The 280,704-nt window shown below is 44.8% G+C and overlaps 1 protein-coding gene across 1 annotated transcript; it reads left to right on the top strand.

Moving 5' to 3' along the window:
• The first annotated feature begins 51,260 nt into the window (after positions 1-51,260).
• On the top strand, positions 51,261-249,322 carry peli2 (pellino E3 ubiquitin protein ligase family member 2). The gene is made up of 7 exons (XM_070877899.1): positions 51,261-51,484; positions 69,211-69,340; positions 85,952-86,116; positions 223,280-223,381; positions 226,082-226,279; positions 230,489-230,677; positions 246,272-249,322. The coding sequence occupies exons 1-7, from the start codon at positions 51,261-51,263 to the stop codon at positions 246,836-246,838; spliced, it is 1,575 nt and encodes a 524-aa protein (XP_070734000.1). The 3' UTR covers positions 246,839-249,322.
• Positions 249,323-280,704: the final 31,382 nt, after the last annotated feature.

Here is a 280,704-nt window from a genome sequence, read left to right as displayed (position 1 = left end):
CTCACCTCGTCCCATTTCCCCCCCCACTCACCTCGTCCCATTTCCCCCCCCACTCACCTCGTCCCATTTCCCCCCCACTCACCTCGTCCCATTTCCCCCCCCACTCACCTCGTCCCATTTCCCCCCCCACTCACCTCGTCCCATTTCCCCCCCCACTCACCTCGTCCCATTTCCCCCCCCACTCACCTCGTCCCATTTCCCCCCCCACTCACCTCGTCCCATTTCCCCCCCCACTCACCTCGTCCCATTTCCCCCCCCACTCACCTCGTCCCATTTCCCCCCCACTCACCTCGTCCCATTTCCCCCCCCACTCACCTCGTCCCATTTCCCCCCCCACTCACCTCGTCCCATTTCCCCCCCCACTCACCTCGTCCCATTTCCCCCCCCACTCACCTCGTCCCATTTCCCCCCCCACTCACCTCGTCCCATTTCCCCCCCCACTCACCTCGTCCCATTTCCCCCCCCACTCACCTCGTCCCATTTCCCCCCCCACTCACCTCGTCCCATTTCCCCCCCCACTCACCTCGTCCCATTTCCCCCCCACTCACCTCGTCCCATTTCCCCCCCCACTCACCTCGTCCCATTTCCCCCCCCACTCACCTCGTCCCATTTCCCCCCCCACTCACCTCGTCCCATTTCCCCCCCCACTCACCTCGTCCCATTTCCCCCCCCACTCACCTCGTCCCATTTCCCCCCCACTCACCTCGTCCCATTTCCCCCCCACTCACCTCGTCCCATTTCCCCCCCCACTCACCTCGTCCCATTTCCCCCCCCACTCACCTCGTCCCATTTCCCCCCCCCACTCACCTCGTCCCATTTCCCCCCCACTCACCTCGTCCCATTTCCCCCCCCACTCACCTCGTCCCATTTCCCCCCCCACTCACCTCGTCCCATTTCCCCCCCCACTCACCTCGTCCCATTTCCCCCCCCACTCACCTCGTCCCATTTCCCCCCCCACTCACCTCGTCCCATTTCCCCCCCCACTCACCTCGTCCCATTTCCCCCCCCACTCACCTCGTCCCATTTCCCCCCCCACTCACCTCGTCCCATTTCCCCCCCCACTCACCTCGTCCCATTTCCCCCCCCACTCACCTCGTCCCATTTCCCCCCCCACTCACCTCGTCCCATTTCCCCCCCCACTCACCTCGTCCCATTTCCCCCCCCACTCACCTCGTCCCATTTCCCCCCCCACTCACCTCGTCCCATTTCCCCCCCCACTCACCTCGTCCCATTTCCCCCCCCACTCACCTCGTCCCATTTCCCCCCCACTCACCTCGTCCCATTTCCCCCCCCACTCACCTCGTCCCATTTCCCCCCCCACTCACCTCGTCCCATTTCCCCCCCCACTCACCTCGTCCCATTTCCCCCCCACTCACCTCGTCCCATTTCCCCCCCCACTCACCTCGTCCCATTTCCCCCCCCACTCACCTCGTCCCATTTCCCCCCCACTCACCTCGTCCCATTTCCCCCCCCACTCACCTCGTCCCATTTCCCCCCCCACTCACCTCGTCCCATTTCCCCCCCCACTCACCTCGTCCCATTTCCCCCCCACCTCGTCCCATTTCCCCCCCTTGTCCCACCTCGTCCCATTCCCCCCCTTGTCCCATTCCCCCATCTCCCCCCTCGTCCCATCTCCCCCCTACCGCCTCGTCGTCCCACCTCCCCCCTCGTCCCCCCTCCCCCCTCGTCCCATCTCGTCCCTCGTCCCATCTCGCCCCCCCCCTCGTCCCATCTCCCCCCCCCCTCCCTCCTCGTCCCATCTCCCCCCCCCCTCCCTCCTCGTCCCATCTCCCCCCCCCCTCCCTCCTCGTCCCATCTCCCCCCCCCACCCTCCTCGTCCCATCTCCCCCCCCCCCCCTCCTCGTCCCATCTCCCCCCCCCCCCCTCCCTCCTCGTCCCATCTCTTCCGCCCCCCCCCCCTCCTCGTCCCATCTCTTCCGCCCCCCCCCCCTCCTCGTCCCATCTCTCCCCCCCCCCCCTCGTCCCATCTTCATCCCCTCGTCCCATCTTCATCCCCTCGTCCCATCTTCATCCCCTCGTCCCATCTTCATCCCCTCGTCCCATCTTCATCCCCTCGTCCCATTTCCCCCCCCGTCCCATTTCCCCCCCCCCGTCCCATCTTCCCACCTCCCCCCATCCCATCTCTTTTCCCCCCCCCATCATCCCATCTCTCTCTCTTTTCCCCCCCCCCCGTCTCATTTCCCACGTCCCATTCCCCCATTCCATTTCCCCCCTCCCCGTCTCCTCCTTCCCCTCTTCCACCCCCTGTCCCTTCCCCTCTCTCCCCCGCACCACCCCTCCACAATGCCTCTCCACCGTCCCCTCTCCTTTTCCTCCCCTCCACCCTCCCCGTTGCCGCCCTCCCCCCCAACCCCCCCATCCCAGCTCCTCTCCCAGTCCCAGCTTTCCCCGTCCCGTCCCATCTCCTTTCTCCCACGTGTCCCGTCCCATCTCCCCATCCCCTCTCGTTTTCCCCCCTGCCCCCCCTGGTCTCCCCCCCCGCCGCCGCCGTCTCCCCCCCCCCCCCCCCCCCCCCACTGCTGACCTGCCTGTCTCAATCTATTTGCCCTCTGCTAAATCTTTCTCCCTTGTGCTTTTTGTAGGACTATTTCTTCAATGAATCTGTATCTCTCTCTCTGTCTACAAGCATTCTCCATGTCATTATCTATGTGCTTCTTCTACTGCCTGAGGGCTATCATCAGCCCCTGTCCTGAACTATTTGGCTATAGTATCTTAAAAGAAAAATAACTTTAAAATATTGTAAATTCTTTTGTAATAGTTTGGTTATGCTTCATAGTAAAGAAAATGAAAGTCCTGATTTTTTTTTTTGTAATTGATGCGTCAATTTAGTCTATGGTAAATTTTTGGATTCTCATATTGCATTGAAACAAATTTCCTTTGGCGAGTGACTTTTAGGAAATGTGAAAATTTTACTGGTTTTGAAGACTTGAAGAGTGTTTTCGGGCGGCCGAATGGCCTACTCCTCCTATTTCTTATGTTCTGATTGCACAGAATAATATACTTTTGGTATGTTGTGATATGATTAAAAGCTTCCATCAATTCTGACAAAATATTGTAACAACAACAACAACTTGTATTTATATAATGCCTTTAACATAGTAAAAAGTCCCAAGGCACTTCTCGGGAGAGTTATTAAAAAAATTTGACTCCGAGTAAGGAGATATTAGGGTATGTGACTAAAAGCTTGGTCAAAGAGGTAGGTTTTAAGGGGCGTCTCAAAGGAGGAAAGAGTGGTAGAGAGGCGGAGAGGTTTAGGGAGGGAGTTCCAGAGCTTAGGGCCTTTGCAGCATACCAGTACAGGTTTTTCACATTTCTCGGAGCGCAGGCAAGTGGCAACCTTATAATATGTGCTTGGGGTGCTAGACATTCCACATATTCCAGCTAGATAATTAAATGTTATTTGTTTTCTTAATGAAAGCGCAACATAAGCCTGCAGTTGCATATATCAATTTAAAAAAAATTAAATGGCTTTAGGCTTTTTATTTGTTGCATGTATGTTGCATTTCCACATATTCCAGCTTGATTATTAAATATTATTTATTTTCTTATTTAAAGTGCAACATAAGCCTGCAGTTGCATATATCAAAAAATTAAAATCAGTGGCATTTAGGCTTATTGTTTTTTGCATGTATGTTGTATTCTATTGAACTATAGTGCAGGAGCTTTCATTTAACTTTTATACTGTTGTTTATTCAAATTGTAAATTACTCACCCTGTAGATTTTTGATTGGTTGACAAGTTACCCATTGGAGTTGTAACCAATGAATTGAAGGAAAAATAATTTATATGATTTCCTGTAGTGCTGTTCATTCACAGAACCTTGGTGATTCCTTTGTTCTCCGTCAGAATAAACTTAGTTGTTTAGTTCTTCAGCTTAATTTATGGGAATCTCTAACCCTTTCCAATTCGCAAACCATCATATTTCTGCAGTGCCCTTTTATGGACAGCATCATCATAGGCAGTCCCTCAAAATCGAGGAAGACTTGCTTCCACTCTAAAAGTGAGTTCTTAGGTGACTGAACAGTCCAATATGGGAACCACAGTCTCTGTCACAGATGGGACAGACAGTCGTTGAAGGAAAGGGTGGGTGGGACTTGTTTGCCTCACGCTCCTTCCGCTGCCTGCGTCTGTTTTCTGCATGCTCTCGGCGACGAGACTCGAGGTGCTCAGCGCCCTCCCAGATGCACCTCCTCCACCTAGGGGCGATCTTTGGCCAGGGACTCCAAGATGTCGGTGGGGATGTTGCATTTTATCAACGAGGCTTTGAGGGTGTCCTTGAAACATTTCCTCTGCCCACCTTGGGCTCGCTTGCTGTGTAGGAGTTCCAAGTAGAGCGCTTGCTTTGGGAATCTTGTGTCGGGCATGTGAACGTTGTGGCCCGCCCAATGGAGCTGGTTGAGTGTGGTCTGAGCTTCGATGCTGGGGATGTTGGCCTGATCGAGGACGCTAGCATTGGTGCGTCTGTCCTCCCAGGGGATTTGCAGGATCTTGCGGAGACATCGTTGGTATTTCTCCATCGATTTGAGATGTCCACCATATATGGTCCATGTCTCTGAGCCATACAGGAGGGCGGGTATCACTACAGCCCTGTAGGCCATGAGCTTGGTGGCAGATTTGAGGGCCTGATCTTCGAACATAGAGGAGTAACCACTGACAGTTTAATGGAAGAAGGTTAGTTCCAAGTAGATCAAGCAGTAATTGGCTTTGATGACCTTTAATTATTTTCATCAAGACCATAGTTGAAAGGTAATATAATGAATTGGATCCCCTGAATATCATTTTTGTCTTTGTAAAGCAAAATAATATACAATTTCTGCAAAAAAATTCTTGTTTGGGGAAAAAAAGGTACCCATATTGTGACAATATCTAGATATTTTGTGAAACAAAACCCTTTTACAGGACACATTTTTATATATATTTTAATGGACTTTAATATACATTTAAAATATTGAAACTCTAGTGATGAAGGCTCCATGATATGCAGAGATTATTCATCGCTTTTGAAAAATGTGCTGTGGGTTGCATAGATTACATTTGAACTTGTTTTAACCTTTTGTTTATAGTTGACAATAGTAGTGAATTATCACAGTGCAGAGATCTATTTGAATATATTGCATGCCCATGGGTTTTGCATTAACATTTTCAATGACATTGTGTTCAGGAACAAAGACATTTGTTTCCTGATGATATATTTAATGAATACGGTATTTAGTATAAATAATTGGTGCAGAAATGATAATGGGCCGGATTTTGCTGTAAAACTAACGGCGAGCGCTGTTAGCTGTTGTTTATGTGGAAATTGGACAGCAATTTCCGGTGACTGCACATGTTCAGTTATAAGTGGAAATCCGAAAGTTGCTGTCCGAGTTGCGACACTCCTCCAAAAGCTTCCAGAACACGCCATCTTGCAGCCTGACTCACCATTCAAATACATTGAATGGCATAAAGTTGCTGTACTTGCCGCATAGATACGGACTAAACTCGCTTAAAAGAAATAACGATGTGCATGGTAAGTCTTAGTTACTGCCTCTCAAGTACAACCTCTCTGGCACTGAAAATTAACTTTCATAAGTGTGGAGACTCATTCCTCAGGTTTTAATTATCATTGGAAATATTAAAAAATAGTATCTTCTGTCGTTTTTATCTCTCAATCCAATTTTTCTTTCCCTTTTTTATTTTGCTTTCTGTACCTGATTTGGCAATGAATTAAATATTCTAACTGACACTTCCTGCAATCGACTCTGCGCTGCTCATAAACGATTTTTCAATCTGATCGGTTAAGGAAATACACAGTTGCTTGTCCTGTTCACACAGGTCCAAGCTACCCTTTTTGGATGGTTGGCTGACAGGAACTTGCTGTGCGAAAGGTTTATTGGCAAGTGTAAGCTGTTTGTTAGCCACTCAGGGCAAAATCCAGTCCATTGTAGTTCTTAAAGGGTAATGAAATTAATAACTGACAAAGCTTCTGAATCTTGTTAATATTGTTGGCATAGACTTGAATTTATATATTGCCTTTTACGACCATCAGATGTCTCAAAGCGCTTTACAGCCAATGAAGTACTTTCGGATTATAGTCACTGTTGTAATGTGGGATACGCGGCAGCCAACTTGCACACAGCAAACTCCCACAGACAGCAATTTGATAATGACCATATAATGGGCCGTAAATTGCGGCTTCTTCGTGTGTGTACGATGTGTACAGGCACCAGAAGAGGCCCCGCAAGTTCCGGGTTTCGGCGTGCACTGTGCATGGACCTAAACCTGACACTTTCGATCTCTCAAAATTTCTTTTGACCGATCGTATGAATGTGAAAGTAAAGGGCCTCCGCGGGAGGAGAGTTTCTCAACTCCTGCCCAGCTAATATCGTTAAAACTCTTACGCCTGGTAAAAGCAGATAGAAAAAATAAATTTCATGACTAAATTTTATATTAAAAACACTGTCCATTAAGGTAAGTTTATTTTTAACATATTAAAACATACAAAAAAAGTCAATTTTTTTTCCTAAAACATTCAATTTCTATCATGTGATTTTTTTTTTTACTTATGTAAAATGCTTTCTTTGTTTTTGGGGGTATTCCCATTCAGAGTAACGGCAGCTCTGTACAAGACTGGAGTTAAAAAAATATCAGGCGCGTGGCCTATTCAAATTAACTTTTTTGACAGGTCTTGAGGGCGGTACTATTTTCCAAACAAAGCTACAGGCTTTTCGCACACAGCATTCCTGGGAGGCATGACATCATGCGCTGCCCAGGAATCTGCTGGTTCAAAACGGAATTCTCCTTGTGCACAGGGATTGCAGATCGTATATGATGGTCGGATGCTTGCATAACCGGGGTGGCCTACGACTGCAATTTGTGGCCCAATCTGTTCTTGATATGTTGATAATATAAAACATGTTTTTGTTATGTTGTCTGAGGGATAAATATTGGCCAGGACATCGGGGATAACTCTCCTGCTTTTCTTCGAAATAGTGCCATGGGATCTTTTACGTCTCCCTGAGAGGGCAGACAAGGCCTCGGTTTAAAGCCACATCCGAAAGACAGCACTTCCGACAGTGCAGCACTTCCTCAGCTCTGAAGTGGAGTGTCAGCCGAGATTTTTTTTAATGTGCTCAAGTTCCTGGAATGGCACTTGAACCCACAACCTTCCGACTCAGAGGAGTGTGCTACCCACTGAGCCATGGCTGACATGCTAAACAAAGTTGGAAAGCTGGTACAGGGTATTGATCATTCTGTATATTCTATGTAATTGTGTATTATAAGAACATAAGAATTAGAAACAGGTGTAGGCCATCTAGCCCCACGAGCCTGCTCCGCCACTCAACAAGATCATGGCTGGTCTGGCCGTGGACTCAGCTCCACTTACCCGCCTGCTCCCCAGAACCCTTAATTTTCTTATTGGTTAAAAATCTATCTATCTGTGATTTGAATACATTCAATGAGCTAGCCTCAACTGCTTCCCTGGGCAGAGAATTCCACAGATTCACAACACTCTGAGAGAAGAAATTCCTTCTCAACTCGGTTTTAAATTGGCTCCCCTGTATTTTGAGGCTGTGCCCCCTGGTTCTAGTCTCTCCAACCAGTGGAAACAACCTCTCTGCCTCTATCTTATCTATCCCTTTCATTATTTTAAATGTTTCTATAAGATCACCCCTCATCTTTCTGAACTCCAACGAGTAAAGACCCATTCTACTCAATCTATCATCATAAGGTAACTCCCTCATCTCCAGAATCAGCCTAGTGAATCGTCTCTGTACCCCATCCATGGCTAGTATATCCTTCCTTAAGTAAGGTGACCAAAACTGCACGCAGTACTCCAGGTGCGGCCTCACCAATACCCTATACAGTTGCAGCAGGACCTCCCTGCTTTTGTACTCCATCCCTCTCGCAATGAAGGCCAACATTCCATTCGCCTTCCTGATTACCTGCTGCACCTGCAGACTAACTTTTTGAAATAGGAGGTGGGTGGGGTGGCTTGACCCCCAAGTCCCTCTGCACCGCAGCATGTTGTAATTTCTCTCCATTCAAATAATACTCCCTTTTACAGTTTTTTTTCCAACGTGGATGACCTCACATTTTCTGACATTGTATTCCATCTGCCAAACCTTTGTCCATTCGCTTAACCTATCTAAATCTCTTTGCAGCCTCTCTGTGTCCTCTACACAACCCGCTTTCCCACTAATCTTTGTGTCATCTGCAAATTTTGTTACATTCCCCCCTTCCCCTCTTCTAGGTCATCTATGTATATTGTAAACAGTTGTGGTCCCAGCACCGATCCCTGTGGCACACCACTAACCACCGATTTCCAACCCGAAAAGGACCCACTTATCCCGACTCTCTGCTTTCTGTTAGCCAGCCAATTCTCGATCCATGCTAATACATTTCCTCTGACTCCGCGTACCTTTATCTTCTGCAGTAACCTTTTGTGTGGCACCTTATCGAATGCCTTTTGAAAATCTAAATACACCACATCCATCGGTACACCTCTATCCACCATGCTCGTTATATCCTCAAAGAGTTCCAGTAAATGAGTTAAACATGATTTCCCCTTCATGAATCCACGTTGCGTCTGCTTGATTGCACTATTCCTATCTAGATGTCCCACTATTTGTTCCTTAATGATAGCTTCAAGCATTTTCCCCACTACAGATGTTAAACTAACCGGCCTATAGTTACCTGCCTTTTGTCTGCCCCCTTTTTTAAACAAAGGCGTTACATTAGCTGCTTTCCAATTCGCTGGTACCTCCCCAGAGTCCAGAGAATTTTGGTAGATTAAAACGAATGCATCTGCTATAACTTCCGCCATCTCTTTTAATACTCTGGGATGTATTTCATCAGGACCAGGGGACTTGTCTACCTTGAGATCCATTAGCCTGTCCAGCACTACCCCCCCTAGTGATAGTGATTTTCTCAAGGTCCTCCCTTCCCACATTCCCGTGACCAGCAATTTTTGGCATGGTTTTTGTGTCTTCCACTGTGAAGACCGAAGCAAAATAATTGTTTAAGGTCTCAGCCATTTCCACATTTCCCATTATTAAATCCCCCTTTTCATCTTCTAAGGGACCAATATTTACTTTAGTCACTCTTTTCCGTTTTATATATCGATAAAAGCTTTTACTATCTGTTTTTATGTTTTGTGCAAGTTTACTTTCGTAATCTATCTTTCCTTTCTTTATTGCTTTCTTAGTCATTCTTTGCTGTCGTTTAAAATTTTCCCAATCTTCTAGTTTCCCACTAACCTTGGCCACCTTATACGCATTGTTTTTTAATTTGATACTCTCCTTTATTTCCTTGGTTATCCACGGCTGGTTATCCCTTCTCTTACCGCCCTTCTTTTTCACTGGAATATATTTCTGTTGAGCACTGTGAAAGAGCTCCTTAAAAGTCCTCCACTGTTCCTCAATTGTGCCACCGTTTAGTCTGTGTTCCCAGTCTACTTTAGCCAACTCTGCCGTCATCCGACTGTAGTCCCCTTTGTTTAAGCATAGTACGCTCGTTTGAGACACTACTTCCTCACCCTCAATCTGTATTACAAATTCAACCAAACTGTGATCACTCATTCCGAGAGGATCTTTTACTAGGAGATCGTTTACTATTCCTGTCTCATTACACAGGACCAGATCTAAGATAGCTTGCTCCCTTTAGGTTCTGTAACATACTGTTCTGAGAAACAATCCCGTATGCATTCTATGAATTCCTCCTCAAGGCTACCCCATGCGATTTGATTTGACCAATCGATTTGTAGGTTAAAATCCCCCATGATTACTGCCATTCCTTTTTCACATGCGTCCATTATTCCCTTGATTATTGTCCGCCCCACCGTGAAGTTATTATTAGGGGGCCTATAAACTACGCCCACCAGTGACTTTTTCCCCTTACTATCTCTAACCTCCACCCACAATGATTCAACATTTTGTTCATTAGAGCCAGTATCGTCTCTCACAACTGCCCTGCTATCATCCTTTATTAAGAGCTACCCCTCCGCCTTTCCCTTCTTGTCTATCTTTCCGAATTGTCAGATACCCCTGTATGTTTAATTCCCAGTCTTGGCCACCCTGCAACCACGTTTCAGTAATGGCCACCAAATCATACCCATTTGTAATGATTTGTGCCGTCAACTCATTTACTTTGTCTCGAATGCTGCGTGCGTTTAGATTACGTGTTTTAATAGTTTTAATAATCTGACTAGTCTTCCTATTTCTACCCTCACTCGTACGTGGCACTGGCAGTAATCCCGAGATTACCACCTTTGAGGTCCTGGCTTTCAATCTTACTCCTAGCTCCCTAAACTCAGCTTTCAGGACCTCACCCTTCTTTCTACCTATGTCGTTGGTACCAATGTGGACCACAACAACTGACAGTTCTCCTTCCCTCCCCAGACTGCCCCGCTCAGTGACATCATTGACCCTTGCACCAGGGAGGCAACACACCATCCTGATGTCACTTTTGCTGCCGCAGAAGCGCCTATCTGCTCCCATAACTATTGAATCTCCTATCACTATAGCCCTTCCTGTCTTCTTACTCCCCCCCCCCCCCCCCCTGTGCAGCTGAGCCACCCATGGCGCTGTGGACCTGGCCCTGGCTGCACTCCCCAGAGGCATCACCGCCCTCGCCAGTAGTCAGAATAGAGTACCGGTTGGAGAGCGGGATAGCCTCAAGGGACTCCTGCACTACCTGCCTCGTCATACTCTTGTGTGCGACGGTCACCCATTCCCTATCCTCCTGTACCCTTTTAATCTATGGGGTGACCAACGCCTGAAACGAGCTATCCACGTACCTCTCGTTCTCTCGGATGCTCCTCAGTGCCTCCAGTCCTCGCTCAAGCTCTGAGACTGGGCGCTCGAGTTGGAGGAGCTGAAGACACTTCCTGCATATGTGGTCATCCCCGTTGTGGGAAGCATCCAGCAATTCCTACATGGCACAGGTGTTGCATTCCGTTTGAACGAGCTGCCCTGCCATCCCACTAGTTACCCTTAAATTACCCAGCAAAAACACTATGGTAAATGGGGAGCTTGGTTTTAATAGTGAAAACATTCATCTTTTCCAGCTGCAGGTTGGACCTCCCTTATCCGGCACCACCCCTCGTCTGGCATGATTCCAGCGGCCAGTGCATGCGCTGAACGCGGCCGGCCTCCACCCCGACTTTTGGCGCGGCCCCGCTTGGGGCCCGCCGACATTTCGGGCCTGCCAACCTCCTTGCCATCTCCTAGACCTGCACCCCCCCCCCCCCCCCCCCCCCCCCGAGCCGCTGACCTCCCCTCATCCGGCAAAATCCCTTGTTCGACACAGGCCAGGGTCCCGAGGGTTGTGAATAAGGGAAGTTCAACCTGTACCATTACATCTCTAACTTCCTTTTCCTCGCTAAGGTCCTCAAATGAGTTGTCACCATTCAGTTCCATGCCCATCTTATTTGTTTAAAATTCACATGCTTGTTTTTGAGTCCCTCCATGGCCTCGCCCCACCCCGCCCTATCTCTGTAATCTCCTCCAGCTCCACAATCCGCCGAGATATCTGTGTTCCCCTAATTCTGGCCTCTTGAGCATCCCCAATTTTAATTGTTCAACCATTGGTGGCCGTACATTCAGCTGCCAAGGCCCTAAGCTCTGGAATTCTCTCCCTAAATGTCTCCGCCTCTCTACCTCTCTTTCCTCCTTTTAAGATGCTCCTTAAAACCTTGCTTTGACCAAGCTTTTTGTCATCTGCCCTAGTATCTCCTTACATGGCTTGGTGTCAAATTTTGTTTCGTAACACTCCTGTGAAGCGTCTTGGAACGTTTTACTACCTTAAAAGGCACTATATAAATACAAGTTGTTGTTCTTGTTATTCATTCATTTTTCTTGAATACAACCCTCCAACCTAAAGCAGCGTGGGTCGTTTTCTAAATGCAAGTTGTTGTAGTATCTTGATTTTCACAAAAGCCTTTGAACCCAAGCACGTTTACACCATGCAGTCAGCAGCAGAAGGACCTGAATGTTATAGTGAATGAGATGTTGAAGGTCCATGACCAGTGCCTCGAGGCTATTAAAGCGAAAAGGGTATTTGGATCTATTCCCAGGGAAATTAGCTATAAAACAAGAAACCCTTCTCTTACTCTATTCTAGGTTTTGGTCAAGCCTCATCTAAAATGCATGTCCATTTTTGGTCCCCTTGTATGGTGGGTGATTCTAGAATTTTGACAAAGTTCAGAGGAGAGTCCACTAGAGTGATAACGAGTTTTGATTGAGATCTTCAAGATAATGAAAAGCATGTTCCTGGTTCTCCCTAACCTGTCCAATCCTATCAGTTACGCAAGCATAGAACTAGGGAGATACTTTTCACAGCAAGTCATGGAACAAGTTGACGGCACATGCAGAGAATGCAGATTTGCTGTAAGGATTCAAAAGGGAGCCACCATAACTGAATATAGAGGGTAGGTGGCCATTGAAAGATGTGTCCCAGTCACTTTCGTCTTCTGGAGCTTGTTTGCTTGCTTTGGGAAGCGGAGCAAAAAACACTGAATTTCCCAGTGATTTTTCCTAAAATGGCCTATGTTTTTTTTCTTGTTTTGCTTCTCCCTGTAGATTAGTGGCTGCATGGGTAGAGCAGAGAAAAGGGGTGCCTGTGTGCAGCATTTACATTATGCCAGTTTAGGACAAGCTTGATTGACCAGCTGACGTTTATCTGTTCCTTTTGTATATTTGCATGTTGTTGTAGTACAGTATGAGTGCACAGCCTGTGTGGCCTATTCTGCCCCATTAGCCCAGAAAAGTCAATTTCTGTTTATGCTTCTATTTCTTAATTGCTGATTCGTCCTACTTGAGTTTTGTAAGCCTGGGGGCCTGTTACTGATGGTGCAAAATCAGCTTCGCAACTGGTAGGTCTGAAGGCACTTCCTGCAATTAATGGGAAGGCAGATGCCCTGGTTGACCAGTTGTTAAGAGGTTTAAAAAGGGCTTTTGTAATACAATTGCCTCATTGTTTTGACGTAGGATTTATCCACCAATCAGAATTGTTAGTTTCTCTGCAGCCTGAGAACACGCAAATTAATAGAAGCATTCCAATGCTCTCCTGGCCAACCTCCCATCTTCCACTCTCCATAAACTTACGCTCATCCAAAACTCCGCTGCTCCTATTTTAACTCGCACCAAATCCTGTTCACCGATTATGCATATGCTTGATGTCCTAATTTGGCTCCCGATTCCAGAATGCCTCGATTTTTAAATTCTCTTCCTAGTATGCAAAACCCTCCATGGCCTGACTATCCCTATCTTTTTATAACGTCCTCCAACTCTACAATCCTCCGAGAACTCTTGTGTTCCTCCATCTCTGGCCTCTTGTCCATCGCTCACTTCCTTCACCCCACCATTGGCAGCTATGTCTTCTGCAAAGCCCTAAGCACTGGAATTCCTTCCCTAAACCGCTCCGCCTCTCTACCTCGCGCACTTTTTAATACGCTTCTTAAAACCAAGCTTTTAGTCATCTGTTCTAATGTCTCCTTCTTTGGGTCGGTGTTAATTTTTGTCTGATAACTCTCCTGTGAAGCACTTTGGAATGTTTTACCATGTTTAAAGGCAATCTATAAATGCAACTTTTTGTTATATGTGGTCCTCAAGATATATAGTATGTACCTAAGCAGCCTACAAAGGCAAAACGTTTCAACACTCCAGTCCTGAAGGAACATCATGCAAGAATATACCCTGATTTCCAGAATATTGATTAATCTTTATACAACTCCCAAACCTCCACAGAACTTTCCCGCACCACCCCGAGTGTCATATCCAAAGGTATATGTAACTGTCTCAATCTATACCTATCTCGATTACCTTCAGTCCCATTCTCAATCAGCTATTTATCCAGAAACATTTGGAAATCACTTGATACAGAATTGACTGCTTTCGCTGGTACACAAACTAGAATACTAGAAATCTGAAACAAAAACAGAAAACAGCTGGAAACATTCAGCAGGTCAGGCAGCATCTGTAGAAAAAGGAAAATAGTTGATGTTTCTGATATGTAACTCTTTGTCAGAAGGGTTCTGATGAAGGATTATATACCTGAAATATTAGGTTTTTCTCTTCCACAGATACTACTTTCACTGGGTGTCTGATTCATGTAGCCATTACTTGCAGCGAAGGGGTGAGTGGCAGGGGGGAGGGAATTCCTTCAGATCTCCAGTCTTGCCTTTTCTGACTGCTTAGGTGCATACTATATATCTTGAGCACATATAACTATTCGTTTTAAAATAGTGTTCTCTAATTTTGCGCTCACAGTACAATGGAAATAGCTTTATTTCATCTGCATCATCTATGCCTTTCAGCATTTAGCTAGTAATCTCCTCCCTGCACTCTTGTCGAATTTAAAAACAAGCTCAATTTGCATGTCTTTTCCTGTAACTTAGAGATCTAAATCCCGGAACCATTCTTTTTGGCTTTGAGTCCTCTTCAACACATTAATGCACTTTCAAAAGTAGGGAGCTCAGAATTGCACACACCATTGCAGAATGGTTAGAAGAACTTGTTTTGAATTGTCGTCAAATGCCCATGAGATGTATCCTAATATTTGATTAGCTTTATTGTTAACAGTTTCACGCAGACTGAAACTTGGTGAACAATTAATAATTATATTGAAATTATTTTCCTTTTGTAACTTTACTTATGGACATCCCTTCATCATATACATGCTGTTTAAAATAATTAGTGTAGCCCAAAGTAGAATGTTAAAGTCACATTATCACTTCAAAATCTTATCAGTATTGCATTGGGACTTCACTAATATTAAGTTAATATAGTTTGATGAGGGATTCACTCCTTTGCGAATTAGCTTTTTAATTATTACCATTAATACAAAATTAAATAAGGAATGTGGCTCTTGGTCCATCCTCCCTGTTTGTGCTCGTTTGCTGTAGTATGATCAGTTAAAACTCCCAAACCATGTTATACATTTTGTATGATCATTTAAAACTCCCAAACCATGTTATATATTTTGTATGATCAGTTAAAACTCCAAAACCATGTTATACATTTTGGGTCTGCTCTAGATATGTTTTCGAGTTCAGCATCACTGGTCTCTTACGAGCAAGCAGATCATGTGTCCCTTAAGAACAGGAGCTAGAAATTCGGTTCTCGGCAATAATTGTATTTTTCACCCAAATTGTCGTTTATGGCAACGCTATCGCTATGAGGCAGTAAATTCGAGCTTCAATTTGTGCAGCGGTAAAAATCGGCGTTGCATGAGGATTCGTGGCACAAACCATAAATTTTCTGCGACTTTACTCTGAGGCTGATACCGCTGCGAGTTGGGCCTAGGGAGGGGGGGGGAAGACACCAAAAAATAAATTGCAAAATATAAAAAATCACAAAGCATTCACAAGACACTTAACTAGCAAATCGCTGCAAAAGATATAAAAAATAAAATCTTTAACTTACCTTTTTTGCAGGTCTTCATACTTACCGCTGATCCGAGGGCTGCTATGCAGCTTTTTCCTTGGCGGTTTTTTATGTCCTTTACGGGTGCGCTCAGAGCCAATTTTTTGGCGAAAGTGATATTTTGAGTCTTGCACGGTGGGGCTCCTCTCTCCAGCGGTATTTGAAAAGCGCCGCCACAAGACTTCTCTGAATTTCTCGCCGCACTGTTTTTCGCCAAAAATGGCAAAATATCGCTGAAAAACAGGTCGCAAGGTCAGCAAATCTTTAGCCCCAGGAGTTTAACTTTATTACCCAATACATAATATTGAAATTATATGACCTGGTAGCAATAAAAGCCCTGTTATATGAATTGGATACTGTCATTTCACATGTACTAATGTATGTGTTTCTCCAATCAGTGATGAACACCCTGGTGAGATGAGGTCAATGGAAAAATTAGAAGCTCTATAGATTAAAAGTGACCAAATAGTAATCCCAGACTTTTATTTTCTTGTATAAAACTTCCCATAATATATAAAACAACAAAACACCTCACATTATTCTAACTTAACTTTTCCTAATCAGTGTTATTGCTGATTCTGACCACACCTCTCAGTGAAGGCTTAATGAACTATAATCTGCCTGTCTCCCTCAGCAGCATTTCTGGGTCAAACTCAGAATCTGTTCCCTTTGCCCTCTCTCTGGATTGGAGGTTTGATCTTTGAATTACTTCCTGTCCAAGGACTGTTTTTTAAAAAAAAAAGAGACTTGCATTGGATGTCCCAAAGCGCCTTACAGCCAATGAATGACTCCACTCCAAAAGTACATGCTGTAATACAGTATAGGAAACGCAGCAGCCAATTTGCACACAATGTCCCACAAACAGCAATGTGATAATGACCAGATAATTTTTTTTTAAGGTGTTGGTTGAGAGGCAAGTATTGGCCAGGACACTGGGGAAATCTCCCCAACTCTTTGAAATAGTGTCAAGGGATCTTGCTTTTTTGGGCGGTTAGCCGGCAGTAGGTCGATAAATTTCGGGCCCCAAATATCCATTTGGTCCAATACAACAAGACTTAAATAATCTCGAGTTTCCCTGTAGAGCCAGGGGATTGGATGGGGGGGGGGGGAGGGGGGAAAGAGATATGTTCATTAAAGTTAAACAGGCCGGCTTATAGAATGTTGTTCTCTGGACCTAAGAGCGCAGATGGGACCTCAGTTTAACGGCACCTCCAACAGTGTGGCACTTCATCAGTACTGCACTGCAGCCTAGATGAAGTCTCTGGAATGGGAGGAACCCACAGCCTTCTGACTCTGAGGCGAGAGTGCTACCACTGAGCCATGGAAAGATGCGCCAATTAAACCCCCTACTTACCACTCCCCACATTTCACCCCACCCCCTCACTCCCTGGGTATCCCCCTTGAAACTAACTCCTACTGTTTTCAAAATTAATTGGGCTCTCCCAACACACTGGTTCACAGGAAAGATTCTGTGACATTTTGTTTCAAACTAGAATTATATGTGAGAAACAACATTCTATAAGCCGGCCTGTTTAACTTTAATGAACATATCTCTTTTCCCTCCATCCCAATCCCCTGGCTCTACAGGGAAACTCAAGATTATTTAAGTCTTGTTGTATTGGACCAAATGGATATTTGGGGCCCGAAATTCATCGACCTACCACCGGCTAACCGCCAAAAATACAAGTTTGGTCAAAAAACACGTCCATACCGCCGACATACCGCTCGGCAGAATATTCATCATTGACATACCGGCGAGCGGTATGTACACCATCCGCCATGCAGAACTGCCCGCATACCGCCCAAAAAATGCACTTTTCATGACATACCACCGACATACCACCGGAGCAGCATACCGTCCTGGAATAGGTGATTTTACTCGATCTTAAGTCGGCGGGAATGGGCGGTACTGCTTGGAGCCGCCATTTTGACATCAGAAACAGTCAGCAAAAGCAGCACCGTGGTATTTCGGAGGTGAACCGTGACTTTACAGTGTGATTTACAATGGGAAAGATATTTTTATTGGTGCTGAGTACATTATTAAGATAGAAGGCATCAGTTATATTTTTTTCATTGAAAAATCTTGAGATTTAAAAAGAATGGGGCCTGTATTATTTCAGCCTGTATTGTTGACTACCTGTCTAATGCAGGATCCTGATGGGAGAAGGATTATTGAGCAGAGTTATTAGGGTAATGGGGGAGGTTGCAGACTGATGAAGGAGGTCTTACCCCCCAAAGGATTTTCAAGGAGAAACGCTACACTTGGACCTGACCGTTCGACAGTGCGTTCGAAGGCTGCGCTTCTGAAAAGAGGTGATCAATGAGATTTACCAGCTCATTAAGGCAGACCTGCAGCCCAGTACCACCAACATTACTGCACTCTCTGTTGAGATGAAGGTGACTGCGGCACTTTCCTTTTATGCTTGCGGGTCTTTTCAGGCATCAGCTGGGGACATATGCTGTATTTCACAATACGCCACTCATCGCTGCATTCAACAGGTAACCAAAGCACGCTGGATGGAATTTATAATCTTCCCAATGACCAGGGAGGCACAGAGAGAGGGTTTTGGGATTTGCACGCATTGCCGGCTTCTCCAAGGTGCAGGGTGCTGTTGACTGTACTCATATTACCCTGCGAGCACCATTACAGGAGGCGGAGGTGTACCAAAACCATAAGTAATTCCACTCCCTCAACGTGCAGCTTGTCTGCGACCATACACCGCGCATAATGGCAGTGAATGCCTACTTTCCAGGGAGCATCCATAATGTGCACATCTTGGCCCCAAGTTTCCACACGCTACAAAATGGGCGCCCCTCCGAGCTGGGCGCCCGTTTTTCGCGCCGAAAACCGCGCCTGAAAAAACGTGTGATTCTGGAGCGCCCTGCAGCTCCATGGCAGCTTGGCGCAGCGCCCAGGGGGCGGAGCCTACCACTCGTGACGATTTTGTAAGTGGGAGGTGGCGGGTACCATTTAAATTAGTTTTTTTCGTGCCGGCAACGCTGCGCGTGCACGTTGCAGCGTTCGCGCACGCGCAGTGTGAAGGAAACATTGGCACTCGGCCATTTTTGTAGATTTTTGTAGCTGTTTAATTTTTGTACATTTTTTAATAAAAGCACATTGCCCTTCCATGATCAGCACTGAGGCTTCTTGCCCTCAAGTGGAAGGCTGCACAAATGCCTGCTGACTGCCTGCCTGCCCCTCCCTCCCTCCCGTTCGCAGGAATGACACCACACCGCTGAGCTGACTTTAAGGCTTCCAACTCAAGTGGAAGTCTGCACAAATGCCTGCTTACTGCTGCCCCTCCCTTCCTCCCGTTCGCTGGAACGACGCCAGACCGCTGAGCTGACTTTAAGGCTTCCACCTCAAGTGGAAGGCTGCACAAATGCCTGCTTACTGCCTGCCTGCCCCTCCCTCCCTCCCGTTCGCGGGAACGACGCCACACCGCTGAGCTGACTGAACCTGCATGAAGCACTTTCACACAGGTAGGAAGATGGTTTATATAATCTTTTCTTTGCTTATAAATGTTTATTCAGGTTGGATTTATTTGTATAATATTTGTATAAGTATAAATAAGGATTTATTATAGAATTTATTGACTTCCCTTCCCCCCCCCCCCCCCCCCCCAACCTCGTTCCGGACACCTAATTTGTAACCTGCGCCTGATTTTTTAATGTGTAGATAAGGTTTTTTCAGTTCTATAAAAATCTTCACTTGCTCCATTCTAAGTTAGTTTGGAGTACGTTTTCACTGTGGAAACTTTGAAATCAGGCATCAGTGGCCGGACACGCCCCCTTTTGAAGAAAAAATTCTGTTCCAAAGTGAAACTGTTCTAACTGACTAGAACTGCAGAAAAAAAAAATGTGGAGAATTGCGATTTCTAAGATAGTCCGTTCTCCACCAGTTGCTCCTAAAAAATCAGGCGCAAATCATGTGGAAACTTGGGGCCCTTATGTGAGAGCTCTGTGTCTGACCTGTTGAAGTCTGAGCCACAAGGTAAATGCTGGATGCTGGGGGACAAAGACTATGGCCTCTTCACCTGGCTCTTGACCCCCCCCCCCCCCCAAAACACCACCGCGGAGGGCACGCGGAGCGTATGCCACTGCAAAATTGTTATGGCAGCAGCTCATAAATGAATGCTTTGAATGTGGAGAGTTGCATTTTGGGACCCTGATGACTGTTATCCCAAAAGTTTGACACTGTACAAGAGTGCTTAAATTCAATTCAAATATTTATGTAAAAATGTAAAAATTATACAACAATTTTAAAACTTATAACTATAACTTTGAAGAACTGTAACAACTTTAACAAAACTTTAACAACTTGAAATTGTCATTTGACAAGGTGCCACATAAGGTTATTGCACAAGATAAAAGTTCACAAAGTTGGGGGTAATATATTAGCATGGATAGAGGATTGGCTAACTAACAGAGAACAGAAAGTTGGGATAAATGGTTCATTCTCTGGTTGGCAACCAGTAACTAGTGGGGTGCGCAGGGATCAGTGCTGGGACCCCAACTATTTACAATCTATATTAACGACTTAGAAGAAGGGACTGAGTGTAACGTAGCCAAGTTTGCTGACTGTACAAAGATGGGAAGGAAAGCAATGTGTGAGGAGGACACAAAAAATCTGCAAAAGGACATAGACAGGCTAAGTGAGTGGGCAAAAATTTGGCAGATGGAGTATAATATTGGAAAGTGTGAGGTCATGCACTTTGGCAGAAAAAAATCAAAGAGCAAGTTATTATTTAAATGGAGAAAGATTTCAAAGTGCCACAGTACAGCAGGACCTGGGGGGTACTTGTGCATGAAACACAAAAGGATAGTATGCAGGTACAGCAAGTGATCAGGAAGGCCAATGGTATCTTGGCCTTTATTGCAAAGGGGATGGAGTATAAAAGCAGGGAAGCCTTGCTGCAGCTATATAAGGTATTGGTGAGGCCACACCTGGAATACTGCATGCAGTTTTGGTTTCCACATTTACAAAAGGATATACTTGCTTTAGAGGCAGTTCAGAGAAGGTTCACTAGGTGATTCCAGGGAAGAGGGGGTTGACTTATGAGGAAAGGTTAAGTAGGTTGGGCCTCTACTCATTGGAATTCAGAAGAATGAGAGGTGATCTTATCGAAACGTATAAGATTATGAGGAGGCTTAACCAGGTGGATGCAGAGAGGATGTTTCCACTGATGGAGTCTAGAACTAGAGGGCATGATCTTAGAATAAGGGGCCGCCCATTTAAAACTGAGATGAGGAGAAATTTCTTCTCTGAGGGTTGGAAATCTCTCTCTGGAATTCGCTGCCTCAGAAAGTGTAATGCTTGTGAGCTTGTAATGTTTGTAGCTCCAGATTGTGGATGTGGATGTATTGTGTATTGCAACTACAGAGTTAATAATTAAACCGACCAGGCTGTTCCGGAAGCTTCCGAGGGAGCTGCCTGCCATGTTAGAAAGCTGTGTGTGCTGTGGGATTTTTCGGATGATTTAAAGCTGAAATTTTGTTGGTGAAGGATTCAGCCAGCCGACAGAGACTTTGGGAGCTTCTCTGTCTTTGGAAAAAGCTACAAAATCCGAGGTAAAATACAGCACACTGTCTGAACAGCTAGAAATTAAAATGGCAGCACCCGCAGGTGTAATGGGACATTTGGGTGAATATAGACACGACTGGGAACGTTTTAAAGCATATGTGGATCGGCTAGAAATGTATTTCACTGCAAATAACATAATTGAAGTTCTGGACAATGCAGTCCAGAATCCGGCGATATTTGAACGGAAGCGAGCAATCTTCTTATTGGAAGTTGGTCCAGCATTGTATGAAACACTGATAAATTTGCTTGTGCCTGATGAGCCAAAGGACACAACGCTTAGAGATTTTAACGAAGCTGGAGCAGTACTATAACCCCAAACCATTAGAAATTGCTGAAAGCTATTGTTTTGGGATACGAAATCAAAAGGCTGATGAAAGTATCAGTGATTACATGGTAGCATTAAAAAAACTATCTGTTCATTGTAATTTCGGAAACTTTCAAAACCGAGCATTGCGGGATCATTTTGTCATGTCAGAAAGCTGTGTGAACTGAGCTCTGTGAATATAGCACAGAGAGCTGTGGAAGCTGGGACATTGAATAAATTTAAGACAGAAATAGACAGTTTCTTAAACGATAAGGGGATGAGGGATTATGGGGAGTGGGCAGGGAAGTAGAGCTGAGTCCATGATCAGATCAGCCATGATATTGAATGGCGGAGCAGGCTCGAGGGGCCGTATGTCCGACTCCTGTTCTTATTTGTTATAAAATATACTTAAAAATCAAACTTCAATTATTTTAAATGAACACTTGTCTCCAAAAAACACCCTTTACTGACCTCGACCGCGTGCTCCACCACCCTTGTGATTCACTCCCCCACCTTTCTTACTGCCGCCCTTCCCTTTCCCACCACCCCTGAGCCCGGACCTCCCCATGGTGGTACCAAGCCGGCGTGCAGCACTGCACCCCAAGTGTTGTTGCTGTCGTTGTGGGTCAGACATTGCAGGTGCAATGAATGGGGCCTCAAGGGAAGCTCGTGATCCAGAAGGCACGGCTTCAGGGCTGGAAGCTGTTGGCAGCTCCCCACCCGACTACTACAGCACAGGGGGATTCTGCGCCATGTCTCGATCCCATCGATTGCCGCATGGCATCGACAGTCGGCAGTTCGCTCCATCGCGGTGATCAGACGCGACATATCCTCCAACTGTCATTCTGATAGCGCGCGATGCTTCCAGCTATCGTAGCCATTTCCTTGAGCAGCTCTCAACCTATGTCGACGCTGGCCTGTGACAGACGCACCATGTCCTGGTACACGCCTATCTGTCTTGCAGCAACGGACCGTTTCTGCACCAACCTCTGCCGCTGCGGCAAAGGCGCTGCAACGCTTGGTCCCGCAGAATCAGAGGAGCCATGGGGGAATCCCATGAATACAGACTCAGTGGTGGAGGATGTTCCAGCTGGCCCAGATGGAACTATGTATTCTCCCCCACCTCCCCCGGCTCCAGGATCAGTGGCTCTTTCTCGTCCTCTTCGTCTTCATCATCTCTGGCAGGGGTGAAGTCGGGAGAGAGCTGGATGACGCCAGAGGTGGAGGCAGTGGGTCTGTCATCTGGTCTCTCTGCGGAGGTCTGGTCTGAATCGTCAGAGTCTGGAAGTACAAAACAACATTTAAAAATGCTTGGCACCAAGGGAGGGGTAAGGGTTACATAAGTACATGAGTATAGTAACGTAGTGCAGTCTTACTTAAAAGTCCACCACTGCTGCATTACTGCATTACATATCGCAGACAAACAATACATATATGCATTGCGTTACATGCCCCCAACATTGCAGTACATCACATGAGGCCAACATTACATTGCAATAAACTTGCATTACCTTACATGAGGCCAACATTACAGTTACAGTTACATTACATGACATTACAGGACCGCAACACAGACCAGGGATTGTATTGAACTGACCATCCTGTGTGGGTGGGTCGGCTCCAACTGGTAGTGGTGGCACGGTTGCTATCCCCGACCAGCGACAGGGCATGGATCTCTATCTCCGTCAATGGTTCTTGCGTTGTGGGTCCGCCCTCCCCCCGCCCCACCGATACACTGCTGATCCGCTGCTATTGCAGATGTCATCTTCTGCAGAAAGTGAAGTAAATGAAAGTAAAAAATCTTCAATCCATTTAACATCGCAGACATACAGATTCACACACACACGCATCAAAACACTGCGTTGATGCTTTTGTCATTACCTGAAAACACAGCAACATCGCCGTAACCTTGGGATAAATAACATCATCTGTGTGACACCAAATCTACATTTACATGGTACATGGCACATGGGGGATGCATAAATAAAATCATTACTTACTCTTGCTACTCTCACCAGGTCATTCCACCTCTTATGATACCTTTCCCCGGTGCGTACCATGGTACTTGTGTAGGACACAGCCACCCCAATCTCGTCCCTTATTCTGTTGTACTCCTTTTGGCGGTGTGGGGGGCCGGGGAGCTTTCCACGACCACCCTTTGTTAGGTCGGAGTATTCTCCAGCAGGGCAGGTAACTCCGTCCTTCTCGCTGTTCCTGCGCTTCGATTTTTGAGTACTTCCATTATATTTATATTATTTTTGATTTATAAAATATGTCTTATTGTTGATATTGTATAATTATTATTTGTTAATATTTTTTAACTCTGCAATCTGTGATTAAACCAACTGACCCTCGAATAGCTTGCTGCTCCTTCTCACTCTCTCTCCCTCGACTTCAACTCTCTGCGCATGCGCGAGGGACCACTGACCCCCGAAATCGGGTAAAAAGCTTCTCGGGGCGGGGGGGGAAGGAGGAATGGGCGGGGGGGGAGAGGGGAAGCAAGAAAAAAAGGGGGAAGCAAAAAAAAATTGCGCAGTGCAGTGACAAGAAAGCCGATCTGGATCGACAACAGTGCTACTTACTGCCCGCTGAACACCATTTGTATACCACCGAAAAAAAAATCCAAAATTGTGCTCTTCAGTCCCGATGGTTTGAAACGACGCACCGCTGGCATACTGCTGAGAAATGGGCGGGCCTTATGTCCTGGCCAATTTTGGGCCCACTGCCTTTTGCATCAATATTGAGATCACAAGACGCAGAGTGCCCACAGCGCTTGGTCTGCCCTCCAGGCCATCACAACCAATGCCTGCGAAGAGACGCTCAGTCACTCAACCAGGAAACACTAGGATTGGTTTGATGAGAATGATCAGGAGATCCAGGAGCAAATAAAGCGCAAGTGCAGGGCATTTCTGAACTTAAAACAACAACCCAACTCGGGAGCAGCAAAGCAGCTTTTCAGACGGCATAAGGCCGAGGTCCAACAAAAAACCCGCGACCGACAGAATAGATGGGCGGAGAAAGCACCTCACTCTCCCTCTCTCGCCCAGCGCGCCTCACTCTCCCTCTCTCGCCCAGCGCGCCTCACTCTCCCTCTCTCGCCCAGCGCGCCTCACTCTCCCTCTCTCGCCCAGCGCGCCTCACTCTCCCTCTCTCGCCCAGCGCGCCTCACTCTCCCTCTCTCGCCCAGCGCGCCTCACTCTCCCTCTCTCGCCCAGCGCGCCTCACTCTCCCTCTCTCGCCCAGCGCGCCTCACTCTCCCTCTCTCGCCCAGCGCGCCTCACTCTCCCTCTCTCGCCCAGCGCGCCTCACTCTCCCTCTCTCGCCCAGCGCGCCTCACTCTCCCTCTCTCGCCCAGCGCGCCTCACTCTCCCTCTCTCGCCCAGCGCGCCTCACTCTCCCTCTCTCGCCCAGCGCGCCTCACTCTCCCTCTCTCGCCCAGCGCGCCTCACTCTCCCTCTCTCGCCCAGCGCGCCTCACTCTCCCTCTCTCGCCCAGCGCGCCTCACTCTCCCTCTCTCGCCCAGCGCGCCTCACTCTCCCTCTCTCGCCCAGCGCGCCTCACTCTCCCTCTCTCGCCCAGCGCGCCTCACTCTCCCTCTCTCGCCCAGCGCGCCTCACTCTCCCTCTCTCGCCCAGCGCGCCTCACTCTCCCTCTCTCGCCCAGCGCGCCTCACTCTCCCTCTCTCGCCCAGCGCGCCTCACTCTCCCTCTCTCGCCCAGCGCGCCTCACTCTCCCTCTCTCGCCCAGCGCGCCTCACTCTCCCTCTCTCGCCCAGCGCGCCTCACTCTCCCTCTCTCGCCCAGCGCGCCTCACTCTCCCTCTCTCGCCCAGCGCGCCTCACTCTCCCTCTCTCGCCCAGCGCGCCTCTCCCCCCCCTCTCTCGCTCTCCCCCCCCTCTCTCTCGCTCTCCTCCCCTCTCTCTCGCTCTCCCCCCGCTCTCTCTCGCTCTACCCCCGCTCTCTCTCGCTCTACCCCCGCTCTCTCTCGCTCTCCCCCCCCCTCTCTCTCGCTCTCCCCCCCTCTCTCTCGCTCACCCCCCGCTCTCTCTCGCTCTCCCCCCGCTCTCTCTCGCTCTCCCCCCGCTCTCTCTCGCTCTCCCCCCGCTCTCTCTCGCTCTCCCCCCGCTCTCTCTCGCTCTCCCCCCGCTCTCTCTCGCTCTCCCCCCGCTCTCTCTCGCTCTCCCCCCGCTCTCTCTCGCTCTCCCCCCGCTCTCTCTCGCTCTCCCCCCGCTCTCTCTCGCTCTCCCCCCGCTCTCTCTCGCTCTCCCCCCGCTCTCTCTCGCTCTCCCCCAGCTCTCTCTCGCACTCCCCCCGCTCTCTCTCGCTCTCCCCCCCCTCTCTCTCTTCCCCCCCCTCTCTCTCTCTCTCTCTCTCTCTCTCTCTCTCTCTCTCTCTCTCTCCCTCCCCCAGCACCTCCCACTCTCTCTCCCTCCCCCAGAGCGCTCTCTCTCCCTCTCACTTCCTCTCTCCCTCCCCCAGCGCGTCTCTGTCTCTCTCTCTCTCTCTCTCCCCAGTGCCTATCTCTCTCTTTCTCTTTCTCTCTCTCTCTCTCTTTCTCAATGTGAATGTTTAAAAATGTATAGAGACATTGAAGTTGAGAATGTGGGAATTGTATAGGGACAGTATAAGCTAACAAAGAATTCATGGAGGAATAGCCATGACATCTCAGACTCGAGACTGCGAAATGTTACAACACTAACACGTATTGAAACAAAACCCACAGCTTGCAGAAAAACCTCAAGGTCTTATTAAATCATGTTATTAACCTGAAACATTAACAGAAGGTCTTTGTTTAAAATCAGACCATACTTAGGTCGGCTTATGAGTGGACAAAGGGAAAGAGGGATCCAAAGAGATAGGCTGAACTAGGATGTCACTCTAGCCCTATCTTGTTATCTTTTGCCGAAAATGTATAACCATCGTCCCTTTACAATGTAACGTCACTTTGTCCGTAGGAAGTGGGTGCATTCGAACAGATTTGCATTCCTTCTGTCTGATAAAGTCCCCGATCGGGATTTGCTTTTTAAATAAAAGCTTGCTTTGTTTAAAGCACAAACGGTATTCGTTTCAGTAATTTTGCTGAACCAGATTGAGAGAAAAGAATCTACATTTACATTTCTCTCTCTGCCTCTCTCCCGCAGCCTGCTTTTCCTTCTCTCTCTCTCTCTCTCTGTCTACCCAGTGCCCATCTCTCGCTCTCTCGCTCTCTCGCTCTCTCCCCAGCGCCTCTCTCTCTCTCTCTCTCTCTTTTATCCCCCGCTCTCCCTTTTATCCCCCGCACTCTCTCGCCTCTCTCTCTCTTGCGCTCTCCCTCTCGACGCCCCCCCCCCCCCCCCACTGCTTCTCTGTTCGCCGCCGCCTTTCTCAGCAGAACGGCTGCCGCTCTTGTTGTCACTGCTGTAAGGTATGAAAACGTGGCAGCCAATTTGCACACAGCAAAGTCCCACAAATAACAATGTGATAACAACTAGATAACCTTAACCAACATCACTAAAAGAGGGGTAAGTATTGGCCAGGACACTGGGGAGATCTTCCTAACTCTTCTTTGAAATAGTGCCATGGGATCTTTTACGTCCACCTGAGAGTGCAGACGGGGCCTCAGTTTAACGTCTCATCTGAAAGATGGCACCTCTGATAGTGCAACACTCCCGTGATAGTGTCAGCTTAGATCTTGTGCTCAAGTCTGTGGAGCCACATTTGTCTGACTCCGAGGCGAAAGTCTTACCAACTGAGCCATGACTGACACCAGTTATTTTAAAGCATTAAAAACGTAACTCGGTTGATTGAGAGATGCTGAGAAAAGTACATATATTGCTTTATAATGTTTAGAATTCTGGCAGTTAAATCAAATACTACCTCTGAATTTCAAGATGTCTGCCATAACGTGTTTAGTGTTGCAGCTGCTTTCTGAGAAGACCCCAATGTCTTAGAAATATTATATTCATAAAGCTGTATAGTCTTGAATTTCTTACATACTGAGTTTGACAGGCATTTGGAACTGGAGAATGTCTGTTTAAAGACACCAGACTGTCGAGTAACAATAATGGATAAGTGCATAAGGGATTTTCTAGTAGGTTGTGAATAGGTTCTGTAGTGAGAAGTTCATCAGCGTTTTTTTTTAAAGTTATTGGGCTGGACTTTCCACTTCACATCGCCCATCTATGGCCCATCTATTGCCCAAAATGGACCTCTATCGCCTAATTTGAGCAAAAAGTGGATACGAGTCCCAAAACATCGCCGGAAAAACAAGTGCCTAAGTTTCCACTTTGATCGCCGAGATGATCGCCCACACAAGGCCCATCCCAAGTTTCGGTACCTAGCATGCACTTTGCTGGGCCGATGCAAGGCCCAAAAGAGTGCTGAGAAATAGTTGCTTTTACTGGGCATAAGAGAAGGAAATGGGCACTACGGACGCCATTTTGAAGTTCGGAGGAAGAGTGGAGGCTTAGTTGTGAGTTATTTAGAGAGTTAATTTAAAGATAATTGTACTCAGAATATTGGAACAGGGAATATAAAGAGGTATTATCAAGTTATTTTGTAAATAGCTTTTACATAGTGAAATTATTTACTGATATTGTTGGGGCCTATCAAGCTGACTGGTATATACAGCCTAGAGAGTGCAGAGTACAGTGATAGAGAGTATAGAGTAATTAATTAAATTTATGAAAGTAATTATTGATAGTGATATGGGGCCTATGCTTTACCTGCCTTTAATTGCAACTCTCACACACTGGTTACTGAAAGGATCAATCGAAGAGGTGGCACAGTAATGCGTAGACGGAGACAAAGACAGAGGAGGAGATTGTATAGCCAACAAAGGTACTTGGAAAAGCAATCTAACCTGAACTTGTCTGAAAATGTTTGTCTTAGGAGGCTGCGATTCCAGAAGGAGGTCATCGATGAGATATGTCAACTTGTTAAGGGTGATCTGCAGCCTTCCAGCACCATCAGAACCGCACTGTCCATTGAGGTGAAGGTTACTGCTGCCCTAGCCTTCTATGCATCGGGATCTTTTCAGGCTTCAGCTGGCGACATCTGCCATATCTCTCAGCATGCTACACACTGCTGCATTCGACAGGTGACTGAAGCCCTTTATGCTCGCAGGATGGACTTCATAAGCTTCCCAATGATCAGGGAGGCACAGACCGAGAGGGCTTTGGGTTTCTCGAGAATAGCAGACTTCCTCAAGGTGCAGGCAGCAATAGACTGAAAACCCTGAAAACACCCTTAAAGAATGCGGAGGTGTTTCATAACAGAAAGGGGTTCCACTCACTAAATGTGCAGCTTGTTGTCGACCACAATCAAACAATTCTGACAGTAAATGCTACATTTCCTGGCAGCATCCATGAAGCGCACATCCTATGTGAAAGTGCTATCCCTGACCTGTTTGTCAATCAGCCAGTAGGTCACGGTTGGATGCTGGGGGATAAAGGATATGGCCTTGCCAGTTGGCTGATGATCCCTCTGCATAATCCTGTCACTAAAGCACAGAAACGGTATAATGAAAGTTACATAGCGACTCACAACATCGTTGAAAAGACAGTTGGAGTCCTAAAGCAGCGCTTCAGATGCCTGGATCATTCTGGAGGCAGCCTACAGTACCACCCTGACCAAGTCGCAGAGTTTATTGTGGTGTGTTGCATGCTGCATAACCTAGCTATAAGAAGAGGACAAGTAATGGCAGATCGGGCTGCAGGTCCACCTCCAGAAGGAGGGGAGACAGAAGAACCAGCCAGCGAAGAGGAAGAGGCAGAAGAGGACATAGGGGAGCGCAATCAGCCTGGCGATCTAGCACCGGGATCACCACCCCGCTCCCGAAGACCAGTAACCAGGAACAGTTACATAGCCGCTAAGCTTTTGCGTCAGCAGCTAATTAATGAACGCTTTGCATCAACTATCATTGTGGATTTTTAGATGTTCATTTACAGTTATGGTTAATCAAAAGTTTCATTTGCGTGGGGCTCTCATTGTTGTTTTGCCTGTACTGGCTTATCATCGGCATTCATGGTTTAAATAAAGTTTAAGGAAAACACTGCTACAGTAAGAGAATAAACAAATAAGGATGAACAACTGTAAATTTGTTAACTAATGTAACTAAGATAGAAGACACACAAAAAATTGTTGAATTCAAAAAGGTTTTTATTCACAAAAAATAAAACTAATTTTAATAAACTAACACCCTCCCTCCCCACCCTTCCCTTCAAATCCCAACGAATTAAATATAACGATAACGATAACGATAACAATTAACATTAAGACAACCATAACGATAACAATTTACAATAACTATTCAAAAATTAAACAAGTAAACATTGCTAAACAATGCCCCCCCCCCCCACCTGCGGCCACATTTCCCTCCAGGTCCTTTCCTGCCCTGTGTTCTTACCCCACCCGCCTGTTTTGGTCTACGCTGACCGACACCAAGACGTTGTGCAGTGTGGGATGGCAAGACTTTCTGTCATGGTGGAGATGAAGGAGAGGAAGTTGAAGCCTGAGGCACGACTTACGAGTCCGGAGGAACGGTGTCCTCCATACTCGCTTGCGTGCTCGGGGTCTCGCTGTGAGCTGACACGAAATCTTGGGGTGTAGCGCCGTGTGCAGTCAACAACGCATGCCGAAGGGCAGTGGTTGCGGCGATATGCTCACGAATTGCCTCCACGTCTCCCGTGCTGTCTGTGACTGCACGGAAGACCAGTTGGAGAAGTTCGTGCTGAACTCGCTCCAGGTTGTCGGAAACTAGCTCCAGTTCTCGGAGAACTTGCTCCAGCTTGCGGAGAACTGGTTTCAGTTTGCGAAGAAACCCGCGAAACCCTGGATAAAGTCGCGACCGTTTGCAACCATCTCCCTGCACAGGGATAGCAAGCTCTCTGTCTGGCCCTCCACAGTAGGCGATTGCCCACCCCGCTGACCCGACCTCCGTGGAGTCGGCGTTGGCAAAATTTCACGCCTTGGCGTCACCACCTGTACACCGCTTGGTCCTGGTGCCTCTTCCATCTCACTTGAGATGGCCGCAGGTTGTTTCTCCCCCCCCCCCCCCCCCCAAAGGTCATCTTCCTCCTCCTCCACCTCCTGCTCTTCCTCCACAGTTTACGTGTTTTCCTCCTCTTCCTCCTGCCAGCTCGTTGATGTCCCTGGTTCTGATTCCACCGACACTTGACCTTAAAGATACAAATTACGTTTCTAAACATTTATAAACATTTAAATACAACTTAATAGGAAATTAACAGCGCTCATTATTATTAAACATACATATCAATACATACCACTTTTTCAATAACCCAATACATATAACTAATTTTCAATACCCCATATGCACAATGGTTCAACAGAGCTGACATGACCTCATTGATGAATCATGAATACCTCAAAAGTCATAAAGCATTATCATAAAGCATCATCATTGAAAGACATTACAAGAGTATCTAAGATATTTTAAAGATGTATTTGATAATGTTTGATTGCACAGTTCCCATTATTCACGAGTCTCGAAGGTGGGTTCGGCCACACCACGGGTTGTGACCGAACAGCTGTCAGGCCCCACTAGGGTCACTGCAAGCTCCTCGTATTCACTAAATGTTTGAAGCTGAGCCGAGCCTCCGTCTGTCCTCCTTTGCTCGGCTCTATTTAGTGAAATCTTCTTCTGTAAGTGATGAGATAACATTGCATGGCATAAGCTAATTGACTTGGTAATAAACATTTCAGATTGACATAATTCAATGTTCAATTAGAACCTTGCATTGAATATGAACAATATTGCACAATATAAAATGCAACTTACTCTGGCTGCTGACAGCAAGCTGTTCCATCTTTTGCGGCACTGGTCCGGAGTCCGCACTTCATTGGACACCAAGTCACCACGTTGGCAATCTCTGCCCATATGCGACGGTATGCACAGGGTGGAAGTTTCCCCTGCCCACCCCGTGTTAAGTCCAACCACCTGCCGCTCACTAGAGCCCCGTTCGCCTCCTCGCTGAAGGGCTTAGCCCTTTTACGGTCCAATTCGGCCTCCATTATCTTATTTTGTAAAATGATTAATTTTTCTATTAAAGGGTTAGGGTAATTTTCTGTGGTAAATAACTTACAAACGGCTATTCTTTCAAAAATTAAATAAAAGTTAATCTCCATACACAAGCTGAACTGATAATCATAAGACTTCTTTTCCTCTCTCTCTCTCTCTCTGACCCTCCCTCTGCTTCTGAGCATGCGTGATGACCCCTGACCTCTCAAAACGCGGCCAAAAAAAACCTCACACATGCGCTCACTACCGTTGCTTGGGAAGCTTTTTTTTTCACTTCCGTTTTAGATGGGCGCAAAAATCACATCGTGCATTTGACATCGCCGGGGTAAGACCGAGTGGAAAATTGCAAAAAAAATGGGCGATGTGCCGCCGATCAGCAAGGCAGAGACGTCCCACATCGTTGGAACATCGTCTATTTTTTGGGCCGATGGCCCCCTAATGGAAGGTCCAGCCCATTGGTTCTAAAACTTTGGTAGTGCTTAATTTAAACTTGCAATTGAGTTAATGTATCTTTCCATCATGTGTCTGTGAGAGGGAGAGAAAAGACCCCTCCTTTAAATGTGTTGGGGAATTGCGCTGAGCGCATTGAATGAACTGCTGTCTAGCTGTTTAGATGTGGTAGCAAAACCATTTGATCACAATGGCATTAATTGTTTAAGATATACATGACAACCCTTATTGTCTATTAATTAATCTACCAGGTTAATATGCAATGAGTCTGGATTCAATATCTGCTGTTTTAAATGTTGTCAAAAATGCAGCATTTTTCTGGGACTAATTAAATTACATTTAACATTATAGTGATATAACAAACTAGTTTAAAAAGAATGCCATACAGATCATGCAGATGAATGCAAAATATTGCAGTATCCTAAAATATTGCTGGAGCTGTGATGCATTTCAGATACTTCAGGTGTACTATAAGTGGGAATAAGTAGCCTGCATGGCATTTTCAAAGTTTGTGGATGACACAAAACTTTGCAGCATAATAAGTAGTGAGGAGGATATTAGCAGACTTCAGAAGCACATAGAGCGGCAGTATAATCTAAATGATACTATTTTGAGGGGGATGCAAGAGTAGGGGGACCTGGGGCTATATATATTCACAAATCTTTGAAGGTGGCAGGGCAAGTTGATAAGGTTGTTAAGAAAGCGTATGGGATTCTTGGCTTTGTAAATTGGGGCATTGAATAGAAAAAACAAGGAAGTCATGCTAAACCTTTACAAATCACTAGTTAGACCTCAGAATTGTGTAGGCACTGCATGTTAGGAAGGATGTCAAGGCCATAGAGACGGTACAGAGAAGGTTTACCAGAACAATAACGGGGACCTATACTGACATTGGGGATAAGCCCTGCCAGAACAAGTCAAAGCACCATGGGACATTTTGCTACATTAAAGGTGCTTTATAAATGCATGGCGGCAGCGAGCAGAATTTCTTTTTTGCAAGCATTGGGACCTTGACATGTGGTCTTGCGTGGGTTGCTGAAGTGGTAAATACAAAGGACGCTTTGCATGTTGAGTTCTGATGGTAGTTTACTTTGAGAGGTGCCATCTCTGTCTAAATTTGCACCGATGCAAGACTGTCCCTGAGATTAATTTATAGTATTCTCACCATTTAGTTAGAAGATTTTGGAGTTGTGCCTCATACTAGGAATGTGAGCTCAAAACCAAACACTCCAGTTCAGTAATAGGGAGCGATGCAGTGTTTGAAGTGTTATTTGGTTCAGCCACTCAACCAAGTTTGCATGTTTCAGTGGTTCAGGTGTACCTTAAAAGTCCCATGGCCTGATTTGAATAACAGCATAAGGTTTCACAGTGTTCTGCCCATCATTCCTCTTAAACAGTACCACCAAAAAACAAATTAACTGGGTTTTCCATCTTGGTTTGCCTTTCAGGGTGTTTGGCTGTGTAGAGAATGGCTGCTGCCCTTTTACTTTCATAACTGTTTGTGTACTAAGTAATTAATTTGTTGACATGTTTTGTGAGAGATGATGAGGTGCTATCTAAATACAAGTCTGTCTTTTGAAACCATATGCAGTTAATTTTCTTAATTATGAGGATTGATAAGTGCCAACTGTGGTCCAGCTACAGTTTGAAACTGACTTCTGGCACCATAAAATTAGTACAGGTACTGTAACTAGCATTCATAAGGAAACCTCCCATTTGAGTCTATTAAGTTTTGAACATTTATGATGGTTTATGAAGAGAAAGGTATTTAGTTAGAGCTAGTAGTATAGTATTGTAGATATCTTTAATTAAGAGTAAGCATTTGTGAACAGGGATTGCAATTTCAAACAAATGAATAATATACCTCACATTCAGTTGAAAGAATATTTATATTGGCATTGGTAGTATGATGTACTTATACAGTTCACCATAAATCTGTGTACAGAACATTTCAAGGGCTGCTCAGTGTTATCAAAAATACTTGCTTCATTAAAAATGCCACGATGTACTGATGCTGAAGAAGCTGTAAAGAAAGAAAGACTTGCATTTATATAGCGCCTTTCATGACTACCGGACGTCTCAAAGCACTTTACAGCCAATGAAGTACTTTTGGAGTGTAGTCACTGTTGTAATGTAGAAAATGCAGCAGCCAATTTGCGCACAAGCAAGCTCCCACAGACAGCAATGTGATAATGACCAGATACAAGTAATCTGTTTTTTTTTATGTTGATTGAGGGATAAATATTGGGCATAACATCGGGGATAACTCCCCTGCTCTTTTTCGAAATAGTGTCGTGGGATCTTTTACGTCCACCTGAGAGAGCAGATGGGACCTCTGTTTAACGTCTCCTCTGAAAGACAGCACCTTCGACAGTGCAGTGCTCCCTCAGCACTGTATTGGAGTATCAGCCTAGATTTGTATTGTGCTCAAGTCCCTGGAGTGGGACTTGAATCCACAACCTTCTGACTCAGAGGCAAGTATACTACCCACTGAGCCACAACTGACTGTGCCAGTATTAAATCTGTTTTGCAAATTAATTCTGGCCTATAGATACAAGAACGTAAGAACATAAGAATTAGGAACAGGAGTAGGCCATCTAGTCCCTCGAGCCTGCTCCGCCATTCCCCAAGATCATGGCTGATCTGGCCGTGGACTCAGCTCCACTTACCCGCCCGCTCCCCATAACCCTTAATTCCCTTATTGGTTAAAGATCTATCTATCTGTGATTTGAATACATTCAATGAGCTAGCCTCAACTGCTTCATTGGGCAGAGAATTCCACAGATTCACAACCTTCTGGGAGAAGAAATTCCTTCTCGACTCGAATTGGCTCCCCATATGTTTCTTGGGGGTTTGTGCTTGGCCTGCTCTGGCTTCCTTTCCCAATGTTCTGTATGGTAGGACCTGCTGCCTTCATGTACTATTTTTCCCCACCAAAATAATTACTGTTGAGATGATAACATAATTCCTTTGGCATTGCTCAAAGTATAATTTATTCTTTAAAAAAATTCTGTTGGTGACTCTTGGGGAATGCATCACTCTTACAGGACACACTGCTTTTTCACAACAATTGAAAACTTATTCAATACAAGTCGGAGCATCGGCGAGGCAGGAGTTCGGGAGGCGAGCGGCCTACAAAAAGCCCGTCTGAGCAGTCCGGGGAGCGTTGAGAGGCGGGAGTTCAGGAGGCGAGCGGCCTACAAGAGGCCGGTCAGCGAGCAGTCTGGGGAGTGTCGAGAGGCAGGAGTTCGAGAGGCGAGCGTCCTACAAAAGGCCCATCAGCAAACAGTCTGGGGAGTGGCGGGAGTTCGGGAGGCGAGCAGCCTACAAGGGGCCAGCTGGTGCAGCTGCAGCAGGGAGGCCAAAAGAATTAGAAAGAAATCGAAAGGTGACGTCACAGCCAAGGGGGGTAAGTGATTGGCTGGTGATTGGTATGTAGTTTTTCTTTTTCTTTTCTTTATCAGTAAGTAACATTTAGCATTGTTGTTGCCAAATTAAGTTTATCTAAGGGTTAAGTCATGGCAGGAGAGCTCGGACACGTGTTGTGCTCCTCCTGTACTATGTGGGAAGTCAGGGACACTTCCGGTGTCCCTGACGACTATGTGTGCGGGAAGTGCATCTGCCTCCAGCTCCTGACAGACCGCATTGCGGCCCTGGAGCTGCGGGTGGATGAACTCTGGAGCATCCACGATGCTGAGAATGACGTGAATAGCACGTTTAGCGAGTTGGTCTTACTGCAGGTAAAGGGTACACAGCCAGATAGTAAATGGGTGACCAACAGGAGGAGCAGTGCAAGGAAGGTAGTGCAGGGGTCCCCTGTGGTCATCCCCATGCAAAACAGATATATCGCTTTGGGTACTGTTGAGGGGGACGACTCATCAGGGGAGAGCAGCAGCAGCCAAGTTCATGGCACCATGGGTGGCTCTGCTGCACAGGAGGGCAGGAAAAAGAGTGGGAGAGCGATAGTGATAGGGGATTCGATTGTAAGGGGAATAGATGGGCGTTTCTGCAGCCGCAACCGAGACTCCAGGATGGTATGTTGTCTCCCTGGTGCAAGGGGCAAGGGTCAAGGATGTCTCTGAGCGGGTGCAGGACATTCGGAAAAGGGAGGGTGAACAGCCAGTTGTCGCGGTGCATATAGGTACCAACGATATAGGTAAAAAATGGGATGAGGTCCTACAAGATGAATTTAGGGAGCTAGGAGCTAAATTTAAAAAATAGGACCTCAAAAGTAGTAATCTCAGGATTGCTACCAGTGCCACGTGCTAGTCAGAGTAGGAATCGCAGGATAGCTCAGATGAATACGTGGCTTGAGCAGTGGTGCAAAAGTGAGGGATTTAAATTCCTGGGTTATTGGAACTGGTTCTGGGGGAGGTGGGACCAGTACAAACCGGACTGTCTGCACCTGGGCAGGACTGGAACCAATGCCCTAGGGGGAGTGTTTGCTAGTGCTGTTGGGGAGGAGTTAAACTAACATGGCAGGGGGCTGGGAACCTATGCAGGGAGACAGAGGGAAATAAAATGGAGGCAGGAGCAAAAGATAGAAAGGAGAATAATAAAAGTGGAGGGCAGAGAAACCCAAGGCAAAAAACAAAAAGTTCTAAAGGGACAAAGTGTGTTAAAAAGACAAGCCTGAAGGCTCTGTGCCTCAATGCGAGGAGTATTCGGAATAAGGTGGACGAATTAACTGCGCAGACAGCAGTTAACGGATATGATGTAATTGGCATCACGGAGACATGGCTCCAGGGTGACCAAGGCTGGGAACTCAACATCCAGGGGTATTCAACATTTAGGAAGGATAGGTAGAGAGGAAAAGGAGTCGGAGTGGCATTGCTCATTAAAGAGGAAATTAATGCAACAGTAAGGAGGGACATTAGCCTGGATGATGTGGAATCGGCATGGGTGGAGCTGCGGAATACCAAAGGACAGAAAACGCTAGTGGGAATTGTGTACAGACCACCAAACAGTAGTAGTGAGGTTGGGGACAGAATTAAACAAGAAATAAGGGATGTGTGCAATAAAGGTACAGCAGTTATCATGGGCGACTTTAATCTACATATTGATTGGGCTAACCAAACTGGTAGCAATGCGGTGGAGGAGGATTTCCTGGAGTGTATTAGGGATGTTTTTTTAGACCAATATGTCGAGGAACCAACTAGAGAGCTGGCCATCCTAGACTGGGTGATGTGTAATGAGAAAGGACTATTTAGCAATCTTGTTGTGTGAGGCCCCTTGGGGAAGAGTGACCATAATATGGTAGAATTCTTTATTAAAATGGAGAGTGACACAGTTAATTCGGAAACTAGGGTCCTGAACTTAAGGAAAGGTAACTTCGACGGTATGAGGCGTGAATTGGCTAGAATAGACTGGAAAAGGATACTTAAAGGGTTGACGGTGGATAAACAATGGCAAACATTTAAAGATCACATGGATGAACTTCAGCAATTGTACATCCATGCCTGGAGTAAAAATAAAACGGAGAAGGTGGCTCAACTGTGGTTAACAAGGGAAATTAAGGATAGTGTTAAAACCAAGGAAGAGGCATATAAATTGGCTAGAAAAAGCAACAAACCTGAGGACTGAGAGAAATTTAGAATTCAACAGAGGAGGACGAAGGGTTTAATTAAGAGGGGGAAAATAGAGCACGAGAGGAAGTTTGCAGGGAACATAAAAACTGACTGCAAAAGCTTCTATAAATATGTGAAGAGAAAAAGATTAGTGAAGACAAACGTAGGTCCCTTGCAGTAGGATTCAGGTGAATTTATAATGGGGAACAAAGAAATGGCAGACCAATTGAACAAATACTTCGGTTCTGTCTTCACGAGGGAAGACACAAATAACTTTCCGAATGTACGAGGGGACAGTGGGACTAATGACGAGGAGGAACTGAAGGATATCCTTTATTAGGTGGGAAATTGTGTTCGGGAAATTGATGGGATTGAAGGCCGATAAATCTCCGGGGCCTGATAGTCTGCATCCCAGAGTACTTGGGGAAGTGGCCCTAGAAATAGTGGATACATTGGTAATCATTTTCCAAAAGTCTATCGATTCTGAATCAGTTCCTATGGACTGGAGGGTAGCTAATGTAACACCACTTTTAAAAAAGGAGGGAGAGAGAAAACGGGTAATTATAGACCATTTAGCCTGACATCAGTGATTCCAACATTTTCCCCACTAATCATTAAGGATGACATAGCAGCGCATTTGGAAAGCAGTGACAGGATCGGTCCAAGTCAGCATGGATTTATGAAAGGGAAATCATGTTTGACGAATCTTCTGGAATTTTTTGAGGATGTAACTAGCAGAGTGGACAAGGGAGAACCAGTGAATGTGGTGTATTTGGACTTTCAAAAGGCTTTTGACAAGGTCCCACACAAGAGATTGGTGTGCAAAATCAAAGCGCATGGTATTGGGGGTAATGTACTGATGTGGATAGAGAACTGGTTGGCAGACAGGAAGCAGAGAATTGGGATAAACGGGTCCTTTTCAGAATGGCAGGCAGTGACTAGTGGAGTGCCGCAGGGTTCAGTGCTGGGACCCCAGCTCTTTACAATATACATTAACGATTTGGATGAAGGAATTGAGTGTCATATCTCCAAGTTTGCAGATGACACTAAACTGGGTGGCGGTGTGAGCTGTGAGGAGGATGCTAAGAGGCTGCAGGGTGACTTGGACAGGTTAGGTGAATGGGCAAATGCATGGCAGATGCAGTATAATGTGGATAAGTGTGAGGTTATCCATTTTGGGGCAAAAACATGAAGGCAGAATATTATCTGAATGGCAGCAAATTAGGAAAAGGGGAGGTGCAACGAGACCTGGGTGTCATGGTTCATCAGTCATTGAAAGTTGGCATGCAGGTACAGCAGGCAGTGAAGAAGCCAAATGGTATGTTGGCCTTCATAGCAAGGGGATTTGAGTATAGGAGCAGGGAAGTCTTACTGCAGTTGTACAGGGCTTAGTGAGGCCTCACCTGGAATATTGTGTTCAGTTTTGGTCTCTTAATTTGAGGAAGGATGTTCTTGCTATTGAGGGAGTACAGCGAATGTTCACCAGACTGATTCCAGGGATGGCTGGACTGTCATATGAGGAGAGACTGGATCAACTGGACCTTTATTCACTGGAGTTTAGAAGGATGAGAGGGGATCTCATAGAAGCATATAAGATTCTGACGGGACTGGACAGGTTAGATGTGGGAAGAATGTTCCCGATGTTGGGGAAGTCCAGAACCAGGGGACTTAGTCTTAGGATAAGGTGTAGGCCATTTAGGACTGAGATGAGGAGAAACTTCTTCACGCAGAGAGTTGTTAACCTGTGGAATTCCCTGCCGCAGAGAGTTGTTGATGCCAGTTCATTGGATATATTCAAGAGGGAGTTAGATATGGCCCTTACGGCTAAGGGGATCAAGGGGTATGGAGAGAAAGCAGGAAAGGGGTACTGAGGGAGTGATCAGCCATGATCTTATTGAATGACAGTGCAGGCTCGAAGGGCCGAATGGCCTACTCTTGCACCTATTTTCGATGTTTATATGTTTCTAAGTCAAAATATGTAGAATTATGAATCAGAATATTTACTTTGCGTTGTGGGACAGGGGGTGGTAGATGTTGAAATTCCAACAAAGTCTGCCATGGAGTGGAAGGGCATAGTTTCAGGCTCTCCCAGTATCTGCTGAATATATAAGATCCCCAAATGGTTAGCACAACAAATTTTGTGATGAATGCTTTAAAGATTGAAATGCCTATCATGAGAGGAGAAAGAAAATGCATTGTAACATTAAAGAAGCTAGTTTGTTTTGCCACATAATTGACACAGTCCAACAAGAACAATTGGAGGTCAAAATTCCAGCTAGAAGAGCAGCAAAATGTTCCTGGTTTGCAGTAAAAATAACCTGTTAGTATACTGTTCCTGGCATAAACAGTTGATCTTTGAAGTCCACGATTATCGAGTTATAAAGCTTAATTCCCTAATTCCTCCGTACCAGTGTTGAATCTGTTTTGCAAATTAATTCTGGCCTGTAGATATGTTTCTTTGGTTTGTGCTTGGCCTGCTCTGGCTTCCTTTCCCAGTGTTCTGTGTGGTAGGACATGCTGCCTTCATGTGTGTTGCATTTATTTCTTAGATTCCTATCCAGGGATCTAATGGAATAATTCAGATTGGAATCCATGAACTATGTATTGTGCATACTGGCAACAAAATAGTAAAAACAGAAATTACTCGAAACTCAGCCGGTCAGACAGCATCTATAGAAAGAGAAACCGAGTTAACATCCTGAACTTGTATTTGAGGCTCGTTTGATGCTGGGGAGGGGTGGAGATATGGACCCGAAACCCGGAAGTATGGGTTTCCCGAATGTCGTTTTTAACTGCATTCAATGGGCCCAAGTTTCCACATGATTCGCGCCTGATTTTTAGGAGCAACTGGTGGAGAACGGACTATTTTAGAAATCGCAATTCTCCACATTTTTTTTTCTGCAGTTCTAGTCAGGTAGAACAGTTCTAGTTTAGAACAGAATTTTTTCTTCAAAAGGAGGCGTGTCCGGCCACTGACGCCAGATTTGAAAGTTTCCACAGTGAAAATGTACTCCAAACTAAAGTAGAATGGAGCCAGTGAAGATTTTTGTAGAACTAAAAAAACCTGTTCTACACATTAAAAAATCAGACGCAGGTTACAAATTAGGCGTCCAGAACGAGGTGGGGGGGAGGGGGGGGGAAGGGAACTCATTAAATTCGACAATAAATCCTTATTTATACTTCTACAAATATTATACAAATAAATCCAACCTGAATAAACATTTATAAGCCAAGAAAAGATTAAATAAACCATCTTCCTACCTGTGTGAAAGTGCTTCAGCCAGGGAGAATTCTGCAGCCGTTCGTGCCACTGAGCGGGAGGGGGAGAGAGGGAGGGGGAGAGAGGGAGGGGGAGAGAGGGAGGGGGAGAGAGGGAGAGAGAGAGGGAGGGAGGGAGGGAGAGAGAGAGGGAGGGAGGGAGGGAGAGAGACGGGGAGGGAGGGAGGGAGAGAGAGAGGGAGGGAGAGAGACAGGCGGGGAGGGAGGGAGAGAGAGGGGGAGGGAGGGAGAGATAGAGGGGGGGGCGGGTCGGGGAACAGGAGCGCGGGTCGGGTCAGTCGGGGGGGCGGGGGGAGCGGGTCTCGGGGCGCGGGGGGGGAGAGCGGGTGTTGGGTCGGGGCGCGGGGGGGGGGGGGGAGAGCGGGTGTCTGGTCGGGACGGTGGGGGGGAGCGGGTGTCGGGTCGGGTCTGGTCGGCGGGAGTGCGGCACTGGTGTCTGGTCGGTGGGGGGGAGCGAGTGTCGGGTCTGGGGGGGAGCAAGTGTCGGGTCTGGTCGGGGGGAGGGAGCAGGAGCTGGCCGTGGGAGGAGCCTCATTCACGCAGCCCCAGTGAGGCCATTCAGCCAGGGCTAGGGGCTGCGTGCTTCTGGCCCCTCCCACACAGTTCGGCGCCTGGAGCTACTGCACTTGCGTGCCGACTGTAGCGCGCATGTGCAGAGGTCCCGGCACTGTTTTCAGCGCCGGGACCTGGCTCCGCCCCCCCCACAGCTCGTGCTGGCTGCGCCGAGGGCCAGAGGACCTGTAAGTAGGTGGAGAATACCGAGGATCTTTTTAGGCGCGATAAACGGGCGCCCAGCTCGGAGGGGCGCCCGTTTTTTTTCTTGTGGAAACTTGGGCCCTTTAAATTTTTTTCTGTCGGTTTCCTGTCCGACAGCTAGCCTGGTTTGGTAGGTTGGCTGCCTGTCGGGCGGGAAAGCCTACAGCACAAGGCTGCAGCCAAACTGAGATCAGGTAGGTTTAGTGGGGGTGTTGGAGAGATTGTGGGAGTGGGAGGGATCCAATCGCAGGGTGGGCGTAGAACGTGTTGGGGAGGGGGGTCCAAATGGTGGTGGTGGGGGGGGTCTGATCACAGTGGTGGGGGGGCGGCTGCGGGGTAAGTAGATTGTGGTAGGGAAGTCCGATCATAGCCTGGGTGAGGATGGGGTGGTGGGGGGGCGAGGGGGTCAATCACGCCGAGGTGGGGGAGCAGACAGATCGCCAGGGTGTGGGGGGTGGGGGGTGGGTAGGTACGATGGGTGCGTTTTTAGGGTTAGCTTGTTGGGCCTGAACTAAGCGCTGCTGCTCCTCCTGGTGCAGTAAAGACATCTCCGTCATGGATTGAAACACGGCCGACTGTGATTAAAAATAGAATTCAACGACCGACTGCCTCCGTGAGCGGATTCGTTGCATTCCACATGTCCCGCCTCCGTTAAAACCGGTAGTGGGCATTTTTGAGCTGGGTTGGGTTCCTGTTTCAGATTTTTAGTGTTTTAACCTCCCACCTGAACCAAACCCACCTGTTTCAGGCGAATATCTTTCTTGCTGTTTGACTCTCCACAGATGCAACCTGACATGCTGAGTGTTTCTAGCATTTTCTGTTTCTATTTCAGATTTCCAGCATCTGCAGTATTTTGCTTTGGAAATATGTTGGCATGTAGTCACTGTTGTAATGTAGGCAATCGTGACAGCTATTTGCACACAGCAAGGCTCCACAAACAGCAAGTAAATAACTTGTCAAGCTGTTTTTGGTGTTTGAGGAATAAATGTTATCCAGGAGATCATGCAAACTCTTCTCCTCTTTGAATAGTGACATGGAATCTTTTACAGTACAGTAAATATACAGTTAGTTACATTTGAATAAAATTGTGTTTCATTTTCCCTCTCTCTTATTTTATTTTAACCTTTTTTATTCTGACCAGTAATGCCTATTTTTTACATGTATGCTATAAATATATATTTAAAATTACTTTTTCATAACTTTGTTTTTCCTGGTCTGCTATGGTTTTCACATTTGGCTGACATTCGACTATAGCAATGCCAATATGCAGGATTCACTTGCTCCCACAATTAGTGGAAAGCTTTTTTAATGTTTGTGATTCATACGGAAAATTAAATTTCTCATGTGAATTATAAGAATTAAAAACAATTTCCACAAACTGGTGGCTGAACAGTTCCAAGGGGCATTTGCGCCCCCCTCCCCCTAGCCATTTGAGGTGAAGATTGACATCGTTACATCATCATCATCATAAGCAGTCCCTCGAAACGAGGATGACTTGCTTCCACACCAAAAAGGGATGAGTTCACAGGTGTTTCAATGAAGGACCTAATATACGTCCCGAACTATATGTTGAAGGGTGGAAGATGCCTGTGCGTGAATTTTTATAACGTGTGGTGGCCGTTGCACACCAGCTACCACACGGGCTTGACAGAGCTAGGTCTTGGTCCAGTGGCAAGGATTGACCAAGATGACTGGAGACCAGCTCTGTGGACCCAGTGCGCACACATGTTGCAGTGTGGGCTGGCCCGTGCTGCCCCTGGGCCCTCGCCTCTTCTGGGAATGCTGTAAATCTCAGCAGGTCAGGCAGCATCTGTGGAGAGAGAAAAAGCAGAGTTAACGTTTCAGGTCGACAACCCTTAGGCCATGTCTGCAGGACGAGGGGAAACAGGCAAACAAACAAGCTTGGGACTGCCGCCACGCTGGGTGTGATTAATATCTAATCGGGCCCCAAGTATATCCTTCCTTAAATATGGAGCCCAGAACTGCACGCAGTACTCCAGGTGTGGCCTCACCAATACCCTGTACAGTTGCAGCAGGACTTCTCTGCTTTTATACTCTACCCACCTTGCAATAAAGGCCAACATTCCATTTGCCTTCCTGATTACTTGCTGTACCTACATACTAACTTTTTGTGTTTCATGCACAAGGACCCCCAGGTCTCTCTGTACTGCAGCACTTTGCAATTTTTCTCCATTTAAATTATAATTTGCTTTTCTATTATTTCTGCCAAAATGGATTAGCTCACAATTTCCCACATTATACTCCATCTGCCAAATTTTTGCCCACTCACTTAGCCTGTCTATATCCCTTTGCAGATTATTTGTGTCCTCCTCACAATTTGCTTTCCCACCCATCTTTGTGTCATCAGCAAACTTGGCTCATTACACTTGGTCCCTTCATCGAAGTCATTAATGTATATTGTAAATAGTTGAAGACCCAGCACCGATCCCTGCGGCACCCCACTAGTCACTGTATGCCAACCGGAAAATGGCTTTTTGATCCCGACTCTCTGTTTTCTGTTAGTTAGCCAAACCTCTATCCATGCTAATATATTACCCCCAACCCTGTGAGCTTTTATCTTGTGCAGTAACCTCTTACATGGCACCTTATCGAATGCCTTCTGGAAATCCAAATGCACCAAATCCACTGGTTCCCCCTTATCCACCCTGCTCGTTACATCCTCAAAGAACTCCAGCAAATTTGTCAAACATGATTTCCCTTTCATAAAACCATGCTGACTCTGCTTGATTGAATCATGCTTTTCCAAATGTCCTGCTACTGCTCCCTTAATAATGGACTCCAGCATTTTCCCAACGACAGATGTTAGGCTAACTGGTCTATAGTTTCCTGCTCTTTGTCTGCCTTCTTTTTTTAAATAGGGGCGTTACATTTGCGGTTTTCCAATCTTCTGGGACCGCTCAGAATCCAGGGAATTTTGGTAGATTACAACCAATGCAATGCCTGATAGGGTGGTGAGTACAGAATCAATGGTAGCTTTCAAAAGTGAATCGGATAAATTCTTGAAAGGAGAAATAAATTGCAGGGATATGGGGAAAGAGTGGGGTAGTGGGACTAACGGGATCGCTTTTCGAAAGAGCCCTCGCAGACACGGGCCGAATGGCCTCCTTCTATGCTGCACTGTTCTCCGATTCTAAGACCATCACTTGCAAGTTACTGCATGTCAATGTGATCTTACATAAATGTGACGCGTTTTCATAAATTATAAAAAGTTGCCAAACATTTTCCATCAAGACAATAACATCGTTACATAACAGGCATGACTAGCTGATTCTGAGATGCAGTTTAAAATTTCTAACTGACACTTTCTATCTTGAGGACAAATATCCTTTTATGATGCTGGCAGCCCACTTGTGTCTAAATAATAACATTTGTCATGGCAAAAGTAGGATTCATTTTGATTTCAGTGAAAACTTTATTCTTAAATTTTTTTTTATTTTTGCCTTTCCAATGTTTCATTTTTCTGTTGTACATCACTATTTGTCCTTCTGACAAACTGATTTATTCAAAAATGGTACTCTGGAGTATCTTACTTAACTGCAACAAGCCGCAATGTCTCTTTTTCTGTATTTGTTCTTCATAGAAAATGGACTTCAATACCATAACTTTGAAATTCAGCAGTAAGTTATTATAAATTGTAATTGCAGATAATGCTCTTAAAACTGCTCAATGCAGTTATTTGGTGTTAAATGGCACATGCATTTGGGCATTTTAATGCGCATCATTGGTGCCAGTTATTTCAATTTAAATTGCAAGTTTTAAAAAATACTGTCTAGGTTTTGAGGGATGTGGCATGAGAAGGAGGAACCTCAACTTCTGCAATTGTCAGTGATCAAAAGATGACTTTGCTAGACCTTGTTCACCACTCATCCATTAAACATTATACTGTTAAGTTAATTGCAAAAGGAAGGTTAGCTGTTCGACAAAATACTTTTAAAGTGGCACTTGAAGCCTCTTCAAAGCAATCAAGTGCTACTGCAAAGGTAGTTATGGTGTGATACAGGGTATTGTGAGACCAGGGGAATGATTAGGGAGATGCAGTGGTTTGCATTCATTTGTGAGGGCACACAATTACCAGAATACTCCTATATTTGTTATTCATTGGTTAAACTTTCGGAGTGACTATTTGTCCTAATGCTCTCTTCTGTGCATGCATGTGCAGAAGCTAGAGTTAGGACAAATAGCCACCGACTCCACCCCCGCCCCCCCAGCCGCAATTTCCACGAACCCTTTTCTGCACGTGCGTCCTCCTCTCCTCACCCACCTACCCCCGACGTCCTATCCAAAACCGGAACCAGCCCCGAACACCACATTGCCTCCACTGTGTCGACTGAGCCTCCGATCAGGCAGCGGGCAGCCAGGACCAGTTCCTTTCTCAGCAGCAGTTTGAGTGAAGAGAAGCGGTTTGGCGGGGAGAGAGAAGCAGTTCAGTGGGGAAAGAGAGAAGCGGGCGGCCAGGAGCAATTCGTTTCTCATTCAGTGCCAGTTTGAGTGTAGAATCAAGTGGCACCATAAAGTGCTCCGTGACGAGAGAGAGAGAGACAGAGCGGGGGAGAGGAGAGGAGAAAGCAAGCGAGAGAGAGAGCGCACGCCTGGGGGAGGGAGGAGGAGGAGGAGAAGGAGAGAGAGAGCGCGTGCGCCTGGGGGAGAGGGGGAGAGAAAGAGAGAGTGAGCCAATCAGGAACGACTGCCATTCAGTTAGTACAAATAAATGCATCCTTCAATGTTATTATTTGTGATCAGGAGATCCTCAGTTAGTGCTAATAACTGGCAAGTTTGGTGCTCTCTTTTTAAAAGAAAAATTGAGGGCAGAGTTTGGAAAGAGCACCAAACATGCTGTAGCAAGGATCCACATGCATGAGGTCAAAAACATTATTGGAATGTACTGCACAGATAGAAAGTGTAATTAACCAATTTGTTGGGGTGGGACAGTGGATTTGGCACCTTGTCACCTAACTAATGGTAGGGTGGCAGGCATGGCCCATTTCACACTGAATTCCTAAAAGTTGTTTTAACCTAGGGCGGGGGTGGTTTAGAGTCCGGCAGTGGTCTTTTGTGAGCAGTGCAGGGGACCATCAACTTGTCTTGGGGCTGCCTTTCTGAGATTGGTGAATAGAATTATTTTTGAAGCATGTATTCCAAAGCACAATATCGGCTGTAGCCACAAGAAAAAGGGTCATAGTGAGCCCAAAAGCTACAGAGGAATTGCACTAATTACATAGGTTCCTATAGATTGTCGTAGCATATATATTGGACTGCAGAGAAACAGGCTGGATTTTGTTTTTGAATCATGTGTAGGACAGGATGTGGCTTTACTTGAGCTTGCAGAGTGTTATAGAGCTTAGGAGAAACTCACTTCGATTGCTTTCATTGATTTGTGTAAGGCTTTCAACAGTGTGCCTCATACAGTCCTATAAAAAAGCTGGAATCTATGGGCGTACAGGGCCAAATTTTGAATTTTTATCAGAGAGAAGTGCACTCTGACTTCAAGATCAGTGTGACTGTGGAAGCAACAAACTGATCCTGCTTCATCTCTTTTAATCTCCCTTCTGGCCCCAAGCATTGCCTCAGAACCTATCTTTACAATAGATCTTGAAGAGAATTAAAAGTACGACCTTAAAGATCCTTTGCTTTCATATAATTTTAATAGCTCCTCTTCCCTTTGCAGTTAAAAGAATGCTGATAAGTGGCTGAGTTGCTTCCAGGCTTTAGCTCCATTTTTTTAATGACTTTAGCTACACGGTAATAAAATTATTGGTCACATCTGCTGTCAATTGTACCTTATCAGCAGTCACATAGACCTGGTTGAATACATGCTTCTTGTGGCTGAGCTGCTTGGCCTGATCATTCATAACATAGGCCATTAGCCATTCTGGCTTGTTCAAGATGATAAACTCTCCTCTTAATGAAGGAGTTAACTGGCCATAGTCCAAGATTTCTCAGTGCAATTGGAAAGTAAAAGACATGTCAATCAATTACAGGGTCAATTATTGCATCACTCTGAACCCGATGTCAATGCCATATAATTTTGTATCTTGGAAAGGAAGCTGCCAGAAATCTTTGCATTATTTTTGAACCTCCAGGCTTGATATGATCCAATTGTCTAAGAGCTGCCAGACTGGGCTTGCCACAGGTAGTGAGAGTACCAGCACGAGGGGAGAAACCGACTTCACCTCGTCCTCACCTGTTGCAGATGCCTCTGTCCATGGTCGTATTGTAGAAGTGACCAACTTGTGGAGACAAAGGCCATTCTTCACACTGCGACACTCTTAATCATGTTGTGTAACACTAAATATCAGCCGTGGCTCAGTATGCACCCTCGTCTTTGAGTCAGAAGGTTGTGGGTTCAAGTCCCACTCCAGGTACTTGAGCACAAAAATCTAGGTTGATACTCCAGTGCAGTACTGAGAGAGTGCTACATTATTCGAGGTGCCATCTTTCGGCGAAGATGTTAAACCGAGGCCCCGTCTGCCCTCTATGGTCGATGTAAAAGATCCCATGGCACTATTTCGAAGAAGAGCAGGGGAGTTATCCCCAGTGTACTGGCCAATATTTTTCCCTCAACATCACCAAAACAGATTATCTGGTCATTATCACATTGCTGTTTGTGGGAGCTTGCTGTGTTCAAATTGGCTGCCGCGTTTCCTACGTTACAACAAAGGCTACGTTCTTCAAAAAGTACTTCGTTGACTGTAAAGCGCTTTGGGATGTCCAGTGGTCCTGAGAAGCGCTATATAAATGCAAGTATTTTGTACTTTACTACCACCATGCTAAATGGGAAAGATTCAGAACAGATCAAGCAGCTCAAAACTGGGCATCCATGAGGCGCTGTGGGCCATTAGCAGCAGCGTAATTGTATTCCACCACGATCTGTATAACCGCATGGCCCGGCGTATCCCTAATTCTACCATTACCATCAAGCTAGGCGACCAACCCTGGTTCAATCAGGAGTGCAGAAGAGCATGCCAGGAACAGCACCAGTCTGTTGAAATTTTGGCCCCAAGTTTCCACATGATTTGCTCCTGATTTTTAGGAGCAACTGGTGTAGAACGGAGTATCTTAGAAATCGGAATTCTCCACATTTAGTTTGCTCCAGTTCTAGTCAGTTAGAACAGTTTCACTTTGGAACAGAATTGTTTTTTCAAAAGGGGGCGTGTCCAGCCACTTACGCCTGATTTCAAAGTTTCGTGAGTGAAAACTTACTCCAAACTAACTTAGAATGGAGTAAGTGAAGATTTTTGTACGCTCGAAAAAACCTTGTCTACACTTTAGAAAATCAGGCGTAGGATACAAATCAGGCATAGGGAATGGTGTGGGGGGGGGGGGGGGGTTTAAAGGGAAGTTTACAAACATTAAACACTTCAGTTTTACAAATAAAGAGCCATCATCAATAATAAATGATAAATACATCAATAAATCAACCAATAAATCAATCAAAAAAAATTAATAAAAAATAATTTTAAAAAATCAATATATAAAAAATTTTCTACTTACCGACTGCAGCACCTGGAGCCCTCCAACAGCGTGCTGGGATGCCCCCCTCTGTGTCTCTGTCAGTGTCTCTATCTCTCTGTCTGTCTGTGTGTCTCATTCTCTGTCAGTGTCTGTGTTTCTGACAGCGAGGGGCGGGGGAGGGGGGGAGCAGAGGGAGAGAGGGAGAGAGCAGAGGGAGAGAGGGAGAGAGGGAGAGAGCAGAGGGAGAGAGGGGGGGAGCAGAGGGAGAGAGGGGGGGAGCAGAGGGAGGGAAGGGGGAGAAAGGAGATTGGGGGGGGCGGGAAGGAGGAGATTGGGGGGGGGGAAAGAAGGAGATTTGGGGGGGGGGGAAGAAGGAGATGGGGGGGGGAGAAGGGGATTGGGGGGGTGGGGGGGGAAGGAGAAGGGGGAGGGAGGCTGAACGGGCCGGGCCCGAGACTTCGGGCAGGGCCCGTCCCCAGCACCAGATTTACAGGTAGGTGGCGTTGGGTCGGTTCGGTTCAGGGGGAGAGGGGTGGAGGAGGGAGGGGGGAGGGAGGTCAGGTCGGGGAGAGGGAGGTCAGGTCGGGGAGAGGGAGGTCAGGTCGGATCCAGTCTGGGGGGGGGGGGGGGGGGGGAGGAAAGAGAGCGGGTGTCGGGTCTGGTCCGGAGGACGTGGGGGGAGGAGAGAAATAGCAGCGGGTGTCTGGTCCGGTCCGGGGGCGGGGGGCGGAGCGGGTGTCGGGTCCAGTCTGGGGAGGGGGGAGAGGAGCGGGTGTCTGGTCCAGTCCGGGGGGGCGGGGGAGGAGGAGGAGAGAGCACGGGTGTCGGGTCCGGGGCGGGGAGGAGAGAGCACGGGTGTCGGGTCCGGGGCCGGGGTGGGGGGAGAGGAGGAGAAGGAGCGGGTGTCGGGTCCGGTCCGGGGGAGGGGGTGGGGGAGCAGCAGATGTCAGGTCCGGTCCAGGGTGGGGAGCGGGTGTCGGGTCCGGTCCAGGGGAGGAGCGGGTGTCGGGTCCAGTCCGAGGGGGGGCGCGGGTGTCCGGTCCGGGGGTAGGAGCGCGGGTGTCGGGTCCAGTCCGAGGGGGGGCGCGGGTGTCCGGTCCGGGGGTGGGAGCGCGGGTGTCGGGTCCAGTCCGGGGGGGGGGGGGGGGGAGCGAGTGTCGGGTCCGGTCCAGTCCGGAAGCGGGAGTCGGGTCGGGAGGAAGCAGGAGCTGGCCGTGGGAGGAGCCTTATTCACGCAGCCCCAGTGAGGCCATTCGGCCAGGGCTAGGGGCTGCGTGCTTCGGGCCCCTCCCACACAGTTTCGGGCGCCTGGAGCTACTGCACTTGCGTGCCCACTGTAGCGTGCATGTGCAGAGGTCCCAGCACTGTTTTCGGCGCAGGGCCCTGGCTCCGCCCCCTACAGCTCCTGCTGCGCTGCGCCGAGGGCCAGAGGACCTACAGGGAGGTGGAGAATCTGGAGGGTTTTTTTAGGCGCACTTTGTGACACGAAAAACGGGCGTCCAGGTGTGGACTGCGCCGTTCTAGGCACGGCTCGAAACTTGGGCCCATAATGTGGAGAAATGTGAAGTTATCCTCTTTGGTAGGAAAAATAGAAAAGCAGTGTTTTTTAAAATGGTGAGAGATTGGGAAGTGTTGGTGTTCAGAGGGACCTGGGTGTCCTTGTACACGAATCTCTGAAAGTTAACATGCAGGTTCAGCAAGCAATTAAGACAGTAAATGGTATCTTGTACTCAAATCCTCTTGTAATAAAGGCCAAGAGTAAAGATGTCTTACTGCAATTAAATAGGGCCCTGGTGAGATCTCACCTGGAGTATTGTGTATAGTTTTGGTCTCCTTACCTAAGGATGGATATACTTGCCATTGAGGGAGTGCAACAAATGTTCACCAGACTGATTCCTGGGATGGGGGGGGGGGATTGTCTTCTGAGGAGAGATTGAGTATTCTCTTGAGTTTAGAAGAATGAGAGGTGATCTCATTGAAACATACCCTATTCTTACTGGGCTTGACAGGGTAGATGCAAGAAGGATGTTTCCTTTGGCTGAGGAGTCTAGAACCAGGGGTCACAGTCTCAGAATAAGGAGTTGGTCATTTAGGACTGAGATGAGGAGAAACTTCTTCACTCAGAGGGTGGTGAATTTCTGGAATTCTCTACCCCAGAGGGCTGTGGAGGCTCAGTCTTTGAGTATATTCAAGACAGAGATTGATAGAGTTTTGGATGTTAAGGGAATCAAGGGATATGGGAATAATACAGGAAAGTGGAGTTGAGGTAGAAAATCAGCCATGATCTCATTGAATGGCAGAGTAGGTTCGGGGGGCTGAATGGCCTGCTCCTGCTCCTAATTCCTATGTTATGTTCTTGTGTATCTGGGAATGAGGTGCCAACCTGGTGAAGCTACAACACAGGAATGCATGCATACCAAACAGTGAAAGCAGCTGAGCGATCCAACAGCTATTGGATCAGATCAAAGCTCTGCAGTCTTGCCACATCCAGTCGTGAATGGTGGTGGACAATTAAACAACTAACGGAAGGAGATTGCCCCATGAAAACCCCCATTCTCAACAATGGTGGAGCCCAGCTTCTGAGTGCAAAAGACAATGCTGAAGTATTTCCAGCCATCTTCAGTCAGAAGTATTAAATGGATGATCCATATTGGCCTTGTCCTGTGGTCACCACCAGCATAGAAACATAGAAAATAGGTGCAGGAGCAGGCCATTCGGCCCTTCGAGCCTGCGCCGCCATTCAATATGATCATGGTTGATCATGCAACCTCAGTACCCCACCCCTGCCTTCTCTCCATACCCACTCATCCCTTTACCCGTAAGGGCCACATCTAACTCCCTTTTGAATATGTCCAACGAATTGGACTCAACAATTTTCTGTGGCAGAGAATTCCACAGGTTCACAACACTGGGTGAAAAAGTTTCTCTTCATCTCGGTCCTATATGGCTTACCCCTTATCTTTAGACTGTGACCCCTGGTTCTGGACTTCCCCAACATCGGGAACATTCTTCCTGCATTTAACCTGTTCAGTCCCGTCAGAATTTTATACGATTCTATGAGATCCCCTCTCATTCATCTAAATTCCAGTGAGTATGGGCCCAAGTTTCCACATGATTCGCGCCTGATTTTTAGGAGCAACTGGTGGAGAACGGACTATTTTAGAAATCGCAATTCTCCACATTTTGTTTTCTGCAGTTCTAGTCAGGTAGAACAGTTCTAGTTTAGAACAGAATTTTTTCTTCAAAAGGGGGCGTGTCCGGCCACTGACGCCTGATTTGAAAGTTTCCACAGTGAAAATGTACTCCAAACTAAAGTAGAATGGCGCCAGTGAAGATTTTTGTAGAACTGAAAAAACCTGTTCTACACATTAAAAAATCAGGTGCAGGTTACAACTTAGGCGCCCAGAACGAGGTGGGGGGGAAGGGAACTCATTAAATTTGACAATAAATCCTTATTTATACTTCTACAAATATTATACAAATAAATCCAACCTGAATAAACATTTATAAGCCAAGAAAAGATTAAATAAACCATCTTCCTACCTGTGTGAAAGTGCTTCAGCCAGGGAGAATTCTGCAGCGTTCGTGCCGCTGAGAGGGAGAGAGGGAGAGAGGGAGAGAGGGAGAGAGGGAGAGAGGGAGAGAGGGAGAGAGGGAGAGAGGGAGAGAGGGAGAGAGGGAGAGAGGGAGAGAGGGAGAGGGGGGGGTCGGGGAAGAGAGGGGGGGGTCGGGGAAGAGGGGGGGGGTCGGGGAACAGGAGCGGGTGTCAGGTCGGGGGGCGGGGGGGGAGCGCGGGTGTCGGGTCGGGGAGGGGGAGGAGAGCGGGTGTCGGGTCGGGGCGGGGGAGCGGGTCTCGGGTCGGGGCGGGGCTGGGGGAGCGGGTGTCGGGTCTCGGTCGGGGCGGGGGGGAGCGGGTCTCGGGTCGGGTCTGGTCGGCGGGGGGGGGGGGCGAGTGTCGGGTCTGATCGAGCGGGGAGCAGGAGCTGGCCGTGGGAGGAGCCTCATTCACGCAGCCCCAGTGAGGCCATTGGGCCAGGGCTAGGGGCTGCGTGCTTCGGGCCCCTCCCACACAGTTCGGCGCCTGGAGCTACTGCACTTGCGTGCCGACTGTAGCGCGCATGTGCAGAGGTCCCGGCACTGTTTTCAGCGCAGGGACCTGACTCCGCCCCCCCCACAGCTCGTGCCGGCTGCGCCGAGTGCCACAGGACCTGTAAGTCGGTGGAGAATACCGAGGATTTTTTTAGGCGCCGTTTTAGGCGTGAAAAACGGGCGCCCAGCTCGGAGGGGCGCCCGTTTTTTTTCTTGTGGAAACTTGGGCCCAATAAGTCTAGCTAATACAGTCTTTCCTGATATGTCAGTCCTGCTATCCCGGGAATCAGTCTGGTGAACCTTTGCTGCACACGCTCAATAGCAAGCATGTGCTTCCTCAGATTAGGAGACCAAAACCGCACACAATACTCTAGGTGTGGTCTCTCCAAGGCCCTTACAACTGCAGTAAGACCTCCCTGCTCCAATACTCAAATCCCCTCGCTATGAAGGCCAGCATGCCATTTGCTTTCTTTACTGCCTGCTATACCTGCATGCCTACCTTCAATGACTGATGTACCATGACACCCAGGTCTCGTTGTACTTCCCTTTTACTAATCTGTCACCATTCAGATAATAATCTGCCTTCCTGTTTTTGCCACCAAAGTAGATAAACTCACATTTATCCACATTATATTGCATTTGCCATGCATTTGTCCATTCACCTAACCTGTCCAAGTCCCCCTGCAGCCTCTTAGCATCCCACTTGCAGCTCGCACTGCCACCCAGCTTAGTGTCATCTGCAAACTTGGAGATATTACCTTCAATTCCTTTGTCTAAATCATTAAGGTATATTGTAAATAGCTGGGGTCCCAGCACTGAACCCTGCGGCACCTCACTAGTCACTGCCTGCCATTCTGAAAAGGACCCATTTATTCCCACTCTTTGCTTCCTGTCTGTCAACCAGTTCTCTATCCGCGTCAATACATTGCCCCCAATACCATGTGCCTTAATTTTGCACACTAATCTCTTGTGTGGGACCTTGTCAAAAGCCTTTTGAAAGTCCACATACACACATCTACTGGTTCTCCCTTGTCCATTCTACTAGTTACATCCTCAAAAAACTCTAGAAAATTTGTCAAGCAAGATTTCTCTTTCATAAATCCATGCTGACTTGGACTGATCCTGTCACTGCTTTCCAAATGCGCTGCTATTACATCTTTAATAATTGATTCCAGCATTTTCCCCACCACCGATGTCAGGCTAACCAGTCTATAAATCCCTGTTTTCTCTCTTCCCTCCTTTTATAAAAAGTGGTGTTACATTAGCTACCCTCCAATCCATAGGAACTGATCCAGAGCCCATGGAATGTTGGAAAATGACCACAAATGCATCTACTATTTCTAGGGCCACTCCCTTAAGTACTCTGGGATGCAGATTATCCGGTCCTGAGGATTTATCGGCCTTCAATCCCATCAATTTCCCTAACACCATTTCCTGACTATTAAGGATTTCCCTCAGTTCCCCCTTCTCGCTAGACCCTCGGTCCCCTAGTATTTTCGGGAGGTTATTCATGTCTTCCTTAGTGAAGACAGAACCAAAGTATTTGTTCAGTTGGTCTGCCATTTCCTTGTTCCCCATTATGAATTCACCTGATTCTGACTGCAAGGGACCTACATTAGTCTTAACTAATCTTTTTCTCTTCACATATCTATAGAAGCTTTTGCAGTCAGTTTTTATGTTCTCTGCAAGCTCACACTCATACTCTATTTTCCCCTCCTAATTAAACCCTTTGTCCTCCCCTGCTGAATTCCAAATTTCTCCCAGTCCTCAGGTTTGCTGCTTTTTCTGGCTAATTTATATGCCTCTTCCTTGGATTTAACACTTTCCCTCATTTCCCTTGATAGCCACAGTTGAGCCACCTCCCCTTTTTTATTCTTACACCACATAGGGATGTACAATTTTTGTAGTTCATCCACGTGATATTTAAATGTCTGCCATTGCCTATCCACCGTCAACCCTTTAAGTATCATTCTCCAGTCTATGCTAGCCAATTCACATCTCATACCGTCGAAGTTTCCTTTCTTGAAGTTCAGGTCCCTAGTCTCTGAATTAACTGTGTCACTCCCCATTTTAACGAAGAATTCTACCATATTATGGTCACTCTTCCCCACTGTTCCCCACGACCAGATTGCTAATTATTCCTCTCTCGTTACACAAGACCCAATCTAGGATGGCCTGCTCTCTAGTTGGTTCCTCGACATATTGGTCTAGAAAACCATCCCTTATACACTCCAGGAAATCCTCCTCCACAGTATTGCTACTAGTTTGATTAGCCCAATCAATATGTAGATTAAAGTCACCGATGATAACTGCTGTACCCTTATTGCACACGCCCCTAATTTCCTGTTTGATGCTATCCCCAACCTCCTTACTACTGTTTGGTGGTCTGTGCACAACTCCCACTAACTTTTTCTGCCCTTTGGTGTTTCGCAGCTCTACCCATATAGATTCCACATCATCCACACTAATATACTAGTCTTTGGCCAATTCGATTCACTCCATGTGATATCAAGAAACTTCTGAGAGCACTGGATACAGTAAAGGCTATGGGCCCTGATAACATCCTGACTACAGGGCTGAAGACTAATGTTCCAGAACTAGCCGCACCTCTAGCCAAAGCTGTTTCAGTACTGCTATAACACTGGCATCTACCTGACAAGTGGAAATTTGCCCATGTATATCCTGTTCACAAAAAGCAGGACAAATCCAATCCAGCCAATTACCTCCCCTTCATCCTACTTTCAATCATCAGCAAAGTGATGGAAGGTCTTGTCGACTGTCCCATCAAGTGCCACTTATTCACCAATAACCTGCTCACAGATGCTCACTTTGTGTTCTGCCAGGAACACTGGCTCCAGACCTCATCACATCCTTGGTCCAAACATGGATAAAGAGCTGAATTCCAGAGGTGAGGGCAGAGTGACTGCCCTTGACATCAAGGCAGCATTTGACTGCGTGTGGCATCAAGGAGCCCGAGTAAAACTGAAGTCAATGGGGATCAGGGGAAAAACTCTTCATTGGCTGGAGTTAGACCTAGCACAAACTAAGATGGTTGTGATTATTGGAGGCCAATCATCTTGGACCCAGGGCATCACTGCAGGAGTTCTTCAGGGCAATATCCTCGGCCCAGCCATTTTCAACTGGTTCACGAATGACCCTCCCTCCATTATAGATCAGAAGTGGATATGTTCAATGATTATTGAACAGTGTTCAGTTCCATTCGCAATTCTTCAGATAATGACACAGTCCACGCTCGCATGCAGCAATACCTGGACAATATCCAGGCTTGGCCTAATAAGTGTCAAATAAAATTTGTGCTGCACAAGTTCCAGACAATGACCATCTCCAACAAGAGAGAGTCTGAAACCACCTCCCCTTGACATGGAATGGCATTGCCATTATTGAATACCCCACCATTCAGAACCTGGGGGTTACCATTGACCAGACACTTTCCTGGACTCATCTCATAAATACTGTGGCTACAGGGGCAGGTCAGAGGCTGGGTAATCTGTGTTGAGTGACTCGCCTCCTGACTCCCCAAAGTCTTTCCATCCACTACAAGGTACAAGTCAGGAGTGTGATGGAATACTCTCCACTTGTCTGGATAAGTGCAGCTCCAACAACACTCAAGAAGCTCGACTAAAAGCAGTCCACTTGATTGGCATTCCATTCACTCATTCCATTGGAGCAATGTTGCTGCCGTGTGTACCATCTACAAGTTGCACTGCAGCAACTCGCGAAGGCTTCTTCAACAGCTCCTACAAAACCCATGACCTCTACTACATAGAAGGACAAGGGTAGCAGGTGCATGGGGAGGAACACCATCACCTCCAAGTTCACCTGACTTGAAAATATATTGCCGTTCCTTTGTCGCTGAGTCAAAATCCTGCAGCTCCCTCCCTAACAGTACTGTGGGATTACCTTCACCATACAGACTGCAGCCGTTCAAGGCTGCGGATCACCACTACCTTCTTAAAGGCAATTAGGGATGGGCAATAAATACTGTCCTTGCCAGCGATGCCCACATTCCATGAAAGAATAAATAAAAAGAGAAGCCTTGGGCAATTAAAAAAACAATTCTGCAAAACCATCCAGATATGTATCCGCAGTCTTGAAAGGGTTATCTTGCATTAAGCACGATGCAACTTGAGAGGAATAGTCATCAATTTCAAAAGCCACAGCTTTAAAGAGTACTTTTTCCCAGGTTAGGCTAGTTGAGCACTGCTAGTAAGCCCTAGTTAATGATCAGTACCATCAACTACTTAGTACTACCTGGATTCTTAGATATTTAGTGACCATTCCATTCCACGTATTTCCTATAGAGCTGTTAAATGTGGATTATTTTCCCTCAATCTGGTTCAGCGAAATCACTGAGTCGAACACCGATTCTGCTTTAAACAAAGCAAGCTTTTATTTCAAAGCTCCGGCCGGGGACTTTATCAGACAGAAGGAATGCTTTCTGATGGATCACAGTCTAAGGATAAGGGGTAAGCCATTTAGGACCGAGATGAGGAGAAACTTCTTCACCCAGAGAGTGGTGAACCTGTGGAATTCTCTACCACAGAAAGTAGTTGAGGCCAATTCACTAAATATATTCAAAAGGGAGTTAGATGAAGTCCTTACTACTCGGGGGATCAAGGGGTATGGCGAGAAAGCAGAAATGGGGTACTGAAGTTGCATGTTCAGCCATGAATTCATTGAATGGCGGTGCAGGCTAGAAGGGCTGAATGGCCTACTCCTGCACCTATTTTCTATGTTTCTATCGCACCCACTTCCTACGGACAAAGTGACGTTACATTGTTAAGGCACGACGGTTATACATTTTCGGTAAAAGATAACAAGATACAATTAGAGTGACATCCTAGTTCAGCCTATCCTCTTTGATCCCTCTTTTCCTTTGTTCACTCATAAGCCGACCTTAGTATGGTCTGTTTTTACACAAAGACCCATTATTCTCCTTCTGTTAATGTTTCAGGTTAGTAGTATGATCTAATAAGACCTTGAAGTTTTTTGCAAGCTGTGTCAGTATTGTAACATTTGCAGTCTCGAGTCTGAGATTTTCATGGCTATTCCTCCATGAATTCTTTGTTAGCTTATACTGTCCATATATAATTTCCACGTTCTCAACTTCTCAACTTTAATGTCTGTATACATTCAATATCCATGTTCAGTATGCATTCTCATTCCCCCCTTTTATCATTCCATGATAACCCTTAGGATTATTCTAGGAGTATCGCATTCATCCGTTCACACTCTATTTCCTGAATCTTATTGTTGTTATTGTCGAGTAGGTCTTTAGTTCGTTGGATCATAACCCGGGAGCCCTTGATCACAAGAGGGTTTGCTAACCTTGCCATCATTACTTTACAACAAAGCTTAAGGCAACCAACAATCAAACAACAGGTAATTATCACTACGATGAGAATAATTGCCCCATGCATTAGATAGGATCTCCAAGATCCACCTAATAGCCAATCAAACCAGCTAGATCCTCCTGCTGGTGTGGATAACTTCTTCACCTCCCTTCTTATGTGATCAGCGAGATTGGTTATGTTTTCTGGACGGTCAGGAATGTAAGGATCTGAATGTTGCACTTTCAGGGCACACGTTCCCCCTTTCTCAGCTAACAGGTAATCGAGGGCCATTCGGTTTTGTAATGCTACGGTCCGTATTGCTACCATTTCAGCTGTGATGCCCTCCAGAGCTTCAGCAGTATTGTTAGCTATCTGTTCCAATATCGCCTCTAGGTTCTGTACTTCATCCATGAGACGTCTTATCCCGATTGGGAGCATCATGACCCCAAAGAACCTGTCGGTGGGGGTGATGGCTCGCTTGTATCGGCTGGAGGCATGTGCTTCCTCCAGGGTACGTACTTGCCGCACAAATGGCACCACATATCCCAGATAGCAGGACCCTGTCCATCGCCTAGGCAACCAAGGATATGCCTTATGACCACACACGAAATACGTGCCGTTAAAAGCTGCTTTCTGATATATTGCTTCCGGGTCCAAAGACTGGGCCCACAGACCTCCACCTGTTTTATTCGGAAGGTGAGAGAGGATGGTGACTCGTGCACCTGTGGTGATGTTGAGACTGTTTGGGCATTTGCTGTACCCTATGATATGTCCCTTGTTACTGGTGTCATTTCGGGTTAGACATATGTCCCCGGTTGGCCTCCCAATTCCCGAGGTATTGGTCAGGGCTAAGAATGGGGGTTCCTTTTCTCGGTCGTAGGTTGGTTGGTACCATCCCTGGAACGTCTGACTAATGGGGTCTCCAGCACTCTCCCACTTGGTGACCTCCCCGTGGTCGTTCACGTGGTAATGGTATGATACCACTCCTGATCTCCGTGATCTCTCTTTTGACCCGCCTTTCATCTCTTGTATTTGCATTGGCCCCCCTCCTCTCACGATAGTCTGGCTGTGAATCTATCTGACAGTCTCAGTTAGGGTCAGTGGAATGGGGCGCAAAGGAATTCCCCCTTTGGAATGTATAGGGATATGTGAACACACCCAGCATCTAGAAAAGTTCCCATTTTGCGCATAAACATAAGACATGTACAAAAAGGTGTTTACATGGAGCTCTCGCCTCTGTCTCCCCTCCCATGCGCCGAAACTGTCATATATCAACACTTATACAGACTGTGGCACACAGACACAGTTTCATCTTATGGCTCAGGATTCAAATAAATAGTCCGATTATTTTGCTGATTAAAAGAGTTCAGTTTTCCCGTCTCTCTTCTCAGGTCACCGTCGGTGTAGCTGGCTGTCTATCACTACGGGTAAAAGTTCAAACTGGTCCACGTTCCAATTAGGATGCCGATGGCCTTGTTCAGCTATGGAGAAGAGGAAATCTGGAACAGAAACAGGAATTAGAATAACCAGTAAAATAGGTTCGTTAGAGGGTGGTGAGCTTGCAGTGGTGCAGGTGAACCCAGGCACTTTTCCCCTCAACCTTAGCTGCAGTGGGGGTATTGAGTAACACCTGAAAAGGCCCCTCCCATCGTGGCTCTAATCCCTTCCGAATCCATTTCTTAATCAGGACATACTTCCCTGGTACCACGAGGGACGATTCGGGTAAAACTAGGAGGTCGAGGTGAGCCTCTCGAACCTGGTTGTGAGCTATTTGCAGAGCCTGTGTCAGAGAAAGAACATAGGTGGTCATTTCCTCAGTCATGTGGTGAAATTGGACAGTGGAGGGGACATTCTGATTCCAGGGGGTCCTAAGGGGCCTACCATAAATGACCTCAGCAGGGGTCAATCTAGCCTTACCGGTGGGAGTGGTTCGGATCTGAAATGGGGCTATGGGAAGGGGTTTGAGCCAATTGAGTCCGGTTGATGCTACCAGTTTTGCAAGCTTGGTTTTAAGAGTTTGATAGCACGTTCAACCAGTCCCGCAGCTTGGGGTTGGTAGGCACAATGCAGCTGCTGATTAATGCGCATCTGGGAACAGAATTCTTTGTTAACTTGGCCAATAAAGTGAGGGCCATTATCAGAACTCAGTCGAGCTGGGATTCCATATCTAGGAACAATTTCCCTCATTAACACCTTAACAACAGTTTGAGCCTTATTGTCCAGGATAGGGTAGGCTTCAATCCATTTGCTAAACACATCTACTATTACTAACACACATTTGTAACACTGAACTCTTTGCAACTCAATGTAGTCCAATTGCAATGTCTCAAAGGGACCTTCGGGTAAGGGCGTTTTACCCCAATTACAGGGGACTCCCTTCCCTGGATTATGTTGCTGGCAAACCAGGCAACGACTACTGATGTTCTGGGCGAGCGCCTGGAGTCTAGGGTGCCACCAAGTAGCCAAAAGTGTGTCACTTGTGGTCCTTGCTCCACAATGAGTAGCAAAATGCATACATTCAATAACCCATAGAGCCAACTCGTCAGATATGCAAGTCTGTTCCGCGGGAGTGGTCCAGAGTTTAGAAACATTGTCATAAGTACATCCATAATTTTTCCACAACAGTTTTTCTTTTTCAGGAGCGTCCTCCTGTGCTTTAATGACATCTTGGATGGTTGGCATTGGTTTTTCCGAGGCTAACTTATCCTTTGCAGGATTTTTAGTCTGACTCATCATTCTGGGCACTATCATTTGTTGTTCACGAGAGGCCTGTTTAGCCTCTTTGTCAGCACAGTGGTTCCCTATATCAACCGGGGATTTTCCGGTGGTGTGGGCGGTACATTTAACAATGGCAATGCGCTTGGGGAGCATGAGGGCTTGCAACAAATCAGATACTAGTTGCCTATGGGATATCTCATTCCCCTGTGAGGTTAGGAATCCCCTATTTTTCCATAATTGTCCGAAATCATGGGCTACCCCAAAGGCATACCTAGAGTCGGTATAGATATTGACTTTGAGGTCTTTGGCCAAGATACAGGCTCGGGTGAGGGCGAATAGTTCAGCTTGTTGGGCAGAATAGGCGGTTTCAAAGGCGGCAGATTCCAAGACCTGATTCTCCTGGTTTATTATGGCGTATCCTGAGATTCATGCACCTTCTGGATTAATAGAAGAACTTCCGTCAACATACATAATACAGTCTGGGTCTTCCATTGGTACATCAACTAAATCTTCCCTGACCGATGAGGCCTCTTGAATTAAAGATAAACAATCATGACTGGGTTCTTCCTCATCTTGGGGTGGCTCAGTAAGAAAACAGACCGGATTAATGGAAGTAGAGTGCCGAAAGGTCAGCTTAGGACTATTTAGTAAGTTGATCTCATATCTGCTTTGCCAGGCCATGGTTAGGTGTTGAGTCTGCAGTTGGCCCAGGAGGACAGCTACGGAGTGAGAGGTGTACACAACAATATCCTGCTGGAGGGTAAGGTTGGCAGCGGATTGAAGGCTATTGTAGATGGTGGTTAATATTTGAGTACATACATGGTGCCCCAAGGCAACGGGGTCTATTTTGGAAGAGTAGTAGGCAACAGGCCTATGCTTATCCCCGTGTTTCTGAGTTAAGATAGCAGTAGCACAGTCTTTCAGGATTGTACAATACAGTTGAAAGGGCCGGTCATAGAGGCTTGGACGTCTGCGGTTTTTATTTCAAAGCTGCCTTCCTTATTTGTATACAGTGTGAGGTGCTTAGTCATCAGAGCAACATTAGGGATCCAGGATCTGCAGTAATTGATCATCCCCAACCACTGTCGCATTTGTTTAGCCGTGCTAGGGACTGGAAACTGGCAAATTGGTTTGACTCGGCTAGCCTCCATAACTCGGTGGGTGCCTGATAAAATTATCCCAAGGAACTTGACTTGAAACTGGCCAATTTTGACCTTTGATGGGGAAACTATGTATCCCAGAGAGGACAAGTAATTCAGTAACTGATTAGCATCCTCCTGATTACTTGGTTCATCTGCGCTGGCTACTAGTAAATTGTCCACATACTGAATCAAAGTGGATCCCTTAGCGTGAGAGGCTGTAACTGTCTCTGCAGGCACCTTGAGAATAAGGTCGGGGAGTGGATGAACCCTTGGGGAAGTCTAGTCCAGGTATATTGCTGTCCCTGGTAAGTGAAGGCGAATCAATACATTCAATATCCATGTTCAGTATGCATTCTCAGAGCAAGGTCATAAATCTGTGACTGGAAAAGGAATACTCCCCAAACCGGACTCATTACCAAGCATACTCTTGGGGGTGGCGGGGGGGGCGGGGATTTCTGTTTCGCCTCATTTGGGGGCAGTAATACATGCGAGGCACAAGACTTTGCGCGAGAAATTAGGGTTACCGCCCCCAAAAGGAAGTGGAGTGCAAAATATCGCGCGTCACTTCTTTTCTGGGGTGGTAGTGGGACGAATGCAGTAGTATCATCGCCTAAGATTTTTGGTAGAAAAACTATATTAAATTTCAACTCTACTGCTACATTGAATCCTTTGTCTGTTGGTGGGAGGCATATGTGAAAGTGAGGTGGGTTAGTATGCTTTTCTCAAAGTATTCTACATTTTAATTTTATTTCCAGTTGTTATTGCTTGATTAAGATCTAACTTAAACCCACTGAATCATTTGGACATAAGCTGGCTTTCTGGTTACAAATAGGACACAGGTGAGGCTCAGCATCAAGGTCAATAGAACATAGAATAATTTAAATTTGTTAATACTTTAGCATTGATTTTATCCCCCTGCGCCTGACAAGAATGGGGGATGCGGAGGCTTAAAATGGGGGCTGAACTTTTCCATTAATAATGCACTCCCGTCAGCTAATATTTTAACGGGTTTCGGGAGCTTTGAGGCCCTTCCAGTCCAGGGTTTTGTCAATATTCAAAAATTTGGGGTCTATTGGCACGATTCGGACCCTGACACAAAGCTAACCTTGGGCCTTGCGAGTCACGCATAGTGCTGACCGTGCTAGGGAAAACTCGCATTAGATTCATCTGGGGCTAGAAGAGGCCCAGGAATGTCAGTATTTCAAAAGTTGTACTGGTTTCCTTGTGGGCCAGGAGGAACAAGAGTGTTCTTCCTAGGCCGCATGAAGAAACCTTGGTCCTCGGTCTTCCCCAGGTTCCCCTCACCCTTTTTTCCCGCCCACCCCCCACCTGACCACGATTGCCTCATGATCCTCCAACCCGGACGACTTGCCTTAATACCAGGGACCGTTCCCACCCTAAATGCTATTGCCGGCCCCTTCGTCATTCCTACTGGGTTTGGGCAGGAGTTCATCTTGGGATATGGTAATGAGGCCCACAGGCTAAATTGGTCTAGGCCTCATGCTGGTTGGCTGTGTGAGTTTGCTGAGATGTGTTTGAAGGAGGTGGAGAGCAAAGGGGGTTGATGAATGGAATATGAGTGTGGGGTATTGGCAGCATGGCCACCAATGGTGCGGCGAAGGGAGATGGGGGATGCACAAAAAGCTGGAGTAAGAGCAATAGAGAGTTCAGTGAGGGGACGGGGTGGCCGGTGGTTGTTATACTGGGAAGGTTGCAGCGAAATGGTGAGCTGAGTCCATGGAGTGATTTGAACACAAGGACGAGGTGTTGTGAGACTGCGAGCCAATTTAGGCCACCAAGGACAGGAGTGGTGGGTGAGTGGGATGTGATGCAGGATAGGATACAGTAAGCAGAGTTTTTGATGAGCTGAAGTTTCTACAATGAGTGGAAGATAATAGGCTAGCCAGGAGACCATTGGAGTAGTCAAGTCTTGAAGTGACACAGGCATCAATGTAGGGATAGAGACGTGCACTGTTCAGGAAGTTGAAGTAATCAGTCTTTTGTGATGGAGAGGATTATAGGGTTGGAATCTCAGCTCAGGTTTGAAAAGAACAGCAAGATTGCTAATCAGCCCGAGACAGTGGCTGGGGAGGAAAATGGAGTTGGTGATGAAGTTAGAATTTGGGGGGAGGGGGCGAAGATAATGGTGTGATGTATGCTTAATCCTTTCTACAGTAAAGACACCTGTTCTATCAAAACTTTGCATCAGATGTTACTGTATATGCTAGGGATGCAGAATAAAATTCTCTTCTCTGACCCAAAAGTGTACTTCCGTTCCAAGGTCAGAAGAGCACCTGCTACTGCACCAGCACAATATTTTCCACTTCTTGTACTGAACTTTCTCAGTGAGAGTGTCATTTTGTGCTCATGTCCACCAGAACTAGGATTGAGACTGCCCAAATTTATTTAACATAGAAACAAGTTGGTAAGGCGATAACAGAGGCTTTTGGTCACAATTTTAAACATGCAAATTGTGCCATGGAACTGGAGAGTAGCCAGTGTAACTCCATTGTTCAAGAAACATAGAAATTTACAGCGCAGAAGGAGGCCATTCTGGCCCATCGTGTCCGTGCCGGCCCACAAAGAGCCACACGGCCATTGGTCAGCGGCCCTAAAGGTTACATATAAACCTATGAACAATGATGGAAAGGCAAAGAGCACCCAGCCCAACCAATCCGCCTCACCACAACTGCGACACCCCTTATACTAAAACATTCTACACTCCACCCCAACTGGAGCCATGTGATCTCCTGGGAGAGGCAAAAACCAGATTTAAAAACCCAGGCCAATTTAGGGGGAAAAAATCTGGGAAAATTCCTCTCCAACCCATCCAGGCGATCGAAACTAGTCCAGGAGATCACCCTGGCCGTATTCTATTCCCTGCAGTACTTACCATTATATCTGCTCCGTTCAACAAAAGGTCATCCAGTCTAATCCCAATTATCAGCTCTAGGTCTGTAGCCCTGCAGGTTACTGCACTTTAAGTGCCCATCCAACCATCTCTTAAAAGTGGTGAGGGTTTCTGCATCCATCACTCTCCAGGCAACGAGTTCCAGAACCCCACAACCCTCTGCGTAAAGAAGCTCCCCCTCAAATCCCCTCTAAACCTTCCACCAGCCATCTTAAAATTATGCCCCCTCGTAATAGACCTCTCCACCAATGGAAATAGACCCTTACTATCCACTATGTCCAGGCCCCTCAATATTTTGTACACCTCAATGAGGTCTCCTCTCAACCTCCTCTGTTCTAATGAGAACAAACCCAGCCTATCCAATCTGTTCTCATAACTAAGATTCTCCATTCCAGGCAGCATCCTAGTAAATCTCCTCTGCACCCTCTCTAGTGCAATCACGTCCTTCCTATAATACGGTGACCAGAACTGCACACAGTACTCTAGCTGTGGCCTAACCAAAGTATTATACAATTTAAGCATAACCTCCCTGCTCTTAATAGTCAATGCCTCGGCCAATAAAGGCAAGCATTCCACAGGGCTTCTTAACCACCTTATCCACCTGGCCTGCTACTTTCAAGGATCTGTGGACAAGCACTCCAAGGTCCCTTTGTTCATCTACACTATTGTATATACCCTTTCCTTATTAGCCCTCCCAAAGTGCATCACCTCACACTTCTCTGAATTAAATTCCATTTGCCACTGCTCTGCCCATCTGACCAGTAGATTGATATCCTCCTGCAGCCCATGACTTTCCTCTTCATTATCAACGACACAGCCAATTTTAGTGTCGTTTAAGAAGGGAGTGAAGGATAAACCAGGTAACTATAGATTATTAGTTGTGAATTTTTAGAATCTATAAACTGATATCAAATTAATAAGCATTTAGAAATGCATGGTTTAATCAACAATAACGACTTGCATTTATATAGCGCCTTTAATCTAGCAAAATGTCCTAAGGCCCTTAACAAGAATGTTGGCAATAAACATTTTTGACACCGAGCCACAGAAGGAGATGTCAGGACGGATGATTGAAAGCTTGATCAAAGACGTAAGTTTTAAGAAGCATCTTAAAGGAGGAAATAGAGGTGGAGAGGTTTAAGGTGGGAATTGCAGAGCTTGGGTCCAAAGCAGCTGAAAGCATGGCCGCCAATTGTAGATGCGCAAGATACTAGAATTGGAAAAGTGCAGAGATCACGAAGGCTTGAAGCGCTGGATCAAGGACACCAGCATGGATTTAATAAAGGAAATTCAATAGATTTTTTTTGAATAAGTGACTAATTGGATAGATAAAAGGAATGCAATAGATTGGGTGTATTTGGATTTTCAGAAAATGATTGATCAAGTATCTCACAAGTGCTTTGTTTGAAAAGTTCAGTCAAATGGGCACAGTTAAGTAGCTTGATTAGGAGGTTGATTGAACAGGAAACAGAATTAGGGCTGATGGTTGTTGCTCAGACTGGATAGGGTTGGAACTGGAGTACCCGTCATCTTAACATTTGCTCTTGACAACAGTAAGAGGTTTGGCAAACCATTAGATGGCACAGGCAGGTTAGTGGAATAGGCAGGCAGGTGTCAGATGCAATTTAATGTGGATAAATATGAGGTAATACATTTTGGAAGAAAAAAGAAGGAATGCAAGTATACTTGATGGAAAGATGCTGAAGGGTGTGGATGAATAGAGATATTTAGGGGTTCAAATATATAAATTCCTGAATGTGAGTGCAGGTAGGTAAAGCCATGAAAAGATCAATAGAATTTTTGGTTTTATAAATAGTGGCATAGAGTACAAAAGTAAAGAAATATGAAATTTGTACAAAACATTGGTTAGGTCACAGTTAAGAGTACTGTATACAGTTTTGGGTATCCCGTTCTATGAAGGCCTTAGAGAGTGTCCAACATAGATTTACCAGGATGATCCTAGGGTTGGGAATGAATAGTTACGAAGAGAGACTTTAGATACTGGAACTTTTTCCATTGCAGCAAAGAAGTCTAAGTGGAGATTTAAGAGAGGCTTTTAAAATTATAAAGAGTTTTAATAGAGTGATTAGGGAAAGACTTATTACGTTTGGTTGGGATGTTTGTAACACTGCATCATCAATTGAAGATTATTACCGAGAGTGAAGAGAGAGGCTAGGAGAGATTTCTTTACACGCAGGGTTGTTGGACCATGCAATGCAATTTTCCACAGAGTAGTTGAAGCAGAGGCAATTGCATCTTTCAAAGAGAAAATAAGAGAAATGTTTGAAGCAGAGGAAGATATAAGGCTGTGAGAAGAGAGTTGGCAGTGGGATTAGTTTTGAATTGCTCTTGCAAGGAGCCAACACAGAAACAATGGACTGAATGGCTTCCTTCTGTGTTGTAAACTTCAGTAGTTGTATGGACTAGCCAGCAGATGGAACTTTCATCCATCAGTCTGGCCTGATTTTAAACCAAAGTCTCAAACGTACATTTAACCCACAGCACCACCCAGTCTTGCAGGTTACTTTTCTTATGAACAATACCATCCAAAATTCTCTTTGTGGCTATAATTTTAATTTGTTCTGGTGGATTAACTCAAACGAGGTTAAGACTGCCTTTTATGTTGTACAGCTAATATTCCTTTTTTTAATTTATTGAAACAAAACCTAAATAGTTGTTTGCATTATTGGAAAAATCTGAGATTCTTTGGTTTCATCAACATTTAGTGTAATCAGAATTCACGGTAAATATTTTAGCTTTAACATCAGACCTTACAAATGAATGCGTGCAAGACATCTCCTTGAATATGCTTTTTGCCACCATGCAATTTGGATAAAGAGCTACACATAATTATCCTTTTCCTTTTGTGATTGCTATGTTATTGGTACTATTTATTTTTTGTTTTATAGGGCCCAAATTTCCCCAGGAGTTGTTTCGTTTTTTTTGGAGCAACTTGATTTTTCTGGAGTATCTTTTTAGTTGCAATTCTGGCCATTTAATTTGTGTCAATGTAGGTGAGTTAGTTACGTTTTTTTTTAGTTTTGCTTTTTTCCAAAAGGGGGCGTTACCAGCCACTTACGCCTGTTTTGGCCATTTAAGCAAGTTTAGCCAGCTAAAAATTACTTCAAACTAACTTAGGTCAGCGTAAGTGAGCACTCTTGTACGTTTAGAAGAACCTTGCGGTGACTTAAGAAATCAGCACAGGCAGCCAGAGAAAGGTGGGAGTAGGGGGGTGGGGAGTAGGGGGAGGGGGGTGGGGTGGGGTGGGAGGCGGACCTTGCAAAGCACTAAACACCTTCACAACAGCATTAAAGAAGCATAATACATTTAAAGCACCAAGCACTAACCAAAGCAGTACATTTGTACCAAGCACTAAAAGTAATAAGCAATTAATTAACAAATAAAAGATAGAAGGAACCCTGCACCTAAAGCACTAAGACCAAAGTAATAAGCAATCAATCAATCAGTAAATAACAAATAAAAAATAGAAGTCCTACCTTAGGGAACGCAGTGGGCCGCCGATGAGGGAGCCCATTCGGCCAGGGCTAGGGACAGCATGCTTCGGGCCCCTCCCACACAGCCTGCAGCGTGCACTCACAGATTCCGCCTGCCAGGAGCTACTGCACATGCATGCAGACTGTAGTGCGCATGCGCAGAGGTCCCGGCACTGTTTTCAGCGCTGGCTCTGTCCCCAATCCACTGGGCCTCGCTAAGCCATCACCGAGGAGAGATTGGGGAGCGGCCAGAATCGGGAAGAAGTTTTTTGGCACGCTTGGGGGCGGACAAAAGTGGAGCACCTCGGGTGAGGGCGCCAGAAAAAGGGGTTGGGGAAACTTGAGCCCATAGATTCTGCAAGATTTGCTCAGCAGAAGTAGAGGAGCTTATTTGAAACAGTCTGTTACTGCATTTAAAATTTAGCCATTTTACTTACTATAAATATTTGGGAAGTACAGCTTTATATTATAGCATGATGCCACTGTGAGGAAGTTATTCTTTCGAGATGTCCTACTGCATTTCAGTGGTAGGAATTGCTCCTGGACCATTGAAACAAGCTTATTGAACAGAAACCTTGTAGAATATGGGCAAATTTTTGCATAAATTGATAACGGAAATTTATATACAACTTCTGTTTCATTCACAGATACAATGGTTCTCTTCCAAATGGAGACAGGGGGCGCAGGAAAAGTAGATTTGCTCTTTACAAACGATCCAAACCTAATGGAGTCAAGCCCAGTACAGTGCATGTTATTTCCACTCCTCAAGCTTCCAAGGTATGTGGTTAGGTAGATTGGTTGGAATGTGGTTATTTACAATCATGATAGAATAACTTTTTGAAAATGTTTTGTCCTAAGGACTGTCTTTATGTTTTTGATAAAGAACTGACAGGACATTAGGTTGTTTTTTAATATCAAACATTTCATCGGCATTCCAGACTGTTATAGAGTACCTTACATGGACAGAACTCCGCTATGCCCAAGTGCACCAAGTTGGTGCTGCACTATGACTCAAGATTACTTAAGAATTAGCTTCAACTTTATAGTAGTTTTTTTTGCAGCAGGCAGCTTTAAAATGCTAGCATTGTTTCATAAAATTAATGTGCAGGGATCTATGTTTGTGAATTTTTGTTTTCTTCAGCATCCAACACCACAGGTCAAGTATAGCACACAATAGACCAGGGTAAAGTTTCCACCATACTGAGTGGAAAGAGTTCATTATGTGATCGCAATATAATAAATATAGCATCTTTTCTCTGATCACTATACCGAGCAAAATTGTAAACATATTCTTTTCGAATGTATTTCAGATTTTGCGAGAAATATGGGACATGTGTGTTAATTTGAGTTTGTGAAAGGTAGTGGAGGGGAGTCCAGTGAGGAGGGCCTTCGAGAAGTTAATCATTAGGGTTTTAGCAGTGAGGAAGAGAGATGGAGGCATAAATGGGCAAAGTATTTCAGGCATCAGAATGCAGTCTTACTGGCTGACCAGATATGAAATATAGGGGGGGGAAATTGTAATCCCCAAAAAATGGATAGGTTTGGGTTGGGTGGGAAGTTTAAAATTCTCAACCCCCCCCCCCCCCCACCCTCCCTGCGACCCTTCAAGTCTCCACCACCGCCCCTGCGCAACTCTTCAGATCTCACCCCACACCCCCGGTTCAGAGTGGCACTGTTGTGAGAGAGGCCTCATTTCTCCACTCAGCATCTCATGAGGCCATCGACTGGATAACCAAACTAGAAATCCCATTATAAGCCTTTCCCATAATGCGAAAGTAGAAGTAGTGACATTTCTGGGCCGGGCCGCCGCACGTTGCTCCCTCTAATAGCTGATGGTCTTGCAGGCCATTAGAGAGAGCAACATGTGGCAGCATGCCACTGCAGGGAGCTGCTGATGACTGTGAAGAGGGCGACTGGATTTGGCATCGCCCAAATCCAGGTCGCTGATTGGAGTGCGGGCAGGTACAGCAGGAGCGGCGAGGTCGGGGCGGAGTAGTGGCACGAGTTCGTAGAGGGACATGATTGGGGCCCAAGAGAGGCATGCGTTTGGGGCCCAGAAGAGGGGAGGGCCAAGGGGCAGTACGGGCCAGCCCACACTACGATATGTGTGCGCTCTAGGTCCGTGCAGCAGAACTGGTCTCCAGTCATCTTGGTTAATCCTTGCCACTGGACCAAGACCTAGCTCTGTCAAGCCCGTGTAGTGGCTGGTGTGCAACAGCCACCACATGTTCAAAAAAAATCCACGCACAGGTATTTTCCACCCTTCAAGATGTAGTTCGGGACCTGGAATATTAGGTCCTACATTGAAACACCTGTGAACTCATTCCTTTTTGACATGGAAGCAAGTCATCCTCTTTTCGAGGGATTGCCAATGATGATGATGAGTAGTGACACTGTTGCATTGTTGGATGGCTGGGAATAGGTTACCTGCCTGTGCTTGACAGCAGTCCGTTGTATGGCTTGTCGCGACTAGGGGGAAAAAAATGGTGGAGGAGCAATTGGAATACAAATATTACAGAAATTTGCCTCTTCAGCTTTTGAAGAGAATATTATGGTATTCCACATTTTCTTGCTCAGTGGAAAATTGCTTTCAGTTAGTATGAGGCGGCATTGGCTATATCATATTCAAGGCAGCAGTTTAAAAGTTTGGGTTTGGAGTAATTTATTCTGAGTTATTGAGTGAACAAATCAAATGAAAAGCATGATTTACAAAAATAGCAATTCGTGTGCGAACATTAGTGAGCACTTTGTCAGTGATGTTATTTGCAACGTGTACGAGTATTAAGAGGATCATTCTCTCTCTTTTTTTTCAACAAAAAATTGAGCTGTAGATTTGAATTTATAAAAGTACGATACCTGAAGAAAACAAACATTAGATGGTAGAATCTGTGTTGATTTGAAAAGATTTTTCATAGGAATGTTGTTAACAAAAGTAATGATTTTGCTTTAGAACATAAGAACATAACAAGGAGTAGGTCATTCGGCCCCTTGAGCCTGCTCCGCCATTCCTGCACAATCCCCATATCCCTTCATTCCCATAATACCCAAAAATCTATCGATCTCGGTTTTGAATGTACTCGAGGACTGAGCCTCCACAGCCCTCTGGGGTAGAGAATTCCAAAGATTTACTACCCTCTGAGTGAAGAAATTTCTTCTCATCTCAGTCCTAAATGGCCGACCTCTTATACTGAAACTGTGACCCCTGGTTCTCGACTCCCAGCCATAGAAAACATTCTCCCTGCATCTACCTTGTCAAGTCCTGTAAGAATGTTGTATGTTTAAATGAGATCACCTCTTCTTCTAAACTAGAGAATGTAGGCCCAGTTGATTCGATCTCTCCTCATAGGACAATTCCCCCATCCCAGGAATCAGTCTGGTGAACATTCATTGCACTGACAAGTATATCCTTCCTTGGGTAAGGAGAACATAACTGTACACAATACTCCAGGTGTGGTCTCACCAGGGCCCTATATAATTGCAGTAAGACAACTTTACTCTTATACTCAAGTCCACTTTGGTGGTAAAAACATGAAGGCAGAATATTATCTGAATGGCGGCAGATTAGGAAAAGGAGAGGTGCAGTGAGACCTGGGTGTCATGGTAAATCAGTCATTGAAAGTTGGCATGCAGGTTCAGCAGGCGGTGAAGAAGGCAAATGGTATGTTGGCCTTCATAGCGAGGGGATTTGAGTATAGGAGCAGAGAGGTCTTACTGCAGTTGTACAGGGCCTTAATGAGGCCTCACCTGGAATATTGTGTTCAGTTTTGGTCTCCTAATCTGAGGAAGGACGTTCTTGCTATTGAGGGAGTGCAGCGAAGGTTCACCAGACTGATTTCCGGGATGGCAGGACTGACATATGAGGCGAGACTGGATCGATTGGGCCTGTATTCACTGGAGTTTAGAAGGATAAGCAGGGATCTCATAGAACCATATAAAATTCTGACGGGACTGGACAGGTTAGATGCAGGAAGAATGTTCCTGATGTTGGGGAAGTCCAGAACCAGGGGACATAGTCTAAGGATAAGGGGTTGTTGATACTGGATTCTTTTCCCTTCAATCTGTTTCAGCGAATTCACTGACACACGAACACTTTTAGTCTTAGCAACATAAGACCTTTATTCTGTAGATTCTCCGGCGGGGACCTGTTAAGATAAAAGGAACACTCTCGATTCGAGCCTGTCCACCTTTCTCCTGACAAGTCTCGTAACAGTACAAAAGCTCAACACTTATACATTGTTACAGCAGAACACATTTGAGTGACAGTTTATACAATCATTGGTCGATTTCCCCCATAGCATACCCAATTGCAGGCTAACAACTCTCCAAATAGGGCGGGCTCCAGGGATGTGTTTATTGTTTTGAATCTCATCACACTTCCCTATTTTACTGCTGTTTATAGCAGCCCCTCGTCTGAATCATGTCTGACTTTTGCTTTTTCACGTAACTCGTGTTTGACCACAACTCTGAGTAATCCTTTGTTTGTGTCGACAGGGCAAATATCGCAGCTGGACAATTTCTCTTGGCCATTTTCCCATGATCCCTTACTAACACATTCGCAAACCTTCTATCTACATTCTCGTTCCCCCCTTTTATCATTCCATGATAAACCTGGTGATTATTCCAGGAGTATCGCATTCAGCCGTTCGCATTTTTGTTTCTCATACTTCTCTTGATTCTCGAGTAAACTTTTAGTCTGTTCAACCTGTTCAACTAAATTCCGAGAGTTCGTGTTTGTAAGGGTTTGCTCCAATTTTGCCATCATTACTTTACAACAGACATTAAAGCAACCAATGATCAAGCAACAGGTAACTATTATTACAACGAGAATGACTGCTCCATGCACTAAATAAGATCCCCAGGATCCTCCAAATAATCAATCCAACCAACCATCTCCTTTCTTTGGGCCCTGCCTAAACTCATCCAGCTGCTTTTTTATGGCATCAATGGCCTGGGTGATATTGTACGATTCGTCCGTGACATGTGTTATACATTTGTCCCCTATAATTGTGCACACTCCTCCTTGTTGGGCCAGCTGATAATCCACGGCATAGCGGGTTTGCTGCGTATACAATCTTAGTTCAGACAGCTCTCTGTTGATGGCATCCAGTCCCTTAGACGTGCTATTTCCCAAAATGGTCAATCCGCAAATAAGGTAGTTCCTATTTTTGGCACTAATTACCCCTGCCAATCCACCCTACAGATAGGGCCCCGAGGAACCCGTAGCCGAGTGATGATCCCAGCGTGATAGGATCCTCCCAATCGGCACAGAACTCCTTGCTGATGGCCCGTGTTACTATCCTTCTCTGGGTATGCCCCCTTTTGGGGCATGGGACAGTGAGTGGTCCTATAGTTCCTACTGCAAAGAGGACTGGGAGGGTCAGTGTGGCTGTCTTAAAGGTACCATTAAGGAGGAACACAAATCCTTTCTTAGCTCTATAACACTTTACGTTAGTGTTGCTAACACTCGTGAACTGCTTATACCACCAATTGCTAGGTTCCCTTGAATTTGAGCCTGATCCTACCAATTGGTAAGCATCAAACGGGGTATGCCCATGTTTCTGAGCTGACATGAGTTCCGTTACACTGACCGCAGACAACTTGCCTTCCTGCGGTCACATTCAGGCATCTTTGCTCGTTACAAATACAGGTAAACTGGCCCTTACGCACTCGACAGTGCTGACGGGCACACTGCGTCTGCACACAGGTGGCGTTCCCGGGGACAAGGGCATATACACAACCCCACCCTTGTCCTGAGAAGCAAAGCTGGTAGCTTGCAATGTCTGAGCATACCGCTCCGTTCTTTCCCTGGGATCCTCTGCACTCAGGATTCATGGAGTCTATTAATTCCACACATCTTCCCGGTATACCCTTTCTATATTCGCCCATTTGTCCCTCACAAGGTGCATCCGAGGTATCCGCCGTATATAAGTCGCGGGGAGTCCACCCAGGGATGGCCACGAACAGGACCTCTACTGATTGGGCTAGTGAGTAACACACAGTTCGATTACCATGCAATCGGGTATGGGTCTGATAAAATAAGTTATCCTGTAGCCCTTCTAGTTCTGCTAGGATAGCACAATTATACCTGCTAGCTTACACATGTTTAAATAATTTTAGACGATACTACACATTAGTTAACAATAAGATAAGGATAGATCAGAAAACAGCTAAGTCTGCTTGTTCCTTTCTCTTGCCGTGTTCTTGGCGTTTTTCTTCCTGCCCCAAGGATGTGGTTTATTCAGCTATGGTGGAGAGGAAGTCTGGAACAGAAACAAGGGTTAGGATGACCAATGATAGGCTCATTATGAAGTAATAAGTTTAGAGTGGTGCAGGTGAACCCAGGCACTTCTCCCTTCAACCTTAGCTGCGCTGGGGGTAGTGAGTAACACCTGAAAGGGCCCCTCCCATCGTGGCTCTAGTCCCTTTCGAATCCATCAGGACATACTTCCCTGGTGCCACGAGAGATGATTCGGGTAACACTGGGAGGTCGAGGTGAGCCTCTTGAACCTGGTTGTGAGCTAGTCACAGAGCCTGAGTCAGAGAAAGAACATAGGTGGTCATCAGTCGAGCTGGAATACCATATCTAGGAATAATTTCCCTTATTAACACCTTAACAACAGTTTGAGCCTTATTGTCCAGGGTAGGGTAGGCTTCAATCCATCTGCTAAACACATCTACTATTACTAACACTGAACTTTTTGCAACTCCATGTAGTCCAACTGCAAGGTCTCAAAGGGACCTTCTGGTAGGGGCGTCTTACCCTGATCACAGGGGACTCCCTTCCCTGGATTATGCTGTTGGCAAACAAGGCAGCGACTACTGATGTTCTGGGCTAGCATCTGGAGTCTAGGGTGCCACCAAGTGGCCAAAAGCGTGTCACTTGTTGTCCTTGCTCCACAATGAGTAGCAAAATGCATACATTCAATAACCCATAGAGCCAACTCGTCAGACATGCAAGTCTGTTCCGCGGGAGTGGTCCAGAGTTTAGAAACATTGTCATAAGTACATCCATAATCTTTCCACAACAGTTTATCTTTTTCAGGAGCGTCCTCCTGTGCTTTAATAACATCTTGGATGGTTGGCATTGGTTTTTCCGAGGCTAACTTATCCTTGGCAGGACTTTTAGTTTGACTCATCATTCTAGGCACCACCATTTGTTGTCCAAGAGGCCTTTTTAGCCTCTTTGTCAGCACAGTGGTTTCCTATATCAACCGGAGAGTTTCCGGTAGTGTGGGCAGTGCACTTGACAATAGCAATACGTTTAGGGAGCATGAGGGCTTGCAACAAATCTGATACTAGTTGCCTATGAGATATCTCGTTTCCCTGTGAGGTCAGGAATCCCCTATTTTTCCATAACTGTCCGAAATCATGGGCTACCCCAAAGGCATACCGAGAATCGGTATAGATATTGACTTTGAGGTCTTTGGCCAAGATACAGGCTTGGGTGAGGGCGAATAGTTCAGCTTGTTGGACAGAATAGGCGGTTTCAAAGGCGGCAGATTCCAAGACTTGATCCTCCTGGTTTACTATGGCGTATCCTGAGATTCGTTTACCTTCTGGATTAATAGAAGAACTTCCGTCAACATACATAATACAGTCTGGGTCTTCCATTGGTACATCAACTAAATCTTCCCTGACCGATAAGGCCTCCTGAATTAAAGATAAACAATCATGACTGGGTTCTTCCTCATGTTGGGGTGGCTCAGTAAGAAAACAGGCCGGATTAATGGCAGTACAGTGCCGAAAGGTCAGCTTAGGATTATTCAGTAGGTAGATCTCATATCTGCTTTGCCTGGCCATGGTAAGGTGTTGAGTCTGCAGTTGGCCCAGGAGGGCGGCTACGGAGTGGGAGGTGTTAAGATAACGGTAGCACAGTCTTTCAGGATTGTACAATACAGTTGAAAGGGCCGGTCATAGAGGGGCCGGCCCAAAGCCGGAGCTTGCAGCAGGGCTGTCTTTAGTTCCTTAAAGGCTTGAACGTCTGTGGCTTCTATTTCAAAGCTGCCTTCTTTAGTTGTGTACGGTGTGAGGTGCTTAGTCATCAGGGCAACGTTAGGGATCCAGGATCTACAGTAATTGATCATCCCCCACCACTGTCGCATTTGTTTAGCCGTGCTAGGGACTGGAAACTGGCAAATTGGTTCGTCATCCGGGGAGGTTCTCTGTACAATCAAGCTACGTAATCGGGGGACGGTTGGCCAAAGGGGTTGTTCTGGGAGAAGTTAGTGTAAGATCCCCGTCTTCTCCCCCCTTGCCCCCCTCCTCTTCCTCTTTCGTGCCGATGGGAGGGACACTCTCTACTCCAATTTCCTTCTTGCCCACAATTAAAGCATCCATCTCGTCTCTCCCATCCTCGGCCTCTTCCCGTACCGGGCCGAGGACAATAGGGTGGTCCGTAATTAGCAGGGCCTGGGCCATTCGGGTGTTGGGTATATCCGTATCCTTGGTTATCCACCCATCCCTTTACACAGTACTGGGGTTCCATCTGATATCCCCTCGGGTCGGACCAGGGTCCTCTCCGTGGGGGTTCTTCCTTTCTAGTCACATATTCGGTTTTGACCCGGGTCAGGGGTGAGCCTCCTCCTTCCCCTCCTTTCTTCTCCTGCCAATAATATTTTACCGCTCTTTCCATTTGGGCTCTACTGTTATCTGTCCAATTCATATTATTTGTCCGGATAGCGTGAGCAATCGAATAGGGCAGGCACTGAAGTAGGATAGCGCAGAATTGAGGTGAATTATCCCCTGCCCTGAAGGCATTATCTCCTGATTGACCTCCGTATATTTCAATAAATCTTTCCATGAATTCATCGGCAGTTTCTTCTCGTTTGGGTTTAGTTTCTAATACTGCTGCCATACTGATGGGCTTCTGAAGGGTCTTGCTGAGAGCATTAAAGATAGCATCTAGGCGATCCTGGGCATTATTAGGGTGAGCAGTCACTAATTCATCATGGGTGGCTCGCCCCAAATTTTCTAAGAACGGACGTGTTCAGTCGGGCTCGGGGTCTGCTGCACTAAGGACCACAAGTCTCTTGATTCTGCATTATAAACTGAAATAGTAGTTCGAAGATGATCTATAAACTGGAGTCCGTTTGGGCTTGTCGCTTCGTTGGTGTAGGGTTACATTTATCTTTAACTCCTCTCGCCGGAGTGTAAGGTGGAGGGGGATGGGAAAGAAGCTGTGACAAAGGGTCAGAGGCTGCAGGAGGCGCCGTTGGGCGCGGCTGTGTCCATTCATCAATTTCATCATCAGCCTCGGTCAACGCAAAACCAACCATTCGACTACGTAGTCTATCTGTACCCTTCTCAGACGTCCCAAGGGAACTCTTAGTACGTTTCTCGTGCGCGCACTCTTTCTTTAAGACATCTACAGTTTTAACATGTCCTCCTTCTGTCAAGGACAGCCCTAATTTAGTGGCGTTTTCCTGCCAGCTTGACAGAAGGGACTCATCTTTCAGCTTTTGACAGTACTGTCTCCATTTGGCTATTAAATCCTTTTTTAACCACCGGGACCATATAATTTTTTTTTTTACTCAACAAACCTATCCTTTGTGCATTTCCTGGCTCCTTAACTTATCATCCGAATATACGTAATTCAATAAGGTTCACACTCTTAAACTTCCCACATACAGGACAATACTACGAAGGGTTGAAAAAAACTTTCGCTGTTTGAAAAAGTGGGTGGAGCTAAAGCAAACCACAACTCCCCGGTCTCCCCACACAAGCTTTCTCATCCACAGTAAAAATCATACAAGCATTTAAAACAGACGTTCACAAGAGTCTCTTTTTTTTTTTGGATCCATGACCTTTCAGGGAATTCGTAGTTTTATCTAAATTACCCATCCTTGTGTCGCCGCACGTTGGATCAGGGTCCTAATTGTCCTAATTACCTCCACATCGTCCCGTGTTAGTTCTAGTTTAGCTTGCCCAGAGCCTAGGTGGACCAAGTGATATACAAGATCGACACCACTCCTGGCGCAAGTACAATTTAAAATTTACGTAGTCCCGCAGCTTAATTTTACTTAATTCCATAACCTCCGTGTTTCCCTACGCGGTTCGTGCGATTTTTCTCTTCGTGTCGCTACACGGTTTCCTACGCGATTTCTCTCTTCGTGTCGCTACACGGTTACCCAATTAAATCCAATCAGTGCCTAGACGGGCCAAGTGATATACAAGGTCGATGTCACACCTGACTTGGACACATTTCCTAAGTTTAGAAAGTGTTCGCCAGATTGACCTGGATCTCGTTCAGACACCACCTGAGAACCAGCGAGTGGCTAAACTTTCCTCAGACTTTTTAAACCGGAGGAAACTGGAGCAGTATTGAAATTATACTTACTCCAGTGGCCATTTTCCTCTCGTCTCGTCCAAGGCTAGTCTAGCTCTTAATTCGCAAGTTTTCGGCAGTCGTCCGTTGAGATCCCACTTCTGACACCAAATGTTGATACTGGATTCTTTTCCCTTCAATCTGTTTCAGCGAATTCACTGACACACGAACACTTTTAGCCTTAGCAACATAAGACCTTTATTCTGTAGATTCTCCGGCCGGGACCTGTTAAAATAAAGGGAACACTCTCGATTCGAGCCTGTCCACCTTTCTCCTGACAAGTCTCGAAACAGTACAAAAGCTCAACACTTATACATTGTTACAGCAGAACACATTTGAGTGACACTCATTTTATATCATTTACAATCATTGGTCGATTTCCCCCATAGCATACCCAATTGCAGGCTAACAACTCTCCAAATAGGGCGGGCTCCAGGGATGTGTTTATTGTTTTGAATCTCATCACACTTCCCTATTTTACTGCTGTTTATAGCAGCCCCTCGTCTGAATCATGTCTGACTTTTGCTTTTTCACGTAACTCGTGTTTGACCACAACTCTGAGTAATCCTTTGTTTGTGTCGACAGGGCAAATATCGCAGCTGGACAATTTCTCTTGGCCATTTTCCCATGATCCCTTACTAACACATTCGCAAACCTTCTATCTACATTCTCAGGGTAAGCCATTTAGGACTGAGATGAGGAGAAACTTCATCACTCAGAGTTGTTAATCTGTGGAATTCCCTACCGCAGAGAGTTGTTGATGCCATTTCATTGGATATATTCAAGAGGGAGTTAGATATGGCCCTTACGGCTAAAGGGATCAAGGGGTATGGAGAGAAAGCAGGAAAGGGGTACTGAGGTGAATGATCAGCCATGATCTTATTGAATGGTGGTGTAGGCTCGAAGGGCCGAATGGCCTACTCCTGCACCTATTTTCTATGCAGGTTAAATTTCAGTGATTCGTGTACAAGGACACCCAAGTCCCTCTGAACACCAACATTTCCCAATCTCTCACCATTGAGAAAATACTCTGCTTTTCTATTTTTCCTACCAAATTGGATAACTTCACATTTCTCCCCATTATATTTCATTTGCCATGTTCTTATCCACTCACTTAGCCTGTCTATATCCCCTTGAAGCCTCTTTGCATCCTCCTCACAACTTACATTTCCCTCCTAGCTTTGTATCTTCAGAAAATTTGGATATATTACATTTGGTCCCCTCATCCAAATCATTGATAGTGAATAGCTGGGGCCCAAGCACCAATCCTTACGGTACCCCACTAGTTACAGCCAGCCAACCTGAAAATGATCCGTTTTCTGTCTGATAACCAATCCTCAATCCCACGAACTCTAATTTTTTTTAATAACCACATGTGTGGCACCTTCTGAAAATCCAAATACACCACCTCCACTGGTTTCCCCACTTATCTATTCTGCTGCTTATAACCTCAAAAAAACGTTGTTAAACATGATTTCCCTTTCATAAATCTGTGTTGACTCTGCCCAGTCCTATAATTTTTTTCCAAGCGCCCTGTTACCAAGTCCTTAATAATAGACTCTCGCATTTTCTCTACTACTGATGTCAGGCTAACTGGTCTGTAGTTCCCCGTTTTCTCTCTCTCTCCTTTCTTAAATAGTGGGGTTTGCTACCTTCCAATCTGTGGGAACCATTCTAGACTCTCTGGAATTTTGGAAGATGACAACCAATGCATCCACTCATCATCATCATAGTCAGTCTTTCAAAATCGAGGAAGACTTGCATCCACTCTAAAAGTGAGTTCTCGGGTGACTGTACAGTCCAATACGGGAATTAGACTGTCTCTTTCACAGGTGGGACAGACAATGATTGAAGGAAAGGGTGGGTGGGTAGTCTGGTTTTCTGCACACTCCTTCCGCTGTCTGTGTTTGGTTTCTGCATGCTCTCGGTGACGAGACTCGAGGTGCTCAACAACCTCCCGGATGCTCTTCGTCCGCATAGGACAGTCTTGGGCCAGAGATTCCCAGGTGCCGGTGGGAATGTTGCACTTTATCAAGGAGGCTTTGAGGGTGTCCTTGAAATGTTTCCACTGCCCACCTGGGGCTCACTTGCCGTGTAGGAGATCCGAATAGAGCGCTTGCTTTGGGAGTCTCGCATCGGGCATGCGGACGATGTGGCCCGCCCAACGGAGCTGGTCGAGTGTGGTCAGTGCTTCGATGCTGGGGATGTTGGCCTGAACGAGAACACTGACGTTGGTGCGTCTATCCTCTTAGTGGATTTGCAGGATCTTGCGGAGGCAGCGCTGATGGTACTTCAGTGCTTTGAAGTGTCTACTGTATATGGTCCACGTCTCTGAGCCATATAGGAGGGCGGGTGTCACTACTGCCCTGCAGACCATAAGCTTGGTGCCAAATTTGAGGCCCTGGTCTTCAAACACACTCTTCCTCAGGCGACTGAAGGCTGCACTGGCACACCGGAGGCGGTGTTGGACCTCGTCGTCTATGTCTGCCCTTGCTGTGATAGTAGGCTCCCGAGGAATGGAAAGTGGTCCACGTTGTCCAAGGCCGCGTTGTCTCACAGCACCCATCTACTATCTCTGTAGTCACCTATTCCAAAACTCTAGGATGTCGGCCATCAGGTCCAGGGGATTTATTAGCTTTCAGTCCCATTAATTTCTACAGTGCTATTTTTTTTTCGAATACTAATTTCTTTCAGTTCCTCATTCTAGCTTGACTCTTGGTTCTCTATTTCTGGGAGGTTTTTTGCGTCATCTTCCGTGAAGACAGACTCAAATAATTTCTCTTCCATTTCCTTATTCCCCATTATAATTTCTCCTGTCTCACCCTGTAAGGGACCCACATTTACTTTAGCTAATCTCTTTTTAGATACCTATAAAAGCTTTTACAATCTGTTTTTATGTCTCTCGCTAGTTTACTCTCATATTCTATTTTCCTTTTTTATCAATTTCTTGGTTCTCCTTTGTTGAATTCTAAAATCCTCCCAATCCTCAGGCTTACTGCTTTTTTTGGCAACATTATAAGCCTCTTCCTTTGATCGAATACCATCGATAACTTCTCTTGTTAGCCACGGTTGTACCACTTTTCCTGTGGGAAAGGAATGTATATTTGTTGTAAATTATGTATTAATTCTTCAAAATGCTAGCCATTGCTTGTCTACCATCATACCTTTAATGTAGTTTTCCAATCTACCTTGGCCAACTCGCCACTCATACCGACATAGTTTGCTTTGTTTAGATTTAAGACCCTAGTTCGGATTTAACTAAGTCACTTTCAAACTTAATACAAAATTCTATCATATTATGATCACTCTTCCCTAAAGACCCCTTTACTACAAAGTTATTAATTAACTCTTTCTCATTGCACAATATTAGATCTAAAATAGCCTGTTCCTTAGTTGGTTCCTCAACATACTGATCTAGAAAACCATCTTGTATACATTGCATGAATTCGCCCTCCACACTATTGCTGCAAATTTGGTTTGCCCAGTCTATATGTGGATTAAAGTTCCCCGTGATTGCTGTATTACCCTTGTTACATGCACCTCTAATTTCCTGATTTATACTGTGCCGTACATTACCACTACTGCTTGGGGGCCTATAAACAACTCCCACCAATGTTTTTTGCTCAAACTGATTCGACTTCCTGAGTGTCAGAGTAAGATCCTTTCTCCCTTCTGTCTTTATCCCATCCTTTATTATCAGGGCTACCCCTCCTCCTTTTCCATTTTGCCTATCTCTTCTAAAAATTAAATATCCTGGAATATTTAGGGCTAGAATTTCAGTTGATTAGCACCACTGTTAGCGCCCGGGCGGGGTGGTAATGGGGCGCTAATGGGTTATTGCCCAGGCACAGCGATGTTGATGCTCTTGAGGAAATTCATTTCCGTTTTCGCGCCGGTGCTAAAAGGTAGTGCCTCATGATGTAGCACGCCTTGAGATCGTTACGTTAATGAATGTGCAACACCCCATTAGTGCCCTGGACGTGACCTTGAGTTGCTTCTCCTCACTTACCGCTTGGCGCTAAAAATGCTGCAGAAAGCAGGCGTTCATATCTGCGATTGCTGCTGCTGGGCCCTATTTAAAGTGATGAGCAACCGGGTCACAGAGGTCAGAGTGAGTGCTAGCTACTCTGCTCTCTCAATTTGTAGCTCTTGCCTTGCTGCGGCTGGTAATTTGTTTCCCTCATCATTTACCTACCCGTTTACACTTTGTCCCTTTGCATGTTAATGGGGGCCTGTGCTGGCATTCCACCTTGCCATGCGGCAACTACTTCGTAGGCGGCGACTGCAGGGACAGAATATGGGAAATGTGGGCCGAGGCATGAGGAGGGCCTGTATAGGTCGGAACAGGAGGCCTTACCCACCCAGGGTTTTCTAGGAGCACTTCTCCTACATTAATCTATCAGAGGAGCAGTGTCTAAGGCGGCTGCAGTTCAGCAAAGAGGTAGTCACTGAGTTTTGCCACCTCCTGCAGCCAGACCTCCAGCCTCAAATTAGGACCAGGACTTCACTCTCACTGGCAATTAAGGTCACAGTGGCGCTGAGCTTCTACGCTACCGGCTTCCTTCAGGCGACAGCAAGGGATATTTCCAACATATCTCAATTTGATGTCCATTGCTGCATCCCGGAGGTCACCAAGGCTCGCTATATCGCAGGAGAAGTGAGTACATCACCTTCAGTATGACTAAGGAGAAACAGGAGGAAGGCTCATGTGGCTTCGCAGGATTGCGGCCATCCCCATAGTTCAGGATGCCATTGACTGCAACCACGCGGCATTGCGGGCACCTCCGCAAAATACAGAGGTTTTCTGTAACTGCAAAGGATATCGCTGTCTGAATGTGCAGTTGGTGTGCGACCACAGACAGCTCATCCTTGCCGTTATTGCCCTCTATCCTGGCAGCAGCCACGATGCATTCATCCTGTGAGAGACCACCGTGGCAGCACTATCGCGGTTGGCTGCTCGGTGACCAAGGTTATCCTCTTGCTACCTGGCTCATAACTCCCCTTTGCATCTCCAACAGCCCTGCTGAGCACTGTTACAATGACAGCCATGCCGCCACCAAGAACCTCATCGAGCGGACTATCTGGGTGCCGAAGCAGCGGTTCCGCTGCCTTGACCGCGCTGAAGGGGACCCTTCAGTACTCCCATGATTAAATTCCTTCTTTGTTGATTGCTGCATGCTGCACAACCTGGCCACATTGAGGGCCCAGCTATTGCCAACAGGGATTGCCGGTCCACCTCAGGAGGAGGGAGAGGGAGAGGACAAGCAGGAGGTGGAACATGGCGATGAAAAGGAGGAGCAGCAGCCACGCAGAAGGAATCGTGGCAATGTTGGTGCTGCAAATGCCGTGAGCGCCTCATGCAGCGCTTCCAGTGAATTATCAATAAGATGGCGTGTGGGCAGCAAAATTACATTGCTATCTGCAGAATGCAGTGCCCCATATCCTGCAAAGCTGGAATGACAAACATCACAAGCATGGAAAGGTCAGATCGATGATTCAATGTCACCAACATGTCTGTGTCCTCAACCAACACAACCCACAACCATCAGATGCAAAATATTTACAATTAACCCTCACCCTTCAAAGATAACAACCCGCAAGCAGCTTCAACTATAACCCCCTCAAAGAAACCCAGAATGTGCATCAATAATATTTCAGCAAACAGCCCTTCCCTTTCAGACATAAGAACCATCAAATAACAGGAACAAGATATATCTACGAGCATTTACCAAAAACAAGTGCAAAGATGGCCATGTGGAGAAAATATGTGCCTTATTGGCACTTTTCCCCATCTTTCGTACCCCTTCTATTTTCCCCCTTCCCAATCCTTTTGCTCCTCCTTAATAGGGTCCCAGTGGCTGCAGCAAGGCTGTTTGAAGGCTGCTCCATCTGTGATGCGGAGACTTCAGATGGCCGAGCAAAATGCCCTCGGCATACTCTGGGCATCAAAGGCCTGGTTACGGACTGCACCACCTCAGCACGGGCGGCAGCAGTCTCGTATGGGTAGGGTGCAGTCAGCGGCAGGTGCAATGGTGAAGTGGCAGTGGTGGGACCTGGAATGCTGTCATCCTGAGAGAGAATAGCACCTTCCATTTTGACTGACACACTGCCACTCCTCCGGGGCCGATCCTCAGCATCCGGAGCAATCTGCTGGAGCGCAGATTGTTGGCCTGCTTCGGCAAGATCCCCGTTGGACTAGTGGGAACCTAGAGATGATGGCAGCAGTCAGCGCTTGCATGGCATCAGTCTGAGACTGCATGAGAGCAGATGGAGTCTGCATGAGAGCAGATGGAGTCTGGATGCCACCAAGCACTGACTTCATTACATCACTAAGCTATTGCGTTGCTTCGGCCTGTGCGGCAATAGCTGCTGCCATGTCACCCATGACACGTGGCATGAGGTCTGGGTCCCCATGGTCTCTCTGCGAGTCGATCATCCTTTGCAAACTGCCAAGGACAGGCTCGAAGGTCTGCTGAGAGACAAGTGCAATACATGAGGCAGATTCCTCTAAGCTCCGAGCAAGTGCACCCTTGCCCATGCACCCAGAAGCTCGCTGTGCATCGCCATTGACCGTCTGGCCACAACCTCTTCGTCGAGGTACTCATCTGAGTCCTGCTGAGCAGCACTCTGGTGCGAACTTTCCCTCTGGGGACCTGGCCCTGAGTTTCCCTTCGCCCGTGGCGTTGCTGCATGCCGCTGGTTCCCGGAGCATCACCCACGTGGGACCCTACGAACATAGCCTCCTCCACTGACGTGGTGTTCCCAATGTCTGAGGCAGCAGGCTGGTCTGACACAGGCACAGATACTGTGTCCACCCCATCCTCTGCCTCTCCTGCATCGCTGGCACTCGAGGGCTGAGGGACAGGCTCCTGTGCTGCTGGCTGATTATCTGAAAGTAAAAAGGCACAAAAGTGTGTTTAAGTGCAGGGGGTGGGGCTGGGCAGGAAGGCAGCAAGGAGTTGAGATAGCACAGTAACATATAATGTAGAAAAGGCTTGTGGTGTGAGGGGGAAGTGGTCTGATAGAAGAGGGAGAGGTGATTAACATACCGTTATTGTCCCCAGGGGGTCGGCTTCTCCCACGGCTACCACTCCCACCAGTTGTGCTCCGATGACTGCAGCCACTCGCTTCTCGAGGTTGGTCAAGGCCTGGAGGTCTGCCTCTCCTCCCGTGCGCAGCTGCTCCCTCCTGTTGTGTGCAAGCTTGGCCTGCAAGAAGAAACAGAACGTGTGAGTGAGTGTGAAGCTATCTGTTTGTCAGATGTGCCTTCTATAGTTTAATAGGTATTACTGTATGGAAGGCGTCAGATGTGCATTTAACTTTCAATAGATGGGCACAGTTGGGGTGTGAGTGCTGGGATTTGGGGGCTTATACAGTCTGTGAGATAGTGAGGTTGAGATGGTGGCATATTGAGCTTTATGAGGAAGGTACTCACCCTGACAACCTGAGTGAGGTTGTTGAATATTTTGTGGCATTGCGTTGCAGTTCTGGCCACTGTGCTTCTGGCCGACGTGCTGTGTCACCTCCCTCCATAGGCATCGAAAAATGCTCGGCAGTGGCCTTTTGCCAGTCTGTGGAAAAAACATGGCTCGTCGCCTCTCCACCACCTTAACCAGAGCCTCCAGGGTGGCCTCAGAAAAGCGAGGAGCACACTGACGAGCTCTCTGATCTGCCATGTTGATTCTTGCAATACCAGTGCACAGGCTGCAATGATGAGAATGAGGCTGTGCAGTGTCATTGATACTCCCCTTGGAGAACCAGCCGGTGCAAGTATGTCTGATAAGCAGCACCTGACCTTGATTATCGTTCTGACGTTAGCGCCCCGTTGGCTGGCTGTAGCGCCCTAAGAGAAGTGTGCACTGCTTGATTTAGCGCTCCACTTCCTACTTGGGGCACAAAAAGTTAAGTTTACATTTGCCGTCGCTAATTATCGCCAGGCGCTAAAATTACTGCCCAGGCGGTGTTACTGCTTTAAAATGATCAATAACTAATTTTTTTAGCCCTTGGTTTCCAACCTTGGTCACTTTGCAACCACGTCTCCATAATAACTATTAGATCAAACCTATTCATTTCTATCTGCGCTATTCTTCTATTTTGTTGCTAATGTTTTGCGCATTCAGATATAGTGCCTTTAGCTTGGATTTTTTTCCTCTGATGTCACCTTAGTCACTGATGCCCTGTTACCTTTGTTACTCTCTCTGTCCCTTCCTGACCCACTCTGCTTATTTTTACCCGAAACTCTGCTCTGCTCTAGAGCTTTGACATTTCTCTTACTGCTTTTAAATTTACTCTTTCCTGAATCTTCCCCCGCCCCGCCACTCCCTCATTAGTTTAAATCCCTGTCTACTGCTCTAGTTATTCGATTCGCCAGGACAAGTGGAGCCCGTCTTAACTCTTTCCCAAGTACAGGTGCCAGTGCCCCATGAAGCATCCCTGCCTCCCACACCACTCTTTGAGCCACGCATTTAACCTTCTAATCTGCTTATCTCTGTGCCAATTGGGCGTGGCTCAGGTAACAATCCAGAGATTATTACCTTTTGAGGTTCTGCTTTTTTAATTTGGACCCCTACTCCTCAGACTGTCTCAGCAGAACCTCGTTCCTAGTTCGACCTATGTCGTTGGTTCCTACGTGGGCCACAACTGGATCCTTCCCTACTCACGCCAAGTTCTTCTCCAGCCACGAGGAGATGTCTTTAACCCTGGCACCCGGCAGGCAACACAACCTTCGGAACTCCAGGTTGTAGCTGCAGAGAACAGTATCGATCTCTTTGGCTATATTGTCCCCTACCACAACTACATTTCCTTTCACTCCCCCCATCATTATCATAGACAGTCCCTCGGAGTCGAGGATGACTTGCTTCCACACTAGAAGTGAGTTCTCGGGTGTCAAATGCGGGACCTACAGTCTCTGTCATAGGTAGGGCAAACGGTGGTTGAATGAACAGGTGAGTGGGGTGCCTGGGTTGCCACACGCTCCTTCCACTGTCGCGCTTGGCTTCACCTTGCTCTCGGCGAAGAGACTCGAGGTGTTCAGCGTCTTCCCGGATGCTTTTTCTCCACTTTGGGCAGTCTTGAGCCAGGGATTCTCAGGTGTTGGTGGGGATGTTGCATTTTTTCAAGGAGGCTTTAAGAGTGTCCTTGAAGCGTTTCCTCTGCCCACCTGGGGCTCGTTTGCCGCATTGGAGCTCCGAGTAGAGTGCTTGTTTTCGGAGTCTCATGTCAGGCATGCGGACAATGTGGCCCGTCCAGCGGAGCTGATCGAGTGTGGTCAGTGCTTCGATGCTGGGGATATTGGCCTGAGCGAAGACACTGACGTTGGTGTGTCAGTGGATTTGCAGGATTTAGCGGAGGCAGCGTTGGGTGGTATTTCTCCAGTGTTTTGCGGTGCCTACTGTACATAGTCTATATCTCTGAGCCATATAGGAGGGCGGGTATTACCACTGCTCTGTAGACCATGAGCTTGGTGCTGGATTTGAGGTCCTGGTCTTCAAACACCCTCTTCCTCAGGCGGCCGAAGGCTGCACTGGCACAGATAAGGCGATTTTGGACCTCGTCGTCAATGTCTGCCCTTGTTGACTATAGGCTCCCGAGGTATGGAAAATGGTCCACGTTGTCCAAGGCCTCATCGTGGATTTTGATAACCGCGGGACACTGCTGTGTGGCAGGGGTAGGTTGGTAGAGGACCGTTGACTTACGGGTGTTTAGTGTAAGGCCCATGCTCTCGTACACCTCGGTGAAGGTGTTGATGATGGCTTGGAGTGCGGCCTCTGAGTGTGCGCAGATGCAGGCATCTGTAGTTCGATGACTGAGGATGGATGACATTGGATCTGGCCTGGAGGCGGCGGAGGTTGAACAGATCCCCGTTTGTCCTGTAATTTAGCTCCACTCCAGCGGGGAGTTTGCTGAGGGTGAGATGGAGCATTGCAGCAAGGAAGATTGGGAAGAGCGTTGGTGCGATGACACTGCCTTGCTTGATCCCGGTCCGAACATGGAATGGGTCTGTGGTGGCTCCGTTGGTCAGGATCACAGCTTGCATGTCATCGTGGAGCAGGTGGAGAATGGTGATAAACTTTTGAGGGCAGCCGAATCGGAGGAAGATGCTCCATAATCCCTCACGGTTGACAGTGTTGGAGGCTTTCACTCCCCCACTTGAATGGTCTCCTGCACCATGGTGCCCTGGTCGGCCTGCTCATCCATCCTGCAGGCTTTTCCCTCATCGACATAGGCAGCAAAAATCTCATACCTGTCGAATAAGGGAAAAGTCTGATGCTCCTCCAGCACTGCACCGGGGGTTCCCTTACTGAGTTGCAGTCACATCCACCTATCCCTGACCACTAACCAGACCTGTACCATAACCTAAAGGGTGTGACTGCCTCCTGGATCAAAATGTCTCCCTCCCTGATGCCCCGCATTGTCTGCATCTCAGACTCCAGCGCATGTGTAAATGTAGATTCTTTTCTCTCAATCTGGTTCAGTAAAATTACTGAGTCGAATACCTCTTGTGCTTTGAACAAAGCAGTCTTTATTTTACCGGCCGGCAAGACTTATCAGACAGAGGATATACATTCTCGATCGAGCGTACACACTCCCTACGGATAAGTGAAGTTATATCGTAAAGCGACAACAGTTATACATTCTCGGCAAAAGATAACAAGATAGGGCTAGAGTGACATCCTAGTTCAACCTATCTCTTTTGGTCCCTCTTTCCCTTTGTCCACTCATAAGCCGACCTAAGTATGGTCTGATTTTAAACAAAGACCTTCTGTTAATGTTTCAGGTTAATAACATGATTTAATAAGACCTTGAGGTTTTTCTGCAAGCTGTGGGTTTTGTTTCAATATGTGTTAGTGTTGTAACATTTCGCAGTCTCGAGTCCGAGATGTCATGGCTATTCCTCCATGAATTCTTTGTTAGCTTATACTGTCCCTATACAATTCCCACGTTCTCAACTTCAATGTCTCTATACATTTTAAACATTCACATTCCCCCCTTTTATCATTCCATGATAACACTTAGGATCATTCTAGGAGTAAAATGTATAAGGAATGTGAACACACCTAATATCCAGAAAAGTTCCCATTTTGCGCATAAACATAAGACATGTAGCTCTCGTCTCTGTCTCCCCTCCCATGCGCCGAAACTGTCATAAATCAACACTATTATACAGACTGTGGCATAGACAGTTTCATCTTATGGCTCAGGATTCAGATAAATAGTCCAATTATTTTGCTGATTAAAAGAGTTCAGTTTTCCCGTCTCTCTTCTCAGGTCACCGTCGGTGTAGCTGGCTGTCTATCACTACGGGTAAAAGTTCAAACTGGTCCACGTTCCAATTAGGATGCCAACGGCCTTGTTCAGCTATGGAGAAGAGGAAGTCTGGAACAGAAACAGGAATTAGAATAACCAGTAAAATAGGTTCGTTAGAGGGTGGTGAGCTTGCAGTGGTGCAGGTGAACCCAGGCACTTTTCCCCTCAACCTTGACTGCAGTGGGGGTAGTGAGTAACACCTGAAAAGGCCCCTCCCATTGTGGCTCTAATCCCTTCCGAATCCATACTTCCCTGGTGCCACGAGGGACAATTCGGGTAAAACTGGGAGGTCGAGGTGAGCATCTTGAACCTGGTTGTGAACTAGTCGCAGAGCCTGAGTCAGAGAAAGAACATAGGTGGTCATCAGTCGAGCTGAGATCTCCTATCTAGGAACAATTTCCCTCATTAACACCTTAACAACAGTTTGAGCCTTATTGTCCAGGTTAGGGTAGGCTTCAATCCATCTGCTAAACACATCTACTATTACTAACACATATTTGTAACACTGAACTTTTTGCAACTCCATGTAGTCTAACTGAAATGTCTCAAAGGGACCTTCGGGTAGGGGTGTTTTACCCCAATCACAGGGGACTCCCTTCCCTGGATTATGTTGCTGGCCAACCAGGCAACGGCTACTGATGTTCTGGGTGAGCGCCTGGAGTCTAGGGTGCCACCAAGTAGCCAAAAGTGTGTCACTCGTGGTCCTTGCTCCACAATGAGTAGCAAAATGCATACATTCAATAACCCATAGAGCCAACTTGTCAGACATGCAAGTCTGTTCCGCGGGAGTGGTCCAGAGTTTAGAAACATTGTCATAAGTACATGCATAATATTTCCACAACAGTTTATCTTTTTCAGGAGCGTCCTCCTGTGCTTTTATAACATCTTGGATGGTTGGCATTGGTTTTTCCGAGGCTAACTTATCCTTCGCAGGATTTTTAGTCTGACTCATAATTTTGGGCACGACTATCTGTTGGTCACGAGAGGCCTGTTTGGCCTCTTGGTCAGGACAACGATTCCCTATATCAACCAGAGAATTTCCGGTAGTGTGGGCGGTACATTTGACAATGGCAATGTGTTTGGGGAACATGAGGGCTTGCAACAAATCAGATACTAGCTGATTATGAGATATCTCATTCCCTTGTGAGGTTAGGAATCCCCTATTTTTCCATAATTGTCCGAAATCATGGGCCACCCCAAAGGCATACCTAGAGTCGGTATAGATATTGACTTTGAGATCTTTGGCCAAGATACAGGCTCGAGTGAGGGCGAATAGTTCAGCTTGTTGGGCAGAATAGGCGGTTTCAAAAGCGGCAGATTTCAAAACCTGATTCTCCTGGTTTACTATGGCGTATCCTGAGATTCGTGTATTTTCTGGATTAATAGAAGTACTTCCGTCAACATACATAAACAATCATGACTGGGTTCTTCCTCATCTTGGGGTGGCTCAGTAAGAATACAGTCTGGATCTTCCATTGGTACATCAACTAAATCTTCCCTGACTGATGTGGCCTCTTAAATTAAAGATAAGCAATCATGACTGGGTTCTTCCTCATCTTGGGGTGGCTCAGTAAGAAAACAGGCCGGATTAATTGCAGTACAGTGCCGAAAGGTCAGTTTAGGATTGCCTGTGATTTCAGTGGGTTCTGTCGGATAGAGGGCCAGTCCACATTGCCCTGCACTGGGATCTCAATCGGATCAATGGGAGTATAACCCACTTGGGAGGGGTCCTCTGCCCACACATGCGGATCCACATAGTCAGGTATGTCCGAGCCAGTATGATGCTGTAGAGTCGTTAAGACCTTCTCGGGGTCTCCAATGAAATTGGACTGTTCGGCCATGTTTTACGATTTGCACATCCCGGCTGGTAGGGTCAGCCTCATCTATGGCCTTGCGTACCATAACTCCCAAATCTTTAGCATGGTGAGGGGCTAATACTTCACGAGCAATATGCGGTGCCATTGTTAGGGGCTGTTTCCACAGATTCTTATCCACTTCCACAAAATCTGCGCCTCTTTCCAGTCCAGTCACTCTAGCCCTTAATAGAATTCCCTTCACTTCCCCTTCGTGATCCTGCTAAAAGTTCTGCAGGTCCTGATTCTTTCCACTGGGATCGTATGCTAGGGTCATGTGATAGGGTGCCTGCGGCAGGTCCAGAGACCACCACTGAGGGGTTCTAGTGGTATAATACTGCCGCTTAAGGGTTTCCTGTTTTACAATAATCCCATCATCGCCACACTCCAAATGCAACTGGAATTTGCAGAGGAGGTCTCTAGCCATCAAGTTACAGTCCAGATTGGTTGTGATAACAACTCGATGTTCCACCGATTCTTCCTGGTAACCCATTTTAACCGGTTCTGACACTGGGAATGTCGAGATTTGTCCCAGGAATCCTGAAAGTTCCTGTGTTTCAGTAGAGGCAGGGAGTTTAAGCTTTGATTGTACAGAAGACATGAAGGCTCCCGTATCTATCAAAAAGGGTTGCCACTCATTCAGAATGGGTTTGTCGTCCAGGGAGGATCCCTGCACAATCAAGCTGCGTAGTCAATCGGGGGACAATTGACCAAAGGGGTTGTTCTGGGAGAAGTTAGTGTAAGATCCTCCTCTCCCCCCTTGCCCCCCTCCTCTTCCTTTTCCATGCTGACGGTAGGGGAAATTTTTATTCCAATGTCCTTCCTGCCCACAATTAAAACAGTCAATTCCTCTTACCCAGTCCCGGCCTCTTCCCATACCAAGCCGGGGACAATAGGGAGGTTTATTAGCAGGGCTCGGGCCATTTGGTTGTTTAGTATAACCGTATCCTTGCTTATCCATCCAATCCTGTATGCAACACTGCGGTTCTATTGATCCTTCCTCCCGAGATGGCTCTTCCTTTCTAGTCACGTATTCAGTCTTGACCCGGGTTGGGGGCGCACCTCCCCCCTCCCCTTTCTTTTCCTGCCAATAATATCTAACTGCCCTTTCCATTTGTCCGGATAGCATGAGCAATCAAATAGTTGTTCGAAGATCACATAGACATCTATAGTGGGGTGGTCTGCAGCTTGTTGTGCATCAGGGTTTGGCATTGGTCCGACAGGGAATTGGTGTCAGGATTTTGGGATCTTGGAAATCATTCCTAGGTCGGAGGATGTTTCGGAGCTGTATGACTGCTTGACAGTTCTGCGTCTCGATCGGCGGGGTGTTTGCTATGTCTTTCACAACTTGGACTGGTAGATTGACTAGAAGATTTACGGGACTGTCTGTGATAGTTCTGCCCTTTCGAGTGTGAGATCTGGTCCTTTCGGCTATATTGCTTGTGAACTGGGGATCCAAATCGCTATCAGAGGATGAGGAGTCAGTTTGGGTTTGTTGCTTTGGTGGTATGGGGTTATTTTCAACTCCTCTCGTGTAAGGTGGTGGGTGTTGGGAAGAGGACTGGAGCAAGGGGCCAGGGGGTGCGGGAGGCGCCGTTGGGCGCTGAGTCAGTGACCACTCATCAATTTCATCATCAGCCTCGGTTAACACAAAGCCAGCCATTTTACTACGTAGTCGGTCAATACCTTTCTCAGAGGTCCCAGAGGATCTCTTAGTAAGTTTCTCGTGCGCACATTCTTTTTTTTAAAGACGTCTACAGTTTTAACATATGTTCCCTCTGTCAATGAAAGTCCTAATTTAATAGCATTTATTTGCCAACTTGACAGAAGTGATGCATCTTTTAACTTTTGACAATAATGTCGCCATGTTGCAATTAAATGTTTGTCCCCTTTTCCTCGTCCCCTTTTCCAAATTAATCCCTGTGCTTTTTTTGCTACCTCTACGCTTCTAGTGCCACCTAGAGGCCATTGATCATCTCCCAATAATTTGTTCAGGGCTCCTGATAATTTTCTAAAGTCTTCAGCTCTTTCAGGGAATTCTTCACAACTTTTGTAGCGGACTACCCGCATCCGTTGTTTTATCCAACTGATTACCCATTATCGTGTCGTTACGCGTTCACGTAGTCATGCGATTTAAACAAACTTAAAACGAACAGACTTTACTGAAAAACAGACTTAACAAACTTAACACAAAGCCGCGTCGCCCCGCGGCTCGCGTCTCCACGCGATTCCACCTAAACAAGCTTAACAAACTTAACACAAAGCTGCGTCGCCCCGCGGCTCGCGTCTCCACGCGATTCCACCTAAAGAAGCTTAACAAACTTAACACAAAGCCGCGTCGCCCCACGGCTCGCGTTTCCACGCGATTCCACCTAAACAAGCTTAACAAACTTAACAATAAACGGACTTACAGAAATCAGCACTGACTTTCGCGGTTCGCGTTGCTGCGCGTTCGCGTCGGCCCACGTTTACCCGCGCGCGCTCGCGCCGCCGCACGTCTCGCGTCACCACGCGTTTACGTTGCCGTGCGTCTGCGTCAGCCCTCCTCTCGGCCGCACGCTCGCGCCGCTGCGCGTCTCGCGTCGTTGCGCGTTCGCGTCGGCCCTACCTTCCGAGTTGCTGCGGGATTTAAATTCAATCAGTGCCTAGACGGGCCAAGTGATATACAAGGTCGACGTCGTACCTGAATTGAACACCTATCCTCTATTTAATTCCCCATAAGCCTTATTTTATTCCCTGTGAGCCTAATTTTCTAAATTTGATTTCTTATGAGCCTTATTTAATTTCTTTTAGTCTCCAAATTTCCCTATCCTTTCGCGTCACTGCGCAGTTTAAATTCAATCAGTCAATGAAAGCCCTAATTTAATGGAGTTTTTCTGCCAACTGGACAGGAGTGATTTCTTTTTACTGCAGTGGAATTTTTCTCATAATTTAAAATCTCAGAACATTTTTTTTAGCACCTATTTAGTACGTTACTTTTTTTTTGTCTTTTCCATAACTAGAGAGAAGTCTGGCACGTAGGCTGTGGACTGCTTTTCGTTATCTCAATTGTTCCAGCCTCAAGGTCGTGTTATTTAATATAATATTTTTTTGAATCCTTTTGAATCCATCTCAGTTGTTTTGCTGTGCCTTCTCTGAATGTTTTCTTTCAACAAGTTTTTCTTTTTTTTAACCACCGGGACCATGTAATTTTTTCTTTTTTTTTCAACAAACCTATCCTTTGTGCATTTCCTGGCTCCGTAACTTATCATCCGAATATACGTAATTCAATAAGGTTCACACTCTTAAACTTCCCACATACAGGACAACACTACGAAGGGTTAAAACAAACTTTCATTCTGTTTGAGATAAAACAAACCACAACTCCCCGGCTTTTTTTTTTACAGTAAAAATCACACAAGCATTTCTCATTTAAACAGACATTCACAAGAGTCTCTTTTCTTTCCTATTAATTTTTGGATCATGATTGATCATCTATCCCTATCTAGCTCTAACTATAACCTATCTTTCCAAGTCGCCACTTGGTTTGCGTCATCGCGCAATTTCCCTATCTCTATCCCTATTCTAAGTTTGAAAGGTATTCACCAGATTGTCTTGGATCTCGTTCAGACACTACCTGAGAACCAGCGAGTGGCTAAACTTTCCTCAGACTTTTGAAACCGGGGGAAACTGGAGCAGTATTGAAATCATACTCACTCCAGTGGCCACTTTCCCCTCGCCTCGTCCAAGGCTAGTCTGGCTCTTAATTCGCAAGTTTTCGGCAGTCGTCCGTTGAGATCCCACTTCTGACACCAAATGTAAATGTAGATTCTTTTCTCTCAATCTGGTTCAGTAAAATTACTGAGTCGAATACCTCTTGTGCTTTGAACAAAGCAGTCTTTATTTTATCGGCCGGCAAGACTTATCAGACATAGGATATACATTCTCGATCGAGCGTACACACTCCCTACGGATAAGTGAAGTTACATCGTAAAGCGACAACAGTTATACATTCTCGGCAAAAGATAACAAGATAAGGCTAGAGTGACATCCTAGTTCAACCTATCTCTTTTGGTCCCTCTTTCCCTTTGTCCACTCATAAGCCGACCTAAGTATGGTCTGATTTAAACAAAGACCTTCTGTTAATGTTTCCGGTTAATAACATGATTTAATAAGACCTTGAGGTTTTTCTGCAAGCTGTGGGTTTTGTTTCAATATGTGTTAGTGTTGTAACATTTCGCAGTCTCGAGTCCGAGATGTCATGGCTATTCCTCCATGAATTCTTAGCTTATACTGTCCCTATACAATTCCCACGTTCTCAACTTCAATGTCTCTATACATTTTAAACATTCACACATGTGCATGTTGAAATGCATTTCCTAAATGAGGCCTGAAAACAGAAGTTGAGTATAATAATTTTCTGATTGTGAAAATTATCTCTGAACCTATTTCAGGTTTAATGTTATGTTTAAACGTGATTGAATCATGATCAGTGCCACTAGGATTTTAGCATTTTTAGCTATAACAGCATGGTGAAGTTCTGGTTGTTATGGGTCTATCACTCTTGATGGTAATTGAGGGAGTAATTTTAGGGTAATGAATTAAAAGCATCAACCAAGATGTGTATTGCACAGCGTCAAAGCAGATTGTTTCACGTGCCTAGATTTCTTGCCACGTATTGGCACCAATTAACTAACTACCAGCCTAATGACAGCACTCTGTTATGTTGAGTACATGCTTTTGCTATATTTGATCTATGGTCAGCAAAACTTGCAACCATAGTTAAGGATAAACACACAGATTTTACAAACTCATCATCTAAGTGTATGTTTGTCATTACTAAAGCCACTATTTATGCCTGCAATCAAACAACAAATAGAGTGCTTCAAAAAATTGAACTGTTTTACTTTTTGAAATATTTGTCAAAAAGAAAATATAAATAAAAAAAAAAATTAGTTCCTGGGATATGGGCGTTGCTGGCCAGGCCAGTATTTATTTCCCATCCCTGATTGCGCTTGAGAAGGCGGTGAGCCTCCCTCTTGAACCGCTGCAGTCCTTGTGCTGTTTGGGAGGGAGTTCCAGGATTTTGATCCAGCAACGATAAAGGAACAGCGATACATTTCCAAGTCATGATGCTGTGTAACGTGGAGGGGAACTTGCAGGTGATGGTGTTCCCATGCGCCTGCTGCCCTTGTCCTTATAGGTGGTAGAGGTTACTGGTTTCAGAGATGCAGCATCTTGTAGGTGGTACACACTGCAGCCACAGTGTGCCGGTGGTGCAGGGAGTGGATGTTTAAAGTGGTGGATAAGAACATAAGAACATAAGAAATAGGAGCAGGAGTATGCCATATGGCCCCTCGAGCCTGCTCCGCCATTCAATACGATCATAGCTGATCTGATCATGGACTCAGGTCCACTTCCCTGCCCGCTCTCCATAACATAGAAACATAGAAACATAGAAAATAGGTGCAGGAGCAGGCCATTCAGCCCTTCTAGCCTGCACCGCCATTCAATGAGTTCATGGCTGAACATGAAACTTCAGTACCCCCTTCCTGCTTTCTCGCCATAACCCTTGATCCCCCGAGTAGTAAGGACTTCATCTAACTCCCTTTTGAATATATTTAGTGAATTGGCCTCAACTACTTTCTGTGGTAGAGAATTCCACAGGTTCACCACTCTCTGGGTGAAGAAGTTTCTCCTCATCTCGGTCCTAAATGGCTTACGTCTTATCCTCAGACTGTGACCCCTGGTTCTGGACTTCCCCAACATTGGGAACATTCTTTCTGCATCTAACCTGTCTAAACCCGTCAGAATTTTAAACGTTTCTATGAGGTCCCCTCTCATTCTTCTGAACTCCAGTGAATACAAGCCCAATTGATCCAATCTTTCTTGATAGGTCAGTCCCGCCATCCCGGGAATCAGTCTGGTGAACCTTCGCTGCACTCCCTCAATAGCAAGAATGTCCTTCCTCAAGTTAGGAGACCAAAACTGTACACAATACTCCAGGTGTGGCCTCACCAAGGCCCTGTACAACTGTAGCAACACCTCCCTGCCCCTGTATTCAAATCCCCTCGCTATGAAGGCCAACATGCCATTTGCTTTCTTAACCGCCTGCTGTACCTGCATGCCAACCTTCAATGACTGATGTACCATGACACCCAGGTCTCGTTGCACCTTCCCTTTTCCTAATCTGTCACCATTCAGATAATAGTCTGTCTCTCTGTTTTTACCACCAAAGTGGATAACCTCACATTTATCCACATTATACTTCATCTGCCATGCATTTGCCCACTCACCTAACCTATCCAAGTCACTCTGCAGCCTAATAGCATCCTCCTCGCAGCTCACACTGCCACCCAACTTAGTATCATCCGCAAATTTGGAGATACTGCATTTAATCCCCTCGTCTAAATCATTAATGTACAATGTAAACAGCTGGGGCCCCAGCACAGAACCTTGCGGCACTCCACTAGTCACTGCCTGCCATTCTGAAAAGTACCCGTTTACTCCTACTCTTTGCTTCCTGTCTGACAACCAGTTCTCAATCCACGTCAGCACACTACCCCCAATCCCATGTGCTTTAACTTTGCACATTAATCTCTTGTGTGGGACCTTGTCGAAAGCCTTCTGAAAGTCCAAATATACCACATCAACTGGTTCTCCTTTGTCCACTTTACTGGAAACATCCTCAAAAAATTCCAGAAGATTTGTCAAGCATGATTTCCCTTTCACAAATCCATGCTGACTTCGACCTATCATGTCACCATTTTCCAGATGCACTGCTATGACATCCTTAATAATTGATTCCATCATTTTACCCACTACTGAGGTCAGGCTGACCGGTCTATAATTCCCTGTTTTCTCTCTCCCTCCTTTTTTAAAAAGTGGGGTTACATTGGCTACCCTCCACTCCATAGGAACTGATCCAGAGTCAATGGAATGTTGGAAAATGACTGTCAATGCATCCGCTATTTCCAAGGCCACCTCCTTAAGTACTCTAGGATGCAGGCCATCAGGCCCTGGGGATTTATCTGCCTTCAATCCCATCAATTTCCCCAACACAATTTCCCGACTAATAAAGATTTCCCTCAGTTCCTCTTCCTTACTAGACCCTCTGACCCCTTTTATATCCGGAAGGTTGTTTGTATCCTCCTTAGTGAATACCGAACCAAAGTACTTGTTCAATTGATCCGCCATTTCTTTGTTCCCCGTTATGACTTCCCCTGATTCTGACTGCAGGGGACCTACGTTTGTCTTCACCAACCTTTTTCTCTTTACATACCTATAGAAACTTTTGCAATCCGCCTTAATGTTCCCTGCAAGCTTCTTCTCGTACTCCATTTTCCCTGTCCTAATCAAACCCTTTGTCCTCCTCTGCTGAGTTCTAAATTTCTCCCAGTCCCCAGGTTCGCTGCTATTTCTGGCCAATTTGTATGCCACTTCCTTGGCTTTAATACTATCCCTGATTTCCCTAGATAGCCACGGTTGAGCCACCTTCCCCTTTTTATTTTTACGCCAGACAGGAATGTACAATTGTTGTACTTCATCCATGCGGTCTCTAAATGTCTGCCATTGCCCATCCACAGTCAACCCCCTAAGTATCATTCGCCAATCTATCCTAGCCAATTCACGCCTCATACCTTCAAAGTTACCCTTCTTTAAGTTCTGGACCATGGTCTCTGAAATTACTGTTTCATTCTCCATCCTAATGCAGAATTCCACCATATTATGGTCACTCTTCCCCAAGGGGCCTCGCACAATGAGATTGCTAATTAATCCTCTCTCATTACACAACACCCAGTCTAAGATGGCCTCCCCCCTAGTTGGTTCCTCAACATATTGGTCTAGAAAACCATCCCTTATGCACTCCAGGAAATCCTCCTCCACCGTATTGCTTCCAGTTTGGCTAGCCCAATCTATGTGCATATTAAAGTCACCCATTATAACTGCTACACCTTTATTGCATGCACCCCTAATTTCCTGTTTGATGCCCTCCCCAACATCCCTATTACTGTTTGGAGGTCTGTACACAACTCCTACTAACGTTTTTTGCCCTTTGGTGTTCTGCAGCTCTACCCATATAGATTCCACATCATCCAAGCTAATGTCTTTCCTAACTATTGCATTAATCTCCTCTTTAACCAGCAATGCTACCCCACCTCCTTTTCCTTTTATTCTATCCTTCCTGAATGTTGAATACCCCTGAATGTTGAGTTCCCAGCCCTGATCATCCTGGAGCCACGTCTCCGTAATCCCAATCACATCATATTTGTTAACATCTATTTGCACAATTAATTCATCCACCTTATTGCGGATACTCCTTGCATTAAGACACAAAGCCTTCAGGCTTGTTTTATTAACACCCTTTGTCCTTTTAGAATTTTGCTGTACAGTGGCCCTTTTTGTTCTTTGCCTTGGGTTTCTCTGCCCTACACTTTTCCTCATCTCCTTTCTGTCTTTTGCTTTTGGCTCCTTTTTGTTTCCCTCTGTCTCCCTGCATTGGTTCCCATCCCCCTGCCATATTAGTTTAAATCCTCCCCAACAGCACTAGCAAACACTCCCCCTAGGACATTGGTTCCAGTCCTGCCCAGGTGCAGACCGTCCGGTTTCCTTATTCCCTTATCATTTAAGAAACTGTCTCTTTCTGTCTTAAATTTATTCAATGTCCCAGCTTCCACAGCTCTCTGAGACAGCGAATTCCACAGATCCACAACCCTCTGAGAAGAAATTTCTCATCATCTCAGTTTTAAATGGGCGGCCCCTTATTTTAAGATTATGCCCTCTAGTTCTAGTCTCCCCTATCAGTGGAAAAATCCTCTCTGTATCCACCTTGTCAAGCACCCTCATAATCTTATACGTTTCGATAAGATCACCTGTCATTCTTCTGAATTCCAGTGAGTAGAGGCCCAACCTACACAACCTGTCCTCATAAGTCAACCCCCTCATCTCCGGAATCAACCTAGTGAACCTTCTCTGAACTGCCTCCAAAGCAAGTATATCCTTTCGTAAATATGGAAACCAAAACTGCACGCAGTATTCCAGTTGTACAGTACACCAATAACCTGTACAACTGTAGCAAGACTTCCCTGCTTTTATACTCCATCCTCTTTGCAATAAAGGCCAAGATTCCATTGGCCTCCTGATCACTTGATGTACTTGCATACTAACCTTTTGTGTTTCATGCACAAGTACCCCCAGCTCTTGCTGTACTGCAGCACTTTGCAATCTTTCTCCATTTAAATAATAACTTGCTCTTTGATTTTTTTCTGCCAAAGTGCATGACCTCACACTTTCCAACATTATACTCCATCTGCCAAATTTTTGCCCACTCACTTAGCCTGTCTGTCATTTTACAGATTTTTTGTGTCTTCATTGTTACTGATTGCCAACCCGAGAATGAACTATTTATCCCAACTCTCTGTTTTCTGTTCGTTAGCCAATCCTCTCTCCATGCTAATATATTACCCTCAACCCCTGAACTTTTATCTTGTGCAGTAACCTTTTGTGTGGCACCTTGTCAAATGCCTTCTGGAAGTCCAAAAGCACCACATCCACTGGTTCCCCTTTATCCACCCTGTTCGTTACATTCTCAAAGAATTCTAGCAAATTTGTCAAACATGACTTCCCCTTCATAAATCCATGCTGACTCTGCCTGATCGAATTTTGCTTTTCCAAATGTCCTGCTACTGCTTCTTTAATAATGGACTCCAACATCTTCCCAACCAAGATGTTAGGCTAACTGGTCTATAGTGTCCTGCTTTTTGTCTGATTCCTTTTTTTAAATAGGGTTGTTACATTTGCAGTTTTCCAATCTGCTGGGACTTCTCCAGAATCCAGGGAATTTTGTTAGATTATAACCAATGCATCCACTATACCTGCCGCTACTTCTCTTAAGACCCTAGGATGCAAGCCATCAGGTCCAGCGGATTTATTTGCCTTTAGTCCCATTATCTTACTGAGTACCACCTTCTTCGTGATTGTGATTGTGTTAAGTTCCTCCCCCCTATAGCCCCTTGACTATCCACTGTTGGAATATTGTTAGTGTCCTCTACCGTAAAGATTGATGATAAATATTTGTTCATAGTTTCTGCCATCTCCATGTTCCCCATTACTAATTCCCTGGTCTCATCCTCTAAGGGACCAACATTTACTCGAGCCACTCTTTTCCTTTTTATATACCTATAGAAACTCTTGCTATCTGTTTTTATATTTTATATAATCGAAGACCAATGCGTATAAGGTGGCCAAGGTTAGTGGGAAACTGGAAGATTGGGAAAATTTTAAACAACAGCAAAGAATGATTAAAAAAGCAATAAAGAAAGGAAAGATAGATTACGAAGGTAAACTTGCGCAAAACATAAAAACAGATAGTAAAAGCTTTTACAGATATCTAAAACGGAAAAGCGTTACTAATGTAAATGTTGGTCCCTTAGAAGATGAGAAGGGGGATTTAATAATGGGAAATGTGGAAATGGCTGAGACTTTAAACAATTATTTTGCTTTGGTCTTCACAGTGGAAGACACAAAAACCATGACAAAAATTGCTGGTCATAGGAATGTGGGAAGGGAGGACCTTGAGACAATCACTATCACTAGGGGGGTAGTGCTGGACAGGCTAATGGGACTCAAGGTAGACAAGTCCCCATGTCCTGATGAAATGCATCCCAGGGTATTAAAAGAGATGGCGGAAGTTATAGCAGATGCATTCGTTATAATCTACCAAAATTCTCTGGACTCTGGGGAGGTACCAGCGGATTGGAAAGCAGCTAATGTAACGCCTCTGTTTAAAAAAGGGGGCAGACAAAAGGCAGGTAACTATAGGCCGGTTAGTTTAACATCTGTAGTGGGGAAAATGCTTGAAACTATCATTAAGGAAGAAATAGCGGGACATCTAGATAGGAATAGTGCAATCAAGCAGACGCAACATGGATTCATGAAGGGGAAATCATGTTTAACTAATTTACTGGAATTCTTTGAGGATATAACGAGCATGGTGGATAGAGGTGTACCGATGGATGTGGTGTATTTAGATTTCCAAAAGGCATTTGATAAGGTGCCACACAAAAGGTAATTGCAGAAGATAGAGGTACGCGGAGTCAGAGGAAATGTATTAGCATGGATAGAGAATTGGCTGGCGAACAGAAAACAGAGAGTCGGGATAAATGGGTCCTTTTCGGGTTGGAAATCGGTGGTTAGTGGCGTGCCACAGGGATCGGTGCTGGGACCACAACTGTTTACAATATACATAGATGACCTGGAAGAGGGGACAGAGTGTAGTGTAACAAAATTTGCAGATGACACAAAGATTAGTGGGAAAGCGGGTTGTGTAGAGGACACAGAGAGGCTGCAAAAAGATTTAGATAGGTTAAGCGAAATGGGCTAAGGTTTGGCAGATGGAATACAATGTCGGAAAGTGTGAGGTCATCCACCTTGGGGGAAAAAAAACAGTAAAAGGGAATATTATTTGAATGGGGAGAAATTACAACATGCTGCGGTGCAGAGGGATCTGGGGGTCCTTGTGCATGAAACTCTTTTTGGTCCTTGTGCATGAAACTCTTTTAGAATCCCAAAAAGTTAGTTTGCAGGTGCAGCAGGTAATCAGGAAGGCGAATGGAATGTTGGCCTTCATTGCGAGAGGGATGGAGTACAAAAGCAGGGAGGTCCTGCTGCAACTGTACAGGGTATTGGTAAGGCCGCCCCTGGAGTACTGCGTGCAGTTTTGGTCACCTTACTTAAGGAAGGATATACTGGCTTTGGAGGGGGTACAGAGACAATTCACTAGGCTGATTCCGGAGATGAGGAGGTTACCTTATGATGATAGATTGAGTAGACTGGGCCTTTACTCGTTGGAGTTCAGAAGGATGAGGGGTGTCTTATAGAAACATTTAAAATAATGAAAGGGATAGACAAGATAGAGGCAGAGAGGTTGTTTCCACTGGTCGGGGAGACTAGAACTAGGGGGCACAGCCTCAAAATACAGGGGAGCCAATTTAAAACCGAGTTGAGAAGGAATTTCTTCTCCCAGAGGGTTGTGAATCTGTGGAATTCTCTGCCCAAGGAAGCAGTTGAGGCTAGCTCATTGAATGTATTCAAGTCACAGATAGATAGATTTTTAACCAATAAGGGAATTAAGGGTTACGGGGAGCGGGCGGGTAAGTGGAGCTGAGTCCACGGCCAGATCAGCCATGATCTTATTGAATGGCGGAGCAGGCTCGAGGGGCTAGATGGCCTACTCCTGTTCCTAATTCTTATGTTCTTATATGGTAGTTTACTTTCATAGTCTATCTTCCTTTCTTAATCATTTTTTTAGTCATTCTTTGTTAGATTTTAAACACTTCCCAATCTTCTGTCCTCCCACTAGTTTTGGCCAATGTATGCCCTTGTTTTTAATTGGATACTGTCCTTTATTTCTTTAGTTAGCCACGGATGGCTATCTTTTCTCTTACGCCCTTTCCTCCTCACTGGAATATATTTTTCTTGAGAGTTGTGACATAGCTCCTTAAATGTACACCACTGTTCATCAATCGTCCTACACTTTAATCTGTTTTTCCAGTCCACTTTTAGCCAACTCAGCCCTCATACCTTCATAGTCTCCTTTATTTAAGATCAGTTTGCTGGTAAGAGATCTAACTTTCTCCCTCTCCATCTGAATTTGAAATTCAATCATGCTATGATCATTCATCCCAAGGGGATCCTTTACTCAGAGATTATTTATTAATCCTGTCTCATTACACAGGACCAGATCTAAGACCAGAACCTGGTTGGTTCCGTTACATACTGCTCAAGGAACCCGTCCCTTATGGACTCTATGAACTCTTCCTCAAGGCAATATGGAGGTTAAAAACACTCATGATTATTGCTGTTCCCTTTTTACAAGCCCCCACTATTTCCTGGTTTATGCTCCAACCAACAGAGTTGCTACTGTTAGGGGGCCTATAGACTATGCCCACCAGTGACTTTTTCCCCATATTATTCCTTATCTTCACCCAAACTTTTTCAACATCCTGATCATTTGAGCCAATATCGTTTCTTACTATTGCAATGATTCCATCCTTTATCAATAGAGCTACCCCACCTCCTTTTCCTTTCTGTCTGTCCTGGGATGGGGTGCCAATCAAGCCGGCTGCTTTGTTTTGGATGGTGTCAAGCTTCTTGAGTGTCGTTGGAGCTGCACTCGTACGGGCAAGTGGAAAGTATTCCATCACACTCCTGACGTGCCTTGTCAATGGTGGAAAGGCTTTGGGGAGTCAGGAGGCAAGACACTTGCCACAGAATAGCCAGCCTTTGATCTGCTCTTGTAGCCACAGTAATTACGTTGCTGGTCCAGTTAAGTTTCTGGTCAATAGTGATGGTGGGGGATTTGGCATGGTAATGCTGTTGAATATCAAGGGGCAGTGATTCGACACTCGCTTGTTGGAGATAGTCATTACCTGGCACTTGTGTGGTGTGAATGTTACTGCATTCATCAGTGAACATCCCCACTTCTAACCTTATAAAGGAGGGAAGGTCATTGATGAAGCAGCTGAAGATGGTTGGGCCGAGGATACTGTCCTGAAGAACTCCTGCAGCGATGTCCTGGGGCTGTGATGATTGACCTCAAACAACTACAATCATCTTCCTTTGTGATAGGTATGACTCCAGCCAGTGGAGAGTTTTCCCCCCTGATTCCTATTGATTTCAGTTTTACTAGAGCTCCTTGATGCCACACACAGTCAAATGCTGCCTTGATGTCAAGGGCAGTCACTCTCACCTCACCTCTGGAATTCAGTTCTTTTGTCCACATTTGGACCAAGGCTGTAATGAGGTCTGGAGCCTGTATTGCCAGACTAATGATATCTGGTCCTGGCAGAACCCGAGCAGGTTATTGGTGAGTGAGTGCACTTGATAGAACTGTCGACGACACTGTCCGTTACTTTGCTGATGATTGAGAGTAAACTGATGGGGCAGTAATTGGCTGGATTGGATTTGTTCTGCTTTTTGTGGATAGGACATACTTGGGCAATTTTCCACATTGTCGGGTACATGCTAGTGTTGTAGCTATACTGGAATGGCTAGAGGCACGGCTAGTTCTGGAGCACAAGCCTTCAGCACGACAGCCGAGATGTTGTCAGGACCCATAAGCTTTGCTGTATCCAGTGCGCTCTGCCATTTCTTGTTATCACGTGGAGTGAATTGAATTGGCTGAAGACTGACTTCTGTGATGGTGGGGACCTCTGGAGGAGGCCGAGATGGATCATCCACTCTGCACTTCTGGCTGAAGGTGGTTGCAAACGCTTCAGCCTTGTCTTTTGCATTCGCGTGCTGAGCTGCATCATCATTGGGCACGGGGATAGTCATGGAGCCTCCTCCCATTAGTTGTTTAATTGTCCACCACCATTCACAACTGGATGTGGCTACAGAGCTTTGATTTGATCTGTTGATTGTGGGATCGCTTAGCACTGTCTATAGCATGCTGCTTCTGCTGTTTGATATGTATGTAGTCCTGTGTTGCAGCTTCCCCAGGTTGGCACCTCATTTTTAGGTATGCCTGGTGCTGCTCCTGGCTTGCTCATCTGCACTCCTCATTGAACCAAGGTTGGTCCCAGGCTTGATGGTAATGGTAGAATGAGGGATATGCCGAGCCATGAAGTTACAGATTGTGGTTGAATACAATTCTGCTGCTGCTGATGGCCCACTGCGTCTCATGGATGCCCAGTTTTGAGCTGCTCGATCTGTTTTGAATCCATCCCACTTAGCATGGTGATAGTGTCACACAACACGAAGGAGGATGTCCTCAGTGTAAAGACGGGATTTCGTCTCGAGGTCTGTGCGATGGTCACTGCTACCTATACAGTCATGGACAGATGCATCTGCGACAGGTAGATTGGTGAGGATGAGGTCAAGTAGGTTTTTCCCTCGTGTTGATTCACTCACCACCTGCCGCAGTCCTCGTCTGGATTCGGTCACTAGTGGTGCTACCGAGCCACTCTTGGTGATATACATTGAAGTGCCCCACTCAATACTGTGCTCTTACTACCGTCGATGCTTCTTCCAAGTGGTGTTCAACATGGAGGAGTATTGATTTGTCAGCTGAAACATAGAAACATAGAAACATAGAAAATAGGTGCAGGAGTAGGCCATTCGGCCCTTCTAGCCTGCACCGCCATTCAATGAGTTCATGGCTGAACATTCAACTTCAGTACCCCATTCCTGCTTTCTCGCCATACCCCTTGATCCCCTTAGTAGTAAGGACCTCATCTAACTCCTTTTTGAATATATTTAGTGAATTGGCCTCAACAACTTTCTGTGGTAGAGAATTCCACAGGTTCACCACTCTCTGGGTGAAGAAGTTTCTCCGCATCTCGGTCCTAAATGGCTTACCCCTTATCCTTAGACTGTGACCTCTGGTTCTGGACTTCCCCAACATTGGGAACATTCTTCCTGCGTCTAACCCCGTCAGAATTTTAAATGTTTCTATGAGGTCCTCTCTCATTCTTCTGAACTCCAGTGAATACAAGCCCAGTTGATCCAGTCTTTCTTGATAGGTCAGTCCTGCCATCCCGGGAATCAGTCTGGTGAACCTTCGCTGCACTCCCTCAATAGCAAGAATGTCCTTCCTCAGGTTAGGAGACCAAAACTGTACACAATACTCCAGGTGTGGCCTCACCAATGCCCTGCACAACTGTAGCAACACCTCCCTGCCCCTGTACTCAAATCCCCTTGCTATGAAGGCCAACATGCCATTTGCTTTCTTAACCGCCTGCTGCACCTGCATGCCAACCTTCAATGACTGATGTACCACGACACCCAGGTCTCTTTGCACCTCCCCTTTTCCTAATCTGTCACCATTCAGATAATAGTCTGTCTCTCTGTTTTTACCACCAAAGTGGATAACCTCACATTTATCCACATTATACTTCATCTGCCATGCATTTGCCCACTCACCTAACCTATCCAAGTCGCTCTGCAGCCTCACAGCATCCTCCTCGCAGCTCACACTGCCACCCAACTTAGTGTCATCCGCAAATTTGGAGATACTACATTTAATCCCCTCATCTAAATCATTAATGTACAGTGTAAACAGCTGGGGCCCCAGCACAGAACCTTGCGGTACCCCACTAGTCACTGCCTGCCATTCTGAAAAGTACCCATTTACTCCTACTCTTTGCTTCCTGCCTGACAACCAGTTCTCAATCCATGTCAGCACACTACCCCCAATCCCATGTGCTCTAACTTTGCACATCAATCTCTTGTGTGGGACCTTGTCGAACGCCTTCTGAAAGTCCAAATATACCACATCAACTGGTTCTCCCTTGTCCACGCTACTGGAAACATCCTCAAAAAATTCCAGAAGATTTGTCAAGCATGATTTCCCTTTCACAAATCCATGCTGACTTGGACCTATCATGTCACCTCTTTCCAAATGCACTGCTATGACATCCTTAATAATTGATTCCATCATTTTACCCACTACCGATGTCAGGCTGACCGGTCTATAATTCCCTGTTTTCTCTCTCCCTCCTTTTTTAAAAAGTGGGGTTACATTGGCTACCCTCCACTCTATAGGAACTGATCCAGAGTCAATGGAATGTTGGAAAATGACTGTCAATGCATCCACTATTTCCAAGGCCACCTCCTTAAGTACTCTGGGATGCAGTCCATCAGGCCCTGGGGATTTATCGGCCTTCAATCCCATTGTAAATTCCTGGATTCTTTTACCTCAATCTGGTTCAGTAAAATTACTGAGTCGAATACCTGTTGTGCTTTGAACAAAGCAGTCTTTATTACCGGCCAGTAAGACCTATCAGACAGAAGATATACTCTCTGGATAGAGCGTACACACTCCCTATGGATAGGTGAAGTTACATCGTAAAGCGTCAACAGTTAAACAGTTTTGAAATCAGATAACAAAATACAATTAGATTGACATTCTAACTCAGCCACTCATTAGTCAATCTATATGAGATGTTTTTTTATGAAAGCTCAAGCATTGCCTCTAAATGTTTCAATCTAGTGGTGTGACTATTAACTGAGACCTTGCAATTCTGCAGATTTATTTCATGTTACAATTAGATGTTATTGGCAGGATTTAGTGACTTGAAACCTTGAGAAAGACTGTTAGCTATGCTGATGTTGCACTATTTGCAATCTGACATTCTCCCAGCTATTCTTCCATGGCTTATACATTTTCATATATCCCGTTTACTTTACTGCCCTTAATTCCATATATTCCGTTCAGATATCCACACCATCAATTTCCCCAACACAATTTCCCGGCTAATAAGGATTTCCCTCAGTTCCTCCTCCTTACTAGACCCCCCGACCCCTTTTATAACCGGAAGGTTGTTCGTGTCCTCCTTCGTGAATACCGAACCAAAGTACTTGTTCAATTGGTCCGCCATTTCTTTGTTCCCCGTTATGACTTCCCCTGATTCTGACTGCAGGGGACCTACGTTTGTCTTTACTAACCTTTTTCTCTTTACATATCTATAGAAAGTTTTGCAATCCGTCTTAATGTTCCCTGCAAGCTTCTTCTCATACTCCATTTTCCCTGCCCTAATCAAACCCTTTGTCCTCCTCTGCTGAGTTCTAAATTTCTCCCAGTCCCCAGGTTCGCTGCTATTTCTGGCCAATTTGTATGCCACTTCCTTGGCTTTAATACTATCCCTGATTTCCCTTGATAGCCACGGTTGAGCCACCTTCCCTTTTTTATTTTTATGCCAGACAGGAATGTACAATTGTTGTAGTTCATCCATGCGGTCTCTAAATGTCTGCCATTGCCCATCCACAGTCAACCCCTTAAGTATCATTCGCCAATCCATCCCAGCCAATTCACGCCTCATACCTTCAAAGTTAGCCTTCTTTAAGTTGTGGACCATGGTCTCTGAATTAACTGTTTCATTCTCCATCCTAATGCAGAATTCCACCATATTATGGTCACTCTTCCCCAAGGGGCTTCGCACAACGAGATTGCTAATTAATCCTCTCTCATTACATAACACCCAGTCTAAGATGGCCTCCCCCCAGTTGGTTCCTCGACATATTGGTCTAAAAAACCATCCCTTATGCACTCCAGGAAATCCTCCTGCACCGTATTGCTTCCAGTTTGGTTAGCCCAATCTATGTGCATATTAAAGTCACCCATTATAACTGCTGCACCTTTTATTGCATGCACCCCTAATTTCCTGTTTGATGCCCTCCCGAACATCACTACTACTGTTTGGAGGTCTGTACACAACTCCCACTAACGTTTTTTGCCCTTTGGTGTTCTGTAGCTCTACCCATATAGATTCCACATCATCCAAGCTAATGTCCTTCCTAACTATTGCCTTAACCTCCTCCTTAACCAGCAATGCTACCCCACCTCCTTTTCCTTTTATTCTACCCTTCCTGAATGTTGAATACCCCTGGATGTTGAGTTCCCAGCCCTGATCATCCTGGAGCCACGTCTCCGTAATCCCAATCACATCATATTTGTTAACATCTATTTGCACAGTTAATTCATCCACCTTATTGCGGATATTCCTTGCATTAAGACACAAAGCCTTTAGGCTTGTTTTTTTAACACCCTCTGTCCTTTTAGAATTTTGCTGTACAATGGTCCTTTTTGTTCTTTGCCTTGGGTTTCTCTGCCCTCCACTTTTCCTCATCTCCTTTCTGTCTTTTGCTTTTGCCTCCTTTTTGTTTCCCTCTATCTCCCTGCATTGGTTCCCATCCCCCTGCCATATTAGTTTAACTCCTCCCCAACAGCACTAGCAAACACTCCCCCGAGGACATTGGTTCCGATTCTGCCCAGGTGCAGACCGTCCGGATTGTACTGGTCCCACCTCCCCCAGAACCGGTTCCAATGCCCCAGGAATTTGAATCCCTCCCTGCTGCACCATTGCTCAAGCCACGTATTCATCTGAGCTATCCTGCGATTCCTACTCTGACTAGCACGTGGCACTGGTAGCAATCCCGAGATTACTACTTTTGAGGTCCTACTTTTTAATTTAGCTCCTAGCTCCTTAAATATATTTCGTAGGACCTCATCCCTTTTTTTTACCTATGTCGTTGGTACCAACGTGCACCACGACAACTGGCTGTTCTCCCTCCCTTTTTAGAATGTCCTGCATCCTTGACCCTTGCACCAGGGAGGCAACATACCATCCTGGAGTCTCGGTTGCGGCCGCAGAAACGCCTATCTATTCCCCTTACAATTGAATCCCCTATCACTATCGCTCCCCCACTCTTTTTCCTGCCCTCCTGTGCAACAGAGCCAGCCACGGTGCCATGAACTTGGCTGCTGCTGCCCTCTCCTGATGAGTCATCCCCCTCAACAGTACTCAAAGCAGTGTATCTGTTTTGCAGTGGGATGACCACAGGGGACCCCTGCACTACCTTCCTTGCACTACTCTTCCTGCTGGTCTTCCATTCCCTCGCTGGCTGTGGACCCTTCTCCTGCGGTAAGACCAACTCGCTCCACGTGCTACTCACGTCATTCTCAGCATCGTGGATGCTCCAGAGTGAATCCACCCTCAGCTCCAACTCCGCAACGCGGACCGTCAGGAGCCGGAGGTGGATACACTTCCCGCACATATAGTCGTCAGGGACACTGGTGTTGTCCCCGAGTTCCCACATGGTACAGGAGGAGCATATCACGTGACCGAGCTGTCCTGCCATGACTTAACCCTTAGATACACTTAAATTGGCGACAACAATGCTAAAAGTTACTGACTAATAAAGAAAAAGAAAAACTACTCACCAATCACTTACCACGTTGGCTGTGACGTCACCTTTTGATTTCTTTCTACTTCTTTTTTGCCTTCTCTCCCAGCTGGAGCTGCAACGGTACGCCTCTCTCGACGCTCCCCGGACTGCTGAGCCTTTTATAGGCCGCTGCCTCTCTGGACTCCCGCCTCTCTCGACGCTCCCCGGACTGCTGAGCCTTTTATAGGCCGCTGCCTCTCTGGACTCCCGCCTCTCTCGACGCTCCCCGGACTGCTGAGCCTTTTATAGGCCGCTGCCTCTCTCGACTCCCGCCTCTCTCGACGCTCCCCGGACTGCTGAGCCTTTTATAGGCCGCTGCCTCTCTCGACTCCCGCCTCTCTCGATGCTCCCCGGACTGCTGAGCCTTTTATAGGCCGCTGCCTCTCTCGACTCCCGCCTCTCTCGACGCTCCCCGGACTGCTGAGCCTTTTATAGGCCGCTGCCTCTCTCGACTCCCGCCTCTGAAGGAGGGTGGTAGGTGCTAATCAGCAGGAGGTTTCCTTGCCCATGCTTGACCTGAAGCCATGAGACTTCATGGGGTCCGGAGTCAATGTTGAGGACTTCCAGGGCCATTCCCTCCCGACTGTATACCACTGTGCCGCCACCCCTGGTGGGTCTGTGCTGCTGGTGGGACAGGACATATCCTGGGATGTTGATGGAAAAATCTTGGACATTGGCTGAAAGGTATGATTCTGTGAGTATGACTATTGTCAGCCTGTTGCTTGACTAGTCAGTGGGACAGCTCTCCTAATTTTGACACAAGTCCCCAGATGTTCGTGAGGAGGACTTTGCAATTGAGTTGAGTGTGCCGTTGTCGTGTCTGAAGCCGGTGCTGAGGTTGATGCCGGGTGGTCCACCGGTTTTATTCTTACTGTTTTTCGTACCGGTTGTGTACAACTCAGTGGCTTTCTAGACCATTCCAGAGGGTAGTTAAGTGCCAAACACATTGCTGTGGGCTTGGAGTCACATTTCAGCTAGACCAGGCAAGGATGGCAGATTTCCTCCCCGAAAGGACATTTGTTTTGGATTTTGACACTTTCTATCTGCTGAGTATGAGTGCATTACAGACTTGCCAATTTATTTTGTACTTCCTCTATACAACAGATTTCCTGAAATTAATCCTGTTTGAAATGAACCAGTGTTAGAATACTGAGATTCCTCGATTGAACAGAGTTCCTTTCTATCTCTTTGAGAAAATATGAATAACTTATAGATTCAAACACTCAAATACTTTTCATAACTTAATCGTTTTACAAATTTGTAAGACACATAATCACTGTGAAGTAAATTGTGTACTAAATTTTACAATATACCTGTTTGGACTTGACTGCATCTGAAGCATAGAAATAAAATATTATATAATGTATTTACTGTAAATACATGCTATACTTGATTGGTCCTAGTATCAATGGGCTAAAGAGAGAAACTCAAGTTCAACAGGGGCAAGATTTCCAGCAGAGTGACTTGTATGACATACTTTTTTGTTTCTGACAGTGACTGTTGCGTTAAAATCCTTCCAGTACCCACTAACTTGTTGTTAAAATCATAGCTTTGTATTATTTCAATGAGAAAGCATGAGCTCTTCTGGGAAAGCTCTTGACCGTGCAGTCCTTCTTTTAGTGAAAGACATTGGCCCAGAATTTGCTGGAGCAGAGCATCCGTTTTAGATTTTTTTTCCTCAACCTTCAGCGCAAACATTTTCTACACTGTGAATTGCTGAAAGTGCAAGTTGATAATGCCACAACCTGATTGACTGGGCATCTGGGACCTCCTAAATATCTGGTTAAGAAGATAGACTAATAAGGATAGAGAACAAACGGGAAGGATATAGTGACATAATGTCAAATTAGATACAGAAAGAGAAATAAAGAAAGGGAAAGAAAGAATGGATTACGAGAGAGAAAGGAAAAGTAAGAAAAAAAACTAAAACATTTTAAATTTAAAAAAACTTCTAGGAGCAATTTACTACCTGCAGGAGTGAGACTCCACAGTTGTTGTTCCCCATCTTGGCAGGAGAGGTTGCGTGGCATTGAAGGAACATAAATCTCATCATCAAAAGAGTCCTTGCATTGTTAAGTACCAGCCCTAAATTTCTACGGTGAGTTTAATTCATTTTAACAGCGCAGATGCAGCAATTCCTTGAAACTCACAGGGAAGTTGATAGTGAGCTCCCGTTTTCACGAGACTAACGGTACAGCGGCACAAATCATCCAGCAATTTGTGGTGATTCGCAACTCGTGGTGAATTGCTTCCTTGCCACAAATTGCTGGGTTATTTACACACTAATAATGGTAAGTGCATTAAACTCTTTATTTTCCCAGCACCATTCTGGGCCATGAGTCACTGTCTGCTGGTGGTGAAACTACATGGCACATTTAATTGCATTTAACAAAAAATGTCTGCATAAATTGTGACTAGGGTCCTGTTTAGATACAAGAGAGGATTTCATTTATTTATATTGTAGTTATTTTGTTTTTTGGTTATAGGACAGTACTAAATATATTTTTAATTCCAAATCTCCTTTCTTGTAAGTCTGCAGTAAGCAAACTGATTTCCTCTTGCGTATGGATTGTATTTCTCAAGTGGAAGATCCCATGGCACTATAGGTTGAACCGCTCCAGTTCGGGATTCTTCAGTCCGGAAACATCCCTGGTCCAGTATCAGTCCCAGCATGGGTGGCGTCCATTGAAAAAAAATTATGGCACCACGTGTTATATGTACGTGTGGTGCATTTTGGTTGACAAATCTTGACAGCCTTGCCCTGGCCAGCTGGAGGTTTAACACACTGGCTGGTGCTGTGGTTTGACACATGTTCCTCGCTGCTGAGGCCGCCTCTCCTTGCCTGATATGTGGCGGGTGCGCATGCTCCGAAGGCTGTAACGCCGGGCTGAGACGACATTTTCGCCTCCCACGGTCTCCGGGGCTGTTGTGTGTGTGTATCTTGGTGCGAGGAGACTGTTGCTTCCACTAGTCAGGCTCTGCTCGCGGCTTACACACAGACTAGCTCTGGGAGTAGGGTCGAGAGTAAGGGTCGGCGTCTCTCCTTGACTTTATCCTCCACTTTATCTCCGATCTCTAGTTTTTTTTGTGTGCGCGTTTTTTGAGGTGTTGGTGTTCATTGAGGTAAGCGGGCAAGGAAAGGAAAGGGAAGGGAAGGGCAGGCGGCTGACGGAGGCGCCGAAGTTGGGCCTGAGGGTATTTTAAAAACTGAGTGATTCTGGACGACTAAAGCTGCGCAGTAGACTTCTGCGCAGCGCATGCGTAGAACACGTCCGGGTCGTTGTCAGCAGTGTTGTCACCAGTTGACCTCCCATGGTTCGGAAAATTCTCTGGTCAGGCACCGGTCAGATCCCAAGGGTGCCGGACCAGAGAGGTCCAACTGTATTTGAAGAAGAGCAGGGGAGTTATCCCATGTGTCCTGCCCAGTATTTATCCCTCAATCAACATAATAGAAAAAGATTATCTGGTCATTATCAGATTGCCGTTTGAAGGCTCAGTTTACTAAAATATATTTACTGGGCTACTGTTTAGTAGTTAGTCAAGAGGAAACCTTGGAGACCAGAATAGACTTTTATAAATGAATGACTGAAATACTGATCTCTGATGATGCAATAATTTAGAAAATGTTACTAACCATTAACAAGCTACTGTAAAGGATTAAGTTAAGCTATTGAGAATTGTATAATTTAGGATACCAAGTTAAATAAGAGGAAATAACGTAATACATTCATTATAATTTCAATGTAAAAAATTTGGATTTGAAGCTTTTTGCCCTGATAGTATAATTGTGCTTGCCTAATTGTACTTTAAATTCCACACTGGTCACCATACTTAATAGGGTGTGCTGTCTAGGTACTATAGATTTTTGCCCACATTTCATCATTTAAAAAAAAATCATAGGTTATTTTTTTCAGTAGCTTCAAAGTATTAGAATAGCTGCAAGGCTTCAGTGCAGCACATCCTAATAAAGTTGTGTGCTACAGCTTCTACAGATATGTAAACACAAGGGAACTTCACCATCTGTCATCAGTGAGCTTGGCAGTGAAAGTAAGTCTGGCATATGCTTGGGGCAAGCCAAGAAGTACTTTATTTTATTATTATATACTGCTTATACAAGCCTATAGATAACAAATAGTCAAACCCCGTACCCTTTCCTCAGAACCTGACCCTATCTTGTGATTTGTAATTGTAGTGTTTGATCTGAAAGCTTAAAAAAAAAGACTACCTTACTTTTAGGGCAAGTATCTCAATGGCTGCATTGTATAAATTGAGTGCTACTTGCTTTGCTATCATCTGTTAGTTGTTTTAGAATCTGTGAATACCTGACCATTTCCAGCTCTGATAAAAGGCCTTTAAATTTTATTTTTGCTTTGTAATTATGTAGGATTTTCTTCACGCTCCCCAATGTTTATATGTAGTGATGATTCTTGCCGTACTTTTCTTGCATAACAACAGTAAATCGAAGTACTTAATTAACTGTGAATCACTTCGGGGCATCCTGAAGTCATGAAAGACACTATATAAATGCAATAAAAACAAAATGCGGGACAGTCAGCACATTTCTGGTTGATGACATTTCAGATTTCCAGCATCCGCAGTATTTTACTTGTTCTTATTATGATGGGCAACTAATTTGCCTGTAAGTTATTACTATTCTTGGTAGTTCTGTCCTTGTACATCATAATAACCCAAATGACTATTAGGCGAGAGGTTTCTACTTTGGGAACATTGAGGAACAACAATTTGTATTTATATAGCACCTCTAACATTAAAAAAAATCTCAAGATGCTTCATAAAAGTGTAAGAAAAAATAGACACTGAACTAAAAAAGGAGCTATTATGAGGTGTGAACAAAACCTTGTCAGAAGAGAGTTTGAATGAAGGCCTTAAAAGAGGTGAAGAAGCAGAAAGGTTTAGGGAGAAAATTCTAGAGTATGGGGACTAGGCAGCTGAAGGCACGACTACCAATGGTGGGATGAAGAAAGTGGGAATGCACAAGAGATCACAAATGGAGGAACACATCTGCGGGGGGGGGGGGGGGTCAAAGCTATGAAGGGATTTAACAAAAGACGCCAGGATGAGAATTTTAAATTGGAGGTATTGGGGGACCAGGAATGAGTGTAGGTCAGTGAGGACAGGGTTGATAGTTGAGTGGGACTTGGCATGGGATAGGATGCAGCCAACAGCATTTTGGATGTGCCGAAGTTTATGGAGTGTGGAGGTTGGGAGGCCAGCCAAGGGAGTTGAGTCTTGACGTGACAGGCATGGATGAGGGTTTCAGCAGCAGATAGACTAAGGCAGGGCAGAGTTGGGCGATGCTATAGAGGTGGAAAACTGGCGAAGGGGCCAAAAACTCAGCTCAGGGCTAAATGGAATGCTGAGGATATGAAAAGTCTTGTTGGGCCTGAATTAGAGGCATGGACGGAAGATGCAATGGTTGGCAAGGTACGGAACTTGTGGTGGGGCCAGCGACAATGACTTTGATCTTCCAAATGTTTAGCTGCAGAAAATTGCAGCTCATCCAAGATTGGTGTCGGACAACTAGTCTGACAATACAGAGGTGGTGGAGGGATTGGGACAAGTGATGGAGACAGGTGGTGGTTGGGTTTTATCAGCATGCATGTGGAAGCTGACTCCATGTCTGCGACTGATGTCACCAAGGGACAGCATACAGGTGAGGAAGAGGAGGATGCCAAGGATAGAACTTTGGAAGACTCTGGTAGTAACAGTGTGAAGAGATGCTTTGGCTCCGAAGGAAAGCTGGGGTAATCTTTGCTCTCCGGGATGTTCCTGGAGTTGTGAGTTGTTTCGGCAGAGTGACGTCCGTTCTAAAATGCTTCACAGCCAAATAATTACTTTTGAAGTATAGTCATTTATTATATAGGCATTTTAAGAGCCAGTTTGCACCCAGCAGGGTCCCACGAACAACAGTGAGATAAATGATTGGTTAACTTTTTTTGGGTGGTATTTGAGGGATAAATATTGTTCAGGACATTGGGAGAACTCCTTCCTCCTCCTCTTTGAAACGTAGCATCCTTAATGCCCACCTGAACAAGCAGATGTGGTGTTAGTTTAAAATTGCATCTAAAAGATTACACCTTTGGCAATGCATCCGTGCTCTCCATACTGGACTGAAATATCAGCCTAAGTTGTGTGCTGAAGTACAAATGTGGATCTTGAGCCCACGATCACCTGACTTAGAGGCAGGAGTGCTACCATTGCGCCAAGTGGACACACATAGATTTCTCTGCCTCATCTTCCGAATTTTCTGTTTCCCTCCTTATCTGGTGAAGATCACTATTCATGCTGAGATGGAGACGTTCCATAGGTGCTGACAATCCAAGCAGCCACTTTTCCAAGTGTGTGTGTGTGTGTGTATGTGTGTAGATGGTAAGCATTTACATCTAAATCTAATTTGCGCATGTGCACTTTCTAACATGGATCCTAGATAGTGAGCAGGAGTGGGATCCTGACTACTTTTCTCTTTTTCCCTTTATCCCTTCTCTGACTAACCTATGGACACAGGCCAATTTGTAGTACAGTTGGACCTCTTTGGCCTGGCACCCTCGGGACTTGACCGGCGCCGGAACAGAGAATTTTCTGAGCCACGAGAGGTCACTGCAGCCACCATATCTGACATCTGATAGTATCACCATGAGTTGGAAAACAAAGGCTGGTTAATAAAAAATCAGCAAAAAGAATATATTGTTATAAAGCATTTATTCACACTTCTTTAGCAGTCACCTGAAAGCATTCCAATTGGAAATCTCGAGGTGGTATTTTAATCTCGCGAATTGCAGAAAACCCTTTTTTAGAATGTTTATACCAGAAAAGATGAAAAGCTGAATTCAAAATGAAAGCAAGTGATTCTCATTCAAATTCAAGCAATTTATGCATAAAACATTGCTCCCATTTCAAAGACGAAGCAAAATCAGTGCATGGACCATATTGAAAGCTACATTCCAATAATATTGCACTGACCATATTACAAAGCATTAGAGGAATCCCTTTTCTGTCGATAGCCCCCCAGGCTCCTGTGTGCGCGTGCGCTCCCTCAGACGAACACAATGGCTGACTGACAGCCATTCCAGCCGATCGCCAATCAAACCTTTTTTTTAAATAACCCCTCCTCTCCCTCAGGCCCAACTAATGCCGAACCACGGATGTTTCTGGATTAGAGAGTCCTGGACTGAAGAGGTACAACCTGTATCTTTACTATTACTGTTCCTGCTCCATATTCCTCGGGAGAGTTGAATGTGACCTTTTCCTCAAGGCATAGTTTGGTTATGGTCTCATTTTGTTCTATTTGTTCTAAATTTGTTGATTGTGCCTTGATTAATTAATAGGGTGCTAATTTACAGTGGTTATACCTGCAAGTTTTCCATCACTGAAATGATTTTGGCTTTACAGTAATGCAAAATGTGCAGAACAGTTGCAGAATTCTGAGCACAGATTCAGTTTACATAGGATTACATAGGATATATGGCACGGAAACAGGCCATTCAGCCCAACCATTCCATGCCGTCGTTTGCGCTCCACTGGAGCCTCCTCCTGTCTTTCCTCATCTAAATCTGATCAGCAAAACCCCGATTCCTTCTTCCTCAGATGCTTGTCTAGCCTCCCCTTAAATGCATCTATACTATTCGCTTCAAGCATTCCTTTAGCGAGTTCCACATTCTCACCACTCTTTGAGTAAAGAAGTTTCTTCTGAATTACATATTGGATTTCTTGGTGACATAGAAACATAGAAAATAGGTAGGCCATTCGGCCCTTCGAGCCTGCACCACCATTCAATAAGATCATGGCTGATCATTCACCTCGGTATCCCTTTCCTGCTTTCTCTCCATATCCCTTGATCCCTTTAGCCGTAAGGGCCATATCTAACTCCCTCTTGAATATTTCCAATGAACTGGCATCAACACCGCTCTGTGGTAGGGAATTCCACAGGTTAACAACTCTGAGTGAAGAAGTTTCTCCTCATGAATGGCTGAATGGCTTACCCCATATCCTTAGACTATGTCCCCTGGTTCTGGACTTCCCCAACATCAGGAACATTCTTCCTGCATCTAACCTGTCCAGTCCCGTTCAGAATGTTATATGTTTCTATGAGATCCCCTCATCCTTATAAACTCTAGTGAATACAGGCCCAGTGGATCCAGTCTCTCCTCATATGTCCGTCCCGCCATCCCGGGAGTCAGTCTGGTGAACCTTTGCTGCACTCCCTCAATAGCAAGAACGTCCTTCCTCAGATTAGGAGACCGAAACTGAACACAATATTCCAGGTGAGGCCTCACCAAGGTCCTGTACAACTGCAGTAAGACCTCCCTGCTCCTACACTCAAATCCCCTAGCTATGAAGGCCAACATACCATTTGCCTTCTTCACCGCCTGCTGTACCTGCATGCCAACTTTCAATGACTGATCTACCATGACATCCAGGTCTCGTTGCACCTCCCCTTTTCCTAATCTGCCACCATTCAGATAATATTCTGCCTTTGTGTTTTTGCCACCGAAGTGGATAACCTCACATTTATCCACATTATACTGCATCTGCCATGCGTTTGCCCACTCACCTAACCTGTCCAAGTCACCCTGCAGCCTCTTAGCATCCTCCTCACAGCTCACACCGCCGCCCAGCTTAGTGTCATCTGCAAACTTGGAGATATTACACTCAATTCCTTCATCTAAATCATTAATGTATATTGTAAATAGCTGGGGTCACAGCACTGAGCCCTGCGGCACCCCATTAGTTACTGCCTGCCATTCTGAAAAGGACCCGTTTATCCCGACTCTCTGCTTCCTGTCTGCCAACCAGTTCTCTATCCACGTCAGTACCCCCAATACCATGTGCTTTAATTTTGCACACTAATCTCTTGTGTGGGACCTTGTCAAAAGCCTTTTTGAAAGTCCAAATATACCACATCCACTGGTTCTCCCTTGTCCACTCTATTAGTTACATCCTCAAAAAATTCTCGAAGATTTGTCAAGCATGATTTCCCTTTCATAAATCCACGCTGACTTGGACCGATCCTGTCACTGCTTTCCAAATGCGCTGCTATTTCATCTTTAATAATTGATTCCAACATTTTCCCTACTACTGATGTCAGGCTAACCGGTCTATAATTATCCGTTTTCTCTCTTCCTCCTTTTTTAAAAAGTGGTGTTACATTAGCTACCCTCCAGTCCATAGGAACTGATCCAGAGTCGATAGACTGTTGGAAAATGGTCACCAATGCACCCACTATTTCTAGGGCCACTTCCTTAAGTACTCTGGGATGCAGACTATCAGGCCCCGGGGATTTATCAGCATTCAATCTCATCAATTTCCCTAACACAATTTGCCGCCTAATAAGGACTATCTGATATTGACGGCCTCTAGTTATGCTCTTCCCCACAAGTAGAAACATTCTCGCTGTAACCATTCTTATCAAAAGCTTTCATCATTTTAAAGACCTCTATTAGGTCACCCCTCAGTCTTTTTTCAAGAGCAAAGAGAGCCAGCCAGTTCATCCTTTCCTGATATGTATACCCTCACATTTCTGGTATCATTTTTGTAAATCTTCTCTGTACCCTCTGTGCCTCTATATCCTTATTATAATATGGCAACCAGAACTGTACGCAGTACTCTTATGTGTGGTCTAACCAAAGTCCGATACAGGTTTAGCATAACTTCACTACTTTTCAATTCTATCCTATGTGTGGTCTTTCTCCAATAAGCATTCATGGTATTTTTTAAAATGAACTCAATGCTGTACAGAATGTTCTTTTTTTCGTACCTAATTTACTGCAAGAAATGATGTTTCAAAAGGATCTGATAAACCTAACTTTTCTCCTGTCCATCGTTTTAGTGGAAACCTCATGAAGTTGCAACAATAATGGCCCAGAGTTTGCAATAGAAATAACGGTGAGGCTATCAGCACTCATAGTTATTAAGGAGTAAATCGCACAGTAGCTTCCAGCGTCCCCACATGCGCAGTTAAACGCAGAAATTGGGAAGTTGCTGTCCCAGTTGTCCTGCTCCTCCAGAAGCTTCGCTATATAAGTATCTCGCCGAGAGTCATCATTCACATATGTGGAAGGGCATGAATTTGTGATACTTACATGATGGATACCCACTAAACACGTCAGAAAAAGTTGGGGCTTTTCCATTCAAGTGCAAGTGAATTTTTAATAGTGTGATGAGTCTTAATTACTGCCAAAAACAACCTCTCTGGCACTGAAAATTAACTTTTAAAAGTGTTGAGTCTCATTCCTTCAGATTTTAATTATTGTTGGAGATTTTTTTTTAAATTACAATTTTTTAATAACTTTTTCTTTCTGTCTCTTTTATCTCAATCGCATCTTTCTGTTCCTCTTAATTTCACTTTCTGTACATGATTTGGCATTGAATTAAGTATTCTAACTTGCACTTCCTGATTTAGACTCTGCACGTCTCAGTAAGGATTCTTCAATTTGTTAAGAGAATGCTTGCCCTGTTCACACAGGTCCTCGATCACCTGTAGAAGAGATTGTGCTGCTTTGGATCTCTAATTACTGAAAGTCACAGTGCAAAAGCCCACAGAAAGTCTGTGTAAATGTAATGAATGGCAAAATCCAGGCCATTATCTTGTTAGTAGTTAGATTCAGTTCAATCTGGACAATCAATTATTGGGCTCAATTTTCCCCAAAGCTTTTTTTTGGCGTACTTGAAGACTTGCACCCTGCTTTTTTGGGCCCAAGTACGCCAAAAAAAATGTTCTAAGTTTCCCTGTTGGATTTCTTCACTTTGGCGTGGCCTAACCTGTCCTTTAGTTTTAGGGGTGGAGCCTTGATCTGCGCCAAAAAGATCGGGTTGCCACGGTAACCAGGCACACAATGCAAGCTGCCAGCTCCCAACACATTAAAACACATTGCATCAACTTAAAAGCACATTAAAATATATTGCAGCAACTTAACTCCAATTATTAAAGCCGGTCTTGCTCCCCGCTCCTAGTCCTAGTCGAAGGGCTGGCCGGTCTGCTTGCCTAGTCCGCCCCGAGCCCCTTGCCGGTGCCGGTCCAGCTCCAGCTCCAGCTCCACCAGTCCCGAGTGCCTTGCCGGTCCCGCTTACCCCCACCCCTCCAATCCCGCATGCCTTGCCAGTCCGCTCCTCTGCCCCTAGCCTTAGCCGAAGAGCTTGCCGGTCCGATCCCCCACCCGACCCTGGCCCCAAGTGCCTTGCCGGTCCACTCCCCCGCCCTTAGCCTAGGCCGAATGGCCTCCCGGTCCGCTCCACCGCCCCTATCCCAGGCCAAATGGCCTCCTCCCTCCCGGTCCCCGCACCTAACTACACCCGAAAGGCTCCCCCCCCCGTCCCCACTCCCTCTCTTCTCCACCGCCCCCTCCGACTTCTCTTCACCCACCCCGCCCCCCCCCCCCCTTTCCTGCTGCTGCTGTCCGGGCATCTGCTGCACTTACCTGCGCCAATTTCTTTAACTCTCCAGAAGGTTTTTCTGCAGAGGGCCACATACGCTGGCCAAACTTGCCTAAATGGCCAGAATTGGTGCGGGTGGCAGGTTCCGCCCCTTTTGGCTGAAAAAAAACTTACCTAAAAAAATTATAAGTAACTGAGTTATGCTGGTGCAAATTGAGTGGGGAAACTGTGCTTTTAACTTAGGCCAGAAAAAGCAACCTGCTCCAAAAAAACGGCACATCGCACTGGGGAAACTTGAGCCCATTATATAGTACATAAGTAACCACAAATTGCAAATTACTCACCAATCTGACATTTGAACAAGCAGTTGGCTAATATCATAGGCTGGGTACTAATGCTAAAGTCACTGAAACTGACATATAAACAAACACTGAAAAGTTTAGTGTGAGAATCTTTTCATACTTAGTGGGTATATGCCCTTTTTAATATTCTGTTTCCCAGCTCTCCACATCTGCATGAATATTTCTGTTACTTAACAGATAAAATTAAAAACATCACTGCAGTTTAAAAACGTTCTGATATTGTATATCGAACCATACTTCCATCCACACCAACCACTTCACAGGTGTCATCTGGAACTGAGTGAATTTGATAACTGATGCAGTATATGGCAACCCTTTAAAGTACGCGTTAATTGTCGATGCATCTCATACAACCCTTTTTCTACATTTTTTAATTAATGGCAAAAATGAAACTACTGGCTGTAGGAGTAAAGTACATAGAAACATAGAAAATAGGTGCAGGAGTAGGCCATTCGGCCCTTCGAGCCTGCACCGCCATTCAATAAGATCATGGCTGATCACTCCCTCAGTACCCCCTTCCTGCTTTCTCTCCATACCCCTTGATCACCTTAGCCGTAAGGGCAATATCTAACTCCCTCTTGAATATATCCAATGAACTGGCATCAACAACTCTCTGTGGCAGGGAATTCCACAGGTTAACAACTCTCTGGGAGAAGAAGTTTCTCGTCATCTCAGTCCTAAATGGCCTACTCCTTATCCTAAGACTATGTCCCCTGATTCTGGACTTCCCCAACATCGGGAACATTCTTCCCGCATCTAACCTGTCCAGTCCCATCAGAATCTTATACGCTTCTATGAGATCCCCTCTCATCCTTCAAAACTCCAGTGAATAAAGGCCCAGTTGATCCAGTCTCTCCTCATATGATAGTCCATCCATCCTGGGAATCAGTCTGGTGAACCGTCGCAACACTCCCTCAATAGCAAGAACGTCCTTCCTCCGATTAGGAGACCAAAACACAATATTCCAGGTGAGGCCTCACTAAGGCCCTGTACAACTGCTCCTATACTCAAATCCCCTACCATGTGCCGCCTTCACCGCCTGCTGTACCTGCATGCCAACTTTCAATGACTGATGAACCATGACACCCAGGTCTTGTTGCACCTCCCTTTTTCCTAATCTGCCGCCATTGAGATAATATTCTGCCTTCGTGTTTTTGCCCCCAAAATGGATAACCTCACATTTGTCCACATTATACTGCATCTGCCATGCATTTGCCCACTCGCCTAACCTGTCCAAATCACCCTGCAGCCTCTTAGCGTCCTCCTCACAGCTCACACCGCCACCCAGTTTAGTGTCATCTGCAAACTTGGTGATATTACACTCAATTCCTTCATCTCAATCGTTAATGTATATTGTAAAGAACTGGGGTCCTAGCACTGAGCCCTGCGGCACTCTACTAGTCACTGCCTGCCATTCTGAAAAGGACCCGTTTATCCCTACTCTCTGCTTCCTGTCTGCCAACCAGTTATCTATCCACATCAGGACATTACCCCCAAGACCATGCGCTTTGATTTTGCACACCAATCTCTTGTGCAGGACCTTGTCAAAAGCTTTTTGAAAGTCCAAATACACCACATCCACTGGTTCTCCCTTGTCCACTCTGCTAGTTACATCCTCAAAAAATTCCAGAAGATTCGTCAAGTATGATTTCCCTTTCATAAATCCATGCTGACTTGGACCGATCCTGTCACTGCTTTCCAAATGCGCTGCTATTTCATCCTTAATGATTGATTCCAACATTTTCCCCACTACTGATGTCAGACTAACCGGTCTGTAATTACCCGCCTTCACTCTCCTTCCTTTTTTAAAAAGTGGTGTTACATTAGCTACCCTCCAGTCCATAGGAACTGATCCAGAGTCGATAGACTGTTGGAAAATGATCACCAATGCATCCACTATTTCTAGGGCCACTTCCCTAAGTACTCTGGGATGCAGACTATCAGGCCCCGGGGATTTAGAGGCCTTCAATCCCATCAATTTCCCGAACACAATTTCCCGCCTAATAAGGATATCCTTCAGTTCCTCCTTCTCACTAGACCCGCTATCCCCTAGTACATTCGGAAGGTTATTTGTGTCTTCCCTTGTGAAGACAGAACCGAAGTATTTGTTCAATTGGTCTGCCATTTCTTTGTTCCCCAGTATAAATTCACCTGAATCTGACTGCAAGGGACCTACGTTTGTCTTCACTAATCTTTTTCTCTTCACATATTTATAGAAACTTTTGCAGTCAGTTTTTATGTTCCCTGCAAGCTTCCTCTCGTACTCTATTTTCCCCCTCTTAATTAAACCCTTAGTCCTCCTGTGTTGAATTCAATATTTCTCCCAGTCCTCAGGTTTGTTGCTTTTTCTAGCCAATTTATATGCCTCTTTCTTGGTTTTAACACTATCCTTAATTTCCCTTGTTAGCCACAGTTGAGCCACCTTCTCCGTTTTATTTTTACTCCAGACAGGGATGTATAATTGCTGAAGTTCATCCATGTGATCTTTAAATGTTTGCCATTGTTTATCCACCATCAACCCTTTAAGTATCCTTTGCCAGTCTATTCTCGCCAATTCACGCCTCATACCATCGAAGTTACCTTTCCTTAAGTTCAGGACCCTAATTTCCGAATTAACTGTGTCACTCTCCATCTTAATAAAGAATTCTACCATATTATGGTCACTCTTCCCCAAGGGGCCTTGCACAACAAGATTGCTAATTAGTCCCTTCTCATTACACATCACCCAGTCTAGGATGGCCAGCTCTCTCGTTGTTTCCTCGACATATTGGTCTAGAAAACCATCCCTAATACACTCCAGGAAATCCTCCTCCACCACATTGCTACCAGTTTGGTTAGCCCAATCAATATGTAGATTAAAGTCGCCCATGATGACTGCTGTACCTTTATTGCACACATCCCTTATTTCTTGTTTGATGCTGTCCCCAACCTCACTGCTACTGTTTGGTGGTCTGTACACAACTCCTTTTTCTGCCCTTTGGTATTCCGCAGCTCCACCCATACTGATTCGACATCATCCAGGCTAATGTCCCTCCTTACTGTTGCATTAATTTCCTCTTTAACCAGCAACGCCACCCCGCCTCCTTTTCCTCTCTGCCTATCCTTCCTAAATGTTGAGTTCCCAGACTTGGTCAACCTGGAGCCATGTCTCCGTGATGCCAATTACATCATATCTATTAACTGCTGTCTGCGCAGTTAATTTGTCCACCTTATTCCGAATATTCCTCGCATTGAGGCATAGAGCTTTCCGGCTTGTCTTTTTAACACACTTTGCTACTTTAGAATTTTGCTGTAATGTGGCCCTTTTTGTTTTTTGCCTTGGGTTTCTCTGCCCTCCACTTTTACTATTCTCCTTTCTATCTTTTGCTTCTGCCTCCATTTTATTTCCCTCTGTCTCCCTGCATAACTTCCCATCCCCCTGCCATGTTAGTTTAACTCCTCCCCACCAGCACTAGCAAACACTCCCCCTAGGACATTGGTTCCGGTCCTGCCCAGGTGCAGACCATTCGGTTTGTACTGGTCCCACCTCCCCCAGAACCGGTTCCAATGTCCCAGGAATTTGAATCCCTCCCTTCTGCACCACTCCAAGCCACGTATTCATCTTAGCTATCCTGCAATTCCTACTCTGACTAGCACGAGGCACTGGTAGCAATCCTGAGATTACTACTTTTGAGGTTCTACTTTTTAATTTCGCTCCTAGCTCCCTCAATTCGTCTTGGAGGACCTCATCCTGTTTTTTACCTATATCGTTGGTACCTATATGCACCACGGCAACTGTCTGTTCACCCTCCCTTTTCAGAATGTTATGCACCCGCTCTGAGACATCCTTGACCCTTGCCACAGGGAGGCAACATACCATCCTGGAGTCTCGGTTGCGGCCGCAGAAACGCCTATCTATTCTCCTTACAATTGAATCCCCTATCACTATAGCTCTCCCACTCTTTTTGCTGCCCTGCTGTGCAGTAGAGCCAACCACGGTGCCATGAACTTGGCTGCTGCTGCTCTCCTCTAATGAGTCATCCCCCTCAACAGTACCCAAAGCGGTGTATCTGTTTTGCATGGGGATGACCGCAGGGGACCCCTGCACTATCTTCCTTGCACTGCTCTTCCTGTTGGTCACCCATTCACTATCTGGCTGTGTACCCTTTACCTGCTGTAAGACCACTCGCTAAACGTGCTATTCACGTCATTCTCAGCATCGTGGATGCTCCAGAGTTCATCCACCTGCAGCTCCAGGGCCGCAATGCGGTCCGTCAGGAGCTGGAGGCGGATGCACTTCCCGCACACGTAGTTGTCAGAGATACCGGAAGCGTCCCTGACTTCCCACATAGTACAGGAGGAGCATAACACGTGTCCGAGCTCTCCTGCCATGATTTACATAGAAACAGAGAAAATAGGTGCAGGAATGGGCCATTCGGCCCTTCGAGCCTGCACCGCCATTCAATGAGTTCATGGCTGAACATGCAACTTCAGTACCCATTCCTGCTTTCTCGCCATACCCCTTGATCCCCCTAGTAGTAAGGACTACATCTAACTGCTTTTTGAATATATTTAGTGAATTGGCCTCAACAACTTTCTGTGGTAGAATGTTCCACAGGTTCACCACTCTCTGGGTGAAGAAGTTTCTCCTCATCTCGGTCCTAAGTGGCTTACCCCTTATCCTTAGACTGTGACCCGTGGTTCTGGACTTCCCCAACATTGGGAACATTCTTCTTGCATCTAACCTGTCTAAGACTATCAGAATTTTAAACGTTTTTATGAGATTCCCTCTCATTCTTCTGAACTCCAGTGAATACAAGCCCAGTTGATCCAGTCTTTCTTGATATGTCTGTCCCGCCATCCTGGGAATCAGTCTGGTGAACCTTCGCTGCACTCCCTCAATAGCAAGAATGTCCTTCCTCAAGTTAGGAGACCAAAACTGTACACAATACTCCAGTTGTGGCCTCAATAAGGCCGTGTACAACTGTAGTAACACTTCCCTGCCCCTGTACACAAATCCCCTCGCTATGAAGGCCAACATGCCATTTGCTTTCTTAACCGCCTGCTGTACCTGCATGCCAACCTTCAATGACTGATGTACCATGACACCCAGGTCTCATTGCCAAGATAAACTTAAATTGGCAACAACAATGCTAAATATTACTTACTGATATAGAAAAGAAAAAGAAAAACTACTTACCAATCACTTACCCCCTGGGCTGTGACGTCACCTTTCGATTTCTTTCTACTTCTTTTTGCCTCCCCGCTGCAGCTGCACCAGCTGGTCTCTTGTAGGCCGCTCGCTTCCTGAACTCCCGACTCCGACCACGAACTCCCGCTGCTCGCTGACTGGCCTCTTGTAGGCTGCTCGCTTCCTGAACTCCCGCCTCCGATCACGAACTCCCGCTGCTCACTGACGGGCCTCTTGTAGGCTGCTCGCCTCCCGAACTCCCGCCTCCGACATCAATAAACTATCTTGAGAAATGGCAGATACAAGGATGGACATTTAATACATAGGTTGAATCTCTCTTATCCGGTACTCCCTTATCCGGCACCACCCCTCGTCCGGGACCATTCCTGGCCGCCAGGTGGCACATGCGCAGAACGCAGAATACTCGCCAATATCATCTTTCCCCTCCATCGGCTGCCTCCTCCTCGTTGCCCTGCTGGAACTCCTGCATCCACAGTCCTTGGGCCAGTCGCTCCTCCCCCAAAGCGCTCCCTCCGGGGGGATGGTGGGGGGTCAGGCCAACTCTTCGGGGCCCGCCGACTCTTTCTCAGCCCCTGCACACTGACTGGATGGCTGACTGACTGACAGACAGTCGTTCCAGCCAATCGGTGCACACACACACTGACCGTAGCAGCACCCCAGCCCAGCCTAGCAACAGCGCTTAAAGGCGCAGTCCACCCAAACACGTGACCTCCCCTCATCCAGCAAAATCCCTCATTCAGAACACGCCAGGGTCCAAGAGAGTTTCAACCTGTATTAAATTATATTCAACTTATTTGTAACACAAATTACTGAAACATTCTGTCTTGGGAGTATATAAATGTAAAAGAGATATTTTAGTAATTGTAATCTGCATGTAAATGTAAACAACTCATTAACTTTCGCATCGCATGTAGTAGATGTTTTGTACTGGATGTTGAATCTAAATTTGTGTGTGTGTTCATTTTCAGTGTTGTAAACCTCATATTTATAACATGATACTTTGCATACATTAGATTACCAACAAAGGAATTAAGAACAGGAGTAGGCCATATGGCCCTTTGAGCCTGCTCCGCCATTCAATAAGTTCAAAAGCTGATCTTCAACCTCAACTCCATTTTCCTGCCCTATCCCCATATCCGTTTATTTCCCCTAGAGTCCAAAAATCTATCTGTCTCAGCCTTGAATATACTCAATGACTCAGCAGCCACAACTGCTTGGGGCAGCGAATTCCAAAGATTCACAACCCTTTGAGTGAAGAAATTCCTCCTCATCTCAGTCTTAAATGGCTGACCCCTTATGCTCAAAATATGCCCCCTAGTTCTGGACTCTCCAGCCAGGGGAAACAACCTCTCAGCATCTACCCTGTCACCCCCACCTCTGAAACTTGTATGTTTCAATGAGATCTCCTCTCATTCTTCTAAACTCTACAGAGTATAGGCCCAATCTGTTCAATCTCTCCACATAGGACAAACCTCTCATCCTAGGGATCAATCTAGTGAACCTTCGTAGCACCGCCTCCAAGGCATGTATGCCTTTTTTCAGATAAGGAGACCAAAACTGTGGACAGTATTCCAGGTGTGGTCTCACCAAAACCCTGTATAATTGTAGTTAGACTTCCTTACACTTGTACTCCAACCCCCTTGCAATAAAGGCCAACGTGCCATTTGCCTTCCTAATTGTTTGCTGTACCTGCATGTTAATTTTCTGTATTTCCTGTATGAGGACACCTAAATCTCTCTCAACACCAACATTTATTAGTTTCACACCATTAAAAAAAATATTCTGTTTTTCTATTCTTCCTACCAAAATGAATAACCTCATCTTTTTCCACATTATTCCACATCTGTCACATTATTGCCCTCTCACTTAACCTGTCTATATTCCATTGCAAACTCTTTGTATTGTCCTTATAGCTTACTTTCCCACCTAGCTTTGTATCATCAGCAAACTTGGATACGTTGCACTCAGTCCCTTCATCTAAGCCATTAACATAGATTGTAAATAGCTGAGGCCCCAGCACTGATCCTTGCAGTATCCCACTAGTTGCAGCCTGCCAACCAGAAAATGACCCATTTATCCCTACTCTGTTTTCTGTCCGTTAATCAATCCTCTATCCATGCTAATATATTACCTTCAACCCTATGAGCCCTTACCTTGTGCAGGAACCTTTTATGTGGCACCTTATCAAATGCTTTTTGGAAATCCAAATATACTGCAACCACTGGTTCCCCTTTATCTACCCTGCTAGTTACACCCTCAAGAAAAACTCTTTAAAAACATTTTTAAACACGATTTCCCTTTCATAAAGCCAAGTTGACACTGCCTAATCATATTATTATGATGATACATGTATCATCTACACTTGTTAAATGGAAATAATTTATATTATGCTAGCTAAGAAAATACTAAGCTGGCTGGAAACACCTGTGCTTGGAATTTCCACGGAGTTCTTCTGCTATAACTACTGTGGAAAAACTATGTAAACAGCTGTCTTTATAGTGCTTTATCAAATTTGCTGGAATTCTTTGAGGATGTAACGAAAAGGGTGGATAAAGGGGAACCAGTGAATGTGGTGTATTTAGACTTCCAGAAGGCATTTGACAAGGTGCCACATAAAAGGTTACTGCACAAGATAAAAGTTCACAGGGTTGGGGGTAATACATTAGCATGGATAGAGGATTGGCTAATGAACAGAAAACAGAGAGTCGGGATAAATGGTTCATTCTCGGGTTGGCAATCAGTAACTAGTGGGGTGCCGCAAGGATCAGTGCTGGGACCCAAACTATTCACAATCTATATTAACGACTTGGAAGAAGGGACCGAGTGTAATGTAGCCAAATTTGCTAATGATACAAAGGTGGGAGGAAAAGCAATGTGTGAGGGGGACACAAAAAAATCTGCAAAAGGACATAGACAGGCTAAGTGAGTGGGCAAAGATTTGGCAGATGGAGTATAATGTTGGAAAGTGTGAGGTCATGCATTTTGGCATAAAAAAATCAAAGAGCAAGTTATTATTTAAATGGAGATAGATTGCAAAATGCTGCAGTACAGCGGGACCTTGGGGTACTTGTGCATGAAACACAAAAGGTTAGTATGCAGGTACAGCAAGTGATCAGGAAGGCCAATGGAATCTTGGCCTATATTGCAAAGGGGATGGAGTATAAAAGCAGGGAAGTCTTGCTACAGTTATACAGGGTATTGGTGAGGCCACACCTGGAATACTGCGTGCAGTTTTGGTTTCCATATTTAAGAAAGGATATACTTGCTTTGGAGGCAGTTCAGAGAAGGTTCACTAGGTTGATCCCGGAGATGAGGGGGTTGACTTATGAGGAAAGGTTGAGTAGGTTGGGCCTCTACTCATTGGAATTCAGAAGATTGAGAGGTGATCTTATCGAAACGCATAAGATTATGAGGGAGCTTGACGAGGTGGATGCAGAGAGAATGTTTCCACTGATAGGGAAGACTAGAACTAGAGGGCATGATCTTAGAATAAGGGGCCGTCCATTTAAAACAGAGATGAGGAGAAATTTCTTCTCTGAGGGTTGTAAATCTGTGGAATTCGCTGCCTCAGAGAGCTGTGGAAGCTGGAACATTGAATAAATTTAAGACAGAGATAGACAATTTCTTAACCGATAAGGGAATAAGGGGATATGGGGAGCGGGCAGGAAAGTGGACCTGAATCCATGATCGGATCAGCCAAGATCGTATTAAATGGCGGAGCAGGCTCGAGGGGCTGTACGGCCTACTCCTGCTCCTATTTCTTATATTATTATGTTCTTATTATCGTGTCTTCAGAATGTTCTAAGATACTACACAAGCAATGAATGAATTCTGAAGTGCAGTCACAGCTGTTATGTAGGTAAATGTTACTCGCTAAATGGAAAAGATTTCAGCCTAGATTTTCCAATTGCAATTACTTTAATGCCAATGTTCACCCATTTAACACAAATTGGTTAATTACGATTGTCACATTATTGGATATTCTTGACCATTCTCTCAGAATTTTGGTGGGGGGTGACAGAAGAAGTTACATTTAAGTGTTGCATTTTGAAGCGAAGTGTATTCCTACAAGCTTTTTGGAAAATAAATCACTGAAAGGAAGGATGGTTAAAATGCTAATGAGGCAGGCTTTAATATTGTTTTCTTAAAGACTATAAATAATAAACAAGGAGTTGGCCTGTCTTGAAAAATGCCCCCCTCTTAATTTTTGAACGCAGATAAAAACAGAAACTCAGGAAGTCAGTCAGGTTTTAAATCGAAAGCCGCAAAGGCAAGAATTTTCCAAGCTCCGTACAGAATGCAGGAGCTGGGTAGTCATAAATTAATTTGTTTAAATCAAGATGACCCACTGTTGTAGGGAAGCATAATGTTTGCTATTTTGTATTATTACCAAAGACAAATTGTACTGATTTGAATTGAGTCTGACCATAACTGTTGATCTATATGTTCACTTGCCGTAAAATAAAGCAGCTTAACAATCTGCACTTGGCCTTGTCTTTTTTTTTACTCATTCGTAGGATATCGCTGGCAGGGCCTACATTTATTGCCCTCCCTAATTGCCCTTGAGAGGGTGGTGGTGAACCGCTACATTATGTGAGGTGAAGGTACTCCCACAGTTCTTTTCGGGGAGTTCCAGGATTCTGACCCAGCAACAATGAAGGAACAGTGATATGTTTCCAAGTCAGGATGACCTGTAACTTGGAGGGAAACTTGCATGTGGTGGTGTTTCAATGCGCCTGCTGCCCTTGTCCTTCTAGGTGGTAGAGGTTGCAGGTTTGGAAGGTGCTGTCGAAGAAGCCTTGACTAATTGCTGCAGTGCATCTTGTAGATGGTACATGCTGCAGCCAAGGTGTGCCGGTGGTCGAAGGAGTGAATGTTTAAGGTGGTAGATGGGGGTGCCAATCGAGGGGCTGCTTTGTCCTGGAAGGTGTTGAGCTTCTTGAATGTTGTTGCTGCACTCGTGCAGGCAAGTGGAGAGTATTCCATCACATTCCTGACTTGTGCCTTGTAGATGGTGGAAAGGCTTTGGGGAGTCAGGAGGCGAGTCACTTGCCGCAGAATACCCAACCTCTGACTTCTTGTCACCACAGTATTTATATTGCTGTCCCAGTTAAGTTTCTGGTCAATGGTGACCCCCCCAGAATATTGATGGTGGGGGATGCGACAATGGTAATCCTGTTGAATGTCATGGGGAGGTGGCTAGACACACTCTTGTTGGAGATGGTCAGTGCTTTGCACTTGTGTGGCACGAATCTTACTTGCCATTTATCAGCCCAAACCTGAATGTTGTCCAGGTCTTGCTGCATGTGGGCACAGACTGCTTCATTATCTGAGGTGTTACGAATGGAACTGAACACTGTGCAGTCATCAGCGGGCAACCCCACTTCTAACCTTCTGATGGTGGAAAGGTCATTGATGAAACAGATAAAGATGGTTGGGCCTAAGATGGTGCCATGAGGAACTCCTGCAGCGCTGACTCCAGCCAGTGGAGAGTTTTCCCCCTGATTCCCATTGACTTCAATTTTACTATGGCTCCTTCATGACACACTCGGTCAAATGCTGCCTTGATGTCAAGGGCAGTCACTCTGACTAAAACAACAACAACAACTTGTATTTATATAGCGTCTTTAATGTAGTAAAACATCCCAAGGCGCTTCACAAGAGTGTTAGAAGACAACAATATGACACTGAGCCACATAAGAAATTACGGCAGATGACCAAAAGCTTGGTGAAAGAGCTAGGTTTTAAGGAGCGTCTTTAACGAGGAAAAAGAGGTTGAGAGGCAGAGAGGTTTAGGGAATGAGTTCCAGAGCTTAGGTCCTAGGCATATGAAGGCACGGCCACTGATGGTTAAGCGATTATAATCAGGGATGCTCAAGAGGGCAGGATTTGAGCGCAGATATCTCAGGGTTGTGAGGCTGAAGGAGATTACAGAGATGGGGAGGGGCGAGGCCATGGACGGATTTGTAAACAAGGATGCGAATTTTAAAATTGAGGTCTGGTGCTGTTCCTGGCCTGCTCTTTTACACTCCTCTTTAAACCTGGCTTGATGGTAATGGTAGAGTGAGGAATATGTCGAGCCATGAGGTTACAGATTGTGGTTATATACAATTCTGCTACTGTTGATGGCCAACAGTGTCTCATGGATGCCCAGTTTTGAGGTGCTAGAACTGTTCTGAATCTATCTTATTTAACACGGTGGTAGTGCCATACAGCAAGATGGACAGTGTCCTCAGTCTGAAGACAGAATTTTGTCTCCACAAGGACTGTGCCGTGTCTGAACAAGTGTTTGCTTGGTGCAGCTTTGAAAACATTGGAGAAGCACGTGTGAAAGATATGAATATCCAGTTCAGGTCACAAATGTGTATAGTTGTTACACAGTGGGTTATGCTGTAGTATAGCAAGACATTGGGCAGTATGGTCACACCCCTAAATGTAAGATACTCCTTGATCTCAGTACTGCCCTCAATGCTAATTGGCTTTGGGACCCTTCCTCTCAAAGATCCCAGCTCCCATGGCCACTTCTGCAGTGATCACCAATTCTGGGATCTGCCCCATAATTCACACAGCCAATCTCTGCAGTACTCCCAGACTGTGGAACCCTGCCCAATATATTGGTGGACCCTTTGGTATGACCCCAGTAATGATAAATCAGTGTCTCAGGTTGTGGTTATATACAGTTCTACTTGTCATAACACCCTGGTTCCTATAAAACTTCAGAAGCATTATGTGCAATTCCACAGGGCATATATAAAATATATGTAGGTAAAATTTATGTGTCTTGCACATTGCACGTTTTACATTTATTTATGTCACAATTTAGCCATCACACTTCCGCTATTACATTGACTCACTGAACAATGCCACAGATGATCTGCTAATACATTTTTTTAAATGTCATTTAGCTTATTGAGCATTTTCCAGCATTTTGTGAACCACAGCAGCTCTTTCTTCCCAATTCCCCACCTTTTCTGTAATTCCCAATACTCTTACTTCCCAAGTAAGTATTTATCTCTCTTTTAAGCATCTCAATTTACTTCACATTTATTGCCTTTTAGGGCAGTGCTCATTCTCACACCTTTTACATGAATTATTTTGGGATTTTTGTTTAACTTATCTAGTTTGAATCCTACGTTATTCCCCTATTAGAGAGAATGTTTACTTGCAGCATAGCTATGTACTGTCAATTTCTTTTGTTATTTTAAACGCCTCAATTAAATCACTCCATCAACTAATCTTCATTTTCAAAAAATATAACTGAGTTTCCACAGCCTCTCACCATAACTCAGCCCTTTTGTGCCAGATGTAATCCGATTGAATAGTTGTTGGGAGTTTCTTCAAAGCCGAGAATAGGGCTTCCAAAACTTAACAAAATATTCCAACTGCAGTTTGCCTAGCATTCTTTATAATTTGAATAGTATATTCAATCTGTAATTTGGCTTATTCAATCACATAGATCAGTAACCATGATAATATATATTACACATAAATAGCATAGCTTACATTGACGAGGAGCATAGCATAATGATGTATTCAAAATTTTACAGCAAGCACCTGATATCACACTTCCTGTAACATTTATATACTTCGCTTTGATATGTCTGTCACATTTAATCAGTTAAATTTTCATTTTTACCGTGGCAAATTTATTCTACCACATTTGATTCCATCATGATTGATTGGCAGCCTTGATTTCTACTCTCTCAACATTTGCAGCAGGCCATGGACAAGCAAGTTAAAGCAAACTAAGAGCAATCGAATATTTCCAAGCTAGTAAGCATAAGAAAGTTTCAATTTATTAAATAATAGTTGCTACATTTTCTACCTCCTGCACAAGACACACTAGGGTTAATTTTAACTGTTACCATCAGGCAGGAAACAATCACCTGTTTAACACCCAGTCCAATTTTCCTTTCCTTTATGAAAAGTAAAATTAGGTAGGATATAAAACAAGGGTCCAGTCCACTGCTGCCAGGTTCCCGCCTGGCAGGAACAGTTAAAGCAACTCCTGTGTCTCTTTCACACACTCATTCACTCACATGCAAAGCAATCGTAAAAGGCTGTGTGCTTCAGATCCGTCTCTCCAAGAATATACTGACTGCGCACTGTCAGTTGACTTATCAATCAATCAAAGCCAGAGTTCTGATTTGCAGTAGATTATAACTGACAACAGCATTCATTTCAAGAATCGGCAGCAATTTTGCCACCTTGCCTTGAAGGGACACACAACTACAATATACAATATATATTAATGATTTAGCCAAAGGAATTGAATGTAATATCTCCAAGTTTGCAGATGACACTAAGCTGGGTGGCAGTGTGAGCTGTGAGGAGGATGGCAAGAGGCTGCAGGGTGACTTGGACAGGTTAAGTAAGTGGGCAAATGCATGGCAGATGCAGTATAATGTGGATAAATGTGAGGTTATCCACTTTGGTGGCAACAACAGGAAGGCAGATTATTATCTGAATGGTGACAGATTAGTAAAAGGGGAGATGCAACGAGACCTGGGTGTCATGGTACATCAGTCATTGAAAGTAGGCATGCGTGTACAGCAGGCAGTAAAGAAAGTAAATGGCGTGTTGGCCTTCATAGCGAGAGGATTTGAGTATAGAAGCAGGGAGGTCTTACTGCAGTTGTACAGGGCCTTGGTGAGACCACACCTTGAGTATTGTCTGCAGTTTTAGTCTCCTAATCTGAGGAAGGACATTCTTGCTATTGAGGGAGGTTCACCAGACTGATTCCCAGGATGGCAGGACTGACATGAAGAAAGATTGGATCGATTAGGCATATATTCACTGGAATTTAGAAGAATGAGAGGGGATCTCATAGAAGCATATAAAATTCTGATGGGATTGGACAGGTTAGATGCAGGAAGAATGTTACCAATGTTGGGGAAGTCCAGAATCAGGGGTCACAGTCTAAGGATAAGAGGTAATCCATGATGAGGAGAAACGTTTTCACCCAGAGAATTGTGAACCTATGAAATTCTGTACCACAGAAAGTTGTTCGTTGAGTCCAGTTCGTTGGATATATTCAAAAGGGAGTTACGGCTAAAGGGATCAGGGGGTATTGAGAGAAAGCAGGAGTGGGGTACTGAAGTTGCATGATCAGCCATGATCATATTGAATGTTGGTGCAGGCTTGAAGGGCCGAATGACCTGCTCCCGCACCTATTTTCTATGTTTCTACATTCTGTTTCACATGGTGTAATGTTACACAAGAACATATGAATTAGGAGCAGGAGTAGCCCATATGGGCCCTCGAACCTGCTCCGCCATTCAATAAGATCGTGGCTGATCTTCGACCTCAACTCCACTTTCCTGAGTGCATCTCTCTCTAACTAGTAATCAGTACTGATCAGAGGTGCAGGCGATGCTTCCTCTGGAGAGTACAGGCAGAGCCAAGTCCATGACACCACGGGTGGCTCAGCTGTACGAGGGCGGGGTAGGGGGGGGGGAGGAGGAGGAAGATCGGGAAAGCAATAGTGATAGGAATTTCGATAGTTAGGGGAACAGATGGGTGATTCTGCGGCCGCAGACTTGACTCCAGGATGGTATGTTGTCTCCCTGGTGCCAGGGTCAAGGATGTCAATGAGCAGTTGCAGAACATTCAGAGGGGGGAGGGTGAACCGCCACAGGTCGTTGTCCATATCAATATCATCGTCCTACGTAAAAAGAGGGATGAGGTCTTGCAGGCAGATTTTAGGGCCCTCAAAAGTAGTAATCTCCGGATTAGTCCTAGTGCCATGAGCTAGTGAGTATAGAAATAGGAGGATAGAGCAGATGAATGCGTGACTGGAGAGATGGTGCAGGAGGGAGGGCTCTAGATTCCTTGGACATTGGGAGGGGTTCTGGGAGAGGTGGGGCCTGTACAGGCCGGACGGGTTGCACCTCAACAGAGCGGAGAGCAATGTCCTCATGGGGGAGGGGAGTTTGCTAGTGCTGTTGGGGAGGGTTTAAAATAATTTGGCAGGGGGATGGGCATCAGGATGTAACATTAGAAAGGAGAAACAAGGTGCACAAAGGATTGGGCAAGACAGATAGCACTAGAGTAAGAAATAGTACGGTATTGGGTGGGGTCAGATTAAGAGAGAATACAAGAGAGGTCTAAGAGAGGTTTACAGTGCATCTGAGTGAATGCACAAAGTGTGGTAAATAAGATTAATAAAGTTCATGAGCTTGAGGCGCAAATAGACACATGGAAATATGATGTCGTGGCAATAATGGAGACCTGGCTCAAAAAAGGGCAGGATTGGGTACTAAATATTCCTGGATATAAGCTGTTCAGGAAAGTTAGGGAAGGAAAGAAAGGAGATGGGATGGCGGTATTGATTAAGGAGAATATTAGAGTGCTGGAGAGTGGATGTGCTGGAGGGGTCAAGGACACAATCTATTTGGTTAGAGTTGAGAAACAGTAGAGGTGTCAATACACTACTAAGTGTATTCTATAGGCCGCCAACTAATGGGAAGGATATCGAAGAGCAAATTTGCTGGGAAATTACAGAGACTTGCAAAAATTATAGAGTAGTGATAATGGGGGACTTCAACTATCCTAATATAGACTGGAATAGTAATAGTGTAAAGGGCAGAGAGGGGAAAGAATTTCTGAAGTGTGTTCAGGAGAACTTTCTTGATTGATACGTTTCTGGCTCATCGAGGAAGGAGGCATTGCTGGATCTGGTTCTGGGGAATGAGGTGGGTCAAGTGGAACAAGTGTCAGTAGGGGAACATTTCGTGAGCAGTGATCACAGTGTCATAAGGTTTAGACTAGCTATGGAAAAAGACTGGGAGCTATCTAGAGTAAAAATATTTAATTGGAAGAAAGCCAATTTCACTGGGTTGAGAATGGATCTGGTCCAGGTCAATTTGAATCAAAAATTGGCAGGCAAAACTATAATTGAACAATGGGATGCCTTTAAAGAGATGGGTCGGGTACAGTCGAGGTACATTCCCATGAGGGGGAAAGGTAGGGCAACCAAAACCAGAGCTCCCTGGATGACGAAAGAGATATAGAATAAGATGAAGCAGAAAAAGGATGTATGACTACCTGGGATCACACCTGGGATTTTCTGATCTGTATGGCTCAGTGCTGTGCCATTCAATGCGTTTACTGAGCTGTCAGAGACCCATTGATTTTATTAAATAATCCATTTCCATTTAAAAAATGGTTAGGGTGACTCCCCCTCAACCAAGTCAGTCCATCTCCATCTGTGTTGCCAGGTACAGTGACTGAGGCAGCAGGGAATTCTTAATGTTGAGAATAGCAGCTGCGGTGAGCTATGCTGTCTCTGCCACTTATTATTTTTTAAAAGCAAACTGTTACTGCTAAAATTGCAATATAGTGATTTCACTGCCAACAATGGCATGCTAAGACACGAATGAGACTCCTTAATTAATAGACTCAAAGATCTGTGCTGGGAGCTTTCTGCTAGTTCACATGAGTTCTCATACATAGAATTCCAATATGCTTCAGAGCAAGTACATTTTTTTGTGTTTATTCTGTTTGGCCATGTAAAGAATAAAAATTTTTAAATACTGTACTTTCAACTACTGCATTTTGGTTTCCTAAATTACTATTGTTGGAAGACCTGTGGATTTAATGTGTGAGCAAAAACAGGAGTCTTAATTGAAATTTGGGATTTAATGAAATGTATGAATCTGTCACTGTTAAGTAGTAGGCTGCTATTTTGTTGTTTGCTTGAAATGGATTTAATATTTTTCTATTCTGAAGCGCAATACTGAAAAAGTTGTAAAGATATTTTTTCAGAAATGTATCAGAGGGTTTTTGTCAGTTAGTTTGGAAGGAAATTAGACATCCTATATTTGAGTGCATGAATATAATTTTGCAAGTAGAATTAATCTGGCCAGATAGTCATAAGGTCTTTCACCAAAGAGAGAGCCATCTGGATTAGTGTTATCTTGTTTTGCTTTCTTGTGTTTAGCAGCTGTGCAGAAGCCAATATGACTCCCTTGGGCATGGAGTGACCTGTTATTCAACCAGAACTTGTGTATTAGTGCTAGCAGTTGCTGCTTCCCTCAGGGAAGATCAGCATGCTTTGTTCTGAGGTGGACACTGAAACACAAAATTGATGTGTTATATGCACATAAGGTACTTTCTTTGAATGCTTTTAAATATAATAATATGTGAGGTAGCTTGGAGATTTTGTTTTGTACTAAATTGTAATCTTATGAACAAACTGCACAATAAATTACCTGGTCTGATGGCTTTAGGTGGTTCACAGGATTATGTACAATTATTTAAAACTATATGTTGTAAAAGCCACTATTAGAAAAATTCAATTTGCTGTAATTAATTTCTTTAAGTGGTTTGGTTATCTCACATTATTACATTGTACAGTAGTACAATTCCCAATAGCCGAGCCACGCCCAATTTCCCCGCTCGAAACTGCGCCGAAAACTTACCTCGGTATTCTCCACTCCCTCAGGTCGATCCAGGCCTTCGGCGTGGCGCAGCACAATCTGTGGAGGGCGGAGCCAGGTCCCTGCGCTGAAAATAGTGCCAGGACTTCTGCACATGTGCGCTATGGTGGGGGCTCAAGTGCAGTAGCTCCAGGCGCCCGAAACTGTGTGGGAGGGGCCTGAAGCACGCCGCCCCTAGCCCTGGCCGAATGGGCTCACTGGGACGGCGAAGATCAGGCTCCCTCTTCTTCAGCTCCTGCTCTGGCTGTGGGCTCCAGCTTCCTCTCCTGTTCAGCTCACGTTCCCTCTGGCTCTCTCACCAGCTCCCGCTCCCGTTCCACTGCCTTCGCCCCCACCGCTCCCCCCAGCTCACGCTATGCTACGTCTCCACTCCCTCTTCCTTCGGCAGGGCCCACCCGCCTGCCATCTTGCCCGCCTGAAGTCTTCGGCCCGGCTTCTTCACGTCGGCCGGGCCCGTTCAGACTCCTCCCTCTCCTCTTTCCCCCCCCCCCCCCCCTCTCCTCTTCCCTGCACCCCCCCCCCTCTCTCCTCTCCCCATCCCTTCCTCTCTCTCCTCTCCCCATCCCTTCCTCTCTCTCCTCTCCCCAACCCTTCCTCCCTCTCCTCTCCCCCTCCCTCCTTTTCCTCTCCCCCTCCCTCCTTCTCCTCTCCCCCTTCCTCCTTCTCCTCTCCTCCTCCCTCCCTCCTTCTCCTCTCCCCCTCCCTCCCTCCTTCTCCTCTCCCCCTCCCTCCCTCCTTCTCTCCCCCTCCCTCCCTCCTTCTCCTCTCCCCCTCCCTCCCTCCTTCTCCTCTCCCCCTCCCTCCCTCCTTCTCCTCTTACCTCTCCCTCCTTCTCCTCTTCCCCCTCCCTCCCTCCTTCTCCTCTTCCCCCTCCCTCCCTCCTTCTCCTCTTCCCCCTCCCTCCCTCCTTCTCCTCTTCCCCCTCCCTCCCTCCTTCTCCTCTCCCCCTCCCTCCCTCCTCCTCTCCCCCACTCCCCCTCCCCCCCTCTCCTCTCCTCTCCTCTCCCTTCCTCCCTCCCCTCTATGTCAGAGACACTGACAGAGAGATAGAGAGAGAGACACGGGGAGGCCCCATCACAGCAAGCTGTTGGAGAGCTCCCGGTGCTGCAGTCGGTAAGTAGAAACTTACATTTTTATTTATTGATTTTTAAATTTTTTTTGATTGATTTATTGATTTATTTATCATTTATTATTGATGGCTCTTTATTTGTAAAAGTGATGTGTTTCATGTTTGTAGACTTCCCTTTCTTTCCCCCCCCCCCCCATCTCTCTTCCCTATGCCTGACTTGTAACCTATGCCTGATTTTCTAAGTGTAGGCAAGGTTTTTCTGAGTGTACAAAAATCTACACTTACTCCATTCTAAGTTAGTTTGGAGTAAGTTTTCGCTGCCGAAACTTTCAAAACGGGTGTAAGTGGCTGGACACGCCCCCTTTTGGAAAAGAAATCTGGTCCAAAATGAAACTGTTCTAACTGACTAGAACTGAAGCAAACTAACTGCCGAGAATTGCAATTTCTAAGATACTCCATTCTAAACCAGTTGCTCCAAAAAAATAGGAGCAACTCAGGCCAAAACTTGACCCCAATCGGAGGTTGCGTTGTAGTTTTCCACCTTGTTAACAGATTTGTTTCAACCATTTCCTCCAAGTTTTTTTTTGTTTAAGTCATATTTTCTGCACTGAATTAACAATGCATAGAAAAAGGCAGAATATTATTGTTTAGGGTATTTACATTATTGGATCGTCACTGAAGACTGCTCAGAAATCATGGCAATCTAACATTGCCAGTGAGGTAACAGTTAAACCATTGGAGGCAGTATGCACCAACAAAGAATGGTTTTGGTCCATGCCTCTGAAGGCCAAATAAATCAAAATCAGCTAGCTGCTGGCAGTGGCAATCTTTTTGGGAGCCAGAAAGCTCAGTTCCTGAAGTGTTAATGATTTGCAAGCTAATTAAGTCTTTTTCCTACTGCTGCCTTGTGCAGATGCTCCCCAACTATTGGAGAAGTTATTGCGACTTAGTAAATAATCACAAATAGAAACTTTAAAACAAGATAGAAATACAGTTCTTCTAATGTAGAACTGTGTCGTAGAAACAGCCCTGAAAAATGAAGCAAAAGCAGAAAATGCTAGGATGGGAACAGCAACACTCAAGAAGCTCAATACCATCCAGGACAGAGCAGGTCCTGTTAGGATGCCCCTGCACTGGACTCTACATCCATCCCTTGCATGACTGGCTCACTGTGGCTGCAGTACATATATGATCTATAGGATACACTGCAGCAGCTCGACAGGGATACCTTCGCTGTGATTTCTACCACTGGGAAGGATAAGACAGAAATATCATGGGAACATAGTCAGCTCCAAGTTCACCACCATCCTGACTTGAGTATATGTCGCTGTTCCTTCATTGTCATTCTGGGTCAAAAATCATAAATTCTCTACCTAACACCGTTGGAGTACCGTCACTGCAAGGACTGCAGTGGTTGAAGGAGAAGGTTGGCTAGCACCTTCTCAGGGCAACTACGGATGGGGAATAAATGTTGCCCACATCCTGAGAACAATTCTTTTTATATAAAAAAAAGTAGCACACAGTAGGTCAGCTAGCATCCATGGAGAGAATAGACCAGTTAACATTTGGGGTGTAATCCTTCATCAGAATTGGGAAATGAAAACTGAACTGAATTTAAACAGGATCAGAACACATGGAAGGGATTGAAAACAAATCCATTCAAGAGAGAAAATATGGCTGAAATGACCTGGAATGTGTTTAAAAGAAACACCCGAGCCAGATTCGGGTATTTCCGGATTTCAGAATGTCAGAGGGCCAGGGTGGTGGGGGGGGGGGCGTTCACGCCGAGGAGCTGTTCGGGCTGGACCGCCCGTTGATGAGGTCATCTGGCGGAGCCCTGCGGAGGAGGAGCTGTTGGGGTTTGGGCCCCGCGGAGGAGGAGCTGATTGGGCATGCCCCACCGAGGAGCAGCTGTTCGGGCGGTGCCCCATCAAGGAGGTCCCAAAGTAAGGGGAGCAGCGCCGGGCCCGGCCCCAGGGTCGCAGGTCTGGATTCTGGAACATTTTACGGATTCCGGATGACCCTGCCACCGATCGGTACGGATTCCGGAACTCCAGATTTTCGACACTGCACCTGTACTGAATATTTTTTAAAGATGTGATGGTAATATTTTACTGTGAAGATTGTCAGTTTGCTTTGTGATACAAATGTAAGTCAGCATTTTTAAATATTTAACTTTTTTTCCCTGTTAAACTAAGGTATGGATTTTCTCAAAAGTTAACCTTTTGCATGGTGGGATATGTTTTGTTTAAAGAGATAATTATACCAGAAAAAGGGTTAATATACTATATGTATAAAATAATGTAAGCCAATGTACAAAAAGGATGAACAGAATTGAACTTAGTACTAATCGACATTTTGTGGCTGTGTGTTATAGAATATAAGGTACTGTATTATCAAAACAAATCAACTATCACATATATTTTGTTCACATTTGGTTGCAATGATGTGTCATATCTAAGATATTTGTTCTTATTTCATAAACGTTGAAAGCAGGTGAGCTTGCTGGGTGAATAGCAAACAGCTGTTGCACTAATTATTAGTCTCGTGCTCAAAAAATAACTTCAAACACTGCACAAATGTAGTGTATCAGTGCTCAAAATTTTGTTTGGCAGTTCATTTTCTTGGCTTGTTCGCTTTTAAGTTTGCAAAGAAATGTTATCAAGATCTCTGTTTCATGTTCAGTAAAAGTCACTTTGAATCAGTGGTTAGTTTGTATCAATGTTATTCATATAGTTCTCAGCTTGACACCTAGATGTTAATTGATAAGAATTTTTGACATGTAGTTTCTTCTTATTAGCTCACTAGTTGATATGGTGGTCATGTTTTGTCCTCTTTCTGTGACCCTTAGTTTTTTGTTGCTCCATTCAGCTTTATGCATCATACTGTGATTGGGGGTCATGTCCTTTGTAACAATGGGTTTGTGACTCTGGTTAAATGATGAATATGTTGCAAGGCACATTTGATTGGTGCTGTCGTTATTCACCAGTTGTTACTCATCAGTTGAGTCAGAAGAGTACTAAATAAATACCTTTTAACTTGAAGTTATAAATGCATTAATGATTGTGCCTTAACTAACTAAGTGATTTGTAAAACCTTCTTTGATCAATAAGGGTAATGGTTTATTATGCTTCAGAGAAGGTACACTAGAATATCACAAAACATGAATTGGTAGCATCCTCAGTCAGAACACTCTGAACACATGGCACTCCAGTGCAGGGAGTGCTACATTGGTCGAGGTGCCATCCTTCGCAAAATATTAAATTGAGGCTACACTTGCCTATTCAGGTGGATATTAAAGATTCCATGGCACTTCAAAGAAGAATAGTCCATTACCCCAGTTCCTAACCTGTCTGTCCATTCATTTTAATGGATTAAAAGGCACAAGTTGTGCACCTATGGGGCCCAAGTTTGCCCCCAGGGTTAGAACGGCACACCTCCATATGGTGCGCCGACTTTTTAGAACAGAAACGGCGCCTATTATTTATCTTGGTATTCGCCCCGCAGTCCGGTCGATCCAGGCCCTTGGCGCAGCGCAGCAGAACGTGGGGGGGCAGAGCCAAGTCCCGGCACTGAAAACAGTGCCAGGACCTCTGCACATGCGCACTAGAGTATGCGCGCATGTGCAGTAGCTCCTCGCAGACTGAATCTGTGCGGGCTGTGTGGGAGGGCCGAAGAATGCCGCCCTTAGCCCTGGCCAACTGAGCTCACCGGGCATTGAAGATCGGGACGTGGGCTTCCCTCCCGTTCAGCTCCCCCCCCCCCCCCCCCCCAACCATTCAGCTGCCCCTCCCGTTCAGCCTCCCCATGCCCCCGTTCAACCCTTCCTCCTCCTCCCCCCTCCTCTCCCCCACATCGGCGAGGCCGCCTGGCGAAGTCCTCTGCGGCAGCCCGGCTTCCACGTCGTCAGCGGGGCTCGTTCAGCCTTCCCCCGTTCACCCCTTCCCCCCCGCCCCTCGCTCCTCCCCCTCCCTTCTCCTCTCCCCCTCCCTTCTCCTCTCCCCCTCTCTTCCTCTTCCTCTCCCTCTCCCCCTCCCCTCCTCTCCCCCTCCCCTCCTTTCCCCATCCCCTCCTTCCCCCCTCACTCCACCTCCCTCCCCCTTCCCTCCTCTTCCCCCCTCCTCTCCCCCTCCTCCTCCCTCCCCCTCCTCCAAACCCTCCCTCCTCCCCCCCCCCCCCCTCCCCTCGCTGTCAGAATCACAGAGAGACACTGACAGAGACAGAGAGAGAGAGACACTGGGGGGGGCATCCCAGCACGCTGTTGGAGGGCTCCCGGTGCAGCAATGGTGAGTAGAAACTTAATTTTTTTATTTATTGATTGATTTTTAATTTTTTTTAAATTTGTAATTTTTACATTTTTTTTGATTGATTTATTGATTTATTTATCATTAATTATTCATTATTTATTTGTAAAAGTAAGTGTTTAATGTTTGTAAACTTCCCTCCCCCCCTGCCCACCACCCCCCCCCCCCATCTCTCGTTCCCTATGCCTGATTTATAAATGTAGGCAAGGTTTTTCTGAGCGTACAAAAATCGACACTTACTCCATTCTAAGTTAGTTTGGAGTAAGTTTTCGCTGCCTAAACTTGTAAAACAGGCGATTCTGTTCTAAAATGAAACTATTCTAGCTCAACTAGAATTGGAGCAAACTAAATGCCGAGAATTGCAATTTCTAAGATACTCCATTCTAAACTAGTTGCTCCAAAATAATAGGAGCAACTCAGGCCGAAACTTGAGCCCAATATTGTTTCCTGAGATGTGCTTGCTAGGAATGCTGGATTATTTTCTCTACTAATTTAAACAGTGCTGTTGCATTAGTTTATAAACTCAAATAAAAAAGTAGTAAATGCTTCTCAAAATTGGGGCTAGCTTTCTGTCTTCAAAGTGTTAGTTTATCATTTTACTGCTTCCTAAATTTCAATTAATTAATGTTTGTATTGAGAGTTACTTTAAACTCTAACAATATAAATTGGTTATTCAGAACCGCAGTGTACCTGAAAGCAATTTGCTGCTTGGTTCACTTTAAGCAGTGTAACTGGACTGCAACTACCTGTATTATCAACTGTTTTTGTGATGTTTCATTAGAAAACCAGTGTAATTTAATACCGCATTTACTGAGCTACCACAGACTTCTTAATAAAGCACACAGCATTGTGCTCTTGCTTCTGGGGAGCCAAGATCCACCAAAGAGTGGTTTCCACAACAGCCTCTCACTGTAGATGCACCTATATTTTCTTGCCACTGGACAGTCATGCAGTTCAGCTTGCCCATAAAAGCCAGCAAAGAGCTTTTATGCTCTCTATCGTGCATACGCTTCTTCCAACATAATGCAGCAAGATAACTTGTATGCAAACAGCTTTTTTCTGGTTGCTGTCAAAACTGTCTTGCAATATAAACTGGGCAGTTTCCAAAGCATGGGACCCTGAGGATTTATATAAATGTAACATTAATCTGGAAGCCCATGAGACAGCCTCAGCTGTCTGTTTTATTTAACACATCAGACTCTGTTTCCATTACTTACATTTCTGAAGTTAAAACACTTCTGTTGCTTTTCTGACTATCATTTATAGCAATTATTATTGCAATCTCTGGACTGCCTCGGTAACGCAGGAGTGTTGCCTTGGTTTCCAATTTCCAAGACTTAAGGGGTAATACTGTACTTTGTCAAACCATCATTACCTCTTCTCTCTCCTAGCACATAGAACAAACTCTGGTGTTTTCCCTTCCAGTATATAACTATGTGAAACATTAATGGCATTTTGTCTGAAATTAGTTTTAATCTAATTTTTTTTAAATTTAAAATATTTAAATGTGTATTCTTCCAAGTTTGTGTGCCAACCACGTAAGGGTTAAAATAGTTGATTTTCCACAAGGATTGGTGCTAGGACCACTGTTCACCATTTACATAAACAATTAGGACTCAGGAATTGGAAGTACAATTTCAAAATTTGTGGATGGCACCAAATTGGAGAATGTAGTTAATACAGAAGAGGACTCCAACAAAATACAGGACAACATTAATAAACTTGCAGAATGGGCATGTAATTGGCAAATAAATTTCGATATAGCTAAGTGGTACGTTTTGGTACAAAGAATAAGGAGGCCACATAATCCCTTGGAAAATAAGTGTCTAAATGGGGTAGAGAAGCAGAGGAATCTGTTGGTACAGATATACAAATCACTAAAGGTGGTGATGCAGGTTAATAAAGCCACTAAAGAAAAAAGCAATTAAAACACAAGCATTTCTGGAGGGATAGAATTGAAAAGCAGAGAGGTTATGCTAAACTTGTATAGAACCTTGGTTGGACGACACTTTGGAGTAAAGTGAACAGTTCTTCTGTACTCCATATTACAAAAAGGATATAGAGACACTGGAGAAAGTGCAAAAGATTTGCTCGGATGATAGAACTGAGAGATTATGCCAATCAGGAAAGATTGAACAGGCTGGGGCTCTTTTCTCTCAAAGAGAAAACTGAGGGTGACCTGATAGTTGTCTTTAAGGTTATGAAAGGGTTTGATAGGATAGACGTAGAGAAGATGTTTTAACTTGCGGGGAGGCCTGAACTGGTGACCATAAATATAAGATGGTCACTAATAAATCCAATAGGGAAGTCAGGAGAAATATATTTACTCAGAGAGTGGTTAGGATGTGGAACGCGCTACCACAAGCAATTGGGGTGACCAGCATTGATGCATTAAAGGGGAAGCTAGATAAACATATGAGGGAGAAAGGAATAGAAAGGATATATTGATGGGATTAGATGAAGAAGGTTGGGGGGAGGATTGAGTGCATTTATAAACACCTGCATGGACCTGTTGGGCCAAATGGTCTGCTTCTGTGCTGTAAATACTATGTAATATTAAGGCAAGTCAAATTGGAAGGGGGAACAAACACAGTTTGTCTGTCATTTTAAGTACCTTATGCATGGTGGCTTCAGGAAACCCTCGTAAACCCTTCCCTTGCAACAGAACTATTGCAGGTGGATCATTCTTTTATGTTCTTAACTTAAGCAGTCAGCTATTATGTTTTATGTTAGAACTGGCCTAGATTTAAATTTTATATTTAATAAATGCATTGTTGAATGAATTTAAAACATGGAAAATGTTATACAATTGAGGTAGTCCTTCTGGTTTTGAACACGTATTTAAAACCTGATCAATCATCTTAGTATTGGGAGTCTGGTCTTTTGGGGGCCGTTACCACCTCCGGCGAAATATGAAAGAGTTAGCGGAGGCGCAAACCGGCAGTGCCCCGCTCCTGCTGGTAGCATCCCAGGATGATGACGTCATCGCGTGCGCAGCAACCTGTTTTTGCCCCGGAGTGGAAATTGGATAGCGCCCCGTGAGGCCGCCGCAGGTGATGTTCGTGCCAGCCTCGCAAACCGGGCTGGACTCCGCTCACGGGGCTAAAAGTAAAGGAAGGTGCGTGCCGCTATTTTGTCTCAGTGGCCAACTTACCAGTCACAACCTTGCTTGGAAGATTTCCATGTTGCAGCCCAGCACTCCACTTTCCTGGGATGGGGATTGTCCTGTGAGGAGAGATTGAGTAGACTAGGTCTATATTCTCTATAGTTTAGAAGGAAGGGAGGTGATCTCATTGATACATACAAAGGGCCCAAATTTCCCTTTGAGTGGCACTGTTTTTTTTGGTGTAACTTGATTTTTCTGGTGTATCTTTTTAGTTGCAAATATGGCCATTTAATTTGCGCCAGCGTATGTGAATTAGTTAGGTTTTTTGTTAGGTCAGTTTTTTTTTCAAAAGGGGGCGTTCCCAGCCACTTACACCATTTATGCCAATTTGGCCAGAAAAAAGCTGTACTAAACTAACTTAGCGCAGCGTATGTGTCCACTTTGGTCCGCACAGAAAGACGTTACCTACAGTTAAGGAATCGGCGTAAATAACTACATTTAAAGCACCACCAAGCACCAAACAAAGCACAAAAAGTAATAAGCAATTACTGAACAAATAAAATAGATGGAACCCTGCCCCTAAAGCACCAAGACCAAAGTAATAAGCAATCAATCAATCAATAAATAACAAATAAAAAATAGAAGGAATCCTGCACCTAAAGCACCAAAATCAATCAGTAAATAACAAATAAAAAATAGAACTTCCACCTTGGGGAACGCAGCGGACCGCCGATGAGGGAGCCTATTCGGCCAGGGCTAGGGACGGCGTGCTTTGGCCCCTCCACACAGCCTGCAGCGCGTGTTTGCAGCATCGGCCTGCCAGGAGCTACTGCACATGCGCGCAGACGCCGGGACCTGGCTCCGCCCCCAATCCATTGGGCCATGCTGCACCACGACGGAGGAGAGGCTGGGGAGCGGTCAAAAAGACGGAGGTCTTTTTTTCGGTGTGTTTGGAGGCGGGCAAAAGCGGCGCAGATCGAGTGAGGGCGGCAGAAAAAGAGGTTAGGGAAATTTCTTACAGCGCTTGACAAGGTAGATGCAGGGAGGATGTTTCCTCTGGCTGAGGAATCTAGAACCAGAGATCATAGTCTCAGAATAAAGGGTCGGCCATTTAGGAATGAGGTGAGGAGAAACGTCTTCACTTAGAGGGTTGTGAATCTTTGGAATTCTCTACCCCAGAGGGCTGTGGAGGCTCAGTCTTTGAGTATATTCAAGACAGAGATCGCTAGATGTTTGGATATTAAGGGAATCAAGGGATATGGGGATAGTGCAAGAAAGTGGAGTTGAGGTCGGAGATCAGCCATTGAATGGCGGGGCAGGCTTGAGGGGCAGAATGCCCTACACCTCCTAATTCTTATGTTCTTGTGTATGTTCTTCTATGCTGGCTGCTGCCATCGCGCCCCACTCCCTGGTGGAGAAATGGTGGCCCGTCGCCCCACTGCAGAGCACACAGTGTGCCCTCCTCTTTAACAGAAGGGGAGTGCCCTGTTCTCCTGCCAGCACTATACAGCACACCACATAGCACTGGAAAATTCCCGCGCATAGCGGTCCCGGTCCCCCTCCCCTCCCCCCCCCTCCTCCCGAGAGGAAATGGAGTGCTCGACATTGCGCTCCACTTCCTCTCGGGGGTGGTAACCCCAATTTTGCAGCCGGGGCGGAACTTCCAACACTGGGCGTAGGAAGTCCCGCCTCGGTTACCCCCCCCCCCCCCTCGGTTACCCCCCCCCCCCCCCCCAACCAAACGGGTCTTTACTGAATTTCGAGCCCCCCAGTCTTTCCTCTTACGCAAGAATACTGAATCACTAAACAGTCCATCTGCATGATGCCATGTACTGCTGTGTGCTTGAGCTGATGACATTTAGATACATGGTATTGTTACTGAAAATTGCCCGGGCTGATCTAAACATTGCACATCCACTCAAAACAGCGAATACAAGGATGACAGTCTTTCAAGTATTGATAATACTATAGCACAAACATTTGTATCTCATTATCTTTCCTGAAGCTTAACAATTGATAGAAAAACTAAGATTCTAGTATGTGAATCTAATTTAGGGAAGAGAAACAGTGTATCTACCAGTTGTTCTGTTGGCTCTTTATGTCTTACCCGTTAACATTTTGTTGCTGTGCTTTTATAATCTGTGCCAACGCTATAATAAATATATTTTTTTTAAAATCCAGCCAGTTCACAAGATATTTCTAAAGTTCATTGTGCACTAACAATTTTGAGCAGTCTTGCAATGTTTTAATTTTTTTTCCAACGAATTTACCATTGGAAAACTGCTGGAGGCTTATTAAGGACAATCTTCCATTTCAGGTGCAGGCTGGGGGAGAAGTGCGTGAGACAGGCTTCACGTCTGCCAATTTAGTTGGAGGCAAGCCATATTCAGACGACCATGACCCACCTCATTAACATTAATCAGTTGAACTCCTGGCATGTATAATATGTATTGGGAGCTCATGACTTTGTCCGCAGGAGATCCCTCTGCTCGCGGCTTTAAAAGCAGAGTCTTAAAAGGGGAAATCTGCGGAAATGCGATTTATATTGGAATAATACAGGAGATGCAACAGACAGACTGAAGGAGCAGTAGTAAGCACTCCTCGGTAACCATATGCCAGTATTGAGATGCAATTGGAATGTGTACCTCAGGAAGACAGCTATCTTTGGTACTTTGACATAAGCCTCATAGAAGTGTGGTTCAAAGTGCATAGGAGGAGATGACAAAGGAAATACTTGGATTTATATAGCGCCTTTCACGACCACCAGACGTCTCAAAGTGCTTTACAGCCAATGAAGTACTTTAAAAAAAAAAAGTGTAGTCACCGTTGTAATGTAGGAAACGCGTCAGCCAAAAATGCGCACAAGCAAGCTCCAATGTGATAATGACCAGATACAGGATCAAGAATCCAGAGTTCCGAAATCCGGACGATCCGTGGTGGGTCGTCCGGCATCCGGAAAATGTTCTGGAATCCGGACCTCCGCCTTGGGTTCTTGACGCTGTACCTGTAATCTTTTTTTTTGTTGTGTTGATTGAGGGATAAATATTGTCTAGGACATCGGGGATACATCCCCTGCTCTGCTTCGAAATAGTGCTGTGGGATCTTTTGCGTCCACTTGAGAGAGTAGACGGGCCTCTGTTTAACGTCTCATCCGAAAGACAGTTCAGCACTGCACTGGACGTGTCAGCCTAGTTTGTTTTGTGCTCAACTCCCTGAAGTAGGACTTGAACCCACAACCTTCTGACTCAAAGGCAAGAGTGCTACCAACTGAGCCACAGCTGATACTGACACAGCTGACAACCCACACAGTTAAGTCCCAAAGGAAAAAGGTTCACGTATGGGAGAAGTTGGGAGACCTCAATCAATTTACAAAGATTGTTCCAAGCATCACAGCATTCTGTTAAGTAGGACACCAAAGTATGCAAGGCACAACAAAAACAGCTTGTATTCATATAGTGCCTTTAACGTAGTAAAACATCCCAAGGCACTTCACATGTGTGTTATCAAACTGAAACTGACACAGAGCAACATAAGGAGCTGTTAGGGCAGATAACCAAAAGCTTGGTCAAAGAGGTAGATTTTAAGGAATATCTTAAAGAGAGCTGGAGAGGTTTAGGGAGGGAATCCCAGAGCTCAAGGCATTGGCAGCTGAAGGCTTGGCTGCCAGTGGTTGAGTGATTAAAATCAAGAGGCCAGAATTGGAAGCGTGCATGTATCTCAGAGGGTTATAGGGCTGGAGAAGATTACAAAGATAGGGAGGGGTGAGGCCATGGAGCGATTTGAAAACCAGGATGAGAAATTTAAAATCGAGGCGTTGTTTAGTCGGGAACCAGTGTCGTCAGTGAGCACAGGGGTGATGGGTGAAAGAGTTTTAGATGACCTCAAATTTACAGAGGGTAGAAAATGGGAGGCCAGCTAGGAGTGCGATGAAATAGTCAAGTCTAGAGGTAACAGAGGCATGGCTGAGAGATTCAGCAGCAGATAAGTTGAGGCAAGAGCAGAATCGGACAATCTTACGGAGATGGAAATAGTCGGTCTTGGTGATGGTGTGGATATATAGTCGGAAGCTGAACTTGAGGTCAGATATGACATCGAGGTTGTGAACAGTCTGGTTCAGTCGTAGACTGTTCCCAGGGAGTGGGATGGAGTCAGTGGTTAGGGAACGGAGTTTGTGGCAGGGATTGAAGACAATGGCTTTGGTCTTCCCAATATTTAGTTAGAGGAATTTTCTGCTCATCCAGTTCTGGATATTGGACAAGCAGACATACATAATGTTAGCTACCTCGCACTGTCTTTCACTTGTTTGAATGCTTGTTAAACATAACCATTTTGTTACAGGACATTATTAACATCTCGATAGTTACCACCAATACTGCCTTCCTTCACAACCTTCCTTGGAAGCTACACTCTACTTTCCATCCTTAGCAATGGATGCATGTTCTTTCAATCACATCTATTGTTGCTTTCACAATGGCCATTACTTATTACTTTTTATCCTCCTGCCAACATAAACTTCTGGACTCTACTTGCAGGACACTGGCACGTAACTACTGAGACCAGATCCATACAGGAAACGCCACTCCTTGGACTATTTGGCATGCAGGTTGCAGAGGGGGTAGGGATGGGGAAGCAAGAGGTTCTCCCAAGCTGAGGACTAGTACTACTTTTATTATTTACTTTATTTTCACTCTGTGTACTCATTTACCTATTTATTGCTCCAATGCAAGCACTCAAACACAAGAACATGAAACAAGCTCTCATGGAAGTTGTTTTGCCTGTGCCGCAATCATTTCAACATGTCTTGAAGATCAGGAGGCCCTTGACCTCATTAAAAAAAATACACAGCAACCAGCTCCCACTTGTCCCTACCCAATCAAGCATCAACACAGATACACCCCAAGGGATTTTTTTAATATGGATATAGTGACAAAGGTGCATTGAGTGACTCATACAGCACAGGTGAGCTGGAGAAGGTGATAGTGGAGCCAGAGGAAATGCAGGAATCTACTATCTGAAGGTCAACTTGTGCTTTCCCTCAGCTAAGAAGCATGCGTCACGGGGTCTGCTTTTAGAAGGTTACCTTCAGAGCATTGAAGCATAACACAGTCAGTGGACATTGCGCAAATGAACCTGGAACATCTGAAGGTCACTGTGGAGGAGTCCGCAGACTTCATCTTTACAGGGATGAATGATGCATGTTGTGCACTACAGTTCATCAGAGTGGGGCTGGCAACTCCGGGAATAGTGGCAGAGCCTCCACATGCTCTGTTACCTTAGGCTCCAATACAGAATCTGTTCTGGATGCTGACAATCATATACATAACAACTTAAGAAATAGGAGCAGGAGTAGGCCATCTGGCCCCTCGAGCCTGCTCCGCCATTCAATAAGATCATGGCTGATCTGATCTTGGCCTCAACTCCACTTCCCCGCCCGCTCCCCATAACCCTCAACTCCCTTATCTTTTAAAAATCTGTCCATCTCCACCTTAAATATATTCAATGACTCAGCCTTCACAGCTCTCTGGGGTAGAGAATTCCAAAGATTCACGACCTTCTGAGAGAAGAAATTCCTCCTCATCTCATTTCTAAATGAGCGACCACTTATTCTGAAAATATGCCCTCTAATTCTAAATCCCCCCTCACAAGGGAAAACATCCTCTCTGCATTTACCTTGTCAACCCGCTCAGAATCTTATACATGTCAATAAGATCATCTTTCATTCTTCTAAACTCCAATGAGTATAGGGCCAACCTGCTCAACCTTTCTTTATATGACAACCCCTTTATCTCGGGAATCAATCTCGTGAACCTTCTCTGAACTGCCTCCAATGCAAGTACAGGTTGAACCTCCCTTATCCGGAACCACCCCTCGTCCGGAACCATTCCAGGCCACGGGCAGGCGCATGTGCAGAATTGCGATATGACCAAATTGAAGTCCTTTCTCGCTGCCGACTCTCGCAATCGCTGGTCTGACCCCGTCATCCACTGCCCCCTCCCCCCCCATGATGTCTCTGCCGCACTCCCAGCCCCAAGCCAGCCAGCCCCAATATCCCCTTGCTCAGTACCTGTACCAGCTAATTTAACGTGATCACCCCTAATCCGGAAAAATCCCTTATCCAGAACAGGCCAGGTTTTAAGGGTTCCGGATAAGGGAGGTTCAACTTGTATATCACTCCTTAAATAAGGAGACCAAAACTGTACGCAGTACAACAGGTGTGGTCTCACCAACGCCCTGCACAGTTGCAGCAGGAATTCCCTTTTATACTCCATACCTGTTGCAATAAAGGGCAACATTCCATTTGCTTTTCTAATTATTGCTGTACCTGCATGCTAACTTTGAGTTGCATGTACAAGGACCCCCAGATCCCTCTGTACCAGAGCATTTTGTAATTTCTCCCCATTTAAATAATAATTTGCTTTTTTATTTTTCCTACCAAAGTGGATAACCTCACATTTTCCACATTATACTCCATCTTCCAAATTTTTGCCCACTCACTTTATCTATATCCCTTTGCAGATTCTTTGCATCCTCCTCACAACTTGCTTTCCCACCTATCTTTGTATCATCAGCAAATTTGGCTACATTACACTCAGTCCCTTCATTAATATAGATTGTAAATAGTTGAGGCCCCAGCACTGGTGATCCCTGTGGCACCCCACTAGTTATAATTTGCCAACCTAAAAATGATCCATTTATCCCAACTCTTTGTATTCTGTTAGCTAGCCAATCCTCTATCCATGCTAATATATTACCCCCAAACCTGTGAGCTCTTACCTTGTACACTAACCTTTTGTGTAGCACCTTATTGAATGCCTTCTGGAAATCCAAACACACGGCATCTACTGGTTCCCCTTTATCTACCCTGCTCGTTACATCCTCAAAGAACTCCAGCAAATTTGTTAAACATGATTTCCCTTTCATAAAACCATGCTGATTCTGCTTACAGTATTATGATTTTCTAAATGTCCTGCTACTACTTCCTTAATAATAGACAACAGCATTTTTCCAATGACAGATGTTAGGATAACTGGTCTATAGTTTCCTGCTTTCTGTCTCCCTCCTTTCGTAATTAGGGGCATTACATTTGCGGTTTTCCAATCCGCTGGGAACTCTCCAGAATACTGGGAATTTTGGTAGATTTCAACCAATGCATCCACTATCTCTGCAGCCACTTCTTAAGACCCTAGGATACAGGCCATCAGGTCCAGGGTAGTTGTCCACCTTTAGTCCCATTAGTTTGCCGAGTACTTTCTCTTTACAGATAGTGATTGTTTTAAGTATCTTCCCCCCCCCCCACCCCACCCCCAACCCCCCCCCCCCCAGCCCCCCTCCTAATAGCCCCTTGATTATCAATTTTTGGGATGCTTTTAGTGCCTTCCACCGTGAAGACCGGTACAAAATATTTGTTCAAAGTCTCTGCCATTTCCCTGTTTCCCATTATTAATTCCCCAGTCTCATCCACTAAGGGACCAATGTTTACTTACTGTCTGTTTTTATATTTCTTGCTAGTTTACTCTCATAGAAACATAGAAATATAGAAAATAGGTGCCCTTCGTGCCTGCACCACCATTCAACATGATCATGGCTGATCATGCAACTTCAGTACCCCACTCCTGCCTTCTCTCCATATCCCCGATCCCTTAAGCCGTAAGGGCCACGTCTAACTCCCTTTTGACTATATCCAACGAACTGGACTCAACAACTTTCTGTGGTAGAGAATTCCATAGGTTCACAATTCTCTGGGTGAAAAAGTTTCTCCTCATCTCGGTCCTTTATGGCTTACCCCTTATCCTTAGTCTGTGACCCCTGGTTCTGGATTTCCCCAGCATCGGGAACATTCTTCCTGCATCTAACCTGTCCAATCCCGTCAGAATTTTATATGTTTCTATGAGATCGCCTCTCATTCTTCTAAATTCCAGTGAATATAAGCCTAGTCGATCCAGTCTTTCTTCATATGTCAGTTCTGCCATCCTGGGAATCAGTCTGGTGAACCTTCGCAGCACTCCCTCAATAGCAAGCACGTCCTTCCTCAGATTAGGAGACCAAAACTGCACACAATACTTAAGGTGTGGTCTCACCAAGGCCCTGTACAACTGCAGTAAGACCTCCCTGTTCTCTTCTCAAATCCTCTCGCTATGAAAGCCAACATGCCATTTGCTTTCTTTACTGCCTACTGCACCTGCATGCCTACATTCAATGACTGATGTACCATGGCACCCAGGTATCGTTGCACTTCCCCTATTACTAATCTGTCACCATTCAGATAATCTGCCTTCCTGTTGTTGCCACCAAAAGTGGATAACCTCACATTTATCCACATTATACTGCATCTGCCATGCATTAGCCAACTCACCTAACCTGTTCAAATCACCCTGCAGCCTCTTAGCATCCTCCTCACAGCTCACACTACCACCCAACTTAGTGTCATCTGCAAACTTCGAGATATTACATTCAATTCCTTTGTCTAAATCATTAATATATATTGTAAATAGCTGGGGTCCCAGCACTGAACCTTGCAGTACCCCACTAGTCACTGCCTGCCATTCTGAAAAGGACCTGTTTATTCCCAATCTTTGCTTCCTGTCTGCCAACCAGTTCTCTATCCATGTCAATACATTACCCCCAATACCATGTGCCTTAATTTTGCACACTAATGTTTTGTGTGGGACCTTGTCAAAAGCTTTTTGAAAGTCCAAATACACCACATCCACTGGTTCTCCCTTATCCACTCTACTAGTTACATCCTCAAATAATTCTAGAAGATTTGTCAAGCATGATTTCCCTTTCATAAATCCATGCTGACTTGGACCAATACTGTCACTGCTTTCCAAATGCTCTGCTATTTCATCTTTAATAATTGATTCCAGCATTTTCCTCACTACCGATGTCAGGCTCACCGGTCTATAATTCCCTGTTTTCTCTCTCCCTCCTTTTATAAAAAGTGGGGTTACATTAGCCACCCTCCAATCCATAGGAATTGATCCAGAGTCCATGGAATGTCGGAAAATGACCACCAATGCATCTACTATTTCTAGGGCCATTTCCTTAAGTACTCTGGGATGCAGACTCTCAGGCCCTGGGGATTAATCGGCCTTCAATTCCAACAATTTCCCTAACACCATTTCCTGATCAGGATTTCCCTCAGTTCCTCCTTCTCGCTAGACCCTCGCTAGTATTTTCGGGAGGTTTTTCGTATCTTCCTTAGTGAAGACAGAACCAAAGTATTTGTTCAATTGGTCTGCCATTTCCTTGTTCCCCATTATAAATTCACCTGATTCTGACTGCAAGGGACCCACATTAGTCTTCACTAATCTTTTTCTCTTCACATATCTATCGAAGCTTTTTTTTTTGCAGTCAGTTTTTATGTTCCCTGCAAGCTTACTCTCATACTTAGTTTCCCCCTCCTATTTAAACCCTTAGTCCTCCTCTGCTGAATTCTAAATTTCTCCCAGTCCTCAGGTTTGCTGCTTTTTCTGGCCAATTTATATGCCTTTTCCTTGGATTTAACACTATCCCTAATTTCCCTTGTTAGCCACCATCCCCGTTTTATTTTTACGCCAGACAGGGATGTTCAGTTGCTGTAGTTCATCAATGTGATCTTTAATGTCTGCCATTGCCTAGCTACTGTCAAGCCTTTAAGTATCATTTGCCAGTCTATCCCAGCCAATTCATGTCTCATACCATCGAAGTTACCTTTTTTAAGTTCAGGACCCTAGTCTCTGAATTAACTGTGTCACTCTCCATCTTAATGAAGAATTCTACCATATTATGGTCACTCTTCCCCAAGGGGCCTCGCACAATAAGATTGCTAATTAATCCTCTCTCATTACACAAGACCCAGTCTAGTATAGCCTGCTGTCCAGTAGGTTACTCGACATATTGGTCCAGAAAACCATCCCTAATACACGCCAGGAAATCCTCCTCCACAGTATTGCTACCAGTTTCGTTAGCCCAATCTATATGTAGATTAAAGTCATCAATGATAACTGCTGTACTTTTATTGCATGCATCCCTAATTTCCTGTTTGATGCCATCCCCAACCTCACTACTACTGTTTGGTGGTCTGTACACAACTCCCACTAACATTTTCTGCCCTTTGGTGTTTCACAGCTCTACCCATACAGATTCCACATCATCCAAGCTAATATCCTTCCTTACTCTTGGGTTAATCTCCTCTTTAACCAGTAATGCTACCCCACCACCTCTTCCTTTCTGGCTATCCTTCCTGAATATTGAATACCTCTGGATGTTGAGTTTCTAGCCTTGGTTATCCTGGAGCCATGTCTCCATCGTCTCAATTACATCATATCCATTAACAGCTATCTTCTCTCCTTTTTTTCATCGTCCTTTGCTGGTTTCTAAAAATTTCCCAATCCTCTGGCCTTCCACTATTCTTCGCAACATTGTATGCCATTGTTTTCAATTTGATACCATCCTTTACTTCCTTAGTTAGCCACGGATGGTTCATCCTTCTCTAAGAGTCTTTCTCTCTGGAATACATTTTTGCTGAAAGTTATGAAATATCTCCTTAAATGTTTGCCACTGCTTATCTACCCTCTTATACTTTTATCAGTTTTCCCAGTGCCAACTCTGCCTTCATACCTTTGTAGTTGCCTTTATTTAAGTTCAGGACACTAGTTTGAGACCCAGCTTTCTCATCCTCTAACTGAATTTGAAATTCTACCATGCTATTGTGGAGTATTACAAAGATACTCAACACCGGTCTGTTTCGGAGAAAAGAATCGTTTAGTATAAAGTACTCAATCGAGGGAGAGACAGCTTCTACACGAGTTCAGTAACTCGGTGACCCAAACCAGCCGTTCTCTCCGAGCAGCTTCGGGGCTGCTATTTTTATACATTCAGAATACATACAAAATCATGAAGTATATGGCGGAAGTTTTCGATTAGTTGTTTCCCCGAGCATGTCACAAGTCTTTGCCTAGTTACAACAATTTAATTGGTACATACAATTTCATTATTTCATTTCCGTGTGCCTCTTATCTGATTAGTTACGTGCTACATCCTTACTTTTCTATGGTTAAGCAATTCCTGTGAAAGTACTTCTTCCCAGACCTATTTGTCCTTGACTAAATCTTCTGTTAATTAACAGACAAAGCTGGGGTGTTTCAATTTTTCTTTGTATCATTATCTCGTGTAATTCTGTCTATGCTAGTACATCTGCCAAATACTCCCTTCTCGAGAGTTATATGTTACGGTCCCACACTCAGCTTAAGCTTAGCCACAAACTTTTAAAAAAATACTAATGATTTTTAACCCTTTCAATATGATCACTCTTCCCAAGATGATCCTTCATTTTGAGATCATTAATTAATCCAGGCTCATTACACATCACTCAATCTAAAATAATCTGTTCCCAGGTGGGTTCCACACGTATTCTAAGAAACCATCCCGTATACGCTCTACGAACTCTTCCTCAAGGCTACCTTTGCCAATTTGATTTGTCCAATCAATATGATTAAAATCGCCTATGATTATTGCCGTACCTTTCTTACAAGCCTCCATTATTTCTTGATTTATACTCTGCCCTACAGTGCGGCTACTGTTAGAGGGCCTGTTGACTACTCCCACCAGTGACTTCTTTCCTTTATTATTTCTTATCTCCACCCAAACTGATTCTACATCTTGATCTTCTGAGCTAATATCATTTCTCACTACTGCACTGATCCCATCCTTTATTAACAGAGCTTACCCACCTCCTTTTCCTTGCTGCCTATCCTCCCAAAATGGCAAGTAACCCTAAATATTCAGTTCCCAGCCTCGGTCATCTTGCAACCACGTCTCTATAAGAACTACCAGATCATACTCATTTATTTCTAGTTGTGCCGTTAACTCATCTACCTTGTTACGAATGCTGCGTGCATTCAGATAAAGAGCTTTTACTTTGTCTTTTTACCATTTTTCCCTACTCTGACCCCACTTTCTGATGCACTATTATGTGTATACTCTCTGTCCCTTCCTGTCATACTCTGGTTATCATTACCCCTATCGCTACCCTGCACTATTAACTTCTACTTTTTCTTTGACTTTTTAAATTTCCACTCACCAGATCCCTATCCCCACTATTTAGTTTAAAGCCCTATCTACAGCCCGAGTTATTCAATTCTCCAGGACACTGGTCCCTTCCTGGTTCAAGTGAAGCCTGTCCAGACAGAACAGCTCCCTCTTATCCCAGTACTGGTGCCAGTGCCCCATGAATTGAAACCCATTTCTCCCACACCAGTCTTTGAGCTACACGTTTATCTCTCTGATCTTATTTAACCTATGCACATTTGCTCGTGGCTCAGGTGGTAATCCAGAGATTATTACTTTTTGTAGTTCTGCTTGTTAATTTAGCCCCGAGCTGCTTATATTCCCTCAGCAGAACCTCTTTCTTTGTCCTACCTACATTGTTGGTACCTACGTGGACCACAACACTGGATTTTTCCCCTTCCACTCCACGTTCCTCTCCAGCCCCGAGGAGATGTCCTTTAGCCTGGACAGGCAACACAGCCTTCGGGACTCACGCTCTCGGTTGCAGAGAACAGTATCTATCCACCTAACTATACTGTCCCCAACCACTACCACATTTCTTTTTGCTCCCCCCACTTGAATGGCCCCCTGTACCATGGTGCTGTGGTCAGTTTGCTCATCCTCCCTGCAGTCCCTGCTCTCGTCCACACAGGGAGTAAGAATCTCCTACCTGTTGGAATAATTGCAAGCCTGAGGCTCCTCCATCACAGCATCCTGGGTCCCCACACCTGGCTCAGTCACACCCTCCTGTCTCTGACCACGGACTAAATTTGAATGATTTTACTTAAGGGGTGTGACTTTCTGCTGGAACACAGCGTCCAGGTAACTCTTCCCCCTCCCTAATGTGTCACAGTGTTTGAAGCTCGAACTCCAGCTCATCAACTTGGAGCCGACGTTCCTTGAGCAACCAACATTTACTGCAGATATAGTCGCCATGGACCTCAATGGTGTCCACCAGCTCCCACGCGCTGCAGCTGTAACATATCGTCTGCCCTGCCATCTCTGTTATATTTAATTAATTTAGTTTTCAAGTTTTGAATGTTTAGTTTTTAATCCCGGCTCTTAATTTAAACCTATGCCCCCAAAAAAGAGAGAAATACTGACCAACCAATCACTTTCCTGCTTTCCAGTGATGTCACACTTTGATTTCGTGATACTTCTCTCACTCACAGGTTTGTTGGTGCTGCTCACAGCTAGCTCCTTTTGTAATTCCCGCTCCGGTCTGCTCTTGTCTGCTCTCGTGCTATTTCGGGTGCTCCTTTAGTAGTTCGCGCACCAGTCTGCTCTTGCGATGTTCAGGGTGCTCCTTTAGTAGTTCGCGCTTCGGTCTGCTCTTGCGCTGTTCAGGGTGCTCCTTTTGTAGTTCCCGCTCCGGTTTGTACTTGTGCTGTTTCGGGAGCTCCTTTATTAGGTCCCGCTCCGGTCTGCTCTCGTGCCGTTTCGGGTGATCTGCAGACTTCATCTTTACAGGGATGAATGCTGCATGTTGTGCACTACAGTTCACCATGGTGGGGCTGGCAACTCCAGGAATAGTGGCAGGAGAGACCCCCACATGCTCTTACATTTGGCTCCAATACAGAATGTGTTCTCTCCTTTGGTTTCTAGATGCTGATAATCGTATAGAGTGAAGCATTATCAAGGCCTTCACAGATTTCATTGGATCACATGAATGAATTCCAGGAAGTCTATGAAATAGAAATACACAGCAATCATGCTGTTGCTGATTGGTCACGGAGAAGGAAGTCAATTGACTGGCTGTAGTAAGCAATGTAGCAGTTATGTGATGTATGCACCCATGAATGGCAGACATCCAGATGTGGGTTATATACCTTTGTGGGCACCTAGAAGATGCTGATGTATATAAGTTGAGGGCTGTGGTAATATTTACTGCAACAGGCAGTGCTATATATCTGATGGAGCATAGCTTAAGGTTTAGGAACATAGGAACAGGAGTAGGTCATTTAGCCCTGCGAGCCTGTTTCGCCATCTGATGAGATCATTGCTGATCTGCGACCTAACTCCATATCCCTTAATACCTTTGGTTAACAAAAGTCGATTGATCTCCAATTTAAAATTAACAATTGATCTAGCATCAATTGCCATTTGCAGAAGAGAATTCCAAAGGTCTGGCTCTAATTTTTAGACTGTGTCCCCAAGTCCTTGACTCCCCAACCAGTGGAAATAGTTTCTCTCTATCTACCCTATATCTTCCCCTTAATATCTTGTAAACTTCAATTAGATCACCCCTTAGCCTTCTAAATTCTAAGGAATACAACCCTAATTTATGTAATCTCGCCTCGTAATTTAACCCTTGGAGTCCGGATAACATGTGTCAGATGCTTCAAGGTTTTCTTGAAGGATGTGACACAACATATTCCCCTCTTTCATAGGCTCAGAATTGAAGTGCAGTCTCCTGCACTTTTCGTTCTCACATGGGATCATGCCCAATTCTGGAGCCCTGCCAGCAGGATGTGATTTCATTTCTATGTTCTGTTTGTTGGGTTTTCCAGCTGATTGCCAACTTGGGGTCCTTTTCTATTGTCCTGATTCTTGAATCTGCTAAGTTGGCAGCCTGCACTGTTATGCGAGAAGTTCTAAGAACCAGGTCATCCGTGAGCAGGTAAAGAGGGGAAACCTGGAAATTATGACACAGGAGGAGGCCTTCAGCCCCCGGGGCTGGCGCGCTCATCTGTAACTGCCAGATCCATTTATATTCCTCCTTTTCAGATCTTTGTCCCTTTCCTTTTTATATTAAATATTAGTCTCTACCTTAATAGCCACAAGTGGTGAAAGATCCCACGATCTAATAGCCGTCAGTTTAAGAACCTTCCTCCTTGGTTCTTCCACTTTACTGGCTGGTCTTCTCTCATTGCTGCTCCCACTCCATGTAGTTGCTGCCGCTCCTGGCTCTGCAGAGAATGATGGTGCCTCCCTCTCTTGGGCTTGAGCCCATATCTCCCAACTCCTAGTTGCTTTCTCTTTTCCCTGTCTCCTTCTATTCCCTTTCTCCTTCGCCCCCCGAGGCCCTATTCCCAGGGCTGGGCAATTATTTGGGCTGGTGGGCCACTTACCAAGTTTTGGTGTGCTGTAGAGGGCCGCCCACCAATTTTGCCCCTAAGGCGCTTGGCTGCATGGTAGCGCAACAATCGCATGGTCCTGGGCAGGCCGCTCCCCAGCTGCTCCCCCTGGGGGACATACTGCACATGCGCGGCTGCATAGTGGCCGACTGTGCAGCAAATTTAAAGGGACTAAGCGCAAAAAAATTAGAGGGAACATTGTGTAAACATAAGCATTGCATAAACATACATTCAGGTAGTCAGATGCTGTGTACAACATGTACACGATACAGCTTTGAAATGAATCAAAATAAAAGTTGAAAATATTGTGGTACCTTCTGGTCTCTCAGAATCACTGCTGTGAAAATAGTACTGTACACTCTAGAGCCTGTGTCAGCATCAATTCCCCACCTCAGTCATCCTTATGCCCCTTTGCTAAGATTACTGATGCAGTCCCAATTGGCGCCAGATGAAAACTCCCCTGCCGTCGTACTCTTGATAGCGGGAGAGGAAAGATGCAGCGTCGGTCATTTCTTCGGTAAAAGAATTGTGGAGATGAGCAGCCATGACTCCACTCTAAATTGGATAGGGCATATTTGAGTATGCAATGCATTCTGGATACGGACGTCTGCCATTGGGGCCCAGAATCACAGGACGGATCCTCTTAAGATTGGGCCAGGGAGAATCGCTTTTGTGAATTGATAATTTTAATTAAGTATTACTATGGTTTTTCCTTGGCTGCAATTCGGGTCTGTCTCTGACCCATGAGAAATGAAAGTGGATAGACGAATGTGCAGCTCGAGCTCCGGCTTGTGTTCTATTGCTGTCTCATCTAGCGGGCTGGATAGAATGACTTGGCGGGCCGGATATGGCCCACGGGCAGTATTTTTCCCACCACTGCCCTATCCCTTCCCATCTCTGCCCCCCCCCCCCCCCCCCCCCACCGAGCCAAATTCCCCAGTCTGCATCTCTTTCTGCCCCAATTTCGGATCACTGACTGCCTGACTGAAAGTGGATAGGCAGCACAAAATGAGCGTGCAATTGGATTTGCCAATCTTTGCCCATATTGCTGGTTCACACTGCTGACTTTATTCTGCTAATGGCACATTAAAACAGTGGAAACTTTCTGTTAGATAAGGAAGTCACCAAAAAAAAGTAAAATCTAAAATTATCGATTAAAAGCAATTAATTGTGACATTGAGTTCATAAAACCTAGATTTAAGGAAAAATAAATGGATAAAATATATTAGAATAGAAAAAACGTCAAGGGTGAATAAACATAATTATGCCTATCGAATCGGTTGCTCAGTATTTCAACTTGCTCAGTCTAGCATCCAGCTATGCCTTGATTTCCTCTAATATTTTTGTCTCCACTACTTTAACTGGTAGATCATTTCAAACATTTATCAACCTTTTGAGTAAATAGATTTTTCTTCAGTTTTAAATTTACTTTTCACTAATTTTAAGTGTATGTCCACCTGTCCTAGTGGTCTGACTAACCTTAAAGTCATACTCTAGGTTCAGCGTAGCCATTTAATACTTCATGTACCTCAATGAGATCCATACTTGAACAACTTCTCTCTAGACTATGGAGCTTAAACTTTTCTAATCTTTCCTTACAGCTCATTCCCTTCTTGTTGCTCTTATTTGTACCATTTTCATTGCAGATATGGATCTGACCCTTTTGAAATGTGACAACTCAAATTTTACATGGTATTTTTCATGTGCAGTCTGACCAGTGCATTATAAAGCTCAGAACAACAAACTCTCTCGATTTGTACTACAGCGTTCTGGCTATGTGCTTTTTGAAATTATTTTTCCACCTTATCTCAACTTTGAGTCTTCTGTCACTTCCAGATCCCTTTCCAAGCATCTCTGATCTAATTCTATTCACATCATAGTATACCTATGTTGCTAATTTTTTTGTCCAATATGTAATATTTTATGTTTGTCCATATCAAATTTAACTCTATTTGTTTGTCCAAAAATTTAACAGATCTTGAACCTTCTGAAAAACCTTAACTGCATTCACCATCCCGACTACAACTCTCTGTTTTAGAATTGTTAGCAAACTTACAATTGGTTTTTGCATCCAGGTCATTTATACAGATAAGAAACACGAAGGGCTAAAGCATTTGACCCTTGTGTAACTTCACTGAGTTTCCCCCCCCCCCCTCCCCCACCACTGCGAGACACTTCTCATATATATTCTGTTTCCTAGTTTTTATCCAATTTATTTTCAGTCTAATGTTTAACCATGGATTTTCATGGATTTTAGTTCTATTGGTAATCTTTCATTTGGGAATTTTTTAAAGTCTGGAAGTTCCAGTATTTTTTACTTGTAAACATCCTACGATCAAGGTTCTTGAGCTGGACTTTCACCCCCTAAATCTGTCGGATTTTTAAAGAATAAAAGTGGAATTAACAGAAAAAGGATAACAATGTTGTGTTGATTGTGATACCTCAATTTGTAAATAAATGTTAAACTTTAAAAAAAAAAGGTTCTAAATCTTCATAAAGCAAAAATAACAATTGTTTTTACCTATAGCTGACTTTATGTAAGCTCATGTGAAGCGCTTTGGGAAGTTTTGTGCTATATAAAAGTTGGTCTTATCTAGCATTTCCTAACCACTTGTCCTTTAATGTCGATTTTCAAAATAGAATGGACTGGATTTTTCTCTGCAATCCTGTCTGAAATGTAAATACCTGTGGAGAAGACGTAGTACCCAGCTTTCCATCGCATTTCCCTCCTTTCCACCGCTTCCTGGAATAACCTGGTAAAAGGTACCTGTAGGCCCGGGGTAGCGGTGGTAATGGTCCTGATGTGACTGTGACCATGGTACACGATCCCTTCTTTACCCATCTGCAGCCTTTGACATGGTTGACCACACCATTCTTCTGCATCCCCCTCGTTCATTGCCCAGCTGAGTGGCACAGCCCTCGCCCGTTTCCATTGTCATTTACATGCTGCGAACATCATCCGAAATTTCACACATATGCTACTGACACCCAGTTCTATTTTATCACCAGCTCTCTTGCCCCCCCACCCCATTCACTGCTTCTGATTTTTCACGCTGGTTGTCCGACATCCAGTATTGGATGAGCAGAAATTTACTTCAATCAAACTTTGTAAAGACCAAAACTATTCTCTTCAGCCCCTGCCACAAACTCCATTCCATAGCCACCAATACCAGCCCTCTCCCTGGCCACGGCCTGAGGCCGGACCAGACTGTTTGCAACCTCAGCATACTATTTGGAGATCAGCTTCCTACCCCACATCCTTTCCAATCACCAAGACCGTCCTCTTCCACCTCAGTAATATTGCCCGTCTCTGTCTTTGTCTTAATTCATCTGTTGCCGAAACCCTCATCCATGCTTTTGTTAGCTCCAGACTTGACTATTCCAATGATCTTTTGATTGGCCTCCTATTTTCCATACTCGTAAACACCAGCTCATCCAAAATTCTCCTGCTTGTATCCTAACTCACGCCAAGTCACGCCTCATCCATCACCGGATCTTAGAACTCTGTGTTCCTCCAATTTTGGCTACTTGTGCATCCCCGATTTTCTTCGCCCTCCATTGTTGATTGTGCCTTGAGCTGTCTGGGCCCTAAGCTCTGGAATTCCCTTCCTAATCCTCTCCACCTCTCTATCGCTCTCTTCTTTAAGACGTCCTTAAAACCTACCTCTTTGACCAACCTGTCCTAATTATGTGGCTTGATGTCAAATTTTGTCTTATAACACTCCTGTTTGCGCCTTGGGATGTTTTACTACATTAAAGGCACTATATAAACGCATGTTGTTGTTTGGATATGATTAAACCTGCTGTGGAGACTTGTTGCTGTGTGTCATGAGAAAAGCCTAAGTTCTTTCTGATTGAAGGAATAACTGGAATGCTTATTCATAAACAGTTTCAAGCAACATGGTCCATTTGTTCAACAGCTTTCTAAATTGTGCTTTTAAACTTAAGTTGTTAAGCTTACACTGAGTGCCTGAAGGGTCTGGCAATGTTGGAGAGAGATCAGGTTGTATAATTTTGTCATTTTATAAAAATGAATACACAACTAAAAATGTCCTTTATTGACTGTTTAGGCCGAGTTTGGAGATCAATTATAGCGTGTTGTGCCTTTTTATGAATAAATGTTAATGATGGTTTTTGAAGCCTTCAGCTTTGAACTATTGGTTAATAGTCAGGAATGTTCTGGGAGTTTGTGTTGATTTTAGGCTCCCATACACACTTGATCAATTACTGAGGATCCAATCTTTTTTTAAAGAGAACTGCTCAGCAAGACTGAAGTTATTTTCTAACTTTTTTGGCAGTAATGGAATATATCTCTTTCTGATACACACCAATTTTTCTCACCCACCCCCTCTGATTTTAATGTCATAGTTATGCAAAATAGGTCACATGGTGGCTTTTTCTGTTTCACCAAGCACCCTTTTCATGAAGAAAATAATTGTTTTATGGAAAGATTGTTTTTTTTTAAAAGCCATGAAATGCTTTACCTTTATCTCTTTTCCTGGCACCTTAGTTTCTTCAGGATCCCAACTATCATCTTGAGCTACTTAAATCCTTGTGGTGCTGCTAGCTGTCCTCTCTTCTCATATATGATTTGTACTGTTTCTTTTCCCTCTTAAAACAAAATCCAGAGCCAAATGTTTGTAATGAATAAAATTTCAGTATTCTGTAAAATAAAAATGTCTTTGATTCTGCGAGACATTTTTGTGCTGCATTTTGCATCCAGCAGCCAATACTTCCTTTTGACTTGCCCTTTGTAATGAGAGACCATGATGTGAATCATAAGAAACTTGAAAATCAGTATGGGTACTGCAAACAGAGTGATCTTAAGTGTGCGCCAATGCTCTTAATTCCACCATTTTTATATAGGACAATTGAGTTAGGTGGTTTTGAATTGAATTCATTGGTGTATTTTAACCAATTTGACTGTAAAGCTGGTTTGCAAATATAGGCAGATAACTGGAAATTAAGTTCTTTGGGCCCAAGTTTGAACTGTTCATTAGAATGGCGCACCTCCGAGCCTTGCGCCTATTTTTTTAGAATTAAAAGTGTGCCTAAAACGTACTTCGCTATTCTGAACTGCCTGCAGGCCTCCATTCCAGTCGGCGCAGCGCAGCTTGAGCTGTGGGGGGTGGAGCTATTGACGTGCTGTGTCTACACAGCCGACATGGGGGCAGGGCTAGGGCCCAGCGTGTCTGAGTGCCGGCAGCGTTGCGCATGCACGTTGGAGCGTGCGCGCATGCACAATGGCACAGAAACATTGGCAATCGGCCATCTTTAAACGTCCAAAGATACACTGCTGCGTGATTTAGTGAGCTGCTGGGTGATCGATTTCCCGCCTCTGGTCGAATGGCCAAAGATCTGCTGCATGATTTTCTTTGTTGCTGGGTGAACGATTTCCAGCCCCTGGCCGAACGGATAGGCGCTGCATGCTGCAGTAGGTGAGGTAGGGACTTTTATTTTTTTATTTATTGATTTATCGATTGATTGACTTATCATTTATTATTGTTGATGGTTCTTTATTTTTAAAAGTGAAGGTGTTTAGTGCTCTCTCTTCCCTTCTCCCCCCCCCCACCCCATTTCTGGCTAGCTGCGCTGATTTCTTAACTCTTCACAAGCTTTTTCCTGGCGTGGACACTTACTCCATTCTAATTTAGTTTGGAGTAACTTTTCAAAGTTCAAACTTGCAAAACAGGTGTAAGTGGCTGGACACGCCCCCTTTTGGGGAAAAAACTGAACTAAAATGAAACTAAACTAACTCACTAGAAATGGAGCAAACTAAATGTGGAGAATTGTAATTTCTAGGTACTCCAAAAAAAACTAGTTACTCCAAAATAAAGGAGCAAATCCAGTTGAAACTTGGGCCCTTAATATCAAAAGCTAGGCAAATTTTTTTTTTTTTTTAAATTGGTGTTTATAGTGACATTGGGAATTAATATTTTGGTTCTCATCTCATTAAGAGTTAAGATGTGCAATGTTTTTAAATGTATATGGCAATTATGCTCAAAATGCAATATAGATGCATTTATGGGGAAACTTGATAAGCACATGAGGGAGAAAAGAACAGAAGGATATGGTGATTGGGGTAAGCTGAACTAAGGTGGAAGGAGGCTCATTTGGAGCATAAACACCTCCATAGACTTATTAGATTGAATGACCTGTTTCTGTACTGTTAATTCTATGTAAAATATGATCCATTTATCTTTTTAGCCCCCTAAGATTAGAAAAGCATAAAATAAGCTCAATTAACTATGTGGTCAAAGCAATACTGTGACCTATTGAGATGGAAGGACAATAAAAGCAACACTTTGCAATAGCTCAGCTGCACCTGCCATTACCATAGGAAGGCATTGATATACACAGGTTGGCTTTTTAGCCAGTATTGTCAGGTGATTCTGGTCATGCGAAGTGGAGGATACACTGTTCTTGCACATTACATTAGTGAATCCCTTAACACTACAGGTGCAGCGTCTAAAATCCGGAACCCTCTGGACCGAGGCTGTTCTGGATTCCGGGCTTTTCCGGACTTTCGATTTGTTTTCTGATGCCACACATCCGGAAACACCTGAGCCCAGGTTCGGGTATTTCCGGATTTCGGAACATCAGAAAGGGTGGGTGGGTGGGGGGGTGGCCGCTGCACCTGTATGAGGAGCTCGGTTTAGTTCTTTTTGTTTCCCATGACGCTGCTTCTTTACTATATTTCTGTACAGCCGGATCACAACCGCATCCAAGTCTTGCAGATGGAGCTGACAGCCGTTCAGTTGCTACGACAATAGTTTGAGGAAAGCATTCAAACCAGTCGAGATCTGCAGAAGAAATTGGAACAACAACTCCATAATGTGCTAGAATCTACCATTTGCATCCCACCTTCTTTTCTTTTTGCCTGCTGGATTTGCCCCGCTTGCCTCACCGCCGCTGCCCTTACCTCAGGGCCTCCTCGCCAGCCCACTCGACCAGCGAACAGCTGAGTAGGTTATCGGGTGGGCCAGGGCCCCGCTGAGCAGGTCGTCGGGCGGCCCCTCTGAGTACGTCGTCGGGTGGGCCAGGGCCCCGTCGAGTCGGTCGTCGGGTGGGCCAGGGCCCCGTCGAGTCGGTCGTCGGGCGGGCCAGGGCCCCGCCGAGGAGCTGTTCATGTCGGGCGGCCCCACCGAGTAGGTCGTCGGGTGGCCCTGCCAAGTAGGTTGTTGGGTGGGCCGGCAAAGAGGCCCCGAGATAAGGGCAGTGAGGCTGTCGAGGTGAGGCCCGAGGTTGGACAGCGGTGCGGCCCCGAGGTTGGCAGGATCGGCAAGTCCAGATTCCGGAACATTTTATGGATTCCGGACGACCCTGCCACCGATCTTCCCGGAATCCGGAACATTCCGGATTCCAGAACTCCGGATTCTTGACGCTGCACCTGTATAACCTTTTTTTGTAAAGTTAACTTTTGCCTATGATACAACAGTTACTGCACTTCATGTCCTGAGGTCCTGAAATGTGCTCTATAAGAGCAAATTTGTTCTTAAATGTGGACATCTGGACTTAGTGCCACAACTATAACTACCAAGATTTTAGCTCAAACCTCTCTGGTCTTGTACATGTGACATGTGACTTTTTCTAAATCGTTAATCGACACCGAGCAGAAGGGAAAGAACAAGAAAGAAGGCAGAGAACACAGTTAAAATCACAAAGGCACATATGGAAAAAGCACACGAGACCAGCACTGACTTTTACCTGGTTCTTCCTGACTGGTACAATACACCATGTGAGATACTGCAAACTCAGGACTGGCAGATAAACTAAGATACAACTCCACAAAAGCAAAATACTGCAAGTGCTGGAAATCTGAAATAAAAACAGAAATTGCTGGACATACTCGGCAGGTCAGGCTGACCTGCTAAGTATTTCCAGCATTTTCTGTTTTTACTCCTCCCCACTGTAAGTTTACTTCTCAAATCTAGGCTAATGAGTGAGCCTATGGCAAGGCAAACTTGGCTGTGCAAGAAGCTGTCAAAATTGAACTAATAGAGAATTTAAATCGGAAATACCAAAAATTCAACAGCAAGTGGGATGTCTGATCTAACTGCATTAGAACTAAGAATGGGACGTTCTGTAGGAGGATTTGGAGACATAATTTCTGGCGAGATCAGAGAATCAGGTTGCAAAACTTGGACACGGCAAACTCGAAAACTAGCAAAAGCCAACCAACAAATTTTTTTAAATGCTCGACAATTAAAGATTGTCATTAATGTGAAAAAAGTGGCAACACAGGCTTTATATACAAAACATTCCATCACTTGTATTGGAAGGAAAAACAAGTACATGAAGATTTGAAGGGGAAATCCAAATGTTTAAGGTACAAAATTGCCCGTGCATTTCTACAGTGGTTTGAAAAGATATTTCAACAGAAAATTTTTAATTTATGCATTAAAATTATCCATTCTGATTCATTTTAAGCACTAGTATACCTCACAATTTATAGAATTTAATTTTTTGTTAAAAGGGGAAACAATGACATTTTGATTTTCATTAAACCAAACATCACCTATGCAAAAATTGCCCTGATATTCACTCTTCCACATCCAATCCCCCCACTGCCTTGGTTCACACAGGCACTCACATCCACTAGATCCAGTTCAGAATCACATAGAATGTATAGTACAAAAGTAGGCCATTCGGCTCAACTGGTTCATGCGACACACGAGCATCCTCCCACTCTGCTTCATCTAACCCTATCAGCATAACCGTCTATTTCTTTCTCCCCTTTGTGATTATCTAGCTTCCCCTTAAATGCTGTTTGCCTCAGATACTTCTTGTGGTAGTGTGTTCCACATTCTAACCACTCTCTGGGTAAAGAAGTTTCTCCTGAATTCCCTACTGGACTTATTAATCACTACCTTATATTTATGGCCCCTAGTTTTCCCTCTTCTCCAACAAGTGGAAGCATCTTTTCTACGTCTATCTTATCAAACCTTTCATAATCTAAAATATCTCAGCCCGCAGCCTTTTCTTTTCGAGAGAAAAGAGCCCCAGCCTACTCAATCTTTCCTGATATGTATGTTCTCTTCGTTCCAGTATCATCCTTGTACATCTCTTGCACCTTCTCCGGAGTGTCTCTACATCCTTTTTATAATATGGAGACCAGAACTGTGCATAGCTCTCCAAATGTGGTCTAACCATGGTTCTATACAAATTTAACATAACTTCTCTCCTTTTCAGTTCCATGCCTCAAGAAATCTTCTTTTCAACCCTACTTCGCACTCTTCTTTCCCGTCAATCCAACCTAACATTCCTCTCTGTCTCAAACCTATTACAGCTGGTACTCTTCTGTTCCTATAGTTCAAGCTGGAGTTTTTCTCTCTTTCCCCAGGAGTCCACGCTGACATTCTCTTTCCCCCTCCCCCACCTCCACCCCCAACTTCATACTGTAACTTTATCATTCTTCTTTGTCCTCCTCCACAAAGGGCTACTGCTTCTTTCATCTTCCCTCCAAAACACTGCTCTCTTCCTTACTTCTCTCTATTGCTGAACATTTGATCACTTCAGTTGCCACTATTTGCCCTTTTCCATAGGCAACCATTTTCCCCCTCAATTGCCATTCTTTTCCCATCCTCCAGTTTCTAATGTACCAAACTGGGTTTCCCTGCCTTCTCAGAACCACTACTATTTCCAGGATGGGATTACAACCTCTGTATACTAGGTAACTTTTGTTCTCTTAAGTGTTCAAACCTATAGTATAAAACCAGACAATCCCTATCTTAGTAATACAGGTACAACATTCCAAATCTGGCAACCTCGGGACCGAGACTATGGCGATTTTTGGATTTTTCTGGATTTCGGACAAAAAAAATCGAGCATACGTATGCTACTGAGACAGACAAAGTACTAATGGTGGCGTGGGTCGGCCGGGTTGTGGGGCATTTGGCATGGCTCAGACTGATCGCATGCCATTTAAAACATAGCGGCGAAGCCGATAACTAATCCGGCCTGCCAATTTTTGGACAATAATTTCGGATTTTATTTTACTGAATATCAAATGGGATTTTTTTCAAAAATGTCCGGTTTTCGGACAATTCCGATTTTCGGACGGCCAGATTTGAGATGTTGTACCTGTAGTATCAGCGCATAAAAGGTTATTACGCAAGATAAGTGCTCATGGGATTGGTGGTAATGTATTAGCATGAATACAGGATTGATTAATGGACAGAAAACAGAGAGTAGGGATAAACAGATTATTTTCAGGTTGGCAGACTGTAACTAGTGGGGTGTCGCAAGGAACAGTGCTGGGACCTCAGCTATTTACAATCTATATCAATGACCTAGATGAAGAGACCGAGTGTAATGAATCCAAGTTTGCTGACGATACAAAGCTAGGTGGGACAGTAAGCTGAGGGGACACAGAGTCTGCAAAGGGATATAGATAGACTAAGTGAGTGGGCAGTAAGGTGGCAGATGGAGTATAATGTAGGGAAATGTGAGGTTATTCACTTTGGTATGAAAAATAGAAAAACAGAATATTTTTTTAAATGGTAAGAAACTTTTAAATGTTGGAGGAGTTCGGAGAGATTTGGGAGTCCTCGTGCAAGAAACACAGAAAGCTAGCATGCAGGTACTCAAGCAATAAGGAAGGCAAATGGCATATTGACCTTTATTGCAAGGGGGTTGTATAAGAGTAAGGACGTCCTGCTACGATAGTACAGGGCCTTGGTGATACCACACCTGGAGTACTGTGCACAATTCTGGTCTCCTTATAGGAACATAGGAAATAAAAGCAGGAGTAGGCCATTCGGCCCATCGAGCCTGCTCCTCCATTCTATAAGAGCATGGCTGATCTGATCTTGAGCTCAGCTCCGCTCCCCATAACCCTTCACTCCCTTATCTTTCAAAATAACTGTCTATCTCCACCTTAAATATATTCAATGACCCAGCCTCCATAGCTCTCTGGGGCAGAGAATTTCACAGATTTACGACTCAGAGAAGAAATTCCTCCTCATCTAAGTTCTAAATGAGCGACCCCTTATTCTCAAATCATGTCCCCTAGTTCTAGATTTCCCCCACGAGTTGAAACAACCTCTCTCTATCTACATTGTCGAGTCCCCTCAGTCTCTTATATGTTTCAATAAGGTCCCCTCTCATTCTTCTAAACTCCAATAAGTATAGGCCCAACCTATTCAACCTTTCTTCATAAGTCAACCCCCTCATCTCAGGAATCAACCGAGTGAACCTTCTCTGAACTGCCTTCAATGCAAGTATATCACTCCTTAAATAAGGAGACCAAAACTGTACGCAGTACCCCAGGAGTGGTCTCACCAATACCCTGTACAGTTGTAGCAGGACTTCCCTGCTTTTATACTCTATCCCCCTTGCAATAAAGGCCAACATTCCATTTGCCTTCCTGATTACTTGCTGTACCTGCATACTAACTTTTTGTGTTTCATGCACAAGGACCCCTCAGGTCCCTCTACTGCAGCATTTTGTAATTTCTCTCCATTTAAATAATAATTTGCTTTTTTATTCTTCCTGCCAAAGTGGATAACCTCACACTTTCCCACATTATACTCCGTCTGCCAAATGTTTGCCCACTGACTTAGCCTGTCTATATCCTTTTGCAGATTCTTTGTGTCCTCCTGGCAACTTGTTTTTTCACCCATCTTTGTATCATCAGCAAACTTGGCTACATTACATTCGGTAAGAAAGATTATACTTACCTTGGAGGCGGTGCAACGAAGGTTCACTAGATTGATTCCTGGGATGAAAGGGCTGTCCTATGATGAGAGATTATGTAGAATGAACCTATACTCTCTGGAGTTTAGAAGAATGAGAGGTGATTTCGTTGAACATTCAAGATTCTGAAGGGGATTCACTGGGTAGATACTGAGAGGTTGTTTCCTCTGGCTGGATTGTCTAGAACTAGGGGGCATAGTCTTAGGATAAGGACTCGGCCATTTAGACCAAGATGAGGGGACTTTCTTCACTCAGAGGGTTGTGAATCTTTGGAATTCTCTGCCCCAGAGGGCTGTGGCTGCTGAGTCTCTGAGTATATTCAAGGCTGAGATAGATAGATTTTTGGATTCTAGGGGAATCGAGGGATATGGAGATCGGGCAGGAAAGTGGAGTTGAGGTCAATGATCATTGAATGGCGGAGCAGGCTCAAGGGGCCATATGACCTACTCCTGCTCCTATTTCTTATGTTCTTTGGTCTCGGATAAAGTTATGGTCTGGAATGCACTACCTGAAAGGGTGGTGGAAGCAGATTCAATAGTAAGTTTCAAAAGAGCATTGGATATATACTTGAAAAGGAAACATTTGCTGAGCTGTGGGGAAAGAGCAGGGGAGTGGAACTATTTGGATAGCCTTTTCAAAGAGCTAACAGAGCCGAATGGCCTCCTTCAGTGCTGTATGATTCTATACTCTAATGTTGAGTTTGACTATTTGTGGTGTGGCATTTGTTCACAAAGTTCTGTAGTGCTTGTTGCATTCTAAACATTAATAATTAGGTCTTCAGTTGGTTCTAAAGTTATAGTAGTGGATTTTAATGTTGTAAGGGTTTTTGCTATAAAATAATATGTCTGCTTCCTGTATTAAAAATCTTCGCCTATTGTAAATTTCAGTTTAAGTGTTGTCTCATTGTTCTGTATTTGATTATACAGGTATCTACTCCGCCCCCCCCCTCCCCCCCACAAAACAACTTCTTGCATGCATACTCTCTGGTATACTGCATGTATATTGGAATGCTTAGCACACAATAAATTGAGCAAGGGAGGGAAGGAACCTTAGAATGCCGTGCAGCGGTGCTGAAGTCACCGCCCCGCCTACTGCCGATTGCGCTTCAAGAAGGGAGTTGATTTAGCGCCCCACTACCTTCTTCAAGCGCAAATGGTGAATTTTTTTTAAAGTTTGAAATCATTAGCGCCTGGCGCTAACTTTTCAAACTTTAAAAAAAAACAAATGGGGAGATAGTGAACTTGTCCCCCCACAGAATTGCTTGTATTGCAGAGGCTTCTGCACCATTTATTTTGGACCGAATAGCAGCAAAAGTCTCACTTAAAAACCCCATCTTAAAATATTTTTTTTGTTTAGTTACCTAAATACTTACCACAATGGACTTATGTCAAAATTGTATTTTTAAACTGATTTTCAACAAAAAAAACCCAGCTTGGACTGTTTATGGATTTTTGAGGGTATTTGTTCTCTAAATCGTCTTCCCCCAACCTCGTTTTCCTCTTCTCTGATCCGCTGGGTTATGCACCATATACAGGCAAGCAGGCTATACCTAGGCCCAGACCTCCAACAACACAGCTCTGAACCAGACATCAGGAGCTATATAACTTTTCCTAATTTGCACGCTCCCTTGTGTTGAGAAGCACCTGCTCTATCTCCATGCCAAAACTGCTGAGATTGAGAACTCTGCAAAGTAAGAAATCATCAAGCCTGCATCCCACCACTTTCTGGCACTGCATATTGGAGTTCTACTGGCACTTCACTTACAAAAGTTTATAATCTTATATTTGGATTGGTGTACAATGGCTGGAATTTCAATTTGGAGACAGATAGGGAGTGGGGAGAGCACTGGAAAGCGGTCAGGAAACCCAGGAGAATGGGTTTCCCTCTGGCCCTGCTGAATTTAACGGCAGAGCCTGATTAGCATTTTCAATCTCTGCTTCCCGCCTGCAGCCAGTCAGATGGAGAGGCTGGCTGGCTAGCTATCAGGAGGATAAGCCTGCGGCACCAGGCCACAGAGGGGAGGGAGGGATGGATTGAGTAGGAAAGATCGAGCCGGAGCGGGGAGGCTGAAAGGTGATTGAGGGCTGGAGGGGGGAGGTCGAAATGTGATCGGAAGCCGGAGGGGGGAGTCTTGAAAGCGATTAGGGACTGGAGCGGAGAGGTCAGAAGGCGATCGGGGCCGGAGGGCGTAGAAGACTGGAGGGGGTCGGCGGGGGCGGAGGGAGAGGTCATCGGCGGCCAAGGATCAAAGGCTGGAACGGGATCGGAGGCCTCGTGGGGCGGGGGAGGCGGGTCAGTGGCCTTAGTGGGGATAGATCGGGGGGGGGCGGGGGAGAGAGAGAGAGATCAAAAGGGTGGGGGGTGTCCGATCACTGAGGGGTGGGGATGCTGAGGCAGGAATGCTGGATCCAGCAGGTAAGTGGAAAGGCATTTACCTCCTGGATCCAGCAGTCCTCACCAACCTTTAGCTGACCGGTTCCCCAAGGCCTGGGAAACCCGCCTACCCACAGTTAAATTTAAAATGATGGATCGCCATGAGGCACGGAGTCTCATTATAATATTTAAAGTGCCAACCCACCCTCCTGCGAGCGGGTTGGCTGCCCACACCATCCTGCCTCTGTTAAAACCAGAAGAAGGCAGGTTGGGATCGGGATTCAGATTTTTAACTCTTTAACCTCCCACCCAACCCCAAACCACCCGTTTTTGGGGTTAAATTTCCCCCAATGTTTAAACACCTGCATTTTGAAATTTAGAAAATAGCATTTCAAAGCAGCTAAATTTATTTTGTTTAGGTTTACCAATTTGTTCATTAGTTTACACATTTAACCATTATCAACCCTCCAATTATATTTTAAAAGATTAGGGGGCCGAAATTGCCTTCCGATCTTGAAGATTTTTCTCCACCCCAATCCATGGGGCGGAGAGTAGAGCGAAATTCAGCTCTTAACATTTTTTTTTCCGTGTTCTGTGTTCGTGTTCGTGGCGGAAGTCAGCGTGGAGCGCCCTGTCACAACGTCCCTCCACTTCAGTTAAAGGGGAGAGCCGCTGCAAACTCTGCATTTAGTTAAGTTTGGCCCACTGGGCCACCAGGGAGGGTTTCGGCCGGGCCAGCGGCCTGGTACCCAAGAGGGGATGCAGACGGCCCGGCTGAACCCGTGGGCGCCATTGTTGGGCCGACCTCGGAGTCAGCTGACAATTAAAACAAAATGGCGGCTGCGGCAGCACGCCCTTCCCTTTAAGGGCGCTTGCACCGCCCAGCCATACACAGCTTCCCGCAGGGGAAAACTGTCGGGGGCACCGAGCAGCGATCACTCCGCTCCTGCAGGGCAATTTCCCAAGCGGGTTGCCGCTGGTCTGTGCGGGATTGTTATGTGCCCAACGGGGCAGCAACACTGGCGGTGCGGTGACGAGCGCCACTGGGGGAAAAAAATGGAGGGCATTTTATGAAATGTCGGCGACATGCGACGATTAGGCGGTGAGTCCATACTGACCGATGGCCGCCTCTTTGAGGCGGTCACAGCTCTTATAGAAAGTGGCAATTTTGGCACCTAGCACTTTTGTCATGAATTGTCTTATTTCAAAAAGTGGCATCAATATTCTTTGAAGTGGAAAATGTTGTCTGAAGAGTACATTAATACCTGGAGAGTACTGAAAAAGAAACAGTGCAGGCGACAATCTGATAATTATGTATTTTCAATTCCCACCTCTCCCAAAGTGTTAGAAAAAAATCTATAATGTTTCATAACTGGCCACCTCACTTGTGGGAAGAAAAGTAATTTAGACCAATTCCAATAGATTAGTCTGTACCTTGTAATACATTGTGAGACCAAATATAATTCCTATTTGTTTAATCTTCAGTCTCTCTGGAGTTGGAGCTTGTGCTTGTTGATTTTTTTAAATAAAATATTTTTTCAAAGATGCCCGGGTTCCTGGTGAAATGTTTGCAAGTGCAGCTTTTGGTGACAGCTCCGTTACAAGTATTTAGAAACATAGAAAATAGGTGCAGGAGTAGGCCATTCGGCCCTTCGAGCCTGCACCACCATTCAATAAGATCATGGCTGATCATTCCCTCAGTACCCATTTCCTGCTTTCTCTCCATGGCCCTTGATCCCCTTAGCCGTAAGAACATAATAAGAACAGAAGAATTAGGAACAGGAGTAGGCCATCTAGCCCCTCGAGCCTGCTCCGCCATTCAACAAGATCATGGCTGATCTGGCCGTGGACTCAGCTCCGCTTACCCGCCCGCTCCCCATAACCCTTAATTCCCTTATTGGTTAAAAATCTATCCATCTGTGATTTGAATACATTCAATGCGCTAGCCTCAACTGCTTCCTTGGGCGGAGAATTCCACAGATTCATAACCCTCTGGGAGAAGAAATTTCTTCTCAGCTCGGTTTTAAATTGGCTTCCCCGTATTTTGAGGCTGTGTCCCCTAGTTCTAGTCTCCCCGACCAGTGGAAACAACCTCTCTGCCTCTATCTTGTCTATTCCTTTCATTATTTTAAATGTTTCTATAACATCACCCCTCATCCTTCTGAACTCCAACGAGTAAAGACCCAGTCTACTCAATCGATCATCATAAGGTAACCCCCTCATCTCCGGAATCAGCCAAGTGAATCGTCTCTGTACCCCCTCCAAAGCTAGTATATCCTTCCTTAAGTTAAGGTGACCAAAACTGCACGCAGTACTCCAGGTGCGGCCTCACCAATACCCTGTACAGTTGCAGCAGAACCTCCCTGCTTTTGTATTCCATCCCTCTCGCAATGAAGGCCAACATTCCATTCGCCTTCCTGATTACCTGCTGCACCTGCAAACTAACTTTTTGGGATTCCAAAAGAGTTTCATTAACAAGGACCCCCAGTTCCCTCTGCACCGCAGCATGTTGTAATTTCTCTCCATTCAAATAATATTCCCTTTTACTGTTTTTTTTTTCCCAAGGTGGATGACCTCACATTTTCTGACATTGTATTCCATCTGCCAAACCTTAGCCCATTCGCTTAACCTATCTAAATCTCTTTGCAGCCTCTCTGTGTCCTCTACACAACCCGCTTTCCCACTAATCTCTGTGTCATCTGCAAATTTTGTTACACTACACTCTGTCCCCTCTTCTAGGTCATCTATGTATATTGTAAACAGTTGTGGTCCCAGCACCGATCCCTATGGCACACCACTAACCACCGATTTCCAACCCGAAAAAGACCCATTTATCCCGACTCTCTGCTTTCTGTTAGCCAGCCAATTCTCTATCCATGCTAATACATTTTCTCTGACTACACGTATCTTTATCTTCTGCAGTAACCTTTTGTGTGGCACCTTATCGAATGCCTTTTGGAAATCTAAATACACCACATCCATCGGTACACCTCTATCCACCATGCTCGTTATATCCTCAAAGAATTCCAGTAAATTAGTTAAACATGATTTCCCCTTCATGTATCCATGTTGTATCTGCTTGATTGCACTATTCCTATCTAGATGTCCCGCTATTTCTTCTTTAATGATAGCTTCAAGCATTTGCCCCCACTACAGATGTTAAACTAACTGGCCTATGTTACCTGCCTTTTGTCTCCCCCCTTTTTTAAAACAGAGGCGTTACATTAGCTGCTTTCCAATCCGCTGGTACCTCCTCAGAGTCCAGAGAACTTTGGTAGATTATAACGAATGCATCTGCTACAACTTCCGCCATCTCTTTTAATACCCTGGGATGCATTTCATCAGGACCAGGGGACTTGTCTACCTTGAGTCCCATTAGCCTGTCCAGCACTACCCCCCTAGTGATAGTGATTGTCTCAAGGTCCTCCCTTCCCACATTCCCGTGACCAGCAATTTTTGGCATGGTTTTTGTGTCTTCCACTGTGAAGACTGAAGCAAAATAATTGTTTAAGGTCTCAGCCATTTCCACATTTCCCATTATTAAATCTCCCTTCTCATCTTCTAAGGGACCAACATTTACTTTAGTCATTCTTTTCCATTTTATATATTGGTAAAAGCTTTTACTATCTGTTTTTATGTTTTGCGCAAGTTTACTTTCATAATCTATCTTTCCTTTCTTTATTGCTTTCTTAGTCATTCTTTGCTGTTGTTTAAAATTTTCCCAATCTTCTAGTTTCCCACTAACCTTGGCCACCTTATACGCATTGGTTTTTAATTTGATACTCTCCTTTATTTCCTTGGTTATCCACGGCTGGTTATCCCTTCTCTTACCACCCTTCTTTTTCACTGGAATATATTTTTGTTGAGCACTATGAAAGAGCTCCTTAAAAGTCCTCCACTGTTCCTCAATTGTGCCACTGTTTAGTCTGTGTTCCCAGTCTACTTTAGCCAATTCTGCCCTCATCCCACTGTAGCATACAAGTATTTGCATACAAGATGAGAAATTTATGTCACTGAAGGCTGTCACTGGCAGGGGAACATAGGAACAGGAGTAGGCCATTCAGTCCCTCAAGCTATTCAATTAGCTCATCGGTGATCTGTATCTCAACTTCATTTACCTGCCTTTGATACCCTTACCTAATAAAAATCTATTGATCGTAGTCTTGCAAATTGCAATCAATCCAGTATCCACAGTCTTTTGGGGAGAGAATGCACATTTCCACCACCCTTTGTGTGAAAATATGCTTCCTGATTTCACTGCTGAATGGCCTACCTCTATTTTTAAGATTGTGCGTATGTGTCCCCTTGTACTGGATTCCCCACGAGAGGAAACTCCGGGGAATACCACCCAAGTTTATGCAATCTGTCCTCATGATTTAACCCTCTAAGCCGTAGAATCATTCAGGTGAATCTGTGCTGCTCCCCCTCCAAGGCCAATGTATGCCTGTCCATCTTTTCTTTTTCAGTAGAATCTGTAAGTAACTAAGTTACAATTGAGTCTGTGGAGCTGAAATTGCCCCTTTCCATAAGCCCGCCTGACAGCGGCAGCTATGGGTCGTTGTGGAATGGCCGCCGAGTCTCCGCGGAGGCACCGCCATTTTTTAAATTGCCTTTCCTCAGGTTTGTAGCGGTGTGCACGTGCTGACCCCTTACCGATCGGCGGCGACCCCTTCCCAAAATTGCCCCGTGGGAAATTGCCCCGCGGGAGCAGCGCAGCCACCGGCGGGTGCCCCCGACCGCTTTTGTTGTTGGTACACTCTGGCTTGGCTTGGCGGCCGCCCTTAAAGAGAAGGTGGTGCTGCCGGCGACACCATGATAATTGTTTGGTCGACAATTATGACCGCGGGTTTGGCCAGGCCGCTGGCCCGACCGAAATCCTCCCTGATGGCCCAGTATTTGCCACTAAAGTGGCTGCAGAGTTCACAGCGGCCCTCCCCTTTATCGCGATGACGTCATCAGCGTGGCACTGATGACTTTGAGCGTCGGCTACTCCGACCCGCCCCCACTTCTGCCCCGCTAGTGACGGCCATTCCGCCCCAAAGCTGAGGCCACTTCCGCCCCGTTCCAAAAAAAAAGCACAAAGTGCTGAATTGCTCCAGTTTGGCCGCCTCAGGACACTTTAAGAGCGCTAGGTGCGACTCGTTTTTGCACTGAATCTGAATTCCTGCACACAACTTTCATAGCTAATTCAGTTGTTGTCTATCAAATATAGCTAAAACATATCAAATCCCTCCAACTCAGTAAGAATCAAAGGTTCTATTTGTCAAGACAGCATTTATATTCCCATGGGGTGCTTCAGATGCAGATGGCTGTGAACAACATCAGTGAGATTCCAAGGTGTATTTTGTAGTCTGGACATTGAAAGTGCTTGTAAGGGAAACCTCTCCTATCGATTGAGGACCTCCTTTAAATGTACACAGCACATGCTCGGAGATACTTTTAATATAGATGTATGATCTGCTTAGAGCCTAATTGTTGACTATCCTTGACTGAATCGTGGATTCCTCAGGAGCTTTAAACCAAGCTGCTTCAGATGTCTTTTCCTAGTATATGTCTTTTCAGTGTGCTAATCACAGTTGGATTCTAGCACAATTGGCAGATTGTGATTCTGAAACCATGGGGAATGGAACAATTTCACCATTCGTGATCTGCCCATCATACCAATTATGCACTCTAGACCCATTGATTTAATTTGAAAATATAATCTCAGTATTTGAATTAGATTTAGATTTAAATTTGGATTTAAGGTCTTACTAAGTGTTGGGGTGATTTCATTTGGGGTAGCAACTTCATTTTATAGAAGCAGGGTATTTAATTTGAGAGGAAGACTCTATTCTAGATGGATTCACTGAGGATGCTTTTGTTCACAGATGTGATAATATTGGTTGGCATGGGTGGGTGTGACCGCCTGCACCCCATCATGCACATACACATCTACCACATTAATTTTGGTACTTGCCCACGTGACCACGGCATTGTAGTAGTACAGAGATTTGCCTCTGAGAGGAGTAAGATTTTAATTTGTGAACTTTACATAATATTTTAAATTATATGGAGATAATTTCTCAGTAATATATTGTTGAGACCATTACTAAAATTTATTGTAAAACTTGAATAAATAAAGATGGGTGAACTTGAGCATTCAATAGTGATGAAGTTGTATCCTTGAATGTCTGACTTAAGATGTGGCCAATTTTGTATAAATGAACAGAAATATATTTCTTCCCATATTAAAAGCTGTTAACACATAATTTTTGGGCCGGATTTTCGGCTTTCGGGTTTTTTTGCGAAAACGATAGCGATACGTGAGACTTACCGTTTTCGCTGCGCTAACGTTTTTAGGCCGAACTTTTGGGTTTTACGTTTGCGCCATCGGTAAGGGGGGGCGTTGCATGAGGATTCGCGGCGCAAAAACACGAGTTTCGCCAAATTTAATCCGGGACACTGCAAGAGAGGTCTTGGGAGGGGAAAAAGAAATCCCCAAAACATTCAAAAAACATTTGCAAGACACTTATTTATCGAATCGCTGCAAAAAAATTACAAAATAAAAACTTTAACCTACTTTTTTTGCAGGTTTTCATACTTACCACTGCTGGCAGGGCTGCACGACAGGTTTGAACTGTCTGTATTCTGGACACGGTGTACAGGTCGGGAGAGAGCCGAAAGTCTGACGGTAGCACAACCTGCGGTGTTGCACATCGGCGCACCTCTCCCCGGCGGCACATCCCATCGCTGTCGCAAACAACGAGCTGAGGATCCCGCCTGGGCTTTGCAAACTGCCTTTTCGCTATGAGGGTCAAATCACGGCAGAAACCTGGTTGGAAACTTCTCAAAAATGCGGCCCATGGAGTAAAATGTTCCTAAATTAATTAGAATATGGTCCCAACAATATTTTACTGAGAAATATATATTACCTAAACTAGCGTTTGTCAATTGAAAATTTGTTGCCTACATCCCTATAGAAAGGTAAGATTAGTTGTGATGGCAGAGACTGTCCCACTTATAGGTCAAGGCAAGTATTTTTTCCGAGTTTGTTTTCGGGCCACGTAACTCTATACCAGAGCCCTGGATACAGTGACTGAAAACAGCTATTAGGATGCTCTAGTTAGGCTCCCCACTAGTGACTCTATCCATGCAGCCTCAACCAAGACACAGATGCTGATCACCTTTAATTATGTATAGCCAGATTGAAAGAGATCACCACACATGATTGTATAACAGAACCATATAACCTTTACATAAACAAACCGGAAATAACTTGTTCTCAGCCCTCTGCAAAAGTGCACCAGTATTGGAGCCACACATTATTCCCCAAAGGACAACACTTAGGCGGTGACAGCCATCTCTCTCATTTGATTTTTGATGAACTCACATAACTAGGTGATTCACTGGATGGCTGGATTGATACTTAGGGTTGTCTTTATTCTTTGAATAAATCTCCTCTATTCTTCCATCTCCTTGGTCCTTTTTGGAGAAATCTTATTTTTGTAGTTTTTTTAATGTCATTGCTTCCATTAAACAAAATTAACTGAAAGTGCCACCTTTGGCAGGTGGACTCTTTATGGCGCATGAGGGATACAGGCTATGTGGGCAACATTATAGATATTATAAAACCATGAAGAAATGTCATTTCTTGTGATTCCCCTTCTCCATGGGTTCACTTCTGCGTATATGGACGGCACATCTTTTGAAGAGAGCGCGAATGTGACCCTACCCATCACGCCAGGAAGTTCTTGCTTTCTTGAGACACCTTGGCTAAGTTGTTAGCACCACTTGCCTCCGACTCAGAAGGTTTATGGGTTTGAGTTCCACAATAGGAATTGAGCACATAACCTAGGCTGATGCTTTGGTACAGTACTGTAAGAGTGCTGCATTGTTGGTGATGCTGTCTCAATGGATTAAATGTTAAACCAAGATTTGTCATATTGTTCAGGTGGATGTTTAAAAAAAAATCCCATAGCGCTATTTGAGGAAGAACAGGGACATCCAAGTATCCTGGCCATCATTCCTCCTATAACTAATACCATCAAAAATATATTAACTGATGATTCCATTTTGTTGTTATTTGAGGGACTTTGCTGTGCACAAAATGTGTATAGTAACTATAGGTGAAGCCCTTTGGGATATTTGTGAGAGATGTTAAAAGGCGCTATATAAATACAAGGGGCATAAAAATTCAGGGGTTGAGCGCCACCCATTACTGCCAGATTTAGGGAAGAAAATGGTGGCCGCTGCTGGCGAAGGCAGCGCTGGCGCTGTCGACGCTCACCAAAATTATGTAGATAATGCAGATTGTGACGTCAATGCATCGATCTGCAAGTTTCAACTTCACTCCACCTACCGGCAAGCCTTAAGTCAACCAGCTGAGCAAGCATTGACAAGCAGGAAGGAAGCTCCAGCTTGTTCTGGTGCTTGTACTTGATTCATCAATGCACCTCCCCTTTTAAGTACTGAATAAAACCTGTGCCAAACATGACTGGGAATTAAACTGGACGTGACATTAACCCACCTGTTGAGCAGTAAGTCAATGAGCAGCGGTTTTAGCATTGAGATCAAGACTACAATCATGTTAATGAGGACTCAGCACGAATTTTGCGTGCGACCTAGACCATTTTGACCTGGCGCAACTCAATATCGTTGGGCCATGACACTGCCCGTTTTGTGGCCATGTCCAATTTTTAGCTCAAGTTCTAGGCAAGTTCAAGTTTCTTGCACAGAAAAAGTGACATGAACAGTGTGCCTGCTAAATGGTGGCTAGTTTTGTCTGTGACCTTGTGACAACAAAAACTAGATTGAGCTTCTCAACTCATTCCATATAGAATTCTTACAGTTGGCAGACGAGACAGTAACTTCCATTAGTCTAGAATGATTTTGAGCCTTAATCCCAGAAATGAAAGAACAGTGTGCTCACTCACTAGCTGATTGTCTGATTTTTAAGTAATATTCTAGTGAGTAGAGGTGGGAAATGGAGTGGGGATCTTTTATTCTGGCATTGAACCCATTTTTTTCACCTGCCAAATTTGCTGCATTATTTCTAGTTGGGCAGACATACTTAACTGAGTTGGTGACATCATGCTTCCAATTTTCTGTGATTATCACTGAGCATATATCACAACTATTGCATATAAAACATGCATCCAGTGCTGCTAAGTAAAGGATTTAAAGGGACCAGAAGCTGCAATGAAAGGAATTATAAGAAGATTATAACTCAGCTGATTTGGATATCCCTGCTCATAACTGGTTCACCATCTGCTTTTAGGGGTCCTATTCCTTTCATTTTTTGGAGAATGAACAACAGAGGGAAGACAGAATGGTTAGGCATCGTAGGAAGCACACAGCAGAATATACAGATCAAGGCATTCCTACTTCTGACTGACTTATGCCGAACAGTGTTACAGACTGCTTTTTACAAAGGAAGCTTTCAGTGAGTTATGCCACATGCTTCAACCTGATCTAGAGACCTCTTCCACCATAGACACTGCACGGCCATGGGCTGTTAATGTCACAGCGCCCTGAACATTTATACTATGGGATCATTCAGGCTGCCACTTAGGCTAATGTTACTGATGGCCTATCAGCTGTGCAAAAGAAAGTCATAAGAAGATTGTTTGCTACAGCCTTCCTTATGGCAACCAGTCATGGGATACTGCAATTTTAGAGTGGCTGGGTTCCCCAAGATCCAAAGAGTCATAGATTGCACATGCATACTCTCTCACTTATGGTAACAGGAAATTAATCCACAATATCCAGCTTATTTGTGACCAGCAGCACTAAATAATACAAGTGAATGCCTGATTTTCTTATGCCTTCATTTTCCTGGTCTGGATGGATTTGGGAGATTAAAAGGGTGCCATCTACGGCCATGGCTGATGACATCTGTTCGTTTTCCCAGGACAACAGCTGAGCACTGCTGTCCTGAGTTAACAGCAGCATTTTGTGAGTGCATGAAGCCCGAAGGTGTAGCCACTTGCCAAGCTTGTTGCCGAAGGCCTCAAAGGCAACAGGCTGAGTGTCCAGTATGGAAGTCTATGTTGCAGATTGACTTGGAGCTGCCACATGCTCCAAGATGGACTGTAGTACCATGAAGTGCTCCATCATGGTGCCACAGATAAATTCGTAGACTCCTCTAATTTTGGCACACTTTGCCAAAAAAATATTGGCCCTTTAAGCTACAGTAGGATTTTAAATCATGCAGTGGCATATTATTTCTCGGTCCTAAATGGGCAAACTGCCAATCAGAAGCATTGATAATGCCAGGAGCTTTAGAAGGGTGAGTGATGGATAGTCATTTAGATGGAAATTAAATTAGCTACTTCCAAAAATAGTGAGAGGAACCAAAGTGACCTACAAGTGTTCCCTCATAGCCTTGCATACATTCAGCACAATATGGTACGTTGTTACTTAGTTCATGCACTTATAATGATCCCCATTATGACTGCAACCAGAGAACATTCTCACAAGATCACAGGATACCAACAGATAAAGAAGGCCATTAAACTCATCAAAATTCATTTATCCAGAACAACCCCACAGTTCCCCCATTGCTGCATCAATTTGTTTCTTAAATGACTACAGGATTTTTGCCTCCACCATTTTGGGTGAAAATCCACTCTGTTGATTACTCTCTGCGTGAAACACCACTTCCTGATATTAGTCCGATACTTTACACTTGTCTGCAATAAATTTCACCTGCCATTGTTTGGGCTTGCTCACTTTTTTAGCTCATTCTGTAGATTCTGGACTGCCTCTTTCGATGCTGCAGTCCCTCCAAGTTTAGTAGTATTATCTGCAAATTTCAGAATCCAAGTCACCGATGTAAACTAGAAATAGTACTGGTGCCAGCACTGAGGCCTGAGGCACCCATACTCAGTACTTTCCCCTACCCTGATGTCATCCTTCTAACTAGTACCTGTTGGTATTCTACCCATCAATCATTTCTTATCCATATTCATGTTTTGTCCTGAATCCCTATAGTTTTGAGCTTAATTTGTAATATTTTGCACGGAAACTTTGTATCAAATGCCTTTTGGAAATCTTAAGTACACAACATTGTAGCGTTTCCAGTTGTCACTTCCTCCTCAAAAAAAATCAAGGACGTTGATCAGACGTGATCTTCCCGTGCTTTGACTATATTTAGTAGATAGTTGCTGTATAGATAATCCTCAAGTTTACTCCTGCTAATTGAATCCATTATTTTGACATTGAATTGGCATGTCCTCACCCTGTATCCAAAGTGACCTTTTTTATGTATGCTTATACCCCTCAAAAAATTGTATTTTGGAGCCCATATGAAAATTTTATGTGTGTTTTGAAGATAACAGTTGGGAAATTATGCTCTGAAACAGCCTATCACCCTTTAATGCTGTACATATTTGATTTCTTGCAATATTGCTCCTGTAGCTTCAAGGATGCTCAATTGCCATGCCAGCCTCAGGGCTGTTTAACCTTAGCTCTGGCCTGAGACCTGCAAGTGTTGGGTGCATGCAAATCTTCACTCCCAACTGGATTGTCACTTCAGTCCAGAGTACTTGGGGTTAAGATACCTGGATGAGAACCAAGCCAACAGTTTTGAGGTTTTAATATGTTGATCTAATATGATTGGTGCATTCTTATAGGTCAATGAATCTCTACCAAGCTACAGTACATGGAAATACTCTTCCTGGGCAGCTGATTCTAGAGTATGTGGTGAATATAGCAACTCTCAGTGGACTATTTTACTGCTTCAGTATCAAATTGATCTGCCAGATTAAATTTATAATTTCCAGAGACTGCATAATGTTGTGTGAATTCCCATCTCATTAGAATGTTTATGTTGCTTGCCAGTGGGCAATTTACATGACTGGAGTCTGTTGCTGATTTAGTAAATTGATTTGCTGCTCTATTACATACGCAGCTTTTGTAACTTTTGAAACGGGAAGGCATCTAAGCAGATGTTTATCTCCCCTACCCCAACTCCCTAGATGGGGAGGAAATATGTGGCAGAATGTTTTGCATTGCACCTTACTCTGCTTCTCAAACAAATCAAATAAAATGACTGAATAGTTTTATTATAAACCATCTGAACTTTACAGCTGTATATATACTAAAAGTTTTCAAGTGTACTAGCATTGTGCAAAAGCCAAGTATTACATACAAGTCTCTAATATTTTATCTTTTACTAGTATGCAATAATACTGTATATTTGCATGTTTGTATGCACACCTGTAATTGAGGCTGATAGATGTACCACTCATCGACATGTCACCTGCAGAAATTTTAGAATAATGGAAATAATTGCATTTGAAATTCACAGAATCTTGTTTTGCTCTAACCAGAAAGTCCACACCTTGGCCCCAATTCCATCCCCTTACACAGGTGCTCACTCAGATTGAACTTTTGGGGTCCTGCTTGACCCTGAGCTGAACATCAAACCACACATCAGTCCATCATCAAGACTATGTATTTTCACCCACAATACATCAATTCCTCAGCTCCTGTTCCTACTTAAGTCACAGTGCTACTCAAACCCTCATTCATGCCATTCTGAAGCTCTCCATTGCTCTCTTCCTCACCATCCTCATCTCATTGAAACATACAAAATTCTTACAGGGCTGGATAGGGCAGATGCAGGGAGGATGTTTCCCTTGGCTGAGGAGTCTAGAATCGGGGTGGCGGGGGGGGGGTGTCACAGTCTCAGAATAAGGGGTCAGCCACTTAGGACTGAGCTGAGGATACATTTCTTCACTCAGAGGGTAGTGAATCCTTGGAATTCTCTACCCCAGAGGGCTCTGGAGAGTCAGTCGCTGAGTATATTCAAGACATAGATCGATAGATTTTTTGGCTATTAAGGGAAACGAGAGATAAGAACATAAGAAATAGGAGCAAGAGTAGGCCATTTGCTCTCTCGATCCTCCTCTGCCAGTCAATAAGATGATAACTGATCTGACCTTGGCCTCAACTCCACTTCCCTGCCCCCATAACCCTTGACTCCCTTATCATTCAAAAATCTGTTGTCTCCACCTTAAATATATTCACTGACTCATCCTCCACAGCTCTCTGGGGTTGAGAATTCCAAAGATTCACGACTCTGGGAGAAGAAATTCCTCCTCATTTCCGTTTTATGCTCCCTAGTTCTAGATTCCCCACAAGGGGAAATATCATTTCTGCATCTACCTTGTCAAGCCCCCTCAGCATCTTGTACGTTTCAATAAGATCACCTCTCATTTTTCCAAACTTCAATGAGTATAGACCCAACCTCCTTAGCCTTTCTTCATAAGACAACCCCTTCATCTCAGCAATTAACCTTGTGAATCTTCTCTGAACTGCCTCCAATGCAAGTATATTCCTCCTTAAATAAGGAAACCAAAACTGTACGCAGTACTCCAGGTGTGGTCTCACCAACGCCTTGTACAGTTGTGGCAGAACTTCCCTACTTTTATACTTTTATAGGAGTATTCGGAATAAGGTGGACAAATTAACTCCACAGGTAACAGTTAACGGGTATGATGTAATTGGCATCACGGAGACATGGCTCCAGGGTGACCAAGGTTGGGAACTCAACATCCAGGGGTATTCAACATTTAGGAAGGATAGACAGAAAGGAAAAGGAGGCGGGGTGGCATTGCTGGTTAAAGAGGAAATTAATGCAATACTAAGAAAAGACATTAGCTTGGATAATGTGGAATCGGTATGGGTGGAGCTACGGAATACCAAAGGGCAGAAAACGCTAGTGGGAGTTGTGGACAGACCATCAAACAGTAGTAGTGAGGTTGAGGACGGCATCAAACAAGAAATTAGGGGTGCATGCAATAAAGGTACAGCAGTTATCATGGGTGACTTTAATCTACATATTGATTGGGCCAACCAAACTGGTAGCAATGCGGTGGAGGAGGATTTCCTGGAGTGTATTAGGGATGGTTTTCTAGACCAATATGTCGAGGAACCAACGAGGGAGCTGGCCATCCTCGACTGGGTGGTGTGTAATGAGAAAGGACTAATTAGCAATCTTGTTGTGCGAGGCCCCTTGGGGAAGAGGGACCATAACATGGTAGAATTCTTTATTAAGATGGTGAGTGACACAGTTAATTCAGAAACTAGGGTCCTGAACTTAAGGAAAGGTAACTTCGATGGTTTGAGATGTGAATTGGCTAGAATAGATTGGCAAATTGTACTTAAAGGGTTTGACGGTGGATAGGCAATGGCAAACATTTAAAGATCACATGGATGAACTTCAGCAATTGTATATCCCTGTCTGGAGTAAAAATACAACGGGGAAGGTGGCTCAACCGTGGCTAACAAGGGAAATTAAGGATAGTGTTAAATCCAAGGAAGAGGCATATAAATTGGCCAGAAAAAGCAGCAAACCTGAGGACTGGGAGAAATTTAGAATTCAGCAGAGGAGGATAAAGGGTTTAATTAAGAGGGGGGAAATAGAGTACGAGAAGAAGCTTGCCGGGAACATAAAAACTGATTGCAAAAACTTCTATAGATATGTGAAGAGAAAAAGATTAGTGAAGACAAACGTAGGTCCCTTGCAGTCAGATTCAGGTGAATTTACAATGGGGAACAAAGAAATGGCAGACCAGTTGAACAAATACTTTGGTTCTGTCTTCACAAAAGAACACACAAATAACTTTCCGGAAGTACTAGGGGACTGAGGGTCTCGTGAGAAGGAGGAACTGAAGGATATCCTTATTAGGCGGGAAATTATGTTAGGGAAATTGATGGGATTGAAGGCCGATTAATCCCCAGGGCCTGATAGTCTGCGTTCCAGAGTACTTAAGGAAGTGGCCCTAGAAAGGGTGGATGCATTGGTGATCATTTTCCAAAAGTCTTATCGACTCTGGATCAGTTCCTATGGACTGGAGGGTAGCTAATGTAACACCACTTTTTAAAAAGGGAGGGCGAGAGAAAGCGGGTAATTATAGACCAGTTAGCCTGACCTCAGTAGTGGGGAAAATGTTGGAATCAGTTATTAAGGATGAAATAGCGGCGCATTTGGAAAGCAGCGACAGGATCGGTCCAAGTCAGCATGGATTTAAGAAGGGGAAATCATGCTTGACAAATCTGGAATTTTTTAAGGATGTAACTAGTGGAGTGGACAAGGGAGAACCAGTAAATGTGGTGTATTTGTACTTTCAAAAGGCTTTTGACAAAGTCCCACACAAGAGATTGGTGTGCAAAATAAAAGCACATGCTATTGGGGGTAATATACTGATGTGGATAGAGAACTGGTTGGCAGACAGGAAGCAGAGAGTCGGGATAAACGGGTCCTTTTCAGAATGGCAGGCAGTGATTAGTGGAGTGCTGCAGGGCTCAGTGCTGGGACCCCAGCTCATTATAATATACATCAATGATTTAGATGAAGGAATTGAGTGTAATATCTCCAAGTTTGCAGATAACACTAAACTGGGTGGCGCTGTGAGGGGGACATTAAGAGGCTGCAGGGTGACTTGGACAGGTTAGGTGACTGGGCAAATGCATGGCAGATGCAGTATAATGTGGATAAATGTGAGGTTATCCACTTTGGGGGCAAAAAGCGAAGACAGAATATTATCTGAATGGCGGCAGATTAGGAAAAGAGGAGGTGCAACGAGACCTGGGTGTCATGGTTCATCAGTCATGGTCTTGGTCTCCTAATCTGAGGAAGGACATTCTTGTTATTGAGGGAGTGCAGCGAAGGTTTACCAGACTGATTCCCGGGATGGCTGGACTGACATATGAGAGAGACTGGATCAACTGGGCCTTTATACATTGGAGTTTAGAAGGATGAGAGGGATTGGCATAGAAACATATAAGATTCTGACGGGATGGGACAGGTTAGATGCGGGTAGAATGTTCCCGATGTTGGGGAAGTCCAGAACCAGGGGACACAGTCTTGGCATAAAGGGGTATGCCATTTAGGACTGAGATGAAGAGAAACTTCTTCACTCAGAGTTGTTAACCTGTGGAATTCCCTGCCGCAGAGAGTTGTTGATGCCAGTTCATTGGATATATTCAAGAGGGAGTTAGATATAGCCCTTACGGCTAAGGGGATCAAGGGGTATGGAGAGAAAGCAGGAAAGAGGTACTGAGGGAATGATTAGCCATGATCTTATTGAATGGTGGTGCAGGCTCGAAGGGCCGAATGGCCTACTCCTGCACCTATTTTCTATGTTTCCATACTCCATCCCCCTTGCAATAAAGGCCAACATTCTATTTGCCTTCCTAATTACTTGCTGTACCTCTCATAGAATCATAGTAATTTACAGCACAGTATATTTCGGCCCATCATGTCTGCGCCGACCGACCAAGAGCTATCCAGCCGAATTCCACTTTCCAGCTCTTGGTCCGTAGCCCTGTAGGTTAAGGCGCTTTAAATATCCAAGTATTTTTTAAATGTGATGAGGGTTTCTGCCTCTACCAGCCTTTCAGGCAGTGAGTGCCAGACCCCCACTACCCTCTGGGTGAAGAAATTTCCCCTCGTATCTCCTCTAAATCTCCCCCCAACTTACTTTAAATCTATGTCGCCTGGTTGTTGACCCCTCTGCCAAGGGAAACCGCGGTCCTTCCTATCCACTCCATCCAGGCCTCTCATAATTTTATACACCTCATTCAGGTCTACGCTCAACCTCCAGGCAACATTCTTGTTAATCTTTTCTGCACCCTTTCCAGTGCAATCACATCTTTCCTGTAATGCGATGACCAGAACTGCATACAGTACTCCAGCTGCAGCCTAACCAGTGTTTTATACAATTCAAGCATAACGTCCTTGCTCTTGTATTCCATGCTCGACGAATAAAGACAAGTATTCCATATGCCTTCTTAACCACTGTATCTACCTGGTCTGCTACCTTTAGGGCTCTGTGGACCTGCACTCCAAGGTCCCTTTGTTCCTCTACACTTTTCAGTGTCATACCACTTATGTGTATTCCCTTGCCTTGTCAGACCTCCGCAAATGCATTACCTCACACTTCTCCGGATTGAATTCCATTTGCCACTGTTCTGCCCACCTGACCAGTACATTGATATCTTACTGCAATCCGCAGCTTTCTTCTTCATTATCAACCACACAGCCTATTTTAGTGTCATCTGCAAACTTCTTAATCATGCCCCCAACATTCAAGTCCAAGTCATTGATATATGCCACAAAAATCAAGGGACCTAGTACAGAGCCCTGCGGAACACCGCTGGATGCAGCCTTCCAGTCTCAAAAACACCCATCAACCATTAATTACCCTTTGCTTCCTGCCTCTGAGCCAATTTTGGATCCAACTTGCCACTTTGCCATGGATCCCATGGGCTTTTACTTTTGTGACAGTCTGCCATGTGGGACGTTATCAAAAGCTTTCCTAAAATCCATATACACTACATCATACATTACCTCCTCAAAAAATTCCATCAAGTTAGTCAGACACGACCTTCCCTCAACAAATCCATGCTGACTGTCCTTGATTAATCCATGTCTTTCCAATTGAAGATTTATCCTGTACCTCAGGATTTTTTCCAATAATTTTCCCACTACTGAGGTTAGGCTGACTGGCCTGTAATTATTCGGTCTATCCCTTTCTCCATTTTTAAACAAAGGTACAACATTAACAGTCCTCCAGTCCACTGACACCACATCTGTAGCCAGAGAACACTGCAAAATGATGGTCAGTGCCTCTGCTATTTACTCTTTTGCTTCTCTTAACAGCCTGGGATACATTTCATCCCAGCCTGGGGATTTATCCACTTTCAAAGCTGCTAAGCTCCTTAATCCTTCCTCTCTCACTATGTTTATCTTGTCTAATATTTCACACTCCTCCTCCCTCATTGCCAAGCCTGCATTGCCCCTCTCTTTTGTGAAAACAGATGCAAAGTATTCATTAAGAATCATACCCACATCTTCTGCCTCAACACACAGATTTCCTTTGTGGTCTCTAATAGGCCCCGGTCTTTCTATAGTTATCCTTTTGATCTTAATGTATTTATAAAACATGTTTGGGTTTTCCTTGATTTTACTTGCCAACATTTTTTCATGCTCCCTCTCTTTGCTTTCCTGATATATTTTTTAATTGCACCCCTGCACTTATACTCCTCTAGAGTCTCTGCAGTAATGAGTTCTTGGAATCTGTCATAAGCTTCCCTTTTTTTCTTTATCTTACTCTGTATGTCCCTTGACATCCAGGGGGCTCTAGTTTGTTAGCCCCACCCTTTTTTTTAAGGGAACATAAGAACATAAGACTTAGGAGCAGGAGTAGGCCATTTGGCTCCTCGAGCCTGCTGCGCCATTCAGTAAGATCATGGCTGATCTGATCATGGACTCGGCTCCACTTTCTTGCCCCCTCCTTATAACCCTTTAATCCCTTATCACTCAAAAATCTGTCTAAGCCTTAAATATATTCAATGATCCAGCCTCCACAGCTCTCTGGAGCAGAGAATTCCATAGATTTACAACCCTCCTCATCTCAGTTTTAAATGGGTGGCCCCTTATTCTATGTCCCCTATGAATGGAAATATCCTCTCTGCATCCATCTTGTCGAGCCCTCTCATTATCTTATAAGTTTCAGTAAGATCACCTCTCATTCTTCTGAGCAGCAATTTGTATAAGCTCAACCTAGCCTCATAAGTCAACCCCCTCAGCTCTGGAATCAACCTAGTGAACCTTCTCTAAACAGCCTCCAATGCAAGTATATCCTTCTTTAAATACGGAAACCAAAACTACGCAGTGTTCCAGGTGTGGCCTCACCAATATCCTGTACAGTTGTAGCAGGACTTCTCTGCTTTTATACTCTATCCCCCTTGCAATAAAGGCCAACATTCCATTTGCCTTCCTGATTACTTGCTGTACCTGTATACTAACTATTTGTGTTTCATGCATAAGGACCCCCAGGTTTCTCTATACTGCAGCACTTTGCAATTTTTCTCCATTTAAATTATAATTTGCTTTTTTATTATTTCTGCCAAAGCGGATAACCTCACATTTTCCCACATTATACTCCTTTTCCCACATTATACTCCATCTGCCAAATTTTTGTCCACTCACGTGCTCTCTACCCTCAGGATCTCTTCCTTGAATGCCCCCCAGTGCTCTAACACTGATGTATCATCAAGTATCCGTTTCCAGTCCACCTTGGCCAAATCCCATCTCAGCTCAGTAAAATTGGCTTTACCTCAACTGAGAACTTTTTTTCCTGATCCACCTTTGTCCTTTTCCATAACTACTCTAAATCTTACTGATCACTAGCACCAAAATGCTCTTCCAATGATACCCGTTCCACCTGCCCCTCTTCATTCCCCAAAACTAAGTCCAGAACCGCCCCCTCCCTTGTTGAGCTTGTTACATACTGGCTAAAAAAGTTCTCCTGAATGCATTTTAGGAATTTTGCACCCTCTGTTTTATTTCACACTGCTTTTTTTCCCAGTTAATATTAGGATAGTTGAAATCTCCCTGCACGCTAACTTTTTGTGTTTCTGTACAAGGACCTCCAGATCCCTCTGCACCGCACCATTTTGTAATCTCTCCCTATTTAAATAATAATTTGCTTTTTTATTTTTCCTACCAAAGTGGATAACCTCACATTTTCCCACATTATACTCCAGCTGCCAAATTTTTGCCCACTCACTTCATCTATCTATACCCCTTTGCATAATCTTTGCATCCTCCTCACAACTTGCTTTCCCACCAATCTTTGTATCATCAGCAAATTTGGGTACATTGCACTCTGTCCCTTCATCCAACTCATTAATATAGATTGTAAATAGTTGAGGCCCCAGCACTGATCCCTTTGGTACCCCACTACTTACAGTTTTCCAACCTGAAAATGACCCATTTATCCAAACTCTCTGGGCCCGAACGTGGTCAAAGCTAAGGCACGCCCTAGTGCCACCCAATGGAGCGCCGAGATATCTGACGGTACTTTGGCATGGAGATTCCTCAAAAAGACCTGCAAAGTCTGCCCGGCAGCAAAAAAATGATTTACGCCCTGAATGTGGGCGGCAGCAGGTGGGAGCTCCCAATCTCGGTGGCAAATGCAATCCTCGCCAAAGTGCTGCCGAGGATTGAGTCAGGCCCAAGGAGCGGGGGAAACACATAAAAAATCATTGGAAAACCTTCAGGAACCCCATTCACTTGACTCGCTGCAAAAAAATAAATAAAATAAGTTTACTAACTTTTTTGCAGGTGTTCTTACTTACCGTTGAGGTTAGACCTGCCGCCACTCAGCGGTCCTTCCCCCTGCTGCCACCGACTCCTGCCCGGAACAATCTGGCAGCTCAGTGGGCCGGAGGACACTTACGTGCCATGCACGCTAGCGGAAGTTAGTGGGCGGTTCCCAGTGGTCCTACCCCCCCTCCCCCCTCACCAGTGGGAGGCCTAGAGGAAACTAGCACCAAGGGGAGACCACCCAGAAAACTCAGCGGCAGTGGGCGGTGAGTGCATCAAGTTCGGGGCCTCTGTTTTCTGTTAGTTAGCCAATCCTCTATCCGTGCTAATATATTACCCGCAACCCCGTGAGCTCTTATGTTGTGCAGTAACCTTTTATGTAACACCTTATCGAATGCCTTCTGGAAATTCAAATACATTACATCTTTATTCACCCTGCTCGTTACAGCCTCAAAGAACTCCAGCAAATTTGTCAAACATGATTTCCCTTTCATAAAACCACGCTGATTCTGCTTGGCAATATTATGATTTTCTAAATGTCCTGCTACTACTTCCTTAATAATGGGCTCCAGCATTGGTCTATAGTTTCCTGCTTTCTGTCTCCCTCCTTTCTTAAATAGACGCATTACATTTGCGGTTTTCTAATCCACTGGCACCTCTCCAGAATCCTGGGAATTTTGGTAGATTTCAACTAATGTATCCACTCTTTCTGCAGCCACCTCTTTTAAGACTCTAGGATGCAGGCCATCAGGTCCAGGGGACTTTCCACCTTTAATCCCACTAGTTTGCCTAGTACTTTTTTTTTCTCGTGATAGTGATTGTGTTAAGTGTCCATCCCCCGCTCCCTAAAGTCCCTTGATTATAAATCATTGGGATGCTTTTAGTGTCTTCTACCGTGAACAACGATACAAAATATTTGTTCAAAGTCTCTGCCATTTCCCTGTTTCCCATTATTAATTCCCTAGTCTCTTCTTCTTAGGCAGTCCATCAGAGTCGAGGATGACTTGCTTCCACACTAATATGAGTTCTCAGGTGACTGATGAGTCAAATGAGGGACTTACAGTCTCTGTCGCAGGTGGGGCAGACGGTGGTTGAAGGGACGGGTGGGTGGCGTGCTTGGGTTGTCGTGTGCTCCTTTCGCTGTTTGCACTTGGCTTCCGCTTGTTCCCGGCGAAGAAATTCTTGGTGTTCGCTGCCTTCCCACTGCTTCTCCTTCAATTTGAGAGGTCTTGGGCCAGGGATTCCCAGGTGTCGGTGGGGATGTTTCACTTTTTCAATGAGGCTTTGAGGGTGTCCTTGAAGTGCATCCTCTGCCCACCTGGGGCTCGCTTGCCGTGTCGGAGCTCCAAGTAGAGCACCTGTTTTGGGAGTCTCATGTCGGACATGCGGACGATGTGGCCTGTCTATTGGAGCTGATCGAGCGTGGTCAGTGCTTCGATGCTGGGGATGTTAGCCTGAGCGAGAACACTGATGTTGGTGCGCCTATCCTTCCAATGGATTTGCAGGATCTTGCGGTGTGCTTTGAGGTGCCTGCTGTACATAGTCCGTGTCTCTAATGCATATAGGAGGGTGGGTATCACTACTGCTCTGTAGACCATGAGCTTGGTGCTGGGTTTGAGGTCCTGGCCTTCAAACATTCTTCTTCATGCGATCGAAGGCTGTAATGGCACACTAAAGGCGGTGTTGGACTTAGTCATCGACGTCTGCTCTTGTTGACAGTAGGCTCCTGAGGTATGGAAAATGGTCCACGTTGTCCAAGGCCTCGTCGTGGATTTTGATAATCGGGGGGCAGTACTGTGTGGCGGGGGCAGGTTGGTAGAGGTCTTACGGATGTTTAGTGTATGGCCCATGCTTTTGTAAAGGTGAAGGTGTTGACGATGGTTTGGAGCTTGGCCTCTGAGTATGCTCAGGTGCAGGTGTCATCTGCGTACTGTAATTCAATGACACAGGCTGGGACGACCTTGGATCTGGACTGGAGGCGACAGAGGTTGAACAGTTTCCCGTTTGTTCTGTAGATTCGCTCCACTCCAGCGGGGAGCTGACTGAGGGTGAGATGGACCATTGCAGCAAGGAAGATCTGGAAGAGCATTGGTGCAATGACACAGCCTTGCTTGACCCTGGTCTGTATTTGAATTGGATCTGTGGTGGATCCGTTGGTCAGGATCACGGCTTGCATGTCATCATGACGCAGGCAGAGGATGGTGACAAACCTTTGACGGCAGCCGAATTTGAGGAGGACACTCCATAATCCCTCACATTTGACAGTGTCGAATGCCTTTGTGAGGTTAAAGAAGGCCATGTACAGAGGTTGGAGCTGTCCCCTGCATTTCTCTTTAATTTGATGCGCAGTGAAGATCATTTTCATTGTGCCCCTTAGTGGGCAGAATCCGCATTGCAACTCTGGGAGGAGCTTTTCAGCCACAGGGAGAAGACAATTGAGGAGGATTCTTGCAATGACTTTCCCTGTAGCAGACAGCAGGGAAATCCCTCTAATTACCACAATTGAACTTGTCACCTTTCTTGTAGATGGTCACGATTATGGAGTCTCTGAGATCCCCCGGCATGCTCTCCTTCCAAATAAGAGAAATTAGTTCATGTATTCACGCCTATAGTGCTTCTCCGCCATGCTTTAGTGCTTCGGCGGGGATTCCATCTGCTCCTGAGGCCTTGTTGTTGTTCAGTTGTCGGATGGCCTTTTCAACCTCATGCTGGGATGGGGTTGTGTTGAGATGGTGGTGGGTAGCATGCTGCGGGATGGAGTCGAGGACACTCTTGTCGAAGACAGGGTCTCGGTTAAGGAGATCTTCGAAGTGCTACTTCCAGCGGGCACTGTCTGCCTCTCTGTCCTTGATGAGTACTTCTCCGTTCTTGGCCCACAGTGCGGGAAGACCTTGGGTGCTTGGGCCGTAGGTGGTCTTGACTGCGCTAAAGAATCCACGCACATCGTGATAGTCGGCTAGTTGCTGGTTCTCCTGCGCTTTGTCCACCCAGTATCTGTTTAGGTCACGAGTTTTTTGTTGGACCTTAGCCTTCAGACATCTGTAGAGTTGCTTTCTTGCTCTTGAGTTGTGTTGCTGTTTCCAGTTCAAGAATGCCTTGCACTTGTGGCTTATTATCTCCTGGTCGTTCTTTTCGAACCAGCCTTGGTGTTTCCTGACCGAGTGTCTCTTCACAAGTGTCTCTTCTAATTATGGAGGCCTTGAGGGCAGACCAGGCGCTGTGGACACTCTGCATTTCTGGATCACTGGGGGTAGTCAGGTTGGTTGTGAGGCGCTGGCTGAATAGGGCTTTCTTAGCCGGGTCTTTGAGTGCTCTAGCATTGATTTTCCTGCGGCATTGTTTCTGTTGGTGCTGCTGTTTTGGGGCTACATTGATGGAGATGGATTAGGTGGTGGGCCGTCCAGCAGTCATCAGCTCCCGTCATGGCGCGGGTGATATGTACATCCTTGCCGTCCCTTGCTTGGATGATAATGTAGTCTAGCAGATGCCAGTGTTTGCAGCGAGAGTGTTGCTATGAAGCCTTGTCTCTCTGAAGGAACAAGATGTTGGTTATGACAAGGTCATGTTCTGAGCATTTTGTCAGGAGGAGGGTACCATTGAAGTTGGTTTTCCCTACCCCCTCTCTGCCGATCACACCTCCCCAGAGATCAGTGTCCTTTTCAACTCTTGAATTAAAGTCGCCAAGGAGGATCAGCTTGTCACCTGTTGGGACTTGGGACAATTCCCCAGTCTCATCCTCTAAGGGACCAACATTTACTTTGGCTACTCTCTTCCTTTTTATATACCTGTAGAAGCTCTTACTGTCTCTTTTTATACTTCTTGCTAGTTTACTCTCATAAGCCATCTTCTCTCCCTTTATTATTTTTTTAGTCGTCCTTTGCTGGTTTCTAAAAATTTCCTAATTCTCTGGCCTTCCACTATTCTTCACAACATTGTCTGCCTTTATTTTCAATTTGATACCATCCTTTACTTCTTTAGTTAGCCACCACTGGAATATATCTTTGCTGAGAGTTATGAGATAGCTCCTTAAATGTTTGCCACTGCTCATCTACTGTCTTACCTTTTAACCTATTTTCCCAGTCCACTTTTGCCAATTCTGCATTCATACCTTTGTAATCGCCGTTATTTAAGTTCAAGACACTAGTTTGAGACCTAGCTTTCTCACCCTCAAACTGAATTTGAAATTCTACCATGCTATGATCACTCTTCCCAAGAGGATCCTTTACTCTGAGATCATTAATTAATCCAGTCTCCTTACACATTACCAGATCTAAAATAGTCTACTCCCTGGTTGGTTCTACAAAGTATTGTTCTAAAAAACCATCCCGAATACACTCTATGAACCCTTCCTGAAGGCTACCTCAAGGATATGGGGAGAATGCAGGAAAGTGGAGTTGAGGTAGAAGATCAGACATGATCTTATTGAATGGCGGAGCAGGCTCGAGAGGCCGAATGGCCTACTCCTGCTCCTATTTCTTATGTTCTTAACTCTAATGCCCAGGTCCTATACTCAACTCAGTCCGACTCAACCAATCACATCTGTCCTTGCTGACCTTCACTGGCTCCTGACTCTCAACTATTTGATTTCAAAATCTTCATCCTCATCCTTATTTACAAATCCTTCTATGGTTTCCTTCCTTCTTCAGCCCCATGTCCCAACTCTTCTGATCCTACTATGTATTCCCACCCTCTTCTTCAGCAGTGATGGAGCCTTCAGGCATTATGCCCCTGCACTCTGAAATTCTCTTCCTAAACCTTTCTACATCTTTCATCACTTTCAAAAGACTCAAAGCTTGATTTATTTGGTCATGGCTTCTGTTATCTCCCATCACTGTCTTTCAACTGCTGCTCAATGTAAAGTCCTCTACTGAAATGCTTTGGAATATTTTGCTATGTATGTTAAAAGTGCGATATAAGTGCCAGTTGAATTGGTATTATTTACAGGGAATTCTGTTGCTGATTATCTCCACAGATCTAATAGACAAGTTGGTTAAAAAAGATACTGTTATGATATTAACTTTACACCAATCGGATATCAGCTTATCAGCAGGCCTCACTTTAGAAAGGCAGTAGATAACTCATTGCTCGACTATCTTTTGAGCTCCTGTAGTTACCCTCCATACCTGTTAATTCGCAATTCCTCAGATAATGAAGCAGTCTGTGCCTTCATGCAGCAAGTTCTGGACAATGTCCAGGCTTGGGCTGATGAGTGGCAAGTAACATTCACGCCACTCAATTGCCAGGCAATGACTATTTCCAACAAGAGTCTAACTAACTCCCCATGATGTTCAATGGCATTACCATCGTCAAATCTCCCACCATCAACATCCTGGGGTCACCATTGGCCAGCAACTTAACTGCACCAACCACATAAATACTGTGGCTACAAGAGCAGGGTATTCTGCAATAAGTGACTCACCTCCTGACATGCCAAAGTCTTTCCACCATCAACAAGGTGTTGTCTTACACATACTTCTGTTTGTTCAGTTGAGTAGTAACAAATTCAGTCTTCTGGTTATAATCATGTTATTCTTTAACTTCAGCATAAAAAAGCAATTTACGAGTGGAATACAGTCACAGATCCCGCAAACCTAGTCATGGGTCTTTTCATGCTGCTAGAACAAAAGAAAAAGCTTATATTTATATGCTGTTTTCTCATGAAACTGGAGCAGGCATTGTCTAATATGGTAGTCTCTGGCTCTGCATAATCCAGAGACACAAGTCTACATTTTCTTCAACATACATCAGCAATGTTTGAAGCACGTAAAAACACTGTGGCCTTGCTGTGGTGAGTATAAACCTTCTAGTCGCTTTCTCATCCTAACATAACCTTTCTAATCTAAACTATATGAAAATATCCAAGACCATAGTTAGCAAACACTGGCTGTTGCTAATTGAAATCCGTGCCTCTCTCCCTCTCTCTTCAGTGATACCTAATATCGAGCGAACTAAACATGAACACCTTTCAAAAACTGAATTAACTGAGTTCCATATGCCAACATAAGACACAAGTCAGGAGTGTGATAGAATACTCCCCACTTGCCTGGATGATTGAACCTTCAACAACACTCAAGGGGCTTGACACCATTCAGGATAAAGCAGCCCGCTTGATTGGCACCCTGTCCATCACCTTAAACATTCACTCCCTCCACCACTGCAGTAACTCACCAAGGCTTCTTCAACAGCACCTCCCAAACCCACGACCTCTAGCACCTAGAAGGACAAGGGCAGCAGGCACATGGGAACACCACCACCAGCAAGTTCCTTTCCAAGTCACACACCATCCTGAAGTGGAAATATATCGCCATTCCTTCACCGTTGCTGGGTCAAAATCCTGGAACTCCCTCCCTAACAGCACTGTGGGAGTACCTTCACCACATGGACTGCAGCGGTTCAAGAAGGCGGCTCAGCACCACCTACTCGAGGCCAATTAGGAAAGGGAAATAAATGCTGGTCTTGCCAACGATGCCCATATCCCGTGAATAAATAAAAATGATCATGTATGATCTAAGACAATTTCTGTATCCTATACAAGTTGAGCATTGTACTAATTCTAGGCTGACCTCTCTCTTTGTTTCCATATTTTGGTTTCCAGAGAAATAGTTCTGAAGCTGGTTTCTCTTTAGCCTGGAGGAATGGAGCAATGAAAATGTAGCACAAATATTGCAAAGTGGTTGAATATTACCCTGATTTAGCTTTGCCACTTCTATCGAGACCTATTGGGAGAAGGTAGATTAGCAGTAAACGAAGAAAGTGTTGCTTCCAGTTTGGCACAATGGTTTGGATCAAAATCAAAAATTGATCATTATAAAGAAATAAGCTATTTGTATAGTACCTTATCGTGTCCTCAGGATGTCTCAAAGCATTTTATAGTCGATGGATTACTTTTAAGTGCAGTCACTTTTGTTAATATAGGCAAATGCATACAGCAAGATCCTACAAATAGCAGCTATGGTTCAGTTGCCTCTTACCTCACACTCACCTCAGAGTCAGAGGGTTGTGGGTTCAAGCCCCACTCCAGAGACTTGAGCACAAATCTAGGCTGACACTCCAGTGCACTACTGAGGGACTGCTGCACTGTCGGAGATGCTGTCTTTTGATGAGACATTAAAACGAGGCACCGTCTGCCCTCTGGATATAAAAGTTCCCATGGCACTATTCAAAGAAGAGCAGGGGAGTCTCCCTGATGTCCTGGCCAATGTTTATCCCTCAATCAATATCACTTAATAAATACAGATTATCTAGTCATTATCACATTGCTGTTTGTAGGATCTTGCTGTGCTTCCTACATTACAACAGTGACTACACTTCAGAATTTCATCATTAGCTTAAAGCTCTTTGGGTGTCCTGAGGTCGTGAAAGGAGCTATATAAATGCAAGACTTTTTTCTTTCAAATCAATAAATGACCAGACAATCAGCTTTTGGTGAGTTGGTTGAGGGAAAACCTGGCCAGGGCTCTGTTAGAACTCCCTTCAAATAATGCCATGGGATCTTTTACACCCAATGTTTCATTCCAACGACATTTCTTCTGACAATGCTGCAATCCCTCAGTACTGCACTGACGTGTCAGCCGAGATTATGTGTTCATAAGAACATTTGGCCCCTCGAGCCTGCTCTGCCATTTAATAAGATCATGGCTGATCTGATCATGGACTCAGCTCCACATCCCTGCCCGCTCCCCCTCTAACTCTTTACTCCCTTGTCGCTCAAAAATCTGTCTAGCTCCGCCTGAAATATATTCAATGACCCAGCCTCCACAGCTCTCTGGGGCAGAGAATTCCACAGATTTACAACCCTCTTCATCTCAGTTTTAAATGGGCGACCCCTTATTCTAACCATAGTGGGGCTCCAACCGACAACCTTCTGACTCCCAGGCAAGAGAACAGCCACTGAACCTAGCTGACACTTGTGTTATAATACTATCTTATACTTACTTGCATTATGACTTTGATCCTATTCTCTAGGCTAGGAGATTGTATGTGCAGTAGGATTACCCTCGTCACAAATGCTGGGCCTGCTGATTCTTCAAACTGGGAATGCCATACTTCATACACAGGCATATAAATAATGTGCTTCACATGTGCTTGCAGGTGTGCATTACTACACACAGTTTTTAACGAAACTGGAAATCCCATCATGTCTGTAACAGTAATCTAGTTGATGTGGCTAAGGGAAAATTATTTAATGTACTATATCGTGCCTATACATGCCTTTTGACACAGTGTAGTGCCCCATAACTCTCACATAAGTGAAGACAGTTAATCGAAAGACGTTTAGGCAGAATGAATTTCTCCCTACAAAGATATCAGACTTGGGAGTAGAAATTGCACACCCCCATCCCGGCCCGAAACAGGGCGCTCCCACCCTATTTCGATGGTTTTTACTGCAGCTGCGGTTCAGGTCGCCTCTTGAGCGACATTCGGCTCTTTGTTTATTTTTCTCTCCGATCCGGAACTCGATCATAATGGGGGCAGTGACTACACCTGAGGGGCGGATACGCTGTGGTGACAGCAACTGAGGGGTGGAAGTTGGGGTCGGAGCGGAGTGACTGACGTGATGACGTCATCATGGCACCGTGTCATCACAGCTCTGCCCTTAACTTAAAGGGGAGAGACTCCACGATTATAAAACTTTGGGTCACTGGGCCACCAGGGAGGGTTTCGGCCGGGCCAGGTTGCCGGGGGTACCGGACTGCCGAACCCAGGGGCATATTTGTTGGGCCGACATGGCAGTCGACTGACAAAAAAGCCCGCAGCGGCAGTGCATCCTTCCCTTTAAGGGAAGCCACACCGCAGCTGCATAAGGCCACAGCCTCATTAGACCATCAGGAAAAAGTTTGTTTTAGCACCACCGGGCAGGCCAAAGATTTTCTGAGGAAAATATCTGCGTTGGGGGTTTAGATCAGTGGTGTGCGCGTTGATGATGTGCTTAAGGTGGATCGGCAGCAGCGGAGCGGTGGGGGGGTGGGATCGGGGCACCGCCGGGAAAGTTCGGAACGGCAATTGGGCTATCAGTGGCCATTCCACCAAAATTCGGCAGCTACTCCACTCCGCAACACGGCTGCCAATTTGCGGTGGTAAGGAGAGGGACAATTTCGGCTCCTTGGTGTCTATTTAATTCGACTAAAAGGTATGCCTCAAAGGCTTTATTCTCAAGTATTTATCTAAAAGTACACCCTGTGTATTTTTTTAATAACTTGCCACGTGAGCAGCAATAGGTGTTACGAGCAAAGGCCATGGACAAAGACATAAAAACAGAAAAATGCGGGAAATCTCAGTCTGCCAAACTGCATCTGTGGAGAGAAACAGAGTTAATATTTCAGTCTGAGACCCTTCGTCAGAACTGAAGGACAAAGACATCCTGTTTCAGCCTGCGAAGTGTGGTGAAGGAAGCCTTCCTGACTGAGAGCTCAGCCAGCATATAGTGAGTTTAAAAAATATAGGGCTCAATTTTCCCCGAGTTATCTGCGCCGTTTTTTTGGGGCGTAAATTAAAATCTCCCAGTTTCCCCAAAGTTTCTGCGCCAGCGTAACTTGGGTACGATTTTTTTAGGTTAGTATTTTTTTGCGTCACGGGGCATAATCTGATGTCTGCGCCAGTTTTTCCACATTTAAGCAAGTTTACATTTTTCCTAGGACGGCGTATGTGACCACTCCCAAAAAACCTTCTGGGCACTTAAGAAAAACCCACGCACATTAAAAAATCGGCGCAGAAAGACGCCATTGTTTTTAGACGAAGTTTTGAAGGGAGGCAAGACGACAACGAATATGCAGCATAAAGCTTAATTTTTCAAAGTCAAAAGGGAAAAAATGGAAGTCTAATGCAATTCTTTAATTTTTGATTTTTTTCAAAGTACCACCACCGAACATCTCACCGGGCTTGAGGGTCAGAGCATCAGCCGGCAGAATCGCTCCCTCGCCCGGACACAGGCTCGAGGCTCGGCTTCAAAAGAAGCCTGGGGAGGGATGGGGTGGGGTGGAAGCCGAACTGAAGGGATGAGAACCCTTTGACTATACAGCAGCTTCAAAAGAGGCTTGGTGGGTGGAAACCAAATAAAGGGATGAGAACCCTTTGACTATACATCATCATCATCATCATAGGCAGAACCTTGGAATCAAGGAAGACTTGCTTCCACTCTTAGCATGAGTTTTTAGGTGGCTGTACAGTCCAATACGAGAACCACAGTCTCTGTCACAGGTGGGACAAATAGTCGTTGAGGGAAGGGGTTGGTGGGACTGGTTTGCCACACGCTCTTTCCGCTGCTTGCGCTTGATTTCTGCATGCTCTTGATGACTAGACTCGAGGTGCTCCTCGCTGGAATGGAACTAAACTACAGAACCAGTGGAAACCTGTTCAACCTTCACCATCTCCAGGCCAGGTCCAAGACCACCCCAACACCTGTGTCTGCGCACATACAGAGGCTGAACCCCAGGACATAGTCAATGCATTTACTGAGGCGTACAAAAGCATAGGCCTTACGCTAAACATCAATAAGACAAAAGTCCTCCACCAGCCTGTCCTCTCCACACAGCACTGCTCCCTCAGTCATCAAGATCCATGGTACGGCCCTGGACAGCGTGGACTACTTCCCTTATCTCGGGAGCCTCCTATCAACAAGAGCAGGCATTGACGACTAGGTCCAACACCGCCTCCAGTGCGCCAGTGCAGTCTTCGGCCGCCTGAGGAAAAGTGTTTGAAGACCAGGCCCTTAAAACTGCCACCAAGTTCATGGTCTACAGGGCTGTAGTAATACCCACCCTCCTGTATGGCTCAGAAACATGGACCATGTACAGTAGACATCTCAAGTCGCTGGAGAAATACCACCAATGATGTCTCCGCAAGATCCTACTATACAGCAGCTTCAAAAGAAGCCCAGGGACGGTTGGCGTGGGGTGGAAGCTGAACTGAAGGGATGAGAAACCTTAGACTAAACATCAGCTTCAAAAAAAGCCTGGGGTGGGGGGGTGGATGCTGAGCTCCTGTGTCCGGGCGAGGGAGCGATTCTGCCGGCCTTCCCTTGAGCCCGGTGAGGAGACGTTTGGTCGGTGGTGGGGGTGGTACTTCGAAAAAAATCAAAAATTAAAGAATTGCATTAGACTTCATTGAATGCCTACCTTCCCGTTCTAAGCAAGCCTATTGCGCATGCGCAGACCAGGGTGTGGTCCATACTAGGGCGTCGACTTTAGGGAGAGAGAAAGTAAAGAAGGTTTGCGTGCTTTGTCCTGCTGTTTTGAGCTCCTTGCAAAGCTACAATTTAATTATGGGGGCAATATTGACAATGCCGTACCTCGTGCAAGGCTTCTGCATGATTGTGCTGCGGAGGAGATTGATTCGACATCATCACATGAGGAACCTCAGAACACGTAGGATGATTGGCAGGAGGCCTTACCCACATCAGGTATATCGAGACAGGCGTTCATACCTGCACTTGAGTGATGCAGACTGTGTGAGAATGCTGTGTTTCCGCAAATAAGTTGTAACCAAGATCTGTAAGTTAATAAAAGCAGACCTGCAACCTAGAAGTCTCCAGAGGACTGCTTTGTCAGTTGAAGTAAAGGTTACTGCTGCACTTTCATTTTATGCATTTGGATCATTCCAGGCCATAACTGGGATGTGTGCGCCATTTCTCAACATGCAACACATATCTGCATTTGGCAGGTGACTGCTGCACTATATGCCTGGAGGAATGACAACATAAAGTTCCCCATGACTGCCTAGGCAATGTGTTACAGGGCTGTGGCATCTCCAGGATTGCTGGCTACCAAAAGTTACAGGGCTGCATTGATTGCACCCACATCGCCTTGCGAACAGAAAAGGCTTCCACTCCATGAATGTGCAGCTCGTCTGTGACGACATGCATCGCATCATGGCAGCTGATGCGAGATACCCTGTGAGCACCCATGATGCGTTCATCCTACGTGAGAGTGCTATAACTGCCATGTTTCAGCAGCAGCTAGAAGAGCAGAGCTGGCTGCTGGGAGACAAAGGGTTATGGGCTCACCATCTGTCTCATGATGCCCCTACACGTAACCCAGACGGGGAATACAACATGTCGCACATTGCGACGCGCAGCATAAGAGAGAGGACCATTGGCATCTTGAAGCAGCGTTTCCGATGCCTGGACCATTCCGGGGGCTACTTGCAATACTCCCCCGCGATTCTCGGTCAGTTCACTGTTGTATGCTGCATGTTGCATAACTTAGCCATCATGAGGCAGCAGCAGCTGGTAGCAGAAGACCCACCTGAGGTGAGAGTGGCTGATGATGAGGAGGGACATGCAGGTGACGAGGAGGAGGAGGATGAGGAAGCCATGCAACTACCTGAACCCGGAGCATGACGGCAGAGGAGGGCGAGCTGGCATGCCCCTTTAATAATTGCTCGAGCCTTGCACCAGCAGCTCATCCGTGAACGCTTTGTTGCCTGAAGGCTCAGGGGCACCTATTCCAAATGGACCATGTTTACTGTTTGGACCTGTTCTGTAATGTTGTGTTGTGTTAATGGAACAAATAATGGAAATCATTCAGTTATAATTTAAAATATATTTTATTCAAAGGTTTAACATTTGTTTGTACTTAACTTTCATAAATATTCTTGCATCAACGTTAAACGTTTTTGTTATATATGTAAACCTGTAAATACCTTGTTTAACCATCAGAGGGCTCATCCCCTGGAGTCCCAAGGGATCCCACAATCCCTTGGGAGCACCTGTACATAAGGAGGCCTCACAGGCTGGAGAGGCACTCTGGAGACCTGAATAAAGGACTACGGTCACACGTTACTTTGAGCTCACAGTATCTAGTCAGATTCTTTATGCAAGACATAACCATTTTCAGTTAAGATCACTTACAAACTTTTAAATTTACATCACTTAGAAAAAAACTTTTAATTTGAGAACAGTTACAACAATAATAACAACAGCAAAAAAAGGCTGCACCCATCCCTCCTCCACCATATTCTAGGACCGCACGCTGCGCTTGGTCTTGGTGACTTCGCCCCTGCCCGCAGGCAGTGGTGCAGCATTTCTCGGGTTGGTACCAAGCTTATTCTTTTGAGCATCTCTGGTAATGTGCACTTCTTGATGCGGGGGGGGGGCTTTGGCAGGCGGTAATGTGGAAGGCCTAGCTTGGGCCTCTTCAGAGGCTGGTCTGGGGATTGGAGTGGGAGTGACAGTTGATTCCGTCAATGGCAGCGGGGTCTGGGCATCTTTCCTTATTGCAGCTGCTATCTCCAACATTCCCTCCCTCATGTGCCCGGACAGTGTTCCCATTTCTCGTGAGTGTGTTGTTACTTCTCTCGACAGTCCTGATATCTCATCATCCACCCCACTGATGGTGTCCAGGAATGATCGCGTAAGGTCAATGCTCTCCGCACTCATTGCCATCATCTGAATCACATCTGTTAGGTCCTGCACCTCCAGAGCGCTGTCGAGCTCTCCTTCCTCTCCTCACCCTGGGTGTGGCTCGCTGCATCCCACTGGGACCCGCAGCCTCGGACGGTGGGGACCTGGATGTGCCTTGCTGCACCCCACTGGAACCGGCAGCCTCGGACTGTGCGAAACCATGGAATGTCCCAACACTCGTATCACTCAGGAAAGGGGCTGGACGGCACCTGCACTTCCTCCAGAGTGAGTACAGCAGTGGTGGCTTCGTCCTCCCCTGCCTCGCCCCCATGTTCTTGGTCTGGATGGTAGGATTGGAAAATGTTCTTCAGGCTTTTCTGCATCTGAATCTTCTCCTGCATCAGCAGCTTCGTCAGGGTTGGCCTCAAGTTCTGCAAAATAGAATAGACAAATGGTTAGCAGCAGAGGAGGGAGCAGGATGGCATGAGTAGGCTCACACAGCGCAGGCAGCAGGCTCATTTGAAGGACCACGATGAAGGGCCACATTGCATCAACCAAAGCGTAGTTTGACGGAGACACTCCCATGAACTGAAGCATGGTTAACCCGCGCAGTATTTGACTCTTAGCAAATCCAGACTGTGGAATTTGCAGGACTTGCCCTCTCCCTCGAGTGTGGGCTCAGCTTGTGCAATGGTGGTTGCTTTTCTCCAGGCAGGACCCATCAAAGCAGCGACTCTGTGTATCAATGGGTGCAGATTTGCCGGGCCTCCTCCTGTTCGAGTTCCCTTTCTTTTGTTGTGTGCCACCTTCCTCTGCAAAGATGAAAAAATAACTTTTTAGAGAGGGTGTCTTTCTGCTGGGTGGGACATACAGATGGTCACATTTACAATTGCAATTCCAGTGGGTAAATGAAAATATTACTTACACTAACTACTTGACCAAGGTCCTGCCACTTCTTTTTACCTCCAGACCTCTGGGTAGTCACCATTGTACAGTAATCTTTAGCATGTTGGTTCCAGCGTTTCTTCATTTCTTTTGGTGAAACTTTTATGTGACCTCTGCTGGTGTCCAGCTCGTGCCATCTGGCCTCAATTGCACTAACTAGTGCCTCCACTCCTCTTGTGAGAAAGTCTTGGTCCTTGAGCCGAGTTCCATATTGCAGCTTCGATTTTTCCACTGAGAATTAAAGTTCTCACACAGCACTCAAAGTTCTCACACACAACTGGCTCTTAAAAAACAGCCGAATGCAGACCAGGAGGTGTACTGGGCATGCGCGCCCATAGCAGTCACGTAAAAAACTGTCACTTTTTTTTCACGCGTGGGGGGGGGGGCATCATTTTTTCAGCGCAGACATGAGGCTCCACCCCCTGAAGCTAAGGACAGACTGCACGGTGCCAATTTCAAAAATTAGAACGGGGAAACTTGCAAATCATTTTTTTGGAGTATGGGCCAAAAAAACAGGCGTAACCCTTGAAATATGCCAAAAAACAGCATTGGGGAACATTGAGCCCTATATTTGGGGGTGTAATGATGGGGTCTATTTTTCATATAAGTACTTATGGTGAGGTTAATGCACAAGCTCGTTTTGGAATATTTAATTTTTTCCATGCAATTTGAGATACTAGTATCTGCTAGTGCTGTTGGGGAGGGGTTAAACTAATATGGCAGGGGGATGGGAACCTATGCAGGGAGACAGGGAAGTAAAATGGGAGCAGAAGCAAAAGATAGAAAGAAGAAAAGTAAAAGTGGAGGGCAGAGAAACCCAATGCAAAATTCAAAAAGGGCCACATTACAGCAAAAGTCTAAAGGGACAAAGTGTGTTAAAAAGACAAGCCTGAAGGCTCTGTGCCTCCATGCGAGGAGTATTCGTAATAATTTGGACAAATTAACTGCACAGGCAGCTATTAATGAATATGATATAATTGGGATTACGGAGACATGGCTCCAGGGTGACCAAGGCTAGGAACTCAACATCCAGGGGTATTCAACATTCAGAAAGGATAGACAGAAAGGAAAAGGAAGTGGGGTAGCGTTGCTGGTTAGAGAAGAAATTAACGCAATAGTAAGGAAGGACATTAGCTTGGATGATGTGGAATCTGCATGGGTAGAGCTGCGGAATACCAAAGGGCAGAAAACGCTCGTGGGAGTTGTGTACAGACCACCAAACAGTAGTAGTGAGGTTGGGGACAGCATCAAACAAGAAATTAGGGATGCGTGCAATAAAGGTACAGCAGTTATCATGGGCAACTTTAATCTACATATAGATTGTGCTAACCAAACCAGTAAGGTGGAGAAGGATTTCCTGGAGCGTATTAGGGATGGTTTTCCAGACCAATATGTCGAGGAACCAACTAGAGGGCTGGCCATCCTAGACTGGTGATGTGTAACGAGAAAGGACTAATTAGTAGTCTTGTTGTGAGAGGCCCCTTGGGGAAGAGTGACCATAATATGGTAGAATTCTTTATTAAGATGGAGAGTGACATAGTTAATTCAGACTCGCGTCCTGAACATAAGGAAGGGTAACTTCGATGGTATGCGACGTGAATTGGCTAGAATTGATTACGAATGATACTTAAAGGGTTGACGGTGGATAGACAATGGCAAACATTTAAAGAGCACATGGATGAACTTCAATAATTGTACATCCCTGTCTGGAATTTAAAAAAAACGGGGAAGGTGGCTCAACCGTGGCTATCAAGGGTAATTAGGGACAGTGTTAAATCCAAGGAAGAGGCATATAAATTGGCCAGAAAAAGCAGCAAACCTGAGGACTGGGAGAAATTTAGAATTCAGCAGAGGAAGACAAAGGGTTTAATTAGGAGGGGGAAATAGAGTATGTGAGGAAGCTTGCTGGGAACATAAAAACTGACTGCAAAAGCTTCTATAGATATGTGAAGAGAAAAAGATTAGTGAAGACAAACGTAGGTCCCTTGCAGTCAGAATCAGGTGAATTTATAATGGGGAACAAAGAAATGGCAGACCAATTGAACAAATACTTTGGTTCTGTCTTCACGAAGGAAGACACAAATATCGTTCCGGAAACACTACGGGACCAAGGGTCTAGCGAGAAGGAGGAACTGAAGGAAATCCTTATTAGTCAGAAAATTGTGTTACGCTAATTGATGGGATTGAAGGCCGATAAATCCCCGGGGCCTGATAGTCTGCATCCCAGAGTACTTAAGGAAGTGGCCCTAGAAATAGTGGATGCATTGGTGATCATTTTCCAACAGTCTATATCGACTTTGGATCAGTTCCTATGGACTGGAGGGTAGCTAATGTAACACCACTTTTTAAAAAAGGAGGGAGAGAGAAAACAGGGAATTATAGACCAGTTAGCCTGACATCAGTAGTGGGGAAAATGTTGGAATCAGTTATTAAAGATGAAAGAGCAGCGCATTTAGAAAGCAGTGACCGGATCGGTCCAAGTCAGCATGGATTTATGAAAGGGAAATCATGCTTGACAAATCTTCTAGAATTTTTGAGGATGTAACTAGTAGAGTGGATAAGGGAGATCCAGTGGATGTGGTGTATTTGGACTTTCCAAAGGCCTTTGACAAGGACCCACACAAGAGATTGCTGTGCAAAATTAAAGTACATGGTATTGGGGGTAATGTATTGACGTGGATCGAGAACTGGTTGGCAGACAGGGAGCAGAGAGTCGGGATAAACGTGTCCTTTTCAGAATTGCAGGCAGTGACTCGTGGGGCTGAGTGCTGGGACCCCAGCTATTTACAACATACATCAATGATTTAGTTGAAGGAATTGAGAGTAATATCTCCAAGTTTGCAGATTACACTAAGCTGGGCAGCGGTGTGAGCTGTGAGGAGGACACTAAGAGGCTGCAGGGTGACTTGGACAGGTTAGGTGAGTGGGCAAATGCATGGCAGATGCAGTATAATGTGGATAAATGTGAGGCTATCTACTTTGGTGGCAAAAACACAAAGGCAGAATATTATCTGAATGGTGGCAGATTAGGAAAAGGGGAGGTGCAACGAGACCTGGGTGTCATGGTACATCAGTCATTGAAGGTTGGCATGCAGGTGTGGCAGGCGGTGAAGAAGGCAAATGGCATGTTGGCCTTCATAGCTAGGGGATTTGAGTATAGGAGCAGGGAGGTCTTGGTGAGGCCTCACCTGGAATATTGTGTTCAGTTTTGGTCTCCTAATCTGTGGAAGGACGTGCTTGCTATTGAGGGAGTGCAGCAAAGGTTCACCAGACTGATTCCCGGGATGGCAGGACTGACATATGAGGAGAAACTGGATCGACTGGGCCTGTATTCACTGGAGTTTAGAAGAATGAGAGGGGATCTCATAGAAACATATAAAATTCTGACGGGACTGGACAGGTTAGATGCAGGAAGAATGTTCCTGATGTTGGCAGAGTCAAGAACTAGGGGTCACAGTCTAAGGATAAGGGGTAAGCCATTTAGGACCGAGATGAAGAGAAACGTCTTCACTCAGAGAGTTGTTAACCTGTGGAATTATCTTCCGCAGAGAGTTGTTGAGGCCAGTTCGTTAGATATATTCAAGAGGGATTTGGATATGGCTCTTACGGCTAAAGGGATCAAGGGGTATGAAGAGAAAGCAGGAAAGGGGTACTGAGGTGAATGATCAGCCGCCGTCATATCGAATGGTGGTGCAGGCTTGAAGGGCCGAATGGCCTACTCCTGCACCTATTTTCTATGTTTACTCTGTTGATCAATGCTGAGCAACACTATATGTCAAATATATTGCATTATGGCCTGAATTGAATGCAATCAGCTTTTTATTATTTCTGGTGGCACTGGTGGTCGCTATAGCAGGAGGGGACACTGGGAGATGAGCTTGAAAACTGATAATTTTCGTATTTCAGAGCTTATTAGTGAAATCACGCTAGTTTTAAAAATACACTATTGAGAGAGTGTTTTTCCAAGTCTCAATTATTTTTCAGCAGTAGACCATTTGTAACAGCCAGAACTTGTGTATTTGCATATATTGTGCATGAAAACTATTTGATTAAAATCCTGTTTGAGCTCGGCGCTAATTTAACTTGGTTGTGATTTGAAAAGTTGTTAAAACAGATGAAAGTGTAGATTTTTGTGCTGTTCCTATTGGTCGCATTGAGATCCTTGATTTCTGAACTCAAATGACAAGAACTTTTCCAACCTGCGCAATTTATTACTGAAGGTTTCTTTATTAGTAGCGAAGAAAGTATCTGCTCTGGTACATAATTTTGTTAATATCTATCGAGGATCTACCATCAGTCAATCTCTTCTGGTTCTTGTCAAAAATATGGGGGTAGAGTTTCTGTTTGTTTATGCTAGTAATATCAGCGCAATCTGGGCAGAATCACCCGAATCAGCATAAAAGATTGGAGAATCTAAACGTGAGTTATACCTAAAACCATTTGCGTTTTCCGCAATCTTTTATGTTGATTCAAGATTCAATCGGCCCAGATCAGGCTCCGCCCACGAAACTGGCCATGCCCCCAGGTCGAAATTGCGAGATTCTGACTGTTGTGCTTTGTGCTAGTTCGGGAAGGCTCTGCAAATTGCGCTCTTTTCCTCAGGCGCACAGGCACTAGTAATCATCCTTGACTCCGAGGGACTGCCTATGATGATGATGATGATGAGATTTTAAAGTTTTTTCATATCAAAAACTTTAATTTACAAAGAAACTGACATAGTGTGTGCACCGGTAAAACTATTGAGTGGTTTAGTATGGTGTTTATTTTAGGTCATTCAGTCATTTTAAATCAGGTTACTCACTGATGGAGGATCTTTATTAAAAAGGCATGTGTTTGCTGATAAAACCCATTTTCAGCTGTATTAATAAAACTGCACCAGATTACTGCTCTTAAATACATCAAGGGATACTTTATAATGGAAAGAAAACAAAAACAATCATATTAGGCTTCCTGATTGCACTGGTTCATGGAAGATTTTACGTTTGTGAATATGCAGATGAATTGCACAAAAAGCAGAAAGTCTCCTATGATTAGGCACATCCTAGAAATAAATCTGATCCATAACCTTTAGGATCACTTTTAAATTGTATGCATATCGTTTTCTTCAGTATTTTATTTTCCAGTTTCATTTTCGATTACAATATTTTGTTTGCTGGCTCTGTTTTACTGATTTTAGGGCAATGCAAATACAGTTGACAAGAACTTGAATATGCACTTGAAGTGCCATAACCTACAGGGCTACGGACCAAGAGCTGGAAAGTGGGATTGGGCTGGATAGCTCTTTTTCGGCCGGCACAAAAATGATGGGCCGAATGGCCTCCTTCTGTGCCGCTAATATCTATGAGGCCCTTTGTTTACAGACTGGGTCATCATGAAAGTATGCAAGTATAAACTGTGATCTCTGAGCATTTTTCACCCCTTTTTACTGCTCCAGTGTGCCTCTGCAGGTTGAAGGGAAAGTACCCATGTGTTTGCATTACTCCCTCCCCCACCTCCCCCCATGATGCTCTTGATAATAAGAGTCAGGTCCTAGTTGGTCTCCTTTACATCGTGTACCATGATGTTGCTGTCAATATAAGAAGTGCCTAAAAACCTGTTTCTCAAATAGTCCATCAGTTTTGCACACGTTAGATCTATGATTGACACCGTAACGTTTGTAAGTTCCCAATCCATTGATGATTTTGAAGAACACTTATGAATAAATTAAGCTAATATGGAAGCCTTTCAGTTCTCTGCATTCTTAGGTGTATTACTCCTGACCACGTATGTATTTAGCATCCATTCTATCTGCTGCGTTGATTTGAGTGTATGTTTGTTTTCTGCCTCATCTTAAAACATGAACAAAGATATTTTCTTAAACTCATTTGCCTTTTTTAACCTCAAGATCAATAAAGCATTTTCTACTTTTCTTCTGTGCTAGAATTATACATGTTAAGATTTATGGGAAAGTAAAACTGTCAAATGGCACTGGCTATGTAATACATGTAAAGTCATGTGTAAGTTGTCAGCCATGACACAAGTGGTATATTTTCCATAAGTCAGTCTTTGGTATTTGTACTTTATATGCAGTGCATACAATTGAAAATTTTTCAGTGGTTCAGTACTTTTATTTGTATTACTTTTTTTGGGAGCACTTTCACTTCTGACTGTGCTAAGTGATTGAGGTTGGTCAGTGAGATTATGAAATGTTTCTGTATCTGTTTGTGCAGTTATTTTATTTTAAATATGTTCTCAATTAACTAGAACCCTATGGCAGTCGGCCCCTGCTTAGATGGAAATCCAGTTTAAAATTGAGTCTGGATGAGGGCAAACGTGACAATTTTTTTAAAGTTTCAAAATTACCTCCAGCACCATGATCATTTAACCTTTACATAATCAATTTCAATTTCAGTAAAAGTTGGAATGTAGAGCAGAATGCTATTCTTATCCCTGTGCATAAGGATAGAAGGTGGAACAAGTATGTGATTCAAGAATCATGAATGTGCCCATGTCGTGGAGACAGTTTGAGGGTATAGTATTTTATTATAAAAGAGTGGGATTCGGGTGGGTGAAGTGGTGAGTGCCCCCTGCCCCCGCCTTGGCAGTATGAGGTTCAGGTGATTTTAAACTTCTGGGCCTCATCTGCATGCTGCTGGTGTGCCGGCCGGTGGTCGGGAGTGGCGGTCTTGGTGGCAGGATTATAAGTTATGGGGTGGTGGTTTTGGAGGATCTTGAGAAGGATGGACAGAGAGCCTGGGGCAGAGGAGGTTTAAACTTTTCTTGTGGGTCCCAGAGGAGCACACCCACTCTTCCTGGCCAGACCAGGAAATATTTTTTTTTAAACCTAAGTCACCTCTACTGGTCCCAGATACTCCTCCCATTGCCATCACCTGGTGGGAAAGCCACAACAGCTGCCCTGCTCAGGCCACAGTTAAAATTGCAGTCAAGGCCGAAAATGTCATTGGACCTTGATCTGCAAATTTAAAGAAGGATCGTGCTGGCTTCAGTTGGTTGTTCTTGCTTGCCTACTCATAAGAGTAGGTTAAAGTTGAAGAAAGTGGAATATGTGTGGGATGTCAGCGGGTAGGTCACCCGGTCGATTTTAACTGATCACCACCAGACTATTGGGGTTAAAATTACCCTTGGGTAGTCACAATATGCAGATACATTTGAATTGATAAAGATTTCCTTTTTATGCCAGTTTAACTGCACACTTTGTGGTGACAAAATTCAGTTTTGGAATTGCTTTGGCACAAACTGAAGTAGAATTGAGGTGTGAAATTACCTGAGTCAAATTTCGGCACTTTAAGAACGAAGCTATTCCGTGACTGAGTTAAATTTATTGTATTTCTAGAAAGGACAGGAGACATAGGTTCCATTTGGTTCCTTGGAAGTTTTGCTTGTTTGGAGTTTGGTTGAATTTGCAATTCCTATTACTTCATTTGTATTCACTGCAAGAAGGCAGTTTCCATGGGCATGGCCATGACTCCTATAATTTAGAACTTACAAACCTTATGTGGAGTGAATGGATTCAGCTGCTACAATTCTGACAATTGCCTCTTACTGGAAAGACATATGGCATGCCCACCATACTGCATCATCACTACAGCAGGCAGAAAAGCACCATGCTAACAGATCATTTATTTCGGACAAAACTACCAATTATATTTATTGTAAAAACCACATCTATATGCAAGTAAAATAACAATGCAATACTTGGATTTAATGATACTTAAATATGTTTACTGAAATGTTTCAGAAATATGGAGTCCTTTTTCAAAGTCCTGTAACTGGATCTTGGATTCCTGTGATTATAGCCACTGAGCTTCATGAAGTTTCGCCTCACTGTTGTGATGTAACTTCACTCGGCTAAGTGAACTAAAGATACACAGGGTACTGAAAAACTGCAGTAATTATATCTGGTCCAGATATTTTCTAACATCTCGAGATAAAAGCAGATCTGTCACAGTAGACAAATGTCTTCGAAGAAAATCCGATATCTTTTTCAACAGTCCAGTAATCGGCCTGGATGGGTGGAAAGTGAAAAATAATTCTGCGACTGTCTAATGAGTTGTTGCGCAATCTGATGAGTTGTTGCGCAAGGGAATTTGGCCTGAACTGGAATTGAACACTTAAATGTAGTTTACATGAAACTACTTATTTTTGAGTCCGAGTCCTTTGACCCCATTTATTATGTAGAAAAGGTGAAACCAGTCTACTGCAGTTCTTGCATTATGTGGGAGTTTCTGGGAACTGACTGCCCAGAACAGGAACGGGTGTAAGGAGTGTTTCCAGGTGGACTTGCACGAACTCAAAAGTTACTGAGCTTGAGAAACAATTGGATACATTCCACACTATATGGGTGGAGGAGCAGATGTGGCCACCCAGCAGCTAGAGAGGCCGAGTGTGGCAGAGAAAGGGAAGTGGTTTATCAAGTAAAGTTGGGAAGAACGCTAAACATCAGCAAAACAAAGGTGGATTGGGGAAGAGAATCAGCCAGGCTTCCCACTTCTACTAACCAGCAACTTCTGCTGGAACTGTGCATATGGACATTGGATGAGAATACATTCAGTTTCTGCTGTGATTCTCTTCCCTTTCCCCATTGATTGAATAGGCTGCCTTTAACTTTTGTCTAGGCTCATACGTGATTATTTGTCGCTTAGTGAGGTGCCAGAGATGCTTGAATGGGAGAAAATTGGCACGAAAAGGAGATGTATTGACACAGCTACTTCAATGTGGAGGCATAGATGTGATTGTCATTGATTCCAGGATTTATAAATGTACTAAGGATCATTTAAATTGTTTGGAATTTGTATTTCTTGCAAAATTTGCCAGCTGGTTTGAAATAAATTTTAAACGATCTGCATTTACAGACAATTTTTAATTGCAGTCTGAAATTGCTTGAGATTTTGTACATTCATAAACATATATTTTATTATGAAATAGAGGTGCAAATACATATTTTTCATCAAATCTGATGATTCAATATGTATATTAAGGACTCAACAGATGCACTTGGATTAGCTAAAGGTTCAAAACTTCTTTTGTGAATGGTGAATCTTCTCATTAAGTTGAACATTTTTGGTTTAAGAACTTGATAAAACGAAAATGTATTTGTCGATTGTTAACTTTTTATGTATTATCAAAAAATTTCAAAATACAATTTGTTTTCATAGTCAGGTTTGAGGTGAATAAGAATGTATTAAATGCAGAGCCTGAAAAGCTTATTCAGACCATCAAGTTGGCTTCACCTCCCTAACATCTCTTGCCTCTGCTCGTGCCTCAGCCTATCTGCTGCCAAAACTCTCATTTATGGCCTTTGTTGCCTCTGGACTTGACTATTCCATTGCTCTCTTGGCCGGCGTCCCTTTCTCTATCTCTGTAAACTTCAAGTCATACACTAAATCCTACACACCCATCATCTCTGTGCTTGCTAACCCAGATTGGCTCCTACTCACCCAAAGCTTTACATTTAAAATGTTTATCCTCGTGCTGAAATTAATTCATGGCCTCACCCTCCCTATCTTTGTAACTTTTGTCAGTCCTACTATTCTTGGCGAACTTTACGTTCCTCCAACTTTGGCCTGCAGATTGAGTGAAAATTCACACACTGAATTACCCCCAAGTTGAAGGAGTGCAAATTGGCAAGAGTCAGTCTTGATTTGTGCAAAATGCATTACATCCCACGTGACTATACTGACAGTATTAAAACCTGCAAAGGTTTTTTCTATGCTCTCAACTGGACATTAATGGATGTAGCGGTAAAGGTGTTGAAGCAGAGTAGCAAAAAATGTAGTTTGGAACCTGTAGATCTACATAGGTTATAGATTTTAGTCTTGCTTGGCCTTTTGTATTCCAATCCTGTAAATGGCTTTGAGACTTAATTATTTATGGGAGTTTTTAATATATTAGTCTAATTTTGCTGAATATTTTATTTAATATACTCGCCACATTTTTTTAATTGCAACTTATGCCGTACAAATTGTTTTTGTCAATTTTGTTTTCTTGTGTAGTTGATTTACAAAAATATCATAGGTTGTAGCTTATTACTGTTACAAAAAAATTGCAAAAGTAAGTTGCAAAAAAAATTAATGTATCTCTTATTTACCACTTCACAGGCAGTCAATTGTAAAGGGCAACATAGCATCTCATATACGCTATCCAGGAACCAGACTGTGGTGGTTGAGTATACTCATGACAAGGACACAGACATGTTTCAGGTAAGACCTATCTACTTATTACATTTAAATAGTTTACACATTTCCTAAATTCTTAAAAGATACCACATTTATGCAAACTGTTTTCTGTAGCCCAGCAGGGGAAAACTCCTGTTCAGTCCAGCTTAGTGAGTTTTATTTGGACTTGGGTTGACTTGCTTAAATTCTGAGATGCACTTAAAGAATTCCATTTCCGGAGCACATGCATTCATACACCTTTCAAATCAACGTTTCAGCTCCTCTGTTGAAACAAAATATTATTAAAAATAGGCATTGAGAGTCCTTGATGATGTAACTGCCCCACATGGAGGGGTACAAATCAGAATGTTCAAGATTCAATTAGCAGTCTGGGTTGATTTATTAAATCTCACATGGAGTATCAGTGGAGGATTCTACAGTTGGGATCAACATTACTGGGTTTGAGAGGAAAGATTAGTCAAAATTTATACTCCTCCTGATTGCTATATGATGATCCCTACTGGGAAGTGCATGTCTTATGGATAGACTGTAATGTCCCTCACAGTTGAACAGCCTGCCACCATCACTGTCTAGGCTGAGGTAAAAGGTACTGGAGAGTTGCCAGTAACTATATCACATTAGCTCGTTCACACTACTGCCTTCATGAAAGGATGTACAGAGCGAACAAAATGGAGAAAGAATAAAAGTATTGTGTACACAATAACTTCACTGTGACCTGTTTGTTTTTATATGCTTGTTTTCCCACTTAGTGTAATGGCTCCTGTATGAGGCAGATCCTTCAACCATAGTATGCCTTTTCTCTGGAACTTTCTTCCACTTGCCATTGTTTTAGCTGAGGAGTAGACCACTTCAAATGTCAAGTCAAAGCTCCCAGCTGAATGAGAAATGTTCCCTTAGGCACTCGCTTCTCTAAACTGCATTTCCACTACAGATTCAGCATGCTGCAAGTTTTTATACGTCTTCCTTCTAGTCTGACCTCATTACCTTTTCGACCATTGACAGATTGCTTCTGTCATCCACTTATTACATCAGCATCGGTGCCTTTGAAACTCTCACACCCTGGTCCGCAGAATCCCACCATGATCGGCCCCAACACCAGCATCATCAGGCACACCAGCAGCACCAACAGCACCAACCTTCTCTGCAATCACCTGATACTGTACAGGACAGAGGGCATCAGCATCTGACCTCATTGCTGTCAGGCATGGCCTCACCATAGCCAGATTTACTTCACATGACGCAGCACACCTGGGCTGCCACATGATGCACCAGGTTGTCACCACCCCACACCAACCCTATAAAGCATCCCTACAATGCCCAAGCCATTCCTTTCACATTCATCAGCGTTGCGGGCAGTATCACCATTCACTGCAACTCACTAAGCAACTTCCAAAGGTTCACACAAATCTGTCCAAGAATGGAAAGTGTTGAAAATAAAGAATATCAATGTTTGACAGCACATTAATAGAAACTTCACATGAACATTGGTTAAAACATACAAGTGTCTGCCCTTGTGTGTTGTTAGTTGGAATGAATGAACTAGGATGAAGGCGAGTGTGAGGCGTGGCTAGTGAGATGGGCTGTGATAATGCGGAAAGAGAAGGATGGATGGAGGTGCAAGGTAAGTACGGATGTGCAGGAGTAGGGTAGGGAATGCAGAGTGATGGGGATGTGATGAATGGCACAGCAGGATGAGGTTGAGTGTGACTTTGTAGTAACATTTTGTGATCTACTGAGATCACTGAAAGGTTTGAGGCACTGCACCCAAGTCTCCCTGACAACATTGTTGCTTGTATCCTCCTGTGCAGTGTGCAACCAGGCTGCGTTGGTCTCTTGGGGAGGTTTCTTCTGCCCATTGGAAGGGAAGAGAACCTCCTTGTGTGCTGTGACTCGCTTCATAATCATATGGAGGGAGTAATGGGAGACCCTGGGTGCAGCCCTGCACTCTTGTGTAATGCTCGGCGGTGTTTGCAGCACCTCAATGCTATAGAACACTGATAGCACAAATGTCAAAATCAATTTGCGCATGGTCCCTTTAAGTAAACCGGCTGATGACGTGTCATCAAATGATATCATCAGACCCGCTTCCTTCAGTTGGCCAACAAACTCGCTGGGCGGGCTTAACACGCCCCATCAGGGGAAAATCATTTTACACAGCGGACTGGAGCCAGCAGCGAGGCCGGGACTTGCCACCGACGTTGCCTGTCACAGACCCACCGAGGTTGGTAAAATCCAGCCCTAATGTTCAATAACTAAAATCAATTATAATTGCTGTAATGCTAGAACTTACTGTCAGTGATATTAGCAGCCAAATGTTTAACACATTCATATGACATTCCTGAAAGTGTGTATATGGTGAGTTAACTGACAGTCAAATATCCCCATAGCAGAATGCCCTATACTGGATGGGGGATAGGGCCTTTGAGGTAAAAGTTATTAAAAAAATTTTACATTTGAATTCAAGCTGAATCTACATAAGCCTTTACAAGTCTCACTGAATCTTAATGTTCTGTTATATGTTGCTCAATTGATATTTAATCTTTTTAAAGAATCTTGAATTTGCATTGTAGCATGAAGGTAGAAAAAGTCTACTGATAAAATGCCATGAAAAATTTAGATTCAATTTCCTGCAAATACATGTATTTGTGAGTGACATGGAAATATTCTTCATTGTAGTGTTCTGCAATGCCATATTTACATTATTTGTTTTTCCTTTTTTCACAGATTGGAAGGTCCACAGAGAACCCCATTGATTTTGTGGTGACAGATACCGTTTCTGGTAGCCAGAGTAATGACGAGACGCAAATCACTCAAAGCACCATCTCCAGATTTGCATGTAGGATAGTTTGTGACAGAAATGCACCATATACTGCACGGATTTATGCTGCAGGTTTCGATTCATCAAAAAACATATTTCTTGGAGTAAGTATTTATGATACAGGATTTGATTCATCTAAAAATGCATTTTTTTGAGCAAGTACAATGTGCAGTATAGGTTGTAAGTGTTAATAAGAATGATATGCTATCCTGTCAAAAATGTTTTTAAAAATCAATAGTGAAGCCAATTTCTGAGAATATCATGTTTCTGAACTTTTTCTGATTCGTAACAATAAAAATAATCTTGTTTATTAAAGTCTTGCAAACACATCTATACACCAAATATTGTTTTACTTCCATTTAATACACTAGCAAGATATTTCTAAGCTTTTAAATCTTTACCTGTACTAATGGATACTTTTTGTTCGTATGATCATTTTTCAACTCTACTACGTTTGCCCTGTGGTTGTATGTATTGTAGGCATTTTACAATTTATACACCTTTAGATCAGATTTATCCATTCAGAGGTCTTGTAGAAACATAGAAAATAGGTGCAGGAGTAGGCCATTCGGCCCTTCGAGCCTGCACCACCATTCAATAAGATCATGGCTGATCATTCTCTCAGTACCCCTTTCCTGCTTTCTCTCCATACCCCTTGATCCCCTTAGCCGTAAGGGCCATATCTAACTCCCTCTTGAATATATCCAATGAACTGGCATCAACAACTCTCTGCGGCAGGGAATTCCACAGGTTAACAACTCACTGAGTGAAGAAGCTTCTCCTCATCTCAGTCCTAAATGGCCTACCCCTTATCCTAATACTATGTCCCCTGGTTCTGGACATCGGGAACATTCTTCCTGCATCCAACCTGTCCAGTCCCGTCAGAATCTTATACGTTTCTATGAGATCCCCTCTCATCCTTCTAAACTCCAGTGAATAAAGGCCCTGTTGATCCAGTCTCTCCTCATATGATAGTCCAGCCATCCCTGGAATCAGTCTGGTGAACCTTCGCTGCACTCCCTCAATAGCAAGAACATCCTTCCTCAGATTAAGAGACCAAAACTGAACACAATATTCCAGGTGAGGCCTCACTATAGCCCTGTACAATCTGTTCCTACACTCAAATCCCCTAGCTCTGAAGGCCAACATACCATTTGCCTTCTTCACCGCCTGCTGTACCTGCATGCCCACTTTCAGTGACTGATGAACCATGACACTCGGATCTCGTTGCACCTCCCCTTTTCCTAATCTACCGCCATCCAGATAATATTCTGCCTTCATGTTTTTGCCCCCAAAATGGATAACCTCACATTTATCCACATTATACTGCATCTGCCATGCATTTGCCCACTCAGCTAACCTGACCAAGTCACCCTGCAGCTTCTTAGCATCCTCCTCACAGCTCACACCACCACCCAGTTTAGTGTCATCCGCAAACTTGGAGATATTACACTCAATTCCTTCATTTAAATTGTTAATATATTTTGTAAAGAGCTGGGGTCCCAGCACTGAGCCCTGCGGCACTCCACTAGTCACTGCCTGCCATTCTGAAAAGGACCTGTTTATCCCGACTCTCTGCTTCCTGTCTGCCAACCAGTTCTCTATCCACATCAGTACATTACCCCCAATACCATGTGCTTTGATTTTGCACACCAATCTCTTGTGCGGTACCGTGTCAAAAGCCTTTTGAAAGTCCAAATACACCACATCCACTGGTTCTCCCTTGTCCACTCTGCTAGTTACATCCTCAAAAAATTCCAGAAGATTCGTCAAGCATGATTTCTCTTTCATAAATCCATGCTGACTTGGTCCGATCTTGTCACTGCTTTCCAAATGCGCTGCTATTTCATCCTTAATGATTGATTCCAACATTTTCCCCACTATTGATGTCAGGCTAACTGGAATATAATTACCCGTTTTCTCGCTCCCTCCCTTTTTAAAAAGTGGTATTAGATTAGCTACCCTCCAGGTAATAGGAACTGATCCGGAGTCGATAGACCGTTGGAAAATGATCACCAATGCATCCACTATTTCTATGGCCACTTCCTTAAGTACTCTGTGATGCAGACTATCAGGCCCCGGGGATTTATCGGCCTTCAATCCCATCAACTTCCCCAACACAATTTCCCGCCTAATAAGGATATCCTTCAGCTTCTCCTTCTCACTAGACCTACTGTCCTCCAGTACAATCAGAAGGTTATTTGTGTCTTCCTTCGTGAAGACAGAACCGAAGTATTTGTTCAATTGGTCTGCCATTTGGTTCCCCATTATAAATTTACCTGAATCCGACTGCAAGGGACCTACGTTTGTCTTCACTAATCTCTTTCTCTGCACATATTTATAGAAGCTCTTGCAGTCAGTTTTTATGTTCCCTGCAAGCTTCCTCTCGTACTCTGTTTTCCCCCTCTTAATTAAACCCTTAGTCTTCCTCTGTTGAATTCTAAATTTCTCCCAGTCCTCAGGTTTGTCTAGCCAAATTATATGCCTATTCCTTGGCTTTAACACTATCCTTAATTTCCCTTGTTAGCCATGGTTGAGCCACCTTCCCTGTTTTATTTTTACTCCAGACAGGGATGTACAATTGCTGAAGTTCATCCATGTGATCTTTAAATGTTTGCCATTGCCTATCCACCGTCAACCTTTTAAGTATCCTTTTCCAGTCTATTCTAGCCAATTCACGCCTCATACCGTCGGAGTTACTTTTCCTTAAGTTCAGGACCCTAGTTTCCGAATTAACTGTGTCACTCTCCATCTTAATAAAGAATTCTACCATATTATGGTCACTCTTCCCCAAGGGGCCTCGCACAACAAGATTGCTAATTAGTCCCTTTTCATTACACATCACCCAGTCTAGGATGGCCAGCTCTCTAGTTGGTTCCTCGACATATTGGTCCAGAAAACCATCCCTAATATACTCCAGGAACTCCTCCTCCACCGCATTGCTACCAGTTTGGTTAGCCCAATCAATATGTAGATTAAAGTCGACCATGAAAACTGCTGTACCTTTATTGCACACGTCCCTTATTTCTTGTTTGATGCTGTCCCCAACCTCACAACTACTGTTTGGTGGTCTGTACACAACTCCCACTAGCGTTTTCTGCCCTTTGGAATTCCGCAGCTCCACCCATACCGATTCCACATCACCCAGGCTTAATGTCCCTCCTTACTATTGCATTAATTTCCTCTTTAACCAGCAACGCCACCCCGCCTTCTTTTCCTTTCTGTCTATCCTTCCTAAATGCTGAATACCCTTGGATGTTGAGTTCCCAGCTTTGGTCACCCTGGAGCCATGTCTCCGTGATGCCAATTACATCATACCCGTTAACTGCTATCTGCGCAGTTAATTCGTCCACCTTCTTCCGAATACTCCTCGCATTGAGGCACAAAGCTTTCAAGCTTGTCTTTTTAACACACTTTGCCCCTTTAGAATTTTGCTGTAATGTGGCCCTTTTTGTTTTTTGCCTTGGGTTTCTCTGCCCCCCCACTTTTACTATTCTCCTTTCTATCTTTTGCTTCTGACTCCCATTTTATTTCCCTCTGTCTCCCTGCATCGGTTCCCATCTCCCTGCCATATTCGTTTAACTCCTCCCCAACAGCACTAGCAAACACTCCCCCGAGGACATTTGTTCCCGTCCTGCCCAGGTGCAGACCGTCCGGTTTGTACTGGTCCCACCTCCACCAGAACCGGTTCCAATGCCCCAGGAATTTGAATCTCTCCTTTCTACACCACTGCTCAAACCACGTATTCATCTGAGCTATCCTGCGATTCCTACTCTGACTAGCACGTGGCACTGGTAGCAATCTTGAGATTACTACTTTTGAGGTCCTACTTTTTAATTTAACTCCTAGCTCCCTAAATTCGTCTCGTAGGACCTCATCCTGTTTTTTTACCTATATCGTTGGTACCTATATGCACCACAACAACTGGCTGTTCGCCCTCCCTTTTCAGAATGTCCTGCACCCGCTCCGAGACATCCTTGACCCTTGCACCAGGGAGGCAACATAACATCCTGGAGTCTTAGTTGCGGCCGTAGAAACGCCTGTCTATTCCCCTTACAATTATAGGAAAGCTTGTGCTTGTAAGATCTGATTTATTAAATATATTCTGTACATCAAAAAGTTAGACAGCCTCTTCTGTTTGAGAATTCTAATGTTTCAGCTTGTTGGTTCTATATAGGTTTAGTTAAGCAAAAATGGTCTGTCTATTAAAATGACATTTTTCATTGTAGCAGGTAAATTTGCCTTCCTTGCTAAATTAAAGCTTGTATTAAAAAAGTGCATATTGTGCATCTATACTTTTTATACCTTACTAGGAGAAAGCTGCTAAATGGAAAAATCCTGATGGCCACATGGATGGGTTAACAACTAATGGCGTATTAGTAATGCATCCTAGGGGAGGCTTTACAGAAGAATCTAAGCCTGGAGTATGGCGGGAAATTTCTGTTTGTGGCGATGTATACACTCTAAGGGAAACAAGATCAGCACAGCAAAGAGGAAAATTGGTAGGTAAACATACTCGTTCAATAAACATGCTGGTTTACTACAGTGTGTTGTATTTTGCAGATAATCTATAACAAATCCATTAAAAATAAACTGTTAAACATTATGTAAAAACTAATGTTTTTTTTTGGTTATGAAAACCAAAATGAAGGGACAAGGCACATAATGCAGAAAGATGAAAGGCAGCATACATATAGATTGGGAAGAATTAGGGAAGAAAATTCAGAGAAGCACTAACCGTGTCAGTATTGATAAAATAGAGAAACGCAGACAAAGGTTGCAGAGGAGAGAGGGGACGGGTTGGGGGAAACTACAGGTGAAAGAGGGTTATATAGCAGACAATAAGCTTTCTCTTGTACTCCTGGACTGGATACAACAGAGGTGTTAGCAAAGCCTCCCCAGATACAGGAGCAGTATTCAAGTTTTGGGCTTTATAGACAGTGAAGATTTATTGATGGGGAAAATAATTATTTGGCATACAAAGAAAATAAGTTCTGCATTGAGAATTCTGCACGCACCAATGGAGTTGAATCAAGCTTGGCTTCTGTTTGGGGAAACCACTACCAAAAATGGAAATCCATTGTTGACTGTTGCTTCAAACTACTCTAGACCGAACGTACTATTTCAATCTCAAGTCTATGGGCTGGATTACAGCTAATTTGCACCTCGGTTAGCACCCCGGCAGGGCATTAAATGCTGTTTTTTTGGGACGTTATGCTGGGCTTCTAGGATTTAGCCGGAAGATTCGGCTATTTGTGCAAAAACTTACTGCCCCGCCCATTTTCAGCGTGATTATGACATCAATCGTGCAAGGCTGCGCTAGCGCCCCGATGGAACTTTCGGCCTTAACACATCATTTAACACCCGCCCCAGGAAACACCTGAAAAAAACAGGTGGTCTCAGGATGCAGCAGGCGCTATTGGCAGCATATTTAAATGGAGGCTGGAGGATCTTATATCGCAGTTGTCAGTGACTGCTACGGTTGTGCACAAAATGTCGCATGAGGCTCCGAGTTGCAACCGGCACTTTTATGTGCCATGACACTTTGCTTACAAGGTTAGTGAGAGATTTCAATGTGGGCAATACTAGTTCGCTAGCGTATCATGCTGGTTGCTATTGGCAGGCAGCTTCAAGCTGGAAGAAGGATTCTTGGCCATGTTGGGCTATGAATTCGAAGAGGCAGATTGGAAAACTGCAAATGTAACGCCCTTATTTAAAAAAGGAGGCAGACAAAAAGCAGGACCAGTTAGCCTAACATCTGTGGTTGGGAAAATGTTGGAGTCCATTATTAAAGAAGCAGTAGCAGGGCATTTGGAAAAGCAAAATTCGGTCAGACAGAGTCAGCATGGATTTATGAAGGGGAAGTCATGTTTGACAAATTTGCTGGAGGTCTTCGAGGATGTAACAAACGGGGTGGATAAAGTGGAACCAGTGGATGTATTTGGACTTCCAGAAGGTATTTGACAAGGTGTCACATAAAAGGTTACTGCACAAGATAAAAGTTCACGGGTTTGGGGGTAATATATTAACATGGATAGAGGATTGGCTAACTAACAGAAAACAGAGAGTCGGGATAAATGGTTCATTCTCTAGTTGGCAACCAGTAACTAGTGGGGTGCCATAGGGATCTGTGCTGGGACCCCAACTATTTACAATCTATATTAACGACTTGGAAGAAGGAACTTAGTGTAACGTAGTCAAGTTTGCTGACGAAACAAAGATGGGAGGAAAAACAATGTGTGAGGAGGACACAAAAGATCTGCAAAAGGACATAGACAGGCTAAGTGAGTGGGCAAAAATTTGGCAGATGGAGTATAATGTTGGAAACTGTGAGGTTATGCACTTTGGCAGAAACAAATCAAAGAGCAAGTTATTATTTAAATGGAAAAAGATTGCAGTACAGCAGGACCTGGGGGTACTTGTGCATGAAACGCAAAAGAATAGTATGTAGGTACAGCAAGGGATCAGGAAGACCAATGGAATCTTGGCCTTTATTGCAAAGGGGATGGAGTAAAAAGCAGGGAAGTCTTGCTACAGCTGTACAGGGTATTGGTGAGGCCACACCTGGAATACTGCGTGCAGTTTTGGTTTCCATATTTACGAAAGGATATACTTGCTTTGGAGGCAGTTCAGAGAAGGATCACTAGGTTGATTCCGGGGATGAGGGGGTTGACTTATGAGGAAAGGTTGAGTCGGTTGGGCCTCTACTCATTGGAATTCAGAAGAATGAGAGGTGATCTTATCGAAACGTTTAAGATTATGAGGGGGCTTGACAAGGTGGATGCAGAGAGGATGTTTCCAATGATGGGGGAGATTTGAACTAGAGGGCATGATCTTAGAATAAGGGGCCGCCCATTTAAAACAGAGATGAGGAGAAATTTCTTCTCTGAGGGTTGTAAATCTGTGGAATTCGCTGCCTCAGAGAGCTGTGGAAGCTGGGACATTGTCTATTTCTGTCTTAAATTTATTCAGTTTCTTAAACGATAAGGGTATATGGGGAGCGGCGGGGAAGTGGAGCTGATCAATGATTAGATCAGCCATGATCTTATTGAATGGCGGGACAGGCTCGAGGGGCCGTATGGCCTACTCCTGTTCCTATTTTTTATGTTCTTATGTAGGTCGCAGATGTATGGGGAGGAGGCCTTACCCCCCACGGGTTTACAGGGCTGCGCTTCTGAAAATAAATGCTGACAGAGATATATCAGTTCCTACAGGCAGACCTACAGCCTACCAGTGCCAACAGGGCTGCGCTGCCCATTGAGGTGAAGGTGACTGTGGCGATGGCCTTCTATGCCTCCGTCTCCTTCCAGGCAGCAGCAGGGGACATATGCAGCATCTCTTAGCATGCTGCACATTGCTGCATTCGTCAGGTTACAAGAGCACTGTACGCACGCAGAATGGATAAAGTTCCCAATGAGCAGGGACAGCTAGAATGCGAGGACTTGGAAGAATTGTCAGCTTCCCCAAGGTTCAAGGAGCCATTGACTGCGCACACAACACCTTGCGAGCACCATTACACACGCAGAGGTCTTCAGAAACCGAAAAGGATTCCACTCCCTAAACATACAGCTGGTCAGCGACCACACGCAACGCATCCTCACAGTGAATGCTCACTATCGGGGAGCGCACATGATGCTTTCATCTTGCGTGAGAGCAGTGTGTCACGAATGTTTCAGCGACAAAGACGAGGGCAGGGCTGGCTGATCGGGGACAACAGATACGGCTTGGCCACCTGGTTCATGGCCACCTGGCTCATGACCCCCCCCACCCCCCCTCTGGAACCCCACCACAGAAGCTGAGCAACGCTACACTGACCGCCATGCAGACATCCCCAACATCATCGAACAGACAATTGGCATGCTCAAGCAGCACTTCTCATGCCTGAACCGCTCTGGAGGCAGCCTTCAATACTCCCCTCAACAGGTCTCCGAATTCATTGTGGTGTGCTGCATGCTACACAACTTAGCCATCATGAGTGGCCAGGCATTGCCAGTAGAGATTGCAGGATCACTTCAGGAGGAGGGGGACTTGGAAAACAAGTCTGTCAAGGAACCCATTGCGGATCCACCACAACCACAGGGGAGGCAGCGTGGAGATGCGGCCGCAGCAAGAGCCTTGCGCGCCAGCTCATCATTGACTGGTTTGCTTGAATGGGGAAGGTGAGGTTGCAGCTTTGACTCGTGACTGTGCCACCATGACAACTCATCTACACTGAATTCTGCAATGAGACTGGATTTTAGGCTTTTCTATTTTTGGGGCAAAAACGGAGGCGGGGGCAGGAAAGTTACTAGCCGGGAATAGTCTGTGCTTTGGTAAGGAATTTTCGCAATCTGGGCCCTGCATCGGGCGCAATGCGAAGGAAGTCGTTGTACACTTTTTGAGGTGCCAAAATGGGAGACTCACGAACTAAAGTGCCAGGCCATGTGCGCTCTGAGAGAGACCTTCGGAGCTGGGGAAGAAACCTTTTTTTAAAAAAACACAAAAACACTCCCAAAACATTTCCCACGCCACCACAACAAAAAAATCGCCAAAAAAATTACAAGAACAAACACTCGCACTCACTTGTACAGCACTTTACCTTTATCACTGCCGCCGGCATGGTTGGACTGCACTGATTTCCCAGGTGGTCATTGCGAGGTGTGATTCCAGGCGTACGGGTCGGGTTTTGAGTAAAAACTCGGACGGTGTTGCAACGAGAGACTTTGCACACCTGGCGTAGCTCTTTCCGGCGGTGCTGCTGAGTGCCACCTCAAAAACGGACCAGAGGGTTGTGAAGGGGCACAGGAGACCGAAATGCTACCTTTCACGCTACTCTGGGGCGAAACTTGGAGCGCAAAGGACTGGGAAATCCAGCTCAAGACACTAATGGCAAAGGTCCAAGAAACATTTTTATAAACATCAATAACGAACAAAGGCCCCCCACCTTCCCCCCCCCCCCGTCCGCCAACAACCCAAAGCGATACAATGGGGAACGCAGAGAGGATGGCAGCAGTCATCGATCGCATCACATCACCAAGCTGAAGCATAGCTTGTGCCTGCAATGTGCCCGAGGCTGCGACGCACCACGCACTCTGGAATGCCACTGTCGCTGCTCGAGGCCACCAGCCTCTGTGTGTGTGGGCAATGATGGCCTGGCTGGAGCCCTGAGTTGTATTGACAACCTGTGATGTTGCCTCTGCAACAGTTGCAGTAAGCTTGTCGATGCTCCCTGGGATCTGTCCCAATGCATCCATAAGCTCAAGGTGCATTCCTGTGTTTTCCCTGGACATTTCCACCAACTCCAGTTCCACATCTGCCTGTCGTTGAGCAGACTGACTTTGCTGACTCGCCCTCCGGAGAGCTGGCCTGCGAGATTGCCGGCAAAACTTGGGTCAGGTGCTAACTTTAACGCCCCGAAATCCAAAAAGCCCAAAATCCAGCCCTTAGACTTTATGTAGAGTTAAGAGTTGTTGAGTGGAAAAGAAGTGTTTGACATCAAAGAAAAATACAAGTTTTTCAATCAGTATCCTGCACACATCATTGGAGTTGAACCAAGCATAGCTTATGTTTTGGGAAATCCATCTGAGGTCAATGTCCTTTTTGACGTTAAATGCAGTTGGGTTTTCATATTGGGTATGGGAAATGTGAGAGGTGCATGTCTGCTGTGTATGACATCCCTTCATGTTAGATATGCTTGGGGCTCTCAACCTGCACCTATTGGGACCATCTCCATAGAATGGTATGATTCTTCCAAGAGAAGATTTGTTTGAAAACTTGAGTATAAGGAAAAGTCCAGCAGTCACGTTTCAAGGCACCATTGTTTTTATTTAGAACTGGACAGTGTTCAACATTTACTCCATCATCGGGGCACACCACACCACACCAGAGAAAATACAAATATACAAGCATCGCTGGAGCATGTCAGTGTCCTGCTGTGTCGGAGGAGGCAGTCCAGCATTAGTGATGCCCACATAGGAACAGAAATAGGCCATTGAGCCCCTCAAGCCTGTTCTGCCATTCAGTGAGATCATGGCTGATCTGCGACCTAACTCCATATACCTGCCTTTTGGCCCATATCCCTTAGCTTTTCATTAACCAGAGGTATTATCAGTCTCTGTTTTAAAATTAACAATTCATCTAGCATCAATTGCCATTTGCGGGACCGAGTTCGAAACTTCTACCATCCTTTGTGTGTAGAAGTGTTTTCTAATTTCACTCCTGAAAGGTCTTGCTCGAATTTTTAGACTATGCCCCCTACCAGCAGAAATTGTTTATCTCTAACTATCCTATATCTTCCAGTTAATATCTTGAAAACTTTGATCAGATCACCCCTTCACCTTCTAAGTGCATTGGGGTATAGCCATTGCTCTAGATTTGCACAAAAGTCCAAAATTTCAAGTTTTGCAGGATTCTCACATTTCTCTTGACTGTTACCAAGAAAGTTTGAGCTAACTTGCAAAAGCAGCACTCCATTCTGGCCAGATTAGATAAGAAGGAATTCACATTTATATAGCACCATTAATGTTCTCAAGACGCCCCAAAGTATATGACAGCCAATTAATTATTTTTGAAGTGTCGTTACTGTTAATTTATAGGCAAATTCAGCAGCCAAATTGCACAAATTGATGTTGGTTCAAGGATTAATATTGCCCAGGACACTGCCCTTCTTTGAAAAAATGCCATGAAATCTTTTGCGTCTACCTGAACAGGTAGATGGAGCATTGGAATTGTTTCATTCAAAAGGTGGTACCTCTGACAATGAAGCACTTCCTCAGCACACCACTAAAGTATCAACCTAGATTTATGTGCTTGTCCTGAACCCACAACTATATGACTCTGAGTTGAGTATTAGCACTGAGCCAAGCTGACACTTGAAATTTCTTGTTCATCATTAAAGACCTTTGGGTGCTTGTCTCCAGGAGCATCTTCCTGTATCCATATTCTTTATGTCAGCTTTACTGACGAGTAGGAAGTCCTGAACATCCTGTTGAGCTCATCATGCCTCTGCTGACCAGCTCACTGAATCTGATCTTACACCAGATGTTGCATCATGCAATGTATATTACCCAGAAACTAAGGGTCACCTCTTCTGGGCCGGTAACCTTTCTGGGGCTGGAACTTTTAGCGCCCGGAGCGGAAGTCCCACAGCCAACGCGGAATGGCTTTTACCGCCCCTGAAAGGAGGTGGAGCGCAATCTCCAGTGATCCGCTTTCTGTAGGGGCGGGTCCCGATGCGCTACTGGGGTGCTGAGGGAAGCGCTACGTGGATGCTCTGCATGGCCTTCAATGGCTACCACTGGGCCACCAGGGTAGCGTACGACCGGGCCAGCAGCCTGGCACCCAAGATAGAGTGCCGGACTGCACCATGGCAGCCTGGACCACGCTAGGGCTGCCATAGTCGAGCCGGCCCAAGAGTTGGCTGACAAAAAAAGATGGGGGTCCAGGCCGCTGGTGCCCGCCCCTTTAATCACCTCACCGAGAGCGGATGTCCAGGCGTTGACATCCGCCCGCGCCTCCCTCACGGCCCGAGGGGCAATTTCTGCTACGGGGCGTTAGGCGGTCAGCACAGGGCAGTGAAGGGTCGCTGCGCATGGGGATGGCATAATCGGCGGTTGTGTGATGGCCCGAGGCACTAACTGCGGTGCTGCCACTGCCATGCCAGCGCCTCCACAACCTCCCGGGTAATTTCTTGGGAGGCCATAGCACCCCCCCATCCCCCAGGCAAAAACTGTCTTGCGCCCCTTTAGCGCCCCCCGGAAGTGCTAACGGGGCTATAAAAAGGGGCAATTTCGCCCCCGAAATTCTTTGTTACTCAGCAGAATCTAAGTAGTTTGTTGACGCTTTTTGGGCTGGATTGTCCTCTGCTATCCTGCCCAAAAAGTGGCATAAAATGGGCCAAAGTTGAGTAATGAAGCCTACTGCTGTCACCCCCCCGCCCCACAAGGACCATCTTATGTAATTATTGATGGGGAGCAGGATCTAGCTTCTCAGCTCATTTCCTTCCTGTCTGCCACTCCCCAAAACTGCCTGGTGAAAGGTGTGATAGACTTAGGGTAGCATGTAATGATGTCGAATTTGGTAAGTAGAGTGCAGGGCCTAGAAAAGGCCTCCTCTTTCTCCATTTTGGCTCAATCTTTGACCTGCTGAAGGCCATGATCTGGGTTAAGGTCTAAAATAAAAATTAAGCTGACATCTTATGGGGTCTTATTATTCTCCTGTCTCTTCGGGTGCTGCTTTTTTTTCCGTTCATGGATGTGGGCGTCGCTGGCAATGCCAGCATTTATTGCCCATCCCCAATTGCCCTTGAGAAGCTCGTAATGAGCCGCCTCCTTGAACCGCTGTAGTCCACATGGTGAAGGTACTCCCACAGTGTTGTTAGGGAGGGAGTTCCAGGATTTTGACCCAGCGACGATGAAGGAACGGCTATCTATTCCCAAGTCAGGATGGTTTGTGACTTGGAGGGGAACTTGGAGGTGGTGGTGTTCCCATGCGCCTGCTGCCCTTGTCCTTCTAGATGGTAACGGTCGTGGGTTTGGGAGGTGTTGTTGCAGAAGTCTTGGCGAGTTGCTGCAGTGTATCTTGTAGATGGTGCACACTATAGCCATGGTGCGCCGGTGGTGGAGGAAGTGAATGTTTAAGGTGATGGATGGGGTGCCAATCGAGCGGACTGCTTTGTCCTGGATGGTGTTGAGCTTCTTGAGTGTTGTTGAAGCTGCACTTACCCAGGCCAGTGGAGTGTATTCCATCACACTCCTGACTTGCGCCATGTAGATGATTGAATGGCTTTGGGGAGTCAACAGATGAAACACTCGCCACAGAACACCTAGCCTCTGACCTGCTCTTGTAGCCACAGTATTTATGTGTTTGGTTCAGTTAAGTTTCTGGTCAATGGTGACTCCCAGGACGTTGATGTTGGGGAATTCAGTGATGCCGTTCACTGACAAGGTGCGGTGATTAGATAGTCATTTCCTGGCACTTGTGTGGTGCGAATGTCACTTGCCATTTATCAGCTCAAGCCTGAATGTCATCTAGGTCTTGCTGCATGAGGGCATAGATTGCTTCATAATCTGAGGAGCTGCGAATGGAACTGAACTCTGTGCAATTATCAGCGAACGTCCCCACTTCTGACCTTGTGATGGAGGGAAGGTCATTGATGAAGCAGCTGAAGATGGTTGAAACTAGGACACTTCCCTGTGAAACTCCTGCAACAATGTCCTGGGGCCTCCAACAACCACAACCATCTTCCTTTATGCTAGGTATGACTCCAGCCGGTGGAGATTTTCCCCCTGATTCCCATTGACCTTCAATTTTACTCGGGCTTATTGATGCCACACTCGGTCAAATGTTGCCTTGATGTCAAGGCCAGTCACTCTCACCTCACCTGTGGTATTCAGCTCTTTTGTCCATGTCTGGACCAAGGCTGTAATGAGGTCTGGCGGAACCCAACTGAGCATCAGTGAGCAGGTTATTAGTGAGTAATAGCACTATCAACGATAAATAATGTTTTCAAAGCTATTGCAATCTACTGTTCATCTAGCACTCCGGTTTAGACTTGGCAGCATACAGTATTTGGCCAGTTTGTCTGGCAGCTGAGGTCTCTTTACCATGCAATGGTATCCCTCCTCTTTGTCTCCAACCATTGGGTTAGTCTCCAGCACTGTGTGAAGGATATGGAATGAAGAAGAAAAATTACATTCTTTGTAGAGTCTTCATCTTTTGAAGATAAATATGCATCTATGATGAGCATAATAAAATGAATTTAAAAATGTAATGACATGAAATTTACAACATATGTATGAGAAGGCCTAACTGGTGCCAAAATTGTTAATTTGCATTTATTGTGCACATGCAAGACTGGAAAAAGCAAATTGTACTGAGATAGAAAGGGATTCTGCCCAGTTAAATGGAAGGCAAATTGACAAAACTTTAGATCAGCAATAGGAAATATCTAAATAGAAGATGGGCAGGGTGTAACTCAAGTATATTCCAATAAGGAAAAAGGGAGTGCATCGAAGGCTGCAGTTCCGTGGATGAATAGGAGGATTAGATTAGACTTGAAACTAAAACAAAAAAAAACTTTTAGCGCTACTGCGTGTATAATGTAAAATGCAGAAAATAAAAGAAAACTACAAAAAGAGAATTTAAAAAGGCTAAGAGGTGTATGAGAAAAAAATTAGCAAAAAATATAAAGATCAATAAAAAGATTTTCATAGAATCAGAGAATGATACAACACAGAAGGAGGTCATTTGGCCCATCGTGCCTGGGCCTGCTCTTTGGTAGAGCTTATCCAATTAATCCCATTCCCCTGATCTTTCCCCATAGCCTTGTAAATGTTTTCTTTTCAAGTATATATCCAGTTCCCTTTTGAAACGGATGTCAGTTTGAGCATTGGGCCTCATTATTATATTTAAAATGCCAACCCACCTCCTGGCAGCGGGTTATAAGCCTGTCTCTGCCCCCGTTACACCTGGAAGTGGGTGGGTTGGGGATCAGGATTCAGATTTTTAATAGTTTAACTTCCCTTTGTCCTGCAGCCGCCCATATTTTTAGATTAAAATTCAGTGTTATGTCATTTGACTCAGTTTGAGCAATGCCACAGGATAGTTTGTTCTTCTACTCAGTATTTTTTTTCATTCTTAAAATGTTCCCCTTTCAATTTGCACAGGAAAGTTTCTATATATAGGGTTGGTTTTTTTAATATTTATATGGGCGTATAAGTGACTTATGAATCCACTCACCTATTAATAAACTAATTTTGATGAAATGTGATTTTGTAAATGAGCACATTTGTAATTAAAACAATGGACAAAACCCATTGGATGAAAGTGTTATTTCTATTCTTGATCAAAATTGCAAGTATTTTTTGAGACAGAAATATTTAATTTAATGTGTTTTGCTGAGGAATATCACAAAGTTACAGTACTTTTGAACATTTTATATTTGTCTATAGCTATTGTAGTTTTTCTGTCCAGTAGAATGAATCTTGTCAAATGGGGTTTTATCAAGTCTCCTTGATTTGATTTTATGATATATATGTTAAACTCTGTAGGTGCTAGCTATATAAGATTAAAAAAAGAAACATTTCAGTTGCCAGCAAACCAGCTTGCATTTTTCCTGGATTTGATAAATTTAGGAGGGAGGAAATATCAGATATTGCAGAAGATTCATTAGATTTTGTGCATGATCTGTCTAATTTCAATTAAATTTGAAGTAACAGCTACAATTCATTATTGAATGCAATTTGTGATCCAACATAGGCATAGCTTTCAGGGGCAATTAAGACAATACCATTTCCTAATTCTTGCCAAAGAATTGATTCTGTTGGACGACTTATGATAGGAATTGATTACAATTAGGTTGAGGTTAATTTGAATGATTCAATTTGATAATGGAGTATTGATTTTTAGGACATACCTCATTAAGATTGGAATTAATTTGCAAAAAACTCAGGTTTAGTGTAAAACAATTATGTATTACTATTCGTGCCTTGGTAAATTTCATTTTCTTAATAGACGTATTAAGGATGTTAGAAACCATTGCAATATTCTGTTGTGCTTCCTGTTACTTTATAAGTACCTGCTTAGTTTCTAAATCATTGATGACAGACTTTTAAGTTTTTAAGCAATAAAGCAACAAAACATAGAATTCCCCTTTCAATTTGCACAGCAAAGTTTCTATATATAGGGTTGGGTTTTTTGCTATTTATTTGCGCGTATAAGTGACTTATGAATCCACTCGCCTGCTCAGTGCCAACTTCTCTGTTCCAAATACTGTCTCTTGCTGCTGAAATAATTTTCTCCAACGCCGCCCTGCCCCAGTAAATCTTTCCGTCGTTGCCCTGCTCAGTAAATTCCTCTAGTCCATCCTGCTCCAGTAAATCTTTTCAATGCTACTCTGTTCTAGTAAATCTCCTAGAAATTCGTTGAAGCCATTTCAGACCTAGTACACTAGAAGCACATGCCAGAAGTTGAAGGTCCATGACTCACCTGAATTTGGGCCTCAAACCTCATTAACATTCTAACGAGCTGCAGGCGCCTGTTGTACCTTCAGCAACAGAATTGGTCTCCAATTGAGGCCGACTACCTTGACAACACTGGCCCTCAGACAAGTCCTGGGGTAGGGGGCTAGCACTGGCCAGCAGCAGTTTACAGTAGTGTTGTAAAGCCGAAGGAGCACTTCTGATCCTCCTGGCTCACGTGAAGGTCTGTATACATTTTTTTTTAAAGTCCCTTTTTGTTAGTGGCTGGCTGTTAGGCCGCAGAAAATATAGGAGTACCTGAGTGTTCCGCACTGACCAGTTTAGGAGAAGGATCCTGAAACAGGATGATATTTAATGAGGGCCCTAATGCCTGTTTTAGGTGGCCTCCAGTGATGCCTGAATATCACTTGACCAAATATGGGATCAGGTATATTTCAAGCATCTTTGAGACATAGGACATAGCACTACAAATATTTTCCTCCCTCGTTTTACACCCGAAAAACAGGGTCCAATTTCCTGGCTATTGGGTCCTATCACATTGTACAGATTCCAGCTGTTGAACTGGAGCTGTCATAGTGGTATGCTAGTATCAAGCCACCCCTCTAAGTGGTTCTGCAGGAGTTAAAGCAGCTGAATTAGAGTGCAATTTAACTGCTGTATCAGAAGATTATTGCATTGAATATAACCGCATCAATTCAGTGCAAAAATCCTTGTATAAATTATTGTTTTTTTAAAAAACTTTCTCGCTGCTTGTTTCCTTTCCAAAAGCCATGACTGATGTCAGTGCTTGTGGAATATATTGAACAATTCTCTGTTGTCTTACCCATGTGCCCATTCTTCACGTGTTGATATGCTGTTCAACTGTAGGGAGCATCTAAGCAGCCCTGTGTTCTCATCAATTTATTTTCCAGGAGTGAGGTCACTGGGTTGAGATTAATTAATTTAGCAGGGACTAAAAAGTACCTAAAGAGCTTCATTTTGTTCAATTGTGCATTTCTGAATTAAAACAAATCTCACCAATTTATAATCTCAAATTTGACGATTTTATACATTACTTGGACATCATATTAAGTAATCAGTAAAACTTGCAGTTGCCAAAAATTATCAGTGCATTTCCCAAATATGCACATGTGTCATGTACAAAAATATTAGTTCAAATTTTATATGCAGCTAGATGCTAATAGTTGATCTAGTTTAATGACTTCAAAAAAGAAAGACTCTACTTTCAGAGCGGAATGCTCCATCTACACTTTTTATAAAGTACTGTTTACTTGGTGAGAGATATTTTTGTTTAGTAGCTTTTTTCTGTTCCTATGAACACCTATTTCAAATCTCCTTTTCCACCCTGATGATGTATGCCATTGTTGGCTCTATGCAGTATCTTACAAATTGCTGGAGCACCTTGAACTGGGAAAATCTAGTAGGCTGGTGTGCAACGGCCACCCCAGGTTAAACAAATCCACGCACAGGCATCTTCCACCCTTCAATATGTAGTTTGGGACCTAGAATGTCAGGTCCCTCATTGAGACAACTGTCAACTCATCCCTTTTTGGTGTGGAAGCGGGTCATCCTCGATAGGAGGGACTGCCTGATTACTAGTATCATCTGGATCCATCAATCGGAAGTGTTAATTTTCACATTATGCTTGTCGGCACACCAAAGCATACACAGGCCAGGCAACAGATTATTGGAGCAGAACTAAAATGGCAGGTCACCATGAGAGGAGAAATACACCGCTTTTAAATGTACCAAGTGGGAGATAGATACCTTACCTTGAAGTAATTTGTACTGCAACTTCTTCCCATGGCTTTCTTTGTCTTTTGAAGTTATTTAACGTATTGTTTGCCCAGTCACAAATATATAATACTGTAAAATTCTATTTGTAAAAACAAATTCAAAAGAAGGATGTGGAAAAATACAGAAAAAGGTGTTTAATGACTATTAAAACAGAGAATGATGGAAATCTCAGCAGGTCAGTCAGCAACTGTGGAGAGAAAAACAAAGTTAACGTTTTGGGTCGATGACCCTTCGTCAGAACTGCCAAATGTTCAAAAAGAGCACATTCTTAAGCACTGATAGGGGGAGGGGAAGAGAAGAAAGAACAAAAGGGAAAGTCTGTGATAGGATGGAATGCAGGAGAGGAGATTAGAGAGACATGGGATGACGGGCCAAATTGAAATGGTAATGACAGAAGTTAGAAAAGGGCTAAGCTGGATAGGGTGTGAATGGCGGAATAATGACCAGCTGCTATTACAGGCAAAGAGAAAAAGAAGAAACAAACATAAGATGGAAAGGGGAGAGGGGGGGGGGGCGAAAGGGGAGCCAAAGATGGCCAGAGGTTATGCTGTGAAATTGTTGAACTCGATGTTGAATCCAGAAGGCTGTAAAGTGCCTAAACGAAAGATGAGGTGCTGTTCCTCAAGCTTGCGTTGAGCTTCATTGGAACAGTGGAGGAGTCCGAGGACGGATATATCAGAGTGGGAGTGGAGTGGAGAATGAAAGTGACAGGTGACCGGAAGCTCAGGGTTACAATTACAGACTGAACGGAGGTGTTCAGCAAAGCGGTCACCCAATCTATACTTGGTCTCTCCAATGTAGAGGAGACCACATCGTGAGCAGCGAATACAGTATACTAAATTGAAAGAAGTCAAGTAAATCACTGTGAAAATTGCACTCTGTTTATTGACTAGTTTGCTTCTACAGTGGTTTATTATCAAGTTGCTTTGTGAAAGGTATTCCTTCAGTAGCAAAATGCCAGATTCTGAATTGTGTATTTGTTTAAAAAATGTTCCAATGTGAAACTTATTACAAGAATATGCTGTCGATAATTGCATTTTTAAAATTGGTTCTCGAGATGTGGGTGATGCCGACAAGGCAGCATTTATTACCCATACCTAGTAGCCCTGAGAAAGTAGCAGTGCACCTTCTCCACAAGAACTGTAGTGGTTTCATTTTCATGATGATGATGCTCACAATAGTGTTAGGTAGGAAATTCCAGGATTTTGAACCACTGGTGAAGAAACAGCATTATATGTTTAAGTCAGGATGGTATGTTACTTGGAGGGAAAGTTAACAGATGATGGTGTCCCCATGATGTTGCTGCTCTTGTCCTTCTTGGTGGTAGAGGACTGTATGTATATGTCAGTAGTTTAAGGTGAGTCATAACATCGGAGAATTATTTCAAAGTGCGGTAACCTAAAATGGCTTCATGCTTCATTGTCTAGATTATCTTACATGATTTGTCCAAAGATTGAACGTTCATGATTGTAAAGTTTAATTTTTGTTTTCTTTGTCTGTTTATTTTAAACTGTTGAAATGTTCAGAGCTGATGATCTTATTTGCAGAATTCACTGTAAGGAGTTATTGAGCTGAATTAATTTAAGAAATATGGTGATTAATCCTGCATACTTTCACATCCTTCATATTATATGGTTCAGTAACTCCTTCCAACAGTTCCCTCAGTTATAGCACTGACTTTCCCCCGACTGCCAGTTTGTTCTCATTATTTCCTCTCCTGAAGGTGTTGACTCCTTACTGGGACACTATCGAGCCCTCAGTACCTCGCCCAAATGCCATTTTGCTTGTCTAAGTGCAGACAGTGAGTATTGTCAGTTTATTTGATGGTCGTGGGATCATAGCCAACCCTGATCTGCCCCTCATCCAACTCTGACGTACAAGCACTTCCAGCAGAAATTTCTGAATAGTAATTTAGTGCCTTTTCACTAACTCAAAGGTGTCCCTGCTATCTATTCAAGCTGAGATCCCCTAACTCATTCTCGCTTCATCCCAGACTAGCGATTGTCTTAACCAACTGAATCATCATAGGAGCAACAGTTGTTAAACTACTTCCCTGTCACTGGGGGAGTGTAATTATAACAATTGTAACATCCCTGTTACCATACCTACTGAGATAGACTAACAGCACAAATTGGCCATAAAACCTTGGACCTTCCTGGTCTGTGTGGTTCAGTTGTATACTTGGTGTTCTATTTATCATTGGGAAGGGACAAAACAAGACCATGGGATTATATTTGTGTTATTATTTTCACTGCTTATGCTGTGGCTACAAGGTGTTTATGTGAAAAATTAATGGGAGGAATTTCTTATATGTATGTTGCATTTTAATCATTTTCTTAGGTGGAGATTGAAACTAATGTTCTTCAAGACGGCTCACTTGTTGATCTTTGTGGAGCAACACTTCTGTGGAGAACAGCAGACGGCTTGTTCCATACTCCTACCCAAAAGCATATTGAGGCTCTTCGACAGGAGATAAATGCTGCTAGACCTCAGTGTCCTGTTGGGCTTAACACTTTAGCATTTCCCAGCATCAATCGTAAGGACATTGTGGAAGAGAAACAGCCCTGGGCTTACCTCAGCTGTGGTCATGTCCATGGTTACCACAACTGGGGACATCGCAGTGACACAGAAGCCAATGAGCGAGAATGTCCCATGTGCAGAACTGTTGGCCCATATGTGCCCCTTTGGCTAGGTTGTGAGGCAGGATTTTATGTGGATGCAGGCCCTCCAACACATACATTTAGCCCATGTGGACATGTATGCTCTGAGAAAACAGCAAAATACTGGTCACAAATTCCATTACCACATGGTACTCATGCATTCCATGCAGCATGTCCTTTCTGTGCTATACAACTTAATGGAGAGCAAGGCATCATTAAACTAATTTTCCAGGGACCAATTGACTGATGAAGAGTTGAAGGAGGACAAAAAGAAAAAACTTTTTGGGAGAAATACTGTGAAAATAATCTGTCACTGTAGCTGGATGTCCACTGTTGCTGGATGATTGACATCATTATTTTTAAAAGTGTTGGGAGGGCGAGCAGATTGTGTGGAACACAGGTACTTGTGATGTGGATGATAATGATTAATAAATGTTTTATGGGTGCAGAATTTGGAGGAGCCATTCATAAAAGCTACAACTAAAAATAGGGAAAGTTATCCTATTCTAACCTATTTTGCTACACTGTGCCCTTTGTATAGTTTTATAATTTATATGATTTTAATATATTGTGTATATACTTGAATGGCCTGTCCAGGTGAAGCTGTAAATTGTTTTATGGCTATTGTGTAAACCTTAGCAGTAAAGTATTTACTTATTTAGACATGCTCTCTTTTAGTAAGCGTGTATAGCAATGATCTGCTCATTCACTGTAATTTGGTTTCATTTCTCAGGTGTGCAGGTAAATATTGAAAAGCTAAATTCTGCACCAGAGATCAATGGCAAGGCGGATGTTTTTCTAAATACAGAAGTACTCTTTAAAAGCTTTACAAATCTTTTGCAAAACTGTTGCTGAAATTCAATGCAATATTGTATTTTGAAATTATTCTAATTTTTGAATGATGAGATTAGCTGTGATGCCCTACCGCCCCCCCCCCCCCCATAGTACACAAAGAATAATTGTTACAATTTAACTGAAACTGAATTATGAATATTGGTTTTAGTGTTGTGTAACAATTAGTTTTTTCCTTTTGCTGTTGCATTTTCAGTGTGACGTTAAATACTATTTATAGTACCAATAATTACCGCAGGGATCCAGTCAATTGGCTCTAACTTTCAGTGTACTGCTCAGTTCTGCTGTACAGTGTGTTACCTAAATCACCCATCTTCTATCTGTTTTAGAACCATTTAAAATATAGTAAACTACAAATATTTACATAAATGTCAGTAACTACTCGAGGATGGAGCTTTTATTGATCATTATACATTGTATGACCTAGCAGTGTGCATATGAGCAGTAACAAAGCTGTGGGCTTACCTTATGGTAGGTTCTGGTAAACTGGAATGATTGCAAAGTTTAAAAGTGAAAAGATACCAAGGATTTAAAATAGTTTAACAGCTGACCTGTAATTAAAGTATTTATTTATAATGTAATATTTTCGAACACTCATTTTTGAAATGGTTCCTAATAATTTTCAGGGTTAATTTTTGGAGAGGGCATGCAGTTTAGTATGAATGGAAGTTGAGATGGTAACTTGCTTTTAATGATGTCTTCTTTAGAATTGAGATGAAAATAATCATGGGAAACAGCCAAGATTATTGCTTTAGCATTCAAAATATCTACATTACTCATTCTCTCACCATTTACTTTGACATGGCTTTTAGGGAATCCATAAAAACATACTGTCATCCCCACAAAAGTGTTGCCTGAAACAGAACTTTCAAAAAAACTTGGTCTCATTGCAGAATGTATACCTATTTTAATTTATAAAACTTTGTTTTGGTATGTATGATGCTTCCAGCTATTTAATTGAGGTCGAGATACAGATTTGCATATCTGGCTGGTATTGATTACTTGTTAATATAATATGATTGTACTGTTTCATTAGCTTGTTATGTACAGAATAATTTTGAGGCTTGAGTATTACCATGAGCTTCTAATCGTGGCATTATCCATATTTTTATTGCATTTTCTTAATTTTAGTGTGGATTAAAAGTTAAGTGACAAGATTTTACCCTTTAGAATCATGTATTTTAATCTTTTATTACCACTGGTACTTTTCACTGCAAGTGAAAATATGTTCATGAAAGTTCAGTTAAGATTAATATATTTACACTCCATGTTATATTTTATAACACTGTTGATTGTATATAATTTAGCTGTTACACTTGTTAAAAGGAAATACACAAGATAATAAAAGGCTTGACCTATATTTATTTCCAATATGCATATAGAAAGATTAACCCCACTATTACTAATGAAGTATTATAGTGAAGTGTTGAACACTCAACAATACTATAATAAATCTTGCTGGCAAAATTACAGCAACTGAAGTATTACACAATAATCAAGATTTTTACAAAATGGGGGGAAAAGTCCTAGTTAATTTTTTTCATCAATATTATGCATAAATGTCAAACTTGTCACATGACCTGCAGCTAACTCCATCTTTGTAACCTCTTTGCTAGTTTAAAAAATGCAATTAACATGTCAGTGAAAAGATGGCCTTTTTGATTTTTTTCATCAATTGTCACACCAATGTTAATGTCTATACATACAGAATTAAGGTTTTCTGATTACGTTTTCAGGAATTTGCCTCTCAAATGTGTGTCATTGAGATTTCTCTAGTTAAAATTTAGTAGCTTTACTTAATTTTGGTTTGGAAAGAATTTTGCTGGTGCCTAAGATGCTAACTGATTTCTTGTGATGTATTATCACATGCTAATAAAGACATTTCCAGAAATAGTTATGCATTGGATATATTTTAGTTTGAATGTTGGATTATTGTGTTGCATCTGTTCTGTATAATTTTGGTACTTTTCTCCAAATATGAAGCATGATGCAAGAGGTACAGAGATTACAAGAACTTGCTCCATGTTACTCAAGACAAATCCTTGGTATCCCTCAGTTTTCCCATTCAGTTAGGTGGACAAAGGGAATCGCTTACTTTGAAAATGTCACCTCACTGCCCACACTGGCTTAATTGATGAATCTTTCCTACATCTTTGACCTTCAAAGGTAAATCATGTGGAGATAATTTTAACTCTCAGGCATTGCGTAAAGCAGGCAATATCTGATCAGCGGCTCGTTCTACACCTCATTCAATTTTCCTTTTCATTGACGTCAATGGAAAGATTAATGCGTGACTGATCTGATATCACCCATTTTATACCATTACCAAAAGTTTAATTTACCCCCTTGAAAATCTCTGCCTTGGATTGTGCATAGTAGCATCCTTAAAAATAAAAATCAGTCCATAGTTAATCTTACCTTAAAGATGAATTGTGTTGCATGTCCCACTGAATTTCTTCCATTCATTATTAATGCTGTAAAATTCACTCCCACAATCCAATATTTTGTGATGATATCTGTCGATACTGGTTGATATCAGTGAGCATTCTCTTCTGTATAACAGCACCTTCATTTTGTTTAAATGAAAATGTTCATCTAGTTCCAAAAATGTTCTGTGATTCTTGAAAGTGGACTCTCTCCCTTTGAGCAGATTTAATGGCATTATGGTTTGGATCTTGCTGACTTTGTTTTGATACATAAAATTAACATCTATCCTATGAAGACAACTTTATTACTGTTGTGTACATACAAACACCTACACAATTTATAGAAAACTTCCTAATCACAAATCAATTGAACACTACGATTTTGGCAACAGGTTTAAAAAATGTCTGCATAAGGAAATTTAGTCAACATAAAATGAAATGAGTGTGTGTGGCCATCTTACTGATTGTACTCAAATATACTTAGATGTTCGAGTGAAATGTGAATGTTTGTCCCAATTGCAGACGTTCTTGCATAAGGCTGTTGCCATATTTTGCCAGCACAGGCTCAATGGGCCGAATGGCCTCCTGTGTTGTAACCATTCTATGATTCTATTCTATGATTTCATAGGTGACCAGAATCCAAAATCCCAGTAAGGCACTGCATTATATATGGGATTTCTGATTGATCTAATCTACTGTATCCCGACTGGAAATTATGTAATACAGTATGGTAATTCTTCATTCCAGCACCCTTCATCAGCTGCAGACGTAAGCCCGAGTCGCCAATGGTGAAAGTCACAATGGACATTATCTTCTGGACCTTCCACTTGGCTGCTATGCCAGAAAAATTGCGGTGAAGTGAGACCTATGCCCTTACGATGTGACCTTGACCATGGCCTTTTTTTTTTGGCTTGGATTTTCCAGACAGGCTTCTCAGCCTCCATTGGTTGGTGATTAGAGGAGGAGCAGAGTTTGACTGCAAGATCCAGAGGCCTGCTGGAATGTAGCTTGGCCAGTTGTTTCTGCTGCTGGATAAAGTGTTAAGAAAATTGAAAACCTATACGCATTGGACCAGTCTGCAATCCATTGCATTAGCTTTTTGGCTGTTTAAATTTTCAAGGCAATTCCTCTGCCCATAGCAGTGCTGAACATCAGGGACAAAGAAGTATCCTTGTGACTAGTATTGCTATGGCACAAATACATCCATTATATATTTCCCTCATATGGGCAAGCATAATGTTCTCCTCCCCATACTCTTCTAGCGAGAAATTCCTGAAATGGCAGGCAACAACAGGAAGCAAGAGGATCGGTTTCTGATGCACCTTACTCTGCATTCCTCTTTAGTTACGCTGGTTCACCTGCAAAGCTCCAGCTGAAAATCTAAGCCCATATCTTAAGTTTTTTTAAATTTGGGGCCATCATCTTTGTGACCTTCCCTTCTACAGTGGTGCACCCAGGGATGTATGAAAGACGATGCAAGGAGCACTGATAACCTGCATCAAAATACTACATTGCCCATGAGATCCAGCCCCTTGTCTCAACAGCAGCAGCAATTGAACAACTCTTTCACAAAGTGGAATGGAATTTTATTGAGATGAATCGATCTGGTGCCTTTCAATGAATAGCTGGTTACTAGCTGGTACCAAGTGCGATGCTTCAGATGGCTGCAGTGTATCCCGTTTACCCTGGAAATAATAGTCTAATTACAGATTAGCTGCAGCATTTTCCAACAAAACTACAGTTACTACATTTTGAAAATGATTAATTGACTGCGAAATATTTTGGGACATCCTGAGGATGTGATACTCACTATATAAATTCAAGTTCATTATTTCTATTTGTGGTGATGTCAGAGAAATTGTAAGGAGGCAGACAAAAAGCAGGAAACTATAGACCAGTTAGCCTAACATCTGTGGTTGGGGAAATGTTGGAGTCCATTATTAAAGAAGTATTAGCAGGACATTTGGAAAAACATAATTCAGTCAGGCAGAGTCAGCATGGATTTATGAAAGGGAAGTCATGTTTGACAAATTTGCTGGAATTCTTTGAGGATGTAACAAACAGGATGGATAAAGGGGACCCAGTGGATGTGATGTATTTGGACTTCCAGAAGGCATTTGATAAGGTGCAACATAAAAGGTTACTGCACAAGATAAAAGTTCATGGGGTTGGGGTAATATACTAGCATGGATAGAGGATTGGCTAACTAACAAAAAACAGAGTGTCGGGAAAAATGGTTCATTCTCGGGTTGGCAATCGGTAACTAGTGGGTGCCGCAGGGATCAGTGCTGGGACCCCAACTATTTACAATCTATATTAATGACTTGGAAGAAGGGACCGAGTGTAACGTAGCCAAGTTTGCTGACAATACAAAGATGGGAGGAAAAGCAATGTGAGGAGGACACAAAACATTTGCAACAAGACATAGGCTAAGTGAGTGGCCAAAAATTTGGCAGATGGAGTATAATATTGGAAAGTGTGATGTTCTGCACTTTGGCAGAAAAAAAATCAAAGAGCAAGTTATTATTTAAATGGAGAAAGATTGCAAAGTGCTGCTGTACAGCAGGACCTAGGGTACTTGTGCATGAAACACAAAAGGTTAGTATGCAGGTACAGCAAGTGATCAGGAAGGCCAATGGAATCTTGGCCTTTATAGCAAAGGGGATGGAGTATAAAAGCAGGGAAGTCTTGCTACCGTTATACAGGGTATTGGTGAGGCCACACCTGGAATACTACGTACAGTTTTTGTTTCCATATTTACGAAAGGATATTCTTGCTTTGGAGGTAGTTCAGAGAAAGTTCACTAGGTTGATTCCGGAGATGAGGGGGTTGACTTATGAGGAAAGGTTGATTTGGTTCAGCCTCATTGGAATTCAGAAGAATGAGAGGTGATCTTTCGAAACATATAAGATTATGAGGGGGCTTGACAAGGTGGATGCAGAGAGGCTGTTTTCACTGATAGGGCAGACTAGAACTAGGGGGCATAATCTTAGAATAAGGGGCCATAAGAACATAAGAATTAGAAACAGGAGTAGGCCATCCAGCCCCTCGAGCCTGTTCCGCCATTCAATAAGATCATGGCTGATCTGGCCGCGGACTCAGTTCCATTTACCCGGCCACTCCCCGTAACCCTTAATTCCCTTATTGGTTAAAAATCTATCTATCTGTGACTTGAATACATTCAATGAGCTAGCCTCAACTGCTTCCTTGGGCAGAGAATTCCACAGATTCACAACCCTCTGGGAGAAGAATTTCCTTCTCAACTCGGTTTTAAATTGGCTCCCCCGTATTTAGAGGCTGTGCACCCTAGTTCTAGTCTCCCCAACCAGTGGAAACAACCTCTCTGCCTCTATCCTGTCTATCCCTTTCATTATTTTAAATGTTTCAATAAGATCACCTCTCATCCTTCTGAACTCCAACAAGTAAAGACCCAGTCTACTCAATCTATCATCATAAGGTAACCCCCTCATCTCCGGAATCAGCCTAGTGAATCGTCTCTGTACCCCCTCCAAAGCCAGTATATCCTTCCTTAAGTAAGGTGACCAAAACTGCACGCAGTACTCCAGGTGCGGCCTTACCAATACCCTATACAGTTGCAGCAGGACCTCCCTGCTTTTGTACTCCATCCCTCTCGTAATGAAGGCCAACATTCCATTCGCCTTCCTGATTACCTGCAAACTAACTTTTTGGGATTCATGCATAAGGACCCCCAGTTCCCTCTGCACGTCAGCATGTTGTAATTTCTCCCCATTCAAATAATATTCCCTTTTACTGTTTTTTTCCCCAAGCTGGATGACCTCACACTTTCCGACATTGTATTCCATCTGCCAAACCTTAGCCCATTCGCTTAACCTATCTAAATCTCTTTGCAGCCTCTCTGTGTCCACTACACAACCCGCTTTCCCACTAATCTTAGTGTCATCTGCAAATTTTGTTACACTACACTCTGTCCCCTCTTCCAGGTCATCTATGTATATTGTAAACAGTTGTGGTCCCAGCACCGATCCTTGTGGCACACCACTAACCACCGATTACAACTGACATGGGGAGGAATTTCTTCTCAGAGGGTTGTAAATCTGTGGAATTCGCTGCCTCAGGGAGCTGTGGAAGTTGGGTCATTGAATAAATTTAAGACAGAGATATACAGTTTCTTAACCGATAAGGGAATAAGGAGTTATGGGGAGCGGGCAGGGAAGTGGACCTAAGTCCTTGATCGGATCAGTCATGATTGCATTAATGGTGGAGCAGGCTCAAGGGGCCGTATGGCCTACTCCTGCTCCTATTATGTTCTTATGTCTTTCTATCATTATCCCTGCTTGGGGTTGTTTTTTGTATATAAATACTTAGGTATACTGTGGTAGTTAAGATATAGGATGCCAGTACTGGAGCATGAAATTTGGATATTCCAAGTATCCGTATCAATCATTTTCAGTTCCTCTTCTACATGGGTCAGATGCAAACTAAAATTCTTACCAAGCGGACTCATAAGTGCATCTGGACCCAAACCCCCAACTTCAAAGAAGCACTCCTACTTTACTTGTGTTACTTTTTCATACTTATTGGGCATTAGAAATAATTAAGAATGTTTGATTCTCAAAAATTGGAAATGATTTCACTCCCAAAACTGGTGTTGCTTATTTTGATGAGAATGGAAATTCACAACACATTTTCCAATAAAATTCCTCATGACACAATACAAAATGATGCAACATGCTATTCCATAATAGAAGTGTTGGTTTTTAAAAAATTCATTCACAGGATGTGGGGCATCACTGGCATAGCCAGCATTTATTGCCCATCTCTAATTGCCCTTGAGAAGATGGCGAGCTGCCGCATTGACAATTTAGTAACCTGCCAGGCCATTTAAGAGGGAAGTTAAGAGTCAACCACATTGCTGTGGGTCTAGAGTCGCATATAGACCAGACCGGGTAAAGATGGCAGATTTCCTTCCCTAAAGAACATTAGTGAACCAGATGGGTTTTTAAGGACAATCCAGTAGTCATATGGTCACTATTACTAGTACTAGCTTTTTATACCAGATTTATTTAACTGAATTTAAATTGGTCAGCTGCCGGGGTGGGATTTGAATTCTTATCTCCCGATCATTAGTCCACGCCTCTGGATTACTAGTCCAGTAATATTGCCACTATGCTACTGTTCCCGTATCAGAAATTAATCCAAATTCAAGAAAAACAGTGTTATAAATTGTTTTAACTCATCATGGTGTTCCTGACCTGTTCACTGTTAATTTCGACTGACAAAAGCAGGGCTGAGACTGTTGAGTAATTATTTAGTGCAACAACCACTTAGAGTTGTGAAATCCATTATTGGTGCTTTCTTGCTCTGCAACTGTCAAGATAGTATTTATGACTACAAATTCATAATTTTTTATTTTAGCATCCTTAACATTTATGCCACTGGAACTTTCCAGGCATATTCTGGGAAATTTTCTGAATATGTGCTGGCAGTGAGAAATCTTGCCTGCCAGCAGTTTGTGTTGGAAAATCATAGACACACGGACCAGAATTTTCCCCTAAAAAAGAGTGGGTTTGGAGCGTGGGTGCAGATAAATTGTTAAAAATGGGATTCCTGCCCTCAACCTGCCTCCAACCTGCCCACTTCCGGTTTTAACGGAGGCAAGTTGTGGGGTCAGGCGACTAACCCGCTCCCGGGGTGGGAGTGGTACGTTGTGATTCCAGGACAGTACATTGCCTCCCTGGTGCCAGGGTCAAGGATGTCACTAATTTGGCAGGGGGATAGGCACCAGGATATAGCAATAGAAAGGAGAAACAAGGTGCACATAGGATTGGGAGAGACACATAGTGCTAGAGTAAGAAATAGTAACAGAGAATACAAGAAGGTCTAAGATAGACCATGGTGCATGTGTGTAAATGCATGAAGCAGGCGCAAATAGCCACATGGGAATATGATGTGGTGATAACGGAGACCCGGCTCAAAAAAGGGCAGGATTGGGTATTAAATATTCCTGGTTATAAACTGATCAGGACAGATAGGCAAGAAAAGAAAGGAGGTTGGGGGGAAAGAGAATATTAGTGCTGGAGAGAGAGGATGTCTGGGAGGGATTAAGGACAGAATGTATTTGGTTAGAGTTAAGAAACAATAGAGGTGCCATTACACTACTAGGTTTATTCTATAGGCCACCAACTACTGGGAAGGATATAGAGGAGTAAATTTGCTGGTAAATTACAGAAAGGTGCAAGAACTGATGTGATAATGGGGGCTTCAATTATCATAATATAGACTGGGATAGTAATAGTGTAAAGGGCAGAGAGGGGGAAGAATTTTTTAAATGTGTTCAGGAGAACTTTCTCGATCAGTACTTTTCCAGCCCAATGAGGAAGGTGGCATTGGTGGATCTGGTTCTGGGGAAAAAGGTAAGTAGAGTGGAGCAAGTGTCAGTAGGGGAACAGTGATCATAGTATCATAAGGTTTAGATTAGCTATGGAAAAAGATGAGCAATCTGGAGTAAAAATACTTAACAGGAGGAGGGCCAATTTCAGTGGGTTGAGAATGGATCTGGCCCAGGTAAATTGGAATCCAAGATTGTCAGGCAAAACTAATCGAACAATGGGCTGCCATTAAAGAGATGGTTCAGGTATAGTCGGTGTACATTCCCACGAGAGGCAGAGGTAGGGCAACCGAAGCCTGACCTCTCTGGATGATGACAGAGATAGAGAGTAAGATGAAGCAGTAAAAGTGGTGTATGACAGATGTCAGTTTGAGCATTCAAGTGAGAACCAGGTGGGGAAGTGAAAAAGGAAATAAGATGGACTAAGAAAGTATGAGAATAGACTGGCAGCTAACATAAAAGGGAATCTGAGTCTTCTATAGGCATAAAGGGGTAGTGGGTTGGACTCTTGCTTGTTGGAGATAGTCATTGCCTGGCACTAATCAGCCCAAGTCTGAATGTCGTCCAGGTCTTACTGCATTCGGGCAGGGACTGCTTCATTGTCTGAGGAGTTGCAAATGGCATTGAAAACTGTGCAGTCATCAGTTAACATCCCCACTTCTGACCTTATGATGGAGGGAAGCTGATTGATGAAGCAGCTGAAGATGGTTGGGCCAAGGACACTGCCCTGAGGAACTCCTGCAGTGATGTCCTGGGGCTGTGATAATTGACCTCCGACCACCACAACCATCTTGCTTTGTGCAAGGTATGACTCCAGCCTGTGGAGAGTTTTCCCATTGACTTCAGTTTTATTAGGGCTCCTTGATCCCACATTTAGCCAGATGTTGCCTTGATGTCAAGGGCAGTCACTCATCTTGCCTGGAATTCAGCTCTTTTGTCCATGTTTGAAACAAGGCTGTAATGAGGTCTGGAGCTGAGTGGTCCTAGTGGAACCTAAACTGGGCATCGGTGAGCAGGTTATTGGTGAGCAGCTGCCATTTAATAGCACTGTCGACGACACCTCCCACCACTTTGCTGATGATTGAGAGTAGATCGGTGGGATGATAATTGGCCGGATTGAATTTGTCCTGCTTTTTGTGGACAGGACATACCTAGGCAGTTTTCCACATTGTTGGATAGATGCCAGTGTTATAGCTGTACTGGAACAGCTTGGCGAGAGGCGCGATTACTTCTTAAGCACATGTCTTCAGCATAACAGCCCATGAGATCCAAGGCAAAGTGGCAAGTTGGATCCAAAAAATTGGCTCAGAGGCAGGAAGCAAAGGATAATGGTCGATAGGTGTTTTTGTGACTGGAAGGCTATTTCCAGTGGGGTTCCTCAAGACTCAGTACTAGGTCCCTTGCTTTTTGTAGTATGTATCACTGATTTAGACTTGTCTGTTGGGGGTATGATTAAAAAGTTTGCAGATGATACAAAAATTGGCTATGTGGTTCATAATGAAGAAGAATGCTGTAGAGTGCAGGAAGATATCAATGGAATTCAATCCGGAGAAATGTGAGGTAATGCATTTGGGATGGGCTAACAAGGCAAGGGAATACACCATAAATAAGAGGACACTGAGAAGTGTAGAGGAACAGAGGGACCTTGGAGTGCAGATCCCTGAAGGTAGTAGGACAGGTTAAGAAGGCATACAGGATACTTGCCTTTATTACTTGAGGCGTAGCTATAAGAGCTAGGAGGTTTTGCTTCAACTGTTTAAAACACTAGTTAAGCCACAGCTAGAGTACTACGTGCAGTTCTGGTCACCACATTACAGGAAAGGTGTGATTGCATTAGAGAAGGTACAGAGGAAATTTACGAGGATGTTGTCTGGACTGGAGAATTTTAGCTATGAGGAAAGATTGGAGAGGCTGGGGTCACTTTCTTTGGAATGAGGAGACTGAAGGGTACCTTATTGAGGTGTATAAAATTATGAGGGGCCTGGATAGAGTGGATAGGAAGGATCTATTTCCCTTAGCAGATGGGTCAATAACCAGGGGGCATAGATTTAAAGTAATTAGTAGGAGGTTTGGCGGGGATTTGAGGAGAAATCTTTTCACCCAGATGATGGTGAGGGTCTGGAACTCATTGCCTGAAAGGTGGTGGAGGCAGAAACCCTCATAGCATTTAAAAAGTACTTGGATGTGCACTTGAAGTGCCGCAACCAACAAGGCTATGGACAAAGAGCTGGATAGCTCTTTGTCAGCCGGCATGGACCCAATGGGCTGAATGGCCTCCTTCTGTGCTGTAAATTTCTATGATTCTATGATAGCCGGGGCCCATAGCCAATGCACTCAGCTGTTCCTTGATATCACGTGGAATGAATCGTATTGGCTGAAGATTGGCTTCAGGAGGAGGCTGATATGAATTATCCACTTGGCACTTCTGGCTGAAGATGGTTGCAAACACTTCAGTCTTCTCTTTTGCACACATGTGCTGGGCTCCACTATCATTGAGGATGGGGATATTCATGGAGTCTCCTCCTCACATTAGTTGTTTAATAGTCCACCATCATTCATGACTGGATGTGGCAGGACTGCAGAGCTTTGATCTGATCCATTGATTGTAGGATCGCTTAGTATGTCTAGCATGCTGCTTCCCCTGTTTAGCATGCATGTGGTCCTATGTTGCAGCTTCCCCAAGTTGGCATCTCATTTTTAGGTACACCTGGTGCTGCTCCTAACACTCTCTTCCACACTCCTTATTGAACCAGGGTTGGTCCCCAGGCTTGATGGTAATGGTAGAATGAGGGATATGCTGGGCCATGAGATTACAGATTGTGGTGGAATACAATTCTGCTGCTGCTGATGTCCCACAGCACCTCATGGATGCCCAATTTTGAGCTGCTAGATCTGTTCTGAATCTATCCCATTTAGTACGGTTATAGTGCTACACAACACGACTGAAGGTGTCCTCAGTGTGAAGACAGGATTTCGTCTCCACAATTACTATGGGGTTCGGGGGTGGGGGGTAATGATGGAAATTGCAGAGGGACAGGACATAATCTTCCAATCCTCCTTAGATACGGGGGTGGTTCCAGAAGACTGGAAAATTGCAAATGTTACATACTTATTCAAAAAAGCGTGTAAGGATAAACCCAGCATTTACAGACCAGTCAGTTTAACTTCGGTAGTGGGGAAGCTTTTAGAAATGATAACTGGGATTAATTAAGGAAAGCCAGCAAGATTTGTCAAAGCCAAATCCTGTTTAACTAACTTGATTGAGTTTTTTGATGAGGTAACAGAGAGGGATGATGTGAGCAATGCGATTGATGTGGTGCATATGGACTTTCAAAAGGCGTTTGATAAAGTGCCACATAATAGACTTGCCAGCAAAGTTGAAGCCCATGGAATAAAAAGAACTGTGGCATCAGAGATATGAAATTAGCTAATGACAGGAAACACAGAGGTATATAATGGTACAAAAGCAAAATACTGTGGATGCTGGAATCTGAAATTAAAAACAGAAAATGTGAGAAATCTCAGCAGGTCAGGCAGCATCTGTGGAGAGAAACAGAGTTAGTATTTCGGGTCTATGACCCTTCGTCAGGTATATAGTGGTGCTCCCTATGGGTTGGCACTAGGACCACTGCTTTTCTTGGACTTGGGTGTACACGGCACAATTTCAAAATATGCAGATGACACAAAACTTGGAAGTATAGTGAACAGTGTGGAAGATAGTGATAGACTTCAAGAGGACCTCGACAGGCTGGTGGAATGGGCGGACACGTGGCAGATGAAATTTAATGCAGAGAAGTGCGAAGTGATACATTTTGATAGGAAGAACGAGAAAAGGCAATATAAACTAAAGCGTACAATTCTAAAGGGGGTGAATGAACAGAGACACCATGGATTATATGTGCCCAAATCATTGAAGGTGGCAGTGCAGGTTGAGAAAGTGGTTTAAAAAAGCATACTATAATATAGCTCCACCTAGTGGATTACTGCTCCACCTAGTAGACTACTGAGGTAATGCAACTGCTGATGGAAATAATAAAATGGTCACGTGACTAAGTCACCTGACAAGTTTTCAGTAGAGCCAGCTTGTAGTCTGTGTTTATGAAGTCGTAAAGAAGATATTACATTGGCAATGTAGGATCAGATTTCTGGATTCCCTAGCTGGAATTTTTGTTGCTGGATGTTCCAGCCAACTGACAGAGACTTTGAGAGTTTCTTTGTTTTGCAACACAGCTTAAAAAATCCAAGGTAAATTATAAGCACACTTGACTGAACTAAAGAGTCCAAATGGCCGTGCCTATGGGAATAATAGGGTGCTTGGGTGAGTTTCATTGTGATCGAGCGACTTTTGGAGCATATGTGGAGTGGCTAGAAATGTTTTTCATCGCAAATAGTATCGTTGAAATCCCCGATGATGAAAACAGTAACCAGGTGGTGTTAGAAAGAAAAGGGGCTATTTTCTTGACTGAAGCAGGCTCCAAGATGTATAAAACCCTGAAAAATGTGCTTCTTCTTGTCAAGCTAAAGGATGCATCACTTACGGAGCTTCTGCACTTCAGTCCTGAGCCCCTGGAAATTGCTGAAAGTTATCATTTTATAAAATAAGATTAATTCACTGAGGAGAGTATCAGTGAGTACATTATAGCTTTAAAAAAGCTATCCACTGTCATTTTGGAAACTTTCAGTATCAAGCATTGCGTGACCGCTTTGTGGGATGAAAAATGAAACAATCAGAAGAAAGTTGTTGACAACCCCTAACTTGACTTTTACCATAAGAACATAAGAAATAAGAGCAGGAGAAGGCCTTACGGCCCTTCGAGCCTGCTCCACCATTCAATACGATCATGGCTGATTCGATCATGGATTCGGGTCCACTTCCCTGCCCGCTCTCCATAACCCCTTATTCTCTTATCATTTAAGAAACTGTCTATTTCTGTCTTAAATTTATTCAATGTCCCAGCTTCCACAGCTCTCTGAGGCAGCGAATTCCACAAATCTACAACCCTCAGAGAAGAAATTTCTCCTCATCTCAGTTTTAAATGGGTGGCCCCTTATTCTAAATTTAAGCCCTATAGTTCTAGTCTCCCCATCAGTGGAAACATCCTCTCTGCATCCACCTTGTCAAGCCCCCTCATAATCTTATACGTTTTGATAAGATCACCTCTCATTCTTCTGAATTCCAATGAGTAGAGGCCCAACCTACTCAACCTTTCCTCATAAGTCAACCCCCTCACCTCCGGAATCAACCTTGTGAACCTTCTCTGGACTGCCTCCAAAGCAAGTATATCCTTTTGTAAATATGGAAACCAAACTGCACGCAGTATTCCAGGTGTGGCCTCACCAATACCCTGTACAACTGTAGCAAGACTTTCCTGCTTTTATACTCCATCCCCTTTGCAATAAAGGCCAAAATTCCATTGACCTTACTGATCACTTGCTGTACCTGCATAGTAATCTTTTGTGTTTCATGCACAAGTACCCCCAGGTCCCGCTGTACTGCAGCACTTTGCAATCTTTCTCCATTTAAATAATAACTTGCTCTTTGATTTTTTTCTGCAAAAGTGCATGATCTCACACTTTCCAATATTATATTCCATCTGCCACATTTTTGCCCACTCACCTAACCTATCTACGTCCTTTTGCAGATTTATTGTGTCCTCCTCACACGTTGCTTTTCCTCCCATCTTTGTATCGTCAGCAAACTTGGCTACATTACACTCAGTCTCTTCCTCCAAGTCGTTCATATAGATTGTAAATAGTTGGGGTCCCAGCACTGATCCCTGCAGCACCCCACTGGTTATTGATTGCCAACCTGAGAATGAATCATTTATCCCAACTCTCTGTTTTCTGTTCGTTAGCCAATCCTCTATCCATGCTAATATATTATCCCCAACCCCGTGAACTTTTATCTTATGCAGTAACCTTTTATGTGGCACCTTGTCAAATGCTTTCTGGAAGTCCAAATATACCACATCCACTGGTTCCCCTTTATCCACCCTGGTCGTTAAATCCTCAAAGAATTCTAGCAAATTTGTCAAACGTAACTTCCCCTTCATAAATCCCTGCTGAATCTACCTGACCGAATTTTGCTTTTCCAAATGTCCTGCTATTGCTTCTTTAATAATGGACATTATTAAACATTTTAATAATGATTTTAATAATAAAAACATTTTCCCAACAACAGATGTTAGGCTAACTGGCCTATAGTTTCCTGCTTTTTGTCTGCCTCCTTTTTTAAATAGGGGCATTACATTTGTAACTTGTCAGATAGCCAAGTCGATGGATATGGCCAACTAATACTCCCGAGAATTTCATAGAAACATAGAAAATAGGTGCAGGAGTAGGCCATTCGGCCCTTTGAGCCTGCACCGCCATTCAATGAGTTCATGGCTGAACATGCAACTTCAGTACCCCATTCCTGCTTTCTTGCCATACCCCTTGATCCCCCGAGTAGTAAGGACTTCATCTAACTCCTTTTTGAATATATTTAGTGAATTGGCCTCAACAACTTTCTGTGGTAGAGAATTCCACAGGTTCACCACTCTCTGGGTGAAGAAGTTTCTCCTCATCTCGGTCCTAAATGGCTTACCCCTTATCCTTAGACTGTGACCCCTGGTTCTGGACTTCCCCAACATTGGGAACATTCTTCCTGCATCTAACCTGTCGAAACCTGTCAGAATTTTAAACGTTTCTATGAGATCCCCTCTCATTCTTCTGAACTCCAGTGAATACAAGCCCAGTTGATCCAGTCTTTCTTGATATGTCTGTCCCGCCATCCCGGGAATCAGTCTGGTGAACCTTCGCTGCACTCCCTCAATAGTAAGAATGTCCTTCCTCAAGTTAGGAGACCAAAACTGTACACAATACTCCAGGTCTGGCCTCACCAAGGCCCTGTACAACTGTAATAACACCTCCCTGCCCCTGTACTCAAATCCCCTCGCTATGAAGGCCACCATGCTATTTGCTTTCTTAACCGCCTGCTGTACCTGCATGCCAACCTTCAGTAACTGATGTACCATGACACCCAGGTCTCGTTGCACCTTCCCTTTTCCTAATCTGTCACCATTCAGAGAATAGTCTGTCTCTTTGTTTTTACCACCAAAGTGAATAATCTCACATTTATCCACATTATACTTCATCTGCCATGCATTTGCCCACTCACCTAACCTATCCAAGTCACTCTGCAGCCTCATAGCATCCTCCTCGCAGCTCACACTGCCACCCAACTTAGTGTCATCCGCAAATTTGGAGATACTACATTTAATCCCCTCGTCTAAATCATTAATGTACAATGTAAACAGCTGGGGCCCCAGCACAGAACCTTGCGGTACCCCACTAGTCACTGCCTGCCATTCTGAAAAGTACCCATTTACTCCTACTCTTTGTTTCCTGTCTGCCAAACAGTTCTCAATCCACATTAGCACACTACCCCAAATCCCATGTGCTTTAACTTTGCACATTACTCTCTTGTGTGAGACCTTGTCGAAAGCCTTCAGAAAGTCCAAATACACATCAACTGGTTCTCCCTTGTCCACTCTACTGGAAACATCCTCAAAAAATTCCAAAAGATTTGCCAAGCATGTTTTCCCTTTCACAAATCCATGCTGACTTGGACCTATCATGTTACCTCTTTCCAAATGCGCTGCTATGGCATCCTTAATAATTGATTCCATCATTTACCTACTACCGATATCAGGCTGACCGGTCTACAATTCATTGTTTTCTCTCCCTCCTTTTTTAAAAAGTGGGGTTACATTGGCTACCTCCACACCATAGGAACTGATCCAGAGTCAATGGAATGTTGGAAAATGACTGTCAATGCATCCGCTATTTCCAAGGCCACCTCCTTAAGTACTCTGGGATGCAGACCATCAGGCCCTGGGGATTTATCGGCCTTCAGTCCCATCAATTTCCCCAACACAATTTCCTGACTAATAAGGATTTCCCTCAGTTCCTCCTTCTTACTAGACCCTCTGACCCCTTTTATACCCGGAAGATTGTTTGTGTCCTCCTTAGTGAATACCGAACCAAAGTACTTGTTCAATTGGTCTGCCATTTCTTTGTTCCCAGTTATGACTTCCCCTGATTCTGACTGCAGGGGACCTACGTTTTTCTTTACTAACCTTTTTCTCTTTACATATCTACAGAAGCTTTTTCAGTCCATTTTAATGTTCCCTGCAAGCTTCCTCTCGTACTCTATTTTCCCTGCCCTATTCAAACCCTTTGTCCTCCTCTGCTGAGTTCTAAATTTCTCCCAGTCCCTGGGTTCGCTGCTATTTCTGGCCAATTTGTATGCCACTTCCTTGGCTTTAATACTATCCCTGATTTCCCTTGATAGCCACGATTGAGCCACCTTCCCTTTTTTATTTTTATGCCAGACAGGGATGTACAATTGTTGTAGTTCATCCATGCAGTCTCTAAATGTCTGCCATTACCCATCCACTGTCAACCCCTTAAGTATCATTCGCCAATCTATCCTAGCCAATTCACACCTCATACCTTCAAAGTTACCCTTCTTTAAGTTCTGGACCATGGTCTCTGAATTAACTGTTTCATTCTCCATCCTAATGTAGAATTCCACCATATTATGGTCACTCTTCCCTAAGGGGCCTCGCACAATGAGATTGCTAATTAATCCTCTCTCATTACACAACACCCAGTCTAAGATGGCCTCCCCCCTAGTTGGTTCCTTGACCTATTGATCGAGAAAACCATCCCATATGCACTCCAGGAAATCCTCCTCCACCGTATTGTTTCCAGTTTGGTTAGCCCAATCTATATGCATATTAAAGTCACCCATGATAACTGCTGCACCTTTATTGCATGCATCCCTAATTTCCTGTTTGATGCCCTCCCCAACATCACTACTACTGTTTAGAGGTCTGTACACAACTCCCACTAGCGTTTTCTGCCCTTTGGTATTCCGTAGCTCCACCCATACCGATTCCACATCATCCAAGCTAATGTCTTTCCTTACAATTGCATTAATTTCCTCTTTAACTAGCAACGCCACCCGCCTCCTTTTCCTTTCTGTCTAGCCTTCCTAAATGTTGAATACCCTTGGATGTTGAGTTCCCAGCCTTGGTCACCCTGGAGCCATGTCTCCATGAGCCATTTCCAGTCGTCAGACAACCAAGGTGAATCGCCTGCAAGTTAAAAGTAAAAGGCAGTTGGGTGCCAAATCCTCAGCAACTGACCAAGGTAAGAATGTATTGAAGTCATGCTATCGGTTTCTGGGACAACATATCGCTCACAGCTGTCCATATATGAAGGCAGAGTGTTTCTTCTGCAAGAAAAGTGAGCATCTTGCAAAGGCATACTGACTGAAGAATAAACCAATGTTCAATGCTATAAGTAGAAATCACCAGAGACTAGATAGCATTGAAGAGAAGCAACAGGATGAGAAGGTTCTGGCGATACACGGCATCAGAAACATGAGGGTATCTAACAGCGATTCGTGATGTATAATCATCCAAGTAGATGTTGCAGGAGCCAGTGTACACATGGAAGTCGACACTAGCGCATCCATGAGCGTAGTACCGGAATCACTATATCTCAACAAGTTGAGTGATTTTCCACTGGAGAAGTCAAAGATAGAGTGGTGAGGCTACTCAGGAGAGCAAATTCCTGTAGTAGGATGTATCACGGTACCAGTGAAATACAAGGATCAGTTTCAGCGCTTGCCTCTCTTAGTAGTGTCAGGAGACAAACCTGCCTTAATAGGTAGAAATTAGTTGGGATCACTTAAGCTGGATTGGAATGAGAATTTTTGCATTGAAACGAGATTTGCATCAAAGGATGATGTCATCAAACGGTGTTCCGCAAAACAGGAAATCCGATCCAAGGTTTCAAGGCGAGTGTCAGAGTACAAAAGGACGCTAGACCATTTTACTGCAAGCCACATCCCATACCATATGCACTTGAGGAGAAAGTTAAGCAAGAACTCAAAAGACTAGAGACTGAGAACATTATCTCTAAAATAGATCTAAATAATTGGGCTACACCCATTGTTGTTGTACCTAAGTTAGATGGTAATGCTGATGTTATATCCAGATTGCCATCCCCATCACAAGTTACACATAACAGGGAAAAAGTGTTCTATTTTTTATACACTGATGAACTGCCAGTAGAGCAACCAAACGTGACCCAGTTATATCATAGGTGTATGATTACATAGCAATTGGCTGGCCAAACCAGGTAGCAGAGAAAGATATTCATCCATAGTTCGTTCGTCAGAATGAATTATCAATAGATAAAGATTGTATCATGTGGGATGCAAGAGTAGTTATCCCAAATAAATTCAGGTTCAAATTGTTAGGCGATCTTCATGACCAGCACCTGGAAATCTGCTTGACCAAGAGTTTTGCACACAGTTACATATGGTGGTCAGGTCTAGATAAAGTTATAGAGTACATCATTAGTGTACAACATGTCAATTGGTAAGCAAGAAACCACCATCAGTACCATTACAGCCCAGGGTGTGGCAAAGGTTACATATAGATTTTGCTGAGCTAGAAGGACAATTGTTCATTGTGATTAATAGCCATTCGAAGTGGGTGGAAGTGTTTCCGATGTGGAAAATAACCAGTAAAACACTAGACAATTTGCGAAGATTGTTTTCTTCATTTGACCTCCCAGAAGAAATTGTGTCTGATAATGGGCCTCAATTCTGTTCAGAAGAATTTGTGCAATTCATGAGCAGATATGGTGTGAAACATACCAAGGTTCCACTGTACCACCCTGCTTCAAATGGTGCAGCAGAGAGCACTGTACAAATTGTAAAACATGCCCTCATCAAGCAAATGTTGGATCTAAATCCAAAGAAATGGCAGTTGGTGTTGGACCACAAACTGGCTAATTTTCTAATTACTTATTGTAATACTCCTCATACAACTACTCGTAGAACACCAGCAGAGTTGTTTCTCAAATGCCAGCCATGAACCAGGTTCTCGTTGTTAAAGCCAAACTTGGCACAATCAGTAGAAGAGAAACAATTAAGACAAAAAGAGAATCATGATAGAGGTAGAATAAGAGAGAGAAATGTGAAATTGAATCAGAAGGTGAGAGTGAAGAACTATCACCATAAATGGTTAAAGTGGTTACCAGGAAGAGTAGTGAAGATATGTGGCCCTCGCACATATTTGGTCAAGATGTTTGAATCATGGACAGGTTAGGTTTGTTCACATTGATCATATTTTACCTATAGATGTGGAAGGATTTGAAAGTTGGAATGATTCAATTATTTCTGATGAGTAAGATAGTCTGGTTACAAGTAGAGTACCAGTAGCAAATCCGATGTGTCAGATGTACCAGAATCAAGTCCAAGAGAAAGTCAGAATTTAAGTCTGAGTCCGAACCCGAATGGCCGCCTTCTGTGCTGTAACCATTGTATGGGCCCAAGTTTCGAGCCGCGCCTAGAACGGCGCAGTCCCGACCTGGACGCCCGTTTTTCGCACCACAAAGTGCGCCTAAAAAAAACTTCCAGATTCTCCAGCTCCTGGCAGGTCGTTTGCAGCTCGGCGCAGCGCAGCACGAGCTGTAGGGGGCGGAGCTCGGTCCCTGCGCTGAAAACAGTGCCGGGACCTCTGCACATGCGTGCTACAGTGGGCGCGCATGTGCAGTAGCTCCAGGCGCCCAAAACTGTGTGGGAGGGGCCGAAGCACGCAGTCCCTAGCCCTGGCCGAATGGTCTCACTGGGGCTGCATGGATAAGGCTCCTCCCACGTCCAGCTCCTGCTTCCTCCCGACCCGACCTCGACTCCCGCTTCCCGCCCCCCGCCTCTGGACCGGACCCGACACCGACCCGACTCACGCTTTCCCCGCCCCCGGACCTGAGCCGACCCCGAGCCCGACCCAACACTCGCTTCCCCGCCCCCGGACTGGACCCGACCCGACTCCCACTTCCCTCCGCCCCCCCGCCTCCGGACCCGACCCCGACACCGACCCGACTCCCGCTTCCCCCCGCCCCCCCCACCTCCGGACCGGACCCGACACCGACACCGACCCGACTCCTGCTTCCCCCGCCCCCGGACTGGATCCGACCTGACCTCCCTCTCCCTCCCTCCCTCCCCCTGACCCGACCTCCCTCTCCCTCCCTCCCCCCAACCCGACCTCCCTCTCCCTCCCTCCCCCTGACCAACCCCCGACCCGTGCTCCCCCCGACCCGACCCAACGACACCTACCTGTAAATCTGGTGCTGGGGACGGGCTCTGCCCGAAGTCTCGGGCCCGGCCGGACCCGGCCCGTTCAGCCTCCCCCCTCCATATCTCCTTCCCCCCCCCATCTCCTTTCCCCTCCCCCCATCTCCTTTCCCCTCCCCCCATCTCCTTTCCCCTCCCCCATCTCCTTTCCCCTCCCCCATCTCCTTCCCCCTCCCCCCATCTCCTTCCTCCCCATCTCCTTCCTTCCCCCCATCTCCTTTCTTCCCCCCCATCTCCTTTCCCCTCCCCCCATCTCCTTCCCCCTCCCCCCCAATCTCCTTCCCCCCCATCTCCTTCCCCCCCCCATCTACTTTCCTCCCCCCTTCTCCTCCTCCCCCTCCCCCCCTTCTCTTCCTCCCCCTCCTCCCTTCTCCTCCTCCCCCCTCCCCCCTTCTCCTCCTCCCTCATCCCTTCCCCTTCTCCCCCTTCCTTCCCTCTGCTCCCCCCCTCTCTCCCTCTACCCTCGCTGTCAGAAACACAGACACTGACAGACAGAGAGTGAGAGACACACACAGACAGACAGACAGAGAGATAGAGACACTGACAGAGACACACTGCGGGGGGGCATCCCAGCACGCTGTTGGAGGGCTCCCGGTGCTGCAGCCGGTAAGCAGAAAATGTTTTATTTATTGATTTTAAAAAAAATTATTTCTTATTAGTTTTTTTTGATTGATTTATTGATTGATTTATTGATGTATTTATCATTTATTATTGATGATGGCTCTTTATTTGTAAAACTGAAGTGTTTAATGTTTGTAAACTTCCCTTTAAACACCCCCTCCCCCCATTCCCTATGCCTGATTTGTAACCTACGCCTGATTTTCTAAAGTGTAGACAAGGTTTTTTCGAACGTACAAAAATCTTCACTTACTCCATTCTAAGTTAGTTTGGAGTAAGTTTTCACTGACGAAACTTTGAAAACAGGCGTAAGTGGCCGGACACGCCCCTTTTTGAAAAAAAAATTCTGTTCCAAAGTGAAACTGTTCTAACTGACCAGAACTGGAGCAAACTAAATGGCGAGAATTCCGATTTCTAAGATACTCCGTTCTACACCAGTTGCTCCTAAAAATCAGGAGCAAATCATGTGGAAACTTGGGGCCTATGATTCTATGATAAATATTAAAATGAGGCTGGAAGCCTCTTTTTTCACTTCCATTTTGAATTTAATTGCATGTGTATGGGTTCCACTTGCCAATCTCCGATCCTATCCCCTCATCTTTCCTCCGGACCGAGACCTCGCCCCCACTTTGCATCTGCAGGCCAATCCACCCACAGCCAGCTAGCCAGCCTCTCAATCTGGCTGGCTGTAGAAACCGAGGCCTCACCCGCAAATCAGGCTCTGCCGTTAAAGTCGTCAGGGTCTGTGGGAAACCCAGTCTCCCAGGTTTCCTGCAGGCCTCGGAGCCACCCAACCTGCCTACCTGCAGAACATTCCAGCCACTGGGTGTAAATTTCCATCCATTGCAGTCAATATACCAAAAATTACAACAAAATGTGTGCTGCCAGTGGGCAAGTTTCCCCTTACCAACACGTACTCAGCCAATTACACTTTATTCTGCGCAATTAGAGATTGATGGAAGTAATACTGGTCGATGATTGCAGTGTTGGCTCAATAAGGAGCATTCTCAGCTCTAAATGAGAAATGGTGTGTTCAAGGCCTGCTCCAGGACTTGAGCATTGAATTTACATTGCAAACCTGGTGTAGACCTGAAGGAGTACTACGATAGCAGAGGTGACAGCCTTCAGATGAGACATTAAACTGAGGCCTTTTCTGTCTCTTCCAGTGATTCAGATGGACGTTAATAATGTCATGGTCCTATTTTGAAGAAGAGCAGGAGTTCTCCTGATAAAAAATAGATTAACAGGTAATTTATTAGATGTATATAAAATGGCAGCCATGTTCGCCTACATAACAACAGTTCCTGTGCTAGTGCCAGTTTTGAAATAAAGATGGAGATGCTTCTCAGGTGCTCTTTGGAAGTTAATGATCCGCTGGGTTCTTCTTATTCTCTGAAGAGAAATATGGTACATAACAGCAAATTCCTTGATCGGACATTCTTGGAAAGGAGTGGTGCTTGCAACGAGCACTAAACAAGAAATTGTGGCCTCACAGACCTTGGTTTTCATTCCACTTAAATTAACAGATGCAAACTCAGGGGCTGCAGCCCCCACTTTCCTGACAAGTGCATCCTGTGAGCGCCATTCCATGCCAGGAGCTTCCGACCAGGAATTAACTGTAATCCATTATTGCCCACAGTCGGTATGGGTTTATTGGTGTCAGCTGTGGCTCAGTGGGTGGCACACTCGCCTCTGAGTCAGAAGGTTGTGCGTTCAAGTCCCACTCCAGGAATTTGAGCACATGAAAAATCGAGGCTGACACTCTAGTGCAGTGCTGAAGGTGTGCTGTACTGTCGGAGGTGCCATCTTCCGGATGAGACGTTAAAACCGAGGCCCCGTCTGCCATCTCAGGAGGGTTTAAAAGATGCCATGGCACTATTTCAAAGAAGAGAGATCGAGAGCCAGCGGCAGTTGGTGAGAGGGGAGCGACCTATCAAAAGCCCAGCGGGAGATCGAGAGCCAGCGGCAGTTGGTGAGAGGGGAGCGACCTATCAAAAGCCCAGCGGGAGATCGAGAGCCAGCAGCAGTTGGTGAGAGGGGAACGACCTATCAAAAGCCCAGCGGGAGATCGAGAGCCAGCGGCAGTTGGTGAGAGGGGAGCGACCTATCAAAAGCCCAGCGGGAGATCGAGAGCCAGCGGCAGTTGGTGAGAGGGGAGCGACCTATCAAAAGCCCAGCGGGAGATCGAGAGCCAGCAGCAGTTGGTGAGAGGGGAACGACCTATCAAAAGCCCAGCGGGAGATCGAGAGCCAGCGGCAGTTGGTGAGAGGGGAACGACCTATCAAAAGCCCAGCGGGAGATCGAGAGCCAGCGGCAGTTGGTGAGAGGGGAGCGACCTATCAAAAGCCCAGCGGGAGATCGAGAGCCAGCGGCAGTTGGTGAGAGGGGAGCGACCTATCAAAAGCCCAGCGGGAGATCGAGAGCCAGCGGCAGTTGGTGAGAGGGGAGCGGCCTATCAAAAGCCCAGCGGGAGATCGAGAGCCAGCGGCAGTTGGTGAGAGGGGAGCGACCTATCAAAAGCCCAGCGGGAGATCGAGAGCCAGCGGCAGTTGGTGAGAGGGCAGCGACCTATCAAAAGCCCAGCGGGAGATCGAGAGCCAGCGGCAGTTGGTGAGAGGGGAGCGACCTATCAAAAGCCCAGCGGGAGATCGAGAGCCAGCGGCAGTTGGTGAGAGGGGAGCGACCTATCAAAAGCCCAGCGGGAGATCGAGAGCCAGCGTACCAGTGCAGCTTCAGCGGGAGAGAAAGCAAAATAGAAGTAGAAGGGAATCAAAAAGTGACGTCACAGCCAATGTGGTAAGTGATTGGCTGGTGATTGGTGAGTAGCTTTTCTTTTCTTTTTTATATCAGTAAGTGAACTGCAACATTGTTATTACCAATTTAAGGGTATCTAAGGTTAAGACATGGCAGGAGAGCTCGGCCATGTGATATGCTCCTCCTGTACCATGTGGGAACTCGGGGACACTTCCGGTGTCCCTGGGCGCTACGTGTGTGGGAAGTGTATCCGCCTCGAGCTCTTGACGGTCCGCGTTGCGGAATTGGAGCTGAGGGTGGATTCACTCTGGAGCATCCACGATGCTGAGAATGACGTGAGTATCACGTGTAGTGAGTTGGTCTTACCGCAGGAGAAGGGTCCACAGCCAGATAGGGAATGGAAGACCAGCAGGAAGAGCAGTGCAAGAAAGATAGTGCAGGGGTCCCCTGTGGTCATCCCCCTGCAAAACAGATACACTGCTTTGAGTACTGTTGGGGAGGATGACTCATCAGGGGAGGGCAGCAGCAGCCAAGTTCATGGCACCGTAGGTGGCTCTGCTGCAAAGGAGGGCAGGAAAAAGAGTGGGAGCGCGATAGTGATAGGGGATTCGATGGTGAGGGGAATAGATAGGCGTTTCTGCGGACGCAACCGAGACTCCAGGATGGTATGTTGCCTCCCTGGTGCAAGGGTCAAGGATGTCTCGGAGCGGGTGCAGGACATTCTGAAATGGGAGGGAGAATAGCCAGTTGTCGTGGTGCACATTGGTACCAACGACATAGGTAAAAAAAGGGATGAGGTCCTACGAAAAGAATTTAAGGAGCTAGGAGCTAAATTAAAAAGTAGGACCTCAAAAGTAGTAATCTCGGGATTGCTACCAGTGCCACGTGCTAGTCAGAGTAGGAATCGCAGGATAGCGCAGATGAATACATGGCTTGAGCAGTGGTGCAGCAGGGAGGGATTCAAATTCTTGGGGCATTGGAACCAGTTCTGGGGGAGGTGGGACCAATACAAACCGGACGGTCTGCACCTGGGCAGGTCCGGAACCAATGTCCTAGGGGGAGTGTTTGCTAGTGCTGTTGGGGAGGAGTTAAACTAATATTGCAGGGGGATGGGAACCTATACAGGGAGACAGAGGGAGACAAAAATGAGGCAAAAGCAAAAGACAGAAAGGAGATGAGGAAAAGTGGAGGGCAGAGAAACCCAAGGCAAAGAACAAAAAGGGCCACTGTACAGCAAAATTCTAGAAGGACAAAGGGTGTTAAAAAAGCAAGCCTGAAGGCTTTGTGTCTTAATGCAAGGAGTATCCGCAATAAGGTGGATGAATTAACTGTGCAAATAGATGTTAACAAATATGATGTGATTGGGATTACGGAGACGTGGCTCCAGGATGATCAGGGCTGGGAACTCAACATCCAGGGGTATTCAACATTCAGGAAGGATAGAATAAAAGGAAAAGGAGGTGGGGTAGCATTGCTGGTTAAAGAGGAGATTAATGCAATAGTTAGGAAAGACATTAGCTTGGATGATGTGGAATCTATATGGGTAGAGCTGCAGAACACTAAAGGGCAAAAATCGTTAGTGGGAGTTGTGTACAGACCTCCAAACAGTAGTAGTGATGTTGGGGAGGGCATCAAACAGGAAATTAGGAGTACATGCAATAAAGGTGCAGCAGTTATAATGGGTGACTTTAATATGCACATAGATTGGGCTAGCCAAACTGGAAGCAATACGGTGGAGGAGGATTTCCTGGAATGCATAAGGGATGGTTTTCTAGACCAATATGTCGAGGAACCAACTAGGGGGGAGGCCATCTTAGACTGGGTGTTGTGTAATGAGAGAGGATTAATTAGCAATCTCATTGTGCGAGGCCCCTTGGGGAAGAGTGACCATAATATGGTGGAATTCTGCATTAGGATGGAGAATGAAACAGTTAATTCAGAGACCATGGTCCAGAACTTAAAGAAGGGTAACTTTGAAGGTATGAGGCATGAATTGGCTAAGATAGATTGGCTAATGATACTTAAGGGGTTGACTGTGGATGGGCAATGGCAGACATTTAGAGACCGCATGGATGAATTACAACAATTGTACATTCCTGTCTGGCGTAAAAATAAAAAAGGGAAGGTGGCTCAACCGTGGCTATCTAGGGAAATCAGGAATAGTATTAAAGCCAAGGAAATGGCATACAAATTGGCCAGAAATAGCAGCGAACCTGGGGATTGGGAGAAATTTAGAACTCAGCAGAGGAGGACAAAGGGTTTGATTAGGGCAGGGAAAATGGAGTACGAGAAGAAGCTTGCAGGGAACATTAAGGCGGATTGCAAAAGTTTCTATAGGTATGTAAAGAGAAAAAGGTTAGTAAAGACAAACGTAGGTCCCCTGCAGTCAGAATCAGGGGAAGTCATAACGGGGAACAAAGAAATGGCAGACTAATTGAACAAGTACTTTGGTTCAGTATTCACTAAGGAGGACACAAACAACCTTCCGGATATAAAAGTGGTCAGAGGGTCTATTAAGGAGGAGGAACTGAGGGAAATCTTTATTAGTCGGGAAATTGTGTTGGGGAAATTGATGGGATTGAAGGCCGATAAATCCCCAGGGCCTGATGGACTGCATCCCAGAGTACTTAAGGAGGTGGCCTTGGAAATAGCGGATGCATTGACAGTCATTTTCCAACATTCCATTGACTCTGGATCAGTTCCTATCGAGTGGAGGGTAGCCAATGTAACCCCACTTTTTAAAAAAGGAGGGAGAGAGAAAGCAGGGAATTATAGACCGGTCAGCCTGACCTCAGTAGTGGGTAAAATGATGGAATCAATTATTAAGGATGTCATAGCAGCGCATTTGGAAAATGGTGACATGATAGGTCCAAGTCAGCATGGATTTGTGAAAGGGAGATCATGCTTGACAAATCTTCTGGAATTTTTTGAGGATGTTTCCAATAAAGTGGACAAAGGAGTACCAGTTGATGTGGTATATTTGGACTTTCAGAAGGCTTTCGACAAGGTCCCACACAGGAGATTAATGTGCAAAGTTAAAGCACATGGGATTGGGGGTAGTGTGCTGACGTGGATTGAGAACTGGTTGTCAGACAGGAAGCAAAGAGTAGGAGTAAATGGGTACTTTTCGGAATGGCAGGTAGTGACTAGTGGGGTACCGCAGGGTTCTGTGTTGGGGCCCCAGCTGTTTACATTGTACATTAATGATTTAGACGAGGGGATTAAATGTAGTATCTCCAAATTTGCGGATGACACTAAGTTGGGTGGCAGTGTGAGCTGCGAGGAGGATGCTATGAGGCTACAGAGTGACTTGGATAGTTTAGGTGAGTGGGCAAATGCATGGCAGATGAAGTATAATGTGGATAAATGTGAGGTTATCCACTTTGGTGGTAAAAACAGAGAGACAGACTATTATCTGAATGGTGACAGATTAGGAAAAGGGAAGGTGCAACGAGACCTGGGTGTCATGGTACATCAGTCATTGAAGGTTGGCATGCAGGTACAGCAGGCGGTTAAGAAAGCAAATGGCATGTTGGCCTTCATAGTGAGGGGATTTGAGTACAGGGGCAGGGAGGTATTGCTACAGTTGTACAGGGCCCTGGTGAGGCCACACCTGGAGTATTGTGTACAGTTTTGGTCTCCTAACTTGAGGAAGGACATTCTTGCTATTGAGGGAGTGCAGCGAAGATTCACCAGACTGATTCCCGGGATGGTGGGACTGACCTATCAATGAAAGACTGGATCAACTGGGCTTGTATTCACTGGAGTTCATAAGAGTGAGAGGGGACCTCATAGAAACGTTTAAAATTCTGACGGGTTTGGACAGGTTGGATGCAGGAAGAATGTTCCCAATGTTGGGGAAGTCCAGAACCAGGGGTCACAGTCTAAGGATAAGGGGTAAGCCATTTAGGACCGAGATAAGGAGAAACTTCTTCACCCAGAGAGTGGTGAACCTGTGGAATTCTCTACCACAGGAAGTAGTTGAGGCCAATTCACTAAATATATTCAAAAGGGAGTTAGATGAAGTCCTTACTACTCGGGGGATCAAGGGGTATGGCGTGAAAGCAGGAAGTGGGTACTGAAGTTTCATGTTCAGCCATGAACTCATTGAATGGCGGTGCAGGCTAGAAGGGCTGAATGGCCTGCTCCTGCACCTATTTTCTATGTTTCTATGTTTCTAAGAGCAGGGGAGTTATCCCTGGTGTCCTGGCCAATATTTATCCCTCAATCAACATAACAAAAACAGATTATCTGGTCATTATCACATCGCTGTTTCTGGGAATTTGCTGTGTGCAAGTTGGCTGCTGCATTTCCCACATTACAATAGTGACTAAACTCCAACAATACTTAACTCACTGTATATCGCTTTGAGACGTCCGGTGGTCGTGAAGGCTCTATATAAATGCAAGTCTTTTTCTTTTCTTATTGTGTTTTGCCCCTTGTTAGTTGTGGATATGCCCTATTACTAAATGCCACCCCCTCCCGACTTGAGGAAGTAATACTGATCGGATATATAGAATATATGATTAATATGGTACGTACCACGAGTTATGTACTGTCCTGAATTTCCACAGTCCCAGAACCTTGCAAACTATTTATCCCGAACAAATCAACTGTGGTTTCCTTAATGCCCGAGGGGTTCATAGTGTTAGAAAATGCTCAGTGGTTTAGAGTTGTCAATTTATACTCTGAAGCAAAATGGATACTGTTTCTATAGTAACTCAGACACAATAGTTCAACTGTTGCCTCTTTCTCTTGAGAATATCTTGGGTCTGATTATTTTTTCTCCACACTTTACAGAATAATGGTGCTTTATGTTAACTCATTTGCAGTTCTGGAGTGTGGGAGGATATCGTGTAGCCACTATGATCATAGAGGTATGTTGCATTTCAAATTATATAATTTTACCAGAATTTCTTGGTTGTGTTACAGTCCTAAAGCCCATGTTTTTCCGTATGGTGATTCATTTGTATGTAGGAGCAGGGAACCGATGCTGATCTTCCTCCTTCCTAGAATTAAAACATTCTGAACAATTTCAATGAATAAGATTTGCTAATTTAGCACAGATTAGGGATCACACATGCAATCTTCTGGTTAATATGCCTAAGCAGCATGGTGCATTACTCACTGAGCCATTGATAGAACTATTTCTTTTTTTAACAAAAACAACTTTAATCCATTTTCATGAGCGCTTCTTTGCAAAAAATAAATCCTGTAAATAGCAAATGGATGAATATATGTAGCAGAATTGTGAGAAAAACATTTATGTCTCAAATTTAAGGCTGGGATTTTAATACCCCACCCCCCTCACCCAGCGAGAACGGTGCACGAGAGGAGTTACAATTTGAAAATTCTATTTCCCGGCTCCAAACTGCGCATTCCAGCCGGCCATAAATGTTATAACTCCAACTGAAGGCAGGTAAAGGTCTACTTCACATTCAAGATTCATACCCTGATTACGACATCGGTGCCACAACCTTATATTAACTTCAAGCCAGCGGGAGTCCCGCACTGTGGGCAGTCCGACAGCAGAACCACAGCAGGGTGAGCGGACTAGTAAGAAGAGGCCAAAGTAAGTTTAAGAAATTTGCTTCTGTTGGAACTTCTTGTGGGCCAGGAGGAGCAGGAGTGCTCCCCCAGGCCCGGCAAGGAATGCCTAGGCTTCCCCAGCCTCCGCTCCCCACGATCGCGGTGCTACCCCGCCGATTCCCGATCACCTCGATGTGTGGACCGTTCTCACAGGTCCCTGGCTGCGGCCTCCTGCCACCAATTCCCCACTTCTGCCCGCTGGCCAGGTAGTGAATTTGTCCGGGTTTCAGGCGGGATTCTGGGAGCTGTTATTTAAGTTCGGCAGGGCCTCCACATCGCCAGATTCTCCGGGTCACCACCCACTTTGTTGCTCGGCTCGCACCTCTCCCGCCCGACTTTAAATTCGGGGCTAAAGTGTTTTCAAATTCGCAACTAAAAGTCGGTTGCTGTTACCAAGCCCTTGGAAACAGTATTTCAATAAAAGATGGAAATTAAAAATGTCTCACATTCCTTTGTAAGATTCCCATGGAAAGTAAACCAAAGGCAAACAAAGGGGTACCAATTCTGGTGAGGCCCTATGTTGTGTTTTAGTTCCAGTATGTCATCTTGTGTAGACAAGTTTCAAAGTGAATTGATTTAAGAAGATATGGAAGCTGTGTTCATTTCCTTTAGCTTCATTTTACTATAATTAAAAAAAAAATTGTCCTCAAGGCTGTATGTTTCACTTATTTGCTTCCATTCTTAATTTCACAGACTGCCTTTTTATTTTTTTATTCGTTCATTGGATGTGGGTGTCACTGACATTTATTGCCCACTCATAATTGCCCTTGAGAAGATGGTGGTGAGCCGCCTTCTTGAACCGCTGCCATCCGTGTGGTAAAGGTACTCCCACAGTGCTGTTAGGGAGGGAGTTCCAGGATTTTGACCCAGTGACAATGAAGGAATGGCGATATACTTCCAAGTTAGGATGGTGTGTTCCCCTGCTGAGGAACCTCCACAGGAGGAGGTGCAGGAGGAGGAACAAAGTGTCACGGGGGAGGTGGGTGGGGGTGGGGGCGGAGCCACATCATTAATGTACAATTGTGCAAATGTTTAATAAATTTCAATTTATTTTTTCACCTAAACCAAACTTGTGCAGTGTCTCATTTGAAGATTAACAGGGTGTAATAGTCAACATGGTGGGATAGAGTGGGCAGTCAATGATGAAACGTACCGTTCAGCCTTCATGCAAAACATTGAATTATCAGCTGCTGACATAAGGCTTTTGCAGTGGGGAAAGCTGCACAAGGCCTCCTCCAATGTCGTCCTCATCCTCCTCCTCCCCCCTCTCTCCTGAGGTGGTTCTGCAATCCCCAGTGGCAAATCCTGTTCCCTCATGATGGCGAAGTTGTGTAGCATGCAGCATACCACAATGAACTCAGCGACCTGCTCAGAGTAGTAATGCAGGGAGCCTCCAGAGCGGTCCAGGCATCAGAAGCGCTGCTTCAACACTCCCAATTGTCGACGATGTTGCATGTGGCTATATGGCTGTTATTGTAGCGATGCCCGGCTTCTGTCTGAGGGTTGCGGAGGGGGGTCATGAGCTAGATGGCGAGCCCGTAACTTTTGTCCCCCAGCACCCAGCTCTGTCCTTCTGGCTGATGCTCAAACAGCTGTGAGACAGTGCTCTCATGCAAGATGAAAGCATCATGGATGCTCCCTGGAAATTGTGCATTTACTGCCATAATGCGCAGAGTATGGTCGTAGACAATCTGTACGTTCAGCAAGTGGAATCCCTTTCGGTTTCAGTAAACCTCTGGATTCTGTAAAGGTGCTCGCAGGGCGATGTGCATACAGTCAATGGCAGCCTGTGCCTTCGGGAAGACAGCAATTCGTGCAAAGCCTAAAGCCCCCTCATTCTGTGCCTCCCTGGTCATTGGTAAGTTTATGAAGTCCTTCCTACGTGCATACAATGCAGTAGTCACCTGGCGAATGCAGCAATTTGCAGCGAACTGCGAGATGGAGCATATGTCCTCTGTTGCTGCCTGAAAGGAGTCGGAAGCATAGAAGGCAAGTGCCGCAGTCACCTTCACGTTGACAGACAGTGCAGTCCTCTTCACGCTTCTAGGCTGTATGTCTGCCTTTATCAGCTGGCATATCTCTGTGAACATCTCTTTTCGAAACCACAGCCTTCGAACGCATTGTGTCTCAGAATGGTGCAGGTATGAGTGCTGTTCCCTGAAAACTCTTGGGGGGTAAGGCCTCCTCCCCATATGTCTGCGAGCTCTTTGATTACGCTGATAACGCTGTTGAATAAGCCTTCTTCTAGGTCTCTGCTCCATAGAAAAAGCAGCCAGCAATAATGACATAGATAGCATAGGCCCCATTCTTTTTAATTTTCCTAAATGTCTTTCAATGTCCTTAAAAATGAAGTATAAACTCACAAAACGTTAAAGTGTAAAACGCAGTCTTCCCTCCAAATGCTTTCATTCACTGAACTGTAGCTCCGTTTTTCAAGATGGCGTCGTTAGCGCCGGTTTCGTCGTGAATCTGACTTGGTAAGACTTGAATTTTTTGGGGTGTTTTCTTTTGCTTTACACACTTGGTCAGCTCCGCTGCGCAGGCCACATAGTCCGCATGCCAGACACGAGACTCCCAAAGCAAGCGCTCTACTCGGAACTCATTCACGGCAAACGAGCCAAAGGTGGGCTGTGGAAACCTTACAAGGACACCCTCAAAGCCTCCCTGATAAAGTGCAACATCCCCACTGACATCTAGGAGTCCCTGGCCAAAGACCACCCCAAGTGGAGGAAGTGCATCCGAGAGGGCGCTGAGCACCTCGAGTCTCGTCGCTGAGAGCATACAGAAATCAAGCACAGGCAGCAGAAAGAGCGTGCGGCAAACCAGTCCCACCCACCCCTTCCCTCATCGACTATCTATCCCACCTGTGACAGAGACTGTGGTTCTCATATTGGACTTTACAGCTACCTAAGAACTCATGTTAAGAGTGGAAGCAACTCTTCCTTGATTCTGAGGGACTGCCTATGATGATGATTTACAAATGTCGATATTCGCTAATTTTACAAAAGCGGCAGTATCAGGCCGTTTGACACCCGGTGACATCAAAAAACGGTTCAAAAAAAGGCAGACGGTATTTTTTACAATCGGCGTTAAACCGCTGGCCAATTTTGAAAAATGGCGGTAAATTTATTTTAGCACCTGTGACAGGGTGGTGCTCATATTGAACTCCTCCATTCTCTGAACATTGACAGACATTGCGATCGCAAAACCTTTCAGAGTCTCCTGCACTTCTTGCTGCACCTCCAGGATCGCCCGCTTTCTGGATGACACCCAAGGCTCAGCGTCTGCATGCAGCTGAGCAGAGCTGG

Source organism: Pristiophorus japonicus, chromosome 4 (genome assembly GCF_044704955.1).
Source record: "Pristiophorus japonicus isolate sPriJap1 chromosome 4, sPriJap1.hap1, whole genome shotgun sequence".
In the NCBI taxonomy this organism is placed as follows: domain Eukaryota; kingdom Metazoa; phylum Chordata; class Chondrichthyes; family Pristiophoridae; genus Pristiophorus; species Pristiophorus japonicus.
Note: the sequence above shows the minus strand (reverse complement) of the source record. Positions and strands in the feature narration are given on the sequence as shown.

Excerpts from the sequence above, each read along its gene's own strand:
- peli2 (XM_070877899.1), top strand. The coding sequence starts at position 51,261 with ATGCATGCATACCAAACAGTGAAAGCAGCTGAGCGATCCAACAGCTAT. Across the intron at positions 86,117-223,279 it reads TGCAAGAAGAAACAGAACGT|GCAGTCAATTGTAAAGGGCA; the intron begins GTGAGTGAGTGT and ends ACCACTTCACAG. Across the intron at positions 226,280-230,488 it reads CAAAAAACATATTTCTTGGA|GAGAAAGCTGCTAAATGGAA; the intron begins GTAAGTATTTAT and ends ATACCTTACTAG.